This window comes from Muscardinus avellanarius (assembly GCF_963383645.1).
Source record: "Muscardinus avellanarius genome assembly, chromosome: 15".
Lineage (NCBI taxonomy): Eukaryota > Metazoa > Chordata > Mammalia > Rodentia > Gliridae > Muscardinus > Muscardinus avellanarius.
Genome location: NC_137801.1, coordinates 87,544,894 through 87,830,056, shown reverse-complemented (window position 1 = coordinate 87,830,056; position 285,163 = coordinate 87,544,894). Strand labels below are relative to the sequence as shown.

The window sequence follows — 285,163 nt, the reverse complement described above, 5'->3', positions numbered from 1 at the left end:
CCACCACACCCGGCTTCTTTATTTTTTGAAACAGGGTCTCACTGAGTTACGAAGGGTCTTGCTAAGTAGTCTACTCCTTTTTTATTTTTATTTATTTATTTATTTATTTATTTATTTATTTATTATTATTATTTTTATTTTATTATTTTGTGTGTGTGTGTGTGTGTGGTACTGGGAGTGGAACCCAGAGGCTTTCTACTTCTGGGCTACACTCCCAGAACTATTTTCTATTTTATTTGGAAACAGGGTCTCACTAAGTTGCTGAGAGCCTCACTAAGTAGCTGAGGCTGGCTTCGAACCTGCGCGATCCTCCTGTCTCCGCCTCCCAAGCGCAGGGATTCCAAGCGTGCGCCACCACGCCCGGCTCTACTCCTTTTTTTAATCGAGAGGCTGTGGATAGGCAATTTACAGAGAGAAATACAAACAGGCACTAGGAGTATTCTGAGTGGGGCACCTCCCCAGGGCCTGCTCCGGGGACCCGCCACCTCTGCTGGCTATGGAGAAGAGACGAGGCGAGGGAGAGGAGACCACAGCTCCTCGCTTGCGTTGGACCCTCGTGGGGATTGCAAGATCACGATGGAGGGAAAGCTCTTCAGATGCTGCTAAAAGGAATGTCCAGCACCCGAGTCAGAATCCTGAGTAAAGAGCCTCCGTCCTCCCCACACGCCGTGCCTCTGGGTTCCTGAAACTTTAGAGCTGCACAAACCCCAGCGTCCCGTCGCCATCAGCAACAGGATGGCTCTTTGTTTTGCCTCTGAGCTCACACGCCCCGCAGTGTGTCTTACCTGCAATTACTCTTGACCCACATGTCGATCAGGCACAATGTTTTTCCATGCACGATGCGCCCGGTCTTTCTTCCCAGGACAGCAACACGAAACCTCGTCAACGTCTAAGAAACCGCAGACCCAGGTTCGCCCACGGAAACACCAACCACCCCAGGGCCCCAGCTGGCTGAGCCTGGTGGACGGCTCTCAGATGCACCGCGCGCTACAGGCAACGGAGCTGGGCAGAGGAGGCACAATCTGCTAGCTGACAGTCACGAGACCATCCCGGGACTCCCGCCAAATGTCAGTGCTCACAGCGAGTCCTGTGGCTTCAGGGGCAGGACAGCCAGCCCGAGGAACCAGCTCCCAGCCTCATGAGCAACCACATTTAACCAAGCTACTTTATTAAATTGTGGTAAAAGGCATGCAACGTAGACTGCCATCGTGAGCACTTGTAAGCGTACCGTTCAATGGCGTAAAGCACCAGTCACATGGCTGGGCAGTCATCAAAGTTATTCCCCCACAGAAGTTTCCCATCATCCCACTGGACAATCACTTCCTGCTCTCCCATGCCCCCACCCTGACCTCTCTCGCCCTACTTTCTGTCTCCATGGATCTCTGCCACCTCATGTAAGCGGGGCCATACAGGATTTGTTCTTCTGTGACTGACTTCTTTTACTTGGTCAAAAGGTCCGACCATGCTGCAGCGTGCGTCAGAAGTTCTTTCCTTTTTAGGGCTGAGTAATATTCTATTGTGTGTATAGTGCGCTTTGTTCATCCATGCATCCATGGGTGAACACTGGGTTCCTCTCACCTTTTAGCTAATGGAAACCCATCCTGTCTCAAAAGGGATCCAGAAGGCTCTGCAGGCTCCTAGGAACCCATTACAAAGCTCTGCAGTGAGCTTTAGTTTCCCTAATTCACCTCAAGTCTAACCTTAATCTTTCGCAATCCATCTTACGGCCATCTCTCCCTGGTGCTCCTGAAGTCTGCCTCCGCTCCCCCACTAGCAACAGAGGACCTTGAGAGACATGTTTTCCTGAGCAAAGCAGGGAGGCTGGAGGAGCTCTGGGGAACAGCCGTGAGCTGGCACACAGAGCACTTGGCCCTGAGCCTGCTGGATCGCAGGTTCACGGCCAGTCTCAGCAACTTAGCGAGACTCTGTTTCAAAATAATTTTAAAAAAATTAAATAAAGCTGAGGTGTAGCTTGGAGGTAGAACAATCCTGGGTTCAACCCCTAGTACACACACACACGCACACACACACACACACACACACACACACACACGTGACCTTTGCCTCTCTGCCATGCTCACCAGTCCTGAGGAATGGCTGCTTGTGTAGCTTGATTATAAAATGAAAACACAGCCGGGCGTGGTGCGTGCTTGTCATCCCAGCACTCGGGAGGCTGAGACCAGAGGATCACGGTTCACAGACAGCCTCAGCTACTTAGTGAGGCCCTCTGCAACTCAGTGAGACCCTGCTTCAAAATAAAGAATAAAGCCGGGCGTGGTGGCGCACGCTTGTAATCCCTGCGCTTGGGAGGCTGAGACAGGAGGATCACGCAGGTTCAAAGCCAGCCTCAGCTACTGAGTGAGGCTCTCAGCAACCTAGTGAGACCCTGTTTCCAAATAAAAAAATATTTAAAAAGGTCTGGGAGTATAGCCCAGAGGTAGAAAGCCTCTGGGTTCCACCCCTAGTACCACAATAAAATAAAGAAAGAAAGAATAAAAATGGGGCAGGGGGTGCAGAACCCTCTAGGCTCTAACACCACGTGACATAGGTGGACAGGGGTCCCCGAGGTCAGCAGCCGCTCGGCGGGGAGCCCCCCGCGTGGAAGGCCAGTGCGCTGCGTGAGAGAGGACTTGAGCCGAAGCTGCGCCTCCTGCCACTGCCTGCCACTGGTCCAAAGGAACCAGCCACATAAGCAATGCTCAAAACGTGCCCGAGGGATCCGAGTGAAGACCCAGAACAAACGTCCTTGGCACCGGCGGGGCCAGCCTCACTCTGCAGTGGGCGACATGGCTTCTTTCCCACCTGATGAGGCCCAAGAGGACAGGGATCAAAAACCAGGAGCTGACACAGAACAGTCTGTCACTCCTCAGAATCCGACGCTGGAACCACCATCCTCATGATGAATGTGGCTTTGCCGGCTGTGATTCAGGGAACTACAAAGGAGTTCTGCCCGGCGTCAACCCCTCTGCGACGCTGCTGTTTCCTCCTGCAAAGAACAGTCATGACAGGATACAGTAGCTGTGACCCAGAAGGGCCCCGCGCGGTCCCTGCGGAGCTCAGCCTTCCCGCAGGGCTCTGCAGAGCTCCAGCACAGCTCCCTTCTCCTTTATTTTATATATATTATATACATTTATATATGTATATTTTATATATATGTATATTTTATATGTGTGTGTGTGTGTATGTATATGTGGTACTGGGGTTCCTGGAAGCCCTTCTACCTCCAGGCTACACTCCCAGACCTATTTTATATATTTTTTTGGAAACAGGGTCTCTTAAGCCAGCGCGGCTGGCTTCGAACCAGCGCGATCCTCCTGTCTCTGCTTCCCAAGCGCAGGGATTACAAGCGTGCGCCACCACGCCCGGCGTTCCCCCTCTCCTTTAAAAGTCAATGTACAGCCAGGTGTGGTGGTGCACGCTTGTAATCCCAGCATTTGGGAGGCTGAGACAGGAGGATCATGGTTCAAGGACAGCCTCAGCTGCTTAGTGAGGACCTATTTCAAAATAAGGAATAAAACATAGGGCAGAGGATGTAGCTCAGAGGTCGAATGCGCCTGGGTCCCATCCCTAGTACTTAAAAAAAAACCAAGTCCGTCTGTAATGTTGTGGTGGGTGGGCAATCAGCAATGAAAGTGGCCAAACACTCCAGCAAGTAACAAAGCGGCCAACAGGCCTAGACTGCTCCTAGTTCAACCGTGTGAGTGTGTGTGTGTGTGTGTGTGTGTGTGTGTGTGTACGTGTGTAACAAAAAGAGAATTTGGTAATGCAGAAATTAAGGAATAAAAATCATAGTACCCACAGAAAACAAATAGCAAGTGGCCAGCATAAATCACCTTCTCAGTAATTATATTAAACACAAACAAGTTGGTTTCTCCTATTAAAGGGCTAATAGTAGCAAAATGGATTGTTCTTTTTCTTTTCTTTTCTTTTTTGTGGTACTGGGGTTCCTGGAAACCCTTCTACCTCCGGGCTACACTCCCAGACCTATTTTTTTTTTTTTTTTTTTTTTTGGAAGCAGGGTCTCTTAAGCCACGGCTGGCTTGGAACCTGCGCGATCCTCCTGTCTTCGCCTCCCAAGCGCGGGGATGACAAGCGTGCACCACCACGCCCGGCATATACATAGTTTTAAAACATCCGAAAATTAATCTACTATGACGGAAGTCAGGACAGCGGCTACCCTGGAGGAACTCATGCTGGGAGGGAGGATGGGGGCCTGGAATGTCCCATGTCTGCATAGAGCTAGGTATATTTATGCTATACTAGTCTCTCCCCCTGTACAGATTGTTCCCTACGTTGTGTTAAAACTTTTACCCAGAAAAAGCCTTTGGGAAGCAAGAAAGGTCATCCAGAAACCATGCGCAGGTGTGAGTTGAAGAGGCGAGCCAGGTGAGCGTGAGGCTGAGCAGGACCCTCCCGAAGAGTCCACACCCAGACGGAGGCTCATCACGGGGCCTGGAAAAGGGGCGGCTGCCTCTCCGAGCCCTGACCTGGTCGGCTGGGAGACCCTTATCTCATGAGCCTCCTCCCATCTTTGAGCCGTCTCCAATTCCTTTCAGACAACAGGAAAGAAACATGCATATCCAGAAAGGACCAAAAAAGGTGTCTCTGAGGATGGCCAGGGGGAAATATTGACAGCTTTGGGAAGCAAAAGTGCACGGCTGGAATCCTGGCGCAGTTCTCCCACCTGGGGACGTCACCGCCCGTCAGTCAGCACGGGGGCGGGGGGGGGGGGGGCTGCCCAGGTCCCGCTGCCGGCCACGGCCTGAAGGTGCACTGACTTGTTCAGTCCCCACAACAAGGCGAAGATGCTTCTTTTACCATCAGCAGCCCCTGTGCACATAGAGGACCCTAAGCTACAAAACTGCAGGCGCCTCGGCAGCTCCCCCTGCTGGTCGTGGTGGGATTTGACCCACACCCTTCAAGCCTTCCTGTCCCCCTCTTGAGAGCCAAGGCGGGGTCTCCTCCCGGCATTACCCAGGGAGCTTCTGCAAGACCGCGTGTTTCTGGAGAAATCCAACACGCATAATCCTTGCACAGAGAAGAAAACAGACTGCGATTCCGTTTAAATTGGAACATCGCATTGCTTATGAAAAAGACAAATGTCTACCTTCTTGGGGGAAATGAGCACACGCACGAAATTGTATGAGCTAGAAGAAATGTCCTTCTTATGTCTGATTCCCAGTCTCACATCCTGCTCTTTGTTCTATAAAACCAAATGGCCGCCAGCCCTGGGACAAGGTTTCCCCTTAAAGAGAACGCTCAAAGGGCGGGCTTATCAGTAAGGAGAATCGTCTGTTGTGTTTCTAGCCACCACTCCGGCAGTGCCCGGCGATGGCCCCTCCTTGCACCAGGCCATGATGTCACAACCCTCAGAGGCAGGAGAACTGTCCCCTGCGCTGGCACAGTTCCCACGGTGCCACGGGGGGTTGGTTCTAGGTTCCCCTCAGATACCAAGACCCTAGGGCGCTCAGGTTCCTTGTAGAAAATGAAATAGGATTTCTCCCATATACGGTTTTTCTTTTCTTTTCTTTTCTTTTGTGGTACTAGGGATGAAACCCAGGGGCATTGTACCTCTGAGCTACACCCCCAGCCCTATTTTTAGTCATTTTTATTATTTATTTATTTATTTATTTATTTATTTATTTTGGTGGTACTGGGGTTCCTGGAAACCCTTCTACCTCTGGGCTACACTCCCAGACCTATTTTATACTTTTTTTTAATTTGGAAACAAGGTCTCCTAAGCCAGCACGGCTGACTTTGAACCTGCACGATCCTCCTGTCTCTGCCTCCCAAGCGTGGGGATTACAAGTGAGCGCCACCACGCCCGGCTTAGTCTTTATTTTGAAACAGGGTCTCACTGAGTTGCGAAGGGCCTTGCTAAGTAGCTGAGGCTGGCCACGAACCATGATCCTCCGGGCTCAGCCCCGAGTGCTGGGATTACAAGCGTGCGCCACCACGCCCGGCTCCTATATACTTTAAATCACACCTTGATGCCGGGCGTGGTGGGCACGCTTGTCATCCCCGCGCTTGGGAGGCGGAGACAGGAGGATCGCGCAGGTTCGTAGCCAGCCTCGCTGGTTTAAAAGACCCTGTTTCAAAAATATAAAAACAGGTCTGGGAGTGTAGCCCGGAGATAGGAGGGCTTCCAAGAACCCCAGTAACACCAAAATTAAAAAAATTTTAAAAAAAAATCACACCTTGATAACTTGTAAAACTCACAGCGTAAATCTCATGCAAATGGTCGTTATGCTATAGTGTTGAGAAGTAATGGCGGGAGAGGAGTCCGCACACACTCAGCACAGACACGGTCTTCCCCCGAGTTCTTTCAATCCACAGCAGCTGGACCCTTGGACGCAGAGGGCTCGCCATCCTGCTGAAGCCCCCCCTCTCTCCCCTCTCTCCCCACTACCCGGAGCACTCCAAAAGGAAACTGTAGGGCGGGGTTCACGTGGACATTTCTTGCTGCTTTGAGGGGCCAGGATGTGGCGCTCAGGTGTAAGCTGGCCCTGGGTGGCCGCATTGGAAAGGTCCCACAGGCTGCTGCTTTTCCAGGAGTCCACATCTTTACTTACAGGAACCTGTCCACGTCCCCAGAAGTGGTGAGGAAAGGAAGACATCCACAGGCTGGAGCCTGTTCCAGGTCACTTGGGCCGTGGTTAACAAGCCCGCTATTTGTGAGCGTAAGTCAGCTAACGCCTCCCTCAAGCTACTCTCCCCTCTTTACGACCAGTGGAGCCAGCTCCTTCAAAACCCACGGCCACCAACAGAGTCGCCCCTTTTTATGCTAAGGCTGGAAGCGCTCGATTCCACAAAGGCAGGAAGGAAATGTACAGGGGTGACACGGTTGTCCGTGTGCAGGCTGGGGATGCTGTGCCCAAGGGAAAGGTCTCTGTCGTCTCCCGGCCACGTCCTCGGGCAGGAGCGTGGGCCTCACGTGAGCACCACCGCTGCTCCCTTCCACATCAGCCTACAAAACCACGTCTCAACCGCAGCAGTGGAGAGTTTTGTAGGGAGAGAAAACGCCTCCTCCCCAAAAACGTGAGACACCGAAGGAAGCAACTATCGATGATTCTAGGAATCGCAGTATCGCATTATCAGGTGCACGCCGCAGCCTGACGCGCGCCACACAAAGCTCCAGCCACCTCCGCCTGAAGCCGGAGGGGAAGGCAAATCGCACCTCCATCTGCAGGACGTCTCCCTCTGCTCAGCACCCCAAGAACCTGCACCCCCGTGACCCAAGCCAGCATCAAACTCTGTGGCAACTGGGGAAACATAACACCTAGGTAGAACAGGCAGCTAGGTGCTGAAGACCCTGCCTTAAAAAGAGGCTTGGAGCAGGGCGTGGTGGGCACGCTTGTAATCTCAGGACTCGGGAGGCTGACCCCAGAGGATCTCAGTTCGTGGACAGCCTCAGCTACTTAGCAAGGCCCTTCGCAACTCAGTGACACCGTGTTTCAAGCTGGGGTGTAGCTCAGAGGTACAATGTCCTGGGTTCCATCCCCAATTACGAAAAAAAAAAAAAAATACGTTTGGATTGCTGGGTAGTGCACATTTGTAATCCCAGTACTCGGGAGGCTGAGACTGGAGGATCACGGGCTTGAGGCTAGACTTAGCAACTTAGTGCAACCCAGATTCAAAAACATAACAGCCGGGCAGGGTGGTGCGTGCTTGTAATCCCAGCATTCCAGAGGCTGAGACTGGAGGATCGCGGTTCGAGGACAGCCTCCGCTACTTAGTGAGGCCCTTTGCAACTCAGTGAGACCCTGTTTCAAAATAAAGAATAAAAAATAGGGCAGGGGGTGGAGCTTGGAGGTCAAATGTCCCTGGGTTCCATCCCCAGACCTGCAAAATAAATAAATAAATAAATAAATAGGCCTGGGGGTGTAGCTCACAGATAGGAGGCCCCTGGGTCCAAACCATGGGGCCACAAATTCTATAATAAAATTCATAAACAGGCTCGGAGCGTGCTGTGCCTGCAGGCTGGGTTCTTCTAGAGATCGTTGAGCAACACAGAAAGGGCGCCCTCTGCAGGCACCGGGGAGGCCAGCGCCTCGCAGGGGTCCTGGGCCTCCAGCCTCACCTTTCCTGTAACCTAGGGCTACCTGGGCCTACCTACTGGGCTGGCGTGAGATTGGCATAAATTAGCATGGGAAGCCTCCTTCAGCGACCACACTGAGCCCCAGACACATTCCAGCCACGGATGGAGCTGGATGGCGGCAGAGGGCTGCCCAGGGGTCTCCAGGGTCCTATGGACGCCCTGCCCACCCTCCTGGCCTTTACTCTAGGCAGGAAGACCCGCCTCTGCTGTCACTCCCATGCAGCGCCGGCCCTTAGTGGATCTCTGTGAATAAAGGCTCAGCTAATCTCTCAATGAAAAGAAGAGTGCTCAGAACACACAGGGCGCGCTCCCGGGCTGGGCCGCCTGCGACCCCAAGGCCTTCCTGGCCAGCGGGCAGCGTCCCGGCTTCTCTCTGAAATATCTTTGCCCTTCTCATATCTGCTTCAGCTCAACTGTCGTAAGCTCGAGTTTGGTTTTCTCACAAAGGAAAGCTGAGCCAGTCATCCTGAGGGGGTGTTTTGAGTTTTTACCCTAATCTGATCAATACGTGTTATATAACATCAAAACTACACGCTTCAGAGTAAAACGAAAAAAGAAAGCCCAAGGCTGCCGCCGCCAGGACCTAACCCAGGAGCATTCCACCTCTGAGCTGCGCCCCAGCCCTTTTTATTTTTATTTAATATCATTTGTGGTGCTAGGGATTGAACCCGGGGGCATTCTACTTCTGAGCTAGACCCACAGCCCTTTTTTTTTTATTATTTTTTGGTGGTACTAGGGGTGGAACCCAGAGGCTTTCTACCTCTGGGCTATACTCCCAGAACTTTTTTATATTTGGAAACAGGGTGTCACTAAGTTGCTGAAAGCCTCACTAAGTAGCCGAGGCTGGCTTTGAACCCCTGCGATCCTCCTGTCTCAGCCTCCCAAGCGCGGGGATGACAAGCGTGCGCCACCACGCCCGGCTCCCACGGCCCTTTTTTATTTTGAAACAGGGTCTAAGCTGCTGAGGCTGGCCTTGAACTTGCGATCTCCTGTCTCAGCCTCTGCAGTAGTGGGATTGCAGGTGTGCACCACCATGCCCAACTAAAAAGTTTCTTTTCAAGCCCCTTGTTTCCCAAGGGTGTTCGGCGGGTGAAGGGCGCACACACTGAACACCTTTTAGAACCCGGCCTGCTCTCTCCCCTCCTCGGCAACGCCCACGGCTCTGCCTACTGAGTAAATTGCTGTCCTGGGACTCTGTCTCCTTTGTCTTCTTTAAACCTCTACCAACCGCGGGGGTCACCGGGTCGTCATCAGTGACGTCACAGCTTGGACCCAGACTCCACAGGGGCAGATCTGACCCAGCCCTTCATAGGAAGCCCGAAAGCACAGACATCCCAGCCGGGCTTGTTTCATGGATGGCGAGAAGGGGAAAGAAAGGAGGGGGACAGAAAAAGGTCTCTCTCCTGGGGAAGCATAAAACAGCAAGGTGTGCCGCTCAGAGGAGGAAAAAAGAGGGCGGCCTTTGCTCCTGCCTCCACGCTCGGATCAGTCCAGGGCTCCTCTCCTAAAAGGCAAGGAAATTCTGGGGCGTCCCAGGCAAGGATGCTCTCGGGGCTCCCAGGCCAGCATGGAGAGGGAGCTGCTCGCTCCTGGCTCCAGACACCAGGCCTGGGCTGCCCTCCGCTCCCCAGCCAGGGCTCCTCAAAGCCATGGGCAAAGACGTCTGCTAAATCTATACAGCCAGAGGCCACTGGTCTCAACCCCACCTTCCCCCACTCCTGCGCTGGCTCACGAGTTCTCTGACAAGATCCAGCACCCTCCCACAGCCCTGCCCTGATCTCGGGACCGCCCGCCACGGCCTTCTCACTTCTGCTCTGTGACATCTTATTTGAAGCTTTCTTTATTATCAGCCACAAGGCAAAGGGCCAAATGGTTACTTCACAGAGCGCGCCATCACCACCACGGCCCTGGGGCCACCCTGGGATCATCCCACACTCCTGGTCAAAAAGGGGCCAGGATGCCCGTGGCCAGCCCCGCGCCTGGCAGAGGGCATGTGTCTGTCCTCCAGGAGAGCAAGAGAAAATCTCTCTCCTCCTCTCTTTCTCTCCTCTCCAACACTCCCTCCTCCTCCAACAGAAGTGAACAGAAGGCTCTGTGGTCAGCAGTGCACCGACACCCACGTCTCCACACCACGCCCACACGCGTTGCCCCGCTGCAGACTAGCGATCGCCATCTTCCTTCTCAGACAGGAGCTTCCCGAATCCACACAGCCTCAGCCACGTCATGGAGCGTTTATCCTGCGTGGGCCCGGGCTTTGCATCCATTGTCGCCTTACACACCACAAGGCCGGTGCTGTTGGTGCGCGCCTTCCAGATGAGGAGACTGGAGCTGGGAGAAGCAGAGAGGACTTCCTGGGACCTGCAGTGACGGCCAGTCGGCGGCAGAGCCAGCTCCTACCCATAAGCAGAGCCTCCTCCTGGCTCCCGCCTGGGGCTTCCCCGGGTGCAGTCTTCCAGGCAACAGATCCTGACCATGGGGAGGGGGCATGAGGAGAGAGGCGCTGTGTCTCTAAGCTCCACCCCAGTCCCTCCCCTCTAATGGTCTCCCTTAACGATGGAGTTAGAGTCAGCAGGCCCCCCTTAATCTTCATACCCTGACCGCCCTCAACCTCTGCGCCCCAATGTCCTTACTGGGCAAATGAAAATCACAAAGGTCCTCCTCCCCGGGAGGGGGCAGTGGGACAGGTGTGGGAAGCGTGGACACGGGGCCGGGCACACAGTGAATGCTCAATAAACAGCACCCGTGGTCAGGCCGGATCGTCTGTTCCATGACGAGCTGCAAAAATAAGTCAGGGCCGTCTGCGTGGATCCTCTCGCTTTACCTGAGAACCCTGAAGTCCGATAAGTAGAGAAGTGTTTCCCACCGGCCTGCAGGAACAGTGTAGGTACAAGTGGCTCCCCGGGCCCAGTGCTCGCTGGTGGCCAAGCCGTCCCAGGCCTGTAGCTGGGCTTCAGTCCTGTGCAGGAGGACGACTGAGGCCTCCTCCCAGGCCCCTCCTGTGCCTGGGGTCCAGCCCACCCCTTCCCTCCATGTTCAAAGCCACACAGCTGCCTTCTCTCCCACACTGCCTCTGCGTGCAGGCTGCAGGCTTCCAGGGTCTGTCCCATATACAGCCTAATTGCTGGGTGCAGCGTATGGGCCCAATAAATACGTGTTCGATTGACCCACAGACCCATAAATAGAAGTAACTCGTGATTTCTATGAATAGGGCATCGAAGCCACTAATAACAGCTGGGTAACATCGGTCGCTCTGGCAGACAGCGTGCAAGGCTGAGCCAGGCTCCAGCCCCTGAATCCTCTCCAGAACACGACTGTCGACAGTATCCTGTTTCCCATTTTGCACTAGAGAGAAAGAGCTTCAGAGAGGTCAGCAGCATCCCTGAGGTGACGTAATTAGTCATTAGCACAGCCAGGACTCAGCTCATGCCAGGCCTTGGCTGCCATGCCCGGCGAGCAGCTGCCTTGCCTCAGCTCCGTCCGGCCCGCGCCGCCTGCCCTGGGAGGTCAGGGGACTGCAGGAGGTCCCCTGAGCTACCAGGCCCAGCCGACTCAGAATGGCTCTAGCATCCTACCACTTCGAGACCGCGTTCTGCCAAGAGAGACGCAGCGCAGGAGACTCGGGTCTTGAGATGGATGTGACCCGCCCGTGCTTCCTGGCAGCCCACGCAGAGCCCTGGGTGTTCGCGGGTGGAGGAGGAAGGAGTCGTCCCTCAGGGACGGTCACTTCTAAGCTTCGCTTTAGTTCATTGGTGGAGGCTGTTCTGCGCTTTTGACAGCCACATCCGATGTTTGGACAGAAGCTAGCTTTGAATCACGGGCGCCGGCTGTTAGAAGAAACTTACGATGCTGTCTGCGCTGGCTGAGGCCTCAAAGCCCAGCCCGTCTGTCCTTTGCCGCCATAGGAAGGCCCTCCTTACACTGTTCAGAGCTTCGTCCTGCCCTCGTGACCCAGGCCGCCTATGTGCGAGCCCAAGCAGGACCTAAGTCCACACCTGCTCCTCCTCCTACAGGTATTCCCACCTGGAGAACAGACCCCCACGGGACTGCCTTCACTGTGCTGGGGCAGAACAGACCCCGGGGGGTGGGGAAGCAGAGTCACCTCTTCCTAGGGAAGGGAGCCCGAGCAGTCTGGCCATTGTTAGAGTTCCCAGACTTCCTGTCCAGGACGAGAGCAAGAGACAGATCCTTCTGGAAGCCACAGCAAGGGCAGGGCGGGCTCAGGGCCTACACGTGTTATTCATGCAAAACAAGCCATTCACCGACTGGCTCCTGGTGATCAGGCTCCTGCCGTGGAAGGCGCCCTGACTCGTCGCCAGAGGCCGCAGCAGTCCCCAGGACACCCAGACAGGGTGCAGGCAGAGGAGCGATTCCTGCCCAGGACTGCCAAACTCCAAGCTGTCACATCCTCCCAACCCCGATGAAGCGGCCAGATGCAAGCTTAGGGAGGAACGGGAGAAATGCAAATACAATCCAAACACAAAGCTGAGGTTGAAAGTCATTCCTTTAGAGGCGTGGCCCTTGTTTTATGTACTGATGGGTCCCAGCCTCTAACACTTCCTGTACAAGAAACTTGCTCAGGAGTGGTGATTGAATCTATTGTCGGCCTTCTTACAGCTATAACCTAAAAGACTGGCCACCTGACGTAGAGAAAAAAAGACGTATTCTCTTACAGTTTGGGGTTCAGGCTGTGTCAGGTGAGAGACCGCGGATCTCAGAGCATGGCGGCAGGAGGCGCGGAGAGGGCGAGACAGGGGCTGCGCTCCTCACATCATGGAGGCCGGCCCTCCCTCCTCCTCTCCCCTGAACACCACCTGCAGCACCTCCATCCCCCAGGCTCATCCTCCCCTCTGCCTCCCAGGCTTCCTCCTCTGCTGCAGCCTTAGGCATCACCTCCACATGGCGTCTGTGGAGCTGGCTTCACACTGCCCCACGGATGGCGCTGGCTACCGCTCACATCACCCCGGCTCGGGGTGTCCGCTCCCCTCTACCGGTGAGCCCCAGATCATCCACTGATGGGATGGAGTCAAGACCCCCTCAATGGATACCAGTCAAGCACTTGGCACCGACTGCTTGATTGGTTCAGGCATTTATCCTCTGAGAGGCAAGAGAAACAAGAGGGAGGAAAGACCAACTTGTCAACAACTCCAAAGGAGGAGCCCAGCGGAGCTGCCAGATTAAGCCAGCTTCCCGTCCACTCATCCGCTGGACAGCTGGGCGGATGGATCCCTCCTCTAGTAATTGCTCTGGTCTAATTTCCATCTTGAGTTGACTCTCGGGCAGGATGAAAGGTAGAGATTTAACAGATGAATGGATTCCAAAATTATGGGATATATACATAATGGAATTCTACCTAGCAACAGAGAGAAAAAAATGTCATTTGCAAGAACATGGATGGGCTTGGAGAACATTATGTTAAGTGAGGTTAGCCAGTCCCAGAAAGTGAAGGGTCATATTCTCCTCTCATGTGTGGAAGCTAGAGAGTGATCTGACACCAGAGGGGCTCCAGATAACGGAGGAGACGCTCCCGTGGAGCCAGGGAGGGGTCATGGAGCCAGGGAGGGGGTCGTGGAGCCAGGGAGGGGGTCGTGGAGCCAGGGAGGGAGTCGTGGAGCCAGGGAGGGGGTCGTGGAGCCAGGGAGGGGGTCGTGGAGCCAGGGAGGGGGTCGTGGAGCCAGGGAGGGGGTCGTGGAGCCAGGGAGGGGGTCAAGGGGAAGGATCAATAAAGGATCACTACTACCCTCAGCTTTGTGTACACATGTTGAGTACCAGTGCCAATCTCCATACCCTGTGTGGGAAGGAGGGAACGGGAGGGTCCGGGGAGAGCCCGCCGACGCTCTGTGCATGGATGTCACCATCACTGCGATTACATGATGGTGTGAGGCTGTAATGCGACAATAAAGGTATATTTTTTTAAAGGGTAAGATATGGGCTTTCCCAGCACCAGATGCCTGGGCCCCTGGCTGACGGCACTGCATTTAGGAGATGGGAAAGGTAAGTGATGTTGGTTGTGAGGAGGTGAAAAGGAAGTAGGCAGATAGGGAAGAGGCCTCCACAGACAAAACCTTAATTTCCTGAGGGGCCACGAATATCAGCTCTTCCAAGGTTCAGAGATAAGAACGACCAAAGCGTCACAAAACCATCTGTTTACTAATCAACAAACCCAGGAGACATCACCGGAGCAAGTCTGACACTCCTACTGAAAGGAGACCCCTCAAGGACATGCAAATACCCTATGCAGATTCTGAGAGCTGCTTCCCAGAATCCCAAACTCCAAGCAATAGAGGACAGGCAGACATATATAAACCCCTAGCGCAGCCACCAAGATTTTGGGAACCCCTCCCCTTTGGGGAGCTTCTCTCTCTCTCACAAGTCGCGCTAGCTTTGAGAGAATGAGGAGTGCAATTGAAGGCACTTGGCCCGGGATACTCTCGGGTAGTGACCTGAAGGCCTCCACTGGACATCAAGGCCGACCAGGGCCCCTAGGGGTGACCTGCACTTTCTTTCTGGCAAATCACATGGACTCTGGGAGAAAGCAGCCTGCAACTGAAGGCATGTGGCTTGGGCTACCCTCAAGTATTGTCCTGAAGGCAGCGGCTGGACATCAGAGACCCAGTAGCCCTTAGGGGTGTTCTGCCACTTTCCCTATTCCTTTCTGGCAGATCGTGTGGACTCTGGGAGAAAGCAGCCTGCAACTGAAGGCATTCGGCTTGGGATACCCTCACGTATCCTCCTGAAGGCAGCGGCTGGACTCCAGAGTTCCAGCAGCCCCTTGGGGGTGTTCGGCCACTTTTCCCCACTCCCTGCTGCTTCCAATAAACCTTTTACTCCCCTTCCTGCTGTCTGCGGGTGTCATTCTTTGCCCACCGTAGACAAGAACCCGGCAAGGAAATGCCGGGTTTCTTCTCAAGAACCCCCGTTTCAGTTGGTCGTATGGGGTTTATAAACCCATCCCTGAAAAAGTCCAAAGTCTCGTCATTTCAGGATGGGGGGGGGGTCTTCCTGAAGTGGGGGAACCTCTGAAAGGAGACCTTCAGAGGGGTGTGTGCGCGCGTGTGTGTCTGTGTGTGTGTGTGTGTGACTGGAACTTAAACCCAGGAGCATTCTACCTCCAAGCTGTTGGAGCCCTTTTTAATTTTTGTTTTGAAACAGGGCCATGCTAAATTGCTGAAGCTGGGCTTGAACCTGAGACCTCCCAAGTACTGGGATCACAGGCGCGCGCCACCACGCCTGGCTGCCTTCAGAGTCCTCAAGGGCGGATCTCAGCCAGGCGGAACTCCCTGGTGCCTGGAGCTGGTTAGCACAGAAGAATGAGATGTGCTCTGGGCGCTTGTGCGAAGTGCTGTCCCCGGCGAGACTGGGCAGTGACACTGAATAGTGAGCGTATCCTTGTTAGCGAAGCGACTGATATTCTCCCTTCAAAACCTGAATGTTTAACCAGAAGGAAATCAACAAGCAGCCTGTGACAACGTGCTGCCATCCCCACTGACCAGAGGGAGCCCGAGTGGTTAACCAAAAACGTTCAAACCATATTTTCCCCACTAGGCTAACCAGAAAATCATAAACATCATGCTTAAATACTACCGTCGCCTCTACCAGGTACAGTTACGTTAAGAAAACAATAGTTTTTTCCTAAACACGTGGTCCTAAGCTTTTTCCGATGAGAAAAAGGGAATGACCTAGTTTTACCTTTTAAAAAATGACCTTTAAGCCGGGGGCAGTGGCATACGCTGTAATCCCGGTACTTGGGAGGCTGACACAGGGGAACCACAGGTTTGAGGCTAACCTCAGCAACTTAGAGAGGCCCTATTTCAAAATAAAAAATAAAAAGAGTGGGGATTTAGTTCAGAGGTAGAATGCCCCTAGGTTCGTTCAATCCCCAGAACCAAAGAGAAAAGAGACTTTCAGGTCAGAGAAACTATGCCTTTTAGATTCCCAGCCCGCAACGTGTGACAATCCTACCCATAAGGAGTATATAAGAAATGGATCCCACCGTCCGTTTGCACGGCCGCCCTCCCCCCGGGTTCCTATTGTGACTCTATTCATTTGAATGGCTCAATCAGCACACACCTAACACTTTAAAACCACACCCACATGTCGCTTACAGTCCCTGGGCTCCTAAGTGTGGATGGAGCGGGCTGGATGCTCTGTTGAACAAAACACGGTGGGAGGAATTCCTCCTAGAAACTCAAGTGAGATTCTGCCAAGCCCATCCAGGTTGGAGGGTGAGCAGGTGGCAGGACCGAGGTTCCCTACAGGACTCTGCAATGCCCCTTGTCTTCCAAGCTTCCAGGGAAGACCTTCCTCAATCCCGGGATCACCCGCACCAGGAAGAGCCAGCCTCCTCTGCAACCTGCTTGTGCAAGGCCCAGTATTAAAGTCTCATCCGCACCGCAGACCAGCAAATGGTGCTCTCAGGACAACTGCAGGCGGTCCAGGTGGGCCTGGTGGGTCTCATCAGTGCTCACTGCTCTTAGAAGGAGTTCTGGGCCGTCAAAACCCTCCCTACTGGCTGGGCGTGGTGGTCCACACCTGGAAAACCTGGAAGACTGAGACAGGATGATCGCAGGTTCAAGGTCAGCCTCAGCAACCTAGCAAGGCCCTGTTTCAAAGCAAAAAATAAAAAATAAAAAGGGCTGGGGAGAGGGGGTAACTCAGAGGTAGGGTGCAGTCTCCAGTGAAAGAAGAAAGAAAGAAAGAAAGAAAGAAAGAAAGAAAGAAAGAAAGAAAGAAAGAGGAAACGGCCAAAAACCTACTTTCCTTTCTCCATCCTCCTACCATATAGACACATAGAAGTCACCATCTGTAAGAAATAGATCATCTTTTCTAGGGAGCAGCAAACTACTTAAAACGTACTTCTTTCCCTTTTGTAAGCGGAGCTTACGCACCCACGGTAGCTGCATGTGGTGAGCCGCCATTGAAAGATGGCGCCGGCTTCCTGCCTCTGAGCTTGATTAGGCACATGGCTGTGCAGGAAGCAACTCCATATTTGGAGGCTAGGGTTGCGTAACACATGACGTGGTGGTGACCTGACGAGCGTGAGCCAGTGAGTGAGTGAGATGTGGCAAGAAGTGATTGGGAGAGTTAATGTTTAGAATGCCCTGCGCGAGGCAGATCTTCGCCATTCCGCCATTACTAGTATCCTGAATAAACGGCTTGCAAGAAGAGCTTCGTGTCGTGTCTTAATCGCTGGTCGAGGGACGCGACAGCTGCAGCCTCTGCTCTGTGACCGGGCACACCGCGGCTGCACGGCAGAGTCTCCCAGGAGTCCGCTGTCTTAGCCATGGGGTCTCCAGTTGACCAGATTCTTCTAGAGCCTTAAACTTTCTGCCCAAACTCCCACCTTCCCAGCACCAAGCCAAGCGCCGCAGAGTGGGCTTTAAACTTTGCTGCCTTGTCAAAACTTTATTTCAGAATCTCTGTCTCTCTTAGAGAACAGCCAATGGTACAGACTTGGGAACCCAAGCCCCCACCAATCAGGGTGAGGGGCGGGGTCGCTTCGGGCATAACAGTAACCACCTGCTTGGTGTACTTGCTTATCCAACCTGCTGCGCACCCTTTGCAGGAGTACATTGCCCTCCAATTACTTTCAATGTCATGAGGTTTTGTTTTTTCATTGTTTGTTTGTTTGTTGTTTATTTATTTTGCGGTACTAAGGATGGAACCCAGGGCATTCTACCTCTGAACGACACCCTCAGCCCTATATTTTATTCTTTATTTGGAAACAGGGTCTGAGTTGCAAAGGACCTAAGTAGCTGAGGCTGTCCTCAAACCTGGATCCTCCCATCTCAGCCTCCTGAGTGCTGGGATCGGGAGCGTGCGCGCCACGCCCGGCTTGTCCTGAGTTCTTATTTGCAGCTTCCCTGGAGTCTCTTTCTAACACCTTCCACGAGGAACAGGCCCTCACCACACACCTAGGCTGCAGATGTCTTCATCTTACACTTTTCAGACTGCAGGAGCGTGAGAAATACATTTCTTTTATTTGTAAATGGCACACGCTACGGCGTTTTTGTTATCGCAGCCCAGACTGACTGAGATGCCCGGCCAAGAACTCTCTCTGTGCCAGCAGTGGTTCCCTAAAATTGCTCTCATTTTCTGCACGTGGGCCCTAAGCTGGCCACTAGGGAGAGGAGCGCTGATATGGCCTGGGTGGTGGATGGGTCCACTCTGGGTCGGAAGATGGAGAGCTCTGTGGAAGCTCTTGTCCCTCCAACTCACAATTCACGGGCCATTCTGGTCACATTCCCCACCCCTGCCCCAGCCACAAAGGAAGCACTAGCCACGCCGGGAAGGGAGGCCGTCGGTGAGGTGACCCACGACCCTCCAGCCACTGCTGAGAAGGATGAGCAGAGTCTGTGGGGGTCAGAAGCTCCCAGCCTCTGTTGGCCAGAATGTTCTCAAGCACTCGGAGATGACCGGCAGGAATGGAGGGGCCCAGAACCTCTCTCCAAGGAAGATTTTCTGGAAGATACCCAGGATGACACAGGAGGACGGTGGCCTCAGCTCCCGGCGAGCCCTGGCCTGTTCCCGCTCGACACTCACCCCTGTGTCGTCCACTGAGGGGGGCCTGAGGGGGCCTCACCTGGCTCCGCTTCTCTCAGGAGACATAGGGCTTCGCTAGCAGAACTTGGATCTGCCGTGCTGGGGAGGCCCTGTGGGGGAGAGGCCGCCCCGGGCCAGGAGGCCCCAGAACCTGGGTCCGCAGGTTCCTTGCCTGCAGAGCCACACTCACGCTGCCGTGGGCGCTGAGCCAGGGCCCCTGTGCCGGTCTCAGGACTTTCACCACCCAGGGGCTTGGCCATGAGCAAGTCACCCAACCAGCCGCTGCCTCCATCTCTTCTGTGTGGCCTGAGGACCTCAAAGTCTCTCTGCCCCAGGAGCAAAGTGAGAGGTGAGGACCAATAGTCAGCGGTGGAGAGTTGAAGGGTGTGCAGGTACAGCCTCTGCTGTCCAAACCCTGCCTGTGGGGACTCGTGCCGCCACACCTGAGGACTGCGGGCAGGCTGCCTTTCCTCCCGGTCCAGCGTCTCACTACCTGCCTGGATCAGAAGCGTGGCCAGCTTGTATCAGGGCCCCCACGTCTGTGAGGTGGGATCCGGGTTCCTGACTGGGGTCTTTTCATGGATAGAACTGGGTTTGGGTCCTGGCTTTGCTCCCAAACCCTTCAAAGGACACTAACACTGGCTGGTGGCTGCATGTCCCAGCTGGCAGGGGACAGGGCCGCCTCACCAGCACACTCAGACCCCATCTACAGCTGTAGATTCCCAGAAGGGCCGCCCAGTGAAGAAGCCGAAGGGCTCTCATCTTGTACCTCAAAATCCTGGTGAGTCCAGGGCAGCCTCCGGTCATAGAGGTGAGGCTGATGATCACAGAGGTGAGGCCAAGGGTCACAGAGGTGAGGCCGATGGTCACAGAGGTGAGGCCAATGGTCATAGAGGTAAGGTGAGGCCGACGGTCATAGAGGTGAGGCCGATGGTCACAGAGGTGAGGCCAACAGTCACAGAGGTGAGGCCAACGGTCATAGAGGTGAGGCTGACAGTCACAGAGGTGAGGCCAATGGTCACAGAGGTGAGGCCAACGGTCACAGAGGTGAGGCCAATGGTCATAGAGGTGAGGCCGATGGTCAAGAGGTAAGGCCGACGGTCATAGAGGTGAGGCCGACGGTCAAGAGGTGAGGCCGATGGTCACAGAGGTGAGGCCGATGGTCATAGAGGTGAGGCCGACGGTCACAGAGGTGAGGCCGACGGTCACAGAGGTGAGGCCGACGGTCAAGAGGTGAGGCCGATGGTCATAGAGGTGAGGCCGATGGTCATAGAGGTGAGGCCGATGGTCAAGAGGTGAGGCCGACGGTCATAGAGGTGAGGCCGACGGTCACAGAGGTGAGGCAGACGGTCACAGAGGTGAGGCCGACGGTCACAGAGGTGAGGCCCAGTCTGTCCTTCTGCCCAGGCTGTCATGGGAACGGTCCAGGCAGGCAGGGGGCGTGGGGGGCCTGGACACACAACGGTGCCCCCCCCCCATTTAATAGAAAAGGCCAGGCTGCTTTTCTCATATAAATACACAAGGGGAAAGTTTCCCAGACCTTTTGGAGTTTAAATGGCTCTTATAAAATAGCATTTTGACGAGCTGAGCGTAAACATGTTGGAAACATTCAGATAACATTTCCCTGGGGTTTAAAAACTGAGGAGGAAAAAGCGCTTGGCAAAAGGTCTGAGGGGTTTGGTCCAAGGGTTTGAAAAGTGATTTGAAATGTTGGGAGGACCCAAACTACCACCAGCTTCTCCTATCTCAGTTGCTTCACAAAGTCCAGGAGAGGGGGCCTCAGGTAGGAGAGAGACCTGAGATTTCTTTAAATTAAAAAAAAACCTTCCTAGAGATAACACACAAGTTCAGAATTCAGTAAGACCACAAGATAAATGACAAACATACAAAAACTGTTTATATTTCTACCTATTAGTATGAATAGATGAAAACCAAAATTAAATATACAGTACCACCACACTGTCTCTAAAAGAATGAAATCCTTAGGTATAAATCTAACATAACACAGAATTTGTAAGCTAAAACCAAAAACACGCTGATGAAAGAAATCAAGAAGACAGCTATACCATGTTCATGGATTAAGTATACAACATAGTAAGGATGTCAATTCTTCCCAAATAGATATACAAGTTTGATGTAATTCCTATCAAAATCCCAGCAAGATATTTTTAAATATAAACAAGATTGTTCTAAAAATTTATATGGAGAAACAAAGGAACTAAAAAAAACTAAAACAATTTTTAAAAAAAAAGGAGAAAATTGTTCTACCCAATTTTAAGACTTATTATATAGGTTGCAGTAATCAAGACTGTGTGGTATTGACAGAGAAACAGATTCACAGACCAACTGGAGAGAAGAGAAGAGCCAAAAATAACCCCTTGTTAAGAAAAGGCAATTGCTGGGTGTGGTGGCGCACGCCTGTAATCCCTGCACTTGGGAGGCGGAGACAGGAGGATCGCACGGGTTCGAAGACAGCCATGCTGGCTTAAGAGACCCTGTTTCAAGTAAAAAAAATATATAAAATAGGTCTGGGAGTGTAGCCCGAAGGTAGAAGGGTTTCCAGGAACCCCAGTACCACCAAAAATAAAAAATAAAGAAAAGGCAATTGATTATTGACAAAGTACTGAGGACAATTTTATGGAAAAAGAGTAGTCTTTTCAACAAATTGTGCTAAAGTAATTGGATAGCCAAAGAAGGAGAAGAGAGGGAGGGAGACCTTTGATTAGGACGCAAACTCTAAAACACTTTGAAGAAGTCATACAGGAACATCTTAAGAGCATAGGGCTTGGCAAAGTGTTTCTAAAATACCAAAAGCACAACCCATAAAGAAAAATAATTGATAAATTGGACTTCACCAACATTCAAACGTCTGCTCTCTAGAAGAAAAGCCTTCTGAAGATGGCAGAAAGACAAGTACAGACTGTGCCTTGGTTCTCTGCTGCTTCTAAAATAAACTACCCCAATTTGGTGACTTGAAACAACGCCCGTCTATCATGTCACGGTTCTGTAGGTCAGAAATCCGGCTGGCGCCGCTGGATTCCCTGTTCCTGATCTCCCAGAGCAGGGAGGCTGTGTTCCTTCCAGGGGCTCTGGAGATACGTCGGCTTCCAGGCTCGTTCTGGCTGTCGGCAGAGCGCAGGTCTACGCCATTGTACGGTCAAGGTCCCCGCTGACTTCCTGGCTGCCGGCCCTGGTTATCCTTCTAGACACCGCCTGCCTCCCTTGGCTGGTGGCTCCTTCTTCCATCCTGAAACCAGCAGTGGTGCACTGACTCCCTCCCACCCAGGGAGTCACTCTGCCATCCTCCTCTGCTCCACACCTTTTGTTATTTCTCTACCCTCCCTCCCTCCCTCCCTCGCTCGTGTGTGTGTGTGTGTGTGTGTGTGTGTGTGTGTGTGTGTGTGCGTGTTACTGGGAGTAGAACCCGGGGACACTCTATCTCTGAGCTACACCTCAGCCCTATTTTTTATTCTTTATTTTAAAACAGGGTCTTACTGAGTTGCAGAGGGCCTCACTAAGCAGCTGAGGCTGTCCGTGAACCAGAATCCTCCTGTCTCAGCCTCCCAATGCTGGGATTACAAGCATGCGCCACCACGCCTGGCTTCTTGCTTCCACTTTTAAGACTTCCTGTGATTACTTTGGGCCATCCAGATAAACCAGGGTGGGGTGTGTGTTACTAGAGATTGAACCCAGGAGCATTCTACCCGAGCCACACCTCCACCCCTTTTCAATTTTTATTTTGAAACAGGATCTAAGTTGCTGAGGTTGGCCTCAAACCTGTGATCCTCCTGTTTCAGCCTCCCAGTGAGTAGAATTATGGACATGTGACACAATGCCTGGCAGAACGAGATTGTTAGGAACTGCTCCGATGATTGTGGAGGGCAGCGGTCCCAAATGCTGCAGGTCGAGCCGGAAGACCGGAAGGAGCAAGGCCGCGGCCCGGCCTACAAACCCTCCGCTGGCAGAATTCTCTCTCCCTTGGGGGAGGTCAGTCTTTTTTGTTAAGGCCTTTGACCGAATGGATGAGGCCCACCTACATTCTGGAGGCCTAGCACATTATTAAATCAATCTGCTGATGGAAAGATTAATCTCATCTAAAGATTCCTCTATGGAAACATCTAGAATGTTCAACCAAACATCTCAGCATCGTAACCGAGGCAAGTTGTCACATAAGATTAACCATCGCAGCCAGGCACCATGGTGCATGCCTGTAATCCTTACCTGGGAGGAGGCTGAGACGGGAGAATCAAAGGTTCGAGGACAGCCTCAGCAGTGTAGCAGGACCTTGGTTCAAAATAAAAAATAAAATTCAGATGTGGTGGCGCATGTCTGTAATCCCAGTTCTTGGGAGGCCGAGACAGGAACATTGAAGGTTTGAGACAAGACTCAGCAATTTAGCAAGGCTCTCAACAACTTAGTGAGACCCTTTTTCAAATAAAATGTGGTGGGGGGGAGGGGGATTGGTCAGAAGTAGACTACCCATGGGTTTAATCTCATTATCAATGAATAAATAAATAAATAAATAAAGCTGATGGTGTAGCTCAGAGACAGAATGCCCCTGGGTTTAACTCCCACTATCTCAAAAGAAAAAATAAAGATTATCCATAACCATGGACTGTTATTAGCAATTTAAAAAAATTGATCCTGCTGCCCACAACATCTTAGATGGATCTTAGGGAATGTTTGTCATGTGGTATTTAAAATGCTACCTAAGCTGGTGTGGTAGTTTGCTTGTAATCCCAGTACTTGGGAGGCAGAGACAGAGGATAACAGGTTCAAGGCCAACCTCAGCAACTTAGCGAGACACTGTTTCAAATTTTAAAAATAAATAGAACACCCTTGGGATCAATTCCCAGTACCAAAAAAAGGAGACCTTCTCTGGGTGCGCAGAGGGATGTGCAGGGCGCGGGGGGCTGCCCACTGAGTAGGTGATTCGGAGTGAATACACTGCCTTACTCCAAGCTCAGCTGAGAGTCTTGACAACCAGGTGCAACATCTGCACCCAGGACTGCCCCATCCCGCTCATAAAACACACCCAGCTTCCTAAGGGGTCCGCCGGATGCTCCTGATTCCCCGTTAATCTTCACCGTCCACCTAACTGGAGCAGCCCCGATACCAGGGTAAGCCGCTGAAGGCCGGCCAGCGCCGTTTCCAACACACCCAAACACCTGTCGCTCTTGTTAAGTAAAAACAAGCTCCTAGTCACAGCAAAAGCGTGCAGGAAACCACAAGCGACTAAGGATTCGTGACTCACCGGGCGGGCGGCCGGGCACTGGGTGACATTCCACCCCAGGCGCGGCCACCTGCGGGCGCTGAAAGTGCGGGGGTCAGCAGTCCCTTTGTCTCGTGGGGCGATTACTCAGCCCCTGCCCCAGATGGCTCTTGCTTCAGGGGAAAGAGAGAGAGAAAGAATAACAACAAGAAAAAAAGTACCTTCCCCCTAAGTCCCAGTGACTAAGAAGAGCTGGCAGGGACCCTCCCTCGCCCGGAATCCTGGCAAAGCTCTTGCAAAACACTTCTCTCTTCTCCCTGCCACAGAGGCCGTGGCTCTTCCCAGCAGCCAAGCGCCACACCCAGAGAAACGCCCGGGAGATGCCCTTCAAGAGACCTCAGCCTCTGTGAGCCGGGTTGGGAAAGGGCTTCAAAATGTATTTGAAAATAGCTGTGGTACTAGAGGGCCAGAGTCTGGGTGCGGGCGGGCCTCACACAGGGAGGGACCCGGCAGGGTTCCCGGCACCAAGGGTGCTGAGCAAAAAAACAGACGGGGCCCAGGGCCTCTTACATTTTAAAAAGGCAAGGAACTTTTAGCAGACACGCTGATCAAGTAACACCTTTGGGGGTCGTAAAGATCTGAGCTGACACCTACAGGAAGACTTTGGGTCAGACAGGATGTAAGATAGTGAATCCCCACATCAGAAGACTTGCCCCAGAAGGGGCGGATCTAGTCTAGTCCGGCCAAAAGATGATTGGTTAAGCAAAGGTACGGGATACAAATATTTATAAAAACTGTTCTGTATCCAAAAACTCCAGTAACTTATTTTCAAGTAACTGCCCTGCATCCTCCGGTGTAGGGCTTTATTAACTCTGTCCCTATCTTTCTGTCTTTGTAATAATAAAATTGCTTAAGATTACAGGAAAAAAAAAAAGTTGGGGCTATTTTTTTTCTAAGATAGCTAAGAACAAGAACCGTGTCTACATCTCACACCGGTACAGTGGTACTGTGCACCGTACGCCTTCACCGTAACACTCTGTGGCCCCAGAATAGCTGCAGGAGCTACACCGAGAAAGGTTTTCAACAGGCCCCGGACTGTGTGCTCTTCTGCGACCTCCCGGTGGCAGAGAGTCGACCACACGCTAGGCGCTGTCCAGGCCCTGCATGACTGCTAAATGTCACAAGCCCTGCTGTCTAAGAAATACAGGAGCCTGCCAGGCCCCGGGCCAGCTTGGAGAGGGCGGCCGGCCCCCAGGCTGCCTCAGGTCCCGCGGCTCACAGCTGCCAGAACTGGGACTGGGCTGCAAGCCAAGCTGCCCCCGGGGTTGGTCTGAATTCCCTGTTCCAGACACCGCCTGCTATAGCCGCCTGTGGGAACCAGGACCCAGGAGCCGTCCCCACAGCAGGGCAGGGGGAGAGACCCTCACATCTGCCCACGACGCTCACAGACGAGCCCCCTGCAAGTCCCCGGGAGCCCAAGGACCAGCTCTGCCCCGAGCCCTGACGACGGACACACACGGCGCCCGGGGCCTCGGCCCCAAGGCTAGGAACTCAGAGAAGTCCCACAGGGTGGAAAGGTCACAGAGCAGAGAGGGTTCTGAGAAGGGCCCGGAGCAGTTCCCAGAAGCAGGGAGAGTAAAACACCGCTCAGGACCCGCGAGTCCTCAGCTTTACCTGGCAGAGAAGGAGTTCCACACTAGCTGGTCAGAGAAACCCAGGTTTACTTAGAAAAGCAAGAAACACACGTTCAAGGGAGAGTGCAGGCCGTCGCAGAAGCAAGAGGGATTTGGGGGTTCGGAGCTCTTCTTTGATGGGGTGGGCAGGAGGAAGTAAGTGAGGATGATTCATGGGGCCTTTGCCATCTTATCAGTGGCGGCCATTTTGTTTAAAGTACTCGAGGGCAGCCGGCGGGTCCGAGGAGATGGCGCTCTTGTCTGAGCGCCGTCCGACTAGCAGGTGTCCCCGCTTCACTGTTCCTAGGTTGGATACGGAACAGTTCAAGGTATTTGGCACGTGGCTCCTGTCTGGTATGGAGTCCTCCTAGAGGAGAGTCAGCAGTGCTCGGGGAATGGTCAAGACTCGTAAATTGCTCAAACACTTGCGGCTAACAGGCCTGGCTGGAGAGGAAGGGCACTGGAGAATCTCGTCACAGGTTTCCATATTAAAGTTACATTTCCCTTATTCTCTGTCTCTTTTCTATCTTTTTTTTATTTCTTCTGTCCCATCTGGGTGTCAGTGGGGGAAGGGGCGGGGGTTCCGACCCACCATCTCGGGGCTCCCAAAGCCTCTCTCTGCTCAGGGGGTCTCCCCCACACAGAGAAAGCCTTCCCCTAGAGCTGCCCGCGGGCCCAGGCCCACTCACTCCTCCGTGGACCGGCCCGCGGGATGAGTCACGGGGGGTTTAGGGGTAGAGCGTCTTCTGCGCTGTTCGCCACACTTCAACACACGGTCCTGCGTTTCTTTTTTCTTTACGTATTTATTTTTTGTTGGCACTGGGGGTTGAACCCAGAGGCCTTCTACCTCCAAGCTACACCCCAGCCCTTTTCTCACCATCATCATCATCATCACTATTTTAATTGTGAAACAGGGTCTCCCTAAGTTGCTGAGGTTGGCCTCGAACCTTCAATCCTCCTGCCTCAGCCTCCCATGTACTGGGATCCCAGGAATGCATCACTGTGCCCGGCGGATCTTTCAATGAATGATCGCACCACTTCTGTGAAGGACAGTTCTGTTTGCCCACTTTGTAGATGAAGAACCATATGTAAGCCGGGCGTGGTGGCGCACACCTGTAATCCTAGTCTTGGGAGGCTGAGACAGGAGGGTCCCAGGTGCCAGGCCAGTGTGCAGTATCTTAACGAGAACTTATTTCAAAACAAAAACGCTGGGAGGATAGCACAGTGGTGTATGTCCCTCCGTACCCAGTAACACACGCACCCCTATATATCACCTGTGTATATAGCTGGTCGCAGGAAACGGGGCTCAATCCCACCCACCTCCCACACTCCACTGGCTGTCCTATGGCGCCATCCGCTGGCAGACAGCGGAACAGGGTGTCTTTCCTCTCCCATTGGCATCTAGAAGCAGCCAGTGCCCCAGGGGAGGGTCCGACGGTGGACCCTCCGCCAGGATGATCCAGGGCCCTTGGGAGCCTCAAAGCGGGTGCTGGGTGGTCCAAAGAGGGTCCTGCCCTGGAGGAGCCCAGCCGCCTGTCACTTTGCTTAGGCAAACACTGGCCCGGTGCAGGCCAACTGCACACGTCATGTCTCTAGCTAAGACATTTCCGTAACTCTTTTTATGGTGTTTTAAAAGCAACAACCCAAGCCGGGTGTGGTGGCGCACGCTCGTAATCCCAGCATTCGGGAGGCTGAGACAGGAGGATCGCAGTTCTCGGCCAGCCTCACCTCCTTAGCGAGGCCTTCTGCAACTTAGTGAGACCCTGTTTCAAAAATAAAGAATAAAAAATAAGGCTGGGGGTGTCGCTCAGAGGTAGAATGCCACTGGGTTCCATCCCCAGCACTGAAAAAACAAACAAACAAACAAACAAGCTTGAGAGGCATGTGCTCCATTTCTCTGATACTTGGTATCATTACCCAGGGGGTCCTGAACTCAAGAGTTGGCAGGAAATGAAGAATGTCTCTGAATTCGAAGTAAAGAGAAAAATCATCTCAGAAAGCCAACACGCCTTTCTAGACCCCTAGGGACTGCCTTCCTCTGACTCTGTGGACCCAGGATTGTGTGTAGAGTGACCTTTCAAACCCCCTCAGAGTGAGTGCACCGGGGACCTGCTGGCTGCCAGGCCATACAGAGAAAAATCTAGAAGGAACAACAGCTGGTATCCAGGGTCCACACATGCTGGACACCACTGCTGACCACAACCTGGGGGACCTGTACGACGTCTACCCGACAACTGGATGTCCGTAAGGCACAAATTATAAATACTTTAACAAAAACATTAAGAAGCCAAAGAAGTGTGTGGAATATTCTAGAAAGAGCGCCTTCCCAGACTTCCTGTTCTGTTCTTCCCACCGGATCTGACGAGGCGAGGCCTCCACACTCACTCACATCCTGCCTTCTTTTCAGCTGGAATCTAAGTGAACACGTCCAACCCTGACCCCCTCCTCCCCTGGAGAATCTCGAACCAATGTGAAATCCAGAGGGACCCTTCTCACTTCCAGAGTCCCTGGGCTGAGGATTCTGTCCATTTTTGCAAAAACCATTCCGAAAAGCAACTTGGAATGGGAGCTGAGAGCCTCGAAGAAGGAGTTTCTGTCTTCCCTCCTGGCCACGGCTCTCCTGGCGAGCCGTGGGGAAGGGAAGGCTTGGAAACTTGGACTTAGTTTGCAAAGATGCCCATCAAGCTTTATATAGAGTTGTAAAAGCCTGTAGCAGCATATTTACCCCACCACATGGGAATGTTAAATAATGACGCTTCATCCGTAAGAGGAAACACACTGTCGCGTGCGAAGATGGCACAGTCAAGACAGCTTCATGAGGCGGAAACACATGCGCAGCGCAGCGCAAGAACACAAAATTACACACAGTGAACTCCAAGCAGCAGAGAGCACACGCGCCCAGGCGCAGGGACCCGGGGCCAGCACAACACAAGGGCCCAAAGCAGTGTCTCTAGGTGGTGAGATTATGGCTCTTTTTTTTTTTAATTTCTCCTTTGCCCCTTTCTTGTTTTCTCTATGTTGCTTTTATAATTTTTTTAAAGCAACAGAAAAAAAAATTTCCGACAGAAACTCCAAGGGGGGAAAATGTCCCTAGTTATTGGCGTAGGTCTGGATTCATGAGAAATTTCTGGCTGTGGAATTTCAGTGAAACTCAAGAACTCCTGCCAGGTCTGGCTTAGCCTGGCCAGAAGGACTCAGAGCTCAGAACTCAGCACAGGGCGCCACACTCTTCTCCGGGTTCCCAGGAGCCGATGGAGCAAGGGCTGAGGGTGGAAGCCAAGGGCCGCAAAGATGCGCAACCTCAGAATGTATCAGTGCGCCTGACTTAGAACGTACCCTGATAGCGTGTCTTTTTTTTATGTATTTTTATTGGTGCTTTGTAGTCAGACATCACAATGGAATACAAGACTTGTGAGGATATACAAGCACTCATCACCCAATCAGCCTTTATCCGATCCCCATCCCATTCCCTCCCCCTCCCTCGATCCCATGCTTGATTTGGTGATTATCTTTGATATATTTGTTTACGTACATCATGTGTTTTAAAGAGATTCCATCTTCCCCCATACCATCCCCTCTGATTGGTTACCTTAATTGCTCCTCCATAGGGCCCTTTCTTCAACTAGATCTCCTCCTATTACCCATTTCTTCTTAGTTTTTACATATTAGGGAAAGCATCTGATTTTTTATTTTCTGTGATACTTCTCTGTGTATGCCACATTGCAAGTTCCGATCCCACTCTTGAAGGCCCCAGTACTGACCTGGCCACCCGGCAGGACCCGATCCCAGCCTTGCTGGCTCCAGCACCGGCCTTGCCTCCTGGCAGGCTCCTATCCCTGCCTCGCTGGCTCTACCTATGGCCTCACCACATGGCAGGCTCCATTCCTGGCCTCGTTGGCCCCGGTACTGGCCTCACCCCTCAGCAGGCTCCAATCCCAGCCTTGAAAGCCCCAGCCCCGACCTTGCCTCATGGCAGGTCCCAATCCCGGGCTAGCTGGCCCTGGCACCGGCCTCACCCCTCGGCAGGCTCCAATCTCCACCTCAGAGGCCCTAGCACCCGCCTTGTCTCACAAAAGGCTCCAATTCTGGCCACGCTGGCCCCAGCTCCAGCCTCGTCAGGCTCCGATCCCAGCCTCAGAGGCCCCAACATTGGCCTTGCCTCAAGGCAGGCCCCTATCCCGGCCTCGCTGGACCCGGGACTGACCTCACCCCTCAGCAGGCTCCGATCCCAGCCTTGGAGGCCCCAGCACTGGCCTTGCCTCACAGCAGGCTCCAATCCCAGCCTCGGCCTAACCCCTCAGCAGGTTCTGATCCCGGCCTCACTCGCCCTGGCACCGGCCTCGCTGTGCATCAGGCTCTGGTCTCTGTCACTGTGAGCAGGTCGTCTACAGATGTTCCCTTTTTTCTTTCTTTTTCTTTTTCTTTCTTTTTTTTTTTTTTTGTGGTACTGGGGTTCCTAGAAACCCTTCTACCTCTGGGCTACACTCCCAGAGACCTATCTCATATATATATTTATATATATTTTTTTGAAACAGGGTCTCTTAAGCCAGCGAGGCTGGCCTTGAACCAGCACAATCTTCCTGTCTCCACCTCCCAAGCACGGGGATTACAAGCGTGCACCACCACGCCTGGTGTTCTTCCTTTTTTTTTTTTAATATGAGAAAGCAGTACATGTCCTTTGCAAAAGCTGGGACCCCAAATACCTAGTGGCAATAAGTTTTGTCTTCCTTCCAAAGGCAGAGGTCCACAGCTTCTCTTCAGAAAGCAGGCTCTGCTGCTCCACGTGCACCCTGGCCTCCCACTGCGCAGAGGAGCGCGGTGGCCATGGGGGCTGATGACTCCCAGGACACGCAACATGTAGGCCCATCCTGGCTATGCGGGCTCCCTCTGAAACCCCCCAAACCCTTTTGCCACTTGGCATGTTGTCCAGACTTCTCGAGCATGTGTGGCAGGGGCAGTCAGTCTACTTTTGGGGAGATTTCTTCAAAAGCTCAAGGTGGACTGGACTGAATATGTCTGACCCTCCAAATTCTGGTCACCATCACCGCCGCTGCCATCACTGCCATCTCGGTTCTCTCCTGAACACCTTTCCCACAGAGTTTGTTTTCCAGAATTCCCGAGCATGTGCGGCAATAGCAGTATACCTTTAAGGAGATTTCTTTAAAATTATGAGGTAGCCGGGCGTGATGGCGCACGCTTGTAATCCTCGCGCTTGGGAGGCGGAGATAGGAAGATTGTGCTGGTTCAAGGCCAGCCGCTCTGGCTTAAGAGACCCTGTTTCAAAAATATAAAATAGGTCTGGGAGTGTAGCCCGGAGGTAGAAGGGCTTCCAGGAATCCCAGTACCACCAAAAAAAAAAAAATTATGAGGTGGATTGGATTGAATCTCTGCCTCTATCAAACACTGACCACCACTGCTGCTGCCACAGCCATCTCGGCTCTCTTCCGAGCACCTTGTTCACACGGCATGTTGCCCAAAATTCCCGAGCATGTGCGGCAGTAGCCTCTACCTTTGGGTCGAGTTCTTCAAATGATCGAGGTGTATTGAGTCAGATCCCTGCCACCGCCATTGCTGCTGCCTCCACCATCTCAATTCTCTCCCAAACACTTTCCCCACACTGCATGTTGTCCAGAATTCCTGAGCATGCATGGCGGTGGCATTCTACCTTTGGGGCAATTTCTTCAGAAGATCCAGGTGGGTTAAATCTGATCTCTGCCTCTCCAAAATAATAGCCTCCACCTCTGCCGGCGCCGCCTTCCTCCTGGTTCTCCGCTGAGCTCCTTCCTTACATGATATGGTGTCCAGAATTCTTAAGCATGTGCAGCAGGGGCAGTCCCCCTTCGCGAGGATTTTGTTCCAAAAGTTCCAGGTGAATTGGATAGAATTTGTCTGCATCTCCTGAGTCCTGGCTGCCATCTTGAGCCCTCTCCAATATTTTTTTTTAATAAGAGAAGACAGTATGTGTGTTTTGAAGGGGTTGTGAGGTCGAGCACTCAGCAGCAATTAATTTTATCTCCCTTCCCAGAGCTGAGGCCCACAGCCTCACCGCGTAGAGCAGGGTCTGCCGTTCCGGGTGCACTGCGGCCCCCAGCGCAACACAGCGGAGTGCGGCGGTCAGGTGCGCTGAGTTCACGGGACGCGCGGCTCACTCCCCCCCCACACCCCCCCACACCCCCACACCCCCCCGGCACTGCACGGCTCCCTCCACCACACCCGGGTCATTTTTCTTACAAGGTGTGTTGTTGAGAGTCCCCAGCATGCGCGGCTGAAGTGGTCTTTTCTCTAATCCCTTCTGGGATGCTCTTCAAAAAATCACTTTTCTTGCGTGGCGTGCTCCTCCTTGTCATCTTGCTTCTAATTCCACCATTACCCACTCTCTCTCCTGTATTCTAGATGGGAAGTCGCGGCTGGAATTGTCTCCTTAAGTTATCCCAATCAGATATTAAACCAAAATCTGGTGTCCAGGGCTTCTCAGTGGAATGCATGTCTATTCGGTGGCCACAGTCGCCACTGTGACCGCGGCCACCACCATCTTTCTCCAGCTCTTAGCGTGTCTTTTTATTTTTTTTAATTTTTTTTTATTTTTATTGGTGTATTGTAATCATACATCACATTGGAATACAAGACTTGAGAGGATATACAAGTACACATCATCCAATTAGCCCTCATCCAGTCCCCATCCCATTCCCTCCCCCTCCCTGGATCCCATGTTTGTTTGATGATTAACTTTGATACATATGTTTATGTACCTCCTGCTTTTTAAAGAGGCTCCATCCTCCCCTATTCCATACCCTCTGATTGGTCACCTTAATTGCTTCACTATAGGGCCCTTTCTATAGCTCGACCACTTCCTGTTGCCCCTTTCCTCCTAGTTATTGCTGATTAGGGGAAGCATCTGGTTTTAATTTTCTGAGATATTTCTCTGTGCATGCCGCAATGCAAATACCAATCCCACTCTTGACGGCCCAGTTGTGGCCTGGCTACCTGGTGGACTGATCAGACTTTGCTGGCTCAAGCAGCAGCCTTGCCTCATGGGAGGCTCCGGTTCTGGCCTCGCTGGCCCCGACACTGGCCTAACCCCTCAGCTGGCTCCGATCCCGGCCTTGGAGGCCCCAGCACCAGCCTTCCTCATGGCAGGCTCCAATGCTAGCCGATGGCCTCAGCATTGGCCTAACCCCTCGGCAGGCTCCAATCCAGGCTTTGGAGGCCTCAGTAGTGGCCTTGCTTCACGGAAGGCTCCGGTGCCAGCCGCTGGCCCCTGCACTGGCCTAACCCCTCAGAAGGCTCCAATCCCGGCCTCCGATACCCCGGCACTGGCCTTGCCTCGTGGCAGGCTCCGATCCCAGCCTCGCTGGCCCCAGCACTGGCCTAACCCTTCGGCAGGCTCTGATCCCGGCCTCGGAGGCCTCAATAGTGGCCTTGCCTCACGAAAGGCTCTGATGCCGGCCGCTGGCCCTAGCACCAGCCTAACCCCTTGGCAGACTCCGATCCCGGCCTCGGAGGCCCCGGCACTGGCCTTGCCTCGCGGCAGGCTCCAGTGCTGGCCGCTGGTCCCGGCACTGGCCTAACCTGTCGGCAGGCTCCGATCCCGGCCTCGGAGGCCCCAGCACCGGCCTTGCCTCACAGCAGGCTCCGATCCCAGCCTTGCTAGCCCCAGCACCAGCCTAACCCTCAGCAGGCTCTGATCCCGGCCTCGGAGGCCTCAATAGTGGCCTTGCCTCACGGAAGGCTCCGATGCCGGCTGCTGGCCCCAGCACCAGCCTGACCCCTCAGCAGGCTCCAATCCCGGCCTCAGAGGCCCCAGCACTGGCCTTGCCTCACGGCAGGCTCTGATCCCTGCCACGCTGGCCCCGGCACCAGCCTGACTCCTCGGCAGGCTCCGATCCTGGCCACACTGGCCCCTGCACCGGCCTGACCCCTCGGCAGGCTCCGATCCCGGCCTCGGAGGCCACAGCACCAGCCTTGCCTCACGGCAGGCTCCGATCCCAGCCTCGCTGGCCCCAGCACTGGCCTAACCCCTAGGCAGGCTCCGATCCTGGCCTCGGAGGCCTCAATAGCGGCCTTGCCTCACGGAAGGCACCGATGCCAGCCGCTGGCCCCAGCACCAGCCTGACCCCTCAGCAGGCTCCGACCCCGGCCTCAGAGGCCTCAATAGCAGCGTTGCCTCACGGAAGGCTCCGATGCCGGCAGTTGGCCCCGGCACCGGCCTAACCCCTCGGCAGGCTCCGATCCCAGCCTCGGAGGCCCTAGTACCGGCCTTGCCTCACGGCAGGCTCCAATCCCAGTCTTGTTGGCCCCGGCACCGGCCTAACCCCTCGGCAGGCTCCAATCCCAACCTCGAAGGCCTCAGCACTGGCCTTGCCTCACGGCATGATCCAATCCCAGCTTCACTGGCCCCAGCACCGGCCTAACCACTCGGCAGGCTCCGATCCCAGCCTTGGAGGCTCCAGCACCGGCCTTGCCTCACAACAGGCTCCAATCCCAGCTTTGCTATGTCCGTCACCAGCCTCACCTCTCAGCAGGCTCTAATCCAAGCACCCTCTTCACCCAACCATTTGTCCCACGTTCTCGAGGGTACGTGATGGTGGTAGCATTCTGCCTCTGGGGTCATTACTTCAAAGGTTCCAGGTGTAATGCATCAGATCTCTGCCTCTCCTGAGTACTGGCCACTGCCTCCACCATTTCAAATCTTTCCCAAGCTCTTTTTCCACTCTGAATGTTGCCCAGTGTTCCTAAGCATGCGCGACGGTAGCATTCGACCTTTGGTGTAATTTCTCCAAAAAAAAATAAGGTTGGTAGGCTCCGATTTCTGCTTCTCCTGAATACAAGTCTCCACTGCCAACGCGGAGACCGCTTTCAGCACCGCCTTTCTCCTCAGTCTCCGCTAAAGTCTCTCTCCTTACAGGTGCTGTCCAAGATTCTTAACAATGTAGAGAAGAAGCAGTCCTCCTTAGCGGGGAATTTTTCCAATATTTCCAGTTCATTTGGATAAGTTTTGTCTGCATCTCCAATATCCTGGCATCCGCCACCTCCTTGACCCCTCTCCGATGTTTTCCTTTTTTCTTTTTCTTTTCCATTTTTACAGGGTCCTTCTGGGTGGAAAGGGGGTCACCTAGGGGTGCCCCACCAGTGCCTGCCCACCCGCCCAGGGTCGGGGCCAGGCCCGGACCTCAGGGTCCTTCCATATGGGGAGAGGGTCACCTAGGGGTGCCCTGCCAGCGCCTGCCCACCCGCCCAGGGTCGGGGCCAGAGGCCCAGACTTAGCGTGTCTTTTTAAAAGCACTGTGAAGACTACATGAGGTTACATGATTACTCCGTTTGCACTGATAGATTTCAAACCAGCCAACCAAACGTATCGGGTACGAGCACCGGGCGCAGGAAGGGGTAGAGATGCAAATCCATGCCAGTGTTGGGCGAAAGGGATCCAGGGCTCCCGTCCCGGCTCTGCCACCTGGAGCGCTGGCTGGGGCTTCTGACCCCGAGCCAGGCCTGGTCAGCACGTCCCTGACCACAGTGGCAAGGAGGACAGGCAGGCGTGTCCTCCCCAGGGAGGAGCCAGGCGGCTTGGAAGACTAGTCTTCCCACCTTCGACTCCTCCTGAGCCCTCCATATTCCCTGCTTGGGTTTCTATAATAAAACTCCAATACAGGCCCAAGAATTAGGCTTCAGACTCATACGCTGTCCAAATATCCTGACAGCCATGAAAAGACGCCAGTGTCTTGCTCTGCACAGTGGCGCACGTCTGGAATCCCAGTACTTGGGAGGCTGAGACAGGAGGATTGCAGGCTTGACGCCAGCCTCAGCAACTTAGAGAGACCCTCGGCAACTTAGTAAGATCTTGTTTCAAAATAAAACCAGGGGCATAACTCAGAGGGAGAATGTCCCTTGGTTCAGTCCCCAGTACCAAAAAGAGGAGGGGCGGGAGGAGGAGGAGGAGAGGAGAAGGAGAAGGAGGAGGAGAGGAGGAGGAGGAGGAGGAGGAGGAGGAGGAGGAGGAGGAGGAGGAAGACTAGGAGGAGGAGGTGTCGATGATGACCGTCTCTGATGCAGAGGTCCCAGGTAGGATTTCTACACCCGACTTCTGGAAGTACGGGACATGGCTTTGCGTGGCCAGCCCCCAGGCCCGCCCCAGTCCGTGGTGCCCCGGGATGGGCAGCATTCCGGCCACCAAGCCAGCCACCAGGGGTGTCTTGAGGGAAGGCGGGGACCCGCGCAGGGCTCCTCCGGCCTCTTCTGCTCTGAGGCTGTGGGATCTATAGAATGCGTCTCTGATCGCTGCCTGTCCAGACTTAGGGCTTTAAGACAATGAACCAGTGAAGACTGAGGAGTGTGAAACCTCTGTAAACGCAGGTGATTTGGGATCTTCTCTAAAAGCTTCTTTCGAAGCCGGGCGTGGTGGTGCACACTTGTGAGCCCAGCATCTGGGAGGCTGAGACAGGAGGATCGCGGTTCATGGCCAGCCTCAGCTACTACTTAGTGAGGCCCTGTTTCAAAATAAAGAATAAAAAATAAGAAGTGTGGCGCAGAGGTAGAATGCCCCTGGATTCTACCCCCGGTACCACAGGGGGAAAAAAGCTTTCTGGAAGGTAAGGATCCTCAGGAGGGAGCCCTGTTGGCTTCAGGTAGGAGCACCATCCTTCTTCACAGAAACCTCCTGGAAAGGTCAGGGGTTAATCCTTCTCAGGGGTTCCCCATCAGGCTGTGACCCGACCCCTGCCTAAAGCTAAAGAGGGAGATGAGAAGAGACCACCCGCGCTGCACCCGGGCCAGGGAGGGCAGGGAGCCGGGTCTGGGTGCCCGGCAGGCTGGGCCTCTTGGGGCCAGCAGTCCACAAGTGGAGAGACACGGCAGTGGCCACGAGCCCAGCACTTCTTGGAGTTTCTAAAAACGAGCTCAGTGCAAATTCGTTTTGATGGGATGTTGGGTTTGGGTTGGTTGGTTGGTACTGGGGATTGAACCCGGGGCCATTCTACTTCTGGGCTATTCTCCCGGCCCTTTTTAATTTTTATTTTGAAACAGGGTCTAAGTTGTTGAGGCTGGCCTTGAACCTGCCATCCTCCTGCCTCAGCCTCCCAAGTTCTGAGATCCAGGCCTGCGCACCGCCCAGCTAAGTTGTTTCTGTTGAACTCACAGTTCGCAGGCCGATGCGCTGGGATTCGGCACTCTCAGCCACTCTGTTTTTCCCTTCAGGAGCTTGCACGTGCCTTGAGCGCCCTGTGCATTTCCCGGGTAGGCCTGGCTGTGGCCGAGGGGAGGGAGCAGAGCCTGCTCAGCCGTGAGAAGCAGTAAAGCCCACACACGCCTGCCGTCCCCAAGACCCAAGCACCGCAGAAGAGGTTCGGGAATGAAAACCACAGGTGAGTCAGCACTGCACAAAGTCCCCATCCGGCTCCCAGGCCTGGCTGGGGCTTCCCGAGAGCGGAGCTCGCAGGGGGGGCTCGGAGCCCGCAGCGACCTCACCCAGCCCCGCTGACAAGGGCCCAGCAAACCACTGTCCCCAAAGAGACACAAGACGCGTCACCTGGAAATCCCCAGAGGCCTGACTCCTGCAGGCCGCCAGGAGCCCGAAGACCAGTCAGCAGTGCACACTGCTCGCCCTGGAGACCCCACAAATGAATGAAGAGTGAGTGGCCCCGGCAGACCAGTCGCCCAGTGTTCAATGAAGAAGCGCCTTGACCCACTGGGCTCAACTCCCTAATGGTAAACACCGCGCAAAGCTTCGAAAGGAAGGGCCGCCGTGTCCCCAGCGAAGAGCCCGCCAACTCAGACTGTCATGGGTCAGCACGATAATTCTATGGGTTCTTGGCTTCCATGATAAAAAGAATTTCAACTCGAGCCAGAGACAAAGGCAGAGGTTTAATACAAAAAAAAAAAACAAAGATCCGCGTTCAGGGGAAGTGTGGGCCCATCTCAAGAGCACGAGGGGGCCACGAGGCTGCACACGTTGCCTCTCAACCCCCTGGATCTCTCCTTCCTTACAGGGCCCTAGAGGGGTGGCCAGGGCACATGGCATGGCCGGCTCCTTCTTTGAAGCTTTGGGTAACAAAAGGGAATTCCTTTTAGATAGGAACCCCAGGGAGGGAGCCGTGAAGCTGAGGTGCAGGGCTCTTTAACAAAAGGTGTAACTTTTTCTGGGGTTCTTCCTGGAGGCGAACGGAACTCTGAGCAAAGGTGAAATTCTCTAAGGTTTAATTGCCTCAGAAATTTCCACTATGGAGCCAGCCCGTTATGATTTAAAAGTATGGGCGTGGCTTTTTAAAGGAATAACCAAGCTTTGTTAAAACAAAACCAAAGACTGTGAAGTTTTTCCAATTTTAAAACCATATTTTTCTTTCCTTCCCAACCTGCCTCCTTCCTACCTGAATTTGTATTCCTTCTATTCCACCTCCTGAAGGCAACGCCCCAAGACCGCACCCTGCCCAGCCCCGAGGGCGGATTAGTGCATAGTACTTCCTGGTGCCTGGGGCTGGACTCACCTGTGAAAACAAACATACTGTCCTCAGCGGCCTTGTGAGGGCCTCCTATTCTTCTCCCCACTAAGGAATCCGAGTGTCAGAGAGGTTAAGAAACCTGCTGGTGGTTACCCAGCGGGTAAACAGAATTTGTTCAACTCAGAATTTGTCCACCACGAGTCATCCTGAAATGTCTCCGTCAGGGCCGCGCCTTGGTTCTGAGTGTGCAGAAAGGGCCAGAGCCCGGCTCAGCACGGAGAGTCCCGGTTGGTTGGCGTCTGGCCGCGGGCTTCGTCAGCCCTAAGTGTGGGCGCTGAGGCTGGGCGTGGAGGTGGACCAGGCGCATAGGCCAAGCCCTTCTCACCAGTCGAAGCCAACGGAGCCCTCATTGTTAAGTGCAAACTCCCCGAGTCCCCCAACTCCAGCGGAGCACTAGCCACGGGAGATAAAGAGGAGGGGGACAAGCCACAGAGGGGAGTCGGGGCCACATCTCCTCCCACTGGCCCCTGCGCTGGGCCAGCGTAGGCCAGGAGGCCATCTGCGGGTTTAGAAGCAGCCACAGAAGCAGGACTGTGTGTGAATAAACGAAGCTGGCGTGTGCGGAGGGAAATGCCCAGGCACACGGGCCCTGGCTGGGTTCTCGGCTCCCGCAACCAGGCTGTCTCCTGGAGGCCTGACTTCCCCGAGCCTCACCGCACAAGAGCCGGCACAAGCCCCAGTGCGGTCCCTGGCCAACCGGGCCTCAGACCGCACGGTGTCAGCGCGTTGTCACCAGCAGCAGGTGCGACAGGCTCCCGGAGGAGGAGGAGGAGGAGGAGAGGAGAGGAGAGAGAGAGGCGCCGAACAGCCTGCCCCTGGAGCAGCAGCATCCACCATGGCCGTGAGCAGAAGGCCGCAAACCTCCAGGCCGCGTGCCCACGGGGCGCCAGGGCCCTCCGCAAGGGCGCCCGGACGCAGCCGCCACAGGCCTGCAGCGCACTCCAGCGCACGCACTCCGTCTTGAGTCTTCTACTCTTCTTTTATTCTTTCTTTTTGTATCGGGGAAGCAGGGCTGGGGTGGAGCTCGGCGTTCTTTGTAGGTTTTTGTAAGTGCCGGAGTAAGAGATGAGCCCTTACACACGGGAGCGACACAGAAGCCTGCCGAACCTGCCAGGGTGTGTGCATGCCCACCCGTGCCACCCGGGACTCCACCGTCTGGGAAGGGCCCACCTGGCCGTGTGGCTGAGCTGTGCGGGGCCGGTGGGGGCACGGGAGCGCGGGCGGAGTCTGGTGCCAGTCAGAGGCAGGGAAGGCCCGGTGGCAGAGCCAGCCAACTGTTACCAGAACTGCCCGGGCCTGGTGGCGGGCAGAACTCATCTCCACGCCCACTTATTATTGTCTTAGGAATTAATTACCCAGTTGCTCCAGGCAGAATTCAGGAGTTGAAAGATGGCCGTAGGCGATTCATGGAGCCCAGGAGCCAGGGAAGCTGCTTTTGATGTGGAATAACAGGAATCCTCAGGGCGAGTCCTGACATCTTAGCACTTACTGCGGCTCTGACCAGCCTCCCACACAAGGACCCGGCCGGGATGAGTTTATCGGCGGGGCAGCGTACGCGGCCAGGCTGTCCCACCGGGGCCTCCGCGCGCAGGGCCGTCCGTGCCAACCCAGTAACTCTCTGCAACCCAGTTGCCCTCTGCCACTCAGTGAGACCCTGTTTCAAAATAAAGGATAAGAGCCGGGCGTGGTGGCGCACACTTGTCATCCCTGTGCTTGGGAGGCAGAGACAGGAGGATCGCGCAGGTTCGGAGCCAGCCGCGCTGGCTTAAGAGACCCTGTTTCCAAAAAAATATATAAAATAGGTCTGGGAGTGTAGCCCGGAGGTATAGAAGGGTTTCCAGGAACTCTAGTACCACCAAAAAAAAAAGAAAGAAAGAAAGAATAAAAACTAGGGCTGGGCTGGGGATGTAGCTTGAAGGTAGAATGCCCCTGGGTTCCATCCCCAGTACTGCAAAAAAATAAAAAAAGGTGCACAATGAGAGCCAGGTTGGTGGCCCATGCCTGTCAGCCCAGGGCTTGGGAGGCTGAGACAGGAGGATCTCAGGTTCAAGGACAGCCTCAGCAACTTAGTGAGACCCTGTTTTAACATTAAAAGGGGTAGAAAGCCTCTGGATTTAATCCCCAGTACCAAAAAAAAGGACTCAACGATAGCTCCGGCCTCGGTGGTGGACTTCAGCAAGCCGCGATGGTAGAAACCGGGGGCTGTATCTGAGCCGTGCCGACCAGGCGGCCAGAGCCCGCGGTTCTGAGAAGGCGCCGCCGCGCGTCAGGTTTAAGGGGAGATTTGGGGGCAGGATTCGGTTTTTGTTTCCTGAGACATTTCAAAGGGGCGAGGAGAGGACGCATTGAAGGTATGGCATGATAAATCGTGTGTTCAAGAACACCTCAAGTTTCTGGGGGAAGGAGACGACAGAACAAAGCACTAGAGCTCCCCCTCCTCCCCCTCCTCCTCCCCCTCCTCCTCCCCCTCCCCCTCCCCCTTAACCTTTCCCTCGCCCGCCGTCTGGTATACGACCTTCCAGAGCCGCGCATTCCATACATTTGTAATAAAACCTGCTGCCCACCATTCTACAGCTAGCGTTCTTCACTTAGCAGTTTGTCATAAAGGCCTTGGATAAGGAGCTTGGGGGGCGCTAGTCACTGGACTGAACCCCGGGGCCGTTCACCTCCGAGCCACACCCCCAGCCTCTTCTGGTTGCTTCTGTTATTGAAACAGTCTAAGTTGCTAAGAGTCTTGCAAAGTTGCCAAGGCTGGCCTCAAACCTGTGATCCTCTTGTCTCAGCCTCCCAAGTACTGGGATTACACACGTTCACCACCACCTAGCTTTGATGGCTTTGTTTACTCATTTTTTATTTATTGGTACTGGAGATTGAACTCAGGGGCATTTTCTCTCTAAGATATACCTCCAGCCCTTTTATTTTTATTTTGAAACAGTCTCCCTAAGTTGCCGAGGTTGTCCTTGAACCTGCGATCCTCCTGTGTCAGCCTCCCAAGTACTGAGATCACAGGCAGGTGCCAGATCCGGTCAACTTCCCTTCAGGGTAGGATTGAAGACAGACACGGCCTTCGGGTCCCATGACCAGCCTTCCGGCTGGGGCAGCAGAGTCACCTTTGTGAAGCCCCAGAGACCCTGGGCGGGCCAGACCAGGGGAGGGTCCCCACCCACGCGGCTCCCACGCTGCCGGGCCTTCCCCCACCTACAGCGCTTTCAGAATGGGGAACTCTCGGGCCGCAGCTCACCCCATCCTGAGCACTGCTCCAGGTTTTGTGACGAGCCCACCCCAGAAGCATTTTCTAGAAGCCTGACGCCCAAGCTCACCGGACCCAGGACCCGTGGTTGCAGGGGAGGCAGGCTGGCTATTCTGACTATGCTGAGACCGCCACGTGTGGCCCAAGACATCACACCAGCACACACACACACACACACACACACACACACGCAGCTCCTGCTCCGATCCAGCTCACGCGAGGGGCTGGGCTCCCCTCCCCCTTTGCACCCCGCCAATCCACCCCGTGTCCAGGGAGAAGGGCAGATTCCGTGACGGTCTCCTCCCGGTGGAGGAGAGGGGCGCAGCTCAGGCCTGACGGGGCTCCGGCTTACAGGATAGAAAGAGTCCCAGCAGGAGCCAGCCAGGCACATGCACAGAGCTTCATTAGGAAAGCGAGGGGTGCACGCTGAAGGGAGAGTGGGCCCCACAGGGAGGCGGGCGTCTCGGGGCGCGTGTCTTCTAGTGCATTCAGGAGGGGTGGGCAGGGGGAGGCTGTGGGGCGGCATCTGCGTGTCATCACAGCTGACTGGGGGTGCTGGGTCATCTGGGGTCCTGATGGGGCTTCTTCTGCACAGGCGTCTCTTGTTTAGACTATTCAGGGACAACTAAAAGTAGCCAAGAAAACTTTACTCTTGTTTAACTCCCACAGGTGGGCTGGCCCATGGTGCCCAAGGATGGGCTTTCCCGTGACCTCTGCCCCGACCTTCAGCGGGTGTCTCCCCTGCTTAGCTATCCCTGGCGGGACAGCCCACCGTCCGAGCTACCTTGTAGGCGAGAGCATTTCCAGCGTGGTGCCCGGCCACCCCGCGGGGTCCTCTGCGTGGTCTCTGCGTGATGACTCAATGCTCTTGGGGATGACAAGCAAAGACTTGGAAACAAAACCTTCCGATCCTTGGGACTCAGGGCAGGACGGTGTCGCGAGGGCTCCGTGTCACAAAGCGCGGACCACACGCGGCTTGTTCCCACGACGCCAGCGCTGCTGATCACAAAGCCCAGGGGTCATGGCGGCGCAAGTTCCAGTCTCTCCCTGGCGGACTCAGGTCACACGTGCGTCCAAGCGCAGCCCATGAGTCACACACCAGTTGAAGTTCACATTCCACACTTCACTCGCTGTTCTTCCAGGCCGTCCAGCCTGTGACGTGGGAGGCTCTGACCGTCCACTGTGGCCTGGTGGCCCTCGTCGGGCTGCTCCGAGCCAGCCAAGCGCGAACCTCCAGGGATCCTGGTTGAGAGGCAGTGGGGGGCTCGCGTCTCTCCTCGCGGACAGGGGCCTCCGTGCTGGACGATCGTGGTCACTTAAGACGTGCGCGTCTGGACCTCTGAGCTCAGGCGTGGTGGCCCACGCTTGTAATCCCAGTGGCTCACGGACAGCCTCAGCTACTTAGCGAGGCCCCTCGCAACTCAGTGAGACCCGGTTTCAAAATAAAGAATAAAAAAAATAGGGCGGGGGGTGTGGCTCGGAGGTAGAATGCCCCCGGGGTTCCATCCCCAGTACCACAAAAAAATAGGGTTTTTCCCTGTAGTCATGGCGGGATCGTTTCCCTTCCTTCTGATTGGCTAGCCACTTGCGGGTCACTTTCTTTCTTCTGGTTGGTCACTTAAACGTACATCACACTGTTTACAACTGCCCTATAGTGTTCTAGCCCATCATATTTGTTTGAACTTTAATATTTGTTTATGATTATCTTATACTATTCTACCCCATAGTATTTGTTTGCGACTATGCTATCCTCGTCCACGACACGCTGCCAATCAAAAGCGCACCCCTGTTAAACTTTGTCAGTGATCGTCCCTCTAACAGGGTTTTGGGGGACCTGGCCCCGGGCTTCCATACTGAAGTTACGCCTTCTTGTTCTCCTTGAGGTCATTTTCTACCTATGGACTTTACTTCCTCTGCCTCACCGGGCCTCGCCCACCTTCGTAGGGACCATCCACACATGATGAAGCCGGCTGGGGTGCCGAGGGGTGCCAAGGCCGTGCGCCCTGGTAAACCACGGATCCCAGCTTAACACGCGGTGGGACTGGTCACAGCCACCCCAGGGCTTCGGAGCTGGATCCACTCAGTCAACCTCTTGTGGGGGGCGGGAAGCTCCTCTTCTTTCCCCAGCCCTCCCCTTGGCGTGGCTGGGGAGGGCAGGAGCCCTCGCTGTGGCTGGCCCCAGGGCAGAGTAACCACGAGAAAATCACAGCGCCCAAATCGAGCTCGCAGCAGAGTCGCATACACGCTTATGGGCAGAGCCCTCTGTGCGGCGCTCAGAGTGTGTGTGTGCGTGCGTGTGCGTGTGAGAGATACACACACAGGCCCCAGGACACAGTGGGGACGGGAAGAGACGCCAGGCCTGCTGCACTTAGCACACTACCTAAGGGTTCCAAACCCACGTGTGCTTCCTGTAGGAAGCTGCGGCCCAGCTGACCAGGTGAGCAGATGTGCTTCCTTCAGGGGCTGGTGCTCTCCGCCTTCCGAGGTAACGCTGCCCGCTGAGCCGAGGCGGTAACATAATCAAGCCCATATGCCCAGGCGGTGAGCAGCGCAGCGGGTGAGAAGCACGGCCTACATGGTGACGCAGGCCTGGGGTCCCAGTAATTGGGAGGCCCAGACAGGAGGGTGGAAGGTTCGAGGCCAGCCTCAGGAACTTTGCCAGACCCTCAGCAACTTAGTGAGACCCTGTATCAAAATAAAAAATAAAATAGGGCTGGGAATAGCTCAGAAGTAGAATGCCCCTGGGTTCAATCTCCTGTACCCGAAAGGAAGAAAAGAGACATAGCATTCACGGCTATCACTCTCAGTAAAGGTTCCTTACAAAAGGGATTGTTTTAAGAAGATCCAGGACACAAAGACGTCTCGGTGCAAGTCGCAATCCTGGGAAGGAGAAAGAGGGCTTCGCAAAGCAGCATGTTCACCACCCGCATTTTGGGGAAGGGTCCAGAGTCTGCCCGTGAGCTCAGAGTGACCCCGACCCAGCCCGCCGGCCGCTCTGAGCTCAGCCCCACAGCTTCACCCCACGAAGAGCCAGCGGACCCCTCGGCCTCCGCGGGAGCCCTGACCTCTGCCTCCTCCACCCAGGCAGCCTCGGGCCTCACCTTCAACTCCAGAGCCGCAGAGGCGGGCCAGGAGCTCAGACACCTAGGGAATACTCCCTCCCCTGTTCAACTTTTCTTACAGATGATTTTTTTAAATGGGGTCAGAGAAACAAGAACCAACTTTAAAGTCTTCAGACTAGAAAGCTTTCCCCGCCGGAAGGTAGGAAATGAGAAACGGGGCCGTTTCTGGGTCCATCCCTTCCCTCACACACACCCAGGAGTTAAAGGCGGGTCCCAGGGCCGCAATCCGGGAGCCGAGGCCGCTGCGGCACAGCGGCCCCGTGAGTTTGGACCGTCTTCAGCCCCATAGGAATTGCTTGCATCTTTACTGGACAGAAAGTAAACTAATTTATCCACCAGCAACCAAAGGGCTTGCGTCACCGGATGGGTCCGAGGCCACGCCCGCAGTGTACAGAAAGGGCATGGAGTTGCCTTTGCCCCGGAGAGTCAAGTTGTAGGTAATCTTTCTGGATACTTCTTATGCCCCTCTCTAGCCATTCGGGCGGCTTCCAGCAAGCCAAGGCCTAGGTTACAGCTTCACGATCAAAACCGGCCTGAACTCAGAAACACACACACAACCCGCGTACGGATCAGCAGGCAACGCCACGCCTCGACAAAATGGCTACGCATTAAAAACTACACAGAAGAGTAGATTACTGCCTTCAAGGGGCCACATGCAGCTGAGAGCAAAATGTAAAGAAATCAAAGACCAGACACCACCTGGTGCCCCTCGTCCTCCCTACCAGGTTTTCCTTCACAGTTGAACTTTTTTCACACTTCTTTCTTTGTATTGGAGATTGAACCCAGGGGCATTTATCAAACTGTACCCCCAGCCTTTTTATACTTTTTCCTTTTTTTTTTTTTAAATAAGGTCTCACTAAGTTGCTGAGGCTGTCCTCAAACCTACAATCTCAGCCTCCCAACCACTGGGATTACAGGCCTAAACTTTCTTCTTGTTGCTGGGAGTTGAGGATTGAACCCAGGGCATTCTACCCCTGAGTTACACCCCCATCCTACTTTATTTTTTATCTTGAATCGGGGTCTCACTAAGTTGCAGAAGGCCTCACTAAGTAGCTGAGGCTGGCTGTGAACCTGCGATCCTCCTGTCTCAGCCTCCCAAGTGCTGGGATTATAAGCAGGTACCACCATCCCAGCTCCCACTTGGCTTTTAAAGAGAAAAAAATTTTTTTTTTTTCTCTGAAGGCCAGACCTTAAGCTCGAGCTCAGCCCGTTGGGTTAGGTGTCGGAGTGAGAGCCTGAGGAGCCGAGGCAGGGCCTCGGTGCCTGGAACAAGAGCTGCGGAGGGCCCGCCTCTAGAGGCAGCTGGGGACTGACACATAAATGAGGCCAGGCGCCATGTTGCAGGCCTGCGATCCTGATTTGGGAGGCTGAGGCAGGGGCATCGCAGGCTTGCAACCAGCCTCAGCAACTTAGTGAGGCCCCGCTTCAAAATAAAAAGGGCTGGGAGTATAGCTCAGAGGCAGAATGCCCCTGGGTTCTACCCCAACATCACCAAAAGATCAAATAAAATAAGAGATGGAAGTGTGACCCCACAGCCCTACCAGGCCAAGCCAGCGCCCCTGTCTGGCTGCGATCACACCACAGGCCTCCCCCTCCGTGTCCCCGAGGAGCCCGGGACCCATGCCTTGGTCCTGCTGTGCTGAGATCATGCGATGGCAGCAGTGCCTCCAAATATCACAGACACAGCCGGACACTGTGGCCTGTAATCTCAGTGTTTGGGAGGCTGAGAAAGGAGGATTGCAGGTTCGAGGCCAGCCGCAGCAATTTAGGGAAACCAACAACTTAGCGAGATTCTATTTCAAAATAAAAAGAACTGGAGTGTAGCTTGTGGGGTTCAGTCCCCAGCAACACACACACACACACACACACACACACACACACACACACACACTACGCCAGATGCAGGGGCTCCTGTCATTCCACAAATGCCTACTGAACAGTTTCCAAACGTCGGCCCTAGTCTAGGTCCTGAGATCATCAAAGATGAGACAAGGGCTGGGCGCGGTGGCCTCGCTTGTCATCCCCGTGCTTGGGAGGCTGAGACAGGAGGATCGCGCAGGTTCGAAGCCAGCCTCAGCTACTTAGTGAAACCCTGTTTCCAAATAAAATACAATTTTTCTACACGCAGTCTGTCTGGGGGTGTAGCCTGGAGATAGAGAGCCCCCAGGTTCCATCCCCAGTACCACCGAGAGAGAGAGAGAGAGAGAGAGAGAGAGAGAGAGAGAGAGAGAGAGAGAGAAAGTTCTCTGTTCTTACTTGTTTCCGCTGCCCATTGAGCCCCGGCCCGCCTCGGCCTGGCCTCTGACCTCTGCGGAGCCGGGCGCCATCGCACGGTGTCTGGTGGAGGAGGAGGGCTGCGGGTCCATGTCCTGGACTCCTGGCGTTTGCCCGGACACTCACTGGGCCCGCTCCTATGCTGAGGAGCACCGTGTGGGCAGGAAGGGCCACCCAGCTGACGCCCGGGGAGGCCAAAGCTCCTGGTGGCCTGGGTCTGCGCCCGCCAGCCAGCCCGCAGGGCGGGGCAGCTCCTGAGCGTCCTGAGGAGGAGCAGGGACTTCAGGCCCCAAGTGTGGCTCCCGCCCCATCCCCGCGGCCCCTGGAACTCAGGGACTGAAAGGTGAGGCTCACCTGGGCCTCTGCAGCCCTCGAGCACCTTCCTGCGGGGCCGGAGCCGGAGGGCCTCCTCCAGGCGCCAGCTCTAGACGCTGCGAGCTGTCCAGTGTGCTTCGACATGCAAAGAAAGGGCTTTGCATTTGGTAAGGAAGCCCGCACTTCCCCGCTCCTTCCAAACATGCTTAGTTTTTGTTTTGTTGTTGTTGCTGGGTTTTTTAGTTTTGCTTTGTTGTTTGTTTGTTTTTGCAGTACTGGGAATGGAACCCAGGGGCATTCTACCTCTGAGCTGCACCCCCGGCCCTGTATTTTATTCTTTCTTTTGAAACAGAGTCTCACTGAGTTGCAAAGGGGCTCGTTAAGTAGCTGAGGCTGTCCTCAAACTGTGATTCTCCTGTCTCAGCCTCCCAAATGCTGGGATTACAAGCGTGCGCCACCACGCCTGGCTGCCCTGCTTGTTTTAAAACAGGAAGGCGCTGGGTCACCCCAGGGACGAGCTGTGTGCGACGTCTGCCCGGGATGGTCTAGAACAGCTGGATGGAGGTGCGGTAGGTGACCTGTGCGAGGCTGCTGTGTCTGGGGGAGGTTCCGATGTTTGGAGGGGCTGGGACATCCCAGATCACACACCGAGGCTGGCGGGACCTTACCACCGAGGCCAGCAGAGGCCACAGGAGAAGCTGACCCCAAGGGAGACCCGGTCCCCTAAACCAGGCTGCCCCCCTCCCCCCCGAGCAGGCAAAAGTCTCCAAACCTTGGGAGACGGTTCAGCCCACATTCAGCCCAGAGCCTCTCGTCAACAGGTGTTCCGCCCGCCTTGGCCTTTTGGGGTGGGAAGGGCGTCAATTTTCACCAGGTGTGAGACGGAGCCATCGACCCCAAGACAGGCATTCCGCAGAAAGCTTCCTTAGCCCCAAACACTTGTCATCTTGGATTTAAACCTCATCCCGCCCGTCCCGACACACGTGGGGTGAAGGTCAGGAGACAGCCGCTCAGCAGGCCGCAAAACGTCTGCGTGATTAATGGCTCCCCGCAGGATCGGACAGCCGCAGATAATTTTTCCTCTGCCTCCAGGCATTGTCTCAACACAGGATGAACTTGAAACGGCCGCCAGAGACACTCACGCAAAAGTGACAGGTGAGGGTTCGAGGGACGCTCAGAGGCCCAGCGCGCTGGGCACAGGCAGGCGGCGCATTTCCCCAGGAGAGGATGACGCGGACTTTCGTCCAGAGCCCGGGCCTGAAGGAGGTCATTTCACCAGAGCCCTTACCATCCTCTGCCCCAGAGCCAAGTCATATGATTCTTCGTGGGATCCAATAAGACACCTCTAAAACCCATCACATAGATGGGCAGCCGGGGACTGAGGAAGGCCAGTTACATCCTGGGTTATTTTGGATACAAAACGGTACAGCCCCCTTCTGAAACCGTTGTGCTCTATTTGTGAAGTCTAAATGTATATCTCCTCCGTGGTCCTGCAGATCACTCCCAGGAATTTTACCCACAAGAAAAGAGAAGTCCACACCGAGCCCTGGGCCTGGCCGCGGGGTGGTGGCACACACCTGTAACCCGTATGTGGGAGGCTGGGACAGGAGGATTGCAGGTTTGAGACCAGCCTGTACAACTTAGACCCTCAACAACTTAGTGAGGCTGTCTCAAAATAGATTTTTTAAAGGCTGGGAGCATAACTCGGAGGGAGAATACCCCAGGTTCAACCCCCAGTGACCCTCCCTCCCTTCCCCAAACACACACAGACCTGTGCGTGTATGTTTGCACAAAACTGGAAAGGCTCAACTATTTACCAGCCGGTGAATGGATGAGCAACTTGTGGTGCCTCGTTACCGCGGAGTCCCTCTCAACAAGAGAGTCCCTCTCAACAAGAGGATGCAATGCCGGGCGTGGCGGCGCACGCTTGTCATCCCCGCGCTTGGGAGACGGAGACAGGAGGATCGCGCTGGTTCAGAGCCAGCCTCGCTGGCTTAAGAGACCCTGTTTCCAAATAAAAATATAAAAAGATAGGTCTGGGAGTGTAGCCCGGAGGTAGAAGGGCTTCCAGCAACCCCAGTACCGCCAAAAATAAAAAATAAAAAAAATAAAGAATAAAAAAATCGGGCTGGGGATGTAGCTCGGCAGTAGATGCCCCTGGGTTCCACCCCTAGTACCAAAAGAAAAAAAAAAAGTTTAAAGGGGTGGGGAGATGAGTCTGCCGCTCAGGTAAAATGCCTTTGGGCTCAGGCCCTATCACCGCAAAATAAATAAATAAATAAAAGCTAGGTGAAAGAAGCCAGACACTCAGGAGCGCGCGCTTGATTCTGTTTACATGAAACTCTAGAAAAGGCAGGGCTCCGATGGGAAGCAGGCCGCTGCGGCCGGCAGGGGCTCCCGGAGCCGGGCGAGGCTCGGGCAGGCTGTCAGGGCGCTTGCACGGCTGTGCAGTCACTCAGAGCCACCCAGTGCGCTTGAAGTGAGATACAGAAATGTGCCGAGAGCGTCTCTCTGCCCCAGGAGCCATTCAAAGCAGCAAACAGGCCCCCAAAGGCGGCCAGGAGTCCCTCACCCGCCCTGTGCAAACGCCCACAGCCCCGGCAGGAAAGGAGGCAAGGAAAAGTCAATCAAAAGTACAGCAGAGCCGGTGTGGTGACACGCCTGTCACCCCCACCCCCATGCGGAGGCTGAGGCAGGAGGATCGCAGGTTCAAGGCCAGCCTTAGCAATTGAGCGAGAGCTATAGCAACTTAGTAAGCCCGTTTCAAAATAAAAACTTATAAAAAGAGCGTGAGGGGGGCGGCGCCTGCTTTGATCCCAGTACTTGGGAGGCTGAGACAGGAGGATCGTGCAGTTTGAAACCAGCCTCAGCACCTTGTGAGGCTCTCAGCAACTCAGTGAAATCCTGTTTCAAAATAAAGAATAAGCCGGGCGCGGTGGGCACGCTTGTCATCCCCGCGCTTGGGAGGCTGAGACAGGAGGATCGCGCAGGCTCAAAGCCAGCCGCGCTGGCTTAAAAGACCCTGTTTCCAAATAAAAATATAAAATAGGTCTGGGAGTGTAGCCCGAGAAGGGTTTCCAGGAACCCCAATACCATGAAAAATAAAAATAATAAAAGAAAAGAAAGAATTAAAAATAGGGCTAGGGGTATAGCTGGGAGGTAGAATGCCCCTGGGGTTCAATTCTCAGTACAGCACAAAAAATAAATAAATAAATAAATAAATAAATAAATAAATAAATAAAGCCAGGCGTGGTGGTGCACACTTGTAACCACAGCATTCGGGAGGCTGAGACAGGAGGATCGCAATTCGCAGCCAGCCTCAGCTACTCAGTGAGGCCCTTTGCAACTCAGTGAGACCTTGTTTCAAAAATAAAGAATAAAATATAGGACTGAGGGTGTAGCTCAGAAGTAAAATGTCCCAGAGTTCCATCCCAGATACTGCATAAATAAATAAATAAATAAGGGCTGGGGTATAGCTTAGGAATAGTACACCCCTAGGTTCAATTACCCAGCACAAAAAATATATATACAAATTAAATACAACAATACAAACTAAACACAAATTTAAATACAAATAAACACAATAATAAAAATAACACAAATTTCAAATCCAGTATGGTAACTATCTGCATAGCACTTTACACTGTATTAGCTCTTGTACATCAACTAGACGTGATTTAGAAGCAGAAGGGGGCATGCCTGGGTTACAGTAAATACCTACCGGTAGACAGTAAATATACTAAATACTCCGTGTCAAGGTCCTGACCCAGGCCCCTCTCCTGAAGCACAGACGCTGTTTAGCAAATGTAAACACTGGGTCGTGTCCATCCCTGGACGGTCTGGCCAAGTTCTACAAAACCTAAATTCTCCTTTTTTCCTCCCTCACCAGAAAACCAACCACAAAACTTCTCTCTCTTTAGGGGACAAAACAACGACGTCTGACTTGTTATTTTTGCAAATTTCACACACACACAGAGCCTGGGAAAATTCTTGAGCAAGCGAGCAGGGCGCGGACAGCTGGTGTTTGCAGGTCGGCGGGCCGACCACACTCGCACCCTCGCCCGCCGGGAAGGGGGCCGAGCAGCAGGAGGACCCGCCCGACCACATCACATGCCTGCGAAGGGGTGAAGAAATCCTCACAGCTCCTCTTGAAGTCAGACCCTTAAATAAGACCAGCAACACCACAGCGGCCACCAAATGGAAGGTTGCAGCCGCCTGGCACAAACAGGCTGCAGAAGCACCTCAGCCGCCGTCCTCGGCCTCTGCCCGCGCCGCCCTCGTGCCCAGTTGTGAGAGCCACAGGAAGGCGCTGGCCTGGGCAGCGAGGCCGCAGTGGGCTCACGACAAAGTAGAAGGGAGCGGACTGCGCCATCCCACTGTCCCGGGCCGGTGGACGGAGCTCCCGCCCTCTGCGTCCTGCTCTCCGCCAAGCAGCCGCGTGCGAGCTGCGAGAAGGGGCGGGCGAGGGCGACAGCGCAGGGCGAGGCTCCGGCGGCGGAGCTGTGTGGGAGCCGCACGGCCGCAGCACGGCTAGGCTGTTGTGTGCTTGTTTGTGGTACTGGGGATCGAACCTAGGGCACTCCAACTCGGAGCAGCGCCCTCAGCCCCTTTTTTTCTTCTTCTTTTTTTTTTTTTTGGTGGTACTGGGGTTCCTGGAAGCCCTTCTACCTCCGGGCTACACTCCCAGACACCTATTTTTACATTTTTATTTGGAAACAGGGTCTCCTAAGCCAGCGCGCGCGTGGCTGGCTTCGAACCTGTGCGATCCTCCTGTCTTTGCCTCCCAAGCGCGGGGATGACAAGCATGCCCACCATGCCCGGCTCAGCCCTTTTTTTTAATCCCTAGGAAACACACACACACGCACACACACACACACACACACACACACACACGATGGAATATCGGCATTATGTGCCAGCTTGGGGCTGCGTGCATTGCCCCTCGCCCCGCACGTTTACTGTATTAGTGCTGCCGTGTCCTAGGAGAGGAGGGGGAGACGTGGACAGGTTGTTTAGGCCAAAGCCAGACAAATGCTCTTGTCGAGCCCGGTTCTGCATCTTTTTGGGAAATGGGGCACATACTGGATACTGGGATTGAACTCATGGGCATTCTAGCTCTGAGCTACACCCCAGCTTTAAACACATCTCTTTATTTATTTGTGTGTGTGTGTGTGTGTGTGTGTGTGTGTGTGTGTGTGTGTGTGTGGTGCTGGGATTGAAGTCAGGGCATTTGACCTCCGAGCTACACCCCCAGCCCTAATTTTTATTCTTTACTTTGAAACAGGGTCTCACTGAGTTGCAGAGGACCTAAGTAGCTCAGGCTGTCCGCAAACCACAATCCTCTGGTCTCAGCCTCCCAAATGATGGGATTACAAGCGTGCCCACCACAGCCGGAAACCTCAGTCATTTTTTATTGTTTTATTTTTGAAGCAGGGTCTTGCTAAGTTGTGGAGGCCGGCCTCCGACCTGTGACGCATGTGCGTGCGTGAGTGTTACTGGAGATTGAACCTAGGGACATTCTACCTCCAGCCCACACCCCCAGTCCTTTTTTATTTCTTCTTTTGAAACAGGGATTGTTTCGCTAAGTTGCCGAGGGTCTCAGTAAGTTGCTGAGGCCAGTCTCAAACCTCCTGCCTCAGTCTTCCAAGTACTGGGATTACAGGCGCGCACCACGTTTTCTTTTTTAGCGGAAAGTTCTCACATACATTAAAATCCCCGTAGCCCGTGGCTGAACAGATCCCGCTCTCTGTTTTGCTGTGACTCTTCCTGCTTCATAACCATCTGGTGCCAATTTTATTAATGGTAGAATGAGATTCAAATAAACTTTCCTCCAGAGAAAGGACAAACCAGGCAACTTGCCAGGACAGAGGAGTAAAAACACAATGAAACCTCGGGCTGGAAGGCGGCCTCGGGGCCGCAGCCTCTACCCGCCGGTGCGCGAGGCGGTGGGCACAGGGCGCCCGGGCCCTCCACACTTTGACAGTGGAGGGCGGGGACGGGCCAGGGCGAGGCTTGAACGCGGTCATCCCTGAAATGTGTGATGGCCGTCTTTCCGGGTGCTCACCGGGTCTCGCCCGAGTCACAGAGGTTAACTGTCTCTCCAAGTGCAAACCCGCAGGCCTTCCTTACATGGCGCGTCCTCGGGAGACCTCTCCGCGCTCCCCCGCCCTCACCCGAGCTGGCAGCGGCTTCCTAGCATGTGTGTTTACAGAAATACCAGTAGTTGCTGCGTGCCCCTCGCCCTGTGATTAAGCCTTGCCAGAAGTTCCTGCTGGATCAGGAATAGATCGCTGAGAAATGCGGGGCGGTGGCGGCGTGGGGCTGGCGCCATCCAGCGGCCATCAGGGGTATCGTGCACCAGGTGACAAAGACCTCTGAGCGCCCCTGCCGGGGGAGGCCCCTCGGGCCTCTTGCTCCGTGGAGGGCCTGGAAGAGGGCACCACAGGGCACAGGGCCGTGCGTCACACGGGATGTGTTTGGACTGGTGTGTGCGTGTGTGCTGGAGACTAAACTCTACTTCTACTCCATTCTACTTCTGAGCCATATATACCTACAGCCCAACCGATTTCATTTTTTTATTTTGAAATAGGGTCTCGAGAAGTTGCCGAGGACCTCGCTAAGTGGCTGAGGCTGGCCTCACACCCATGACTCACTTCCAGATGCGCGCCACCCTATCCAACTGCGACTTGACAGCACCTACCTTGAACACTTGACAGATGCTGTCCTGTGACCCCGGCCCGGCTGTGGGAGGCGGTTCACGGCCAGCCTCAGCGACTTAGTGAGCCTCTGCAACTCAGTGAGACCGTTTCAAAATAAAGAATAAAAAATAGAGTTGGGGGTGGAGTTTGGAGGTAGAATGTCCCAGGGTTCCATCCCCAGTACTGGGGAAAAAAAAAAAGTTATCCTATAAACAAATACCAAATAAATACCACTATTTATGTATGTATGCTCTGGGATGGAGCCCGGGCGCATTCTATATCCAAGCTACAGCCCAAGCATTTGTATTTATTTTGTTGGGGAGAGTGCTGGGGAATGAACCCAGAGGCATTCTATTTCTCAGCTACACCCCCAGGCCAATTTTTTAAAATTTGGAAACAGGGTCTCACTGAGGTGCTGAGAAAGTCAATAGGTTGCTGAGGCTGGCTCTGAACCGTGATCCTCCTGTCTCAGCCTCCCAAGTACTAGGGTTACAGGTATGTGCCACCACTCCTGGCATATTTTAAACAGGGCCTTGCTAGGTTGCTGCGGCTGGCCTTGACTCTGCAATCCGCAACCCTCCTGTCTCCGCTTCTCAAGGACTGGACTTACAGGCATGTACCACTACATCCAGCTACCACGTACCATTTCTAAGTAATATATATCTACCACGCATCGTTCCAATTCATGTATCATTAATTCCTCATGATTATGTAATTCTTTCCCTTTCAAAGCACCCACCCACACACATTATGGATGTAATTCTTCAAAATCACATGAAAGCCGGGCGTGGTGGCGCGCACTTGGAATCCCAGTCAGTACTCGGGAGGCTGAGACAGGATTGCAGGTCGTAAGCCAACCTCAGCAGTTTAGTAAGGCCCTCAGCACCCTAGTGAGGCCGTTTCCCAACAATAAAATAAAAAGGCTGGAGTGTAGCTCAAAGCTAGAATGATTCCAACAACAGGCTCCAAAACAGAGACAAGTGCCACGTGGGCTTTACCCAAATCACAATGGACAGAGATGACCCTACTGGCTTTTGTTTGGATTCGCACAGTTCAGGGCTGTGCGGCTGCGGCGGGCTCACGCCCCCGCCCACCCTCCCGGTTAGAGCCAGCGCCAGCACAGCTCTGTGAGCACCTTTCGCCTTCACGCCCAGCACAGGCACACCACCAAGTCTTTGGTAGGAATGGTCTGCTTTATTTTTACATAGTTTCTGCAGACCCTGCTTTAGTAAAATTGCACGTTTTCGCTCTTTAGAGAGGCTTCATGTATTAGTCTGTTCGGCTGCCAAAACAAAAAAGACCATAGACTGGGCAGCTTAAGCATCAGAAGTTTATTTCCCACGGCTCTGAGGCTGGAAGTCCAAGTTCGGGGCGCGGGCAGGCCGGCCTGGGAGGCCTCTCCCTGCAGAGGGATGAGGAGGGCCTCTCTTCAAGCTCTTAGGAGGCCAGCACTGTATCGACGCGGCCTGGCCTGTGCCCTCACTTAACCGTTGCCTCTTGGAAGCCCTGTCTCTGATCAGCTGCGGTGGGGTCGGGGCCACTGCCATCCCTCCGGAGGACATGACTCTTCAGCAGAACGTCATCCCGAGGCGACGGCACCATGACGTGTACCACAGAGGCGGTTACTTCACACAGGACTGCTGCGGCGACGTCTCGGGGAATGCGCACGCCTCTTCCTGGCGGGAGGGAGTCCCACTATGATACAGGTTCCTTTAAACTGCATTTTTGAGCATAGACGCTCCACCTGAACTGCCATAGTTTAAAGACTAAAAATTAGCTAATGGCTCTATGCTCTGAAGTTCAAAACTAAAGCGATCAAGAGTTCTGAAAACAAACCAAAAAACTTTATTTACAAAAGTAAATTGTAACTCAGTTTATGTATCATATCACGTCAGCACTGACAGCAACACTCTCTGGAATACTGGAAATACGTATGTTAGGGTACAGCACGGTGATACGGCTCGTTCCCCCGTCGTAGCACAAAGCGTAGAAGCGTCTTTCGCTCTGACAAGCAGGGCACGCTGCAGGGCAGGCTGCAGGGCAGGGCTGTGCCAGGCGGTCACAGGACCATGGGCTGTGGGTTTCCCAGGAGCAGGGGAGCCAGTCTGAGCAGGGCGCGCACCGGTATCTTCAGCTGCTTGGATCTGAAGAGGAGTTCTGCAAAGCTGGTGCTCCCTGCGGAGGCAAGCGGGCCCGTCATGGTCTGGAACACGCGGCCCGTCAAGGACGCTTCGGGGCGCCCTGCAATACTGCCACCCCATGATGACACCTCGACTGTGAGTCCCCGATGTGCTTAACATAGGATGATGTGGACATGTAAGCGTGTCCACTCTGTACTCAGAAAACGGCCTCATGGAACTACTAATACTGCTTGACTATGCAGTTATTTAAATGTAATTAGTAAATGTGCCTACCTTTGCCACTACTTAAATGATTCTTTTCTTACTGGCTCTAATGCTGTAACTGCTCATCCATAAACTCAACCCTTTGCCAGAAAAAGCACACAGAGCTGGGCTGGCAGCCACGCGCCTGGGAGGACCTGGGAGGCCGAGGCGAGAGGAGCGGAGATTCGCACCCAGCCTCAGCAACTCAGGGAGACCCTGTTTCAAAATGGAAAATAAGGTAGGGCCGGGAGTGTAGCTCAGAGGTAGAATGGGTTCAACCTCCAGTACCACAGATAAATATAGTTTTTGTTGTTGGTTTTTTTTTTTTTGTGGGTCCAGGGATGAAACCCAGGGGCATTTGACCTCCGAGCTATACCCTCTGCCCCGTTTTTTATTCTTTATTTTGAAACAGGGTCTCACTAAGTTACAGAGTGCCTAAGTAGCTAAGGCTGTCCCTGTCCGCGAGCCACAATCCTCTGGTCTCAGCCTCCCAAATGCTGGGATTGCAAGTGTGCGCCACTACGCCCGGCATAAATAGTTTTTAAAAGCACAGGCTGAGCTGGGCGACAGCAGAGGCCCTCCCGGTTCTGCTGGGTTAACTGCGGGCCTGCTGCCCGTTGGCGCCACGCCCAAAGCCTCCTCACACGTCGGCCCTGGCACTGCCGCCGTGCAGTCCCATCCGCGGCCTCTCCTGTGTGCACACACAGTTAGAATTTGGTGGGCGCCCGGAGAAGCACCCGAGGCCTCCGCGCCCGCCGCCCTTCCTGCCCGGGACTCACTCGGGAACTCCGGGCAGTGGCGGCACGGCAGCCTAGGGAGGGCCGCCAGCCAGCACGCCCCGTTCTCTCGGGCCGCCCGCCCGGCAGCAGTCGCCATCGGCTCCTTTAAACAGCCGCCCAGTGCACTCTGTGGAACTTGCGGTTTGGTTTTGCAGGAAAGTCAGCCCAACTCGAGGGCTTCACCGTGGCCACAGCTAGGTCCCCACAGGGCCTCTCTAACAGAGGCTCACAGCACCAGCCGTGACCGGCGGAGCCCTCACCGCTCACGGGTGTCCTCTCACCCCGAACTCAGGGCGGGCGGCGACTAGAAAGTGCCGAGGGCAAACCAAGGAGGTGGCTGAATTCATTCTATTCTGTTATTCCTCTCATCACATAAACTCTGTGTTGTTCCCAGATTCTGAAAAATACTAAGAGTAGAGCTGGGCGTGGTGGCGCACACTCGCAATCCCAGCATTCGGGAGGCTGAGACAGGAGGATCGCGGTTCGGGGACGGCCTCAGCTACTTAGTGAGGCCCTCTGCAACTCAGTGAGACCCGGTTTCAAATAAAGAATAACAAATAGGGAGGGGCTGCAGCTCAGAGGTAGAACGCATCTGGGTTCCATATTCAATACCGCAAAAAAAGAAAAATACTAATAGTATCAGGTGCTAATACTATTAATTTTTATACTACTATGAAAAAATGATGTAAACACATGCAAAATTAGGTACTGGTAATTTTAATTTTTCATAATAGTAGAAATTAAGATTATGAGTGGAAAAAAAGGCAGGAAGTAATCAACTAAATTGAAAGGCCAAGTGGTGACTCGGCTGCCGCTTTGTCTGCGGTACTGCGTGGCGGAAGCCAGCCGAGGACCCGCTCGAGAACCCGCCCACCACAGGCGCACTCACCTTCCAGGCCCAGGGGCAGGTGGCGTGGGGCAGGCACAGAGTGGTAGACCAGGAAGCAGGCCAGCATGCTCAGCTGCGCGTCCTCCAGCGGCCGTCCGTGGAGGTAGGCGTGCACACATGCGTCGCCCCCAGCTGCGAGAGGAACACAGCAGGGCTGAGCTGATGCCACAGAGATCACCAGGCATGCGCTGCCTGCTAAGGGCGCAGCCATCCTGACACCTGAGCACGTGGGGCTGGAGCCCTGAGCCAGGGGTCCAAGCTGCAGCCCGCGGGATGGCCCAAGCACGTGTGCATGCCAGCAGCTCCTCGCATGAGGCTCAGACATGGGGACATGCCACAGCGGTGCCAGGACAGGGAACATGAGCACAGGGGGTAAAGCCCGCGCAGAGCGCCCCGGCATACAACCAAGGCAGGCAGGAGAACCTGGCCTGCTGCCGCGCTCCCTTCCCATCCAAACGGCTTGAGAGAGGAGGTGGAAGGCATCGGGACGCCGCCGGGGGCCTGGCAAGAGGCAGGCGAGCAGAGGCCTTGTGGCTAAGCCAGGTTGAGGGCGGGTGTGCCCACAGGCCTGCTGTCTTGGCGTACTCGGGAAGAATGTGTTGTACCAAAAGAATATATATCTATTTATCTATCTGTCTAAAAGAGAAAAAACAGGAGCGTGCTTTCGGAGGCTGGCCGACCTCATCCGAGCACCGTAGCCTCCATTTCCCTGAAGTGACGCAGCCCGTTCTTCTCTAGGGCTGAGAAGAACCCTGCTGTGCAGACGCCGCATCTCCTTTACCGAGACTGGCCCCTAAGTCTCGCGGGGACCCTCCCTCTACGATGGCAACGTGCCAACAGTAGTACAGGAAGAAGCTGAAATGCGACGCTCCTGTAGCTCTGCAAGGCTGAAGACAAGGGCCAGGAGCCCTGAGGGAGCGGGGCGGCTGCAGGCCCTCCGTGGGACCTCTGCTGGGAGCTGGGGCCTGCCCTGCCCGCCCAGGGGGCTGCTGTCTGACGGGAAGCGTGCCGCGCGGGCCAGGGGGCGCCACTACCTTGAAGCCACTGGTCCAGGGTGTTGTCGATGGTGCACTTCACCACGGGGAGGAACTCAGAGTGCATGAAGAGCCCCCGCTTCGGGTGGTTCTGCAGCCGCTCCTGGTGGCTTCTCGAGCTGAAAAACTCTAACACCAGCTTGATCTGCCAAAGCTCAGACGTGTCAGACATCTCTCTTTTGCTAAGTCTTCTTATAGTCTGAAGAGAGAAGACACGGAGATGAACAAGCTCCCCTCCAGGTGGCACCTAGGCTACTTTCCACACGGGCTCAGTGGGCCCCCACGCCGTGCTTGGCCCACATTCTGCAGGCACGGAGCACCTTCCATGTCATAGCACCAACATGTGAGCGCACTCGTGGCCCGCCAACTATGAGTTGTCAGGACCCAGCAGGCCACGGGCAGCACGTCTGGGAAGCACAGGGAGGCAGAACGGCACAGCAGGCATGGCGCCAGGGGCCCCAGGAGGCAGAAGACCGCGCTGCAGTCGCCAGGGCTCCACGTGGGGCGCCTACCATGGAGACCTGCCCGTGACTGCAGAAGGGTGGGGGGCAAGGAGGTAAGGGGGGACCATATGCACCGCCAGCATGGCCATGCCTGGGACCCGGACACTGCGGAGAGGTGCCGGCAGCACAGATCCACACATTCCGGCCCGCTTCCGTAGGGGGGAGCGTGACTTTCAATGAAGAACGGCGCATGCTGTAATCCCAGGACTTAGGGGCTGAGACCGGAGGAGCACAGGATTGAGGACAGCCTCGGCAAGTAGTGAGACTCAGCAAAGTAGAAATAAAATAGGGCTGGGGTGCAGCTCAGAGGCAGGATGCCCTGGGTTCCATCCTAGTACCTCCTCACGCTGAAAGCAGTGCGGGTGCAGACTTGTCCCTTGCATAGATGTATTTCCCCACTCAGCTTTCCACATTATTTTACCATTGGAGATGATGGCTGGTAACTCCTTTCTAGGTCTCACCCCAGAAATCCCAACTGAGTAGGTGTGCAATGGGATTTGAGGGTCTGTATTTTTAATATTGCCAGACAAACTTTAAACAGATTAAAAAGCTACTCACTCAGCTTAACTGCAAATTTAGGTGTGAAAGTAATGCCACTAAAAATCCGCACAGGCTACTAACGAGCCCAAGTGCAGGCCTGCCACACCCTAGGGTCCCCTGCGCTGCCCTGCTGGGCCCTCCGCGGAGCGGCGAGAGGCTGAGCCAGGGAGCTCGGAGCCCGCGCTGCCCTGCACACAGGCTCGCCTGCCTGCTGCCGCCGCGGTCCCCCAGGAGGCCTGCAGGAGGGCGGGTGGCTACGGCAGAGCTTTCGGCTTTTACAGGGTTTCCTCTCTTAGGAATCTGAGGAAGGATGGGCGAGCCCGTCGCCGCGTCTAGCCGGTGGCGGCGCCGTACCTGGTCCATGGCGATGTGCGCAGGCAGCATCTCTGGGGTCTCCTGGGTGACACACTCATAGAGCACAGAGGAGAAGAGGTCCAGCAGCTCCTGCTTCTGTGGAAAGTTAGGACGCTCTGGAGCACGGACACACAAAGTCCAGGGACCACCGTCTAACGGCCAACGCGGCCCATTCTTAACCTCTATGGCCAAAGATATACAACCTCTAAAAACCACAGCTCACCAGACACCAAGTCAAACACAAAACTAAGACCCCGCCCCAAGGGACACGAGGGACGGCGCACGGTGTGAGTAGGGCGGAGTGGGCCGGCAGGACGTCAGGGAGCTTCCCCTCGGCCGGGCAGGGCGGGAAAGCCCCAGGAGGGGCGCCGGCACCCACACAGGCGCGGGACGAAGACTGCCCAAACACGTCCAGGCGTGTGCGGCGTCAGCGGAGGCCCGGGGCGCACGCACACACCCGGCCCTTGCCAGCCAAGTGGCCCAGGGCCGGCGACATCTCTGATGGCAGTGTCCTCATCTGGGAGCCCAGGATGGTAAGCCATCTACCGCCAGGCCGGCACTAAATGAGGAAATCAGGTGCTCAGCAGAGTCCAGTGCACGGGAGGGAGGAAGCGCCCTTCAACTTCTAAAGCGCCCACGTTACAAGGAGCAGACTCTTGAAGAGGTGCCGAGGCCACGCCTGTGGGCAACAGCCCACAGCACTGGGGCATCTAACTCCCACACGGCAGCTATGGCCAAGCACCCCGGGCACCCTGGAATCCTCGAGACAGAAAGAAGGGCTCTAAGCAGGCAGCCAAACTAACCAAAGTACATGTAATGCTCACGAGAAGTATGAACGGTGCATGCGCTGAAAACAGACCAGTCAAGCTGGACACGTTACTCCCATCAGAGCCATGTCTGAGAAGCTTTAAGTGTTTTCTCATTAAGGTAGGATGTTTCTGTTGTTTCTCCCGAGTTTAATAGTTTGAGATCATGGAAATACATACTTGCCAAGCAAAACCCGCCTAATGCATGCCGTCGATCTCAAAGACAGACCGGGGTGTACAAGGGCAAAGTCTAGGCCAGAGCGGCCATGCTCACTCACCTGGCCCATGTTCACAGACGGTTTGCAGAAATACTCAGCAAACGACAGAAGTGCCGGGTCCGAACTGAATGCTGAAATCGTTTCTGGCTGCAAAACAAAGCTGATGTTAGTATGATCATTTGTCTTTCAATGTGAGTGTGATACTTTTTAATCTTTCTGCCCAGCCAGTGCAAGCAGCTCCAAGACTCTCCTCCCCTCCTTCACACAGTGCTCCCATACACCCAGGACGACACAAGCCTGCCGGAGCCCCATCACACAGTTCTGCTGAGAGGCGACACAGCTTTCCCAAGCTCAGACGAGCTGCTCACACATCAAAAGGCCAACAACACCCGGGCGCGGTGGCGCACGCTTGTAATCCCAGCATTTGGGAGGCTGAGACGGGAGGATCAACGGTTCGCAGACAGCCTCAGCTAATACTTAGGCCCTCTGCAACACAGTGGCACCCTGTTTCAAAATAAGGACTAAAAAATAGGGCTAGGGGTGTAGCTCAGAGGTAGAATGCCCTTGGGCTCCATCCCTAATACCACACACACACACACACCAAAAAAAAAAAAAAAAAAATTGACTGATTTGAGGGTTTATAAGTAAAATTATTAAACTAAATATTTTCTACCTGTTTTGTATGTGCATGTGTAATACTGTGATTAAACCCAGAGGCCCTCTAGCTCTGAGCTACACCTTCAGCCCTATTTTATTATTTTTCAAATTTTGTCAATAAGTTGCAAAGGGCCTCACCTAGTTGCTAAGGCTGGCTTCGAACCTACGATCCTCCTGCCTCAGCCGCCTAAGTACTGGGGTTACAGGCCTGTGCCACCACGCCCAGTTCCAAATGCTTTTCCTAGTGTTACGATATTCTGTGACCGTCCTTGCCACTCCACGCAAACCTCGGAGCACTGGTGGACTGCCCCTGCTGCGGCACTGCCGTCATGCAGACAGCGAAGGGACCCAGCGGCACTCGGGTTTTGCGGCCTGAGTGATGAGGGGAAGCGAGAGGGTCTGGGCCCGCCAACCTCCCTCCCGCCCAGGCTCTGGCCACACTACCTTGAAAGCCCGGGCTTCCGTGTTCCTATTGGCCACAGTCTGGGCCAACAAGCTCTGCCATCCCATTGGGTCTTCTTTGTAGGAGAGCTGGCCCGCCCTGAGCTTAACATACAGAACCCCATCCTTGGAAAGGATGGACCTGAAAGGGAAAGGGAGTTTACTGTGAGCTATGGCTGGCAGCTCCTGGCTAGACAGCCGTGCTTCCAATGCCGGCTTAGGGATGACGTCTCTGCCTGGCACTCGAGCACGCGAGGTTTACTAGTCTAAGAGTAAACCCGTCCCTGTGAGACGCCTGCGGTCAAGCTCCAGCCTCGTGTCGGGTCTAGCTGCCCTGAACCTGTTCGATGAAAAGGCATCCTGACTACCCGCTCACGTGTGAGCCGCGTCCAACACTCCTCAGCACTATGCATTACCAACTAACACCACTAACTGGCTTGCGGCCGGTAGTAACCTTGCAAATCTAAAGGCAGAACAAGGAAACCAGTATTACCCAGAGAGTGGAGAAAGAAAACTGAAGCCAAACTAAAAAAAAAAAAAGTTTACTTATTGAAAATTTAAAGACCTGCACACTACCTATGGTATAAAATCATAATCTCTAATCACTCACCTGTATCTACTTACATCCCAGAGCAATCAGTGTAATCTTAAGTTTATGAGAACAGCCTAACAGAAGGCCCAGCGCAGGCGCCTGGCCACGTCGCCGTCAGCGGCGTGGTCCCTCCGCGGACCTGTCACAGCCTTGCTTACACTGCAGCTTACACCACTGCACTGAGACACCCCATGATTATCTCAAGCTAAGCCTCTTCAAGCTTCTCAATGAGTACACAAAAATATTTAGGGGTTGACTTCTAAATTAGAGCTTTTCTAACACAATTTCTGTTTCAAAGAGAAGTCCGCTTTATTCAATGCATGTCCGACACACGAGCCCGGACGAGACAAAGGCGCAGAGCAGCACGGGGAAGCCGAGCGCCGTGCACTCCGCTCTAGTCCACGCAACTCCCAAGGCTGTGCCTGACAGGTCAGCGTACTCACTTCAAGTGCTGTGTCCCCCTGCTTAGATCTATGAGCAGCTCCCAGTACCTCGGGCCTTTAACTTTAATCTGCCAAAGGAAACGGACACAGTCAAAGGAAAGCCACGCTGCTCCGAGGCGGGGACGGGGACGACACAGGAGGCTGGCAAGACGCGCTCTGGGACCCACGGGGACATGGCGCCGGCCTCACTCCTCGGGCTGTGCCGCCCGCTGCCACAACACGCGCGGGAGGCAGGTTTGCATGCGGGGCCTCCAAGGTTGCACTACTGTTTGGGCTCACCTCTCGCGCAGACCTGAGCCATCGTCAACTCACCTGCTTTAGAAGGTGCAGCTCTGGGAGAAGGGTAGGAGCCATCAATTCCTCTTTGGTTTGTTCATACCACTGAGTGCCCTTTACCAAGGTAAAAGTGCAGCCACAGTTCACTGGGTGGTCAGCGGAAACCACAGTGAAGAAACATCTACACTCTACACCCCACGCAGTCTGTATGTACGGAGAAGTGGCAAAGCCTCTCTGACCCCGCGGCCTGAAGGGCAGTCTGCGCCTCAGGAGCACAGCTCGCAGGTCAGGCCACCCTGTGACCTGCACGCTGGGACCTGCGCGCACATGTCCCTCTGGAGTGAGCCTGCCCAAGGCCACTGTCAGCTCCACCACCCTCCACAACCACACCCGCCCCCAGAGCATCTGCGCCTGGCTGGCCAACGACACAACACCGTACCACCTTGCTCTGTGCCAGAGACTAGCAGGATGTGGGCGCGCCGAGGGAACCTAGTCACCTGCTGGAGGAAGGGCGCGTGAAGTGCGACCCACCTGTGCGTCTAAATAAAGTCTCTCGTCAAATAGGCTCTTGCTGGCTGGCTTTCAAGAGTGCAGCCAGCAAATCTAAGAATAACTAACTCAACAGCTGCTTGGAGCACCACTACCAGCTGTGTCGAGCCACCAGGAATGTCTTCAAACTATAAGACTGGAGGAACTGGTGCTTGACCAACCACACTCACACATGCGGCCTGGCCGCACACATGCGGACTTGGGAACTCTCAGCGTGGGGGCTGAATTCAGGGCCTCAAGCATCGGTGTTCTACCTCTGGGCTACACCCCCAGCTCTTTTTTATTTTGACACAGAGTTTCTCTAAGTTGCTCATGGTGGTCTCAAACTAGCAGTCCTCCTGCCCCCACCTCCCAAGCAGCTCCAGGGCTGGGAAGCTTTAATTTTTGTGAGAGTTCAACTCATTACACAACACTTTAACCAACAACCTTTTTAAAATATTTTGACTGCAAAGATGGAGGAGTGATAATAAAAATACAAACAAGGACGGGAGCCAAGAACCACCTTGTAGGTAACTTCCAGGAGGGCATAGCAGGGCGTGTTGGTGTCCACGTCCACGGGCACCAGGAGCCGGGGCTCTGCAGCCAGCACGTAGAGGTGCCGGAGTGCCTGGAGATGGTACCTGTGTGGGAAATGGGGCTGAGGCGCTGGGCACAGCGGGCTCCTGGGAGGAGCGCTCTGGAGGAAGACAGCTGCCATGGGCCAGCAATCCTCCTTCTAAAAGGATGCCTTCTTCCCCAAGATTTCCTTGCCTGAGCTTTTAGTTAAGATGCCTTACAAGAAAGAAAAGTTGTCTTGATATAAAAATACGTACTAAATAATCAAAACCCAGTCCCTTTCCCATGCCCCTCTGCTCCTACTACTGAGGGTGCACATCCCATCCCACCCCTCCTGCCCCCCCCCAGGACCTTCCACCCCACCCCTAGGGCCCTCCCACCCCCAACTTCCATCCCACCCTTCAGGGATCCTCCCAGATCTTGTTTCCTGCTCCAGGCAGGTAGAGGAGGGGAGGAAGATGCCAGTTTTCCTCAGACTGCAAACCTTTTCTACATACAAACACTTGCATACAGTTATATGCCCTTGAAATATGCAGTACAACAAAAATTAACGTGTGGGATAATGAAGTATGGTGGACTTCTGAGTTTAGAAGTATTTTGACTACAATGCAAACACAGAAAAATAATTTATATTTTTAGACCCCATAAAAGAAGGATAAATGAGCCTTCAAGGGGTGCTGCTCTACCACTGAGCTACACTTCCAGCCCTTTTTATTCTTTATTTGGAGACAGGTGCTCACTGAGTCGCCAAGGCCAACCTGGACCTTGTTGCCTTAGCCTCCCAGGCACTAGGATTATAAGCAGAGTCACAGCACCAGGCAAGGCTTTGAGTTTTTAGAAAATTGTAGTTGTAAGTCGGGCATACTGAAACATGTCTGTAATCCCAATATTTGGGAAGCTGATACAGGAGGATCACAGGTTCAAGGACAGCCTCAGTAACTTAACAAGACCCTCAGCAACTGAATGGGACCTTGTTTCAAAACAGAAAATAAAATAGGGATGGGATGTGTAGCTCAGCTATAGAATGACCCTGGGTTCAATCCCCATTACCACACGCACACACCCCACCATTCTAAATCCATTAAAAATAAAAGCAATGAAGGTTAAAAACATGGTATCTACAAACTGCATAACGGCTCTCGGTGCCATCAGTGTGGGCTGCTCCGTCCTAAACAGCTAACCCACTAGCACGCGGCCAGCAGACCCGGAGGTGGCTCCACCCACCCACCACGCAGCTGACTTCAAGGCTGAGTCCGAGGAGGCCCAGCAGGCCCCCCAGGTTCCCAGCAGTGCCAAGAGGCTCCAAGCTCTCAAGCCAGCTGTCTTCCTCTCAGCACTGCTCTGCAGCGCACCGCGGCGGGCGCCCAGGCCTGGGCTCTCGAGTGTTCCCGGCACTCTGCAGTGGTGTGGGCGAGCCTTCTCCGGCACCTCCGTGTATCGCGGTGGCCACCCAGATGTCACTCACCAGGAACCAACGTCTTCCCTCCCAAGAGCTCGCTCGTGGAGACTCGCAGGGAGAGGGCACTGGAGGTCACTGAGCTGACAGCGCAGCTTGTGGGCCGCTGTACTGCGGGCGCCCGGCCTACCTCGCCCACCCCAGGCCGGCTTGGGTTCTGCTGCATTTTGTTTTTCTTTCCTCATCGATGTCATTTATACAAAACTCATCAAAATTCTCATAAAAGGGGAAGAATCTGCTCTTGGAACTAGCTGGCAGTAGCAGGGAAGGGAGGCGCCTGCGCGTCCGTGGCTCTCTCCTCTACCTGACGGCTCTGCGCCACCAGAACTGCGCTTGGCTGCTGGTGGCTCGGGCCGCGAACAACAGACTGATCAGGCAGCCGATGTCCAAAGCTCTCTCCCCATCTAGCACTTTAGAAAGAAAACTTGAAAAACTTAGCCAGAAAGACAAGCACGTTTAAGGACCAACAGTGCTATGGTAGCAGTCCTGAGAAACCAAACCACGGCCAGCTCCTCCGGAGGCCTCGAGGCCTGGGCCCTGTGCCCAGCAGCTCCTCCGGAGGCCTCGAGGCACACCACCTGCCGCCCAGCAGGTCCCCCGGAGGCCTCGAGGCAGAGGGCCCTGTGGCCCAGCAGCTCCTCTGGAGGCCGAGGCACACCACCCGCCACCCAGCAGACTCACCGGTTGTCCGTGCTGTGCGCAGGGAAGTGGGGGTAAAGGGCGCAGAGCAGGGCAGCGATGGAGGAGTTGGACGTGCTGAGCGAATACCTGCAAGCGAGCCAGGGCGGGCAGTTACTAGAGAGGCAGGAAGCAGGGCACATGGCGGGCACAGGGAGACGCCCTGATGGCTGGAGGGTCCACGTGTGGGCACTTCCCTTCTCCCCTGAAACTCAAGCCACTTCGAGATCATTTACCACGTAAGGCAGAATCAGCGTCCACCAGTGTTAAAACTTACCCTGAATGAATAAGCGAGCTGAACCTCAACAGCCTCCTAGTGAGGACCATGAGCAGCCCCAGAAACTGCACGTCCCAAGTCCAGCGCCACCTTCTAGTTGCTGGGTGTTTTTTTTTTAAGAGGGTTTTTTTCCATTGGATACTTTAATGCTTTTTCTGTCTCCTTTTTTGTCTTTCTTTTGGTAATGGGGATTAAGCCAAGGGGCATTCTACCTCTAAGTTACATGTTCAACCCAGCTTTCTATTTTTTATTTTGAAACAGTCTAAATTGCAAAAGGTCTCACAAAGTTGCCGAGACTGTCCTCAAACCTGCAATCCTCCTGACTCAGCTTCCCAAGTACTAGGATTACAGGTGTGCATACCATGCCCAGCTTGACCTGTTCTTAATTCTAGAAATTTCTCAAAGCTTGTCAAGAAAAACTCCACACCTTCCTGATAATATCTGTTACATTTGTGGAAAAATGAGTCTCAACAGTTAACTTAGCCATGAAGAAAACCAGCCCCAGGGCTTGCAGAAGTTACGGCAGCAGGCAAAGCCACGCAGCTACAGCAGCGAAGGACGCCTCCCATTCGAGACTGGGCGACGCCAGGCCTGACACATCTCTGCCCCTCAACTGACGCGGCAACAGTGCGCTGCCCATCACCACTGTACCAGATTAGCTACTGTAGGAAATGACAAACTCCAGTATTTATTTGAAAACACAATAGCCAGGCGTGGTGGCGCAGGCCTGTAATCCCCGCGCTTGGGAGACAGAGACAGGAGGATCGCGCAGGTTCGAAGCCAGCCGTGCTGGCTTAGGAGACCCTGTTTCAAAAAAAAATAAAATAGGTCTGGGAGTGTAGCCCGGAGGTAGAAGGGCTTCCAGGAACCCCAGTACCACCAAAAAAACAAAACAAAACAAAACAAAACCCAGGTCACTGAAGGGTCCGTCCCGCTCACCTTCCTCCTCCCAAGAACAGAAGCCCGAGGGCCATGTGGTGCGCCAGGTGGAGCCCGTAGTTCATCTCGCCGCCCGTTTTCATGTGCAGGAAGCGACAGAGCTGCAGAACCTTGAGGCTGCCCGAGCCCGCCATGACCATGGCCAGGGCCAGCAGCACCACGCTCAGGCACGTTTCCAGGTTGTAGGGCCCTGTCTGAGACACGAGGCGACGGCGCTGGGACTGCGCTGCGCAGCCCCGTCAGCAGCTCGGCCAGCCACTGGGGCTGCCAATGCTGGCAACTTAAAAACTAAAACAAGCACCTTCCGTCATACGAAGTGTGAGCGCAATACAGAAAATAAAGTATCAGGAAGGAATAACAATCACTTGGACTACCACTGTCCAATGAGAACTGGCATTAACATTTGTGATTTCTTTGCCTCTAATGTTTTTCCTACACATATTTTCAAGTGAAATTGAAATACTACTATACACTACATTTAACCATTTTAGTAACCTTAATTACATAAGCAATCTTCACACCCAAAAAAGTCTGAAGCATGACTGATAGGTCCAATGTATAAAAATCTATGAATATGCAATATTAAACTGATTTAACTTGGGAATTTCTGATGTTCCCAGTATTTCCATATTACAAGTAATACTGCATAAGTCTGTGTGGTTTGCACCAGGGAATAAAATCTTATCACCAGAGCAGCAATGACTCAAAAGCAACTGGATCTTTACAAAGTCCTAACTTTTTTTGTAAAGAAAATTCCCAACATTCAGTTCTGAGCCAGAACACGAGGAGAGATGACAACTGTTGAATGCTCTGCTCTCTGCATCTTTCAAGGATAATCACTTTCCCACCTAGCCTAATTAACATTCCAAAACAAAAATGCAAAGATAAGCCAAAGCTTATCAAAATAAGCCAATGCTTAACAAAAATGCCAAGATAAGCCAATCTCAGAGGTATCTTATCTTGACTAGTATCTGAATTTTCTTTGAGTTTTATTCTATTACCAAGGAGAATCATAAAAAGACTTACTACAGAAGCATTAGGTGCAGACAAATACGTCATAAAATCTTTTGCAAATTTATGCTGAAAAAAGAAAAAAAATGTCAAAGTTAAAAGCATCTTAAGGATTTGATTAAAAAAATAAATAAATAAACCAAGATATTTCTTACCAAACAATTGAATGCTGATAAGTTTTCTGAGCCAGCAAATCGAAAACCCAGGGACAAGCAGGCTCCTGCAATGATGTAGACATGTGCTTGCCTACAACAGAACACATGAAATGCAATGTTGTTATCACTTTCCTTTAGAGGACTGTTATCCTGGGGTGGGAACACTGGGGCTCTGCCTCCCAGCTAGTTTTTCTCCTCCTGGGAATGTTCACGTGCACCCTGACCAACCAGCAGAGTCCTGTGTGTATCCTTTCAGCAGAAGCATCTCGTGACCCCTACTGATGAACTTGCCTCTTGTGTTTCACAGGCTCAAAAAAATGTTTTAAAAATTGTTGCAAATTTTAGAGAGGAGTGTGGTGGCGCATGCATGTAATCCCAGCACATGCATGTAATCCCAGCTCAGGAGGCTGAGACAGAAGGATCACACAGGTTCAAAGCCAGCCTCAGCTACTGAGACCTTGTTTCCAAATAAAACATAAGATACGCCTGGGAGTACAGCCCAGAGGTAGAAAAGCCCTGGGTTCTACCCCCAGTACCATTTAAAAAAAAAAAAATTTGTTGCAAATTTTATTTATTAATTTTTTTTGCGGGTCTGGGGATGGAACCCAGGGTCATTCGACCTCCGAGCTACACCCCCTGCCCTATTTTTTATTCTTTATTTTGAAACCGGGTCTCACTAAGTTGCAGAGGGCCTCACTAAGTAGCTGAGGCTGGCCGAGAACCGTGATCCTCCCGTCTCAGCCTCCCGAATGCTGGGATTACAAGCGTGCCCACCACGCCCAGCTTGTTGCAAATTTTAAATGAGAAGGACAAAAGAGGAGCGAGTTCAAGTTAAATTTCCAATACTGAACAGGGCATGGTCATCCATGCCTGCAATCTCAGTACTTGGGAGGCTGAGACAGGAGGATCACAGATTTGAGGACAATCTCAACAAATAGTGAACTTTCAATCAACCCAGTAAGAAGCTGTTTCAAAATGAACAACCCTGACAACTGTAAATTGTTAATAAGACGTAGGCAGAACAAAATCCTTCTGTCTCTAAGCTATCAGCCAAGAGCTGCAGCCAGGACTGACCCTGGTTAGCTAAGAATTGGCTATCAGCCCAGCTGAACACTGACTGTTAAAACCCAACACCTGTGCTTAAAAAGTTTAAGCTGATGTGGTCAGTGTGGACCAGTCCCCTTGTGCCAGACCGACCTTGCTCAGAAGTCACCCAAACATGTAGCTACTAAGTAGTTCCCCAACCCTACCCTAACCACCATAAAAGTTTGTCTAGCTGCTGCTCCAGGCTCTCAGTACGCATCCACCGTGTTGGTGAGGTCTGAGAGTCCAAGCTAAGCCTTAGTAAAGGCTCTTTGCTTTTGCATAGGGTGACGGTCTCCTGGTGGTCTTTGGGGACTCCTTGAACTGGGTGTTACATAAAAGAGAAATAAGACTGGACTGGTGGTGTAACTTGAAGGTAGAATGCCTCTGGGTTCAATCTCAGTAACATACACACAAAAAACTTCCAATATTGCATTCTGAGGGTAAGAACTCAACACCCAGAGCTTTAAACAAAACAAAACAAACCCAACCTATGGACCTCTGACATACGATGGCCGGAACATGTGGCTTCCAGAATTATTAAAGTCAGGGACAACAGTACTCCTATGTGATGTATTTCAGCTTATGCTACCATCATCTGTATTATATATAACATCACTTACGACAGAGTTTCCAAATTTAAATCCTCTGAGCAAGGCAATTCGATTTCACTCAGAGAGATGCTATTTTCTCTTATAATCTGTCAAGACAAAAAGCAAGAACACTTGAACATCACTGTTCTATTTACAGATATTTAATAATGTGAAGAATGGTTAGGGCTATATCCACATCAAAGAGCTTCACCACTATTTTATTCAAAGGATATATTTTAGTTACATTGAATACAATCAAATTTTAAATCTAAAATAAGTGCGTAAGTACATTCTGAGTGAGTCAACTGGAATACAAATGAGATGACTGCAGATCCGGGGCAAGAGGGAGAGAAGGGGAAGGCGGAACCCAACAGAGACGCCCTTCTTCCCAGGGTGTCTATGGCAGAGAGCCCACCCCTCAGAGCTGAGCCCCTGGCTAATTACCCACGCTAAGCTACACCGATACGTCAGGCAATGTAACTATCGCTCAGATCGACAGTGCAGGAAGTGAACAAGTTGCCAAAAACTCTACACAGGCTACCTAGTTTTAACAACCAACAGATTTGAACCTTTTCTCCTAAAAAATACAAATAAAAATGTGTGTGGGAGCACAAGCCTGTAATCCAGGACCTGAGAGGCTGAGACAAGAGGATTATACGTTTGAGGCCAACCTCATCAACTTAACAAGACCCTGTTTCAGAAAAAAATAAAAAGGGGCCAGGGGTATAGCCCAGAGGTGGAACAACCCTGGGTTCAATCCCCAGTACCTAAATAAATAAATAAAAATAAACAAAAGGTCTATATAATTAGATTCTAAGTGTATTAATGCAAGTACAAAGTATAAAAGTGAAACACCGAAGATGTATTCGTTCTTTTCAGAAGACTGCTCAGGAAAATAACACTTCAGGATACTTTCTCAAAGAAAGAAAGAAATGTTCACCAATCACTAACGACAGAATCGTATGTCCTGAACACCAGCAGACTGGCGTCAGAGACAAGCAGCGCGTCGGTGTGTGGTAGAGGTGGTGACTGCTCCCATCTTCTTTCCTTCCTTTTGAGACTCTGACTTTGAGTGCTCTCTGAAGAGCTGACATCACCCAACGCGAGTGACTCTTACCTGCGTGGACACCTGGTTACAGCATTCGTCCATCCTCAAGTGTGTAGTAGAGCGTCATAGGGATGGAGGTTTCTACTGTCAAAGTGGGCATTTCTAAGCTCCTGTGAGTCCTTCAAAGAGCAGGCACCGTGGAGCCTGAAGGCCTGGCTTACATCCCAGCAGAGCCACCTGCGAGCTCTGAGGCCAAAGGCAAGTCTCCTACCTCTCTGACTCGTCTATAAAGGAGCACAGCACTGCTGCCCCTTTCTAGGTGTCTGTAAGAATTACAGTTCTCAATCCACCGAAGTGCTCAAAATCAATGCGTACACAGAGTGAGTCCCCTTGAGTGTGAGCAGTTATTAATCTGAGCACCCTTGTTCCTAACGCTACACTGCAGCATCGTGAAGGGCCTGATGGTGAACAACTGGTGGGGAAACACCCTCCTGAATCTGCTCCTCTGTCATTTTTGTACAGTCTCCTCAAGTTAAAAAAGAAAATCAAATTAGAAGTGAAGCAGGGCATGGTGGTGCATGTTTATAATCCCAGCATTAGGGAGGCTGAGACCAGAGGATCGCAGTTCACGGCCAGCCTCAGCTACTCAGTGAGACCCTTTGCAACTCAGTGAGACCCTGTTTCAATAAAGAATAAAAAATAGGGCTGGGGGTGTAGCTTGGAGGTAGAATGGCCTGGGGTCCTTCCCCAGTAACACACACACACACACACACACACACAAAATAGGAGTGGTCTAAGGAAAAGATACAATGACTTAAGAACAGTTGAGGTACACAGGAAATAAGCAAAGGACCAAGCTCGTGTCTTGTGCAGGGCCCAGGCCAAGGCCCTGAGTTTGGAGGTCTGAAGGGCGAGGCTTTGGCTTACCCCGCCTCTCGCTGGCTGGGTGATCCGGGCACGCCTGCCCTTGCCACGTAACAGCAACATCTACCCACAGTGGACTAACTGGGAGGAATTACCCCAGAAGCCCGAATCACAGCAGCTCAAACCTGGAACCTGCCCAGGTGTCCAAAGAGGGACTGGGAAGAGCAGCCGTGGCCCATTCACACAACAAAGCAGCACCGAGAACACGGGCGAGCTGCCGCGATGCCCCAAGAATGCCTGGGCATTCTGAAGGCCACTCTGCAGCTTTGAAATTCACCCAAAAACAATTTAGATCAAGGATTAAATTGTTAAATGATGGGTTTGATTTTAAACAAGTTTAAATAGGAAAACACTCATTGGTTAGTTATAAGGGGGTCAGTCGCGTGCGCCCTTACGTACACGTTTACACCAGTGAATTAATATACTCTGGGGAAACAGACTGCCGGGTGTCTTGAGGGTGAGAGTGAGGAGCAGTGAGTGTACAGACGAGATAAAGGGCGCGGGGACACAAGTGTGCTTCCTCAGGCACATGGTCTGGCCAAATTTTACAGTGTACTTCACGGTATGCACATTTTATCTTAAAAGAAAAATGTCAATAATGTCAACTAGTTAATGCTATGCATACTGAAACATTAGAGCGAAGGCCACTCTGCCGCTTTGAAATTCACCCAAAAACGATGATTTAGATCGAGGATTAAATTACTAAATGATGGATCTGATTTTGAACAAGTTTAAATAGGAAAACACTAATTGGCTAGTTATAATATTTGATGTAGAGCTTTCACAAAGGAGTCTATTTTTAACTAACATACTTGGCTTATTTAATAAGTTATGAAATAATTGAAGCAAGTTATAGAAAAATCTAAAATTGTCACAAATTAAAATAAGAAAATTCTTATTTACAGTACTCTAGTATAATTTTTTAAAACTTCAATTTCTAAGAATCTAGGGCCAAAATAGAAGGCTGAGGCCTGTGATCAGTACACAGTTTTAAAACAAAAGTTCCTCTGTCTTTATTAAATAACTGAATAATCAATATTGTCTGTCTTTTTTTTTTTGGTGGTGGTACTGGGGATGGAACCCAGGGGCTTTCTACCCCTGGGCTATACTCCTAGACGTTTATATTTTATTTGGAAACAGGGTCTCATTAAGTTGCTGAGCGCCCTAATAAGTAGCTGAGGCTGGCTTCGAACCTGTGCAATCCTTTCTCAGCCTCTGAAGTGCTGGGATTACAAACATGCGGCACCACAGCCAGCCCAATATTGTCATTCTAAGAAAACATATTCTGTAGAGTTTTGAAAAACCCCACAAGAAATCATAATTTTTGCTCTTAAAGATATAATATAGCTGGGCGTGGTGGCGCACGCTTGTAATCCCCGTGTTTGGGAGGCTGAGACAGGAGGATGGTGCAGGTTTGAAGCCCAGCTGCACTGGCTTAAGCGACCCTGTTTCCAAATAAAATATAAAATAGGTCTGGGAGTGTAGCCCAAGGTAGAAAGCCTCCGGGTTCCACCCCCAGTGCCACACACACACACACACACACACACACACACACACACACACACACGATCTATATTGCATGTACTTACTTGAGGAACATTGCTGTCAACCCACTTGGAATTTGGTAAAATATCATCCCACAAAATCAGGCATCGAGCAAGTGTCTTAAAAACGTATTCAAGAAAAAAATCAATTAGAGCAGGCAAAGTTTATAGCGCTTATAACAGTAATAACATAAAACAAAACTATTTAAGAATTAGTCCCCAATTGATGGCAATTTTTAAAGTAAGTATATAGATTCAAGCTAACCCACCCACTAAAATATGTAGGCCTCACAACAACAAAAAAATTGCCTTCGTCACCATTAAGGCATGGTGGGGTTGGAGATTTTGAATTTGCTCTGTAAAGGAGGACTCAGACTGAGAAGGACACGTGGCTGTCTAGACGTTGTAATGTAATTCCACATGGTAAGTTAAGAATCAAAACAGGAGAGGGGAGTTCTGGGCAAATGACAGATATGTCACTCTAACCTTAACAACATCATCACAGCCTAATAATAAAAATGTAAACAGAGCAGTTAATATATTCTTAGCCACTTTTTAAAGAAAGTTTTGAACAATAATACAAGAAACTGAAATGTTACTCCAGGTATTTTGTATCAATGTGGTTATCTTTCCTAGAACTATTAAAAAGTCATATGTGGGAAATTTCAAAGAACACTGCCAGTCAGATATACTCAATGAATTAAAGAACAAGAGGCAGCCTATAACCCTAGGACTGAGGAGGCTGAGATGGGAGGCTGCAGGTCAAGACTGGCCTCAGCAACGTAGTGAGCCTCTCAGCAACCTAGCAAGAACCTGTTTCCAAATAAAAAATAAAATAGAGCCAGGGGTGTACTCAGAGATAGATGCTCTAGTGTTCAATCCCCAGTGCCATCAAAAAACAAACAAACAAATAAATAAATACAGAGCAAGCCCTCTTGTAAAGGCATTTGTATTTGCAAGCTGAATTTAAGAACTATAATTAAGCTTTCCTCATGTCAAAAGAAGTGAAAACTAACAAAGTACCATACCCTCAGTAAGAGGAATTCTGGCTTCACAAAGTCTAACAGATACATGGTGTCAGGAGCTCGGAGCCAATCTGCTATGGATCTGGTGGAAGAGGAGACCAGCGAGGGTTATTGCTCAAGCAAAGGGCCAGTTAACAAGAACACCAGACATGCCGCATGATGGCGCAGGCCTGTAACCCCAGTGCTTGGGAGACTGAGACAGGAGGACAGGAGGCTCGTGGCCAGCATCTTACAGTCTCACCCAACAGTGATATCCTGTTTCAAATAAAAAGTAAAAGAGGGTTGGAGATGTACTTCAGAGGTAAAATGTCCTTGGGTTCAGTACCTAATACCACAACAAAATTCTTCTTCATCATCATCATCATCATCCAGATGTGGTGGCCCACACTTGTAACCCTAGTACTTGGGAGGCTGAGACAGGAGCATCGCAGGTTTGAGGACAGCCTCAGCAAGTAGTGAGGCTCTCATCAACCTAGTGAGCCCCTGTTTCAAAATAAAAATAAAAATAGGGCTGGGCTGGTGGTGTAGATCCAAGGTAGAATGCCCCTAGGCTCAATCCCCGGTACCACAAAAATAAATTAATAAATAATAAATTCTACTTTCAAGTGTCAGTAATAATTAGAGGAGTCTGGGAAGTTGAAAATTTTGGTCATCGGGAAAGTTTTCGAACTGAGCAAAACCACTGTAATAAATGGTAACCAAAATAATACTAAATGCTCTGGTTTAGCCAATCCTCACAATGATATGCAAAATTAACGAGTAGGATCCTGAGCAGTTTGGATTTCAGTGACAGCAACTACAACACAGAAATGAACAGACTGCAGGTCCAGCGGCCACACTCGGGGTGAGTTCAACCAGAAGCAGTGGGGCGAAGGGCTTGCGTGTCAGTAGACACCGTCTCCTGTCCTTGCCTAGCGCCTACGCACTGCAGTCTAAGGACTTACACGGCATCAACGCTGTGAGTAACCTGGAGAGGACCCACAGTACACAGTACACAGGACACGCAGACTCTACGCAAATACTACAAAGGACCAGTCCCTGTGGCTACAGACGGCAATTACACGCTGTCAAACAGCAAACACTGCAAATAGACAAAACACCGTTTTCTAGATAAAACCTAACTGAAGGGAACTGGAGGAGAAGATGAGGCTGCTCGAGCACGGGGATGAACAGCCAGGATGGCGACACGGAGGCCGGAAGGAGGCTGGGCGTGACGGGGAGGGGACAATGGCAGATACCTGTTGTTGGTCTTCAGGTAGATCATAGCCAAAGCCAGAGTAGCACCTGGACAAGTCACGTCCACGTTGATGGTATCCCCCTCCTATGGAAGAACAGCTGCTTATGTAAAGCGATTTGCATTAGAGTCCCTCTGCTGAATCCTAGCCTACGCTTAAAACCCACAAATGTACAACTGTCGGCATGAAAACTATTACTGCCATGTAACTTGGGCGCTTCTGGCGTTCTGGTCTGCTCCGCTTGGACTTACTTTAATCTGGTAGCTTGGGGATTTGCGCCGCCCCCTGTGCATCCCTGCTTGGAAGCGCCTGTTCCCGCCAACCATGTACTGATACAGCTGCTCCGGCACGTTGAGATCAGACATTCCTATCAGATTACTGCCGTGCTGCAAAGCAAAACAGCAGACACAAAAGAAATCTTACAGAGGGAGATCCCTCACACACACCCAGGGCAAACAACGGATGCACGAACTTCAAAGCAAGGTGCTTTAGTTTTTGTTTTCTAATAGAAGCATTACTCATGAGTCCATATTTAAGCTATTAATTCTCATAAAAGTTATATATGTTCAAGTTTAAATATTTCCAGTTTATAAAATAGGGGAAGGCTTCAAAAGAGTTCATAACGCTCACAGTACAGGAAGACATTCACTGTCATGAAATCTGAACTGTGAGTGCCTCCACTGCTGTGCCGTGAGCTTTCCAGCAAAGCTCCCTGTGACAATGCCCTGAACGCTTGCTCAGTGACAGCCACGACTGTGCACGTCTGACACAATCAACTCACATAATTCTACAACCCCATCCGAAAGCTACTAGTAAAACTCCCAATTTTAGCCACATGGCAGCACATATCTATAATCTCAGTACTTGGGAAGCTGAGGCAGGAGGGTCTCAGGTTCAAGGCCAGCCTCAGGAACGCACTGAGGCCTTCTGCAACTTAGTGAGACACTATTTCAAAATTTTAAAAAAGTGATGGGGTGTAGCTGAGATAGAATGCCCCTGATTTAATTACCAGTAAACACACACACACACACACACACACACACACACACACCCCTCCCATGTTATTTATCTATTTATTTACCTTTCTGATACTGGGGATTAAACCCAGGGGCATTCTAACTCATTGTAGAGAGCCTTGCTAAGTTGCTGAGGCTGGCCACAAACCTGATTCTCCTGTTTCAGCCTCCCAAGCACTGGAATTACAAGTGTGCACCATCACACTCAGCAAGACTCCCATTTATAGGTAAGAAAATAGAGGCATAAAGAAATTGAGCCCAAAGTTAGAAACTATTAAATGTCAGGGCTGATGTAAAACAAGGCAGTTTTGCTTAGCAGTCTGCAGACAACAATGTACCGCAGTGACCCACCTCGCGAGTCAGGACCAGAATTCAGGTCCTAATTCCCAGAGCTTTTCCATCAGACCATCTGCCTCTAGCGCAGAGGCCACATGTGAGGGTGAGGTCAGAACCCCAACAGACAGTCAAACACTGGGTGAGCTTTCAGAACACACCTCAGGAAAACGCATCCCACTATAACCTGCTGTGTACCACTCAGTCTGACCATAACACTACTGATTTTATAGTCCAGCCATCACCTAATGAAATGTTTTAGACGGAATTAAAGCTGGGTCAGCCCGATTGCTGCATCCACCCCGTGGAGGTACTCTGAGACATACCATGAGCAGCGCGGTGGCAGGCCCCCCACCACGCACTGTCACTGCGGCCCCCAGCCCCCACACACAAGCACCGCCGCTGGCTTCTGGTCTCTGTCAGAGTGGCCTGGCACTTCTCCACCTTGCGTCCTCAACCGTTTTTAGCAAACTTCATTCCCTTAGTTCATTCACGAACATTTACATCTAAGCCAGGGAAAAGAATCCCTGCCCTTCTTTATAGTCTCTCCACTAGCAAATCGGCACCTTAAAAGAGTACCCAGAGGAGGCTGGGACTGAGGTCAAATCACAAGAGGGCAGAGTGGAGTTCTGGGCTAGGGTCAGGTTACTGGCCTGGCGTGCAGATGTCCAAAGGGAAGCGGCACCCAGGCAGGCCTCACTTACCCCCAAGCAAACCATGCCCAGGGCCAGGCCGGCAGCCAAGGAATACGACTCCCTGTCCGTGCAGTACTCCATCTCAGGACCCGGGGGCCGCCCTGCGGAGAAGAGGGAGCACACTTCAGGCTGCCTCCCAAGCCCACAACTCGCAAATACAGGGGCGTTCACTTTCTTTTTTTTTTTTTTTTTTTATTTTTGGTGGTACTGGGGGTGGAACCCAGAGGCTTTCTACCTCCGGGCTACACTCCCAGACCTATTTTATATTTTATTTGGAAACAGGGTCTCACTAAGTTGCTGAGAGCCTCACTAAGTAGCTGAGGCTGGCTTCGAACCTCCTGTTTCAGCCTCCCAAGCGCGGGGATTACAAGCGTGCACCACCACGTTCACTTTCAAAGTTGCGTAAAAAATATGGACTCAAAGGCAGAACTGGTGGTGCACACCTGTCATCCCAGTACCTGGGAGGCTGAGACAGGAGGATCAAAGACTGCAGCCAGACTCAACAACTTAGTGAGACCCTCTGCAACTTAAGTGAAACCCTGTTTCAGAGTAAAAAATAAAATAGGGCTGGGGATGTATCTAAGAGTTAGAATGCCCCTGGGTTCAATACCCAGTACCACAAAAATCAAAAAGGAAACAAGAAATACAAATTTAATATTACTCCAGAGAGTTATGACATTATTACGGTATGTAACCATCAGTCTACTAAAATAGTAACAATCTACACATAACATTAGCCATGGATAACACTGCGTGCGGGCTTTATCACGGTTGCTCACACAAGCTACTGCTGCTTCTCCTGTGTCTACCTTTCCGGGGTTCTTGTGGAGAGGGGTCTCCCCTTGAGGAGTCGGCACTACTAAGCCTACCTATTTCAGCCAACAGCACTTCCGCCGTGTGCCTGTGAGCGGTGCCTTGGTACACGAGGCCAATGCCAACCACGGCGGCCACCTGGACGTTGTGAGGCACGTCGAGCTCCGTGGACGTGGGCGGCAGGAGAGCGGGGATGTGGATGCTGAGCAGCCGGGTGATGGACATGTCCATGGTGCCGAGCTTCGCCGCAGAGACCCCAAGCAGCAGGCCGATGCTCGTCATTTCGTGGCCCTGAGACAGGAACGGAAGGTGCGGATTAGGACGAAATGCTGACTGCCACTTTCAGCCAGTACTTGAAGGTGACACAGACAGACAATACGGTGGCAACTACCCAGAGTGTATTAAGAGAAAAGAAAAGCGCAACATTAAAAATACACGAATCCAACTCTAAAAAGTAGTGTAAAGGCTGGGCGTGGTGGTACACACTTGTAGTCCCAGCATTTGGGAGACTGAGACAGAAGGACCGTGGTCCACGGGCAACCTCAGCTCTTAGTGAGGTCCTTTGCAACTCAGTGAGATGCAGTTTCAAAAGAATAAAAAATAGGGCTGGGGTACAGCTCGGAGGTAGAATGTCCCTGGGTTCCATCCTCAGTACAGACAAAAAAAATAGTATAAAGGCTGGCGTTGTGGCTCAGAGGTAGAGTATTTGCTAGCACGTGTAAGGATCAATACACAGTGCAATCAAAACCAAAACAGAAGAAAACAGTATAATAAAATTAAAAGCACAAAGCATTGTGAAAGGTTTTTGGTACTGAGCAAAAACTCAGCAGTATCACCCCTCTGTCCCAGCCCCCCAGTACTGGGATAACAAGGATGCACCACCATGTCCAGCATGGGAGAGTCTTACGAAGGAGTCCCATTTAGACTGGAGGAACTGGAGGGTTAGCAGGAAAATCATCTCTAAGGAATATGACACTGAAAATGTTGTAAGAGGAAGGACGGCAAGTTGGCAGAATGGCAGCAGGAGGGGCCTGCCCGCTTAGGGAGAGGACACTGGGAAGACAGAGACACTCAACTGGGCAAGGTCACCCGCGCGCAAGGGGAGCCACCCCCGGGAGGTGCGCGGTACAGCCGCCCCGCTGCCGGGGTGAGGACGCAGCATGCGGGTGGCGGCGGCATGCGAGTGAGCAGCAGGGAAGGGGCAGGGGAGGCGCGGCCGGCTCCCACCTTGGTCAGGTAGTCGTGGATGTTAAGCGTGGCCAGCTTGGTGAGGTGCCCGTTCAGACCCAGGGCCATGAGAAAGCCGGCATACTCGTTGGCCAGCTCGGCATGCTTGGGCTTGTTGTACACGATCCAGGCCGAGTCGATCTGGGAGGCGGGGGCGATCTTCAGGCCCGCCGCCACGCCGTTATGAAAGCTGGCCCAGCTGGCCATGTTGGGGGGCACGTCGATGTTCCCACTGCTGAGGTCCACTGCTGTGTTCCGAGGAGGAGCGCGCCCTGCCCAGCCAAGGGAAGGTTAACACGAAGAGAAGGAGCACTCACAACGTAACACTGCTCCATTCGGACCTCAGGAACAGGAGTACCGTAACTACATTCAAAACCCTTACGCCAACCCCAGAGCAGGCTTTATGGACACTTAGCAACCCGAACTTTCAAACAGCGCACCAGCCGGGCGTGGTGGCGCACGCTTGTAATCCGAGCATTCGGGAGGCTGAGACCGGAGGATCGTGGTTCACGGACAGCCTCAGCTCTTACTGAGGCCCTCTGCAACTTAGGGAGACCCTGTTTCAATTAAAGAATAAAAAATAGGACAGGGGATATAGCTCAAAGGTCAAATGCCTCTGGGTTCCATACCCAGACCTGCCAAAATAAATAAAAATAAAAATAAATAAAGTAAAATAAAAAAATAAAACAGCACACGATTCATCTTGTTAAAATGCATGGAGCAATAATAACTGGTGCGAATCTGGGTAGAATACTCTACTTTGAAACCTTTTTTTGGGGGTGGGGGGTACTGGGAATTGAACCCAGGGGCTTTCTACCTGAGCTATACCCCCAGCCCTCCAGTCTTATTTTATATTTTAAATTTTGAAACAGGGTGTGAAGTCACTGTCCTCAAACCTTTGATCCTCCTGTCTCAGCCTCCCAAGTACTAGAATTACAAGCGTGCACCACCATGCCCAGATGAAACCCTTTTTTCAAACAGCAGAGAGCTTAACTAGAGACTAAAGTGAAGCTTCATAGCACAGCTAACTGCTCAGGTAATAAAGCTCAGCCCCTGGCTAAGGCCGCCATGCTGCTCTCAAGCTCCACCCCCGCTTTCTCTGAATATTATAGAAACATATATTTAAAGAGACAAGGCCTTCCTTAATCACTTTAGCTGTAGCTCTCATTTACATGTGTCACTTCTATGTATACAGAGTATCTAGTTATATGCTGTTGTTAAAAACACCAAGCTGCACACAGAGACAGAAATATCAAAGCATCTGTTTCACAGACTTGAGTTACACAGTGAACTACAAGAGCATTCACTAAACTTAATTTTACGGTCAACATATTTTGCTTACTTTCTTATTTTTGTACAATGATCATATATTTATAACATTTTAAGACTAAATATTTTTATATATTACACTTTAAGATTTTTAAAACTCAAAATCTCATCATCAACAGCTCTCTAAACTTTTCCAAATGGCTTTTTTATCTTAATAATCTCATTCAAAGGAAGTTAGTAACGAGCTCTCTTCTACCTCCCTCAGTGTTTAGAGCGATTTGCTGACCTCTGCTGCACCACTCACAGTCATTCAAAAGAGCCCCTCCCGGAGCCCAGACTCCACGTACCAGTCAGATTCAGCTTAGGAATGGGCAGCGGCTCTGTTGGAACAGGGTGGTATGAGAACAGGGTGAACATCCCTCGCCCCACCGGGAGGGCCATGGTCCGCTGACACAACTGGAGCAGTCTACAGATAAATGAAAGCCAAACTATGAACATTCCCAAAACAAAGGCCATAACCGAAAGGAGTGTACTGCAAGGGAGAGCCTTCCACAGCAAGCCTCTCTCTCACAATGTGTAAGACAGCCGCTTCAGCGTAAGCCCTCCCAGGGGTGCAGGTGAAGCACCCACACACAATCACTCCATTCTAATGCCCTGCCCCTAGAGACTCTAGAGGGGACACAGGCAACCTTCTTTGGTTCCATATTTACTTTGAATAAAACCAGCCGGCCTACATACCAAGCCAACGCTCTCTAGGCATTCAAAAAGACACTTTAAATTTTATTCTGACTGATGCCAATCTTCTCAAAGAAAACGATGGTACACCTTCAGTTTCCCCTCCGTGCTGCTTTTCCAGCTAGCTGCCCTCAGCACAGAGCATGCCCTCGGGCCCTTTGGCCAGACACCCTCCGACACGCCGCCTGTGCTATGGCTGTACACGAAGAACAGGAACAGACCTGGCTGCCTCAGGGGCTAACGTGTCACCCACAGAATGGCTAGGGCTCACAGGGTGAAGACCGCTGAACAGCAGGCACATTCAAGGTCCAAACGGTCTCTGTGGCTATCTAGGAAAACTGATACCACTCTTTAGTTTGTTCTGCTCTGAGTTACATGACATCCAGGCCCTTGTGCCAAAATAAAAACTAATAATCTCTCCTTAATTATACATACATCACTGCTTTGCTAGCTGTTCTAAGATTCCCTGAGAACACAGCCGCATTCATTTGAGATAGGGAAACTTGAGGCCAAGAGGGTGCACCTACAGAATTCCCCTCCCCCCACCCCATGGCACTGGGGATTAAAGCAATTTTTTTGTTTTGAAAATGAGTCTCACTAGATTGCTGAGTCTCACTACTTGCTGAATCCGTCCTTGAAGCTGCAATCCTCCTGTCTCAGCCTCCCAAGGACTGGGATTACAGTTGTGCACCAACACGCCTGGCTCCCATCGAATTTTTTTTTTTTACACAAACCAATGCAACGTTGCAGAAGACACAAAGTTACAACAGTAGTTAGAATACCGTACCCCTGAATCTCAGATGGCACTGATGAAATCAAGTACCAAGAAAACCCGCTATTAAACTGGTATCTAGTGACTAAAGGATACATTCTCATTTAAGCTATTAAAAATGGAATCTGAGCATCTCAGAATCAATGTGCTGTCAGCAGGAATGTGGGGCTGCACCGCGCTTCCTGTGCCCTGGGCAGTTCCCCGGGTGGTCAGAGAGACCCTGGGAAAGGGGATGCTGCAGTGTGCCTCCTCGTACTGTGCGGCAGCCGAGGAAGGAGAGGCCACGCAGGAGCGGCCATGCCACACACCGCTACTATGCTCCGCTGTGGACTTCGCCCACAGTCACGTGGCAGGGAGTCTGGCCAACTCAGACCTTTAGTCGTCTGCGGCTCAACGTGGGACACTCCACCGCCTGAAGCAACACTGTCAGACAAACTAGGGACTAGGAAACAGTGGCAGAGACAAGGAGACAACCGAACACCACACAGGCCTAGGCACTGGTCCTGGCACGTCGCGGGCACGTGGCACTGGTGACTAAGTCTTGCAACCTATACATGCTAACAGGACGGCAGAGAAAGGATTATAGAGTATTTCTTTTCATATTAAAAACAAAAAACCTGGTATACTGATTTTTACTGCTTAAGTTACTCTCACAAAGACTGAATGCAGTGTCTAGCTTTTCCTGTAAATTCTCTTTCTTTTATCATATCACGGACTGAACCCAGGGGGTTCTACCTCTAAGCCACATCCCCAGCTCATTTAATTTGGCAACAGGGCCTCACTCCGCTGCCGCGGCTGGCCTCAAGTCTGCGATGTTCAAGTCTCAGCTTTCCTAGCACTAGGACCACAGGCGCACACCACACTTGGCCACGCCTGTAAATTTGTAGGGTGACTCCCAGAAAAAAAGTTTTGGATTTTTTTTTTGCAGTACTGGGGATGGAACCCAGGGGCAGGCTACCTCTGAGCAACACGCCCAGCCCTATTTTTAAGTACTTTAATTTTTTAAACAGGGTCTCACTGAGTTGCAGAGGGCTCGCTAAGTAGCTGAGGCTGTCTGTGAACTGCGATCCTCCAGTCTCTGCCAGTGCTGGATGACAAGCGTGCCCACCACGCCCGGCTAAAAGAATTCTTTTGGAACATGAAATGGTGGCAGGCCTATAACCTCATTACTCGGAGGCTGAGATAGGAGTATCATAGGTTCAAGGCCAACCTCAGCAACTTAGCAAGACCCTCGGCAACTCAGTGAGCCTCTATTCCTAAATAAATAAGTAAGTAGGGCTGGAGTGTCGCTCAAAGGTAAAATGCTCCTGGGGTTGAATCCCACTACCAAAACAACCTTTCCAATTCACTTTCTAAACACCACTACTGTACTTCACAAGAAGAATGACATGACTATGTCCTCGTATGCCAAAGACAGTTGAGAAGACGTGTGGCTGACGGGTCAGATGGAGACGCGGTAGAATGTGACTTGCAGGCGCTCTGAGGCCCGCCCGGCGGCAGGAGAGCTGCGCCGGCGCCGGGCGGCAGAGGCAGGGCCGCCCCTCACCTGGTCTCCCTCTCTTCGATGAACTCGTGGTCGCTGAGCTCAGGGTACTGCACCACGTTGACGCGCACGGGGTGTGCGCTCTGCAGCAGCCGCCGCACATCCTGCACCCTCAGGTCCTCGCTCCAGATCAGCGACATGACCTCGTGGTTCAGGTCGTTCATGCCGTCGTCCTCCTCCTCGGCCTCCGTCCCTGAAGGCACGTCTGCCGAGAGCACCTGGGCGGCAGACACACTGCAATGCGCCTGCTGCACCAACGCAGGGCCGTGCCCAGGCACACCAGGGCCTGGCCTGCCTGTGTGTGCGTGTGCACGTTTTTACTGGAAACTGAACCCAGGCGTTCTCTACCTCTGAACTACAACCCCAGCCCTATTTTATATCAAGGTCTCGCTAGGGTGATGAGTCTCACTACTTGCTGAGGTGGGCCTCAAGTCTGCGATCCTCCTGTCTCAGCCTCCCAAGTACTGAGATTACAAGTGTGCGCCAACCATAACTAGCTGTATATACCTATTTAAAAGGCCAAGTAAAACACACGAGACAGCAGGAGACCAAAGAGCTGCATGTCAACTGCCTGAGCTCAGGACACACGTGCTCTGGCTTTTCCTACACAATAGCTGAGACGTGGCTAATAAAAAGGGAAACTGACTGCACCTTCCCGGCTCCAGGCAAGGAGGGCAGGCAAGAGAGACATCACACACCCCTTCCCCTGCATTTATGTTACAGGAAAAAGATGAGCTCGATTACAAATCCCATCTGGCATACACCCTGGGGACAAACTGATACATACACTTGCAAAAAGATAAAGGGAAAACAAAGCACACGTTTGCTCCGCTGTACTTGCGGCTAAACTTTCAATTCCTACGTTGATACTCACGGATTTCCCTCTGGGCAGGTTTCCCTCACAGGCCTGTTTGGAAAGATCCTGGCGTCCGATCAGGAGACAGACGTCCTCCGGCCAGTCCGAAGCAGGCTGCTCGCGACAGTGATAAATCGCATCCCTGATGGGAAGCGCGATTCCAAAAGGAAGAGTTTCCAAATCTCTTAACGTGAACCCTTGTGGTGAAAGGAAGGAGAACAAGGGAGAGAGGCGGTTTAGACACATAGTGAACAGACAAACAAAGCAAGCCTGAGGGCACAGGTCTGGGGAACAGAAAGTAAAACTAGCCAGGCGCGGTGGGCACGCTTGTCAGCCCCGCGCTTGGGAGGCTGAGACAAGAGGATTGCAGGTCAAAGCCAGCCTCAGCTACTTAGTGAGGCTCTCAACAACTTAGTGAGACTCTGTTTCCAAATGAAATATAAAATAAGCCTGGCAGTGTAGCCTGGAGGTAGAAAGCCCCTGGGTTCCATCCCTGGTACCACAAAAAAGAAAGAAAAAAGAGAAGAAAAATAACTCTCTTCCTTCCTCCCCAGCTAATGATAGCTCCTGAGGATGCCTAAGGACCCCGGCCTCGCTCACTCAACGGCAGTCTGCAGCGCTGATCCCATTCATTTCAGACCTGTCAAAATGCCTGTTTCTGACGTCCGCGTATCACGATGGCCTCAGGTTCCAACGTGCAGCAGAGAGGGCTCTATTCTGAGACCAGTTTATGCTGCCTCAGCCTCAGAGTCCAAAGCGAACAAGACAGACTTCATGCACGCAGAGACTAAAGGCTGGCGTCCCCGCTATCACTGAACACACGCCACGCAACTCCCAGGGAAAGGAAGAACGGTGCGACAGGCCATAACCCAACCGCAGACCTTGCCAGAGGCAGAGCCCCTCCTGCCTCCCAGCCCCAGGCACCAGGGGAAGCAGGACACAGAGAGCCCATACCTACGCTGGTCATCCAGACAACTAATCTCTCAGCGAGGCTGGAAACAGACGTCGCCGGCCGGGGACTCGGCCTGCAAGAGAATGGAACAGCTATTACACGGAGCCGACGTCACAGTATTGTTTTACATCTTCAATATAACAGCACAATAAATGAAAGACCTGTTTTCTTCTTGATCCACTTGCATCTTTTGGGGGGCTAAAAGGCAACAAAACAAAACTTTATTTTGATAGCAATCCTAGCAAAGAAAACATCTAGCCTATAGAGAATACATTTAGAATTAAGAACTCACTTAACAAGTCATTCCTAAAAAAGTATAAAACAAGCAATACTGTGATACACGGAAAACAATAATTTCCTTGAGGCTAATGCAGTCCTCTTTTGGTCACGTTGAAAATAAAAGAGCTAGCCGGGCGCGGCGGGCACGCTTGTAATCCCTGCTCTTGGGAGGCTGAGACAGGAGGATCGCGCAGGTTCGAAGCCAGCCTCAGCTAGCTTAAGAGACCCTGTTTCCAAATAAAATATAACATAGGTCTGGGAGTGTAGCCCGGATGTACAAGGCCCCTGGGTTCCATCCCCAGTACCACCAAAAAAAAAAAAAAAAGAAAAAAAAAGAAAATAAAAGAGTTGCCAAATTTTAAGTAATCCTATGTGAAAAGTTAGTTGTGCACTATTGACTAGCACAGTACTAGGCCTCTAAAGCAAACTCATGTACATTTTCATATTCTTATTTCAATTTTTTTGCGTGTGTGGTACTGGGGATTGAACTCAGATGTGTTCTATCCCCAAGCTACACCCCAGCCTGATTTTATTTTTTGTTTTGGAACAGGGCCTCGCTACGTCGCTGAGGCTGGCTGTGAGTGTGCGAGCCTCCCGTCCCGGCCTCCCAAGCACGGGGATTCCTGCGTGACCAGCAGGCCGCTGCTTCTTTCAAGTCTGCCGGTGTGTCCTGAGTGCCGTGGCCAAGGCCTCACGTGTCGCTCACTCACCCAGAGTCACTCTGGACAAATACTGTGTGGCTTCTCCAGACACGGAGCTCTCGTCGCCCAGGATGTAGAGTGCAATGCTCTGTGAGGAGAGAACGGGCCGTTACCCTAAACCTCCGAAGCTCGGGCGACTGGGCAACGTGACACAGGGCGGCTGGCCCTGGCGGGAGACGATAGTCAGCGGCCCCCGCACACCACCCGCAGGGGAGCCCGGCGCCGGGTGGCGCTGACGTGGTCTCGGAGCCTCAAGGAAGCCAGGCATGGCAGCCCGCGCCTCTCCCGGCAGCCCCTCGGGAGGCGCACAAGGGGAGCACCAGCCCGTGCCAGCCAGGGCGACACACTGAGACTCCACCTCAGAAGGAAAAGGGGAGAGGGAGTTTTGGGGAGGTAATATAAATGCTCATGTCCTAATTACGGTGGTGATCGTGTTATATACACTTTAAATGAAATTTGGAGAATTGTACACAGAATGAAAAAAGTTAACTTTACTGCACAATTACTTTTCAGATCAAATTTTAAACGGGACAGGCAAGGCCGGGTACGCACCAGGACGACAAGGCGGCTGCGCTCACAGACGCCGGGCAGGTACGGGTAGGGCGGCGCGCCCTCGCCCCGCAGGCAGGCGCTCGCCCACTGGTAAATGCTCGGGGGCTCCGCGGTGAAAAAGGGTGGCTGGTGCAGAAAGCCTGCCTGGCCTTCAAAAGAGACAGCACTCGTGAGGACGCAAGAACACCACGGTGAGACACCGTTTCACTCCCATACTGTTTAATTCTAAAATACATGCCAATTTATTCAGCATATTGTTTTATTCAACAGTACATGTCTTTCAAGGCAACAAGAATAACATTTTTCCATATTCTCTGAAATGCTTTGTTTTCTGCCACAGTGAATAAGTGACTATATATAAAAAAAAAGCTTACCAATTTTTCTGTCCTAATCGTAAAGGGGAGAAAACAGAGCAGATGCCCATGACTGGGATGTTCTAGGAACCAGGCGCCAACTTCGAGTCCCTTTAGCTCAGGTCTCTGTCAGTATGTGGTGATAAACTAACTGGTCTACACCCGCGCTGTCCACTGTGGAGCCACCAACCTACTACGAGTCTGTGGACGACGGCGAGTGTGCTGAGGAACTGTTTTTATTGTAACTAAACTTCAGTAACGTCAGCACAGGTCAGGTCAGAGCACCCCGGCACCGGAAACTCGTCTACGCTTCTATAGGTCAGAGCCTAAGCTGGGCTCAGTGGCACACACCTGTGATCCCAGGACTTGGGAGGCTGAGACAAGAGGATGGGAGATTGGAGGCCAGCCTCAGCAACTTCAAAATGAAAAACAGAAAGAGGGAGGAGCGCACCGAGCTCCAAAACGAGCCAGAACTGCGGCCAGGGGAGCCCATGCGGGGTCAGGGGTCACGCTGCCACCCAGGCCCGCCTGCGGGGAGACTGTCACTGCGGTCCAGAGCCTCGACCGTGGGATGAGCACTTACCGTCATCAACTGCGCACACCTGCCCGGTGGTTCTGACCAGCGCTGGGTAGTCTCTGTAGTAATGATCTATGTAGGGCTCCAATCTTAAGTCCCTACAACAGTCAAAGCACATTGAAGGAGGCATTACAAGGCTTCGCCCAGAGTGAGAAAGACCATCACGCGCTTCAGTTTAAACCCCATGTGATGAGAAAGGCGACGAGCGGATCTGGTCCCGTACTGTGCCGGGCTCGCGGGCCGCCGCGGCCTACTCCCCTCTTGCTGGGCAGCTCGTGAGGTCAGACCGCAGAACAAGCGGTCAGACCTCATCTCCCTCTTACTCGTCAGCTGCGTCACCTCCGCGAGCAAGCTCTGTGAGCCCCAGTGCTAGACAACTCACTCTGAAATGGTGAAGAGTAAATGAGATAAAGGGCCGGGCGCGGCAGACATGCTGTCATCCCCGCGCTGGGGAGGCGGAGACAGGAGGATTGCGCAGGCTCGAAGCCAGCCTCGCTGGCTTAAGAGACCATTTCCAAATAAAAAATATAAAATAGGTCTAGGAGTATAGCCCGGAGGTAGAAGGGTTTTAAGAAACCCCAGTGCCACCAAAAAAAACAAAACAAGACTGCTGAACTCTATTATGGGAGCTATGTTGTGTGGATCCCCCGCAAGGGCCTGAAAGGCAGGAAGCCCACAGGCTGCCCCAGCGAAGCCACAGCTCGGCCAGCTTCTGCATCGCCCCGCAGCAAGCGTGACTCGGACCCTTCTCACCTGAACATGGGATGCTAACTGGAAGGTCCCGGGGCACACAGGCATTACTACAAACCAGCCTGGATTACTACAGCGCTGCCACCACAGGGGGGCCGGCCATCCTGTCCAAAATGAAATGGAGCCGGTCATCTCCATCTTCCCCAGACTTTCCACTAGTCTTAGGACAAAGACTACAAATCTCACCATGGCCCACACCCCTAGACAACCAGTATCTTCGAACAGCTCTGTGGCTTCCAGAAAATGCTGAATGCCCTTGTAGGTTTCAGAAACGTATCATCAAACAAGCTCCTGGCAATTTCTTTTCACAAACAGCATTTACCTTGCCAGCTGAACGAGAAGGTCGACAAGTGCACAGATCCCTTCTCCCATCAGCGTGTTCAGCTTAATCTCCTCGTAGACCAGGTGAAGAACGAAAAAGATTGCAGGCGTATGGCTGAAGAGGAGCGCAGAGGAATCCAGGCTGAGGTTCTGCGAAGACTCTTCATCCTTCACCCTCGGGGCCGCCAGAGAACTCAGACATAATGCTCTGTTCAGGAGATGAGACTCCACGTTGTGGTGGTAGTCCGAATTCACTAAATACTCCCAGTCCTGAGGGGACACAAAGCATGCTGCCGAGAGATGCCACCGTGATGTCAGCACCGACACAGAAAGCCAGTCACTAACGCCACCCACGTGCCACTCCACGTGGGGTCAACCTAAGAGTGCGCGCGCGTGTGTGTGTGTGCGTGTGTGTGTGTGTGAAAGCCACAGTCACTAACGCCACCCACGTGCCACTCTACGTTGGGTCAATCTAGGAGAGAGAGAGAGAGAGAGAGAGAGGGAGAGAGTGTGTGTGTGTGTGTGTGTGTGTGTGTGTGTAAGAATGCCCCTGAGTTCAATCCCCAGTACTGTTAGGTCAATCTAAGTGTGTGTGTGTGTGTGTGTGTGTGTGTGTGTGTGTGTGTGTGTTAGAATGCCCCTGAGTTCAATCCCCAGAACTACTAAAATGAAATAAAACGGCTGGGGCATAGCTTGGAGGTAGAATGACCCTGAGTTCTATCCCTAGCACCACCACCAAAAAAGAGGGGAAAAAAAGGTAGTGTTAAGCAGGGCATGGTGGCACATGTCTGTAATCCCAGGACTTGGGAGGCTTAGCAGGAGGATCACACATCCAAGGCCAGCCTCGGCAATTTAGTGAGAGATTATTTCAAAACAAAAATTGAAAAAAGGCCAGGTGGTATAGCTCACTGACAGAATGCCCTGAGCCCAATCCCCATAACCACCAAAAAAGAAAGAAAGAATACATCTATGGCATCTGGTATGTCCTGGAGCCTACGTTAGAAACACTGTGTAAGACAAACGCTATCACCTGAGGCGATCAACTGGCAATAAAGCAACAGCAAGGCCACGAGACCACGCAGATGACGACGAAGACACGAGGACAGACGAACACGGGAAACACTGTCACAATCACTGTCACTCGATACTACGATAAAAGCTAAACGCGCCAGAATACAGACAACTGACAGGAGTACCACGGCGGTGAGAGACAGGCTAAGCCTCCATAAATCAACTTGTATTATCAAAAAGAGTGCTTACGTCATCAGACCCCGTCTCGGAAGGCCTTGCCTTTTTGGGCGCAATGACTGGAGAAAGTGATCCTTCAAAGTCAAACTGGAGTCACCCCAAAAGAGAAGATAAAATCATAAATTAATTAGTCCACTAAGCAACTTCAAGGATTCAGAAATCAGTTCTGGTGATTATGGGATGTGAGGAGAGCCATCAACACGCATTTTTTCCCTGGAAACTAAAAGTACAAATATCTTTCTTGTGAGCCATGGTGCAGGTCTGGTCAAGCCAGCTGTGAGCTTCACCGAGGTCACCCCTTTGTGTCCTACTCGGGCACAAGGAAGAAATGCCACCTTCACGCAGCAAGGCACTGGCAGGAATCCTGCGCTTGCCACCACGTCAAGGAAGTGGAACAAAAACCCAAGGTAGAGCTGACAAAGCAAAATGCCAGCGATTCACCAGTGATGACCGCGTCACCAGAGCTTTGAGCGAAATGACCAAGGCCACGCGCACCTCCAGCACTGATGGGGCAGGAGGCGGCCCGTGCCTGCAGTCCTGGCTACTCAGGAGCTGCGGCAGGAGCTTGGGCCAACCTGGACACAAAGTGAGATCTGTCTTAAGTTTTTTTTTCAATTTTCTTCTTTCTTCCTTTAGACTATCATGGAGTAAATTAAGAGAACCACATACTTCTTTACAAAAGAGGGCAATACCTCAGTCCACCCAGAACACGGAAACAGAGGGAACTAGTTCTCTGCCAAACACTAGGGCGACACTGTACAATACTTCTCCGCTGGGCATGTGGCGCACACCTATAATCCTCGTACCTGGGAGGCTGAGACAGGAGGACGCAGGTTGGAGGATAGTCTGAGTAGTGAGACTCCTATCAACCTAGAGAAACCCGGGTTCAAAATAAAAATAAAAGCCGGGCCTGGTGGCGCCCGCTTGTAATCCCAGTACTTGGGAGGCTGAAACAGGAGGACTGCAGGTTAGTGGTCAGCCTCTGATACTTAGTGAGGTCCTTTGCAACTTAGTGAGACCCTGTTTCAAGAGAGCAGGCTAGTGCACTTTACAGCTCCCCGGCACCAAATTCTCTTCCTGGCAAACCAAGCCATGTGCAATAAAGACAGTCTTGTCTTCAGAAAAGAACACCACGCCATGAGTCTGAAGACAGGCCAGCCCCAGTTTTGAGCAAATCACAAGCATATGGTCTCTGAGACTCAGTTCCTTTACCAACCGGCAGGCAGTCACTTCACCAGATGAAATGAAAAATAGCACGTGTGCTCAAATATGCTATAAAGACTCTGATTATAATCACTAGTAACGTGTGGTTAAGTATGAAATGGCCTTTGGCTTACAATATATAACTCAGCCTGGCATCACTCCAATGTTCTGAATAAGGTACACCTAACACTGCACTTGTCTGCTGTATACTCTGAATGCTCTATTACCAAGTATGCAAACCTTACGTTGAGAACAGAGTGACCCATGAAGGAAAGAACTGCTTCTACTTACATTCCGGGTCCACGCTAAGCGGTCTGTGTTGTAACCCATCATGTTCAGTAGACAGATCACGAACAAATTCCACTCTGAGTGACAGCTGGGCCCGCCAGGGGCACTGTGGACATTGTACCACTTGACGAGCATCTGAACGGCTATTTCTTTTGGCAGGATAAACTTAATTGCTTGCAAACATGTTTGTACTATTAAAAGCAAAAGTTAATTTTAATATGCTTCCTATGCATGCATTTCAATCAGAACGCTTTTAAGTTCCTACTACACAAAGGCCACCTATTATGGAAGGAGAACTGTCACTAAGGAGCCAATGAGATGTAAACACTCCTAGCAATCACCTGGAACTCCAGCCTGCGGCTGAATGCAACAGGGCTGCAAGAGGTCTGCGGCCAGCTGTTTACCATGCAGTCTGGATCAGAAATAAGGCGAGCAGCGGTCTAGTTCACTAGAAAGATACGCTCCATGCCTGTGGCCCAGCACTCTCTGGGGCTCCCCGTCACTCACACAGGCCCCAGCCAGACACTGAATGAGAGGTACGCTATGAACACGCACGATGCCCACAGTAGTGAGTTTGCGTGAAGGTGCTTACGGCGCTTGCTAGCCTTGTACCACACAGCGTGCACCTCTTCAGAGAGCAGTGCTGGCTGGCCAAGCGAGACGCCCGGGAGTGAGCGCACCTCCCGGGAGAGCGAGTCCAGCCTTCTGGCTGCTTCTGACCGTGTTCAGTTCTATGTGTCTGTCGCAATGTGCCAGGGCGACGCACACAGCTTCCGCCGCTCTCTCCAACTTGGTCACTGGTGAACACCATTACATGCTAGCATCATCCCGTGACCGCGGGGTGAGGGCCACTGCCGGGCTGCGGCCAGCCTGGATCCGCTTTGGGGAGCCAACAGCCCGACCCAGCGTTCTTGCGTGCTGTTTCCGGGATTCAGTCTAAACGGCCACTGCCACGGGACGTATTCTCAACAGCACGTCCTTCCCCTCACCCATTTGCTTTGTGAGGACAAGGAATGCCAGGAAACCAAAGAACCCAGGATGTCTGCTGAACCCAAGATTAGGCCAAGCAAGCCTTCGTGAAAAGCACGGGACTTCAAGTGCACCAACTAAGGGCCTTTTTCGAGGTAAGAGTAAGATTTTATTCCGTCTTTCTTTCTCTCATTATTTACTTTTATATTTTCTTTAGGCTTATAATATTTTAGGTACTTAGTCCTACAATTATAGCTAAATATCTTTTAGAAAAGGAAGCTCTATGCAAATTTGGAATATAATTTACCACACCCACAAAATAATCCCTACATTAAAAAAGTCATTCTAGGAAGTTATAAAGAATGTAACAGTTGAAATAAAGTGTGACTGTATTCAAAAGCACCGATTTCAATCTCACAGATGCAGGGGAGGGGAGCCAGGGGAGGCCCTGGTGGGAAGGGCATCAGGAGTCTGTGGTGTCCCGTCCACTCTCACCCAATGTGATGTCAGATTACAGTGTACCAAATAATAAAAAATAAACAAGTAGAACAGTCATTCTAGTCTACAATCTAAATTCTAAATTTAAATTCTAAAGCTAGCATGCACTTTTCTTACATTTGTTGGCAAATTCTTTCAATTTCAACATTGTGCTTACTATTTTATGCTCAAAAATATTCTCCATTATCATCTTCTAAATTGTATTTCATTAATAATTCAAGCAGATTCCAATATATTTTGAAGTACCTCTAACAAGATTTTATCCAATCAAAGCAATTGTATTAATGTTAAAGTTTTTTTAAAAACCGAGAAATTCATCTTAGGAAACATCAAATATGTCAAGGGGTGTGTAGTTGCTGAGGCACCCTGACTTCTCAGGTGCTCTTGCAAGACACAGGCCCTACACCATGACCCTGCATGGCCCTCCCCACACGGCCACGAGAGGCTCAGACAAGGAGGAGAGCACAGCACCCGTGACCCCAGCTGCAGAGGCTGAGGCCCAAGGGTCACCAGAGCCCTGGAGACGGGAACAGGTGTGGGCAGCATAGTGAGACCCCTATATCCAAAACTCCTCAGAAAAACAGAACCCACACAGCTCTGGCCACACACCGGCCTAACCACGTGGAGTGCCCCTGACAAGGCACCCAGCTACTAAGGGCTTTCTGCAAAATGAAGACTTGATCCATAACTTCAAAACCACCAAAGTAATTGTTAAAACCCAATTATTACCAGGCGTGGTGGCCACGCTTGTCATCCCCGCACTTGGGAGGCGGAGACAGGAGGATCGCGCAGGTTCAAAGCCAGCCACGCTGGCTTAAGAGACCCTGTTTCCAAATAAAAAAGTATAAAAATAGGTCTGGGAGTGTAGCCCGGAGGTAGAAGGGTTTCCAGGAGCCCCAGTACCACCAACAAATAAAAAAATAAAAATAAAAAACCCAATTACTGATGTAAACCAACAATCACTCCAAATCTTTCAACTCTCCAGCATACCTAATTCAGAGGTGGCAATCTCAGGAATAGTGATCCTAACCATGGAGCCGTTGCTCAGTTCCTGGTGAAAAGCGTGGAGACAAATAAGAAGAGGTGAGCAGCACTGAGCATCTAAGTCCTTGAATGTCCTACAGACACTGCTCTACAAAACTGCCTGCCTGTCAAGCAGGATTCATAAGATAAGTGAAACACAGTATTTCTAAAACAAAAATGGACAGTTCCAACTAAGTGTGCTTATTTGCAGAAGATATCCAAAAACACTTGTTTAAATAGAGTGTCTAATTTTTATACAGACACTAAGAGTCACCAGTGTCAAATGGAGGTGACCTATTTTTAACGAAAAGATAAAAATCATAGATGTTCAATTGGCTGAACATGCAATTGTTTTTAATAAATTTTAACAATACATAAACTATAAAACTTAAAGCAGAATTATTTAAAATTAAAAGTAAAACAGTACAAAAATAACACACTGCAAAATGAGTTTTTAAATCATGGAAAATTTTTTTCATTTTTCAGACAAAATTCTACATCCTCACAAATTTGAAATGCAAGCCATATTTCTTAGAAAGCTAATTTTTTAAGGATGTACTTACTAGAGTTACTCTGTTATGGACAGGATCTCTGACACCATGAATATAAGTGCCAAGCTGTTGGAAAGTGCAATCTTCATTATAGAGAGAATCATGAAGCTTTGAAGAATCCCTCAGTTCTGGAACCGGGGACAACAGAACAGCCTGTAAAAGTCATATATACAAACAAATGACATTCTTTCTGAGATGTTAAGAAGAAAAGAAACTTTACTATTTTTCTTTTGCAGATGGTCTAACAAATGATCCTATACAATGACTTAAGACCCTTCTGGCTCCAGCTATGATAATTACCTGCAGGAGACCAAAGTCTTCACAGAAATCAACTATGAAAGGTGGCTGAAGCAGCAGAGCACGAAGCGTGCGCCCGAGACCACAGTGGGATGGGCAGCACAGGCAGGGAGGCCCAGCACCACCCCCAACTCGTCCTGCCCGGGCGAGACCACAGTGGGATGGGCAGCACAGGCAGGGAGGCCCAGCACCACCCCCAACTCGTCCTGCCCGGGCATCTGCAATCCCCAGCAGTGGGCAACACATAGACAAGGGACGGCACGAGAGAGGCCAGAGCTAAGAAACTCAGAAGGCAGGGCCTCTTGGCAGCCTTACAGGGCTAGAGACATAACTGTCCTGCAGGCTCCAAGACAGACACGCCTCGAGAAACTAGGACCCACCTCAGGGCAAAGGAGGGCCAAGAGAAGGCAAAGAAAGAGACCAGGAGTTCCTGGAAGCCCCCTCCCAGTGAACATTTATTTAAACAGCAATTGTTTTCTTAACTGCAGATAAGCAAACAAGAATGTGAACGATCTCTAGTACTAACTTCCAATGTTAGTGCTCTAGCCATGACCACTGGTCACTGTTTCTATAATTCTATAATTCAATCTTCGCCCCTCTGGGTGACTATCTCGTCAACACCGAGAGCCCACCCAGCCTCAGAGGTCCTCATTATAGTTCCCCCAGTCTCTAGGAAAAGCTCAGCTCCCTGCTCCTGGCCCTTACACAATCTGCCAGAAGTGGGAAAGCCACCCACCCATGTGTCAGACTGTGGTCTCCTGCGTCCTCATGGCTAGGAAAAGATACGAGCCATTTCCGGGGCTGATGGAGCTCTGAAGAATTGGACACCATTTCTGATCATAGAGATAAAAAGCCTTCTGCCACGTCAAGCTTTCCTTCCGAAGCTCCGCGAATGGCTGGCTCCGATTGGCACATAGCCGAGAAGAGCCGAGTCACGGCCAAGACAGCCCCACACTGCCAGACTCGCTTCCCTGTGAGCTGTCCCTAAGTGGCCCTTCACGTCCTCGAGCACGCCCGACTTCCCTGACTTGGTAGGTCCATGCACCTCCCGGGCAGCTCGGGAAGCCCGAGCCTGTCCCCGGCACCTCTCCCAGCCCGACAGCACACGGCCCGCCTCTGGGGCTCAGGGCGCCCGCCTTCCCACACGGTGCCAGCTCGGGCCCACCTGGTCTCCCACAGGGCATGGCCAGCCTCGCCTGGAGCTAACTGCCTTCCTGGCTTCGAGGCCAAGGTACACCACTAAGGCAGGTCAGACGCTTGAGCCTTCCTCAGAAACCTGAAGCGCCTTGGCTACTGCCTCCGGAGTGCGGCGACCTTTTCATGCTTTCTACCGCGCAAAGCCCTCAGTGAGCGTGCAGAGCCCAGCTCTAGCACTTGCCACCTTAGGAGGCTAGACAAGTCAGTTCTGGGCACCCACCTGCAAAGTGAGGGCCACAGCAGCATCCTCACAGTGAGTCAAGATCCCTAAGGGCTTAAATGTGCTCATGCTTATAAAATCTCAGAGAGAGCCCTGCGTAGAAATGCTCAAGAAAGACGGCTGCTACCATCGCCCACCTCCTGCCCCACTTCACCTAATGGACTAGTGATATTTTTAGGATTCATTCCACAGATCTGCTGAGCCCTCGCTGTGTGTTAGGGGCCTGTGGCTGTGATTCCTCCTTGCCCCATATGCCCTTCTCTTCACAGATCTACTTACCCTCCAGCCCTGGCCACGTGGGACGTGCCCCTCAGGGTGAGGCTGCGGTTCTGCCACCTCACCCATTAGGACGTGTCTTGCCCCCGAGTCTACAATGGCACTGTGGGCTCCTCATTCTGAGTCTTAACGGTCGACTTTAAATTTTAGCTTCCTATACAGACAGTGCCTCTCCTCTACCCAAGTGCCGTGTGAGGTCCCAGGTGGAAAGCCACTCCACCTCTCAGGCCCTGAGAAGCAGCACACACTCACAGGGGAGCAGCGCGCCCTCCTGTGCATCTGGGAACGGTGACTCGGCAGCATTCCCTGAAATAGTCAGCCACTGCAAGAACTGACGAGGGTCCCAACTTCCTTAAAACAGCACGGACCTTTGACAACACAGGACGCGCGTCTCACCTCATCCAACGATCCCATGAGCTTGCCGAGAGGCTTAGGGGTGCTAACGCTGTCGAGCGGCGTGCTGGGCCGAGGCATGGCGTTGGACATCGTCAGGGAGGGAGCTGGCAGCCCGGGAATAAAGACCTTTCCCACCTTTGAGCAACAAGAAGACATGAGGGAAACACTGGCTTTAATGAAAACCTCACACCCTAAATAAAATGCTAAGGGATGTTAAGCCCAAATTTCTTCACGTTTTGGGTGTTATTTTTTTTTTTTTTCGGTGGCACTGGGGTTCCTGGAAACCCTTCTACCTCCAGACTACACTCTCAGACCAATTTTATATATTTTTTTAATTTGGAAACAGGGTCTCTTAAGCCAGCACGGCTGGCTTCGAACCAGTGCGATCCTCCTGTCTCCGCCTCCCAAGCGTGGGGATTACAAGCGCACGCACATAAGTTCATTTTTGTGTTCAACCAAACACAACTGAAAAAGAAATGATATTTTAACAATCTTTTTTTTAGATTTTTTTTTTGTGTGTGTGTGTGTGTGTGGTACTGAGGATGGAACCCAGGAGCATTCTACCTTTGAGCTATACCCTCCACCCTATTTTTTATTCTTTATTTTTATTTTGTTTTATTTATTTTTTTTTTTGTCTGTGTGTGTGTGTGTGTGTGTGTGTGTGTGTGTGTAGTACTAGGGGTAGAACCCAGAGACTTCCTACCTCCGGACTACACTCCCAGACCTATTTTCTATTTTATTTGGAAACAGGGTCTCACTAAGCTGCTGAGAGCCTAAGTAGCTGAGGCTGCCTTTGAACCTGTGCCATCCTCCTGTCTCAGCCTCCCAGGCACTGGGATGACAAGCGTGCGCCACCACACCTGGCTTTTATCCTTTATTTTGAAAGAGGGTCCCCCTGACTTGCAAAGGGCCTCACTAAGTAGTAGCTGAGGCTGTCCACTAAACGGAATACTCCTGTCTCAGCCTCCCGATTACAAACATACGCCACCATGACCGGCCTTTACCAATCCTTCAAACTGCACCATCCCATTCAAATCCTTTGGCTTAGTTTTTCAAGCGTGACTTCTCTCCTTTTTGGGGGGGAGAGTATTGATGCAGTCAAGTACAAAATCCCACGTAGTACCCGCCTTACTGTGGTAAAGACAGTAAAGGCCCTAAGCTCTCAGAGACTAGGCAAAGAAAAAGAGCAGAACACCAATGACTCTCAGCAGCGAAAACATGCGGCCGCGATGCTCCCGGAATGAACTCCAACTAACGCACACGGCAGGCTCCCATTCACACCTGTCTTCCCCCACAGGCTCTGCAGTATTTCCCCCTCAAAAACACTTTCCATAAAGTAAATTCTTCACTGACTTCAAAAGAATGAATGAACAAGTCATGCTAACCCAATGGTATTTCACTATCTCTAAGGCTCTCAGGAAATGCCAACAGACATCCTCCCCAAATGGGCTGAAAACTGACGGTCCCGCCTGTGCCCGCGTGTGTCAACCCTGGCACGCTGCAGGCGGAGCCCAGCAAGCGCCCCTCCTCCGGCTGCTCACTACTTACCCGCGCCACGCCTGTGTACAGCACCAGGCTCCCACTCGCCTCCAGGACCAGCATGGTGTCTATCTTCTAAAACACACAGGCAATTACGTTTTCAATCTGAACAAGGTGACAGACCTTTCAACTGACAGCCCTAATGAACAAAGTTATTTCTCAAGAAAGGCGCCTGCACTCACCTCCACTGGGGCCGCGTCCTTTGCATGGATGCTGGTGACAGAGCCAAAGATGAGCTGCGTCTTGTCATTACTCTCTTGAAACTTCACACAGCTAAATATGAAATAGAAAAAACAGTAAACTACTGATACATGCAACAACCTGTACAAGTCCTAGAAGTATTATGCTGAATGGAAACATGGTCTTTAAAACACTATAATGGCCGGGCGTGGTGGCACACGCTTGTAATCCCCGCGCTTGGGAGGCGGAGACAGGAGGATCACACAGGTTAAAAGCTAGCCTCGCTGGCTTAAGAGACCCTGTTTCCAAATACAATATAAAAAAATAGGTCTGGGAGTGTAGCCTGGAGGTAGAAGGGTTCCATCCCCAGTACCACCAAAAAAATATACTTGGGAGGTGGAGACAGGACTGCAGTTCAAGGCCAGCCTCAACAACTTAGCAAGACCCTGTTACAAAGCAAATTAAAGAGGGCTAGAGGTGTAGCTCAGATGTAGAATGGTCCTGGCTTCAAGCCCAGTATCACAATTTATTTATTTATTATTTATTTATTTATTTATTTATTGTGGTACTGGGGGTGGAACCCAGGGGCCTTCTACCTCCAGGATATGCTTCCAGACCTATTTTTTTTTTTTAATACTTTATTTGGAAACAGGGTCTCACTAAGTTGCTGAGAGCCTCACTTGGTAGCTGAGGCTGGCTTCGAACCTGTGCGGTCCTCCTGTCTCCACCTCCCAAGCGCCCGGCTCATGACTCTGTTTAGATAACATTCTCAAGTGGCTAAAATACACAGCTGCAGGTGGAACAAGTATGTAGTGACCAGGAGAGCAGGCCCGCGGGAGGTGCAGGGGCTGCGCCATGACTACAAAGGGGGTTTTAAGTTGATAAAGATATCTTGTACCTTGCTTCTAGAGATACTTACACAGATCTACATGTGTAAAAACTGCATGGAACATAACATATGCTCACAAAAATGAACACAGGTAAAAGTGCTCTCTGAAAGAAGGACTGTGGAACAATAGGCATCGGCTCCCTGGTTTTGATAATGTACTCTGTGAGTAGTAAAATGTCACCGCTAGAGAGAGACAGAGCACAGGATCCAAAGCAACTCTACTATTTTGGAATTTCCTCCATCAATAATGGCTTCAAAATGAAAAATTAAATAAATGGGCAAAGGTTTTAATAGACATTTCACCCACGAAGGCAAATGAGTGGCCAGCAACTACGAAAAATTATCAGAAGTCATTAGGGAAATGCAAATCGAAGCCACTTCCCACCCACAAGAATGGCTACAGTCAAGACACACCCCGTGTGGCCCAGGACCAAGAGAAGTGAGCACTCGCACACTGCTGGAGGGACAGAAGCACACTCGCTCATCTCTTTAAAAGTTAAACATGAGCTGGGATCCCAGCGCTTGGGAGGCTGACAAAGAAGGACCACAGGTTGGAGACAGCCTCCGCAAAAAAGCAAAACCTTGTTTCAAAACAAAAGAAACAAAAAGAGCAGGGGGTATGGCTCAGCGATAGAATGTGTCTGTGTCCCCTGGAAAACACACACACACACACACACACACACACACACACACACACACACACACACAGAGTTAGACATGAATCTACCATTTAACCCCACAATTCCACTCGTAGGTGTCTACCTAAGGAAACGAAATTTGTCCTCACAGAGACTTTTGCAGAAAGGTTCCCAGTGCCACAATTCGCCATGGTCAAAAAGCAGAAACTGACCAAGATACAGACCACTGCTGTGCAGATAAAAACAGACTGCTACGTGGCCACAGGATGCTCTCACACAACACCGCCGGATCTGAGAACGGTGCAACACACCCACTTGTGCGGTGCACGATCCGCTGACAGAAACGTCCAGAAAGACGCCTGTTAAGGCAGACGCCTGCACAGGATCAGGACAGGAGAGACTGACGGCCATAGGGCACAGGGACATCTTTAAAACTGGCTGGGAGCCGGGCGTGGTGGCACACGCTTGTAATCCCCGCACTTGGGAGGCGGAGACATGAGGATCGCGCAGGTTCGAAGCCAGCCGTGCTGGCGTAAGAGACCCTGCGTCCAAATATAAAAAAGTATAAAATAGGTCTGGGAGTGTAGCCCAGAGGTAAAAGGGCTTCCAGGAACCCCAGTACCACCAAAAAATAAAAATAAAATAATAAAATAAAATAAATAAAAACTGGCTTGGCCTGGGGCTACACGCCGGGAACCCTAGTGCTTGGGAGGCTGAGGCAGGACCATCCCAGGTTCAAGCCAGCCTCAGTCATTTAGTGAGACCTGCTTAAAACAAAGAACAAAACAGGACTGGGGCTACAGCTCAGAGGAAGAACTGCCTGGGTTTAGTCCTCAGTATCAAAAAGGAAAAAGAGAATGTTTAAAACTGGACTGGGGAAGGCACACAACTATGAATTGATTACAAATCACTTAGTAGTAATACACTTAAAACGTCAATTTTATGATTTAAAAATTATTTCTCACCAGGCGTGGTGGCACACACTTGTAATCCCCGCGCTTAGGAGGCGGTGACAGGAGGATCGTGCTGGTTTGAAGTCAGCCTCGCTGGCTTAGGAGACCCTGTTTCCAAATAAAAATATAAAAGGTCTGGGAGTATAGCCCAGAGGTAGAAGGGTTTCCAGGATCCCCCGTACCACCAAAAAAAAAAAAAAATTATTTCTCAATAAGCCTACTTAAGAAACAAAGAAAGACCAGGAGGCTAAAACAGGAAAATCTCAAGTGTGCAGCAAGCCTCAGTAATTTAGTGAGACCTTGTTTGCTGGTTTAGCTCAGAGTCATGCCCCTGGGGTTTAATCTCCAGTAACACACACACACACACACACACACACACACACACACACACGAGAGAGAGAGAGAGAGAGAGAGAGAGAGAGAGAGAGAGAGAAAAGGAGGGAGAAGTCCCGAAGTATTTACAAAGGGAAAACTGAAGAACACAGGTACTTACCGCAGCTGAAGCTGTGCTTCCACTAGAAAGCACAAGAATTTCTGTCCACACAGATCAGTTGTAAGAAACACCTTTGAGGCGTGTGAATTTTTCTCTCTGCAACAGGTTCATTAATATAGAAATTTGTCAGCACTAGTTCAAAAATCCACTCCAGTAACTATCAAAAATCTGTGAAAATATTCAGCTACTTAGTGAGGCCCTCTGCAACTTAGTGAGACCCTGCTTCCCAATTTAAAAAAAATAGGGCTGGGGGTATAGCTCAGAGGTGGAGTGCTCCTGAGTTCAAACCCCAGTACCACCAAAAGAAAAATGGGCCTAGGATATAGCCCAATGGTAGAGCACCCCTGGGTTTAATCCCCAGACTACACACATCAAAAAGATGGGCTAAATATTAGATAACATAAAAGGGGATTACTGTTCCTTTGGTTGGCTATAAAAATGGGTTTGTGATTACGTAAACAAAAAAATACTTAGATACACAGCAAGGGCAATTTAGGGCTTTTTTTTTTTTTTTTTTTTTTTGGTGGTAGTAGGGGTGGAACCCAGAGACTTTCTACCTCCGGGCTATACTCCCAGACCTATTTTATACTTTATTTGGAAACAGGGTCTCACTAAGTTGCTGAGAGCCTCACTAAGTAGCTGAGGCTGGCTTCGAACCTGTGTGATCCTCCTGTCTCAGCCTCTCAAGCACAGGGATTACAAGTGTGTATCACCTACACCTGGCAGGGCTAAAATTTTTGAAGACTAATTTTAATTCAACAAGACCTAAATTCTCCCCACCCTGAGACTACCACTGGCTAGTTCTGTCCCCTCCTCCTTCCCACTCCACCAGCCGTGCACCTCGTGCACTCCAGAGCCGCTCACTTCCCCACCGCCCGCCCGCACCGCCCGCTCGGGCACCGCGCCCTCTTCTGCCTCTTCTGGAAGCGCACTTTCCCTGTGCTCTGTGGCCCGCTCTTGCCGTGTCTCTTCACCAAACCCTGAGCTCCCAAGACTTCAATCCCCAGCCTCTTCAGCTTCCACACCACCGGGCCTTACCTGTCTGTAGGTCACAGGCTCTACAGACAGCTTAAACTGTTCCTACATGGCTCGCACTCCACCTCTGGTGCTTTTGTAAGCCTACGACTCCCTCTTTGCTCAGCTCCTACCCTGGCTTAGAGCACAGACGTAAGTGCAGCCTACTGCTCACATCAAAGGGAAAGACCTCAAGAGCGATCCCTCTCCCAAGCCTCCGTTCCCAGCCCTTCCCTTCGCCTGGACACACCAAAGCGGGGGGTGCCTGGAACTCCCCGGCTGCTTGCCACTCTCGCCTCTCGATTTCTGTTCTAACCCGCTGGCCTGCTGTGGCCTTCCCCACTCCGCTGCCCGCTAACTACCTAGCCGTCCTTCCGAAGCCCGACCATAGTGCACCATTTTCAGGTGTCTGTCCCTCTTTTGAAGACGGGCAGTAACCTACCAGCCCATTAGTTAGCACACCTGGTGGCATACGGCTCAACAGATAAAGAAATTACATAAAAGGAGAAAGTTCACATGGTTCAGAGGTCTGAGCTGTGTTTCCTCCAAACCAGAACTGACATTCCACTAACATACAGACAAAACTTAGGAAAAGTAATATAGAACTCCCAAATTTCCTAATCTATTAGGGTCTCACTGAGCTGCAGCACTATCAGTTGCGGAGGCTGGCTGTGAACCTGTGATCCTCCTGCCTCGGGCTCCTCAGTACTGGAACCACAGGAGTGCACCACCACCTCCACACCTTGCTTACAATCCCTTTAACATCACGAATATCCCTGCTCAAACCGCGGCCTTGATATAAATCTCTATTCTCTACACATATTAATAACTGATCATATTAAAGAGAACATGAAGGGAAATGTCACTTTTTTCTCTTTTTTGTGGTGCTAGGCATTGAAGCCCGGGCCTCATGCACGCCAGGCAAGTGTGCTACCACTGAGCTGTGCTCCCCGCCCTCATAACAAGAATTTACAAGACTTTAAGCAATGCTTTCTTTGAATAAAATTAATGATTCCAAACCTTATATTAGTCATTGTTTCTGTCCACAGATGATCGATGCACAGTTCAGGAACGATCGGCTCTGTTTCCGGCGCAAGAAAGGAGCCATTAGAAGTGCTACTTGGAGAATGAGAAATGCTGTGTCTCTTTGGAGATTGATTATGGCTTGAAAGGTTGAACCTTTGCACCCCTGAAAAGGAGTGCACTCCTAAGGCAGGAGAATGAGCACGACTGCAAGAGAACAGAGAACATCACAGTCAGGCTTCAGCCTCGCACAGCAGGCCCAACACCTCCCGAAACCCTACGCAGACCAGCACTGGTGCCATGATCCCACTCACAAACAGGTATCTAGATGGTCTGTGTCAATATGCTTTACTATATTCTGAAGACCTAGAATTCTTGTTAAAATACATTCATTCAGAACTAAAATTAATTCACTTTCTCAATAAATAAATTGTTTATATTATTTTAAAAGTTCTAAGCCAGGCACGGTGGCACACAGTCGTAATCCCAGTACTTGAGAAACCGAGAAAGGAGGATCACAGGTTCACAGCCAGCCTCAAGCAACCTAGCGAGGTTCTCAAAAACTTAATGAGACCCTGTTTCCAAATAAGAAATAAAATCAGGCTAGGGGCATAGCTGGAGATAAAATTCCTCTAAATTCAATCCCCAGTACCAAAAAATAAATAAAATAAATAGTCTTAAACTATATTCCTATATAGACATATATGTGTGTGTATATCAAAAAACTATGTCACTGTAGCATTGTATGTGTATGCATACGCAAATGTATATGTTTACCTATTTACCAACAAAAGCAGATAAATATTTCACCAGGTAGTAGATAGATATCAATTATGAAAAAACAAGACAGGCGTGGTGGCACACCCTTGTAATCCCAGCATTCGGGAGGCTGAGGCAGGAGGATCGCGGTTTGAGAACAGCCTCGGCTACTTAGGCCCTTTGCAACTCAACTCAGTGAGACTGTTTCAAAAAAAAAAAAAAAAAAAAAAAAGCAGAACGGAGAAAAGAAAAACTAATATGAATTAAGGCAAAAGAAAACTACTAAAATATTTCTGGAATTAATACATTCACCAAACGGCTGCCACATAGTGGTATAAACAAAGCAGTCTATGACAGCATAAGCAGCTTCTAAATCTCACTCGTCCTACAAAAATGACACAGAAATTCCAGAAATCTTAGGAAAGCTGGGCATGGGGCTGCACGCCTGTAATCCCAGTACCTGGGAGGCTGAGACTGAAGGATTGCAGGTTCACAGCCAGCCTCTGCTACTTAGCCCCTGCTTCCAAATAAAAATAAAATAGGGCTGGGGGTATAGTTCAGAGGTAGAATGCTCCTTGTTTCAATCCCCAACACCAAAAAAAAAAAGGAAAAAGAAAAGCACTTTTGAAGTCTTAACAGAAGTTGTGTGACCAGGACTACGGCTGCTTCCCTGGAAGGCTACCTGAGGGCCGCCATGTTGGAGATGGAGGGCGAGCGGGAGTGCAGGCTGGGCGAGGAGGCGGAGCGGCTCTGGCTGTGGATGGAGGAGTAGCTCTGGAACGGCGAGGGCACTGGGGAGTCCCCCTTGGAAAGGCTCCGGAGGTGCGCCGTGAGGGAGCTGCTCGTGGCAGCGTTCTGCGGGGTTCCCCCTGGCTCGGAGAACTTTAAAACGACATTTTCTTCCTTAAGAAAAAATGAAGGGGGAAAAAAGACGTCAAAAGGCACCGTCCTCGTAAGAAGGCAGGGCCGGCCCGGGGACCAGCGACAGTGTTTCCCCAGCAGCTCGTCGATTTCATGATCAGTCGCCCATGAACATGTGACGGTGTGCAGTGCTGACAATCTACGTTAAAGAGAGTGACGTCTCTACCTCCGGTTTGACTCTCCGGAGAGTCCACACGGAGTGCACGTTCTGAGCCGCGTCATAGGTCATCACGATGGAGGGACTGATGCTGAGGAACACAATTCTCACTGCCGGGTCCACCACATACTGCACCCGCGATGAGCCGAAAAGACCTGAGAACACAACAGTAAGCCGGCGCGGTGGCACATGCCTGGGACCTCAATTAGTCGGGAGGCCGAGGCAAGAGTGTCTCGAGTTCAAGTCCTGCTGGGCAACTTGACAAGACCCTGTCTCAAAATGAAAAATAAAGGGTCTGGAGAGGAAGCTCAGTAGTGGAGTGCCACAGGGTTCAGCCCCAATACCACTAAAACCAGAACACAACAGAACAACGTAACAAAGAAACCATCAAGTACAGAACAAAGGGATTTCAAAACTGATCCTTACGAACTGAGTTCTTCCTGTTTTGATTTTTTAAGGGATGGGGTCTCAGTACGCCCAAGCTGTCCCCAACTCCTAGGCTCAAATGACCCTCCTTGCCTAGCCTCCCAACTAACTGGGAACACATGTGTGCCCCACCGCACCAACCTCAGCACAGGCTTTTACAAAGCCAGAGCCATACTGTACTTATGAGTTTTGTATTCTACTATTTATACTATCCTACCTTTTTGAATAAACAATTTCCAAAGTCATCAACTATTATTCAAAAACATGATCAATAACAACTACATACCATTTAATCAATATAGCTAAAATGTATAGATTGTAATTATTAGCAATATAACATAAAAAGTGTCAATAAAATATGTCTATAAAAGGCCAAAGAATGTAGTCCACATATGGACCCTACTGCATATTTTGCTGTTTTCTACAACCCTGAAAAAAAAAGTATAAACTGTTCTTGGCTCCTAAACATACAAAAAGATTTAGCCAATAGGCTGCAGTTGCAATCCATGAAACAGAAAATAAAGCATGCACCACCATGCCCTGCTTTATTTTTTTTCTTAAAAACAAAAAATACTTTAATTTACCTTTTTTTTTTTTTTTTTTTTTTTTGGTGGTACTGGGGTTCCTGGAAGCCCTTCTACCTCCGGGCTACACTCCCAGACCTATTTTTACATTTTTTTTTAAATTTGGAAACAGGGTCTCCTAAGCCAGCGCGATCCTCCTGTCTCTGCCTCCCAAGCACGGGGATTACAAGCGTGCGGCCACCACGCCCAGCTTACTTTTTTCTTTATTTTTTTTATGGTTCTGGGGATGGAACCCAGGGACACTTTACCTTTGAGCTACAATCTCAGCCCTATTTTTTATTCTTTATTTTGATACAGGGTCTCACTAAGTTGCAGAGGGCCTCACTAAGTAGCCAAGACTGTCCACAAACTGCGATCCCCCTATCCCAGCCTCCCAAATGCTGGGATCACAAGCGTGCACCACCATGCCCGGCTCACTTACTATTAAGAAACAGAGTCATCTACAGGTAAGTTCATAACTATGTCAGTACTCCCCATTGATAAGTATGCCTTATTTTGCGTCGGGCATGGTGCACACGCTTGTCATCCCAGCATTTGGAAGGCTGAGACAGGAGGGTCATGGTTCACAGACAATCTCAGCTAATGAGGCCCTTTGCAACTCAGTGAGACCCTGTTTCAAAATAAAGAATAAAAAATAGAGCTGGGGGTATAGCTCGAAGGTAGAATGCCCCTGGGTTCCATCTCCAGAACCACAAAAATAAGTAAAAAAAAGTAAATAATAAAGATGCCTTATTTTTACTAAAATAGGTACTGAACAATTAATGTGATCTTCAAAAAGTTCTTGCTTTAATAATAAATATTTTATAACAAAAAAGCTGTGTTTTTTCTTTGTTTGCTTTTATGTACTGGGGATGGAACCCACGGGCATTCTACCTCTGAGCTATACCCCCAACCCTATTTTATTTTTATTTTGAGAAATTTCAGAGCTGGCTATGACCCTGTGCTGGGAAATGAACCCGGGGCATTCGACCTCTGCAATCCGCCCCCTTTCCTTTTTATTTTTTATTTCCAAACGGGGTCTGACGAGGTAGCTGACAAGCCAGCTAAGTTGCTGAGGCGGCTTGGAACCTGTAATCCTCCTGTCTCACCATCCTAAGTCCTGGGATCACAGGAGTGTACCACCATGCCTGGCTGAAATCATCTTACTTTCACAAAGCAAGTCCACTTTTATAATAAGCTCCTCATTCCCCTCCATCCCCCAAAGTAGAAGAGCTTATGTAAAATAATATAAAGGTGCACTTACTTCCAGATTTGTAAACCAGTGGCGTGATCTCGTCTAGTGGGTGCAGCATACTGAACATGGTAGGTAAAGGTTCTCTAGCGACAAACAGATACATAATCAGTCACAAGGACACTGCTTTCCTTACAAAGAAATACTTCCTCCAGCATACACAAGCAACTAGGAACCTCCCACTCAAAAGCCACCTCCCCAGCTTAGCGTCTGTGTCTGTGTGTGGTTCTGAGGACTGAACCTCCAGGCTACACCTTCAGCCCTTTTGATTTTTTGTTTCAGAACAGTCTCACTAGGCCGCTGAGTCTCGCTGCACTGCTAAGGCTGTTCTGGAACCCAAATCCTCCTGACTCAGCCACCCGAGTCCTGGGATCACACACATGCAGCACCATGTCCCGCTAACCTCTTTATATACTGTTCTGAAAGTATCTTTACTGCATTTTAGAAGCCACTCTTAAGAGTAATCCTATGCATGCACACATAAGGAAGTGAACACAGTCCAGGGAATGTCTGCCAACTGTGGTCACTGTAGTACAGCGCCCACAGAGGACTGGACAAGGCCGCTGCTCACCTCTCACCGGCAGTGTGTCTGCGATAGCTACAAATACTCGCCGGCTAAAAAAGAGGCACACTCACCTCAAGTAAACAGAAGTCTGCCTTTTTTAAAAAAGAGTGCTTAAAAAAAGAAGGGAAGAACAGTCTTTCTATCAAAATAGGAAGGAAGAGATTAAAATCTGTAAGCAGTTTTCTTTAAACTTAGCAAGTGTCTACCTCTCACACCACCCTCTGGCAGGTGCTATATCTACCTGTCCTTCAAAGAGCTTGAAGTTTTACAAGGACACAAGGTAACCACGCCACCAAAGGCATCTACCACCACCGTGCGTCTAGCACTGGCCAGGTGCTGTGCCGCTCTGCTTTAGTCCTAAGAGGTAAGTGGCAGTGTCTCTGTAACAGATAAGGAAACTAAAGCTAAGAACTCGGCGATAATTTGCCCAGAGTAACAGGATGAAAAACCAGCAGAGCTAAGGATTCAACCTTGCTTGCTACTATTAAGCTGTTTGTTCAAACTTCCTTAAAAAAAAAAAACAAGTGAAGCCGGGTGTGGTGGTACACACTTGTAATCCCAGCATTTGGGAGGCTGAGACAGGAGGATCACGGTTCACAACTAAGTGAGACCCTGTTTCAAAATAAAGAATAAAAACAGGGCTGGAGGCTGAGACAGGAGGATCACAGCTCTCAGACAGCCTCAGCTACTTAGTGAGGCCCTTTGCAACTCAGTGAGACCCTGTTTCAAAAATAAAGAAAAAAAATAGAGTTGGGGGTGTAGCTTGGAGGTAGAATGCCCCTGGGTTCCATCCCCAGTACCATTAAAAAAAAAAAAAAAGCCCAAGTAATAATAGTGAATAAAATGAATACCTGGGTGGGCCTGGAGGCACCTCGTGTGAAGAACTGCTTCGCTCAAACAGTAACCCATACTTAGTAGGCCAGACATTGGCAACCTGCCAGGCAAAAGGGTGGGAAAAGACAGAAGAGAACGTGCCCTTTCTCTATAAAAATGGTTTTGGAACACGACATAACATTAGCTTTTCTTCCAAGTTAACCAGAGCTTTACAAAATACATAATAACAATAATATTTTTTAAATGTATTCTAACAAGCAACTGTAAAATCTAAGTAAGAGGACCATGTGAAATTCCAGTCAGTGGCTAATATCAATGTCAAAAGGACAATGTGATGAGCTGTTAACAGCAGCACAAGACCTTAAAGAGATGACCAGCAGCAGGGAAAGACCAGTGCTACGCACATCAAGTATTTCACAGAACAAACTGACTTCCTAGACAGCACTTACACCAACCAAAACCTCTCAGAAAAGACCTCACGGTACTTCCTTAAATACCTTACTTTTCATGCAAAGGACAAAGAAACAGCAGAGCTACGAAAATTTAGTTTTTCAGTTCGAATAACATTCTTGATTAACAGACATGAGACATAAGACCTCTGAAAGCAGTTAACTTCGGAATGCTTTAACCCAGTACCCACACACTCGGTGTACCTGGAACGGCAAGGAAGCAATGTAATCCTTGCCCTCCACGCTATGCATGTTCATGCATGAGCTCTGCAGTATACAGATGCATTTTTCTACTTCGTGGCTTCCTGAAAAGGAAGAGAGAGGCTTACAAGATGTCCTGGAGTTCAATTCTAACAGTAAAAACTCTTTAACGCACAATATAGCAGAGCTTAGGTTAAACATTATTTTAGAGACGACTTTGTTGAATTAAAAAGAGATAAACATTGGTATCATGAGATAAAATATCAAAAAGAAACTTACTGTAGATCTTTTCAGACTTGTCCTGTGATATAATGAAGTCACACCACAATGCCTAAAATCAAAACAAAATGCTTACCTAAGAAAACTGTCTAAACAATAGTCTATTAACAGCTTTTAAATAAGAGTGAGGACATCTACCTTCCCTCCTCACCTTAACAATACACCATGGGAACAAACACGAATAGAAAACCGAGTCTCCCAACTAAGACTGAGGAGGACATTATAAGCAAAGACAAACTATGTTTACAATTAAAGTTTATGAGAAGACAAAAATAAAAATATCTACTAACTTAAAAGTCTTGCAGCAAATATCGAAATAACGGCTCAACCTCTATTAAAGCCTATATTCTGTACAAGCTTACGGTTATGTAGAGTTTTAAATTGTTAAGCTATTTCGTAATATTGACTTGCCAAGCGATCATATTCTTCAAATTTCCTCTGTACTCGCCTTAGGAAAAAATATTTAGAAAAACTAATGTGTTGCTTTCTTCCCCCCACACAGCCTGCTCCCTGACTTGCGTGCTGGCATGGAGTCAACCCAGGGACGTTCTAACACTGAGCTACATCCCCAGCCCTTTTATTTATTCTGAGACGGGGTCTCAGTAAGCTGCCTAGGCTGGCCTTGAACCTGCAACCCTCCAGGCTCAGCCTCCTCAGTAGCTAGGATTAGAGGTGTACACCACCATGCCCAACACTGCCTTTCTCACTCTAGGCACACAGGAGACTGGTATTCCTGGGACAGAATGGACAGCGCCAAGCACTTCACTCTGCACTTTAAGTGGGGGCACACAGCACTCTCTCCACTGCCACTCACACTACACACAATTACCTGGGTGAGAACAGGCAACTCGAGAGAGGTGTGTGTGCCAGGCGTGGCGGTGGACGCCTGCAATCCCAGTGCTTGGGAGGCTGAGACGGGAGGATGGCAGGTTCAAGGCCAGCTTTGGCGAGTAGCGAGACTCAGCACCCTGATGAGCAACGTTCTCAAGAGCACAATGACACAGAGCTGGAGAGACGGAGCTCGTGGTGGAATGCCGAACTCAAACCTGTGCCAATACCAAGAGCCACCTGTGTCCCTTCACATCAGCAGGTGCCCACAGGACAGCGCCTCGGTTCCCTGCTGAGAGTGCCAGGAAGCATTACAACCCCGCGTGAGCCGGTCACTGTGACTCGCTGGCGCCAACGCGCCCTCTGCGCTCGCTAGCTGGCGCTCTTCTGTGAGCGCGCTTTGCCTTCATCAGCCGAGGTGAGCTGCAAGTCTTCCTAAAGACACGCAATGCTACTTGCTAATTCCTTCCCTCTGTTGGGGTATACTGCAACTGCACCCAAGGGCATGCTACCTCCAAGCTGCACCCTCAGTCCTTTTTACTTTTGGTATTGAAATAGGATCTCACAAAGCCGGACATGGTGGCGCACGCTTGTAATCCCCGTGCTTGGAAGACTGAGACAGGAGGATGGCAGGTTCGGAGCCAGCCTCAACTAATTAGTGAGGCTCTCAGCAACTTAGCGAGACCCTGTTTCCAAATAAAAAGGTCTGGGAGTATAGCCTGAAGGTAGAAAGCCTCTGGGCTCAATCCCCAGCACCACAAAATATAAAATAAAATGTAATAAAATAGGATCTCACGAGGTTGCTGAGAATCATACTAAGTAGCTGACGCTGTCCTCAATCCTACGATCTCCATCTCAGACTAGGCTTGCAGGTGTGCGCCACAATCCCAGCTCCTTTAGCAAGGTTTTAGAAGAGTTAGATGAAGCCAGGTATGGTGGTATACACTTGTAATCCCAGCATTTGGGAGGCTGATACGGGAAGACCGCGGTTCAAGGACAGTCTCAGCTTCTTAGTGAGGCCCTTTGCCACTGTTTCCAAATAAGAATAAAAAAGAGAGCTGGGGGTGCAGGTCAGAGGTAAAATGCCCCTGGGTTCCATCCCCAATACCACCAAAAAAAAAAAAAAAAAAAAAAAAAAAGAGCTGGATGTAATAACCAACTGCAATGGGAGTAAATTAGTTTTTATCACTAATCCGTCTTTATCACTATGAATGCAATAATTTTTATTTATTCACTATCTTGCACTCATTTATAATAATCATATATTAAAAATACTATTATAGCGGGTATGGTACCCCTGGTGCTTAGGAGGCTGAGATGGGATCATCATGGCCAAAGACCTACAGCAACCTGGCAACACCCTTCGAATAAATACATATACACACATGTATATTTATTTTATTTTATTATTTTTATTTTGTTTTTGCAGTGCTGGGGGTGGGACCCAGAGGCTTTCTACCTCCAGGCTATACTCCCAGACCCATTTTTTATATTTTATTTGGAAACAGGGTCTCACTAAGTTGCTGAAAGCCTCACTAAGTAGCTGAGGCTGGCTTTGAACCTGCGCGATCCTCCTGTCTCCGCCTCCCAAGCGCAGGGATGACAAGCGTGCGCCACCACGCCCAGCCACACATGTATATTTTAAAAAGGTGGAAAGTAGTTGGTGGCCAGGTGTGGTGGTGCACGCTTGTAATCCCAGCATCCGGGAGGCAGAGACTGGAGGATCACAGTTCATGGACAGCCTCAGCTACGCAGTGATGCCCTCCACAACTCAATGAGACTCCATTTCAAAAGTTAAAAAGACTAAGAATTAGGGCTGGGGCTGTAGCTCGGAGGTAGAATGCCCCGGGTTTCATCCCCAATACTTCAAAATAAGTAAGTAAATAATACACAGGTGTTGAGTGGTCAGTGCGATGTGAAGCCAGGCCGCTCACCTGCTGGACAGGACTGTCGACGGTGAATGCTTTGTACACCGCCAGCGCCTGGCTCTTGCTCCCCTTGCTCCAGATCACCATGTTGCCGGCCACGTAGAGCTCCTCGTCATAGTCCACTTCTCCGCCGACCTCACTCACGCCTTTGCGCAACTGCCAGCTTTCCTTCAAATTGACACACGGAACACATACTCACACACGGTTTTTGATTTTTTCAAGAGTCTGGGGCAAGATTTATTTGCCTGTGGAATAAAACTCAATCCACCCCAAATCCTCAGAGGCTTGGTGACCTGACCAATACAAAGTGGAGTGTGAGGGGTTAACACATCTCGCAAGATTTTCAAGAACAAGAATTCTCCATATTAAATACCCCTATTTTACTCTGCCAAAAATATAAACAAAAAGCATAACGTATCTATAGATCAAAAAATAAACTGCATGTTTGGGAGACCAAAGAGACACGGCAGAGAAGAAAAAGATTTGCACGCGAGAACCCCTGGGGCTTCTGCACAACGCAAGCTTCCGAGATTCACAGCTGAGCACACCGTACCTTCCTGCCTGCATCCCAGCCATAAAAGACGGTTCCAACTTCTAACTATGTACACATCATTCATGTCACAAAGGGATAGGAAAGTGAATAAGGCAGGAGGGAGCCACAGGTACAGCTGAGGGGTAGACCACCTGCCTGGCTTGAGAAAGACCCTGGCTTTGATCCCCAGACCATCAGAAAAAGATAAAAAGGCAGGAGGGACTGACTCTTCCAACACACACTTACATCTCATTCCCCCATCTAAAAAGAACTACTATCCCATAATCCCAGCAATTTGGGACAATGAGACAGGCGGTTCACAAGCCTTTTCAATTTAGCAAGACTCTGTCTCAAAAAGGCTGGGGCTAGCCAAGAGTGGTGGCATAGGCTTGTAATCCCAGCATTTGGGAGGCTGAGGCAGGTGGGTCACAGTTCAAGAACAGCCTCGGCTACTTAGTGAGGTCCTTTGCAACTCAGTGAGACGCTGTTTCAAAATAAAAAGTAAAAAATAAAAAATAGAGCTGGGGGTGTAGCTCAGAGGTAAAATCCCCTGGGTTCCATCCCCAGTACCACAAAAAAAAAAAAGAAAGAAAGAAAGAAAGAAAGAAAGAAAGAAAGAAAGAAAGAAAGAAAGAAAGAAGAAAGAAAGAAAGAAAAGAAAAGAAAAAGAAAGAAAAGAGAAAAAGACCAGAGCTGGTCAGGAGCTGTGGCACACATCTTTAATCCCAGTCTTTGAGAGACTATGACAGGAAGATCCCAGGTTTGCACTCAGACTCAGCAACTTAGGCCTCACAAAACTTAGACCATTAAAAAAAAAAAAAAAAAACCAATAAAAATAAAAATAAGGCTGAGCCAGACATAGTGGTGCACACCTGTAATCCCCCAGTACGTGCAAGGCTGAGACAGAAGGATGGCATTTTCAAAGCCAGCATCAGCAACCTGGCAAGGCTCTCAGCAACTTGGCAAGATCCTGTTCTAAAATAAATTTTAAACAAATAGGGCTGATGTTAGAACTCAGAGGTAGAATATCCGAACCTGCGATCCTCCTGTCTCAGCCTGCTGGGATTACAAGCACGCGTCACCACCACGCCCAGCTAACAGGGACCACTTCTAATCGCTACCACTCAATTATCAAATAACATGAAATCTAACCCCCACGTCAGAAGAAAAGAGGTTTAAAGAGAACTATAATCATAATACTGGACCTGACTCTCAATATAAAACTCACAAATTATGTAATATATCTAACTAAAAGCTTAGCATTCACTGAAATTACCATATCTTAACCTTTACCCTGGAAGTAACGTTACACTCATTTCTGTTGTATCTGGGTAGCCTCAAATTACAAGTCGATTCTATCACTGTACATTTCACAAATACAATGAAAATCTTAGTAGAACCTTCTGTTTCTCGTGGATTGTAACCTCCTGAAGAGATCCCACCAAGCCAGCTGCACCATCAGAAGACCACAACTCAGAGGCTGGCTGCAGCTGGCGAAGCTGAAGGTTCAAAGCATTAGGGTGGTGCTTGCAGTGGTCCCGACCAAAAGGAACAAATTCCTGCAAATCCCCGGCTGCAATCATCGTTGCCCTTTCTTCATAGAAGTTCGACATGGGTTCCAAATATCAACATTATTTCTGTTAAAATTCAAACACATTAAACACATTCTGGTCAGCTCCTAGAGTCTAAAAACCAGTTTATTACCACAAAGACGAGGATGAGCTGTAGTGAAAGAGGCCGCTCTACCTCCAAACATTCCTGGACACAGTGCATGACAGCTGACCTTGTATAGTACAATGCATAAGGTGGGTGCCAATTCTGTCTGAGATAACACCTACAATAAAAACGAGTTTCATGGCATCAAATTTAAACTGCAACACTCAAACACAGAAATCAAAACAAAGACTTGACATGTGCACTAAACACAGCCTTTAGACTGTCTGAAATAGCACTCAAGAGGAACAAGGTTTAAATTGGACTTAGATGTCTCATCTGAGGTCTTTTTGGAAACATCAAGTTTTCTTTACTGAACAAACACCCTAAAAGTGTCTGCTATTCCTATGCAGTTTCCCCGGAGTCACAAAGTTATTGGAATTAGAGGCTATTCTAGGAATTAAACGTTATTCTGGGCATTAAACGTTTTCCTAAGGTTCTTAGGTGTCACGAAATAAAACATTTTTCCAGTCTTAAGAACACTTGAACTTGAGACATTTTAAAAAAAAAAATCAGCCTGGCGTGGTGGCGCACGCTTGTAATCCCCGCGCTTGGGAGGCGGAGACAGGAGGATCACACAGATTCAAAGCCACATGGGCTGGCTGGCTTAAGAGACCCTGTTTCCAAAAATAAAAAAGTATAAAATAGGTCTGGGAGTGTAGCCCGGAAGTAGGAGGGCTTCCAGGAACCCCAGTACCACAAAAAAAAGAAACAAAAAAAACCCATGAAATATTTTTTAAAAATCAACTGGCCTTCCTATATTCAACAAGATAACCAACTTAAAGAACGTGTGTCTCTATCCCACCATAGTTATGTAATTTTTATAGGGCTAATTTCCACAGTACACCTTCCTGTACTGATTAAGGCAACGTAGTTTAAGGCTCCTAGAGTAACCTAAAATTTTATAAATGTGTTATGGGCCACGTACAGAGACACAGAGTACTCCACTGATAGAAGTCAAAATGTCAGCACTGATCACCAGTTGGAGAAACTACCCTGCCCCAAACTGGAGGCCCAGAAGCCTAGAGGAGAGACCCGAGTCTCTAGAAAGGGCGAGCTGTGCAGCCTTTCCGCAGGCTCAGCGCCCGGGCTTCGGAGGCCGCGCGGGCCGCGGCGGGAGGAGGCGGGAGGAGGCGGCGCGGCCCGGGGCGGGAGCCCGCTCGGCCCCGCGGCGCCCAGGCCCCCGGGCCCCCGCGCCGGCCCCGCGCCGGTGGCCTCGGAGCGCGGCCCGGCCGCACCTGAGTGACTCGGGACGCGTCGGGCGCGGCGAGCCCCGGCTGCTCCCGGGAGGCGCGGAGGCCCGAGGGCGGCGGCAGACCGGTCGCGACGACGTCTCGGCCTCCGCAGCTTCTCATCCCCTACCCTCCCGGACGCCGGAGGAAGGATGGGCAGCGGCGAAGCGCTACCGCCAGGTAGGCGTGCGAGACGCTCAAATGGACGCGTCCATCTTGGCCTTCCCGCCCTGCTCCGCGTCGGGGAGGGGCGGAGCCTGGCGGAGGCGTGGCGCCGCCGTCCTGCGCCTGCGCGGTGGCGGTGGAGGCTGGCGCCTGCGCGGTGGCGGTGGAGGCTGGCGCCTGCGCGGTGGCGGTGGGGCGGCGCCTGCGCAGTGGGCGGAGCGCCCCTGGGACGCGGTGCTAAGCCACGGGGTGGGCGTGGCTCCCGTCCTGCACTTCTCTGACGTTGAGCGTCCAGTTGCTTTCCAGATCTCCATGCTAGACCCGTACACGGCCTCCGGATTCTAGCTGGTTTCCCTTCGACCTCCAGGGGGCGATACCTGCCTCCAGTCTAGGAGCGGGAATGATGTGTACAAGAAATAAATAGGTCAAAAGGAGACAGAACAGCAAAAGAGAAAAGTAAAATATAACTTTTTTTTTTTTTTTGCGGTACTGGGGATGGAACCCAGAGGCATTCTACCTCCAAGCAGCACCCCAGCCCTATTTTTTATTCTTTATTTTGAAACAGGGTCTCACTGAGTTGCTGAGAGCCTCACTCAGTAGCTGAGGCTGGCTTCGAACCTGCGCCATCCTCCCGTCGCCCAAATGCTAGGATTACAAGCGTGCACCACCACGCCCGGCTGCAAATATAATTTTAGTATAAGAACAGGGAGCTGAACTGCTTCAGTCCTTATTCCTCAAACCAGTCCTCTTTCCCATCCTGTGTTCCCCAAATTTCTGGGTAATCTATACATCCTAGAATTAAGTGAAAGAGATTATAATTGCCCTGTGTGTCGTTAACAAGACAGATAACGATATTTTGAGAAACCTATAAATTAGGGCACTCTCTAGCTTATCTGCCAATCAGATAATGAAGGCTTCAATCAGCTTTAGGACCATAAGATTGACCGGACCACCATGGGTAAACCTCCTTGGGACTCCCAGTCTGAGCTCATCCCCACCCACCTCCTCTAGCCCACTCCTCACCAAAGTCCCCTATAAGAAAAGAGCCCTGTTCTCCCCAAAACGCCTCCCTCCCTCCTGACATGGCTTGCATTCTCCCTTGAATGTGTTCTTCCTACTTTCCTAAGAAAACCTCTATGTCTTGCCCACACACTGAGATTCTGCGTCCTCTCCTTGGCCAAGCCCCCGCCGATCGTGAGTTCCTGGGTTAAGAACTGGACAAGTCTCCCCAACAGGAGGACACTGTCTTGCCGACAGTCTCTCTCCCTTCCGGTGCACCGTAATCCAACGTGTGCAACTTCCAAGGTTCACAGACACTTTCCCAGGCGGTTCCCAGACCCAGACTAAAACCCCCCCACTCTGCTCCTCCCCAACCTGCCCGTGTTCACCTGTGGAGATTGGCGCTTCCTGGAGCTCCACCCATTCTCCATTTACCTGGGATCTCTGAGGTCAAACTACGGCCAGGGGATTTTCATATTGTTAGAGTATTATTTTACTACTCCTGATGCCTAAGAAATAAAGTTCTCATTCTTTACTCAAAAACGTAAATTTGCCTGGAATTTTGTATCTTTACTAATATTGTGAATAATGATATTGATATTCCCCCAATACACTTTTAGCCTTGACATTCTGACTCATCCTGTCCACTTACTTGGAATCCTCCAGGGTTTAGTTCAAATGTCCCTTCCCAGGAAGGGTGTCGGAGTCTCAGGCTGACTCCAACAAGAAGTCTCCAAGAACTTTTATTCTTTTCTTTTGGTATGAGGGATTGAACTCAAGGGGACTCTGCCTCTGATCTGCACCCCACCCCTATTTTATTTTATTTTTTATATTGAAACAGGGCCTCATTAAGTTGCTGAAGCTGGCCTTGAACCTGCTCTCCTCTTGTCTCAGCCTCCTAAGTACTGGGATTACGGGTGTGCGCCATCATGACTGGTTTATGAATTCAGTTCTCAATACATTATTTACAAACTTCATTTCAACTCACACATTGAGGTTAGGATTTATATCTTAAGTAAAATAACCGATTGTCCCAGTTTTCCTACAACTAAGTGCTTCCAGGACATAAGATTTTCTTTTTTCTTTTCTCTTTTTTTTTTTTTTTTTAGGGAAAAAGAAAAAGCCCAAACTGGGATTAGTAGTAGACTTAAAGTAATAAAATACAGGCTTTATATACATCTAAGCAAACACTGGAACCTTGTGTGTTAGAATATTTACATTCCATAAGCCACGCGCAGTAGCGCACGATTGTAATCCCAGTACTTGGGAGGCGGAGACAGGAGGATCCCACAGGTTTGAAACCAGCCTCAGCTACTTAGTGAGGCTCTCAGCAACTTAGTGAGACCCTGTTTCTAAATAAAATATAAAATAGGTCTGAGAGTGTAGCCCAGAAGTAGAAAAGCCCCTGGGTTCCACCCCAGTACCACAAAAAAAAAAAAATTTATAAAATGACCATTTAAGAAAGAGCAGTCCCTAGCCAGGCGTGGTGGCGCACGCTTGTCATCCCAGCATTCGGGAGGCTGAGACTGGAGGATCGCAGTTCGCAGACAGCCTCAGCTACTTAGTGAGGCCCTCTGCAACTCAGTGAGACCCTGTTTCAAAATAAAGAATAAAAAATTGGGCAGGGGGTGTAGCTCGGAGGTCAAACGCCTCTGGGTTCCATCCCCAGACCCGCAAAAAAAAAAAAAAAAAAAAGAGCAGTCTCCAAAATAGTAAACAAACATTTCAGGAATGACGTCTTTGGAAAGACTAAATTGATAATACTCTTGAAGTATTTATCTTGAGTGGAGATTTAATCTAGTGAAGCAAAGAAGGCTTAATTAGTAAGAAATCAAGGAAACACAAATAAACAATCCAAGATAACTAATTTCAGAGTAAACAAAAAAGGTACAGAGAAGAAACAGTAACAAGCTGGCGACCCTCTGCACAGGTTCCTGGAAGTCCTTGTAGGCAGCAGCAGCTGAGTGAGAGGGTCACAGGAGGATATAGGCACAGAAGTTCTTGGAGCAGGTCGAGTTGAAGAACAGGTAACACACCCATAAACTTTATGGATAAACTTTATCTTTTTAAGCTTTTAGGTTTATAGAAATATCGCAAAGATAGTTCAAACAGTTCTCATGTGCCTGAATCCAGTTTCTCTTATTAGTATTTGATATTAGCATGGCATATTTTTAAAGTTAAAAAAATAATATTAAAATCATTATTAATTAAAATCAGACTTCATTAGTTTCTTGTAATTGTTCCTTTTTCTTCCTCTGAGTTATATTAGTCATCTTTTCTCCTCTAGCTGCTGAGTTTTTTTTTCCTCTTTCCTTGTGGAAGTAGGGGTTGAACCCAGAGAATACTACCGCTGAGTTGCACCCCAACTTTATTTTACTTTTCATTTTGAAAAAGGGTCTCACTAAGTTACTGTGCAGTGGCCTCAACTTGCCATCCTCCTATCTCAGCCTCCCAAATTTAGGGATTGTGGGCATGTAAGAATATCATGCCCAGCTGGGAAAAGACTGTGATAGATATTTCACCAAAGATATGCAAATGACCGAAAAATAAACAAAAAGGTGATCAGCATCCCTAGTCATTAGGAAAATGCTAATAAAAGCTCCAGCGAGCCCAGCACAATGACCCATGCCTATAATCCCACAACTGTGGAGGCAGAGGCAGAAGGCTTGCAAGTTTCAGGCCCGCCAGGGCAATTTATCAATACCCTATCTCAGAACTTTAAAAAAATAAAATAAAAAGGTCTAGGGATATAGCTCAGTGGTAGAGTATCTCTAGGTTTGATCCCCAGTAGCAAAAACAGAAACAAAAGCCGGGCGTGGTGGGCACGCCTGTAATCCCCGCGCTTGGGAGGCGGAGACAGGAGGATCGCGCAGGTTTGAAGCCAGCCGCGTGTGCTGGCTTAGGAGACCCTGTTTCCAAATACAAAAAAATATAAAATAGGTCTGGGAGTGTAGCCCTAAGGCAGAAGGGCTTCCAGGAACCCCAGTACCACAAAAAAACAATGAAACACCATTTTACACCAAGATGCCTGCCACCAAAAAGACAGTAACAAGTGTGGACGAAGGTGTGGCTTACGGGAACTCTCATAAATTACTGATGAAAAGGTGAAAAGTCACAGTGACTTGGTAAAATAATTTGACAGATCCTCAAAAAGTTTAACACAGTTACCATTTGACCCACAATTACACTCCCCAGTATGTACCAAGCAAATGTAAAATATACATTCAAGTGGGGCGTGGTGGCATATGCTTGTAATCCCAGTACTTGAGAGGCTGAGACAGGAGGGTTACAGGTTGAAGGATGGCCTCAGCTACTTAGCGAGGCCCTCCACAACTTAGCGAGACCCTGTTTCAAAATAAGGAATAAAAAATAGAGCTGTGGGTATAACTCAGGGGTAGAATGTCCCTGGATTCAATTCCCAAAACCACAAACACAGACAAAAATCTCCAGTCCAGCAGCAGCAACTCCAGTACACAAAGTATGTGCCTGTGAGTGTGTGTGTGTGTGTGTGTGTGTGTGTGTGTGTGTGTTGCTGGGGATTGAACCCAAAGGAATTCTACATTTAAGCTGCACTCCCCCAGCCCAATTTTTTTTTTTTTTTTCGGATCTGGGGATGGAACCCAGGGGCATTCAACCTCCAAGCTACACCCCTGCCCTATTTTTTATTCTTTATTTTGAAACAGGGTCTCACTGAGTTGCAGAGGGCCTCACTAAGTAGCTGAGGCTGTCTGCGAACCGTGAGCCTCCTGTCTCAGCCTCCCGAATGTTGGGATTACAAGTGTGTACCACCATGCCCGGTTTCTGATTTTCTTATTTGGAAACGGGCTCACTAGATTGATAAGAGTCTCACTACTTGCTGAGGCTGTCCTCCAACCTGCAATCCTCCTGTCTCCGTCTCCCAAGTATTGGGATTACAGGCATGCACTACCACGCCTGACTACAGACTTTTTTTTTAAAAAAAAAATTTCTTTTAAACATAATTGGGCTCCTAGTGGTATGCAAACAAATACCATAGAGAATTCCAGGAGATAACAGACTACCCAAGATACACAATTAAAAATTATTATCAAGCCAGGAGTAGTAGCACATGCCTGTAACTTGAAGGGCTGAGTTCGGAGGATCACAGATTTGAGGTCAGCTTCGGCAATTTAGCAAGATTCTTAGTAACTGAGATCCTGTTTATTTCTTTCTTTGCCTTTCTTTTTCTCTCTTCCTCTCTATCTCTACCATCTCTATGATAATGGAAATTGAACCCAGAGGTATTCTACCTGTGAGCTGCACCCCCAGGCTTTTTTTTTTTTTTTTGAAACATTATATCACTAGGCTTTTTAGGTTCTTGCTAAGTTGCCAAGGCTGACCTACAACCTACAATCCTCCTGCCTCAACTTCCCAAATACTGGGATTACAAATGCATGCACCACTGTGCCTGGCAGAAGATGGATAAAATAAAAAACTAAAGAAAAAGGGCTGTAGATAGAACATCCCTGGGTTCAATCCCCAATACTACTTAAAAATAATATCGCCAGGTGCGGTGGCACACGCTTGTAATCCCCGCGCTTGGGAGGCGGAGACAGGAGGATCGCGCTGGTTCAGAGCCAGCCTCGCTGGCTTAAGAGACCCTGTTTCCAAATTAAAATATAAAACAGGTCTGGGTAGTGTAGCCTGGAGGTAGAAGGGCTTCCAGGAACCCCAGTACCACCAAAAAATAATTATTATTATTATTATTATTGTCACCAAACATGGTGACCCATGCTTGTAATCCCAGCATTCAGAGGCTGAGACAGGAGGATTGTAGTTCAAGGACAGCCTCAGCTACTTAATAAGGCCCTTTGCAGCTCAGTGAGACCCTGTTTCAAAATAAAGAATAAAAATAGGGCTGGGGTGTAGCTCGGAGGTAGAATGCCCCTGGGTTATATCCCCAGTACTGCTAGAAAAAAAAAAAAGAAGGAAAAAAAGAGGAAGAAGAAAAGAAAGGGAGGAAGGAAGGAAGGAAGGAAGGAAGGAAGGAAGGAAGGAAAGAAGGATGGGTGAGTGAGTCTGGCCAAGTTGCTGAGGGCCTGACTAAATTTCTAAGGTTGGTCTCAAACCTGCAATCCTCCTGTCTCAGCTTCCCAAGTACTGGGATGACGAGCATGTACCACCATGCCCGGCTCCTCCTTTTCTAAGTTTCTAATGGGATAGAAGCTAAATAACTTTAACTTTACTTCCAGTAATATCTTTAGCCTAATGGGTGAACTTTCAAGAGAATCAATCTCTCTCTCTCTCTCTCTCTCTCTCTCTCTCTCACTCTCTCTCTCTCTCTCTCTCTCTCTCTGTCACACACACACACACACGGAAACCCCTTCCACTCATTTTCCCCGAGCTACATGGAGTCTCTTTTGCTTGTACCATTTCATTTTTCAATAGCTCCGAAACCTGTTGTGCGGCGAGGATTAATTCCGCCCGGCCTGGAGTTAGCCTGAGCTGTTCTGCTCAGGTTCCTGCCTGGCACTGACCCCTGGCCAAGGACATGAAGCCTTCTGATTAATAATGTTGCTTTCTGATCGCCGGGGCTGGGGAGGTTCAGGGAGATTTGTACCAGCGTGTCAGCATCACTTAATGAAAGCGGTAAGAAAGAAGGCTCGCGCCTGGTCTCAGCGAGCCCCCGCGGGCTCTGTGGAGGAGGCTGATCCTGCCTTGGGAGGACCTCCCTGCAGACAGCAACATATAGAAACCCCCGCCCGAGTCTCCATTTCAGACTCCCTGTTTCTGGAGTGTTCCCTGCTTCCTTCGGGGATTCTTGGTCCGATGGAGGAGCGGCTCTATCTCTGGTCCCCTCACCATGACTAGCCCTTGCTTTTTATATATATATGCCGGGCGTGGTGGCGCGCTTGGAATCCCAGCATTTGGGAGGCTGAGACAGGAGGATCATGGTTTGTGGCCAGCCTCAGCTCCTTAGTGAGGCCCTCTGAGACTCAGTGAGACCCTGTTTCAAAATAAAGAATAAAAAAGGGCTGGGGGTGGAGCTTGGAGGTAGAATGTCCCTGGGTTCCATCCCCAGTACCACAAAAAATAAAAATATATATTTATGCTGGTCATGGTGGTGCACACCTATAATCTCAGTACTTGAGAGGCTTAGACAGGAGGATCGCAGGTTCAAGGACAGTCTCCACAAGTAGTGAGACTCTCATCAACCTAGGCAGACCCTGTTTCTAAATAAAAATAAAATAGGGCTAGGGGGTATAGCTCAAAGGCTGAACGCCCTGGGTTCAATCCTCAGTTCCACTAAAAATTATTTATTTATTTGTATTTCTTATGGTACTGGGGATTGAATCCAGGGGCATTCTGCCTCCAAGCTATAGCCCCAGGCTCACTTGAGGCTGGCAGCAAACCTTCAATCCTCCTGTCTCAGCCTCCCAAGTACTGAGATTACAGGCGTGCGCCATCACGCCCGACTTCCCTGATGCGCTGGACAGGCTTGATCGTGACCGCAATGCTACTTAATTTTGGCTACAACTCTTCTATGCTTGAATCAGTGGAGCCGAACTCCCTCAGCCCTGTGGGGACGCAGCTGCAGGCCTTGCCAGTCCCCTTTCTCAGGTGACAGACAGTAGGCACTCCTGCCTGTAACACTGCTAAGCCGGCACAGGGCACACAGCGTGCGCTGCGGGAGCACGGGGACGTGGGATCCCGGCGAGAGTGGCTATTCTGGTCAGCATCTTTGCCGCTGTGACCAAAGTGCTTGACCAGCACAACTTAGATGAAGAAAGAGTGATAGGAGGCATGTGATTCAGAGGCTCCAGAGGTCATTCCTTGAACACAGGAAGCACGGCCCCAGGTCCTGGGACATGGTGAAGGAAGAGGTGGGGGAGCTGGACAGGGGCAGGGGCAGCCCCCGAGGTCGTGCCCACCTCTGAATCTTGCTGCGTCGGGACGTGCTCTCGACACCGGAGCCTTTGGGGAGGCGCTTTTGAACCCAAACCAGAGCAGAGACCCCGTGAAATCGCACACATATAGCCTTGGGGAAGACATCCTATAAACGCACAATAGTTATGTCGCGTGGGGTCGGAGTCTCTGCTTTTCCTCAAGTTTTCTTTTACTTTTTTTTTGGGGGGGGGTACTGGGGATGGAACCCAGAAGGAACTGTGGAAACCCATCGGGCTCCTGTCTCCTGACATCCAAGTCTACAGGATGTGGCCAGCAGCCTAGGGGGCCAGGAGCCGCTGGACAGCTGGCCAGTGGGCGCGGGCTAAGGAGATTGATGAAGCCAGAGGAAAGAGGCCCCGAGGAAAATGTAGGACCTGAGGCTGCACAGGACTTTCCTACAGGAAGCAGGAGCCCTGTAGTGAGGGGTCTGGGGTAGAGTGATGTTATCCAGCTCATGTCTGTGGAAGGGCACATTGAAACCCATGGTATTCCACCACTGAGCTGCGCCTCTGGCCCTTTTTAATTTTTATTTTGAAAATGTGTGTGTGTGTGTGTGTGTGTGTGTGTGTGTGTGTGTGTGTGTGTGTGGTACTGGGGGTGGAACCCAGAGGCTTTCTACCTCCGGGCTACACTCCCAAACCTATTTTATATTTTATTTGGGAACAGGGCCTCCCTAAGTTGCTGAGAGCCTCACTAAGTAGCTAGGCTGGCTTCCGACCTGTGATCCTCCTGTCTCAGCCTCCCAAGCGGGGGATGACAAGCCTGCACCCCCACGCCGGGATTTTTATTTTGAAGTTTTATTTGGGCATCGTGTTAAGTTGCCAAGGGCCTCGCTGTATTGAGGCTTGAGCCTCGATCCTCCTCAGGACCTCAGCCTCCCACGTCCTGGAATTTCAGGCATGCGCTCACATGTCCTACTGAAGTGCACTCATTTAGGTAAAACCAGGAGGGAGGGAGGGAGGGAGGGAGGGAGGGAGAGAGAGAGAGAGAGAGAGAGAGAGAGAGAGAGAGGAAGAAGGAGGAGGAGGAGGAGGAGGAGGAGGAGGAGGAGGAGGAGGAGGAGGAGGAGGAGGAGGAAAGAGAGAGACAAAGAAAAAAGAGAGGAAGGAAGGAAGGAAAGAAGAAAGGGTTCCGTCCGTCCGTGAAGGTGTCCACTACCAGTGTCACTAACCTGTGCGGGGAGGGAGGGAGGGAGGGGCGGGCGGGACGCGGAGGGCGAGGGTCCGAGGGTCTGCCCCCGGCATCTCCCTCGGACTAGTGCATTCCGATGCGCGGATTCAAGTTTTGCAAAGGGTTTATGTGCGCGTGGGACCTCGCCGCGACGGTGAGTCCAGGAGGCTCCCACTTCTGCGGCCTCCAGGCCGGCGCTGCCCCGCGGCCCTCCCCCGGCCGCGGGTCCCGGGGCCGCTCCTCCAGGCCCGGGGCGGGGGCCAACCCGGGGCGCCCCCCCCCGCCGCCTCTGGTCTGCAGCCGGGCGCCCGACCCCCTCGCCCCGCCCCGCCCCCTCCCCACCCACCTGCCCGGGTCCGCCCTCGGCCGGGGCTTCCGCCGCTGCCCGGCGGCCGCACTGGGCGGCTGGCTGGGCCCGCACGGCCGGGATGGCGCTGGCCGCGCTGCGGCTGCTGGGGCTCCTCCTGCCCGCGCTCTGGGGCCGAGGTGAGTGCGGCGGGCGGTGCGCGCCCCAGGGTGCCCGCGCCCCAGGGTGCCCGCGCCCCAGGGTGCCCGCGCCCCAGGGTGCCCGCGCCCCAGGGTGCCCGCGCCCGCCCGGGGCTCCGCCTCTGCCCGCGCCGTCGGGTCGGCCGGGCCTCCGCGGGGATGGGGCCGGGGCGCGGCGGGGATGGGGCCGGGGCGCGGCCCCCCACGGAAAGGCTGTGGGCGGCGCACCCCAGGAGGGGCTGCGGGGAGGGGGCTGAGCAGGCTCGACCCCGGGGAAGGCTGACACCGGGAGCCCCCGCACCCAGCGCGCCCGCTGTGCACATCTGGATCGCCAGGACGGTCACCGGTGTCCGCCTCTGAGTCTGCGAGGGCCTTTGAGAACACCCGAGGGCGAGGTGTGCGGGCGCAGGCCCTCGTCCCCGCGCCTGGGAGGCCGAGACAGGAGGATCGCGCGGGTTCGAAGCCAGCCTCAGCTACTAACTGAGGCTCTCAGCAACTTAGGGAGACCCTGTTTCCAAATAAAGTATAAAATAGGTCTGGGAGTGTAGCCCGGAGGTAGAAAGCCTCTGGGTTCCATCCCAGTAACACAGAGAGAGAGAGAGAGAGAGAGAGAGAGAGAGAGAGAGAGAGAGAGAGAGAAATATACCAGAGTTCACTTTATGGTCCAATTTAGTTTTTTTTCCCCCTTTTGGAAGCTCAAATGAAAATCTTCTAAGTGCATTTCTCTTTGACATGTTAAACTCCATAAGCGATTTATAACTTGAGGCAGCCTAGCAATTTGGACCGCGCATCAAAAGCCAAAATCAAGCAAAGAACGGGGGCAGTCCTGATCCCCGCCCCCACTCCCACCACCAGATCCTCATAAGCCCTCGGCTTTTCAGCCAGGTTCTTTTTTTCATAATCTGCTGTAAATCGGGTACATTTTGCTACTAGCGACGGCTGGTCTGAAATTGTCCCAGGTACTGAAGGTGGTAAACACCGTGGGGAGTGAAATAGGAACAGATACTAAAAAATCAGACGCTTTTCTTTTTTAAACTTTAAAAACACTGTAATAAAGAACCGCTGTAGCTGATAACCAGTTTTAGTCAGATAATCATAGGTCTTTTAAAACCGGCCCAGCAGGAAGAATAACGTTTCTCCCATTTTCCTTCGTTTGCTTCTTATGTTGAAATGTAACTGTGCGGTCGCCGAGTGTTCCATCTTATCTTGTGAAAAGCCTCAGGGATGGGATTCCTCATCCCCCCTGGTTTGGGGGATGGAACCCAGGGCCTTGATTCTGCCAGGAAAGTACTGTGCCACGGAGTTACACCCCTAACTCCAGGATGGGAGTCTCGCTGGCGGGACTGGAGTAGAGGAAGAGTGCTAGAGGAGTTAAAAATGGAAAGTAGATGCTTCGTCTAGTTCTAAGATTTTCATTTTGTAATTCATGGGTCTGGGTGGCTTGCTGACCAGACAGGAGAAAGACAGGCCATGAATATGTGTACAGTCTGCACTGTAGGAGGATGGACAGGTAGGGCAAACGTACCCCAGAAATTTCCCCCACCCCAAACACATAAGCACCAGCGCGCACCGAGGTTACACTGCCCAGTCAGGGACATTTCAAGGCTTTCTACGCCGTCCTTCCCGCTCACTGCCTGATGGCGGCGCCAGCGAGCAGCAAACCTGCCACCGGGAAGGCAGGGGAGAGGTTGAGGAGAAAGTGGGTCGCAGTGAAGGCTTGTGGCCGGCTTAGCCTCGAGGAAGCTGGGTGGTCCTTAGAGCAAACGGGGCCTTACAAAGAAATTAATGTTTTTCCCCCAAACTGATACTATAATCTTTGTGTGTGTGTGTGTGTGTGTGTGTGTGTGTGTGTGTATTCGTGTGTGTGTGTGTGTGTGGTCAGTCCTGGGGATGGAACCCAGGGACATTCTACCTCCAGGCTACACCCCCAGCCCTATTTTTTACTCTGTATTTTGAAACAGGGTCTCACTAAGTTGCAGAGGGCCTCGCTAAGTAGCTGAGGCTGGCCAAGAACCCGGGATCCTCCTGTCTCAGGCTCCCAAGTACTGGGATTAAAAGTGTGGGCCACCATGCTGGGCTCATAATCTTTTTTTTCAAGTGGTCTGCCACAGAGGTCCATGGGCCTCAAAAAGTAACACTGTAACCTGAATTCCAGAAGCACTGTAAACATTTCCTCAAAGAGAGAACATTGAGTTACAATGTTGCTTACAACAATGGCCTCAAATACTTTCTAAGCAGGGTATATTTTAATTAATTAATGAATTTTTTATTATTATTATTTTTGGGGGGTGGTACTGGGGTTCCTGGAAGCCCTTCTACCTCCAGGCTACACTCCCAGACCTTTTTTTTTTTGGGGGGGGGAACAGGGTCTCTTAAGCCAGCATGGCTGGCTTCGAACCTGCCCGATCCTCCTGTCTCAGCTTCCCAAGTGCGGGGATTACAAGTGTGTGCCACCACGCCCGGCTTTGAATTAATGAATTTTAAAAATTGACTCTGGCTGGGCGTAGTGGTGGCACACGCTTGTAATTCCCGGGCTTGGGAGGCGGAGACAGGAGGATCGGGCAGGTTTGAAGCCAGCCAAGCTGGCTTAAGAGATCCTGTTTCCAAATAAAAATATAAAAAATAGGTCTGGGAGTGTAGCCCAGAGGTAGAAGGGTTTCCAGGAACCCCAGTACCACAAAAAAAAAAAAAAAAAAAAAATTGACTCTGGCCCTTTTTTTTTCATTTTTAAAATTTTACTTTATCTTATTTAGTTATGTACTGGGAATTGAATCTAGGGGCATCTACCTCTGTGCCAAGCCCCAGCCCCATTTTATTTATTTATTTATTTATTTATTCATTTATTTATTTTGCAGTCCTGGGGAAGGAGGGAACCCAGGGGCATTCTACCTCAGAGCTACACCTCCAACCCTATATTTTATTCCTTATTTTGAAACAGGGTCTCACTGAGTTCAAAGAGCTTCGCTAAGTAGCTGAGGCTGTCGGTGAACTGAGATCTTCCTGTCTCAGCCTCCCAAATGCTGGGATGACAAGCCTGCGCCCCCACACCTGGCTTGTTACTTTTTATTTTGAAAGAGGGGCTTGCTAAGTTGCCGCAGCTGGTCCCCAACCTGTGAGCCTCCCATCTCAGCCTCCTGGGGGTTATGGGCATCTGACCCATTTCTTCAAATGCTGAGTGGGACACACAGATTTAGGTTTCTAAATCTTATTTTGGGGAATAATTTCTAGGTAATCGTGGGAGAAGGGCCAGTAAGTTAGTTACTGGTCAGCATCGGTAGAACGAACTAGTGGCCAGGACTAGCTGGTAAGGAGGAGGTGGATTCTTCCCATGCCAAAGAATTGGGAGTAGGCTGCAGGACGAAAACGCTCAGCCGGGACCTTGGAGCCACGCGCCCACCACTTCCCATGAGGTAGCGGGGCCTCGATATTTGACGATGACTCTGGTTGTGCTGTCCCCTTGTTAAACATCCTCCGACAGCTTCCCTTTCCTTACCAGCTTTGCACAGACTCCCAGGGCCTCTCCCTCCCTCTTTGACTCATTTCGAATCATTTCCCTCTCGTTCCTGGCACCCCGGCCACCTGCGCGTGCACCTGAGGTGCAGCTTCACGCCTGCCGGCCGACACCTCCTTCAGATTCACTGTTCTCTGGCAGGAGACCTTCCCCAAGCGCTCAGCATGTGGGCTCCTTCCCTCTTTTGGATTCCAGCAAGATGTTCTCCTGAGGACGTCCCAACCCCAGCCACACTTCCATCCACCATTAATTGTGTGTGTGTGTGTGTGTGTGTGTGTGTGTGTGGTACTGGGGAGGGAACCCAGGGGCACTGCGGCACTGCACCTCCGACATACACCCCCAGCCCTAGTTTTTAGTCTTTTTATTTTCTGAAACAGGGTCTCACTGAGTTGTGAAGGGCCTCGCTAAGTAGCTGAGACTGTCCACGAACCCTGATCCTCCTCCGATCTCTGCCTCCCGAATGCCGGAGCGTGCGCCACCATGCCCAGCTCACCCACCCCATTAAATTTAACTTCCCGGCGACACTTAGCAGTGCCCAGGGCTTCTTCCTTCCTCCCTGGCTTTTCCTCCCCTGTGCCTGCGCTGCTCCGTCCCCGCCAGCCCCTGCGGAGTCCCTCGAGGTGCAGGTGCGCGGCGTGTAGCGTGGGCAGGTGCGCAGCAGGCGCCGCTCCCCGGCTCCCTTCCTTCTGGCTTTTTCAGAAGCTGAAGCTCTTGCTCCTTGAGCTTTTGGCTTGATTGATAGAAAATCTAGCCAGGCGTGGTGGCGCACGTTTGTAATCCCAATACTTGGGAGGCTGAGACAGGAGGATCGCGGTTCACGGCCAGCCTCAGCTACTTAGTGAGGCCCTCTGCAACTCAGTGAGACCCTGTTTCAAAATGAATAAAAAATAGGGCTGGGGGTGTAGCTCAGAGGTAGAATGCCCCTGGGTTCAGTCCTCAGTACAAAGGATTAAAAAAAAAAAAAAAAAAAAAAAGAAGTTGAGTAGAGGGTGCTTGTTCTCTGGCTGAAAATAAACCTAAATAAAACCTTGAGTTCTTGGGGCAGGACTGGGGTCCCCCACCTTCTGTTGTCCAGGGGGCTCTGGTGAAGGGCTGTGCGGTGCTCGTGCTCAAATCCTTTGCCCTGAGGGTTTTGTTTCCCAGCCAGTTCAGGGATGAGGTGGGCGGCACCCACCCCCATCCTTTGCCCATTGAGCTGGGCCTGGACGCGGGGCAGCAATAGCTTCCTGTCATGTGCCTCTCAGGAAGGTATAACACAAGGCTGGCTCCTGCCAACTTCTCCCACAGAATTCCACGGCGGGCGTGGCTTGGCCTTTGTTTTGGTTTGAGCTTTGGGAGCCTCCCTGGGGCTGGTCATTCCTGTCCCTTTGACCAGCTCCAATCTAGGTTTCCACAGGAAGGCGTTTCACTGTTGCTTGGGGTCAGCTCCGGGCGCGCTCTTGGGCGGGTGCATGGCGAATGGAGAGGGGCGAGCCCCCACTCCCGGTCCCCCAGCTGAGCCTGGGGGTGCACGCTCCAGGAGGCCCTGACTCTTCTCTCCAGCCCCGTTTGCTGCCCCCTGTCTGGAGGTGAACCGTTGCCTCTCTTTCCCCACTCACACTCTTCTCCCTCCACGGAGATGCCGGAACTGCAGCCTGGCAGGGCTGGAGAATTCCATCAGGGTCTGGGGCCCCGTTTGGAGGCAGACATCCGACCTTGTGCCTTCTCCCTCCAAAGCTTAAGTTTTGTCTGAACCGAGGCTGTTTAGAGGGCGGGTTATCGTAACCATAACCGCAGCGAGGACCTAGCTTTCCCCAGCGGCACCTTGAGCGGCGGGGCACCCCTTCCTGGGAGCACGTCTTTCCCACTCTGAGGCTTCGGGACCCGTGCCTGAGGCGAGTGTGAAGCCGAGCTGTCCCGGGCGGCTACCATAGAGGAAGAAAGGGTGGTTATAGCTTGATGTCTCACTGAGCGAACAGCCGGTGCTGATGTATGTATTCACTTAGCTAGTCCTGGTCCTGGGAACTGGACCCAAGGACATTCTACATCCTTAGCCTTTTTTTTTTTTGATGGTACTGAGGATTGAACCGAGAGGCATTCTACCTCCCAGCTATATCCTCAGCCCCTTTTAATTTTTATTTATTTATTTATTTATTTATTTATTTATTTTTGTGGTACTAGGAATTGAACCCAGGAGCATTCTACCTCTGAGCTACACCCCCAGCCGTATTTTGTATATTTTATTTTATTTTTTTATTTATTTATTTATTTATTTATTTATTTATTTTTTTGGTGGTACTGGGGTTCCTGGAAGCCCTTCTACCTCCGGGCTACACTCCCAGACCTATTTTTTACATTTTTATTTGGAAACAGGGTCTCCTAAGCCAGCGCACGCGGCTGGCTTCGAACCTGCGCGATCCTCCTGTCTCTGCCTCCCAAGCGCGGGGATTACAAGCGTGTGCCACCACGCCCGGCTGTATATTTTATTTTGAAACAGGATCTCACTGAGTTGCAAAGGGCCTCACTAAGTAGCTGAGGCTGTCCTAGACCTAGAACTGCGATTGCGATCCTCCTGTGTCAGCCTCCCAAGTACTGGAATTACAAGCCTGGCTTTTTAGCCCTATTTTCATTCTTTTTATTTATTTATTTTTTTTTTTTGTGGTACTGAGGATGAAACCCTTCTACCTCTGGGCTACACTTCCAGACCTATTTAATATTTTATTTGGAAACAGGGTCCCTTAAGCCAGCGCGGCTGGCTTCGAACCTGCGCGCTCCTCCTGTCTCAGCCTCCCAAGCACGGGGATTACAAACGTGCCCACCATGCCCGGCTCATTCTTTATTTTAAAGCAGGGTCTCACTAAGTTACAGATGATCTTACTAAGTAGCTGAGGCTGTTCATAAACTCGTGATCTTCCTGCCTCCACCTCCCAAGTACTGGACTTACAAGTGTGCGCCACCACGCCCGGCTTATTTTTTATTTTTGAAACAGGGTCTCACTGAATTGCAGAGGCTGACCTTGAACCTGTGATCCTCCTGTCTCAGCCTCCCAAGTGCTAGGATTACAGCTGGGCACCACTGTGCCCAGTCCGATGCCCAGCGCTAAAGCGTGCAGCTCCACCCTTCGTGCCCATTTTCCCAGGTGATGCGGCAGATTTCCCGAGGGGGACTTGAGGGCAGCGGGGTGGGAAAGGGGGCGGAGGAGGAGAGAGGAGAGAGAGCAGAGACAGCTTCGTGTTGGGGTTAAGGTCATGTGTCAGAAGTTTTACGCCATAAGCTGAGAGTATTGGAGAGGCTGATGCTTGGAGAAAGGCCGTCCCATTTCACAGCTCAGCGTGCGGGGTTTCTGAGGCAGCCCCTTTTCGTGCCTGTGTCACTTTTTGTACATTGTATTTACAAATATTTTTCGCCTTTGAGCATCCTGTCTAGTGGCTATGGCTTGAGCTGACCTGCACAGGGTTAGTGGTCAGCGGGCGAGCCCAGGAGGGGCCGCGCTCTGCCCTGCTTTCAGGCTGGCCCTTGTCCAGGCAGCGCCCGCTGCGAGTCGTGTGTGTGTGTGTGTGTGTGTGTGTGTGTGTGTGTGTGTGTCCCCACCTCTTTGTGTTCAGTGCGTCTGGGACTGTAAACATCTCAGAACCTGCCGGGGACCTTGTCCTGGTCCTGCCTCCCATGAGATACACAAAGGAAAACCTTGTTTGTTTTGGAGAAGGGGTGTTTTACTCCTCTAAGCCTCCCGGGCTTCTTGTTACAGCCATTAATAGTAGACAGGCTTCATTCTGGTTTGGAACCATTTTCACCAAGAACAGGCTGTTCGGGAGGAATAACGGGACGGAGGCTGAAAGTGGCTGCGAGTCCCATCTTCCCCTGACCGCCCTGCCAGCTCTGGCTGGCCGGGGAGGCCGCACGGTCCCTGCGCGGGTCCCTGCCGGCTTCTCCACTTGGTGGTGGGTGGCAGGCTGCCCCAGGCAGGAACAGAAGCCGGCCTGGGAGCCTTTGTGCAATTCGGCACAGGATCTGAGGACAGTTGAGAGGAAACCAAGAGTCTTTGAAAGTTTGGGAGCAAAGAAAGGAAAGAAGCTCACTAAATATAGTATTAGTTTGTTAAAAAAAAAAAAAAAAACCATAGTAACCACTTCGGGAGATTAAACATGTTAAGTTCTCATCCCAGTTTTGATTTTAGCCTTCAGAGACGCCGGGTGCGGTCCCTCGTCCTTCCTGATTCCAAGTCACCCTTTGTCAGTAGGTAGAGCATGATTCTGGGGCCCCTTCCTGGCAGCGATTCCACCCGAAGGGGCCAGGAGTGGCGGGAACTGACCGACCGGGTGCACGGAGCCCGGTCTTTGATTCTGGACGTGAACAACCGTAGGCACCTGCCTAGATATGGGGACGGAGGACAAGGGCGGGATGTGTCTTAAGCCACCCGTGCCAGTGGGTTATTTCTGTTGTCGGCTGCCGTTCCCTGCCACCCGGGCCGTGTCCCCAGGAACATCCCCCTCCAGCTCTCTCTGTAGCAATAGAATAGACTGGAAGTCCAGAGGCATCTTTCAGAGACTGTTGGGCCTCCCCAGACTGCGACCTCTTCTTGTCCAATCTGCTAGGAGCATGGAATCGTGGGTTCTGGGAACAGCGAGATGGACTCAGTCTCCCTGGGGCACAGGAGATGGGACTAATTCCCCAGGGGAGACAGCCAAAGCTTTAGTTCTGGGGAGAATGACGTCTTTAAAAACAAAGTCTAAGCCGGGTGTGGCGGCGCACGCTTGTGATCCCAGCATTTGGGAGGCTGAGACAGGAGGATCTTGGTTCCCAGCCAGCTGCAGCTACTTAGTGAGGACTTTTGCAACTCAGTGAGACCCTGTTTCAAAATAAAGAATAAAAAAATAGGGCTGGGGGTGTAGCTCTGAGGTAGAATGCCCCTGGGTTCCCTCCCCAGTACCACAAAAGTAAATAAATAAATAAAAGTCTATTCAAGCTGGGCAGAGTGGCATCCACCTTAATCCCAATACTTGGGAGGCTGAGACAGGAAGATCACAGGTTTAAGGTCGGCTTCAGCAACTTATCCAGACCCTGTTCCAAAATAAAAAATAAAATAGGAAGGGCAGTGTAGCTTAAAGGTAGAATGCTCCTGAATTCAATTCCCAGTAACACAGACACACACACACACACACACACACACACACACACACGTAATTATCTACCTATCTATCCATCTCTCTCTATCTCTCTCTATCTCTCTCTATCTCTCTATACATATTTGTTTATGGTACTAGAGATGGAATTTAGGGGTAGGTACAACTTAGCTCCATCCCTAGCCCTTTTTATTTTTTCTTTTTGAAAGTACCTGGGAGGCTGAGACAGGAGAATCGCAGGTTAACGGCCAGATTTGCAGCTTAGTGAGGCCATCTGCAATTTAGCGAAACACTGTTTCAAAACCTGGGGGAAAAAATCGGGCTGAGAGTGTAGCCCAGAGGTAGAAAGCCCCGGGATTGACCCCCAATACCACAAAACACTCCCAAATATGCGGGGCACAGAAAAGGATATAGCAGCTACTAAAATGCGCCTGTCTGCTCACCTCTCGGCATCGGAGGTCAGCCATGAGCAGTACGATGGGAGCCCCGTCGTCCCCTGTCCAGGTCTACCCCTCACCCCCACCAGAGCCAGCCACTGCGCACCGTGGGGCGCGGTTCCACGCCTCTCTCCCTCCCTCCGCCAACTCATGATTGTGCTGGTAGCATCCCCGGTGTCAGTGCTCGTCACCCGGGTACCCATCGGGCCTCGTGTAACACAGGCACGCACTTTGGCCGCGTTACCAAGAGGAGGCAATTTCCTCATAGGACAAGCAGTGGGAGGGCGACCAGGCGTGGGGGAGACGGTGGCTCCGGGATGGAGCCGGGGGCCTGGCACCTTGCTCTGTCATCTGTAATGAGTGGCTTAGAGTTCTTTGTCTCAAGTGGCTGCTGCATCTCCAGGCATTTCATCTGACTTCCAGGCAGAAAGAAGCCAGGGAACGGAGGATGGATGGTCTCATTCATTTATTTATTTATTTATTTATATTTTTATGGTACTGGGGATGGAACCCAGGGGCATTCTACCTCCGAGCTACACCCCCAGCTCTATTTTTTATTCTTTATTTTGAAACAGGGTCTCACTGAGCTGCAGAGGGCCTCACTACAGAGCTGAGGCTGTCCGTGAACCGCGATCCTCCTGTCTCAGCCTCCCGAATGCTGGGGTGACGAGTGTGCGCCACCACGCCCGGCTTCTAGCTTGCTTTTTTCCCTCCACGTTGAAGGGAAGCGCCTGGCTCGGCTCCCTCCAGAGGCAGGTTCACTGCCGTTTCACTTATCAGTCCCCCCCACAGGCACTTGGCTTTCCTGACTTGTCCAGTCACAAGCAGCATTGATGCTCACGTCCTCCTCAATCTTTTCTTTGTGGAGATTCATCTGTTGTAATCAAAAGCCCAGGTTTTTTGTTTTTGCTTTCAGTACAGGGAATTGAGCCCAGGGGGTTTCTACCTCCAAGCCACACCTCTAGCCCTGTTTTATTTTATCGTTTTAAACAAGCTCTCGCTAAGTTTCTGCTGAGGTCTTGCTGAGGCTGGCCTCAAAACTGTACTCCTCCTGTCACGACCTCCCAAGTAGTGAGATTACAGCGTACACCACCACGCCTGCTAAATGTACAGATTTTGAGCATGGAATTCAGTGAGAACTGACAAATGCTATGCGGGCAGCCCACTGCCTGGCTCAGGCTCACCGAGCCCAGCACGTCCCCTGCCCGCCCCGCAAGCCTCCACGGTGGAGATGCTGGCCAGGGCTTGGGTGCAGAGTCAGCCTCGTGGACTGGATCTGTTCTTCCATAAGCAAGCAGTTGCTGCGGCGCGTCTAGACTGAGATGGCTTCCCAAGGGCCCCTGGGCAGACGCGGTGATGCCCTGGCCGGGATGAGCCGGCTGGAGCGGGGCTGAGGCCGCCCAGCACTTTGACTTTTAACACCTTAGCCTTTCACTCTCCTGGTCAGACTCCGGGGCCTTGCAGTCCAGGGTGTATATACAATTATTCCTCTATCGTCACAATGGCAAGTTGGGAAATATGTTTAGTGGCTACAAGTAGGGGCTCAGTAGCTGGGCTGTGTGGGAGTGGAGGGGAGGGGAAGGGTGGCCCCCAAAGCTCTGACTCTCCAGGCCTCTGGGTGCACCCCAGTGGGGAGGAGGGGGCCCTTCGCTGCCACTTCAATGCTGGTGAGAGCAGACCCCCCGCCCAGTAAGAGCAACTGTGGTCCTTACCAGTTAATACCTGTGGATAGAGACGCAGCGTCAGCCCTGCATCCCTTGGGCCCTGATGATTCTGCCCTAGGGGTGGTTATGGCACCTCTTAAGCCCCAGTTAGACAGGAAGTCTAGGTTCCCCATTTCCCCTTACTGGCGTGAGTAGAGACGGGGTCACAGTGTACTCTGGGTCGCTTACTCGGGGAAGAGCAGTCTTATTGCCTGTGGGTTTTCTGTCTGGTTAGGTTGTTCCCTTTCCTGGTTCTTTAGAAAGGGCACCCGTTAGCCGAGCATGATGGTGCACGCTTGTAACCCCAGCATTGGGGAGGCTGAGACCAGAGGATCACGGTTTGCAGACAGCCTCAGCTACTTAGTGAGGCCCTCCGCAACTCAGTGAGACCCTGTTTCAAAATAAAGAATAAAAAACAGGGTAGGGGGTGTAGCTCAGAGGTCAAATGCCCCTGGGTTCCATCCCCACACCCGCGGGGGGGAAAAAAAAGAAAAGAAAAGAAAAAGAAAGGGCAGGCGTTAAGCCAGGCACCTCGACATAAGCCTGTAATCCAGCTCTTGGGAGGCTGAGTCAGGAGGATCACACGTTCAAGGCCAGTCTCTGCAACTTAATGAGACCTGTTTCAAAATAAAAATAGAATAGGGCTTGGAGGTAGAATGCCTGTGGGTTCAATCCCTGTACCACGAAATGAACGCATAATAAATAAAAGCCTGGGGCTGCAGCTTAGAGTTCCTGAGTTCCAGACCCAGGGAGGCAGTCTCTGGGGGCCCCTTGGGGTCCTCGGGGTCTTCGTAGCATTTTCAGGTCCCTGACCTCTTTAGCTAAGTCTAGAACATGTGAAACAAAACTAAACCCAGTTGTTTTGGGGTCTGTGGGCTGCGCTCGGTCTGTTTTTTTGTTTTTTTTCTTTCCCTACTTTTCAGAGTGTTTTTTTAAATGAGGTAAAATACATATGATGTAAACTTTCCCATCTTAACGATGTCTAAGTGTGTAATTCAGTGCTATTAAATACATTCAAAATGTCCAACCATCACCACCACCCATTCCCAGAATTCTTGGCATCTCGTAAAACTGAAACTTTGCACTGCTTAATGGCTTCCCCTCCCCCTCTGGTGTGGCAGCCACGATTCTACTTCCTAGTCTCTAGTCTTTTAGAGTTTTTTAAATATTTGTCTTACATATGGCATTCAGTTTTGTTTTGTTTTTTTCCGCGGTACTGGGGATGAAACGCAGGGGCATTCTATCTCTGCGCTACACCCCCAGCCCTGTTTTTTATTCTTTATTTTGAAATAGGGTTTTGCTAAGTTGCAGAGAGTCTCACTAAGTAGTGAATGGCCGCGAACCTGCACAATCCTCCTGCCTCAGCCTCCCAAATCCTGGGGTTACAAGTGTGCGCCACCATATCTGGCTTCATTCAGTGTTTTTATTTATTTATTTACTTATTTATTTAACGGTACTGGGGGTGGAACCCAGGGTCATTCTACCTCTGAGCTTCACCCGCAGCCCTATTTTTTAGTCTTTCTTTTGAAACAGGGTCTCACTGAGTTGCGGAGGGCCTCACTAAGTAGCTGAGGCTGTCCGCGAACCACGATCCTCCTGTCTCAGCCTCCGAATGCTGGGATGACAAGCGTGCGCCACCACGCCCGGCTCATTCAGTGTTTTTAAAGTATACTTCCTGGGAAAGATAGGAGAGAGAGCGCCAGGCTGACAATGCTTGCCTCATCTCACTTCTTGGGAGGCTGAGACAAGAGGACAGAAGTTTCAAGGCCAGCCTCAGCAATTTAGTGAGGCCCTTAGCAATGTAGCAGGAACCTGTTTTAAAATAAAATGAAGCCGGGCGTGGTGGCGCACGCTTGTCATCCCCGCGCTCGGGAGGCTGAGACAGGAGGAGCGCGCAAGTTCGAAGCCAGCCGCGCGCGCTGGCTTAGGAGACCCTGTTTCCAAATAGAAATAAAATAGGTCTGGGAGTGTAGCCCGGAGGTAGAAGGGCTTCCAGGAACCCCAGTACCACAAAAAAATTAACAATAATAATAATAATAAAATAATAATAATAAAATGAAAAGAAAGCCAGGCGTGGTGGCACACGCTTGTAATCCCAGCATTCGGGAGGCTGAGACAGGAGGATCGTGGTTCGTGGACAGCCTCAGCTACTTAGTGAGGCCCTCTGCAACTCAGTGAGACCCTGTTTCTAAATAAAGAATAAAAAATAGGGCAGGGGGTGAAGCTTGAAGGTACAGTGCCCCTGGGTTCCATCCCCAGTACTGAAAAAAAAAGAGCGGGGGGTGTAGCTGAAAGGTAGAACACTCCTGGGTTCAATCTCTAGAAGGAGGGAAGCAAAGGAGGGGAGAGGAGAGAAAAGCGCATCTATTCTGATTTGGGAGGGGATGTTTTTTCTTTCTTTCTTTCACTTAGGAAGGACTAACAAAGTCTCCTTGCTAAGGGGCTTGGTCTTCCAGAGATTCTCACATTTTACAAGGAAATGATTCTTTTTTTCCTTCAAAGAGTGGCTCCTTAGTGATAGGGCCGGGGGCTGGAGGATGTTTGGGGGGCGCACGTGGAGTATTAACCCCGGGGCCCGAGAGTGTCTCCTGGGACGAAGCCACATCTGGACGCTGGGGAGCGAGCCCCAGGCCTCCCGGGCAACGAGCTGCCCTGTGACAGAGGGGAGAGAGAAGGGGCCCCGGGTAAGAAAACAGCGCGTCCATAGTTGCCTGCGCGGGCCGGACGGGCCAAGTGAGCGTGATGGGATCCATATGCCTGGCTCCTCGCACGGCTCCACCGAGCCCCACGGATGGCTCGTGTTCTGGAAACATCTGCTCGCCAGACACCACGCTCAGGGCTGGGTTTTAACAAGTCTCACTGAGCACTTGTGTGAATTTTAAGAACTTTTTGGCGTGTATTTACGGTTATTCCTATATGACCACAAGACCGTATTGAGAGATAGGTTTAGTTTTGAGGGGGATACTGGGGATTGGAGGGGTGCTCTGCCTCCGAGCTACACACCAGCCCCGGTATTGTTATGTTTGGTTTTTGTGGGACTGGGGATTTAACCCAGGAGCATTCTACCTCTGAGCTACACACCCATCCCTATATATATTTGCGTGTGTGTGTGTGGTAGTGGGGATTGAACCCAGAGGCATTCTATCTTTAAGCTACACTCCCAGTCCAATTTTATATCTTATTTTGAAACAGGGTCTCACTAGGTTGATAGGTCTCACTACTTACTGTTCTTGAACCTGTAATTCTCCTGTCTCAGCTTCCTGAGTACTGGGATTACAGGTATGAGCCACCACACCTGGCCGCGGCTGCTTCTCCTTCTCCTCCTCCTCCCCCTCCTCCTCCTTCTTCATTATTTATTATTATTATTATTATTATTATTATTATTATTATTATATTTATAGTACTGGGGATTGAACTTAGGCATTTTACCTCCTGAGCTACACCCCTAGCCCTACTTTTTATTCTTTCTTTTGAAACAGGGTCTCACTGAGTTGCAAAGGGCCTCACTAAGTAGCTGAGGCTGTCTGCAAACTGGGATCCTCCTGTCTCAGCCTCCCGAATGCTGGGATTATAAGCATATACTACCATGCCCGACTTGTGAACTGTTTTGTTTTGTTTTGTTTTTTTGCTGTACTGGAGATGGTACCCAGGGCATTCTACCTCTGAGCTACACCCCAGTCCTATTTATTAGTCTCTATATTTTTTGAAACGGTCTCACTGAGTTGCAAAGGGCCTCACTGAGGTGCTGAGGCTGTCCTTGAACCGCGATCCTCCTGTCTCAGCCTCTGGAATGCTGGGATTAAAAGCCTGCGCCACTGCGCCCGGCCATATCCTGTTTTTTAATAAGACAACCCTTGTCAGCTGTGGCCCATGGGAAGAATCTGACAGCCAACACCGCGTGCATCTGCGCGTCGTCGCCAAGGTCCGGCATCTTTACTTCCAGCTCCATCATGGCCGTGACTCTGCCCCCGCTCAGCATATCTGCTTGCAGTGCATGGCTACACTTCTTGCTCCCCACAAAAAAGCCTCTTTATCTGCAGGTGGCCCGAGGAGTTTGTCCTGCTGCAGTTTTTGATTGCCGATAACCATGATTTAGGACTGGTCGGTCGAGTCAGGTGACTTCTGGTTGAAGTTTGCATTTCTCCTGGCATCGTGCCCTGTGTCCTGGCTACACTCTGTCAACCCAGAATCCTTTGTGTTTGCAGAAAGTCAAACTATACTAAGTAGAAAAAGCCTGTTCTAGGCAGGTGTGGTGGTGCGTGTTTGTAATACCAATACCTGGGAGGCTGAGACAGGAGGATCGCAGGTTCGCAGCCAGCCTCAGCCACTTAGTGAGGCCCTCTGCAATTTTGTGAGACCCTGTTTCAAAATAAAGAATAAAATATGGAGCTGGGGGTGTGGCCTGTAGGTAGAATGCCCCTGGGTTCAATCCCCAGTACCACAAAAAAAAAAAAAAAAAAAGAGAAGAAAGAAAGAAAAGAAAAAAAAAAGCCTATTCTAACCAGGTGTGGTAGCACTCACTGGAAGTCTAAGCACTTGGGAGGCTGAGACCAGAGGATCATAGGATGGAGGTCAGACTTGGCAATTTTTTTCTTTTTTCTTCTTTCTTTCTTTTTTTTTTTTTTTGAACTGGGGATGGAACCCAGGGGCATTCTACCTCTGAGCTACAACCCCAGCCCTATTTCTTATTCTTTATTTTGAAACAGGGTCTCACTGAGTTGCAGAGGGCCTCACTAAGTAGCTGAGGCTGTCCGCAAACCACGATCCTCCTGTCTCAGCCTCCCAGATGCTGGGATGACAAGCGTGCGCCACCATGTCCGGCCAGCCTCAGCAATTTATTGAGACCCTGTCTCAAAATAAAAAAATAGGGCTGGTGTGTAGCTCAGAGGAAGAATGCCTCTGGTTTAACCTATAGCACCAGAAAGAAAAAAAAAATAGAAAGGAAGAAAAAATAATCGTGTTCCTGTTCATGATCTGGTTAACAGAGAGGCTGTCCAGGGACACAGTTCAGAGATTGAGGGTACACACGGGACGGGGTACGCTGACCCAGGCTCTTTCTCCTGGGGCGGGTGAGAGGGGGCACAGCGGCCCTTCTGCAAACTGCACAGTGAGGCTGCAAACTTAACCACAGTGAGGCTGCTTGATAGCATTTCAAACCCGAGCCGTCTCCCAGCCCGCAGACGCCACACGAGGGACAGAGCATGCAAGCTAGCTCCCGTCTCTTTCCTTACAAATGTCACCACGGAGACCCGCACCCATGGCCTCATCTGACCTTAATCACCACCCGGGCTCACCACCAAGCCCCATCGACATCGATCTGGGCCTGTTCCAACACAGACTCGTGGCGGATGCGGGCAAAGCCTCGCAGCACCCTTCTTTGATTGGCTGTATTTCGAACTCCTGGGACGAGCACCTTACTGTGTCCTCTGAGACCATCATAGCAAATCCTTTTTATTTATCGCAGAGCTGGGGATTGAACCCATTCAACCTTCGAGCCACACCCCCCGCCCTATTTATATTTTTTAGTTTGAAACAGGGTCTCTCTCACTAAGTAGCTGAGGCTGGCCACGCACCTGCGATCCTCCAGTCTCAGCCTCCCAGGTGCTGGGATCACAAGCCTGCAAGCACCACCACAGCAAATTTTAAACCCAGGGGTGCCGCTTAAGTAGTAGTTGAAACCTTCCGTCAACTTCTGGCAAACGAAACGTGGAGATCAGTTGTCTTTTGAGTCATCTGGTGTATGGTGGGCTTCCCTGCTGCTCCCTGGCGTGCCCTGTAAGCCCCCCCAACACACACACACACTCCCTAGAATACTGAGGGTTAGACCTCGGCTTCTAAGAAGAGTTATTTTGCGTTGGGTGCCTGGGATGCTGAGACCGGAGGATCGCGGTTCGCGGACAGCCTCAGCTACTACTTAGACCCTTTGCAACTCAGCGAGACCCTGTTTCAAAATAAAGAATAAAAAAGTAGGGCTGGGGTGTAGCTTGGAGGTAGAATCCCCTGGGTTCCATCCCCAGCACCACAAAAAACAAACAAACAAACAAACAAACAAACAAACAAAAAAACAGAAGAACAAGGAACATGAGCCTGTATTATTTTTAGAAATCCTTGTGGGCCAGATGGAATGAAAACATTTCCCGGTTCGTTCCAGCAGACAGGCATGGGCTGGAGCCTCCAGCTCTGCTCACGTGGTCTGCTTTTTTATTGTTGAACACAAACATTCCACACAGCACTGGGTTCGTGGCAGAGTCTGAGGCGGGAAAAAGAGTAAAGAACATGACCAAACACCTGCCAAGCAGGTGTGAGGACTTGGAGAGAGGTGTGTGTACGTGTGCGTGTGTGTGTGTGTGCGTGTGTGCATGGGTGTGGTGCTGGGGATTGGACCCAGGAGCCTTCTACCTCTGACCTACACCCCAGTCCTTTTTGTGTGTGTGTGTGTGTGTGTGTGTGTGTGTGTGTGTGTGTGGTACTGGGGCTCCTGGAAACCCTTCTACCTCCGGGCTACACTCCCAGACCTATTTTATATTTTTATTTGGAAACAGGGTCTCTTAAGCCAGCGCGGCTGGCTTCGAGCCCGCGCGATCCTCCTGTCTCCGCCTCCCAAGCGCGGGGATTACAAGCGTGCGCCACCACGCCCGGCTGGAACTTGATTTTATGTGTGTGTGGGGGCTACTGGGGATTGGACCCAGAGGCATTCTTGCTCTGAGCTATATTCCTAGCATTATTATTATTATTAGCAGTACTGGGCATGGAACCCAGGGGCATTCTACCTCTGAGCTACACCCCCAGCCCTATTTTTTTTATTCTTTATTTTGAAACAGGATCTCACTGAGTTGCAAAGGGCCTCACTAAGTATTAGCTAAGCCTGTTCTCAAACCATGGTCCTCCTGTCTCAGCCTCCCAAATGCTGGAATTACAAGCTTCACCACCACGCCCAGCTTATTAAAAGGGTCTCACTAAGTTGCTACAGGTCTTCGCTGGCCTTGATCCTCCCGTCTCAGCCTCCCAAGGGCTAGGATGACAGATATGCGCTACCACGCTGAGCCTATTTTTTATTTATTTTATTTATTTATTTATTTTTGATGGTACTGGGGTTCCTGGAAGCCCTTCTACCTCCGGGCTACACTCCCAGACCTATTTTTCATACTTTTTTATTTGGAAATAGGGTCTCCTAAGCCAGCGCGCGCGGCTGGCTTCGAACCTGTGCGATCCTCCTGTCTCTGCCTCCCAAGCGCGGGGATTACAAGCGTGCGCCACCACGCCCGGCCTATTTTTTATTTTGAAACGGGGTCTCACTAAGCTGCAGAGGGCCTCATGAGGTTGCTGAGGCTGGCTGAGAACCAGAGATGCTCCTGTCTCAGCCTCTCCTGGGCTGGAATTACAGGCATATGTCACTGTACCTGGCTTCTTGGCCATTATTTTAAAGCCTACAACTCAGATGTTCTGTTTTTCAGCCATTGCTGAGGCGAGAGAAGAAACCAGGCCCCACCGATCACCCCTAGGCTCCTTCCCGGGGAGCCTGCCAGGCGACCCTGCCCCAGTGTCCTTCCCTCACCGCGGTGGGCCCCAGGCGGCTTGGCTGTCTTCACCCACCCAGACGGAAATGCCACGTCCTGGAAACGCAGCCGTCCTCCCAGTGACCTCTGCCGCAGCAAAGCTCCCGCCTCTGGCCTTTAATCACACGGTTGGACACATAATACTCTCTGAACATAAAGATGTCAAGTTCAACTGTTCCATCAGCGTGCCCAATGTGTACCAGGATGCTGATGCCATTTCTTGGTGGAAAGATGGGCAGGAGCTGCGCGGGGCGCACAACTCCATCACGCAGTTCTATCCCGGTGACGAAGTTACCTTGATAATCTCCTCCTTCAGGTACTGCAGTTTTTTGTTGGTTTTTTTCTTTTCTTTTTCTTTCATTCACACTTTTTTTTCTTTCTTTTCTCTTTCTTTTCTTTTTTTCTTTTTCTTTCTTTTTTTCCATTATGGGCGCCAGGCATGGTGGTGCACACCTGTAATCCCAGGCAGAGAGGGTCGCACTGTTTTAGAGTTCTAACGTCCAAAAGGTGATTTGATATCTCAGATCCTGCAAAAGACACTTTGCCTGGGAGCCGCAGGAGGTGGGAGAGCAGAGCTCTTGGCTCCGCCGCCTGCTCCCGTCCTCTGAGCTGACACTTGGCCCAGTTCCACGCGTCATGCTTTTTGGTGGGTCCCTCTGTTTCCCGTTCAGAGCAGCGCCCTCCAGCATCGCACCGGCTCGGACGGGCCGTCTGGAGGCACTTGCGTGCGCCCAGGTCTCTGCGTTGCCCTCTCGGGCGGGGCTGGCACACTCTCCTCCTTCGTCCCTTCAACGTGGCCTTGGGCTGCCTGCCTTTCTCAGGCCAGTGGCTGAGACTTTCAGGAGGCCCTACTGTGTTTTTTTTTCTGTACTGACCATAGAAAGAGGCTGTTTTACTCTTATATAGACACAATTTTTTGTGTGCGTATGCCTAGGGGCATTCTACATCCCCAACCCTATTTTGTATTTATTTATTTATTTATTTATTTATTTATTTATTTACTGTGGTACTGGGGATGGAACCCAGGGTATTCTACATGCGAGCTATACCCCCAGTCCTTTTTTTTTTTTGAAGGTATGGGGATGAAACCCAGGGCCATTTGACCTCTGAGCCACATCCTCTGACCTATTTTTATTCTTTATTTTGAAACAGGGTCTCACTACGTTGCGGAGGGCCTCACTAAGTAGCTGAGGCTGTCCGCGAACCGCGATCCTCCGGTTTCAGTCTCCCAAATGCTGGGATTATAAACGTGCACCACCACACCCGGCTTTATTTTTTATTCTCACTGAGTTGCTGAGAGCCTCACTAAGTAGCTGAGGCTGGCTTCGAACCTGTGTGATCCTCCTGTCTCAGCCTCCCAAGCGCTGGGATTACAAGAGTGGGCCACCACGCCCAGCTCATTCTTTATTTTGAAACACAGCCTCACTAAGTAGCTGAGGTTCGAACCTGCGATCTTCCTGTCTCAGTCTCCCAAATACTGGGATTACAAGCAGGTACCACCATTTCTGGCTCCTTTTTATTTTTTATTTTTAGTTATTTATTTTTGTGGTACTGGGAATGGAACCCAGGGGCTTTTCTACCTCCGGGCTATACTCCCAGACCTATTTTATATTTTATTTGGAAACAGGGTCTCACTGAGTTGCTGAGAGCCTCACTAAGTAGCTGAGGCTGGCTTCGAACCTGTGCGATCCTCCTGTCTCAGCCTCCCAAGCTCTGGGATTATAGGCATGTACCACCACACCCAAATTTCCTAAAGAGTTCTAAAACTATTCAGTCCTTGTTTATGTGTATGTATTTTAACTTTTTTTTAAGTCATTTTATTTATTTATTTTTTGTGAAGCTGGGGATTGAACTCAGGGTCTCACACATGCTAGGCAAGCACTCTCCTGCTGAGCTATGTCCCAACTATTTTAATTTTTTTAAATAAAATATATTTTTAGAATTCTGAACAAATCCAAAGAAGGAAGTGGTGGCCTATATTCCCCCAACCCCTCAAAACCTTTCCCAAGCATATATAAATTTCATAGTCTTGATATAAATTAGTCTCTTATTACAAAGATGATTATATGTTCTTTCATTTGCACTTTATTATTACCATATCTTATAACCTTTTATAATATACTCATTAATATATTATGAACATTTTTCTGTATTATTAAAAGTCTACCCAGGTGCAGGTTTGAGGCCAGAGTGCAGTAACTTAGCAGAACCCTGTTCAAAATAAAAAGGGCTGGAGGTGCAGCTCAGAGGTAAAACGTCTCAGATTCAATCCCCAGTACTATAAGAAAAAAAAGAAAGAAAGAAAAAAAGGAAGGAAGGGAGAGAGAGGAGAAAGCTGAGGAGGAGGAGGAGGAGGAGGGGGAAGAGAGAAGGGGAAGGAGGAGGAGGAGGGGGAGGAGAAGGGAGATGAGGAGGAGGAAGCTGAGGAGGAAGAGGAAGAGGGAGAGAAGTAGGAAGAGGAGGAGGAGGGGGAGGAGGAAAGGGAGGAGGAGGGACCAACCAGTCAATGTCTGCTAGAAGACTGGGCACCGCATTGTAATTGGTGGGCGAATCCTGACACTGCCGTCCATGCCTCCTTGCCCAGCCCCCGTCCAGTCCTGTTGGTGCGGGCGCGCTGCACCCTGGAGCGCCTGTACCGGCTGCCTCTGCGGCACTCGGTGGCTGGCGAGCCTCCTCTTTGCTCCCCTGCCTCCCTCCGGAGCCATTGGATGACAGGCCGGCCAGCCATCGAGGCCCCAGGACACTGCTGGCCCAAGCCCTATTTCTGTGTCTCCAAAGGACAGTGTAATTTGTGGGATATAATTAACCCTGATGTCTGGCATATTGTACAGAAAGCCCTCTAGCTTGGAGGGAAGGCTCCTCGTTGGGGAGAGTGTTCTAGAAAGACAGTAACCACCAGACTGCAAGCTGGGGTACCAGCTTTCCAGCACGCGCGGAAACTGAGCTTTCGAAACCCTGGAAGAGCTCGTTAGTGGGAGATTTGAGGTGAAGGGGAGCACCGTGTTTGTTTTCTGTTTAGTCTCAGGGTTTCCAATGATCTTTAAATTCTGGCGTGGTTCCCAGTGGCTAAAGCTGGAAGGATTTTCCTTTCTCCGTAACTTTTCTGTGTGTGTGTATGTGTGTGTGTGTGTGTGTGTGTGTGTGTGTGTGTGTGAGAGAGAGAGAGAGAGAGAGAGAGAGCGAGAGAGAGAGGGAGAGAGAGAGAGAGAGAGAGAGAGAGAGGGAGAGAGGGAGAGGAAGAGGGAGGGAGGGAGGGAGAGAGAGGGAGAGAGAGACAGACAGAGGATTAAGGCTGGACTACACACCAGGCCTTTTTATTTTTTTGTTTGATTGTTCGTAAACAGGGTCTCACCAGGTTACTGGAAGCCTCACTATGTAGCTGAGGCTGTCCTTGAACCTGCGATCCTGCTGTCTCAGCCTCCCAAGTACTGGGATTACAGGCACGTGCCACCACACTGGACCTCAGTAATTTGCCTTTCTTTGTAAAGCTGTGGAGCGGATACTAGGCGTCCTCCCAACTCCTGTGCCTTTGAGGTGCCCGTCTCTGAGCAGGCCTCTGGGCCGCGGGGTGCTCTTGGAACCCCGTGGGCTCTCTGAACTGAGCCAACTCCTAGCCTGCGCTGTGCCATCCAGGGCCCGACTGGGGCCTGTTGTCATGGCTTTATCTTGCTGTCTTTGTCTCTTCTGTTTGTTTGTTGTTTTGTGGTACTGGAGATTGAACTCAGGGGTGCTCGGCCGCTGAGCTACACTCTCAGACTTTTAATTTTTATTTTATTAAATTTTTTGGCACTGGGGAATAAAGCCAGGGGCATTCTACTCCTGAGCTACGTCCTTCCAGCTCTTTTTATTTTATATTTTGAAAGAGTCTTTCTAAGTTGCTCTGGCTGGCCTTGAACCTGCGATGCTGGAGTCTCAGCCAAGTACTGGGATGACAGGTGTGTACCACCACACCTGGAGTTTTATTTTTTACAACCTAGGTACCTCATATAGATGGCATTAGACAATATTTGTTCTTCTTCCTCCTCCCCTTCATCATCTTCCTCTTCTCCCTCCTCCTCTCCCTCTTCTTCCCCTCTTCTTCCTCCTCCTCCTTCATTTTCTCCCTCTTCTCCCTCTTCCTTCTCCTCTTCCTTCTCCTTCTCCTCTTCCTCCTCCTCCTCCTCCTCCTCCTTCTCTTTCTTCTGTATTTCTTTACTAAGTCTCCAGAGCTTAATGGCCACTTTTGTGCCATTTCTGCGCAGGTCTGCCCAGCTATGGCAGGGCTGAGGGACGGGAAAGCCCTGTGTTGGCAGAGCGTCCTGGGGCTGCCGTGGGTAACCGGCTTCTCGGCTGCCAGTGCTGTAGCTGTGGCCAGGTGGATCCTGTCTAGACGCCCTGGCCAAGTGACTGTCATTTCTTTCTTCTTCCCTGGCTCAGGTCTTTGTATTTGACCAAAATCTGATGAGATTTTTATACCATTTTTCACACAGCACATACAGAAAATAGAACATTCCAACTGTGTCAAAGCTCCTGCACTCCAGCCCCGCTCCCTCCTGTGGGAAGTGGCAGCGACCGGAGCCGTCCAGTGCACCGCCCGTCCTGTGGGTGTTTGCGTGTCTGTGGGAGAGCCAGGCCCTGGGATGAGGAGTTAATGGGAGAGAGAGTTGAGTTGCTTATGGCTGCGCTGAAGTCAATGCCCGGCGTTCACGCTGCTCTTGTGGCCGTGGAGACTCTGCTTCCGTCTGAATCGTGTGCTCTGCTCAGATCACATTTTACTTTTGAATCGCTTCTTGATTTCCCCGAGTCGAGCACTTCCTTCATTCCAAGCGATCTCTCACCCCTTCTTCCCTGAGCTCTCGGGAACGCTGTGTGTGCGTCTCCTCTGGCGGAGGTGAAAGCGTCGGGGCGATTTCTTCCTGGGAGACCCCGCCGCCAGCTCCTTTCCTCCTCTGTTCAGAGGACAGGCTGACTCTGGGTCTGAGCCCGGAGCCGCGCCTTCGCTGAACTTGTGGGGTCCCTCGCCCCTCCCGCATCCTTGCTCCTGCTTCCTGGAGCCTGGTCCCCCCAACTTTTCCGCCCGCATTTGGCCTGGAACTCTACCTCCACCACCTTCCTGGGACGTACACGTTTGGGAAGACCCTTCCCCACCCTGACTTTGTCTGGCTGCATACAGAATTCAAGAAGGAAAACTCTCTCCTTTGCCCCTTTGAGCTCGCCCAGAGATTTCCCTTGTGCTTCGGAGGATGAGTGTGTTTGCTCGCTTTGTGTACTCAGGATTGAGCTGGGGCATTTTTTTTTTTTTTTGCTATTGTTGTTTTCCGTGGTGCTAGGGATTGAACCCAGGGGCACGCCACTTCTGAGTTACATCCCCACCCCGATTTTTAAAACAGGGTCTCACTGAGTTGCAGAGGGCCTCACTAAGTAGCTGCGGCTGTCCGCGAACCTGCGATCCTCCTGTCTCAGCCCCACGAATTCTGGAATGACAAGTGTGTGTCACCACACACCTGGTTACAACTCAAGGCATCTTGCCTCCAAGCTATATCCCTAGCCCTATTTTAATTTTACTTTTTTTATACAGAGGTAGAACCCTGAGGCATTCTACCTTTGAGCTACACCCTAGGCCCAGCAGCTAGCGAAGCCCTGGGTAACTCAGCAAGACTCTTTCAAAATAAGAAAATAAGCTGGGCGTGGCGGCGCAGGCTTGTAATCCCCGCCTCCAGGATGCTGAGACCGGAGGATAGTGAGACCCTTCACAACTCAGTGAGACCCGGTTTCAAAAAATAGAAAGACTAAGAAATAGGGGTGGGGTTGTAGCTCGGAGGTACAATGCCCCTGGGTTCCATCTCCAGTACCACAATAATTAATTAATTAATTAATTAAATCATTAAATAATTTGAAAGCTGGGTATAGTGGCACACGCTTGTAATCCCAGCGCTTGGGAGGCTGAGACAAGGGGATCGCACAGGTTCGAAGCCAGCCTCAGCTACTTAGTGAGGCTCTCAGCAACTTAGTGAGACCCTATTTCCAAATAAAGTATAAAATAGGTCTGGGAGTGTAGCCCGGAGGTAGAAAGCCCCTGGGTTCCACCCTCAGTACCACAAAAAATAAAAATAAAAAAACTAAAAAAGGGGGCAGGATGCCCCTGGGTTCTATTCCTAGTACCAGAAAAAATAAAATAAAATAAAGAACTACTACAGCATATAACAGACACTTGCAGAATTTTTTGTTACTGTAAGAAGGACTTGCAGGACAGTCGGTCACTGTAAATATCTCTCTATTTTTCTTTGAAGCATAATCAGCGTGCAGCGCTCAGACAACGGGACGTACATCTGTAAGTTGAAATTAAACAACGAGGAGATTGTGTCCGAGCCCATCTATGTGGAGGTACAAGGTGAGTTCCGAGCCGGAGCCCTGCTGCCTGGGAGCTGTTTGTTGCAGAGCCTGAACTCAGTGTGCCTCCTGCGAGCACCGCGCGGTCTGGCCTGTCCCTTCCTCGCTCTGTATGTGAACTTTGCGCCTCCATTAGCTCTGAAAGTTTACAAGACATCCTCTTTTATTCTTAAAAGTTAAAGCCTGGCCTGGTGGTGCACATCTGTAATTCCCATACTTAAAAGGCAGGGACCGGAGGATCGTGGTTATCAGACAGCCTCAGCTACGGAGTGAGGCCCTCGCAACTCAGTGAGACCCTGTTTCAAAAGAAAGAATAAAAAATAGGGCTGGGAATGTAGCTCAGAGGGAGAATGCCCCTGGGTTCCATCCCCAGTACTGTGAAAAAAAAAAAAGTTTAATCTACTAGCACTAGTGGTAAGATTAAAAGAAAACATTAGTTTTCTTGTCCACAGATTATTTACGATTTTTGTTTTATTTTTATTTTATTATTATTTATTTATTTATTTTTGGTGGTGGTACTGGGGATGGAACTCAGAGGCTTTCTACCTCCGGGCTATACTCCCAGACTTTTTTTATATTTTATTTGGAAACAGGGTCTCCCTAAGTTGCTGAGAGCCTCACTAAGGCTAAGTAGCTGAGGCTGGCTTCGAACCTGCGCGATCCTCCTGTCTCCACCTCCCAAGCACGGGGATTACAAGCGTGCGCCACCACGCCCAGCACAATTTTTAAAAAGCTGCTCGCTAGCGCTCGCTCTCCTCCCTCTCTCTCTCTCTCTCTCTCTCTCTCTCTCTCTCTCTCTCTCTCTCTCTCTCTCTCTCTCTCCTCCTGCTAAAAGGCCCCCTGCTGCCCATTCTTTTGTGAGCCTGAACTTAACTAGATGTTGGAGAGGGGATCTGAGAGAGGGAGGAGTGAGCTGGAGAGGCAGGGAGGGGGAGGAGAGGCCGCGAGGGAGGCCCCGCTGCACAGCTAGAGGCCGTGCGTTCTTTAGCACCAGCCCGGGAGAGGGGTCTCGTCTCCTCCATGCGTCGCTCTCCTGGGAAAAATATATGGAGGATATTTTTACTTGTTAGAATACCAGGGAGAGTTTCCAGGACAGGAACATGTTAAATCCAGAGAAAGGTTTTTTTTTATTATTTATGTATTTATTTGTGTGTGTGTGTGTGTGTTTGTGTGTGTGTGTGTGTGTGTGTGTGTGTGTGTGTGTGTGTGTGGTGCTGGGGTGCTGGGAAGGGAACCCAGGGACATTCTACCTCTGAGCTACACTTCCAGCCCTATTTTATTTTACATTTGGAAACTGGATCTCACCAAGTTGCTGAGATCCCCCCTCAGCTGCCAAGGTCGCTCTGAACCTGTGATCCACCCGTGTCAACCTCCCAAGGAGTGGAATTACAGGTGTGTCCCACCATGCCCTCATCCAAGCGTATAGATTTATTTATTTATTTATTCATTCATTTATTTTGTGGTAGTGGGATTGAACTCAGAGGCATTCTACCTTTGAGCTACACCCCAGCCCAATTTTATTTTTCTTATTTGGAAACAGGGTCTCACTAGGTTGATGGGAGTTTCACTACTTGCTGAGGCTGTCCTCAAACCTGCGTTCCTCCTATCTCAGCCTCCCAAGTCCTGGGATGACAGGCGTGCACCAGCACACCTGTCAAGCATATGGGTTTTAAAATCCATTATCACCTATGTGAAAGTAACACACAGAGTCGGTTGCCCTTAGAATTCAAGCAGATGTATTGAGTAGCTTTTTTTTTTTAACTCTGTGTTTGTTTTGGTAAAAAATATTGAAGACTTGCCAGCCAGTTGTAGATGTTTGAGCAACACCTGATTTAACAACTGTCTGCAGGTTCTCTTTTGGTGAAACCAGTTCTGAGTTGACAGGTACAGCCCCGTTGGGAAGGCGTCCTAGAAAGCTGGCTGGAGGCGGACTGGTAGAAACAAATCTCTCTGTTCGCTTTCCCAACCTTATTTATTTTATTATTATTGTTGTTATTATTTTTTGCGGTACTGGGGATGGAACCCAGGGGCATTCTGCCCTCAAGCTATACCCCCAGCCCTATTTTGTATTCTTTATTTTGAAACAGGGTCTCACTGAGTTGCGGAGGGCCTCCCTGAGCAGCTGAGACCATCCCTCCTGAATGCCGGGATTACAAGCTGCCCCAGCACGCCCGGCTCTCTTTCCCAACGTTACAAGGTAGAAACTGGCCATTTCATTTCCAAAATGACAGATAGAAAGATAGATAGATAGATAGATAGATAGATCGATCGATCTGTTGAGTCAGGCACAGTGGCACATGCCTGTAATCACAGTGCTTGGGAGGCTGACACAGGAGGTTCGAAGCCAGCCTCAGCAACTTAGTGAGGCCTTGTTTCCAAATAAAAATATTTTTTAAAAGGCTAGGGTATGGATGGGAGGTAGAATGCCCTTAATTCTCTGTCAGGACCAAAAAGAAGAAGAAGAAAGAAGTCTGCTGCCCATTGCTGGCCAGCTTCTGTCTCCTGCAGGCCCTGCCTCTGGTCCAAGGTGGACTCACACCTCCTCTTCCTCACCAGGGCTCCCACACTTCGTCAGACAGCCCGAGACCATGAACATCACCAGGAACACCGCCTTCAACCTCACCTGCCAGGCCGTGGGTCCCCCCGAGCCCGTCAACATCTTCTGGGTTCAGAACAGCAGCCGAGTGAACGAACAGCCGCAGACATCCCCCTCCGTTCTCACTGTCCCCGGTAAGCCCAGGACATTTGCTTATTTCTTCAACAGTGGACGGGATCAAAAGTTGGGTGACCAGTGCTGTCCATCACCAGTGGGCAGCGGAGAAGGATCAAAAAACCTAGCCGGGCGTGGTGGCGCACGCTTGTAATCTCCGCGCTTGGGAGGCTGAGACAGGAGGATCGCACGGGTTCGAAGCCAGCCTCAGCTACTTAGTGAGGCTCTCAGCAGCTTAGTGAGACCCTGTTTCCAAATAAAGCATAAAATAGGTCTGGGAGTATAGCCCGGAGGTAGAAAAACCACTGGGTTCCACCCTCAGTACCACCAAAAACAAACAAACAAACAAAAAAACATAGGTGTAGGGCCAGGAGCGGTGGCACATGCTTGTAGCCCCAGTACCTGGGAGGCTGAGACAGGACTGCGGGTTTGCAGCCAGCCTCAGCTACTTAGTGAGGCCCTCCACAACTTTGTGAGACCCTGTTTTAGAGTAAAGACTAAAAAATAAGGCTGGGGGCATAGCTCACAGGTAGAATGCCCCTGGGTTCAATTCCCAGTACTGGAAAAAAAAATTCTAGGTATAGCAGTTGAGCTTCAGGACCAGGTAGATGGGAGGGTGGGGAGGAGTCACAGGTGTGAGAATTCCCAGGCCAGGTTTTATTTGGGTTGAAGGGTACTTGGCATTGAACTCAGGGCCATTCTACCTCTGAGCTATACCCCCAGTTGTTTTTATTTATATTTTAAAACAGTGTCCCACAAAGTCATTGAGGGTCTCACCAAGTTACTGAGGTCTCACCAAGTTACTGGGGCTCTCACTAAGTTGCTAAGGGGCTCATACGATGCTGAGACGGGCCTCCAAGCTTCCATCCTCCTGTCTCGCACTCCCGCCTCCTTTCTCTCTTCCCGCCTTCGGCACGTAGTTAGGAAGGTCTTCAGCTGGGCGGATGCACTCCCATGCCTGTGACCTTGGTACTGGGACTGTGGCCTTGGTCCTGGGACGCTAAGACAGCAGCGTTGTGTCATGGGAGAAGGATAGATTCCTCGAAGGGGACAGAGCCCTCCCTGGGGGAGGGAGGGGCACAAAACTCAGGACGGGGCCTTGGCTTACTCGGTGGAAAAGAATTTCAGCGCAAGCCTGTCAGAGACATAGAGATTTACTTAGGAAAGCAAGAAATACGCATTCAAGGAAGAATGTAGCCGCCTCCAGAGGGAGAGGTGTATTTGGGGGGTTCGCGGTTCTCTCTCAGGTAGGAGGTGTGTGTGAAGGTGACATCAGTCAGTTGTCACAAGAGGGCTCAGGGTGTCGGGCCGCGTCCTGGGTCCTGATGGGCCTTCACTCTCTTACTAGTCCACGCCTCCTTTGTTTAAACCATTCTTGGGTAGGATGACTAATGGTGTTCAGGATAATCAATAAACACTTGTACATCAGATATTTGGGATTAACAGGCCTGGCGGGGGCCTGGGGGGTGAGCAGAGGGGGACAGGCCTGGATTGCAGAGTAAAGCAATTAGGAATTAGAGTAAAGGAATTATTAGAGAATTTTACTTCTGGTTTCCCAGTCAAAGTTAAATTTGTTCTTCCTCTATGTCTCCTTTCTATTTGTGTGTGTGGTGGGGTGCGGGTCTGGGGCTGGAACCCAGGGGCATTTGACCTCTGAGCTACACCCCCCGCCCTATTTTTATTCTTTATTTTGAAACCGGGTCTCACTGAGTTGCAGACGGCCTCACTAAGTAGCTGAGGCTGTCCGCGAACCACGATCCTCCGGTCTCAGCCTCCTGAATGCTGGGATCACAAGCGTGCCCACCATGCCGAGCTCCTTTCTATTTCTTTTAGTTTTTCTTTCTGTCATACCTCAGGAGGATTGCAGGCCCAAGGCCAGCCTCAGCAACTTAGTAAGATACTGTTTCAGAATTTAAAAAAATAATTAGCCAGGAGTGGTGGCGCACGCTTGTAATCTCAGTGCTCGGGAGGCTGGGACAGGAGGATTGTAGGTTCACAGCTAGCCTCAGCTACTTAGTGACGTCCTCCCCAACTTAGTGAGATTCTGGTTCAAAAATAAAGAATAAAAAATCAGGCTGGGGTGTAGCTCAGAGATAGAATGCCCCTGGATTCTATCCCTAGTACTGCAAAATAATAATAATAATAATAATAATAATAATAATAATAATAAAAAAAAAGTAAGATAAAAAAGGTCTGGGGGTATAGCTCAGAAGTAGAATGCCCCTGGGTTCCATCTCCAGTACCCCACCGCCCCATCATACACACATAAAATAATCATAATAATAGGCAGGCAGGTCTGCTGTGTGCCCGGGGGTGTTCTGGGCCGAGGCCACGCTGGTGGGCAGTGGGAGCACTGCTCTCTTCCTCCTTCTGCACCCTGGCTGGTGGGGAGCCGAGCGTTGGTACCTGGGTGTTGGCACCTCGCCCCAGCCTGAGACCCTGTGGTGGCAGAGCCCCTCCACAGCTTCAATACCATCTGAGATGATGACCTTGAGCTTGACCTCTCACACACCACCGTCCCTCCTGGCCTTCAGTTCTACCTGCCGGGCACGCAGGCATCTTGAAACGCAGTTCTCACACCTGTAATCCCAGTACTCGGGAGGCAGAGACAAGAGGATCGCAGGTTCAAGGCCAGTCTCAGTAGCTTAGCAAGTCCCTCAGCAACTTAGTAAGACCCTGTTTCAAAATAAAAAGGGCTGGGAGTGTAGCTCAGAGGTAGAATGTCTCTGGGTTCAGTCCTCCCTCCTGACCCTCCCCCGCAGAACTCCCCTTCTTAGGAAACCCCCGTCACCCTCTGCCGCCCTCCGTTCCTCATGTTGCACGCTGGCTGCGTCAGCAGGTCTGGTTCTGCTTGCACGGGGCGGCTAAATCTGCCTGTCCTCCTGTCTGCTGCGGCTGCTCTGGTCTGGGTCGCCAGCAGCTTGGTTTGGCCACAGCCACGGCTTCTTAACTAGTCTCTCTGCTCCGGGCCGGCCCCACTCCGACCGTCCTTCACAGCAGATCACTCAGCCCCCTGAGGCAACCCTTGACTGGCTGCCTGTCTTGGAAGGAGTCCCCCGCCCTGCCTGGCTGTCTTCCATGCTCAGTAGCGCCGGCATGCTGGCTCCTGCTGGCTCCAGACGCAGCATCCCTCCCTGCCTCCAGACCTTTGGACCGGCTCCTCTGCCTGCCTCCAGTGTTTCTCTGTCTTCCCTTGGTCCCAGGACACAACTCAGATGGTGCTACTTGGTCATTCTATGAATGGTCATTCTATGGATGTCAGGCCCCCGCCTCGCCGCTCCTCATCACATTTCTCCCGCACTTCCTTGATGGCTTGTACCATAGCGCACCCCACGTGGGACTGTCTGTCCTGTCCTGGGCGGCGCAAGCTCGGCGAGGGCTTGGCATTGGGTCGCCAGCCCAGCGTGCTCCAGGGCCTGGCTCTCGTAGAACTCAGCCGGTGTTTGTGTCGAGGGTGGACAAGTCAGTGAACGGCAGCCCTGAACCCCGAGCCCTGGCCCCAGGTGGAGGGTCAGACCTTTCTCCACCTTCGTCTGAGTTTTCTCTGAGTTTCTCCAAGGAGTTGGTAACAAGGAAAGCTCTGTGCTCAAAATCTATTTTGAGCCGGGCGTGGTGGCGCACGCTTGTAATCCCTGCGCTTGGGAGGCAGAGGCAGGAGGATCGAGGCCAGCCGTGCTGGCTTAAGAGACCCTGTTTCAAAAATACAGAAAATAGGTCTGGGAGTGTAGCCCAGAGGTAGAAGGGCTTCCAGGAACCCCAGTACCACCAAAAAAAAAAATCTATTTCAAGCCAAGTCGTGATGGTGCACGGTGGCTGTGATCCCGACACTTGGGAGGCTGAGATAAGAGAGAGAGAGAGAGAGAGAGAGAGAGAGAGAGAGAGAGAGACACGCTTTCAAGCTTTCTTTGGTAGTAGCAATTGAACCCAGGATCATTCTACCTCCTAGCTATATCCCAACCCTTTGTATATTTTTATTTTATTGGTACAAAGGTTGGAACCCAAGGGCATTCTTTATCTGAGCTATACCCTCAGCCCTATTTTATTCTTTTATTCTGAAACATGGTCTCACTGAGTCACAGAAGAGGGCCTCACTGTGTTCTTGAGGCTGGTCTCAAACCTGAGATCCTCCTGTCTCAGCCTCCCAAGTATTGGGATTACAAGTGTGGGCCACCATACCTGGCTTGTATATTTTATTTTGAAATAGGGTCTCACTAAGTTGCTGAGACTGGTCTCAAACCTGTCATCTTTCTGTCTTGGCTAGTCAACCTCTAAGCTCCACCCCCCCAGTCTTTATTTTTTATTTATTTTTAAACAGGTCTTTCTACATTGCTGAGGCTGGTCTTGAACCTTTGATCCTCCTGTCTCAGCCTCCCAAGTACTGGGATTACAGGTGCGCACCACCTTGCCGGGCTAACAGTCTTATTTTTTTAAGCTTTTATTGGTGCATTGTAATTATATGTCATTTTGTAGTTCCCAGTGATAGCAACATACTTGCAAACCATAGTGTGCAAAGTTCACTTGGTGAACTTCCTCCTGGCTCCCACCCCAGCCCCTCCCATTCCCTATACCTGGTATTAAGATTGGCATTGATACGTGTGTGTGTGTGTGTGTGTGTGTGTGTGTGTGTGTGTGTGTGTGTGTGATGCTGGGCTTGAGCCCAGGGACATTCTACCCCTGAGCTACACCCCCAACCCCTCCTTTATCTGAATTTTCCTTTGATTCTGTTTTTTTCATTCTAGCTTCCGAATATAAGAGAAAATATACAGCCCTTGACTTTTTGAAACTGGCTGATTTCAGCATAATATTTTCTAGTTCTATTTTCCTGAAAATGACATAATTTTGTTCTTCTTTGTGGCTGTGTAGAATTCCATTGTGTGTCTATCCCATGATCCGTAAGCCATCTGTTGATGGACACCTCAGCTGGTGCCATAACTTGGCTGTTGTGAGCTGTGCTGCTATGAACATGGATATGCATGATTCACTAGAAGATTCTGATTTCAATTCCTTTGGAAAGATACCTAATAGAAGCCATCAATCGTTATTAAATGGTTGTTGATAGCAGAAATGGCGTAGCGGGTGCTCCACGGCGAAGGCCTGTTTATATAATCATGCAGCCAGGCCAGAAGCCTAAAGTGTATCCAGAATCGTCTCCCCCCCCACCCCGTCCAGCGGTCGCTGAGCTGTGTCATTGTTCTCAAATGTCAGCCGGGCTCATTCTTCTCTGCTTTTCCACCTCTTTGGCCCTAATTCAGACTTTCCTGGTTCCCGGCCAGGGCCGTTGCTGTCACATCCTAACTGTGGTCCTGCATTTCTTGTCCTCGTGCTCCCACCCCCGCCACCTACGTAGTGAGTCACTCTCTAAAAATGCAAGGGGTCCTCCTAAAACCCAGGGCTTGTCATTTCTGGCATGCGTCCCCGGGGCCTTGCAGGAACTCCCTCCTGGCTCCTGAAGAGGCATCGCCATGAACCCAGAGGACACGCTGGCACGGAGCCCTCTTGCCAGGCCTGGCACCCACAGTCACGTCTTCCTACGCTGCCATCTCCTTGTTCTCGCCCTGGTAAACCCCTGTTCATCTCCAGAAACCAGCTCACAACTCTCTGTCCAACCCTTCCCGGCCATCCCATCCTCCTCTGCGTCCCCGCAGCACCTCCTCCTGACTCCTGTGCCTCCCATCCCCTCGAGCCACCACCATTGACTTCTCCAGCCTCCCAGAGGGGTTATTAATCAGTGTGACTATTATGTATGAATTATCAATTAGCTTAGCCCCCATCTCATTCACATGAGAACTGTGGGAATGAATGCTGAATGAATGAATGAATGAATGATGAACAATGAATGAATGATGAACAATGAATGATTGCCGACAGCCCTTGAATCTTGGGCCCTTTCACTGAGACAGAGATACAGTGATAATGAGGCAACTTGTAGTTGTGGAGTTTATTTTATTTAATTATGTGGTACTTGGGATTGAACCCAAGGCATTCTGCCTCTGAGCTATGTCTGCAGCCTATGTTTTATTTTTATTTTGAAATGGTCTTGCTAGGTTGATAAGAATCTCACTACTTGCTGAGGCTGTCCTCCAACCTATGATCCTCCTGACTCAGACTCCCAAGTACTGGGATTACGGGTGTGTGCCACCACGCCTTTTGTATTAAACTTGCTCTTGTCTCTTTTCTCATTTACATCTGTAGCCAGTTCTGTGAAATTACTAAAGCAGGCTTTTTATTGATTTTATTTATTATTTTTATCTTTTCTGGTTCTGTAAATAGAACCCAGGGTCTTTCATAGGCTAGGAAGATACTCCTACTCCTGCCCCCAGCCCAGGATTTTTTTGGGGGGAGTACTGGGGATTGAACAGTGATATTCTACCTTTGAGCTATACCCCAGCCCTTTTTATTTTTTATTTCTAAACAAGGTCTTGCTAAGTCGCTGAGGGCCTTGCTAAATTACTGTGTGCTGGCCTCCAACCTGCAATCCTCCTGTCTCAGCGTCCCAAGATCTGGGATTATGGGTGTGTGCCCCCATGCCTGGATCAGCCTGGAATTTTTCATATTCATTGTGCGTACCTGAATAGCCATACAGGTCAGGGAGAGCAGGTTGAAAGGTATAGGCTACTGACGGCAGGATTTGCACCTCGCACTTGGTGACTTCTGTCAGGTCAGCTGCTAGGGCATATTCTCATCCATTTGAATTTAACACTGTAAAAAAGCTACATAAAAACTTAGTTAAATCTAGACGGGCATGGTGACACATGCCTGTGATCCCAGTATTTGGGAGGCTGACAGAATCACAGGTTCGAAGCCAGCTCAGCAATTGAGTGAGGCCCTTAGGAACTTAATGAGACCCTGTTTCCAAATAAAAACTTAGTTCGATCTAGCTGACCAGAGTAGCACATGCCTGTAAACCCAGTACTTGGGAGGCCGAGACAGAAGGATGACAGGTTTGAGGCCAGCCTCAGCAACTCAGTGAGACCTTGTTTCAAAATAGAAAATAAAACGGGGCTGAGGATGTAGCTTGGAGGTAGAATGCCGCTGGGTTCCATCTCTGTACTGCATACACAACACAGCCACAACACCTAGTTAAACGCGGTTTTTTTTGTTTTTTGTTTTTTGTTTTTTTATCTTGAGGAAACTGGTCCGTGACCTGGGCTCCTGCTACTAGCTGTGTTTGGGGAACCCAGCTGTGAGGTCCTTCTGTCTCGCTGCCTCCGGGGGGGCCCATTGTCTACGCAGCAGCCCCTCATGGGCTGAAGAGGCAGAGCAGGGTAGATCACAGGGGCTGCCATGCCGTCTGGAAGGGGACTTGCCCCACCCCTTTGATGGACAGAGACGAAGTACGGAAGTGGTCTAAGGAGGCCCAATGGTTTGTGCCGCTCAGAGCAAGCGTATTCCTAAACGGAGACCCTGCAGGAGGGTTTTGGGTGCCAGGCTCCCCTTCCCGGCAGAGGACAACACTGTTTCCTCTGGATGCAGGACTTCCCCTTCTCTGATGTAAGAGCTGTCTTTGTCTTTTTCTTCTTTTCTTGGTACTAGGGATTGAACACAGAGGTATTCTGCCTCTGAGTTAGGCCCCCAGCCCTACTTCTTTTCTTTTTATTAATTAATTAGCTAATTAATTAATTAATTAATTAATGGTACTGGGGATGGAACCCAGGGGAATTCAACCTTTGAGCTACACCCCAGCCCTATTTTTTATTCTGTCTTCTAAAACAGGGCCTCACTGAGTTGCAAAGGGCCTCACTAAGTAGCCGATTCTGTCCATGAACCAGCGATCCTCCGGTCTCGGCCTCCTGAATGCTGGGATTACAAGTGTGCACCACAACTCCCAGCTCTTTTCTTTTTAATTTTGAAATAGGCTCTCACTTAAGTTGTGGAGGGCCTAACTAAGTTGCTGAAGCTGGTTGCAAACCTTCAATCCTCCTGCCTCAGCTTCCCCAAGCGCTGGGATTACAAGCCTGGGCCACCACGCCTGGCTCCCTTATTTTATTTTTAATTTTGAAACAGGGTCTCCCTAAGTTCCCGAGGGTCTTGCTAAATTGCTAAGGCAGCCCTCAAACCTCCCATCCACCTGTCTCAGCCTCCCATGAAGTGATATTACAGGCTGTGCGCCACTGTCCTTAAGAGACTGGAGCGAAAGCCAGGCACGGCGGCACGCACCTGTAACCCAGCACACGGGAGGCTGAGACTGGAGGATCACACCCTGGAGGCCAGTTTCAGCCACTTGCCTAGCATGTGCAAGGTCCTGGGTTCCCTTCCCTAGTGCGCATGCACACACACGAAACTATTTCCAGAAGGAAGAAATAAAGAACTTTGTGGCTGGCAAAACCGGATCCCAAACTTAAGGGCAGAGGTGCCCGGACCAGCCTCGCTCCCCAGTGCAGTGGTGGAGACCTGGGAGCTGGCCACTTCCGAGCTGAGCCTTAGCGTGGAGGCAGCTGTGTTCACGCTGTGTATCAGGGCCGGCTACTCCCGGCTCTCATGAGGCTCCAGAGGGGCGGTGCCTGGGGCGCCCGTCTCCACTGCCGCCCGTCACACACGTCCGAGTCACGTGTACGTGGGACTCATCATCCACCTGAATTGCCTTTTTGGGAATAGTGGTGGGCTTGTGTTGACATTACTGCTTTTTATTTTCCTCTTTTTTTTTTTTTGCGGTACTAGGGATGGAACCCAGGGTCATTCTACCTCCAAGCGACACCCCCAGCCCTGTATTTTATTCTTTATTTTGAAACAGGGTCTCACTAAGTTGCAGAGGGCCTCACTAAGTAGCTGAGGCTGTCTGCGAACCGCGATCCTCCGGTCTCAGACTCCCGAATGCTGGGATTACAAGCGTGCGCCACCACACCCGGCCTGCTTCTTCTTTTCAAGAGTTTTTTTTTTTTTTTTTCCCCTTAAAGCCAGATGTGATTGTGCAAACCTGTAATCCCAGTATGTGGGAGGCTGAGACAGGAGGATCACAGGTTTGAGGCCAGCCTCAGCAATGTAGCAAGATCCTGTTCCACTTATTGCTTGCTTTGGTAGAAATATGGGCACTAGGGGAGAAAAAAATAAAGACAGGATTGTGCATCTAGTTATTTTGCAAGATTGCTCAATCCTCAGAGCCGGCCTGACTCTGCTCCAGAAGTTGCTTCCTCAGCAGGTCCGCCTGGCCTTCCCTCCAGGGGACATCCTGTTTCTGAATGTTCCTTGAACTCTGCCAGACTGTGTCATGGGCTATCTTTTATTCTCCTCCTTTCTTTTTTATTGTGGTACTGAGGATTAAATTTGGGGATGGGGGGGCCTGCCTCTAAGCTACACCCCCAGCCCTTTTTATTTTAAAGCAAGGTCTTAAGCCGGGTGTGGCCGGGCACCCTTGTAATCCCAGCCTTCAGGAGGCTGCTAGGGCCTGCCTCTAAACTACGCCCCCAGCACTTTTTATTTTTTCTTTCATTTTAAAGCAAGGTCTTAATCTGGGTGTGGCGGGCACCCTTGTCATCCCAGCATTGGGGAGGCTGGGACAGGAGGATCGCAGTTCACGGCCAGCCTCAGCTACTTAGTGAGGCCCTCTGCAACTCAGTGAGACCCTGTTTCAAAATAAAGAATAAAAAACAGGGCAGGGTGTGTCGCTTGGAGGTAGAATGCCCCTGGGTTCCATCCCCAGACCTGCAAAAAAAAACAAAAACAAAATAAACAAACAAACAAACAAGGTCTCGCTAAGTTGCTGAGGCTGGCCTGAAACCCGGCTCCTCCTGTGTTGGCCTCTCAAGTGCCGGGATTACAGGTGTGCGCCACTCTGCCCAGCTCAGACCATCCAAGGACCAAGCACGAGGGCGCGAAGCATCATCCTGGGGTTAGGTAAACAAGAGGACTTCCACCTGTGACCCGAGGAGTGATGCCGGCGAAGGGGGGTCTGGCTCAGGTGGACCATGCGGACTCCACGGCCCCGGGAGTCAGGCAGGAGTGGGAGAGAGGTCAGAGACACTGAGGGGTGGATGGATTTTTTGAGAGCAGTACTAGAAATTTAACCCAGAGGTTTCTACCTCCGAGCTACACCCCTACCCCTATTTATTTATTTATTTATTTATTTATTTATTTATTTATTATTTTTGGTGGTACTGAGGTTCCTGGAAAGCCTTCTATCTCCAGGCTACACTCCAAGACCTGTTTTATATTTTTATTTGGAAATAGGGTCTCCTAAGCCAGCACGGCTGGCTTAGAACCTGCGTGATCCTCCTGTCTCTGCCTCCCAGCGCGGGAATTACAAGCCTGCACCACCACACCCGGCCCCTTTTTATTTTTAATTTAATTAACTGGTTTGTTTTCGTGGTACTGGGGATTGATTTCTCTGAGCCACATCATCATCATCATCATTGTTTATTATTATTATTATTGTCATTATTATTATTATTATTATTATTATTAATTAACAGGATCTCACTAGGTTGCAGAGAGCCTGGCTAAGTTGCTAAGGCTGGTCTTGAACCTGCAATCTTCCTGTCTCCGCCTCCCAAGTATTGGGATTACAAGTGTGTGCTCCACGCCTGGCTGGATCTGAAAACCTTAAGCCGGGCTGGGCGGGCGTTCAGGGTTAGCTCAGGGTGGACTTTCTGCCAGCAGGAGCAGGGTCGGAGTTCCATGTCGCACCCCCTTCTAGAAAGAAAAAAGCAGCCAGCTGTTGTGTATGCTTTTAATCTCAGTCCTTGGGAGGCCGAGACAGGAGGATTGTAGGTTTGCCGCCAGCCTCAACTGCTTAGTGAGGTTCTCCACAACTTTGTGAGATTCTGTTTCAAAATAAAGATTAAAATAGGGTTGGGGGTTTAGCCTAAAGGTAGAATGCCCCTGAGCTCAATCCTGAGCACAAAAAAAAAAAAAAAAAAAAGGAGTAAGAGATAAAAGAAAAGAAACAAGCAAAGAAGCCTGCATCGGTCCAGTTTGAGGGAGGCCAGCCTTGGCTGGTGGGGTTCCCACATGGCTCCGAGGGCCCTTTGCCCTGAGGCGCCGCACCCAGGAGCCACGGGAGGCCTGTGCGGTCCTGAGCAGGCACGCCCGTCTTGTGCAACAGCCCTTATGACTGCCTTCCTGACCTTGCGTCTGCTTGGAACCAGGAGAGGAGAAACGCCTTCCTGCTTGACCAAAAACCTTGTCCCGAGCTTACCAGCTCCGCTTTGGCGTCGCTAACCCTCCCGGGGCGGGAGGACCTTGGGCCGGCGGCCTCTCTGAAGGGTCAGCAGGTGCATAACGCACCTCAGTGCCCTCAACCCGGCTCTGCCAAGGTGCCAGCTCTACACCTCCTGACCAGTGTGGCAGGACTTTGTAGTTCACCCGCCAGTGTTTCCTGGGAGTTTTAACAAGTGTAATTGAAGTCAGCTTCAATTACAGGTTTGAACCTGCAGATGTCTCCTCCAATGTAAATAAAAAGTGGAACGGAATAGCTCCTGTGTCTTTTTTGAAATTTAAACTTTTTTTGTGTGTGTGTGGTACTGGGGTTCCTGGAAGCCCTTCTACCTCCGGGCTACACTCCCAGACCTATTTTTTACATTTTTATTTGGAAACAGGGTCTCCTAAGCCAGCACGCGGGGCTGGCTTCGAACCTGCGCGATCCTCCTGTCTCCGCCTCCCAAGCGCGGGGATGACAAGCGTGCGCCACCACGCCCAGCAAACTTTTTGTTTTTGTACCAGGGATTGAATCCAGTGGGATTCTACCTCTGAGCAATACCCCTAGCCCTTTTAATTTCTTATATTGAAACAGGGTCTCGCTACGTTACTGGAGCTGGCCTCCGTGACGCATGTAATCTTCCTGTCTCGGTCTCCCAGGTACTGAGATTACAGTCATGCGTCACTGCACCCAGCTAAAATGAAAACCTTTTAAGACCAGAGAATACACAGACACATATTCCATTGGCTAATAGAGCTATCACACAATATATAACCTCTGGGAAATTCTTCTGGAAAATTCTATTGTTCCTTACTGAGATGATCAGAGTGAAAAAGGCAAATAATATACCGTCATTATGAAAATAGTTTTTATTTTGAGGAAAACTAAACTTGGGGTAAAATGAGTCTTGGATCCCTAGGGACCGTTGGACCACAATTTTTGAGAACGGCTATGATGGTACATTATCTCAGGGATAAGAAACTTCCAGACCACCTCATGGTCAGAAAATTCCAAATTTTATCTAGCCAAGAAGTTGCCCTTCCAATAACATTTTTATGTCTAAGAATTACGTACAGCTTAGCTGGGTTCAGTAGCACCCAGTATTCCCATTACTGGGAGGCTGAGACAGGAGGATTACAAGTTTGAGGACAGCCTCAGCAATTTAGAAAGACCCTCAGAAACTAGCAAGACTCTGTTTTGAAATAAAAATAAAAAGGACTGGGCTCAATCCCTAGTATTAAAACAAAAAAAGACACAAATTTTGTCTTTAGTTCACGACAATACCACTATGCCCAGATAATGCTTTTGTATAACATATATACAGAAATTTTCAGATTCAGCAAAAAAAAAAAAAAAAAATGACATATAGCTGGTGTTTTCCTTTTTTAATTTTAGAGAGCCAGGCATGGTGATGCACACCTGTAATCCCATTACTTGGGAAGCTGAGGCACGAGGATTGCAGGTTCAAGGCCAGCCTTGGCAACTTAGCGACTCTCAGGAACGTATTTCCAAACAGAAAGTTTCCAGCTGGGCGTGGTGGCGCACGCTTGTAACCCCAGCATTTGGGAGGCTGAGACAGGAGGATCGCGGTTCGCGGACAGCCTCGGCTACTTAGCAATGCCCTCTGCAACTCAGTGAGACCCTGTTTCAAAATAAAGAATAAAAAAGTTGGGCAGGGGGTATAGCTCGGAAGTCAAATGACTCTGGGTTCCATCCCCAGACCCGGAAAAAAAAAAAAACTGTTTACAAACAGAAAAAACAAATGCTAGGGGTCTAGAATGCCCCTGGGTTCACTCCCTAATACAAAAATAAATAAATAACAATAGTTTCTGACTTACAGAGAAATTGTGGAGATAGTATGGGAAATCCCCCGAAGCCACACCTTCACTTTCTCTTTTATTAACATCTTCCATGAATATGGTACATCTGTTACAATCGACGCACCACCCTGGTACATTGACGACAGTTCACAGCTCTCCTGTTTACCTGGGTCCTTTTCCTGTCTCCGCATTTCATTCAGGACACCAGATTCCACTTATTTGTGTATCTTTAGGCTCCTCTTGGTTATGATCAATTTTCAAACTTGCCATGTTTTTATTTCTTTTGCAGTTTTCAGGCTGACTGGTCAGGTGTTTTGTGGAATGTCCCACAAGTTGGACCTGTCTGATATTTTTCTTATTAGACTGAGGTTTTGTGTTTTTGAGAGGAAGCCCGTAGATGAGAAGTGCCAACCCCATCGTATCATATCAGGAGCACATTCTAGCAGCATGACTAATCACTGTCCGCAAGAACCCCGGTCACCTGACTGAGCTGATGTTTGCCAGCTTCTCTGTCCTAAAGTTTTTCTTCTTGCCCCGTTTTGGAAGGAAATCACTATCGACAGCCCACACTCCAGGACTGGGAAGTTAGTATTCACAAAGAGAGCTGGAATTCTTCATGAAGAATTCTTCATGAAGAATAGACTTCATGAAGTCTATTCTCCCATATTTGATCATATATATCAGTATAGACGCATAGACACTTACTTTATACCGTGGTTATAATTAATGCTATTTCATCACCTTGCTCAAGTTGTCCCAGCTTCGCTCAATGGGAACTCTTGAGGTTGGCTGCTGGGTCTCTTTGATGTGACCCCTCATTAGCCCTGTGTGTTTGTATTGCAGGTTGTGTTTATGTTTTATATACATCCCTCTAGGCTTATCTTAGCTCTTTCCTGCTCCAATCTGAGAATCATCCATTTCTCCAAGGAGTCTTGGTTCTTCTTATTCTTCTTTCTACTTAAAATTAATGAATCAAGCCGGGCGTGGGGGCACACACTTGTAATCCCCGTGCTTGGGAGGCTGAGACAGGAGGATTGCTCAGGTTTGAAGCCAGCCTCAGCTACTTACTGAGGCTCTCAGCAACTAGTGAGACCCTGTTTCCAAATAAAATAAAATAAAGGTCTGGGAGCATAGCCCAGAGGTAGAAAGCCTCTAGGTTCCACACCCAGTACTACCAAAATAAATAAATAAATAAAATTAATGAATAAGTCTTACAAGATTTCCCAGTTGTCTTCAAACCACTTTTGAAATGATAGACTTTTTCTTCTTTTAGCACTAGTGTTTCATCTTCAGTTAGTTATAAAACTTTGTGCTTATATCAGAATTTCTTGTGAGTTGACATTTTCGCTAATAATAGAGGATTCACTACAACAGGTCATCTGACATTCTAAAAATTGGCTCTCTGGGTGTGGTAGTGCACACTTGCAATCCCAGTACTTGGGAGGCTAAGACCGGAGGATTGCAGGTTCACAACCCTCTGCAACTCAGTGAGATCCTGTTTTGAAATAAAGCATAAAAAATAGCTCAGAGGAGCTGGGCATGGTGGTGCACGATTGTAATCTCAGCATTCGGGAGGCTGAGACAGGAGGATCGCGGTTCAAGGACAGTCTCAGCTACTTTGTGAGGCCCTTTGCAACTCAGTGAGACCCTGTTTCAAAATAAAGAATAAAAAAAAAAAATAGGGCTGGGGGTGTAGCTCGCAGGTAGAATGCCCCTGGGTTCCAGCCCCAGTACTGTTAAAAAAAAAAAAAAAAAGGAAGAAAGAAAGAAAGAAAGAAAGAAAGAAAGAAAGAAAGAAAGAAAGAAAGAAAGAAAAAGAAAAAAAATTAAGAATAAAAAATAGGGCTGAGAAGCCGGGCATGGTGGCGCACACTTGTAATCCCCGCGCTTGGGAGGCTGAGACAGGAGGATTGCGTGGGTTTGAAGCCAGTCTCAGCTACTTAGTGAGGCTCTCAGCAACTTAGTGAGACCCTGTTTCCAAATAAAATACAAAATAGGTCTGGGAGTTTAGCCTCTGGGTTTCATCCCGGCACCACAAAAAAAAAAAAAAAAAAAAAAAAAAAAAAAAAATTAGGGCTGAGAGCATAGCTGGGAGGTAGAAGGCCCCTGGGTTCAATCCCCAATATGGAAGGGGAAAAAAAAAGCTAAGCAATATTTCTTCGTTACCTAATGTCTTACCATTCAGAACATGGGTGTGTGTGTGTGTGTGTGTGTGTGTGTGTGCATGAGAGAGAGAGAGAGAGAGAGAGAGAGAGAGAGAGAGAGAGGAGAGAGAGAGAGAGGAGAGGGGGGGGGGGGAGAGGGGGCGCTTGCAGTGCAGGGGATTAAACTCGGCCGCACTGCTAGGCAAGGACTCTACCACCGAGCTCCGACCCCAGCCCTGGCATCTGCAAGAACAGAAAGTTACCTTTGGCCCAGGACTACCTGACTCTGGTCCCCAGGTCTCTCCGCAGGTTTCTCTTCTGTAGCCTGCACACCTTTTAAATTGACTTTGCATTTTTGGTTTGAAGCAGCAAAGTAAGAAATAAGGGCTTGTTTAGCCGTAGGATCCCGGAACGGGCGGCCCGGTTCCCGCGGCGTCTCACGCCTGTCCCTCCGCTCTAGGTCTGACCGAGATGGCCGTCTTCAGCTGTGAGGCCCACAACGACAAAGGGCTGACGGTGTCCAAGGGCGTGCAGGTCAACATCAAAGGTAGGGGCGAGGTCCCTTGGTGTGTGATCTGGAGCGGGGGCTGCGGGCTGAGCTCGTGGAGCCACCGCGGGTGGGGGCGCCCTGGGCTTCCCGCTCTCTTGGGACCTGGGGGAGGCCACTTCACCCTCTGAAAAATGGGGATCATTCCGGAACCCACCTAGGTCTTTGATAAACTTTACTGTGCTGGGCGTGGTGACACATACGTCATCCCAGTACTTGGGAGGCTAAGACTGGAGATTGCAGGTTCCAGGCCAGCCCCAGCAACCTAGCGAGACCCTCGGCAACTTAGCAAGACCCTGTTTCAAAAATAAAAAATAAAAAGACGTGGGATGTAACTCAGAGGTAGAATGCCCCTGGGTTCGATCCCCAGTGCCATACAAAAAAAAAAAAAAAAAAAAAAAAACAGCAAATAAACAAAATCCTACATTATCTACTTTAGTTCTACTTATTCTAGAAAGAAAATAAATTAAAACGGTTATCTTTGATACTGTTAGCTTCTGTTTCCACGGTCATCCTGTCTTGTCCTCATCAACCCTGGAGGCGTCCTGGGGGTGGGGTCGCTTGAGCCTTGACCCAGGGAGTGGACTCAGTCCTCTTGGGTCACCAGGGCTGACACAAGTCTCTCCAGCTGCTGACACCGAGGCCGGAACCCCGGATCCTGCTCCTCTTTTTCTCTTTTTCTTTTCTTTTTTTGGCACTAGGGATTGAATGCAGGGGCATTTTACACCCAAGCTACACTAGTTCCCTTTTTACATTTTTTGAAATGGAGTCTCATTAAATTGCTGAGGCTGGCCTCATACCCGAGATCCTCCTGTCTCAGCCTCTCAAGTGCTGAGATGACAGGCGTGAGGCCCAGAGCCTGACTCGCTGCCCGTCTTTCTCCTAAGCTCCCTGTCTTTGCTTCTGCTGAGCTTGGGTTTCATTAGCACTGAGCCTGCTGGGCAGCGGAGTTCAGTAGCAGGGCGAGTGGTGCGTGTCTGAAGGTGTCTCGGGCTGGTGGAGAGATTCTGGCCCATCTCCCGGGTCCTCCTCCTCCTAAGTGATCATAGGTATCTCCACCCAGAGCTCAGAAGAAAAGACAATAAAGACGGCCTTTGGGGTTCTTTCCAGATCTTCTTTACGTTCTCATTTCAAGCACAGCAGTTTGTCTTAATATTAGATTTCTTTCTCTCTCTTTCTTTCTTTCTTTCTTTCTTTCTTTCTTTCTTTCTTTCTTTTGCAGTACTGAGGACTTAACCCAAGGGTATTCTCTTTCCAAGCTACACCCCTAGCCCTACTTTTTATTCTCTTTCTTTCTTTCTTTCTTTTTTTAATTTTTTTGGTGGTATTGGGGTTCATGGAAACCCTTCTACCTCCAGGCTACACTCCCAGACCCTTTTTATTTTATTATTTTTACTTGGAAACAGGGTCTCCTAAGCCAGCGCGGCTGGCTTTGAACCTGCGCGATCCTCCTGTCTCCGCCTCCCAAGCACGGGGATGACCAGCGTGCCCACCGCGCCCGGCTTATTCTTTATTTTGAAACAGGGTCTGTTAAGTTTCCAAGGGCCTCCCTAAGTAGCTGAGGCTGGCCTTGAACCTATGGTCCTGCTGTCTCCGCCTCCCAAGCGCGGGGATGACAAGCGTGCCCACCGCGCCCGGCTACTACCATTGGGTCTTAGTGTTGGATGTTGAGAAGTCGCCTTTGGGTCGTCTTTCTTCCATCTTATCTTTGGGGACGCCTGCGCTGAAGAGCAGGTGTGTTGACTAGTGTGCCGAGGAGGCTGGGTGTATGCGGAAGGGATTCGACCCCGCACAAGAAAGCCACTCTTTTTTTTGCTCACTTTTTTTTCAGCAAATCAACCGGATGAAGTCTATGAAAAGGCATTTTCGCTTTCTAAAAGTTTATTGGAATTTTTAAAAAACTGAGCAAACCAAAAGTGATTACTGGAGGAAGTGTATAACTTCCTTCCTTTTTTACAAATTCCATTATTACAGTTCCCAAAAGACATGTTGAGAATTTCAGAAATTCACGAGGGGGCACACATTCGTGAAGGCCTTTTCCTGAAGTAGAACCTAATATAAATCTTAAAACGCAGGAAACAAAGAGCGTCCACAGCTTTCTGCTTCACACGGCGTCTCGGTGAACATGTTTTTTCTTACCTAAATCCCGTATTTTAGCTTCCCTTGGTTTTAAGATTTATGTTAGAGCAACCAAGAGCCTCTTCTTCGACACCGTGGCCACTGTGATGCGTGTGGTCAGCTTCGGATCTGGAAAAGACGGATCCTCGGGGGCCGCTCTACAAATAATCTGTGTCAGGAAATGACCTGAACAATAGGCTGGTTGTTCCTCGGTCTCGAGTGCAAGTCCACTTAGAAAACTGAAACTTCTGAATGCGGGCCGCTGTGCACGTGTAAAGGGGTCCTGACCCTGATCCCCCGCCCCCCAAGTTTATTCCTTCACCGCCTTCCTCCCCACATCTGTCCCGCGCGCACCTGCGCTACCCTGTTTACCCCTCACATCCTCGGGGAACCGTGTTCACCGCAGGCGTCTAACTGGGCCCCGGCCCTGCAGCTGGGGTGGGCCTCCACCTCTGTCCCTGTGGGTGCCCACGCAGGCCGGCTTGCGGTCCCTCGAAGGAGGCCTCTGGTGTCCTGGTGGGCGACACAGACTCGGGTCAGGCAAACCTGAGTTCAAGTGCCTGTGCTTTATTTATTGGTTGGTTGGTACTGGGGATTGGGCACGCTGCCTTCAAGCTACACCCCCAGCCCTGTTTGTTGTGAAGCGGGGTGTTAACAGTCTCCGAGGGTCTCCCTAAGTTGCTGAGGTTGGCCTCTAAGTCCCTGTTCTAGTGCTTGGAACCTCTCTTGAGACCTTTGGCAAGTTTTTAAACTTTTCGGTCCAGTTTCCTCATCTGTAAACGGGGATCACGAGATGACCTCTGTCAAAGTGTTCTAGTGATGACTAAGGGAAGCAAAGTCCACGAAGTGTCTGGTGCAGAGTAAGCCTGCAAGAATGCTGGCCCCCGATTTCGATGCTGTTAAATTTTATTAGCCAGGCGTGGCGGTGCACGTTGGTAATCATGGTGATTGGGAGGCTGAGATGGGAGGATTGCAGGTTCGTGGCCAGCTTCAGCAGCTTAGTGAGAACCTGTCTCAAAAATAAAAAAAAAAAGGCCTAGGGATATAGCTCAGTGGTAGAATACACTGGGTTTAATTCCTACTACCACTAATATGTAAATATACTAATATATACATATACATATATAGAGAGAGGGATAGATATATGCTCTCAACAATTAAACCAGGTGCAGTGTATTTATACCTGTGAACCCAGTACTTGGGAGAATTGTAGGTTCGAGGCCAGTCTCAGTAACTTAGTGAGACCCTGTTTCAAAAAATAAAAAATAAAAAGGGCCGGGGGTGTAGCTCAGTGGTGGACTGCCCCTAGGTCCATCCCCAGTCACATGCGCGCACATACACACATACACACACTCCCTCGCTTGATCCGTGAGTAGGAAAGCCGACCTGAGTTCCACTTCCCAGCCCCAGAGAGACATAACTATTCCGGCCTGGAGGACCTCTGCCCACGCGGGCCGCGTCCTCAAGCCCGGGTGGCTCTTCTTGAAGCCCCGCGCTCCTCCAGCTCGCCCCCGGCTCGCCCGTAGCTGGTGCCTTCGCTCGAGCCGTGGCTGGTGTTGACCTGTGTGCCCGCTTTCCACAGCGATCCCCTCCCCGCCGACAGAGGTCAGCGTCCGCAACAGCTCGGCGCACGGGCTCCTCGTCTCCTGGGTCCCGGGCTTCGATGGATACTCCCCGTTCAGGAATTGCAGCATCCAGGTAAACCTTCAGGGTGTGGAGGGAGGGGCTCACTGTGCTGAGGGGCGGCGGCTTCTCCTTCCCCCTGCGATGGCGATGGCGCTGCTCGGCACCTGCCCTGCCCATGCGGGGTGCCCACCCGCCGCTGCTTTCTGATGCTCTGTCTACCTCCCACATCCTTCGCTGATATGGCCATGACCCAACCAGAAGAGAAACGTGTCTCCAGGGGAGAATGTCTTGAGACCAGGGAAATTGGGGAGGGTCCCGGGGATTGAATGCAGGGGTGTTCTACCTCTGAGCTACACTCCCAACCCTATTTTATTTGTTATTTTAAAACAGGGTATCATTAAGTTACTGTGCACTGACTTTGAACCTGCAATCCTCCTGTCTCAGCCTCCCAGATACTGAGATTTCCGGTGCAAACCACCATGCCCAGCAGAATTAATTTTTTTCTTTTTGGTAATTCTACCTCCAAGCTATCATTCCAGCTCTTTTTTATTTTGAAACAGGATCTCAGTAAGTTGCTGAGAATCTCGATAACTTGCCGAGGCTAGCCCCAAATCTGCGATCCTCCTGTCTCAACCTCCCACGTACTGGAATTAGAGGTGCGGCACCTCCATGCCCAACCAGAATTCATTTTTAATTACAAAACATATCCCTGAATGAGGGGCAGCTTGTGACCAAGAGTTCAGGCTGTCAGGCGCTCCCCGGCAGGGCTCCTCCTCGGCGCCGCCTTGGAGAACAAACGGGCCAGCAGAGGGTAAGTCTCCCACGCTGTTAAAAGTAACACCTTAACGCTGGGCGTGGTGGCGCACGCTTGTCATCCCAGCACTTGGGAGGCTGAGACCCGAGGATCGCGGTTCAAGAACAGCCTCAGCTACTTAGTGAGGCCCTCTGCAACTCAGTGAGACCCTGTTTGAAAATAAAGAATAAAAAAATAGGGCTGGGGGTGTAGCTCGGAGGTAGAATGCCCCTGGGTTTCATCACCACTACCACACACACCCCCCAAAAAAGTAACACCTTAGCCAGGCTTGGTGGCACGTGCCTGTAATTTCAGTACTTGGAGGCTGAGCTAAGAGGACCGGCTTTGAGACCAGTCTCAGCAGCTTAGCAAGACCCTTAGCCAACGGAGTGAGATCCTTTTTCAAAATAAACAATAAAAAGGGCTGAGGAGGTAGCTCAATTGTTGAGGGTCCTTGGATTCAATCCACTCCAACATGCACACGCACAGCAGCACCCCCCCACCCCAAGTTATTCAGGATGTCCTGGGGAAACCTGGAATTACAGGCCTGTAGACTCTTCTACCACTACCTAAAACTGGTAGCAAACGGCAGTAGAAGAATGCAGGCCAGTCATCCTGAGACGGCGTCTTGTGTGTTCCTGAGGGTTCCTGTCGTAAAAAAGGAGACAGCGACAGTGTGACTGAGCGGCCCGCTGAGCGCCCGCAGGGCCCGGGCTTCAGGCAGTACCTGCTCGAGACACGCTGGTCTGCAGGCCCGGGGCGCCTGGGACCCCTGTCGGCAGAGCTGGTGATCCAGCGCAGGGTGCTCCGATGCCAAAGGCCGAGCTCAGGACCACCTGCCCCACGGTCGCGGCAGACCACCTGTGTGGGAAGAGGTTAGCAAACACCTGGGTCGCCTGCTGGAGACGGGAGTGCGTTCCCCCTAGTGCATGGTCATACAGCAAACGGGAATCGTTCTTTGTCTTCCCAGTGCTGGTCTTAGTACTTAAAAACATGCAAACCAGCCGGGCGTGGTGGCGCCCGACTGTAATCCCAGTACTTGGGAGGCTGAGACAGGAGGATCGGCAGGTTGGAGACCAGCCTCAGAAACTTTGTGAGATCCTCGGCCACTTAACAAGACCCTGCTTCAAAATAAAAAAATTAAAAGGGCTGGGGATGTAGCTCAGAGGTAGAACGCCCCTAGGTCCCATCCCAGTATCACAAAAACAAAGTTAACCTAACACAAGCCAGTCATATCACCTCATCTTAGAGAAGTGATGTCCAAAGAATCTTGTCAACCAGATGTTTTTAATTCCAACTGGGATTAATTTCTCTGCCGCCAATGCCTCCTCTAACAGCTGTTCCTTCTCTGAGGAACATAAGCATGTATTATCCCCAAAATAGCCTCCGCCCTCACCCACCACCCCAGTCTTGCTTAATTCTTGCCCAACTTTATTTACAAACCTTCCAAGTACCGCGAAGTGTTAGGAATCCATAGTGCGTCTGCCATTCCTAGCCAGCGGGAAAAAACCTCCTGTGATGGAGTCCATGTAACGGAAGAGTCACGTGAGAGGCGTGCGCTTTGCCAGGTGCAGTGGTGCACACCTGGAACCCCAGCACTGGGGAGGCTGAGACAGAGGACTGCCGGTTGGAAGCCAACTCGGCAATTTAGTGAGAGCTGTTTCAAAATAAAAGAAAGGGCTGGGGATGCAGCTCCGAGGTAGAATGCCTCTGGGCTCAATATCTAACAATGAATAAACAAGTAAATAGACTATTCACTGATTGTTCATGTATTTATAATTGTACAGCCATTACTGCCCTCCAATTTTATGCCTGTGTTCATAAGAGATATTAATGCATCCATTTTTTTTTTGGTAGTAAGGATTGAACTCAGGGGCATTCTACCTCCAAGTTATACCCACTGCCCTATTTTTTATTCTTTATTTTGAAACAGGGTCTCACTGGGTTGCAGAGGGCCTCAGTAAGTAGCGGAGGCTGTCTGAAAACCGCGATCCTCCTGTCCCAGCCTCCCGAATGCTGGGATGACAAGTGTGCCCACCACGCCCGGCTCCCTTCTCTTCCTTTACTTCTTTTGGAGAAGTTTTTCAAAGGTTAAATTTTCTCTAGATATTGAATAGGGTTCACCAGCAAAGCCATTCGGTCCTTGGCTTTCCCTCTGGGAAGGTTTCCTAGCGTTCACTCCGCCTTTCCACTTGGTGTGCAGGTCTGGCTGGTCAGTCCGCTTCTCCTTGGGTCCGTGTTATGGTTTGTGTCTCTCTCGGATTCCGTCACTTCACCTAAGCCATCTCATTTGCAGTTATCCAGTTGTGCCTAGTTCCACTGCACAGTATTTCTTTGAATTTCTTGGAGGTTAATAGCAGTGCCCTTCCTCTCCATTCATGAGTTTAGTAACTCCTGTTCTCTCTCTCTCTCTCTCTCTCTCTCTCTCTCTCTCTCTCTCTCTCCCTCCCTCCCTCCCTCCCTCCCTCTCTCATTTTTTTTATCAATCTAGCTGAAGGTTCATCAGTTTTATCAGTCCTTTTGAAAAACCAACTTCTGTTGTTTAAATTTTTTATTCAGTTTATTCCTTTCTGATTTAGTTTTCAAATTATTTCTTCTGTTTTCTTTGGTTTTAATTTCTCTTCTTTTCCTACTCTCCTAAAATAGAGGGTTAGGTTATTGATTTGAGATTATTTCTTCTCCTCCTTCTTCTTCCTCCTCCTCCACTACTACTACTACTACTTCTTCTTCTTCTTCTTCTTCTTCTTCTTCTTCTTCTTCTTCTTCTTCTTCTCCTCCTCCTCCTCCTCCTCCTCCTCCTCCTCCTCCTCTTCTTCTTCTTCTTCCTCTTCTTCTTCTTCTTCTTCTTCTTCTTCTTCTTCTTCTTCTTCTTCTTCTCCTCCTCCTCCTCCTCCTCCTCTTCTCTTCCTCCTCCTCCTCCTCCTCCTCCTCTTCTTCTCCTCCTCCTCCTCCTCCTCCTCCTCCTCCTCCTCCTCCTCCTCCTTCTTCTTTGTGGTACTGGGGATTGAACTCAGGGGCATTCTGCATACACCCCAACCCTAGATTTTTTTCAGTACTGAGGATGGAACCCAGGGGCATTCTACCTCTGAGCTACACCCTCACCCCTATTTATTTTTATTTTGGGTCTCACTAAATTGATGGGAACCTCACTACTTGCTGACGCTTCTCTCAAACCCGAGAGAATCCTGTTTCAGCCTTCCAAGTATTGGCATTACAAGCGTGCGCCAGCATGCCTGGCTTTGTTTTTATTTTGAAATAGGCCCTCGCTAAGTCGCTGAGGTTGGCCACCACACTGTGATCCTTCCTCCTTTCTCGGCCTCCCAAGTCCTAAGCTTATGGGCATGAGCCATCACACCCAGCCTGGCTTTCATATTGCATTGAGTAGCCTTTGTTTTCTCTGGCAGTCCTCAGGGTAGTAGGCACGAGCTCTAGGAGCTGTATTTTACATTTTGTTGATTACCGGTGTGCATCCCCATTCTGAAGCGACCAAGTATGGGTTTGTGGTTCATTTCCATTTTAAACCGTGACTGGTAACAAATGAATGTTTTGGACGAGGTTCAGGTCCGCGCACTGGCACCAGCACTAGCGGGGCACACCCTCCCGCTTCCTTTGGTCCTGACGTCTGTTCCTTTCTCTCCCCATTTTTGGGCCGCAGAGTCCAGTCCTATTTTTAACTGTCCACGTACATGCCGCTGCCCCCAGGGACCACTCAGAAGGTTCCAGAATCCCAGCTTCTAAGAGCGTGCTCACAAAAGCATACAGTGTCCGAAGCGCTGCCCGTGCAGCTGTTAGGAGGAAGACCGGACCGCCAGCCGCGCTCTGCCCCACCTAGAACCAGCCGAGGTCAGCAGGAAGTGGGTGCCGGCCTCAGCACCAAGACAGTCATCCCTGCCAGCCGCCCCCGAGGGAAGCGTGCTCCTGTTTCTCCCCCCGTGGCTCCTCGCACGCGGTCCCTTCCTGTCACCGTGGAGTCTGAGTCAGAGGCGGGCCGTGCTCGGACCCCACCCTGCGGCCTCACCAGGGCATTCCGAGTTCCAGAACGCTTACTTGTGGTCCTCTGCCCTAAGGTTCAGGATATGCATCCTGTAATAACAGCATTGCGGATCCACACCCCGTAGTTATACAGTCTTTATTAATAGGAATATATTTTGAAGACTGAAATCCCCCCCAAAATTTGCTTTGAATTACTTCTGTTTTATCCAATACTATCTTTGTGTGTGTGTGTGTGTGTGTGTGTGTGTGTGTGTGTGTGTAGTACTAGGGGTGGAACCCAGAGGCTTTTCTACCTCCAGGCTATACCCCCAGCCCTATTTTATAATTTATTTGGAAACAGGGTCTCACTAAGTTGCTGAGAGCCTCACCAAGTAGCTGAGGCTGGCTTCGAACCTGCACCATCCACCTGTCTCAGCCTCCCAAACACTGGGATTACAGGCATGCACCACCATGCCTGGCTTCTATTCTGTCTTTTGTGAGTGTATGTGTGGTAGTGGGGATTGAAGCCAGGGGCATTTACCTCTGAGCTGTACCCCCAGCCCTATTTTTTATTCCTTATATTGAAATAGGGTCTCACTAAGTTGCAGAGGGCCTCACTAAGTTGTTGAGGCTGCCCATGAACCTGCGATCCTCCTGTCTCAACCTCCCAAGTACTGGGATTACAAGTGTGTACCACTACACCTGACTGTCTTTTCTGATTTTATAAGTAATAAGTATTGTAGACAATGGGGGAGAAAAAAACCACCAAAACAGTCCTGTAACCTCCTTCTCAAACAGAATGCATGCTTAATATGCCTCAGTAGGAAACAGGGTAGAGCCAGGCGTGGCGGTGCACGCTTGTAATCCCAGTACTTGGGAGGCTCAGGCAGGAGGATCCCAGGCTCACAGCCAGCCTTGGCAACCTAGCGAGGCCCTCTGCAACTTAGTGAGAACTTAATTCCAAATAAGAAATAAAATTGGGCCAGGAGCTAGGTGTGGTGGCACATGCTTGTAATCCCAGTACTTGGGAGCCTGAGGCAGGAGGATCACAGATTTGAGGACAGCCTCAGCAAGTAGTGAGACTCATCAACCTAGCAAAATTCTGTTCCAAATTGAAAATAAAATTGGGCTGGGGATGTAGCTCAGAGGTAGAATGTCCCTGGGTCCCATCCCCATTGCCAAAATTATAATAGTAATAATCTTTGACATTAGAGTGATAATCATTTACTCTTGTCCACTGCCACGGTGAGAATCCTAGCAAAGCGTTTTCCCGAGGTCCGCAGTCGCTGCGTGGGCCCCCTTGGCGTGTCGAGAGGACGCCGGTCCCCGGTGCAGAGGAAGGGCCGGGGCTCTGAGCCACGCACCCGGGCCAGGTCTCACCCTCCTTCCGCCTCCCTGACTTGGTCCCCGGCTGTGCTCTCCATTCAGGTCAAGGAAACAGACCCGCTGAGCAACGGCTCAGTCATGGTTTTTAACACCTCTGCTTCGCCACATCTGTATCAAGTCCAGCAGCTGCAAGCCCTGGCCAATTACAGCGTCGCCGTGTCCTGTCTGAATGAGGTCGGCTGGTCTGCGGCGAGCCCCTGGATTCCCGCCAGCACCACCGAAGGAGGTGATTCCTGGACTCACGACGGGCATTCTGTTCCTGAGGGGTGTGCCTTTAAAAGATTTTCCCACTGGCCTAATCTCGAGTGGGCATTGTTTTCTTTGGACCATGTCTCTGAAGGCACTTTTAAAATTTTTTATTCTACTTTTTGATACTGAGGATTGAATACAGGGATATCTTACCTCGGAACTACGCCCTCAACCCTTTTTATTTATTATTATTTTTTAAATTTTTATTTTGGCGGTACTAGGGATGGAACCCAGGGGCATTCTACATCCGAGCCACACCCCCAGACCTACTTTTTATTCTTTATTTTGAAACAGGGTCTCACTGAGTTGCAAGGGGCCTCACTAAGTAGCTGAGGATGTCTGAAAACCACGATCCTCCTGTCTCAGCCTCCCAAATGCTGGGATTACAAGCGTGCACCACCACGCCTGGCTTATTATTTGAAACAGGATCTCACTAAGTTGTTGAAAATCTCAGAGTTGCTGAGGCTGGCCTCCGACCTGTGAGCCTCCTGCCTCAAACTGCCAAGTACTGGGATTATAGGCGCCCATGTGTCCAGCTCCCTTTTTATTTTTTGCAGACAGCGCAGCTTCTGTGTAAGGAGCTCGGCCGCCCGCGAGGCTGGTCTCTACGGGGGTCCCAGAGTCAGTTCCCTGCAGACCATGAGGGATGGGAACATTTTTAACTGTGCGCCCTTTCCATACCCCTCAGCTCATCTGCGCTCTCTGCACCCTTGCTGGCTGCACGGCTCAGGGGCCAGAGGGGCCTGCAGTCGTCCTTGCGGTCTTGCTTCTGGGCCCGTTGGCCTCACAGCCTTGCTCTCTCGAGCCCCAGAGCATGGCCCGGCCTCCTCTGTCATTCTACCTCAGTGCCTGTCACAAGCTCAGCTTAGGAAGTGAATTTTTTGTGTGTGTGATACTGGGGTTCCTGGAAGCCCTTCTTCCTCCGGGCTACACTCCCAGACCTATTTTATATTTTGAAACAGGGTCTCGTAAGCCAGCGCGGCTGGCTTCGAAACTGCGCGATCCTCCTGTCTCCGCCTCCCAAGCGCGGGGATTGCAAGCGTGCGCCACCACGCCCGGCATGAAGTGAATTTTGATGGCGTATACCTGTAGACCTGGTACTGGGGAGGCCAACACGGGAGGATCCCAGGTTCGAGGCCAGCCTCAGCAACTTAGAGTGACCAGCGACTTAGCAAGACCCTGTTTCAAAATAAAAAATAAGAGAGCCGGGCGTGGTGGGCACGCTCGTCATCCCAGCACTCGGGAGGCTGAGACAGGAGGATCGCGGTTCGTGGCCAGCCTCAGCTACTTAGCGAGGCCCTCTGCAACTCAGTGAGACCCTGTTTCAAAATAAAGAATAAGAAATAGGGCTGGGGTTGCAGCTCGGAGGTAGAATGACCCTGGGTTCCATCCCCAGTACTGCAAAATAAAGAAAGAAAGAAATAATGAATAAAGAAAGAATGAACTGGGAGTGTAGCTTGGAGGAAGGACACCCTGGGTTCATCAGCCTAAAGGACTCATTCATTAAAACTCATGCGCTAGTTCAGTGATGCTTCACTGAAGAGAGGGTGGAAATCTGCTTTTAGTGACCCTCTCTTTTTCTTGCTTTTCATAGAGCTTGTGTGTGTGTGTGTGTGTGTGTGTGTGTGTGTGTGTGTGAGTGAGTGACTTAGGATGGAACCCAGGGGGAATTCCACCTTCGAGCCACACCCACATCCCCATTTTATTTTTTAGTTTGAAGCAGGGTCTCACTAGGTTGCTAAGAAGAGTCTCGCTACATTATTGAAGCTGGCCTCGAACCTGTCATCCTCTTACCTCAGCCTCCCAAGTACTGGGATTACAGCGCGCGCTGCCACACCTGGCTTCACAGAGACCCTTCATGTCTCCTCCCTTTTCTCTGTAGCCCCGTCAGCGGCCCCTCTAAACGTCACCGTGTCCCTGAACGACTCTAGTCATAAGGTGGTCGTCTGGTGGGCGAGGCCTCCCCTCAAGAGGCAGGACGGGGACCTGGTGGGCTATCGGCTTTCCCACGCGTGGCGGGTGCCGGGGACCTCCGTAAGTCTGCCCACCCACCCCGTGCACCTCCTTTTGCCTTACTGGTTGAATCCTGTTTCGGTGCTTTTGTTCTGCTGCAGAGAGAGCTGGTGTGATCGGGTTAAGCGAGGGACCTCCCACTGGGACACAGCCTGTGTCATCCAAATTAGAGGTGGCCGGCCGGGGTGGCTCTGCGGGTGGCGGGGGCCCCAGGGCTCCATCCAGGGGCACCTGCCACATTCTTCTCTCACAGAAGCCTCCGTATGGGCCACTGTGGGTACCGCGCCCTCGTGGCACTAGGATGCTGCTAGTCCTGCATCCGCATCAGCATCCGCGTCCCCATCCGCATCCTCGAGGCCTGAGGATGCTGCCAGCCCCGCCCTGCATCCCTGTGGTCGCTCATTTCCACCAACCCCAAGCGAGGACACAGATGGGTGGCCTCCCTCGGCTGGGCCTGGGGGCCCCTGCGCCTCCTTTCTCATCTCTCTTTTCCCTCCCCTGTCCCCAGAAAGAGCTCTCTGAAGAAGTCGGCCAGAATGGCAGCACAGCTCAGATCTCTGTCCACATCCACAACGCCACGTGCACGGTGAGGGTCGCGGCCGTCACGACCGGGGGCGTCGGGCCTTTCAGCGACCCGGTGAGCATCTTCGTCCCCGCGCACGGTAAGAGCCGGGGCCCCTGTCGCAGCAGCAGCTGGGGCCGTGTGCACCCCGGGGCCACCTGGGGAGCAGCTGCTAATGAAAGAAGGCAAAACGAAGACCCATGAGAATGTCCACCGCCAAGATGGAAGATGGGGTGGTACCCGCCCCCCGGCCGCGCACCACGGCTCTTCACGCCAGCAACATGCTAGGAAGACCATCCTGTCACAACACCTGAGTTGACTTGTTGAATTTAGGTTGTTTATTAATTAATTTATTTATTTATTTTGAGGTGCTGGGGATAGAACCCAGGAGCATTCTACTTCCAAGCTACACACCCAGCCTTATTTTTTTATTCCTTATTTTGAAACAGTTTCGGAGGGCCTCACTAAGTAGCTGAGGCTGGCTGCGAACCTTCGATCCTCCTGTCTCAGCCTCCCAAGTATTGGGATTATAAGTTTGCGCCACCACGTCTGGCTTACTTTATTTTTGTTTTTAATTTTGATTTTTTAAAGGTTTTTTTTTTTGGTACCAAAGGTTGAACCCAGGGTTGTTTTATCTCCAAGTATACCCCACAGCCCTTTTTATTTTTTTAATTTTGAAACAAGGTTTTGCTCAGTTGCTGAGGGTCTGACTACGTGGCTGAGGCTGGCCTCAAACCTGCAATCCCTCTGTTTCAGCCTCCCAAGTACTGGGACTACAGGCTTGTGCCACTGTGCCTCACTCCTGAATTTAATTTAGTTGAGTTATACATGCATGGCTCGGCTTTGGACAGGCCTTATGGCTAATCTTAACACTCTGTGCTTAGCACTGTTTATTTGCTAGCGCTGTTTTGCTGTGTTGTAAGCAGCTCTGCCTGCCTTGTTTCTGTCCCCTGAACTCTTGGGCTTGTGCCTTGTGATTCGTCTGCACAGAGCAACCAGTGTTTCCCACGGAAGCCGTGCTCAGACGGCCCTGGGCTCACTGAGCTAAATGCCCAGCCATGCGTGCTGGTGTTTGCCCCCTGCCGGGACGTTCCTTGGCAAGGCGCCCAGGGCCTGTGGACCACGCTGGCCTCCGTAGACCCGCAGGGCCACCTTTGCCTCTGACTCAAACCTGCACTGGGTTATTTCACATTAAACCACTGTCATAAAATCCAAACACAGATGCCTATATCAGTGAGACTTGCACAGTTATGAGTTCTTGCAAAACATGGCCTTTGTACCCACTAATGGGACCTGAGGGCAGATCAGAGTTCCTGTCTGTCTGTTCCCAGGGACCCCCAACAAGCTCCTCATTTACTAAGGAATTGGACTCACATTATAGCCCCATGGCCTGCAAGCTCGGTACCTGGGGAACATTGTTACTGGTGATGGGGAAACGGTGTGTCCTGCTGACTGGAACTCAGAGACAATGACATTCTCTTTTTTTTTTTTTTTTTTTTTTTGGCAGTACTGGTGTTGGAACCCAGGGGCATTCTACCTCTGAGCTATGCCCCAGCCCTTTATTTTATTCTTTTTTTTTGAAACAGGGTCTCACTGAGTTGCAAAGGGCCTCACTCAGTAGCTGAGGCTGTCTGCGAACCCAGATCCTCCTGTCTCAGCCTCCCAAGGACTGGGATTACAAGCGTGCGCTTCCACGCTCAGCTATGAGATTCTCATTCTAAAGGCACAGTTTAAAAATTCAGAGGTGAGCCGGGTGTGGTGGTGCGTGCCCGTAATCCCAGTACTTGGAAGGCTGAGACAGGAGGATCGCATGTACTAGGACAGCCTCAGAAACTTAGTGAGACACTCAATAAACTAGTGAGACCCTGTTTCCAAATAAAAAAAAGTAGGTCTGGGAAGTGTAGCCTGGAGGTAGAAGGACCCTGGGTTCCATCTCCAGTATCCCCCCCCACACAAAACCAGAGTTTCAGATCAACTTTCATCCTCGTATGCAATAAACTTTAATTTGGGGGGGGGGGGGTTTGCCACCGGAGACTGGAAGAAAACCATGGGCTTTCTACCTCTGAGCTACAACCCCATCCCTTTTTATTCTGTTTTATTCTGAAACAGAACTGTGTATGGTGGGGAATGTCTGTAATCACAAGGCACAAGCCCAAGAGTTCAGGGGACAGAAACAAGGCAGGCAGAGCTGCTTACAACACAGCAAAACAGCGCTAGCAAATAAACAGTGCTAAGCACAGAGCTAAGCACAGGAGGATCGCAGGTTCTCCGCCAGCCTCAACTACTTAGTGAGGCCCTTTGCAAAAACACTTTGAGTCTTTATTCTTTTGTGTGATGAGCCAACGTGTCCTGTTTGTCATATCCCACAGAAACGCGTAGTTGATTTTCTGGTGTTTTCCCAGGTGGAGTAGATTACGCGCCCTCGTCGACGCCGGCTCCTGGCCACACAGAACCTGTTCTCATCATCCTCGGCTGCTTTTGCGGGTTTATTTTTATTGGGTTGGTTTTATATATTTCTCTGGTCATCAGAAAAAGAATCCAGGAGACACGATTCGGGTAAGTTTCCGAGTCACACACTTTGGTCCCGTAGTACTGACGTCATGACGGGATGGGACCTCTGCTGCCAGCCCTGTTCCCCACTCGGCCCTGTCTGCACTCGCCCTGAAGCCAGGCAGCCCCCTCCTGAGCCAGGCCGTGATGGCAAAAGCCGGCCCGCGAAGGGCTTCTCCCCAGAAGAGCATCCGGCCGCCTCCGCCCCGCCAACGGGGCTTCTACTAGGAGCCTTCGAATGAGCCCAGTTGTTAGTTTTTTAGAGTACCCCTTAGGTTTTTCAAAATCCAAAATCTGAAATGCTCTCAAATTCCAATCTTTGGAGCAAGCACCCAGTAGATACTGCAGAAAGAAACTTTGCTTCGTGCACAAGATTATCATAAATATTATATAGAATTCTCTTCAGGCCGTATGTGGCGGCACATGCCTGTGATCCCAGTACTTGGGAGACTGAGACAGGAGGATTTCAGGTTCAAGGACAGCCTCAGCCGCAAAGCAAGACCCTCTGAACTTAGCTAGACTCTGTCAAATGCAGACACCAGAGGATCGCGGTTCAAGAACAGCCTCAGCTACTTAGTGAGGCCCTCAGCGACTCAGTGAGACCCTGTTTCAAAATAAAGAATAAAAAATAGGGCTGGGGGTGTAGCTCGGAGGTAGAATGCCCCTGGGTTCCATCTCCAGTACTGCAAAATAAATAAATGAATAAACAAATAAACATGGTGGCGCACGCTTGTAATCCCAGCGCTTAGGAGGCTGAGACAGGAGGATCGCACAGGCTCAAAGCCAGCCTCAGCTACTTAGTGAGGCTCTCAGCAACTAAGTGAGACCCTGTTTCCAAATAAAGTATAAAATAGGTCTCGGAGTATAGCCCGGAGGTAGAAAAAACCCCAGTACCACAAAAAAATAAATAAATAAAACAAGAATAGGGGTGTGGGTCAGAGGTAGAATGTCCCTGTGTTCAACCCCCCAAAAAAAGGGAAGATAAAAAATGAAAGAGGGTGAAAAGAGGATAAATGAATTTATCAATTATTCTCTGTTTTTGATAATACTTGGACAGAGTTAGTTTGAATTTGCAAATAAACCTAAGATCTAAGGAAAGAAATGTATTTCTCCTAGTGGGAAATCTTTTTATCATAAAAAAGCCTTTTTGAATAGTGGTGTCAGACTAAAACAGAAGGATTGAAGGTTCGAGACCAGCCTCCGCAATTTAGCGAGGCCCTCAGCAATTTAATGAGACCCTGTTTCAAAAAAATAAAATAAAGTAAGGCTGAGAGTAGGGCTCAGAGGGAGGAGGCCCCTGGGTTTGATCCCCAGTTCCAAGAAAGAAAGAGAGAGGGAGGGAGAGAGAAAGGAGGGCAGGAGGGAGGGAGGGAAGGGCTGCCTCCATATTACTGATATAGAATCAGCACCTTGCTCTGCCGCCATGCTTGTGTAGTGAGCTGTCTGCTTTCCCCCACCCAGGAGTGCCTTCACCGAGGAGGATTCGGAATTAGTCGTCAGTTACATAGCAAAGAAGTCCTTTTGTCGACGTGCCATCGAACTCACCCGTGAGTTGACTTTCGTTTCCTTTTGTGGCAAGAGTTAACAAAGGCCAGGCGTGGCAGGGCACCCTTGTAATCCCAGTACTTGGGAGGCTGAGACAGGAGGACCCGGGTTCGAGGCCAGCCTCAGCTACTTAGTGAGGCCCTCCACAACTTAGTGAGAGCCTGTTTCAAAATAAAGAATAAAAAATAGAGCTGGGGGTGTAGCTCGGAGGTAGAATGTCCCAAGGTCCAACCCTCAGTACTGCAAATAATAGTAATAGTAATAATGATGGTGATGATGGTGAAAATACATAAATAAAAATGTAGCCCTATACAAGACTTTAAATATTCCCACTTATATTTAAGTGCAGATACACTAACAAGGCTCACACACCCGTCGTTCCTCTTACAGTACAGAGCTTGGGAGTCAATGAGGAGCTGGAGAAAAAACTGGAAGACGTTGTGATTGACCGGAGTCTCCTCGTCCTTGGGAAGATTCTGGGGGAAGGTAAGCAGTTTCATCCTTCTGTTAAAACGTGGGGTGAGAGGGTAAGTCACGAAGGGGAATTTCATTTTATTTTTGTACTGGGGATTGGATCCCGGGGTGCTCTGCTTCCCAGATGTACCCCCAGCCCTTTTTATTTTTTATTTTGAAACAGGGTCTCACTACATTCCTGAGGACCTGGCTAAGTTACCGAGGCCGGCCTCAGCCCTGAGACCTTCCTATCTCAGCCTCCCAGGTGCTGGGATTACAGACGGGAGCCGCCATGCCCAGCTGAGGAGAATTTTGTAAATATGTGTCTAATAGATAAAATGTCATCTTTAGGGCCCGACGTGAAGTTCAGTGGCAGAGCACCTGTCCACTCTGCGTGGAGCCCTAGGTTTGATTCTGCAAAAGAAAAAAAAGTTATAACTTTGAGTTATAATGCAAATAGTTCAACTTTGTTAATTTATTATGGAAATAGTGACTTTTGAAACTCAGATTTGGCAGATCACATAGTTATCCACAGTCTCTAGGGCAGACAGTGGGCTTAAAAAATATTAATTCCTTTTTTTTTTTTTTTTTTTTTTTGCGGGTCTGGGGATGGAACCCAGGGGCATCCGACCTCTGAGCTACACCCCTTCCCTATTTTTATTCTTTATTTTGAAACAAGGTCTCACTAAGTTGTGGAGGGCCTAAGTAGCTGAGGCTTTCCAGGAACCATAATCCTCCCGTCTCAGCCTCCCAAATGCTGGGATTACAAGCACGCGCCACCACACCCAGCTTAATTCCATTTCTTTATTGAAAAGCATGCGATTGCCGGGCGTGGTGGTGCGCACTTCAGTAATCTCAGTACTTGGGAGGCCGAGGCAGGAGGATCACAGGTTTGAAGCCAGTCTCAGCAACCTCGCGAAACAAAGTACCTGCGGTTCATCGCTTGGTGTCCTGTGTCGTTTAGACTTATCCCTCTAGTCCCCAAGCTGATTATTCTTGGCATCTTCATCAAATCAGAGTGAAGGTTAAAATACACATTTCATCTATGAACTTGTTCTTAGGCTGGACGACTGTGGCACCACGAGTGTGCGCTGGGTGTCGTAGCTAAGCGGTGGCGCACTTGCCTAGCACGCGCTCCCGTGCACCTGTGTGTGCACACACACACGCTTTGCACCTATGAACTCCCACAGCGTTGGCCACGTTCTCCCGTGCGTGTCTTGGGCCAGTTGTGAGCTGCCCCGCTGCGGCGGCCACGCCCTGGCAGGAGGGAGACAGGGCCTGGTGTGCTGGGGGAGACCCGGGCGGGCTCCGCAAGGGGCCTGTGGACAGGCTGGCCCACGCCCTGGGAGCCCAGCAGGCGCGCCGTGGTGCTCTGGGGCCCGGGGAGACTGCACAGCACCCATCCACACGTTTCGCTTCACAGGAGAGTTCGGGTCTGTAGTGGAAGGAAACCTGAAGCAGGAGGACGGCGCCTCTCGGAAGGTGGCGGTAAAGACCATGAAGCGTACGTTTTCAGCGGTAGAACCCATTCTTCCGGGGCAGGGGCCTTGGGTAGCAGTGAGGCCGGTGACTCCGTCCAGATCTGAGAGGACGGGGTGGAACGCTGGCCCCTGTTCCAGTCCACATTTCTATCTCTGTGACCGTCTGCCTTGCTCAGATGCCGCAGTGAGGAAATGCTCATCTGGCTCACGGCCTCAGAGGTACGGTCCATCGCTGGCCGACTCCAAGGCCGACGTCATGGCGGCACTGCATGGGCTGAGCTCAACCCAGTGGTGGCCAGATGCAGAGAGGGTCAGAGGAGGGGCCTGGGGACACACAGAGGCTGCAAGGCCGCACCCGAAGGCCTGCCTCCCTCGGCCTCGCTCTCCTCTGGCCCTTCTTTGGACTGGGGACCATACTTTCAACACATGTGCTTTGGGGGGTCACATCCCAGACCCAAACCAGAGCCGTCACCAAAGGGAGCTGATGACCCCAAGTGAGGCAGGGACTCGAGGCGGGGTGATCTGGCCGGGGTTGGGCTGGCCGTCTGTCTGTGTGGCAGAGCCACCCCTCCGTTTGAAGATGGCTGGCTGCCTGCGAAGTTTCCTAGAGAGGAGAGAGAGATTCCTTAGCAAAGGCCTATGAAGAGCTGCTGCCAGGAGCTAGACGTCCTTGCCAGAGGAGGAGAGCGCCCGCCACGGGACCAGGGAGGGCTGCCTGATCGCCGCACAGCTCGCCTTGCCCCGCGAGGAGCGGCAGGTTCCGTTCTAGAGTGTTCGCCTTGGAGGTGGGGCGGAGGAAAGCCGGCCATGGGTAGTGGCAGACACCCGCTAGGACGTTCTAGAACCCATGCAGCCATGGGTACAGATAAGGACACTGTCGTGACCTGCTGACTTGTCTAAGTCAGAGAGCTCAAAAGGAGGCTGGACGGTTCATGACCAGAGGAGGCTGGGCGGTGGCAACAGACCAGGGCGGCACGTCGTCCCACATGCTCCTGCTGGGATGTGAGTTTCTGGGGCCAGGGCCACACAGCTCAGCTTGACGCTCTGTGCCCCACTGGCACCCAGGAAGCACACCGTGACCAGGTGGCAGTCCACCCGCAGCCTTCCGAGAGTCACGTGGACAGAGAGCGTTTTATAGAAATATTATTTACCCTGCTTCTTCGTTAACCCCTGTACAGTTTCCAATGGGGTTCCCATGAAGCAGGCAACTAAAATTACTCTCTACCTACAATGTTTGTGAGTGGGTGTGGCACTGGGGATTGAACCCTGGGATTCCATCTCTGGGGATTCTACCTCTGAGCATCCTACCCCCAGCCCTATATTTTATTTTTATTTTGAAGCTAGGTTGATAGAGGCTTGCTGAGGCTGTCCTCGAACCCTCGATCCTCCTGCCTCAGCCTCCCAAGTACCGAGATTATAAGCATGTGCCACAACGCTCAGCTTCTACCTAAAATTTAAATCCACACTTTTCTAGACATAAAGCAGAAGTTAGATATAAGCATGTCCTGAGACTCCAGTCAAAATCGGAGGCTGATGTCTTAATTTTTTAATTCAGTTGTAAGGGCTAATGCATTTTCATTTTATTTTTTTTCTTTCCTTTTTTTTCTATATTGGAGAGTGGACCAGGGACATTCTACCTCTGAATCATACCTCCAGCCCTTTTTATTTTTTATTTTTTAAACAGTGCCTCCCTAAGATGCAGAAGGCCTCAGTTACTTAACTGAGATCCTCCTGTCTCAGCCTCCCAAGTAGTGGGATTACAGACATGTGCCACCACGCCCAGGTGCATTCTTTTTTTTTTTTTTCTTTTTAAAAATGTATTGGGACACCAGACGTGGTGGTGCACACTTGTAATCCCCGAGCTTGGGAGGCGGAGACAGGAGGATCGCACAGGTTCGAAGCCAGCCACGCTGGCTTAAGAAACCTTGTTTCCAAATAAAAATATAAAATAGGTCTGGAAGTGTAGCCCGGAGGTAGAAGGGCTTCCAGGAACCTCCAGTACCGCCAAAAAAAAAAAAAAAAAAGTATTGGGAATTGAACCCAGGGGCAACTACCTCTGAGCTCTACCTCCAGTTCTATTTTGAAACAAGGTCTTACTAGGTTACTAAAAGTCTTGCTAAATTGTTAATATTTATCTTTAATCTGCCATCTTTCTGTCTCAGCCTCCCTAACACTAGATCACAAGCATGTGCCACCACGCCTGGCATTCTTTTTTTATGGCAAATATAACAGATGAGTTGGAATTGACTGTAGTTGATTTTCTTTTATTTTTTTTTTCCTTTTGGAGGGGGGTGTTTCTTTTTTCTTTAATAATAATTTTATTTATGTATGTATTTATGTATTTAGTTATTTATTTGCAGGTCTAGGGACAGAACCCAGGGGCATCTGACCTCTGAGCTAAACCCCCTGCCCTATTTTTTATTCTTTATTATTTGAAACAGGGTCTCACTAAGTTGCAGAGGGCCTCACTAAGTAGCTGAGGCTGTCTGTGAACCGTGAACCGCGATCCTCCAGTCTCAGCCTCCCAAATGCTGGGATTACAAGCGTGCGCCACCATGCCTGATTTAGTTTTAATTTTTAAAACAGTTCTAGGCATACAAAAAAAAAAAAAAAATTGGCTGAAACTCCCAGAATTCCCTTCCCCCGCACACACAATCCCCCATTACCAACATCTTTCAGGAGTGTGGTAGGTGTCTGACAGTTGACGGACTCTTGACATGTTTATTACTAACTGCAGTTCTTAGTTTGCATGAGGGTTCAGTCTTGGTGTGGTAAAGTTCTATGGGGTTTTTTTTGTGTGTGTGTGTGGTACTGGGGGTGGAACCCAGGGGCTTTCTACCTCCGGGCTATAATCCCAGACCCATTTTATATTTTATTTGGAAACAGGGTCTCACTAAGTTGCTGAGAGCCTCACTAAGTAGCTGAGGCTGGCTTCGGACCTGCGCGATCCTCCTGTCTCAGCCTCCCAAGCGCGGGGATTACAAGCGTGCGCCACCACGCCCGGCTATCCTATGGGTTTTGACAACCGTAAAAAGACACATGTACATCATTAGAGTATCACGCGGTATAGTTTCACGGCCCTAAACATCTCCTGTGTTTCACCCACAAGCCCTCTCCTCTCTCCCCTCCACTGTGAGGCAGTCCTCTTGGCTTTAGAGAACAGCATGGCGATTGCCAGCCCTCCCCATCTCTGAGGACGCGCATGGCGCTTAACGTTTTCCATCTGTTTTTTAGTGGACAACTTCTCTCAGCGGGAGATCGAGGAGTTTCTCAGTGAGGCGGCGTGCATGAGAGACTTCAGCCACCCAAACGTCATCCGACTTCTAGGTACCTCAGGGAGACGCAGGACGGGGGAGGGCGGGGAGGGCCGGCTGATCCCCGTGCAACACCAGGAAAATCCTCCGTGCACACAAGTTAACAGCTGGCAGACCCAGAGGGAGTCTACAACGTTGCATGTTTTTCCCACAAGATGTTTCCCTCTACTTCTGTTTCCTGAGGTTGATAGTAAAAGTGGGTTGGTGTTTCCTGGACGCTGATGAGCCCAGGGGTGGAGAGGGGATCTGAGGAGTTTTAGAAGACTTGATTAAAACAGCCTGTGCTAGCCAGGCGTGGCGGCGCACGCTTGTCATCCCAGCGTTCGGGAGGCTGAGACAGGAGGATCGCGGTTCGCGGACAGCCTCAGCTACTTAGTGAGGCCCTCTGCAACTCAAAAAGACCCTATTTCAAAATAAGAAATAAAACATAAGATTGGGGGTGCAGCTCGGAGTAGAATGTTCCTGGGTCCCAGCCCCAGTACTGCCAAAAAAAGTAATAAATAAATAGCCTGCAAAGATGTCTTAAAGACAAACAAACCAAAGCTGGTCATCCTGGAATCTTTTTTGTTTTTTTTGGCACCAAAGATTAGGCATTCTATCTCTAATCCGCCCCCCCCTTTTTTTTTTACAGTACTGGGGCTGGGACCCAGGGACATTCTGCTCCGAGCTACACCCCCAGCCCTATTTTTTATTCTTCATTTTAAAACAAGGTGTCACTAAGTGGCAGAGGCTGGCTGGAAACTGCAATTCTCCTGTCTTGATCTCCTAAGTACTAGGATTACAGGTGTGCCCTGCTGCCCCCGGCATGTTATAATCTTTATTGATTTAGTGTTCCCCATAAATCATGTTCCGTTGGGGTAATGCTATAAGAGCAGACGGGTTTCATAAATTATCTTTGAGAATTAATTTATGATCCTATTTGAAAGTACAGGCCGACAGTCATGGTACATTAACTATTTCACGTAGTGTCCATTGATCTAATTTGGTTTTGCGCTTCGGTTAGACTTTAAAAAAATACAGAAAGAGGAGATGAAGCTGGGCGCGGTAGTACACACCCATAACCCAGTACTTGGGGGCCTGAGACAGGAAGATCACAGGTCCCAGGACAGCCTCCGCAAGTACTGAGTCTCCTCAACCTAGCAAGACCCTGTTTCAGAATGAAAATAAAATAGGGCTAGTGGTGTATCTTGGAGACAGAATGCCCTTGGGTTCAATCCCCAGGGCCGCAAGATAAAATAAATAAATAAATAAATAAATAAATAAATAACAGGGTCTTGCTAAGTTGCTGAGGCTGGCTGCCAGTCTGCCGTCCTCCTGTCTCGGCCTCCCCGCCCCTGGGATTACAAGCCTGCGCCAGACGCGCTCGTAGTTGTTTTTAATGGTCAACTTGGTAGCGTGCGGCTTCAGTCTGGCGCTCCCGCGGTCCCCGCTCCCGTGCTGCTTCACTCGCGTGTGACGAGGGCTCCGGTCCTGCCTTGGTTTCTTGTTTCAGGCGTGTGCATAGAGATGAGTTCTCAAGGCACCCCGAAGCCCATGGTGGTTCTGCCTTTCATGCAATACGGGGACCTGCATACCTACCTCCTGTATTCCCGGCTGGAGACAGGCCCAAAGGTAACGGAGCCGCGCGCTTCTGACCCGCTCTTGGGCTCCTGCGAGCCGTGCGGCCCAGCCTCTAACTCTGAAACTACTGAGAAGGAGGGAAAGATGCTGGGCTTTGTTCTGTGGTCCCTGGGCGCCCAAGAGCACCCATCCTCATGGGTCTGCTTGTGGGTGTATTGTTTCTGCTTTGGAGAGAGGAGCCATCTGGACCCACAATTCCATCCCCAAGCATGGGCCTGGCCCAGCCTCGCTTCCTGCCCTTGTGGCCATAGACTCCCCAGGACTCACTGGTGTCGTAAGCCATTAAAATGGCTGTCCTCTGACCGGGCGTGGTGGCGCACGCTTGTGATCCCAGCATTCGGGAGGCTGAGACAGGAGGATCGTGCTTCACGAACAGCCTCAGCTACTTAGTGAGGCCCTTTGTAACTCAGTGAGACCCTGTTTCAAAAATAAAGAATAAAAAATAGTGCTGGAAGCCAGGCGTGGTGACACACGCTTGTAATCCCCGCGCTTGGGAGGCTGAGACAGGAGGATCGCACAGGTTCGAAGCCAACCTTAGCTACTTAGTGAGGCTCTCAGCAACTTAAGTGAGACCCTGTTTCCAAATAAAATAGAAAATAGGTCTGGGAGTGTAGCCCGGAGGTAGAAGGGTTTCCAGGAACCCAGTACCACCAAAAAAAAAAAAAAAGTGTTATATCCTTTCACTCCTTCACTCGGGCTTACTGCCAATGGTGCTAAAACCCTAGCAAGTGTGGCCACAGCTGTCAATTGAGACGATTGCGGCGCACCCAGGACACTCAGGAGCGTGCCCTTTGGGGCCAGTGCTTAGCGTGAACTTGGCAGGCCGCAGAGCTTGGAGATCGTAGGTATGGGGCTACTGCACCCGGGCCTCCTCGCAGGAAGGGAAGCCTGTCCTTCCTGTCGTGTTTCTTGTGGTCACATCTTTGGGGACTGAGCGGGAGGTGTGATCTGCGTCCCCAGCCCCGTGAACCTGCCGGGCCGTGTGCGCTTGTCCCCGCTCGCCCCCTCTGTGCGTTACAGACGGCAGCCATGCTACAGGTTCTGGTCGGGCACGCAGGCGGGGATGGCGGGCGGCTGTCCTCAGACAATAGGCACCCTCTGTTAGGACAGAAGACACTCAAGCCAGGGCTGTACGGGAGCGCAGGCCCTGGGCGGGAATGCCCCCCGCGACCACACGCCCGACGTCTCTAACACAAGCCCTCTTTGTCCCCGGAGACTGTGGTGAATGCAATTAGAAACACCTGTGTCCGTTTTTCCTCTCACAGAGCATGGCTGTCCTGTCTCAGAACTTTGCCTAGGCCCTGGGTTTAATTATTCATTTATTTATTTTATGTTACTAGGGAATTGAATCCAGGGCCGTTCTACCGCTGAGCTACACTCCTAGCCCTATTTTGCTTTTGCTTTTGAAACAGGGTCTCACTAAATTACTGAAGGCGGCCTCACTAAGTTTCTGAGGCTGGCTGTGAACCTGCGATCCTCTCATCTCAGCCTCCCAAGCGCTGAGATTATGAGTTTGTGCCACCACAAACGGCTTGTTTTTTATTTTGAACAATAGCTCACTCATTTGCCAAAGCAGGCCTTCAATCTGCGATCCTCCTGGAAAAGACTGTTCTGAATTCATGATTTGCTCTTACACTTTTGTCAAAAACCATCGGCTGTACACACGTGGGTCTTTTTTTCTGAGCTCTCTGTTCTGTTTCATTCAATTCCTTGTCCATCTTTTGCCCTACCACACGTCCTTATGACTGTAGCTTTATTGTAAGTCTTAAAGCTACAGAATGTCCTTCCTCCTACTTTATTCACTTTTTCAAAATTGCTTTAGCCATTTGAGTTACAGTTACTCCCAAAGAAATTTGAGAATCAGCTTGTCTCTGCCTTTTGAACAAAATAACAAGTATGTAGCATTTTACTGAGGAATGAATGGTTTCTGTCTACAAAAATACAAGGACATTTTCCAGGATGGAAAGTAACTCACAACTATTATACACGTAAAAGAGTAATGTGTTTTCCTATTTTGATGCTTCCAAACAAGAGATAAAGAAGGAAGGCAGAAAGTGCGTAGATCAGCTGGAAAATTAAGCTCTTAGCTCTCTTCCCTGCCGCCTATTTGGCCAATTTCCTGAGAATAAAGAGCTTTTGTTCTGGCAGCCCGGGTGGCCTCAGGACTGGGTCTCGGGGCCGGGGGCCTCTTCCCACGGGTCTCCTCCGCAGGGCAGAGAGCGTGGAGTGGACAGACGGGTGGCAGGCAGGACCCAGTTCTCCTGGAGGCGGATGATATTGAAGGTACCAGGGACGGAGGCCGCACGGATATGCACATCAAGCCACAACACGAGCAGCTGCCGTAGAGCTTCAAGGAAGAAGTGAATTACGACTGCAGACATTTTTAAAATAGACCACACTGCCACGTGCTTGCCGCGGGAGCATGCACCTATAATCCCAGTACTTGGGAGGCTGAAGCAGGGGGATCGCAGGTTCGAGGCCAGCCTCAGCAACTTAGCGATGCTCTCAGTAACCCAGTGAGACCCTGTTTTAAAAGAAAAAAGTAGCCAGGCGTGGTGGTGCACGCTTGTAATCCCAGCATTCGGGAGGCTGAGACCTGGAGGATCGCGGTTCGCGGACAGCCTCAGCTACTTAGTGAGGCCCTCAGCAACTCAGTGAGACCCGGTTTCAAAATAAAGAGTAAAAAAATAGGGCAGGGGATGTAGCTCCGAGGTCAAATGTCCCTGGGTTCCATCCCCAGACCCACAAAAAAAAAAAAAAAAAGAAAAAAGTAAAAACACCTGGGGCTGTAGCTCAGAGGTAAAATGCCCCTGGGTTCCATCTTCAGCACCAAAAATAAATAAGTAAATGACTAAATTAAATGAGAACAATAAGAGAAGCCTATAACCACAATCAGAACGAGCCCATGGGCGTCGGGAGAAGCAGGCTGTCTATGACAGCAGCCAGGCTGGGGGAGGGGGGGAGCGGGCCTAAAGCCGGCCAGGCATGCGGGCTTGTGGAGGTCTGCGGTAGGGGGTGGCCTCACCAGCTTGTGGCCCCCGCCAATGCAGAGCGACCTTCGAGTGGGAGGCAGGCGTCTGAGGCTGTGGAGCTGAGAGCTAGCATGCTCCGCGTGGCCCGCTCCAGTCCAGCCTGCATCCCCAAGTGTCTGAGAATGCCCCATCTGCACCCTGTCACCGCGGCTGCCCGGGCCCCACAGGGCTGCAGGATGGCGTCTCCAGGCTCACAGCCTCCGTCTCTCCCCATCCTTTCCTCTCCATTTCTCTTTGCCTGGAACAGACCTTGTTTTTATTTATTTTTGCATTACTGGGGATGGAACCCAGGGGCATCCATTCATCTTAGTACATATATATATTTAGTTCCTTTTCTTGGCCCATTGGCTTTTATGTATAATACTTTAAGAGTATTTGTGCACAGATTTCTGTGTTGACATGTTTGAATTCTCTTAGGAACTTAGCTGTAGAATTACTGGATCAGATGGTAACTCCGCGTGTAGCTTTGTGTGTGTGTTGGGGATGGGGAGTGGACATCTGAGCTTTAAGCCCAGTTTTATTTTTTTATTGTTAAAACAGCATCTCACTAAGTTGTGGAAGGCCTTGCTAGGTTGCTGAGGTTGCTCTTAAGCCTGCAATCCTCCTGTGTCAACCTTCCTAGTACTGGGATTACAGGCACGCACCACCATGCCGCCTCTGCTTGTCTTAATTGTAGTTGCTTTCGAGTAAATTTGAAATCAGTAGACGTGATTCCTCTAACCCTGTTCCTGTTCAAACTTGTGTATTTAGGGCATGAATTTCCATGTGAATTTTAGGATTGTCAGTTTTGATTAAGAAGCCAGCTGGTGTTCTGATACGACTGATGTTGAATCTATAGCTCAATTTGAAGTATCACCATCATAACAATATTGAGTTTTTTAATCCATGAACATGGGATATCTTCTCTGTATTTATTTATTTATTTTATTTTGTTTATTTTTGGAGTACCAGGATGGAACCTAGGGGCATTCTACCTCCAAGTTACATCCCTGGCCCTAGTTTTTAGTCCCTTTATTTTTGAAACGGTCTCAGTGAGTTGCAAAGGGCCTCACTGAGTAGCTGAGGCTGTTCACAAACTGCATCCTCCGGTCTCCGCCTCCTGAATGCTGGGATTACAAGAGTGCGCCACCACGCACGGCCTCCTCTGTATTCAAATCTACTTTAATCGACTTCAACATTTTGTGGTTTGAAAATATACTTCACACTTTTAAATTTTTATTTCTATGTATTTCAGTCTGATTCTATTATAAATGAAATTATTTCCTTAATTTCATTTTCAGACTTTTCACGGCAAGTGTATAAAAGTACAACTGATGTTTTGCATATGTCCATCTTGTGTCCCGAAACCTTGCTGAACTCATTTACTGTGCCGTTAGGTTTGTGGGGGGGACACTGGGGATTGAACCCAGGGTCGTTCTTCCTTTGAGCTACACATCCAGCCTATTTCATTTTTACACAGGGTCTCACTAAGTTGCTGAGGCTGGTTTCAAACCTGCGATCCTCCTGTCTCAGCCTTCCAGATCCTGGGATTACAGGCGTGCGCCACCCCCGGCCACACAATTACCTTTTAAATCACTTTTAGTCATGGTCTCCAAAAGAATATAATTATCATAGGTAAAAATAACACAAATTAATAGCAGCTGATACTCATTACACCTTTCGTGAGTGATGGCAGAATTTGCTATTTCTTAGCACCTAAGTTGTCTCCTAGAAATGAGTATACAAAATCCAAATACCCTGAGTACACAGAGTAGAGGCTTGAAGCCATCACGCCTCCCTGCTTATGTTTTTAATTCTCTCCGTTACCTAAGGGCAAGGATAATTGAGCAGGGCAGTGTGTAATTAATGTGTATCTTGGTTGGGAAATAGAAGTCATTTAAAAATGCCATGTCTTTGTGAGTACCATGGTGGAAAATCCACGCCCCCGTGGAGAACAAGCCATGGCGGATCCTTCGCCCTGGGGAGGACTTGTCATGGACAGACCATGGCTGGTCACCAGGCGCGTGTGGTAAGCCTTTTCCTTCAGGGCTGAGTCTGCGCCGAAACCTCTAATTATTATGTGCAGGTCTTTTTTTGTCTTCATCCTCATCACCGGCTCAAACAGTGGCAGGTTTTCTGGTTTGACTTTTACAACATAGAAAAAGCACTAGGCTTTGGGGACTTGCGGGAAAGCGCTCAAGGTCCAGCACGGCAGCCCCCCGTGCGTTTTTGTCTTTTGCTTGTCCAGCGAGACGGGGTAGGGACCAGCCTCTCTGCTGTCTAGAGGCATTCTAACTCCGAGCCACACCCCCAGCCCTATTTTTTATTTTTCACTTTGAAACAGGGTCTTCACAAGGTTGCTGAAGCTGGCTTCCAACCTGCAGTCCTCCCATCTCAGCCTCTCAGGTTCTAGGATTACAGGCATGCACCACCATGCTCAAAGCCAAAAAGGTTTATTTACTTATTTTTCATTCTTTCCTTAAAACCTTATTTGAAGCTGGGCGTGGTGGTGCCTGTTTATAATCCCAATACTTGGGAAGCTAAGGCAGGAAGATCGTGGGTTCGAGGCCATCCTCAGCTTAGTGAGACCCTTCAAATTAAGAATAAAGAATAGAGCTGGAGCCGGGCGTGGTGGCGCACACTTGTCATCCCACCATTTAGGAGGCTGAGACTGGAGGATCACAGTTCGCGGACAGCCTCAGCCGCTTAGTGGTGCCCTCCACAAGTTAGTGAGACCCTGTTTCAAAATAAAGAATAAAAAAATAGGGCAGGGGGTGTAGCTCAGAAGTCGAATGCCCCTGGGTTCCATCCCCAGACCCACACGCACACACACACACAAAAAAAAAAAAAAAAAAAAAAAATAGGACTGGGATGTAGCTCAGAGGCAGAATGCCCCTGAGTTCAATCCCCAGGAATACACACACACACACATGGACAGAGCCTCATTTGCAGTATTAGTGATGTGGAAATGAAAGTTTCTTTCCTTCCTTTACCACCTTAAGAAATAAGAACAGCCCCCATCTCCCAGGAGGTTATGTGTTCCTTCTAAAAGACAGTCTTCCAAGCCAGACACCACGTGGTGGCACCACCTGTAATCCTAGTACTCGGGAGGCTGAGACAGGAGCATGGCGGCTCCAGGATCAGACTCAACAACTAAATAAGGCTGTCAGCGACCTAGCAGGACCCTGTTTCAAAATAAAAAGAAAGTAGGGCAGCTTGGGCGTTGTGGCGCACACTTGTAATCCCAGTGCTTGGGAGGCTAAGACAGGAGGATCACACAGGTTCGAAGCCAGCCTCAGCTACTTAGTGAGGCTCTCAGCAACTTAGTGAGACCCTGTTTCCAAATAAAATATAAAAAATAGGTCTGGGAGTATAGCCCGCAGATAGAAAGCCTCTGGGTTCCACCCCCAGTACCACCAAAAAAATAAAAATTTTTTAAAAAAAAGAAAGAAAGTAGGGCTGGGTATAACTCAGAGGCAGGATGCCCCGGGTTCCATCCCCAGCGCCATGAATGAATGATTGAATGAATGACGGCCTTTCTCCTGACTCTCCACCCAGCACACTCCTCTGCAGACGCTCCTGAAGTTTATGGTGGACATCGCCCTCGGGATGGAGTATCTGAGTAACAGGAACTTCCTCCACCGGGACTTAGCTGCTCGGAACTGCATGTAAGCGGCCTGTGCGTGACGGAGGGCCGGGCCCCGTGGCCTTGGCTGTCCGGAAAGCCGAGGGCACTGGCCCGCTGCTGATGAAGTGTGGGGAAGCTGGACCGGAGCATCGAGTGGCTTCCTCTGAATAGGATTCTTTGCCCCTGATTCAGGTGGTTTTTGTTGGGGTGCTGAGGATTGAACCCAGGGGCATTCTACCTCCAAGTCACACCCACAGCCCTGTTTTTTATTCTTTATTATGAAACTTTATTATGAGTCTCACTAAGTAGCGGAGGCTGGCTGCGAACCTGTGATCCTCCTGTCTCGGCCCCCCAGGTACTGGGATTACAAGCGTGCACCACCACACCCGGCACCTGATTTTTATTATTATTATTTGGAAAGAGCACCTGCTAGCTGCTGATTCTAGATGAGGTGCGTTGGGGATTTTCAGCACCTCTGCCCCCACGAGTTCCATTGCACCCAAAGCTTTCTCCTCTGCCTGCTGGATTTCTGTCTCCTCTCACTCGGCTAGAAACACCAGCGTGACCCTGTGACCTCTCTCGCTGCCATCGGTCAGCCACCGGTGGGCTTAGCGCCACTCAAGCCGTGTAGCCATGCTGTAACAATGAAAAACGACTTACACAACTCCGATGGTAGTTATGAGAATCGTAAAGGCTTTATTTTATTTTATTTTTGTGGTACTGGGGATTGAACCCAATCAACTGAGCTATACCCCAGCCCTATATTTATTACTTTTATTTATTTATTTTTATTTATTTATTTAATTTTTTGCAGTACTAGGGGTGAAACCCAGAAGCATTCTACCTCTGAGCTACACCCCCAGCCCCATTTTTTATCTTTCATTTTTTAATTTTGAAACAGAGTCTCAACATTGCAAAGGGCATCACTAAGTAGCTGAGGCTGGCCATGAACCATGATCCTCCTGTCTCAGCCTCCCGAATGCTGGGACTACAAGTGTGCGCCACCACGCCCAGCTCTGTTTTTTATTATTTTTATCTTGAAATAGGTCTCACTATGTTGTGGAAGGTCTCACTAAGTGGCTGAGGCTGGCCACAAACCTGCAATCCTCTTGTCTCAGCCTCCCGAGTACTGGGATTACAAGCATGTGCCACCACACCTGGCTTCTGTCTTGGTTTTTTTCTTTTTTTTTTTTTTTTTTTTTTTTTTTTGCGGTACTGGGGTTCCTGGAAGCCCTTCTACCTCCGGGCTACCCTCCCAGACCTATTTTTTTTTTAATTTGGAAACAGGGTCTCTTAGGCCAGCACAGCTGGCTTCGAACCTGCGCGATCCTCCTGTCTCCGCTTCCCAAGCGCGGGGATTACAAGCGTGCGCCACCACGCCCAGCTTTATTCTTTATTTTGAAACAGGGCCTCACTGAGTCGCAGAGGGCCTCACTAAGTAGCTGAGGCTGGCCACGAACCACCATCCTCCAGTCTCAGCCTCCCAAATGCTGGGATTACAAGCGTGCACCACCACGCCTGACTTCTATTTCTTCATTTTAAGTATGCGATTGCAAGAAGTTGGAGTGACTTTTAAGTATGTTGTTGTTGTTTGTTTTTTTGGTCAGAAATGTGGCATGTTGGCGCACGCTTGTAATCCCAGCATTGGAGGATTGGGGTTCACAGACAGCCTCAGCTACTTAGAGAGGCTCTTTGCAACTCAGTGAGACCCTGTTTCAAAATAAAGAACAAAAAAAATAGGACTGGGGGTGCAGCTTGGAGATAGAATGTCCCTGGGTTCCATCTCCAATACCACCAAAAAAAAAAAAAAAAAAAACAAACTTTTTCTACCATGGAGGGAGAATCATAAAATTTAATTTTTAAAAATATTTCCTTCATGTTTTTCCTACCAGGTAGAATGACCAACTGTCCAGTTTGCCCTGGACTGAGAGATTTTCCCAAGATGTGGGGCTTTTCTTTTTAAAAACACTATCGTGGCCGGGCGTGGTGGCGCACGCTTGTAATCCCAGCGCTTGGGAGGCTGAGGCAGGAGGATCGCACAGGTTCAAAGCCAGTTTCAGCTACTTAGTGAGGCCCTGAGCAACTTAGTGAGAGCCTGTTTCCAAATAAAATATAAGAAATAGGTCTGGGAGTATAGCCCAGAGATAGAAAGCCTCTGGGTTCCACCCCCAGTACCACAAAAATAAAAAATTAAAAAATAAAAACAATATCGTGGTTGTGGTGCACACCTGTAATCCCAGTACTTGAGAGGCTGAGACAGGTGGATGGCAGGTTTGGGGTTAGCCTCAGCAATTAGCAAGGCCACCTGCAACAAAATGATACCCTGTTTCAAAGAAATAATAATAAAAATAAAAAGGGCTGGAGGTGTGCCTCAGATTTAGAACCCTTCTGAGTTAACCCTTAGTACCAAAACAACAGAAGATAGTATCGGGCAAACAAAGGAAAGTTGGTCAACTCCCTCCCATCCCCTCCTCCTCTCCCCACCTCCATTCCTTCTCTCTTCTCTCCCTCCCTTACCTAGGACTTATTTTATTGGCTTGAGTACAATGTCATCGGGTCCCTTTAATTTTCCAGTTCATCCCTCAAGCACCCAGCTGGCCCCCGTAGCAAGAAATATAGCATCACCCCCTTGCCACTGGTGCATCCCTCTTCTCCCAGCCTGCCAGGGTGCTTAGACCTTAGTCCACAAACCCAGGCAAGGTGGTTACTGGGGGGAACTAGGTCAGTCCACCAGAGGGCCCAGGTTCTGCGCCACCACTCCTGCCATTTCTGCCAGGCCAGAGTGATGCAAACCAGGAGCTTTTCTGCCCCACACCGCCCTTGCTCTGCCTTTGGGCCCGAGGCCGCCCGCCTGACACACACACACTCAGCCTGCGGGGTCCATGTCTTCTGCAGCCACTTACGAACGTTTTTCTGCCACCGGGATGCAGACGTGGGGCGAGAGGGGATGCGCCCACCGGGGCTGAGGACGTGAACTTGCTCTCCGTAGGTTGCGGGATGACATGACGGTCTGCGTGGCCGACTTTGGCCTCTCCAAGAAGATCTACAGCGGGGATTACTACCGCCAAGGCCGTATTGCTAAGATGCCCGTCAAGTGGATCGCCATAGAGAGCCTCGCAGACCGCGTCTACACCAGCAAAAGCGACGTGGTGCGTACCCAGCACGACTCAGGTCTCCAGTGCAGAGACCAGGCGCGCTGAAAGTAACGACGGAGGCTGCCGCCCCAAGACCGTTTACTCTGTCTTTCTTTATTTTACGGTACTAGGGATTGAATCCAGGGGAATTCTGCCTCCAAACTATACCCTCAGACTTTTTCCTTTTTGTGTTTATTTCAAAACATCTAAGTCTAAGTCACCGTGCACTAGCCTCAGATTAGCCACCCTCCTGTGTAGGCCTCCCAAGTGCTAGGATTACAAGTGTAATAGTAAAGCTGAAGCTTTACTCTTCGATAAACCAAGGATTGGGAGCGTGCTCAGACCTCTCCTTCGTTTCTTACTGGATACTTTAGTTCAGGCAGGCAGTAGATTCTGGTGAAGTACCCTGACATTTGGAAGACCTGTGACCTGCACAGAACCCCACTGACCCCCGTTTTTCTTTGGTACAAAGCACTGACTTAGTGCCCATGACTAAGGTCTTTTATATGTGTGTTAAATTGAACGAGTTCACGCAGGGGCTCTTTGGAACCAATTCGCAACATAAAAAGGATTGTGTAGATGGGTGTGGTGGCGCACACCTGTAATCCCAGTACTTAGGAGGCTGAGCTAGGCAGGTGGCAGGCTCCAGGCCAGCCTTGGCAGTTTATCAAGACTCTGTTTCAAACTAAAAAATAAAATAGGGCTGAGAGCCACCCTCAGTGGTACAGTGCCCCTATATTAAACCCCAGTACCACACACAGAAAAAGCCATCTTCAGCCGGGCGTGGTGGCGCACACCTGTAATCCCAGCATTCGGGAGGCTGAGGCAGGAGGATCACGGTTCACGGACAGCCTCAACTACATAGTGAGGCCCTCTGCAACTCAGTAAGACCCTGTTTCAAAATAAAGAATAAGAAATAGAGCTGGAGGTATAGGTCGGAGGTAGAAGGCCCTTGGGTTCCATCCCCAATACCGGAAAAAAAAAAAAAAAAAAAAAAGCCACCCTCCTGTCTCAGCCTTCCAAGTCATAGGACTAAAGGCTTGAGCCACCACCATGCCCAGCAGTAATGAATTCCACTCTTTACCCCTGGTTGGGGAGAGTTTACTTCATGACAGCAGAGCAGAGGACTGAGCAGTGTTGACCCAAGAAGAGGCCACATCTGCCTTTGCAAATGTCCCAGAACCATTTTCATAAAAACGGGGAGCTGCGCCCCGCGGCCGCCGTGTTAGGGGAGCAGTGGGTCTCAGACATAATCGGCAGCTTTGTGCCTGGTGGCCGGGGCTCTTGAAGGAAGTGACCTTTCCCGATGAAGCAGCCCATTGAGCCTCTGTGGGGAGCCCCCGCCCTGACGTGTCACCGCTTTGTTCTCAGTGGGCATTTGGTGTGACCATGTGGGAAATCGCCACGCGGGGGATGACGCCCTACCCCGGGGTGCAGAACCACGAGATGTACGACTACCTCCTTCACGGCCACAGGCTGAAGCAGCCCGAGGACTGCCTGGACGAGCTGTGAGTGAGCCTCCCGTGCCCCGGCCGATCTGCACAGGGCGCTGCTCTGCAAACACCTGGGCGAGCAGCGAGGGGTGGGGGGGGCTGCTGTTGGCCACGTGGGCGTGTGCAGAGGGACAGGTGCAGCCGCAGATGTCTCTGGCCAGCAGCCATTCCTGTGTGGGAGATGGTGTACGCAAATCACTAGTGAGCCCGCCGGGGCTCGCCCGTCCAAATGGTCTCGGCATCAGTCGATGAAAACCCAAGACCAGGCAACAGCATGTGTTTCCAGACTGCTTAAGCACCTCCCAGAAGTAGATCCTATCAAAAATAGCTTTACTCGCGGGGCGTGGTGGCGCACACTTATAATCCCAGTACTTGGGAGGCTGAGATAGGAGGATTGCAAGTAGTGAGACTCTCATCAACCTAGTAAGACCCTGTTTCAAAATAAAAATAAAATAGAGCTAAAGGTATAGCTCAGAGGTAGCTTGCCCTGGGTTCAGTCCCCAGTATCTCACACACACACACACACACACACACACACACACACACACACACACACACTCGCTCGCTCACGGGTTTGCTTCAGAGTGCTTTGGTGCTGGGATGACTCCCTACCCTTTGTGGGTCTGGTTCCCCGTCTCTTTTTATACATCACTTCAGACCCGCCAATCACGTTTATAGACTCTTCAGTAACACCAGTACTTGGGAGGCTGAGACGGGAGAATCACAGGTTCTAAGCCAGCCTCAGCAACTTAGCAAGACCCTCACCACTTAGCAAGACCTTGTTTTAAAACAAAAAATAAAATACGGCTAGGGCTGTAGCTCAGCGGTAGAATGGCTCTGGTTTAATCCCCAGTGCAGAAAGGAAGAGAGGAAGGAAGGAAGGAAGGAAGGAAGGAAGGAAGGATTTTGCTGTAGGAGGCACACAAGGAAGTGCTCAGATAATAATGCTAATTATTAGTAGCACCATGCTGTCCTTTTCAAAATAACAACCTGTGATGCTTCGTGTACCCTGGCGATTGAAACTTCCTGTGCTTCCTGCGGTGAGCTTCCGCTCTGTGCAGTGGGGGCCACGGGCTTGGAGGGCACGTCCCCACCATGTTCAGCAGGGACATTTCAGGACCCTGGCCTGCGCTGGCTCTGTCCTGGGACCCGGTAGGGTGCCCGTGAGCATGTGCGGCACCCCAGACCCACCCTCCCTTGGTAGAGAGGCGCGGCTCAGTGCGGGCAGCCGGCCAGGCCCTGCCCGAGCCAGAGAGAAGAACTGTCCATCCCAGCTGACCACTGTGACCGCCAGGCTGGTCACGCTGGTACTGCAGGTGAAGATGTCTAGCTCTAATCAGAAACAAACACTGGGAATCCCTTTCAAACTCCTGAAGTCCTAATTAAATTAGTTCTAGGGTTTCATGGTCGTTTTTCTGTTTCTCTCTGTTTTGGTAAAATCCCCAATGAGCCCAGGGGCTTTCTACCAGTGAGCTACATCCCCAGCCCTTTTCTTTTCTTTTCTTTTCTTTTCTTTTCTTTTCTTTTCTTTCTTTCAGTACTGGAGATTGAACCCAGGAACATTCTACCTGAAAGCTACACCCCCAGCCCTATATTTTTATTCCTTATTTTCAAACAGGGCTTCACTGAGTTGCAAAGGGCCTCACAAAGTAGCTGAGGCTGGCCACAAACTGTGATCCTCCTGCCTCCGCCTCCCAAATGCTAGGATTAGAAGCATGCACCACCATGCCTGGCCTCCTTTTCTTATTTTTGAGACAAGGTCTTGCGAAATTGCCCAGGCTGGCCTTGAACTTGTGATTCTTATCTCAGCTTTGCAAGTGCTGGGATTGTAGGCAAGTGCCACCGCACCTGGTTTATGGTAGTTTTAAAAAGGGCCAATTTAAGTCCGGGCATGGTGGCGCAGGTTTGTAATCCCTGCGTTTAGGAGGTGGAGACAGGATTACCGTACAGGTTCAAAGCCAGCCTCTCTGGCTTAAGAGACCCTGTTTCCAAATAAAAATATAAAAATAGGTCTGGGAGTGTAGCCCAGAGGTAGAAGGGTTTCTAGGAACCTCAGTACCACCACCCCCCCCCAAAAAAGGGCCGATTTAGCCAGATGTGGTGGCGCACACTTATAATCCCAGTACTTAGGGGCTGAGACAGGAAGATCACAGATTTGTAGCCAGCCCCAAGTACCTAGTGAGACACTCTACAACTCAGTGAGACCCTATTTCTTTTTTTTCTTTTTTTTTTTTTTTTGGTGGTACTGAGGGTGGAACCCAGAGGCTTTCTACCTCCGGGCTACACTCCCAGACCTATTTTATTTGGAAACAGGGTCTCACTAAGTTGCCGAGAGCCTCACTAAGTAGCTGAGGCTGGCTTCGAACCTGCGCGATCCTCCTGTCTCCGCCTCCCAAGCGCGGGGATGACAAGCGTGCCCACCACGCCCGGCGGTGAGACCCTGTTTCAAATTAAAGAATTAAAAAACAGGGAGCCAGACATGGTGGCGCACGCTTGTAGTCCCAGCATTCGGGAGGCTGAGACAACGGGATCACGGTTCGTGGACAGCCTCAGCTACTTAGTGAGGCCCTTTACAACTCAGTGAGACCCTGTTTCAAAATAAAAAGTTAAAAAAAAAAAAAGCCAGACGCGGTGGCGCACGCTTGTAATTCCAGCGCTTGGGAGGCTGAGACAGGAGGATCGCACAGGTTCGAAGCCAGCCTCAGCTACTTAGTGAGACCCTGTTTCCAAATAAAGTATAAAATAGGTCTGGGAGTGTAGCCCAGAGGTAGAAATGCCCCTGGGTTCCACCCCCAGTACCACCAAAAAAAAAAAAAAAAAATAGAGCTGGGGGTGTAGCTCAGAGGTAGAATGCCCCTGGGTTCTATCCCCAGTATCGCAAAAGCACATAAATTGTAAAAAGGGCCGTGCTGATGAAACGCTGTTTCTGAGAATGAGGAGCCTTCCGATCCGATCCGGCAGTGTGGACCGGGAACGGCGGCCTTGCGGTTTCTTCCTGGGCTTTCCCTACGGCGGCGCACTGCGGTCGCTGGTGTGAGTCTCGGCTCGGCACGGCCTGAGCTGAGCCCCATTGTGGTTTGTTTTAGATGTTTCACACGGGCTCAGCGTGGCAGGCTGCTGAGTCATTTTCTTTGAGGCTTTGGGGTTGGCAGAGCTGCAGAGTCAGCGCCTGCCTGCCTGCCCGCGTGTGGCTGGGAGTCAGACAGTCGCGGATGGGCCGCCGTCCCACGCGCCTGCGGGCTCCCCAGACCAGCCTCCTTCCCAGGTTTGCACATCTGGATGCGGGCTGGCATAGCGCCCCTCAAAGAGGCCACTCTGCTTCCTTTTCTGGTGTGTGTGTGTGGGGGGGGGGGTACTGGGGATGGAACCCAGGGGCATTCTACCTCTGAGCTGCAAGCCCAGACCTATTTTTTTATTCTTTATTTTGAAACAGGGTCTCACTGAGTTGCAAAGGGCCTCACCAAGCAGCTGAGGCTGGCTGCAAACCGCCATCCTCCTCTCTCAGCCTCCCATGTGCTGGGATCACAAGTGTGCGCCACCACGCCTGGCTGATAAGATTATTTAAATGCTTTTCCCTAAGACACAGGAGTAAAAGACAGAACTAATAGCAAGAGCCCCTTGATGAATTCATGAAAAGGACATTATGTCCCAAGGACTGAATTCCTCAAGCTCAATGCTCATCTCAGCTGCAAACAGTCAGCCTCTGTGGAGAAGTAGGGAGTCGTGCAGATTAATTTGTACCAGGAAAACCTCAAAAATAAAATAAAAAACGAGGAACAGAACCACCGTATGACCAGCTCCTCCACTCCTCAGTCTCTTTGCAAGCCAATTAAAGTCAGAATACACGTAAAGCCATTTTATAGCAGCCCAGTTCACAGCAGCCAAATTATGGAACCAACCTCGGTGTGTGTCAAGAGATGAATGAATTACACGCCGGGCGCGGTGGGCACGCTTGTCATCCCCGCGCTCGGGAGGCGGAGACAGGAGGATCACGCAGGTTCCAGGACAGCCGCGCTGGCTTAAGAGAACCTGTCTCCAAATAAAATATAAAAAATAGCTGTGGGAGTGTAGCCTGGAGGTAGAAGGGCTCCCAGGAACCCCAGTACCACCAAAAAAAAAAAAAAAATGAGAGAAATGAATGAATAATGAACAGATGGTATATACCCACGATGGAATTTAACTCTGCTCTAAAGAAGGACAAAATTATGTCCTTTGCAAGAACATAGATGGAAGGAGAAAACATGCTAAACGAGGGCAGTCTGTTTCAGAAAGTCAAGGGTCTACGTTTTCTCTCGTATGTGGAACCTAGAGAAAAAGAGGCAACAAGCGGGACTTCAGATAAAGAGGAGGGAGACCAAGAGAAAGAAAGGTGGGAGGAGAAGCCGGGGCAGCAGGCACGCTGGTGATCCAGCGTTCGGGAGGCTGAGACCGGAGGATCGCGGTTCGCGGCCAGCCTCAGCTACTTAGTGAGGCCCTCTGCAACTCAGTGAGACCCGGTTTCAAAAAGTAAAGAATAATAAATAGGGCAGGGGGTGTAGCTCGGAGGTAAAATATCCCTCGGTTCCATCCCCAGAACTGAAAAAAAAAAAGAAAGAAAAGATGTTGCGATGTGGCCATCCAAATGAGATCTGTCTGTTGTGTGTGAGGGGCCGTGGATTAACAGGATTGGCCAAAAGATTAAAGGGAAATATGGCGCTCCATATTTCTGTTCCTGAGATGCCAGTACTCTACTGCTGGCATCAGATGATTTTTGTGTGTTTATGGTACTGGGGATGAACCCAGGGGCATTTCACCTCCGAGCTACACCCCCAGCCCTATTAATAGTATTTAGTTTTACTTACAAACAGGGTCTCCTTAGGTTGATGAGAGTCTCACTACTTGCTGAGGTTGTCCTTAAACCTGCGATCCTCCTGTCGCAGCCTCCCAAGTACTAGGATTACAAGCATTGCCATCACACCGGGCTTTGAGCCTCAGATGATTTAAATTCGGGTCACTTTCGCCTAATGACCCTGGATCAATCCCAAGATACAAAAACCACAGTGAATGCCAATTAAAATGTGGTGAGATCAGAGAGCAGACGACGACAGAGGGCTGGGTGGCGCCAGGCCCTGCCGCTGTGCCTGGAGCTGATTCTCTCTGTGTCGCTATCAGGTACGACATCATGTTCTCTTGCTGGACTGCTGACCCCCTGGACCGACCCACCTTTTCGGTGTTGCGGCTACAGCTGGAAAAGCTCTTAGAGAGCTTGCCCGAGGTTCAGGACAAAGCAGACGTCATCTACATCAACACCCAGCTGCTGGAGAGCGGCGAGGGCCCGGCCGAGGGGCCACCGCTGGCTCGGCTGGACATGGACATCGATCCGGACTCCATCATTGCGTCCTGCAGCCCGCGGGCTGCGGTCAGCGTGGTCACGGCGGAAGTGCACGAGGGCAGACCCGAGGAGGAGAGGTACATCCTCAACGGGGGCAGCGAGGAGTGGGACGCCCTGGCTTCTGCCCCTCCTGCGGCTACGGACACGGCCGGGAAGAATGGGGTTTCACCGGAGGACAGACTTGTGAGGAATGGGGTCTCCTGGTCCCACCACAGCACTCTGCCCTCGGGGAGCCCGACGCCAGATGAGCTCCTGTTTGCCGATGACTCCTCGAGAGACTCAGAAGTCCTGGTGTGAGGCGGGCTGAGCGGAGATGTGCTAGAGCAGCGTGAATTCTCCTGAGATAGGAGGGTCCGATGGTGCAGAACGTTTGGGGTATTTGTGTTCCTTGCCAGGTCAACTCCGTGGCCCCAAAGCACCCGGTGAATGTTGTCAAGCAAGTCTTCATTAAAAATACGTAACAGCCGGGCTTGGAGGCGCATGCCTGTAATCCCGGGACTTGGAGGCTGAGACAGGAGGATCGCAAGTTTGAGACCAGCCTCAGCAACACAGCAAGGCCCTGTTTCAAAATAATAATAATTTTTAATAAATAAATAAATAAAGGGCTGCGGTGTGTTGCTGGGAGGTAGAATGCCCCTGAGTTCAATGTCTAGTACCAAAGTACAATAAAATGCATAATAGGGATGGGCATGGTGGTACATACCTGTAATCCCAGCCACTGAGAGGCTGAGACAGAAGAATTGTAAGTTTAAGGCCAGCTTGGACGATTTAGCAAAACTGTGTTTCAAAATAAAGTATTTTTTTTTTAAAGGCTGGGGATGTATTTCAGTGGAAGAATGCCCGAGTTCACTCCCCGGTAACACACACGCACACATACATCAGGCCGAGTGGCCCGACCAGTAATCCCAGTACTCAAGAGGCTAACACAGGAGGGTCACAAGTTTGAGACTAGGCCACACAACTTAGCAAGACCCTACCTTAGAATAAAAAATGAACAGGGATGGAGCTGAGTTCAGTGGTAGAATGCCCCTGGGTTCAATTCCCAGTACCACCATTGCAATAAACACAGAATGGGCCTGTGGGGTAGTGCAGTGTAGAGCATGTGCTTAGCATGCACGGGGCCCTGGCTTCTATCCCCAGCACCACAAAAAAATAAGAATACATAATATATATTTATTTAAAGAGAATATATATATATATATGTATATGGTGAGAGACAAGGATATATTTTAATAAGAGATGACTTATTTTGCTGATATTGAAGGTCTTAAAATGTAAGCTTCGGCCATTTCTCAAGGATAACATCTATTCAAAGTTGTTTTCGAAAGTTCTTTTCTATGACGATTAGATGTACAAATATTTGTAAAATGAAATGCCATGTTTGACTTCGAATCTGGGCTTCATGAGAAATCTAGTGTGCCTATGTAAATGTGTTTGATAAGAGCGATTTGTTCAAAATGAAAATTTTTATAGCTGATTCATTTTCCGATATGACTTGTTAATAAAATATGAATGAGGAAGGACGCGTGGAGCTTGCCCCAGATTTGAGAAGACTGGTCGCGGCAGCCACGGTGCGTCTGCAAAGAGATTCCCCGCATGGCTCGCTCTCGCCGCAGCCTTTCTAACCATTGCTTTCTAGAAATATGGAAAAGCCAGCTGGGCGTGGTGGTGCCAACTAGAATCCAGTACTTGGGAGACTGAGCAAGGAGGATCACAGGCTCAAGGCCAGATTCAGAAACTTAGTGAGACACCCAGCAAATTAATAAGACCCTATTTCAAAACAAAGAAGAGCTGGAGGTATAGTTCAAAGGTAGAGCATCCCTGGGTTTAATCCTCAACGCCAAAAAATAAGAAAGGTGGGAAAACCACCCCAAGAGTCCAGGCATGGGGGGTAAAAACCATAAAGCTCTGATAAATACAATCTGATTGGGAAGATATGAAGTAGGCGAGGATTGTCAGGTGAAGCACTTCCTGGCTGGGGGTAGAGCTTGCAGGAAGCAGAAGAGGAACAGGCATGAGCTGCAGAGCTCAGTGCCCCCGAGTGCTCAGGCCAGCTCTGCTGCGCCCTAACAGCTGCCACTGGCTCGTGTTCCCCGAACTCTCTGTGAACTATTCCACTGAATCGGTGTATCCATACCGTGGGCATCAGTGCCATCGCCGCGCCTGGACCAGGACACTGAGGTGTTGAGTGACTGAGAACCTCCTGATGGCTCATATCCAGGCAGTAGTAGGGCAGGAATTTAGAACATTGGATCACGCATCTAGTTGGGTCGGCTTTGCGTCACTACAACAAAACACCAGAGGCAGAAAACCTATGAAGATAAAAGGTTTCTTTCACCCACAATGTGGAGATTCAGATCCAAGATTGGGCGGCCCGTTGGTTGGGCCTCTGATGAAGATGGCAGAAGCACATGTTGGAGCCAGTGCTGACATCTCCAGCCAGGAAACAGGGAGAGAGGGCGGGCTGAAGTCCCACAGTCCCATGTGGACACTCCCCCAGTGACACAAGGCCCGCCTCCCACAGGTTCCGCCACCCCTCAGTAGCGCCAGCCTGAGGCCCAGGCTCTATCACATGAGCACTTAGGGACACTGATTCCAATCATAGTGGTGTAACTGAATCCCAGTACCTGCCTCGATTTGCCAAATCAAGGACTTGAGACGAGCCTTGGGAAGAAGGAAAAATAAATTTACTGATTTGCTAGCAAAACAGAGAAACTGGTGAACTTAAGAGTTCAGAACCAAATCCTGGATTCTCTCTAAGCAAAGGAATCAAGTCCCTTGAAAGAGTTCGCTCTTCAGGGCCCCGCGGGCTTGTCAGAAGAGACGCCATCATGTCTAAGGCCCCTGGAGTTGGTTCTTTCTCAGACTCACAGGCACCAGGTGCCAGGTCTTCACTTCTTTAGTCAGTAACTTGCTAAGAGCCTGTTGCTTGTTAACAGGGGAAAGAGAGGGAGAGGAGGCAAAATGTCAGCTCTGAAGCAGGACATCTGTTGCAGCCAGTGTTGGAATCCAGCTGCCCTTACAGTAGGAATGTATTCTGGAGCCTCTCCGCCTTTCTATTTTACTTAATAAGCACATAGTTGTCACTTACGATGTGCCAGGCACTGGCACAGGCATTTACTCTTCATAACAACCCTGCCAGGCAGCTCTTCCATTCCCCTGGCTCCACGGATGGGCAGGCTGAGGTGGAAGGGGCCAACTAACCATAGGCGGCAGACTGGCACAGCTGAAGAGCTGCCCTCGGGGTGGCTGGGCAGGCCCGGGGCCACGGGCATCCTCAGAACTGTCTGCTCCCCGCTGCCGAGCTGGTGCACCCTCCTGAGTAGGCGTCAGCATCTACACAGAATCCAGGGATGACGCCCAGCTCCTGGCCCCAGCTGCCAATCCAAGCATCCAGTCTCCAAGGTGCGCCTGCTTCTCTGTTACTGTGAAATAATCCACGCGGAAAACGTCCAGAGGGTTTGAAAGGAATCTATGTTGTTATATAAAAAAAATGCCACATTAAGCCGGGCGTGGTGGCGCACGCTTGTAATCCCCGCGCTTGGGAGGCGGAGACAGGAGGATCGCGCAGGTTCGAAGCCAGCCGCGCGCGCTGGCTTAGGAGACCCTGTTTCCAAATAAAAATGTAAAATAGGTCTGGGAGTGTAGCCCGGAGGTAGAAGGGCTTCCAGGAACCCCAGTACCACCACACACATACAAAAAAAAAAAAAAAAGCCACATTACATTTTATCAGTGAAGGGAGGGGGAGGAACACTGGTAGGTGCTCTAAAGGTGACTTACACTGCTGTGTACTTAGAGGCTATGGCAGGAGGGTCTCAGGTGTGAGGCCAGTCATAGCAACTTGGCAAGAACCTTAGTGACTTAGGAAGATCTTATTTCCAAGTAAAAAATATAAAGGGCTGGGGTAGCGCTCTCTGAGTTCAAGCCCCAGTACTAAGATTGATTAACTAATTCATTACATCGACCTGAGCACTGTGGATCTACGGGGCTCTTCTTGGCCACATTTGCATGTTTAAAATTTTGGAAAGAATTCATTTCCAGACCATCCTGTACTATCTTCTTAGCATCAGCCGAAAATAGCTTTTCCTATTCCGTGTCGTATCACTCGAATAACTTTTTTAAGTGGCTCTTATGGGCAAAAGTGGGAGGAAGAAATCAGGAAGAAACAAGCGGGGTCATTGTCCTCAGCTGAGCTGGGACGGGGCTGGCCAGGTCAAGAGGACAAAGAAATAAACAAATTCCAGAGAGACTCATGGGCTGCTGGTTGACCCTCACTCTGCCCGATGAGATCTCTCCTTCCTCCCTCCCTCCCTCTCTCTCCCTTTCTCCCATTCTTCCTTTCCTTCTTACTCTCCTCCTTTCTTTTTTCTTCCTTATTCTCTCTCTCTCTTTCCTTCTTTCTCTTTTTCCTTTCGTTTTTGCTTTTCTTTCTTTCTTCTTTTTTTTTTTTTTGTGGTACTGGGGGTGGAACCCAGAGGCTTTCTACCTCCGGGCTATACTCCCAGACCTTTTTTATATTTTATTTGGAAACAGGGTCTCACTAAATTGCTGAGAGCCTCACTAAGTAGCTGGGGCTGGCTTCGAACCCGCGCGATCCTCCTGTCTCAGCCTCCCAAGCGCGGGGATTACAAGTCTGTGCCACCTACCAGCTCTTTTTTGCTTTTCTTAGTGGGAGGATAAGCAAGAACCAAAGCAACTCCTTTAAAAATCAAAGTTCTGCCCCGAGAGCAGGGCCACGTGGCCGGAGGCAGGGGCTGGACGGGGTCCATGCTGCCAGGTCTCCTTGGACAGTGCTGGGCACATCAAGTGGCTTCCTCAGCCCAAGTGCCCTCAAGCGTACAGTAGGGAAAACAAGACCTTCTCTCACGTGCTGCGCAGGGTCTTGGGAGAGTTGCCTACTTGCTGGAGGGTTTTCCCCTTTAGAGGCATTGTACCTGCTGCAGCACAAACCCTCCAACCTTGGTCCTACCACAAATCTTCTCCCTGTGTTATCCAAACACAGCATCGACTCACTCCACGATAAAACTAAGAAAGGCTCAGTGGCAGAGAGTGTGGGAGGCCCTGAGTTCAAGTCTCAGCACCAAAAATAAATGAATTCATTTAAAAGAGAGAGAGAGAGAAACCAGGTGTGGTAGCACATGGCTGTAACTTCAGTACTTGGGAGGCTGAAACAGGAGGATTGGTTTGAGGCCGGCTGTAGCAACCTAGCAAGACCCTCCACAGCTTAGTGAGAGCCTGTTTCAAAATAAAAGAGAGCCGAGCAAGGTGGTGCACACTTGTAATCCCAGCATTCAGGAGGCTGAGACCAGAGGAACGCGGTTCACGGACAAGCCTCACCTACTTAGTGAGGCCCTCCGTAAATTAGTGAGACCCTGTTTCAAAATGAAGAATAAAAATAGGGCAAGGGGTGTAGCATGGAGGTCGAATGCCCCTGGGTTCCATTCCCAGACCTGCAAAAAGTAAAAAATAAAAATTTAAAGGGGTTGGGGATATTACTTGGAGGTAAAATGCCCCTAAATTCAATCCCTACTACCACAGAGAAAGTGTTTGACCGTGGCCAGCGATGGACCCAGCTGGAGGAGCTCAGAATGAAGGCCAATGTCCTCATCTTTTGCCTCCCACGGCTACTGAGCTCAGGAACCACGATGTCCTTCCTGTCCACGGGTCTGATCCTGGGTTTAGTTACCACACGTCCCTTGGTGTGCCTCCCATGTGTGGATTGTGACAAGAAGTGCGGACTTTATCAGTTGGGCGTGGGGACACAAAGTGTGTCACGCTGTCATCCTGCAAGGGGACAGTCTCCTCCTCCAGGTCCCACATTTAGGAATGGGCCAAACCACGTGCTTAACTTATAGACTGGACTGAGCCCGACCTTGCTCACGGTGTTAAGACTGCTGTGACCTCTGGCCAATGCAGGTCTGCTGAGTCGATGGGAAAATGGCAGACCCCAAAATAAACCAGCTGCAATAGCAACTTAACTTCTCTAGTTACTTTCGGTGATAAATGGGAAAACAGGAAGTTTTGTTTTCTTTAGTGAATATTTTAGTAATACACGATGTTTCTGTATTTTTATTTTCTCTCTCTCCTTTAAAGCCCTAACAGCTGCAAAACTACCATTCTACTTAACTTTACAAAGCATGTGTCAATATTTGTTTTCATTTAAAGTAATGGTTATTTCTAGAAACTATAGTCCACAGAACAGTACTTCAGAATATTTTCATGTACAGTATCTTTTATTAAAATGAGATTCCAGAGCCGGGCGTGGTGGCGCACGCTTGTAATCCCAGTACTTGGGATGTTGAGACAGGAGGATCATGGGTTCGTGGCCAGCCTCAGCTACTTAGTGAGGCCCTTTGCAATTAAGTGAGACTCTGCTTCAAAATAAAGAATAAAAATAGGGATGCAGATATAGCTCAGAGATAGAATACTCCTGGGTTCAATCTCCAATACACACAAAAAAAAAATTTAAAAGAGAGAAAGAAGAAAATGCCAAGCCAGACCCACTCGCCTCTCCCAGTCTTTGCACTGAACTTGGGGCTGGGCGCTTCTTCAATACTCTTCAAGGCTGGGCGAGTTCAGTGTCTTCTCAGGTCTTTGCTGAGCTTGCATTTTGCCTGTAGGTCTGTGGTCACCTTGCAGTTTTTTATTGTTGTTGTTTTGCTTTCCCAGTACTGAGAATTGAAGTCAGAGGCATTCTACCTCTGAGCTACAAGCCCAATCCTGTTTTACTTTTTATTTTGAAGCAGGGTCTCACTAAGTTGCTGAGGCTGGCTGCGAACCTATGATCCTCCTGTTTCAGCCTCCCAAGTACTGGGATTGCCGGCGCGCATCATTGCTCCAGGCTAGCTTGCAGTGTTTTTGAGCGGCGCCCACCACTTTTCCTGCCTGAGTTCTGAGTTAGGGAAAATGGAGGTGCACCTGTATCAGCCCCCGGCACACATAATAGATTTTTACATTCCTATAAATATTCTTGAGCTCTGCTCCAGGACATAGTTACTTGGAAAGTGTGAGAAATTCAAGCCCTGTTTACCCTAGAGTAGATTATCCCTCCTGCTGAGGCAGGGCCCTTTTCCGCATTCTGCCCCATGGCCTGTGGAGTGAGCAGGACTTTGGCTGGTGAGAGCGGGCACTCTTCCCAGCTCCTCCGGGTACTATTCCCCTTTATTCTTTTCCTGACTTTTCCGCCTCGCAGATGCTCAGTGCTCCCATATCTATGAGTCCCACATCCATGGATTCAACCAACCAGAGGTGGGAAATATTCAGAAAGAAAAAACTGCATCTGTACTGAATATGAACTGAATTTTTTTCTTGGCATCAGCCCCTAGACTATGCGGCATAGCAACTGTTTATAGAGATGCGTTTGTGTCGGGTATATAAATCATGTGGAGACTCTATATATGCAGGAGGAGATGTGTAGGTTATACACAAAGACTAGGGGCTTGAACACCCCAGATTTGGGTATTTGAGAGATCCTGGAAGCAATCCCTTACGTATACTAAGGACAAAGTGTGATTGTCGTTTCTGGCTCGCTTTTTGCTGAAGATATTTTTTATCCTTTTGGTACTGGGGATTGAACCCAGGAGAATTTTACCTCTGAGCTACACCCTTAGCCCTTTTTATTTATTTATTCTGAAACAGGTCTTGATAAGTTGCCGAGGCTGACCTTGACCCTGTGATTCTCCTGTCTCAGCCTCCCAAATACTAGGATTACAGGCGTGGGCCATCTCACCCAGCTTATCGTGGGCATTTTCAAACTTATAGGCAGAAGAGTTGTGTGGCTGCACATGTGTCTACCTCCAGGCTTTCAAAATGATCAACTCAGCCGGGCAGAGTAGCACAGGCCTGTAATACCAGCAGCTACTCTGGAGACTGAGGCAGGAGGATCACAAGTTCAAGGCCAGCCCGGGCAACTTAGTGACACCCTGCGCAGCTCAGTGGGAGAGCACTTGTGTTGCATGAGCACGGCCCTGGGCTCCATCCCCAGTATCACAAAATAAATTTTTCAAGATTAATGTAATGTCAGTCGTGTGTGTGTGTGTGTGTGTGTGTGTGTGTGTGTGTGTGTGTGTTCCTCACTTCTCTCCCTCTTGGATCCCTTTGCAGCAAGTTCCAGGTGTCACATGAGCTCCCCCTGTGAGGTGCATTTGTGCAGGGCCCTCAGTCCCCGCCTGTGCTCCAGGCCCTGACAGTGCCGCCCTCATCGTCCACGTCCCCACGGTCACGTGTGCTCACTGTCTGTGTTAGCTGCGACACTGGGCGGCCCGCACCACAGGAGTTTATTCCTTTACGTTCTAGAATCCAAGATGACAGTGTTGGCCAGGCTGCTTCCTCCTGGTGGCCTCTCTCCTTGGCTAGTAGAGGGCCGGCTTTTCCTTCTGTCCACACAGGGTCCTCTTCCAGTGTGTGTGTGCATATAATCTACTCTTTCAGGGACTGCTTCTAATAAAGGAAATCTCTAAAAAATAAGGCTTAAAAAAATAACCAGCGGAGCCCAGTGATGCATGCCTGTGATTCCAGACACTGAACCCGGAGGGCCGTAGGTTTCAGCCCCGTGCACGGTAACTTTAGTGAGACCCTGTTTCAAAAGAAAAAGAAGATACCTGAGCATGGTGACACACACTTGTAATCCCAGTACTTGGGAAGCTGAGACAGGGGGGTCACAGGTTCAAGGCCAGCCGTAGCAACTTAGTGAGGCCCTCAGCAACTGAGCAAGACTTTGTTTCTAAACAATAAAATAGGTCTGGGGGTGTGGAGGGGAAGGACTTGGGGGTGAACAAAAGGAAGATGGGAGCCTGTGTCCATTTTCCTCAATTTTTCTGGGGACGTAACAGTTCGTGAGGCACATATAGTGACCCGACTGAAATCAGTAGCTGAAACCAGATGAAAAGACCTTCAGGGGATAAGTGGGTTCATACCAAACTTAAGCAGCCTGCGAGTGCCACCTGCTGCTGAGAGTTGGCTACTGATCTACAAATGATTCAGTGCTCCCGAAAAAAATGTTTTTCTTCCTTTTTTCTCTTTTTGGTACTGGAGATTGAACCCATTCTACCTACACGCTACCTCTACAGTCCTCCCTCCTTTTTTTTATTTTATTGTTTCACTTTTAATGAGGATCTTGAGCGGCGCGGTGGCGCACACTTGTAATCCCGGTACTTGGGAGGCTGAGACAGGAGGATCGCAGATTCGCAGTCAGCCTCAGCTACTTAGTGAGGCTCTCTGCAACTCAGTGAGACCCTGTTTCAAAATAAGGATTACAAAATAGGGTTGGAGGTGTGTCTCAGAGGTAGAATGCCCCTGGGATCCGTGCCCAGTTCTGTAAAAAAAATAATAATAATAAATAAAAATAAAAATAAAACACATTCAAACCTACCACTCATTCCCACTGTTAACTTATCCTTAACGTTTATACAGTTAGCTCACCCTAACTCTTCCTTCAAAGCTCAACTTAAATGTCATCTTTTGTCTGTGTCTGACACCTCACCTACTTCCTAAATCTCAGGTACATGTTCCTTTGTGATCTAGTGATGTGGGTATTCTCACGAACACAGATGGACTGAATGTACTGCTTACGTGGAAGGGCACGCGAGCACATGTAACCTCTAGTATACAGCAGGTCTTCAATAATAGACCAACAAGGATCGGGTAAGGCAGTGAGGACTTCCTGGCTAGAAATGGACGGTTTTTAAGTTTTTGTCTTTGGGTTTTTTTTTTTTTGTTTTGTTTTGTTTTTTTTTTTTTGCGGTACTGTGGATGGAGCCCAGGGGCATTCTACCTCAGAGATACACCTCCAGCCCTATTTTGGATTCATTATTTTGAAACGGTCTCACTGAGTTGCAAAAGGCCTCACTAAGTAGCTGAGGCTGGCAGCAAACCGCGATCCTCCTGTCTCAGCCTCCTGAATACTAGGATTACAAGCGTGCGCCACCACGCCCGGCTGGATCCTGTTTTACATAAATGACAATTATTAATCCAGGACCAGCTCTCTTCCACAGAAGATATGTACTCGGTTTTCACAAAAAATGCCAGGCAAGGTGAACAGTAAACAAATCCGAGCCCTGCTATCTCTGAGCTTTCAAACAGGCAACTTTTTCTGAAAATTCGCTCACAACATAGCTCCTTGAGTTCAACTGGGCCTGGCCTCAAAGCGCTTTCTATGATTTTATTTACTTGTAACACTGGAGATTGAACCCGGGGGCATTATACCTCCAAGCTACACCTCCAGCCCTATTTTGTTCTGGAAGAAGGCCTCGCTAAATTGCTGAAGAGGGTCTAGAACCCGCGATCATCTTGTCTTTGCTTCTCTAGGATGGGATTACAGAGGTGCCCATCACGCTCAGTATTCTCCATGAATTTAAGAGTGGTTTCCCCAGATTGACAGGTTAGGATACAAGGGACCGTGCAAAGCGTGCAGGAAATGCTGCCGCACTCCAGCCATCCACACAGCCCTCCCTGACCGTCGGACTCTGGGAGCGCAGCGCGGTTCCTCCGGCGGGCTCCACTTCCCCTCCACGTCGCGATCCCGCCCCACGCGAGGCCCCGCCTCTCTGCAGGCCCCGCCCACGCGCACACCTCCACGTTGCAGGTCCGCCCTCCCGCTGATCCCGCCCCTTCTCTGCGTTGCGACTTCCGTCTTTCCTCTCTGGCCCCGCCCAAGGCCAGTCCTTTAGGCCCCGCCCCACCTCACATTGTGACTCCGCCCCGCTCTGGCCCTACTTATGGTTAGCCCTCCAGGCCCCGCCTCACAATCCCGCCTCCCCGCCTTGGCCCCGCCCACGGCCAGCCTTCGAGCCCCGCCTCGCACAGTAAACCCGCCTTGTCCTCCAGGCCTCGCCCCTAATGTCGACCCCGCCCAGCCCCGCCCTCCAGGCTCCGCCCCGCTCCCTCCCCGGCCAATCCCAGCTCTCCAGGCCCCGCCCCTCCCCCCGTCCCGGCCAATCCCAGCCCTGGCCAATCCCAGCTCTCCAGGCCCCGCCCCTCCCCCGTCCCGGCCAATCCCAGCTCTCCAGGCTCCGCCCCCTCCCCGCCCTCCAGGCTCCGCCCCGCCCCGCCCCGGCCAATCCCAGCCCTCCGGGCCCCGCCCCCGCCCTGGCGATCCCAGCTGTTCAGGCCCCGCCCCCAGCGCCGGCCCGCCCCGCCCCCGCCCGCCTCCCGTCCGCGGCCGGCTCTCCCTCGCCGGCGGGCGGAGCTGCGCAGGCGCGCGGGCGCGCGGGAGCGCCGGCCGCGTCAAGATGGCCGCCCGCCTGGTCGCGCTCTGCCTGCTGAGCTGCGCGCCGGCGGCCGTGGGCGCCGTCCCCGAGCTCGGGCTCTGGACGCAGACGGTGGACCACGTAAGTGGCCTCGGCCTGCGCGCGCCCGGCGGTCCCGGGGCCTGAGCCCGCCGCGGGCGCCACGCTGTGTCCGCCGGCCTCTGCCCCCGCGGGGCCGGGCCGGGCCGGCTCCCTCCGCCGGCCGCGCTGCTCCAGGCTCGGTCCCAGCTCGGGAGCGGGCGGGGCGGCGTCTGTCATTAAGCAGCAAGCACTGAAAGGTCAGGCCGGAGGTTGGGTGGCGGGAACCTCCTCGCCGGGCCCTCGGAGGACTCGGCGCCCTGTAGTCGGCGGAGATGGTCGGGAGGAAAGCCCGGGTGGAGTTATGGAAAGTCTAGCAGAAGACAGACAGGAAGTCGGGAGAGAGACACTATCGCCTTTTCCCCGGGTCAGATGACTCACTCGGCTCTCTTTGGGTCGAGTGTTTTCCCCATGCATCAGAATGATGTCCCCGTTCTAAAGATATCATTTTTATTCATTTATTTTTTGCAGTACTGGAGATGGAACCCCAGGCATTCTACCTCCAAGCTACACCCCCAGCCCTATTTTTTCTTTGAAACAGGGATTCACCGAGTTGCAGAGGGCCTAAGTAGCTGAGGCTGTCTGCAAGCCGCGATCTTTTTGTCTCAGCCTCCCAGATTCTGATATTACAAGCGTGGCCACCACGCCCGGCTGACATTTTTATTTTTATTTCCTCAATCGAAAAGAGATTTAACTTCTTACAGTGCCAAAGTTACACAGAGGAACAGATGTGGGTACCTCCCTGCACCGTCGGGCTCAGTACAGCCATTTCTTCCGGGATTCATTTGATTGTGCACATCTCTACTATTGAATTTCTCTGAATAGTAAAAAGCGGAATTTACGAGCATGGTGGTGCATACTGGTGGTCTTGGGAGGCTGAGACAGGAGGATCGAAAATTGGAGGACAACCTCAGCAACTTAGACTGTCAGCAATTTAACAAGACCCTGTTTCCAAATGAAAAGAAAATAGGGCTGGAGTTGTGGCCTGGAGGTTGAATACCCTTGGGTTTAATCTCCAGTTTAAAAAAAAAAAGAAAGTGCAGTTCGACTTCCTGCTTCTGTAGAGAATGTGCTAAGTAAATGATAAACTAAGAATAAAAGTTTAAGCCGGGCGTGGTGGCGCACGCCTGTAATCCCTGCGCTTGGCAGGCTGACTCGGGAGGATGGCACAGGTGCAAAACCAGCCTCAGCTACTTAGTGAGACCCTGGTTCCAAATAAAATATAAAATAGGTCTGGGAGTATAGCTCAGAGGTAGAAAGCTTCTGGGTGGCACCCCCCAAAATAAAATAAAAGCTTAAAAGCTAAACTAAGAATCAGCTCCATGCTGACTGTGGGTTTATTTGGTCATATCTGTAAAGATCTTTGCCATGTGTACTTTGGAGGGTAAGAATCCAAGGGGGTGAATGACTTTGCTGCATGGAGAAGAGAAGTTTCTTAGGCACCGCATGGTTTAGTCAAGCTGCCTGGCAGTGGTCTGTGAAGCCCTCCTTTGCAGAAAGCGGGCTGATTATTTTCCCCTTATGGAATGGTCAGAACGTGCCCTTCAAAACAGAAGAGAGGATGGGGATTGCTTTGATCCGAGCTGGAAATCCACCAGGAAATGATTCTTTGGGCTGTAAAGTTCTATCAGGTAGCTCACATGCACCCGCTGTCCGCCATACAGTAGGCCACTCGTTGCTGTTGCCTAGATGGCTTTAGACACAGCCCTTCTCCTAAGAGGCTTGCACACAGTAGGGACGACAGATTGACAGATTGAGAGGAAGAGCCCGGCTGGGGAGTGTTTGTGCGCAGGCTTGGGCTGGGACCAGCTCTGTGAGCATAGCATTCAGGGAGCCCTAGGGTCCTGAGGAAGGAGGGAGAGTGTGCGGTGCTGCTGGAGGGCCGGCAGCCCTCGACCGGGGTCTGCAGGGGTGGGGTCTGTGCAGTCACAGTCGAGAGCCGTAACAGCTCGGGGAGGAAGACCACCATTTATTCACTTTCAAACCAAGAGAGCAGCACCAAAGGAGCAGATTGTGCAGTGTGTCTGAGCAGCACTGGCTGTGTGGGGACCAAGCCGCTGGCCCCAGACCGCCCTGACGGGGACACCCACTGGCCCCAGCTCGGGGGCAAGAGTTAAGCAAGTCATCTGTATGAGCAGACAGTATCCTAAAAAGATAGTCACGCTGCTCAGACAGAGTGTGGGGGTTTGAGCTTTGTACTTTTTTTTTTTTTTTTTTTTTTGGTGTTACTGGGGGTGGAACCCAGGGGCTTTTCTACCTCCAGGCTATACTCCCAGACCTATTTTATATTTATTTGGAAACAGGGTCTCCCTAAGTTGCTGAGATCTTCACTGAGTAGCTGAGGCTGGCTTTGAACCTGTGCGATCTCCTGTCTCCGCCTCCCCAGCGCGGGGATTAAGCGTGGCCGCCACGCCCGCCCGGGTGAGCTCTGTACTTAGGATAAAGTTATCCTTAAAGAGTAGAGAAAAAAGATTTAACAAGATCTTTTTATGTTTTGGTTTTTTTTTAATTTTAGAAATCAGGACCTTTGATATTTAGAAAAACGATGTTTAACTCTACTGACATCAAGTTTTCTGGTAAGTGTAATAAAATAATGCTAATGTAAATACCATCTATATTACACATACAGTGATTTCCATGTACGTTTGTATAACATATAGGAAGTACTCAAATGTTTTTATTCAGTTCAAACATCTTAGAGTCGTTTCAGTCCAGACTTGGTTATTTGCAAGAGTGGATTATTGTAATCTTTCAGAAAATGAATATAAATTATTCTATAAAAATTCAGATTAAAGTCTAATAAAGTAGGCTTTAAGCCGGGCATGGTGGCGCATGCCTACAATCCCAGGAGGTCGAGACAGAAGGAGTGTGGGTTTGAGGCCAGCCTCAGCAACTTAGTGAGACCCTGTTTTGAAATAAAAAATGAAAAGGCCGGGGATATAGCGTGGAGGAGTGCCCCTGAGTTCAGTCCCCAGTACTACACACACACAAACAGTGGGCTTCAGCAAAAATGTTTGTTTTCTATGAAATTTGACTGAGTCCCAGATATTAAAATTAGATAAAATTCTTTTGGTAATCATTATAAACTCTTAATCCCCTGAAAATTGTCTAAACATACATGATATCGTAGTATGAATTTAAAATCCGTGGACACTGTTTGCGTTTTGGGGCTTCTGGAAGTGAAAATCCTTGTTAGATAGGTGCTGTTTTTTCTTGGTACCAATATCAGTGGTTTGCAGTATCTGATGGGCTGCCAGTGGGTTCTCTTCACTGGGCTAATGCCCTTGCTGTGCAGTATCTCAGCCAACACTGGGCGGAGCGCACAGCTCCCGGGCATCAAGCCAAGCCCCCTGCCCCACCCGCCCCGTCACCTGCTGGGGGCAGTTCTGCAAGCGTGGGTCTTTACTGGGGGAAGTCAGGCCGGCAGAGGTGGTTCAGAGCAGCTCTGATCTCAGATCAGCCGAGCGATGAGAGCACGTCAATGGGAAATGGAAGTCCTGGGTGGGCGAGGAAGAATTTTGGCATCTGTTTGCTCTAATGAATTCATGTCTCAGAGTCTAGACAAACAGGCTTTAAAACAACCTCAGGCTAAAGCTGACCAAAAGTCATATGGGGGGGAAATAAGGCAGACCACTGAAACACAATTTGCCTTTAAAAAGTTGTAATAAAACATACACTCAGCCTGAGAGTAGACTTCACAGTGGAGACAGCGGTGTTAACTCTAAAGCTGGAGCAGAAGGGCTGGCGAGATCCGACGTGCCCACCCACCATGGGGAGAGGGCTCCTGGAGCGCGGCTGCGGCCTGGTGTGCCTGCGGGCTGGAGGGAGGCCACGGCCTCCTTGCCGCCGGGCGCATCGTCTCACAGTCCCTGGCCACGCCAGGAAAGCAGGCGGCCTCTGGTTCCTGTGCTTCCGCTGACAGCGCTCGGCATCAAGGTGCCGGCGGAGCCAGCGCCAAGAGTCTCCATGTGGCTCGCCATATTGACAGAATAAAAGACACTCGCCAGCTCTTGATCTCAGTATATCCAGAAAAGCACCTGAAGCAGCTCGGCGCGCGTTCATGAAGAACGGTCTCGGGAGAGTAGGAATGGAGGGGCGTCTCAGCCTGACCAAGGGCGTCCATGAAGAACATCCAGAGACGGCCTCAGGCCGCCGCCTCTTCACATGAACGTGTGAATCCCAGCACCGGCTGTCCTAAGAGGCGCATGGAAATACAAAGGACCAGGAGTAGCCAGAGCCAGTTTGAAGAACAGCCTGCAGGGTGTCTGCCCCCGTGACTTCGGAACTCCCCTGCGGCTGAAGGGCCGCGGCGGTGCGGCCTGGCACACAGGAGATGTGGAGGGCGCGAGACCCTGCAGGGCGGAGGGCGGGCGGGCTCGTCAGCAGCTGGCACGGCCGGGCGTCCTGTGGACGAGCGGTCTCAGCCCTGCTCTCAGATGCCCGGCCTCCCGGCGTCTCCATCACACCCCTCGACGTCCCCCGGCTCGCCAGGCCCCGTGACTTGGGCTTTTCTTCGTCTCTGCGGTCTGTGCTTCGTTTTGGATGCGTGGTCTGCTGTGTCCCCAAACCCCGGCTTCCACCTGTCCTGTTTCTCTCCTCGGTGTCCCGTGCCTTCCCGGCATCCTCCAGCGCGTGAGCTTGTCTGTCTGCACGCACCTGTCTGCTCGTGTGGCCCTCTGTGTCGTGTGGACGGACGCGAGCAGGGCTTCCGTGCGAAGTCCCCGCATTGTGTAGGGTTTGGTTTCGATGGTGGAGATCGTGAGTTCCATGCCCGTGAGTGCCGGGTGAGCTTGGAGCCTTTTAGCAGCTTTGTTTAAGCAGATTCTTGTGGGTCGGTTTAAGCCTTTCTAGTTTTGTTTTAAAGTTCACTTTATTAGAGTTGACTTTACTCCAGGACTAACTTAGCACCCTTCTAAGGTATGGGTCCTGTGCGTGTGTGTGCGGTGTGTGTGCGCGCGTACGTGGGTGTGACTGAGGATTGAACCTTAGGGGCATTCTGCCTTCAAGCTACACCTCCAGCCCTTTTTAAATGTTTTGTTTAAAAAAATTTAAAAAGATGCACCACCGAGCTGCATCTTCAAACCACTTTGTGTTTTAAATTTTGAGGCAGGGTCTCGGTAATTTGCCCAGGCTGGCCTTGAACTTCCAGTCCTCCTGCCTCCACCTCCTGAGTCATTAGAATTACAGGAGCGCCACTGCGCCTGCTGCTTTCCTAACTTTAGACTTAGCACCCTTCGGTCTGTGTGGTCCTGTCGCCCAGCTTCATGATGTTCAGAACGAAGGCCGGGCTCCTCGGCCACAGTTGCCCTCTCGTGAGTTCCTCGCTTCTGCTCCAGCGCCGGCTCCCCTGGTGCTCTGCAGACCGTCCTCAGAGGCACGCTCACGCCGCCCGGCCGGCTTGGCGCCGCCCTCTGCACCGCGGTCTGCGTCTGCTCCGTGCCAGCCGGCGCCGGGCCGTCTCCCGCTCTCCTGGACGGCGCTGGGTGCCTGCCCAGAGCTCTGGACGCCCTCTCCTCAGCCTCCGGGTCTGTTGACAGTGCTTGTTCAGTTACGCACGGTGAGGCTGGCCAGTCACAAAGCGAAGGGTTGTTTGCTTTCTCCCGTGTGGGGACACTAGGGGGAAGGCAGCCTGCAGGTGGAGGCGGCGGCAGTGGGGAGATCTGCTGGGGAGCGCCTCCCTCGATGCTGCGCACCTGGGAAATGACGGAGCCGGCCTCGGACCGTGCAGGGGAGTCAGGGACAGCTCCCCTGGGCTGTGCATCCGCGTCACTGAACGACGACGACGGGAGAGGCCAGTGCACCGGTTACAGTAAATCTAAAGGAAGAAAGCACCTGTCCAGTTGGTGACTCTCCCTCCCCACAAGCTCCTACATCAAGAACGGGAATGCCTCCTCTTCCCATGGGCCCCTCCTGGACACGAGGACAGGGCGCCGTCACTCAGCGTTTCACTGACTGAGGGCGCAGCCGCAGACGGCGGCTAGGATGCTGCTAACGGGGCTGTCGGTTGATCCTAACATGGGTTACAGTGAAGAGCGTTACAGCAACCTCGGGTTAGCGCTAATAATGAATTCATCTGGCTCATTTCACAGTGACTTTTTAGAGAAATTAGTATTTGACAAATGGCTACATTAAAGTAGCCTCTTTAAAATTGTATTCTCAAAGTCTTAATACTAGACTATATGCTTTTTTTGTTTTTGTTTTTGGTGGTACTAGGGGTGGAACCCAGGGGCTTTCTACCTCCGGGCTACACTCCCAGACCTATTTTATACTTTATTTGGAAACAGGGTGTCACTAAGTTGCTGAGAGCCTCACTGAGTAGCTGAGGCTGGCTTCGAACCTGTGCGATCTCCTGTCTCAGCCCCCCAAGTTTGGTTTACAAGCGTGGCCACCGCACCAGCTAGACCATGTGTTATTAATGTAACCTAAGACCTCCTGTTTTGACACAGTCAAGTCCTTCAGTTGTCCCGGACCCGTGAAGTTCACCCTGGAGTGGCATCTGAAATATCACACCTGTCACAACGAATATTCTGAGCTGGAAGTAAGTAAAACACGAGTCCTTAGTGTATGTGAAGCTGTGAAGGGAAAACTAAAAGACCTGGGCCCCTCGAGGAGGCCGCTACAAACAGCTCGCAGTTCTTGAAGTACGCTGGGTTAAACTGGAGACTTAGGCAGTGAGTGTGTGTGTGTGTGTGTGTGTGTGTGTGTGTGTGTGTTATGTATATAGTGATATCTCTCTTTTTAAGCCTAGAAATATTCTGCCCCCGATGTCCACCCCCAGCCCTTTGTATTTTTTTTTATTTTTTGTTATATTTGTGTGTGTGTGTGTGTGTGTGTGTGTGTGTGTGTGTGTGTGTGGTATTGGGAGTAGAACCCAGGAGCTTTTCTACCCCCTGGGCTATACTCCCAGACCTATTTTTTATACTTTATTTGGAAACAGGGTCTCACTAAGTTGCTGAGAGCCTCACTAAGTAGCTGAGCCTGGCTTTGAACTTGTGCGATCCTCCTGTCTCAGCGCGGGGATTACAAGCGTGCACCATCACGCCCCACTGATTTTTAATTTTGAAACAGTCTCGCTAAGTTGCTTGGCCTTGATCATTGCTGAGTCTGGCCTTGACTCTCACAAGTACTGAGACGACAGGTGTGCGCCCAGCTAAGGTAGGTACTTCCTGGAGAAACCTCTGTTTCTTCGCATCTTATGAAAAATGACTATAAAATGTTAAGATTGGCGCAGTTATCCTAACATTGTACTTAGAACTTTATTCTCTTTGGAATGTTTCATTACTGCATATTTCCAAATACTCCAAGCTGAATGAACTCTTGGTATTATTTAGATATTAAGTTGTATTTATCTTCTAGGGAAAGAAGTGTGGAAATAAATTATAACTTAGATGTTTTCCTTGGGTAGGAAATGTCCCAAAAGCACGAACTTCGTGTCGATGAAGACTTTTGTGGTTACTTCAAGAATGTCGATTGTTGGACAACAAAGAATGAGAACGTGGATTGTAACAGCGACTTACAGGTGTTCCCCTCGCTGGCTGTGAGTGTTCCCCTCGCCATCTTAAAAGAGAGTTTTGTTCATAAGAAATACAGGTGTCACCTTAAATGTTTTATCGGTATTCATTTATTTATTTATTTGCGGTGCTGGGGATGGAACCCAGGGGCATTCTCTCTCTGAGCTACACCCCCAGCCCTATTTTTTATTCTTTATTTTGAAACCGAGTCTCACTGAGTTGCAGAGGGCCTCACTAAGTAGCTGAGGCTGGCCACGAACCACAATCCTCCTGTCTCAGCCTCCCGAATGCTGGGATGACAAGCTGCGCCACCACGCCCGGCTTATCAGTATTTTGATAATGAAAAGTGCTTGTTTCATTCTGTGGATACTTGTGTGGTGTGTGAGAGCGTTCATTTCCTTGTGCCGTCCTTCCAAGGCTCTTTGGCACTCTGCCGGCTCCAGTTCCCTCCTCCTCTCCTCTCCACTGTAGTCCCCGCAGCCAGCCGGGGCCCCGCCTCCAGGTCCCTAATTTCAGTGACCCTGCGCCCTTGCCAGAGGCTCCACTTCAAGGGCACCTCTTACAGTGTCGTGTAAAGGTGCCGTGAATATACGGAAATGTACACGCAAGTGTACACGATGACGAATTTCCAAAACCTGGGCACACAGGATGGAGACCCAGGTCAAGTACAGGATATTTTTGTTCCTAGAACCACCTGTCATTTTTTTATTTTTTGTTTTTTCAAATGTTTAAGCCGGGCGTGGTGGCGCACGCTTGTCATCCCTTTGTTGGGAGGCTGAGACAGGATCAGCTGGCTCAAGAGACCCTGTTTCCAAATAAAATATAAAATAGGTCTGAGAGTGTAGCCTGGAAGTAGAAAGCCCTTGGGTTCCTTCCCCAGTACCACCAAAAAAAAAAAAAAAAAAAAAGGTCTGGAGTTGAAGCTCAGAGGCAGAATGCCCCTGCATTCAATTCCCAGTACTGCAAAAAATAATCATAAATTTAAAAAGATATTTAAAATTTTTTTTCTTTAAATTTTTTATACGCCTGTCATTTTGATGCTTTCCACCAGCAGGAATCCCTATCCAGCAGTAACCACATTATGGAGAAAGTAATTTGTAAAAAGCAGAATTTTGTCAGTCACATTCAGAGCACAGTTTGTTCTCTGACGTTCAGATTTCAAGTCTTTATTTTCTTGTAATATATTTTTCTTACTTCTGGAAATGCTTCTGGGGACCGGGACGTAGCACGGTGGTACCAAGCCCGGGGTTCACTCCCCAGCCCCAATTAGAGAAATGCAACAGTATAAAATGGAATTGTTTTACTCTTTTTTTTTCCAGAATAAAGAACGAATAAGAAGTATCAGAAACACTTCAAACCAGGAAGAATCCATGGTAAATAATTTTATTTGGTTTGAAATCAAATGTGCAACAATTATAGTAAGACTGAAAAAAAATACGCATAGATCCTTGGAGAGTGGTGTCATCAAAACTGGAGTGGAAAAAGAACTATTTAGAACAGTATTTTTTCCCATGTGTATAAGTTTTACATATTCCGTTTCTATCTGTTAAAAAATCTCTTTAAAGTTTTAATTTAAGATAAAATTCTGTGCCTCTTTTATTTACTTTTTTTGCAGTGCTGGGGATTCTACATCCAAGCTATACCCCCAGCCCTGGTGTTTGTTTGTTTGTTTTTGTTTGGTGGTACTGGGGTTCCTAGAAACCCTTCTACCTCCTGGCTATACTCCCAGACATCTATTTTTTTATATTTTTATTTGGAAACAGGGTCTCGTAAGCCAGAGAGGCTGGCTTTGAACCTGGGCGATCCTCCTGTCTCCGCCTCCCCAGCGCGGGGATGACCAGCATGCCCACCACGCCCGGCCGCCCCCATGGTTTTTAAAACCACCATCGTCCCAGACATAAAGGGGTAGAGGAAGAAAAAGATTCTTCTTTCTCTTCATTTTATAGGCTCCCACATATTACTATTGTTCGTGGGATTTTTTTTGGGGGGGTAACAGGATTTGACCCAGTGGCATTCTACTTCCATGCTAACTCCTACCCCTGTTTTATTGTTTTTGTTTTGTTTTGTGGTACTGGAGATGGAACCCAGGGGCATTCTACCTCTGAACTATACCCTCAATCCTATTTTTATTCTTTATTTTGAAACAGTGTCTCACTGAGTTGCAAAGGGCCTAAGTAGCTGAGGCTGGCCGGGAATGTGATCCTCCTGTCTCAGCCTCCTGAATGCTGGGATTACAAGTGTGCACCACCACACCTGGCTTTTATTGTTTATTTTGAAACAGACTCTCACTAGGTTGCTGAGGCTGTCCTTGAACCTGTGATCCTCCTGTATCAGCTTCCCAAGTACTGGGATTATAGTTCACTGAGTTTGCCCATATATATATATATATATATATATATATATATATATATATATATATATATATGGGCAAAACCAGGTGTGGTGGTACATGCTTGTCAACCCAGCATTTGGGAGGCTGAGACCGGAGGCTCACGGTTCACGGCCAGCCTCAGCTACTTAGTGAGGCTCTTTGCAACTCAGTGAGACCCTGTTTCAAAATAAGGTATAGAAAATCTGGCTGGGGGTGTCGCTAAGAGGTAGAAGGGCCCTGGGTTCCATCCCCAGACCCCCCCCCAAAAAAAAAATGGGGCAGCACACGTCCTTTCCTGCCTCCATCCCATCTCTCTGGTTTATCTGTACTTTTTTAAATGTAACCCAGTTCAGTTATGAAAAGCTGTTTTAAAATATAGTGGACAATCGTATAATAATATCATATGTGGCAGTTGGTTAAGAATAACAGGATGGATTTCTTCCCGCTTTCCAGGGTGTTGTCGCCAGGACACAGAGAGATGGGTTCCACATCTTTATTGTTTCTATTAAAACGGAAAAAACAGACGTCAGCTGGAATCTGAATGGTACGCTGTATCTGCATGTGATTTCCTTGCTGGCTTCCAGTTCTATAGTCCATATTTTCACTGATCTGAATCTATATTCTTTGTTAGAAACATAGCCTTTTAAAGCCGGGCGTGGTGGCGCACGCTTGTAATCCCCGCGCTTGGGAGGCTGAGACAGGAGGATCGCGCAGGTTCAAAGCCAGCCTCAGCTACTTAGTGAGGCTCTCAGCAACTTAGTGAGACCCTGTTTCCAAGTAAAATATTTAAAAAAAAAAAAACAGCCTTTTAGTCAGACATGGTTTGGTTAGTCACATGTATTTGAGGATTTAAGTAGCTGTATATTTATTTATTTATTTATTTATTTATTTATTTATTATTTATTTTGCAGTACTGGGGATAGAACCCAGGGACATCCTACCTCTGGGCGACACCACCATCCCTATATGTTATTCTTTATTTTGAAGCAGGGTTTCACTGAGTGGCAAAGGGCCTCACTAAGTGGCTGAGATTGGCTTCGAACCTACACAATCCTCCTGTCTCAGCCTCCCCAGTGCTGGGATTACAAGCATATGCCACCACTCCCGGCTTATTTTGCGGATTTAAATGTTATGCTTATCAGCGCTAATATATTGAAAATTTGATTTTTTTTTTAATTTTGTTAACTGAGCCGGGCGTGGTGGCGCACGCTTGTAATCCCAGCATTCGGAAAGCTGAGACCAGAGGATCGCGGTTCGCAGCCAGCCTCAGCTACTTAGTGAGGCCCTCTGCAACTCAGTGAGACCCGGTGTCAAAGAATAAAAAATAGGGCAGGGGGGTAGCTCAGAGGTCGAATGCCCCTGGGTTCCATCCCCAGACCCGCAAAAAAAAAAAAAAAAAAAAAATTTGTTAACTGAAGAAATCTTTATAAAATTTTTTGGCAGATAATTATATATTTTTAAGATAATTTTTAAAATTTCAAATTTCATGATGGTATATAAAATTCTCTACCCTTTCAGATTTACTTTTTTTTGTATTGGGGAATAAGCTCGCAGGCATCTAGCTGAGCTGCACCCCAGCCCTGCTTTGTTTTTTATTTTGAAATGGTCTTACTACATTACTGAGGCTGGCCTCTAACCTGTGATCTTCCTATCTCAGCCTCCTGAGTGTTGAGATTATAGGCATACACCACCATGTTTGGCTCTAAAAAAAAATATTTTTTTTGCAGGGGGCAGTGCTGGGAATGGAGTCCAGGGGCATTCTGCCTCTGCCTATTTTTTATTCTTTGTTTTGAAACACTGTCTCACTAAGTTGCAGAGGGCCTCACTAATTGCTGTGGCTGGCCAAGAACCCGTGATCCTCCTGCCTCACCTCCCAAGTGCTGGGATTTCAGGCGTGCGCCACACGCCAGGCTCAGCCCCGCTTCTTAACACCGCCAGTGGGAATTCAGTTTCAGCATGTGGACATTCAGACCACAGCACGGGCCCTGAGTGCCCTCCCAGGTGTCTGTCCTGCTGGTTAGGGCCTGAGCTGCTGTGAGCCCGCGTCTCCCTCTCTGCCAGGAGCTCTCTGTGTTATCCCTTCAGACAAAGCCCCGCCCAGAGCTGGGGGGCCAGGGACCCCAGGGCCGGCTGAGGGCCGGCTCGGTACCCAGCTCTGCTCGGCGTCCTGACCACCAGCTTTCCGGTGGCGTGCGCAGTGAGGCTGCCTTGGGAAGATGATGTGGGCCGTCACTCATCACCCAGGGCCCGTGTGTGGGGAGAAGCTGGGGGTGGTCGGCGCGGCTCGTGTGCTGGGGCCTTCTGGGAAATGGATGCTCACAGGTGGAGGAAGCTCGCCTGCCTGACCTTTCCTCCTCTGTCTCCTTATCGCTGCCACCAGTGTCCATCTCCATGAAGGGGCCGCACGGGTACATCTCTGCATCCGATTGGCCTCTGATGGTTGTGAGTATTTCTCATCTTCTTTTGTGTGGTACTGGGATTGAGCCCAAGGTGATCTACCTTTGAGCTACACCCTGAGTCCCATGTTTTTATTTTGAAATAGGGTCTTGTACTAAGTTGCCAGAGCCCTTGCTAAATTGCTGAGGCTGGCCTCTCTATCTGCCATCCTCCTGTCTTAGCCTCCCAAGTGCTGGGATTACAGATGTGAGCCACATGCCTGACGTGTTTCCCCTTTTTAAAATGAATCTTCTGTTCTAACTGGGACATTTAAAAATCCCAAGAGCTCAGTGGTAATGACCTCTTGGTAGCTAATGCTTTTACATGCCCTTTATTTCTGGTTCCGAAGTGATTGGAAAGTAAAGGGTTGGCTGCGTGAAGGTGGAGACGCCGCCTGGCGCAGGAGGCTGAGCGCGGCTGTTCTCGCCCCGCAGTTCTACATGGCGATGTGCATCGTGTACATATTGTACGGCGTCCTCTGGCTGACGTGGTCTGCCTGTTACTGGAAAGATATCTTAAGAATCCAGTTCTGGATTGCTGCAGTTATCTTCCTAGGGATGCTTGAGAAAGCAGTGTTCTACACTGAATACCAGAACATCAACAGCACCGGGCTGTCGAGTAAGTTTGACTGTCTCTGTGAACCCCCATTCCTGAGGTCTTCAACATCAGTTGGCTTATAAAACTTTTGAGTAAGAGCTAGAGAATGACCGTGGGCTGGAACCGAAGCCTCATACAGCGCTGTTTGGAATCTCGGCTGGGAGGCCTTCGGTGCACACAGTGAATTGCTGCCCTTCCCCGCCCCAGCCCAAGGTTTACTGATATTCGCGGAGTTGATTTCGGCGATTAAGAGGACACTGGCGCGCCTCCTGGTGATCATTGTGAGCTTGGGCTACGGCATTGTGAAGTGAGTACTACAGGGTCTCCCCCGCAGTGACCCCGCTCGTCCTGCAGGGCTGTGTGGGGCCGGGAGCAGCTCGCCCCCAGGGAGGGAGGGATGTCCTGGCTGGGGGGGCCACTCCGTGGTCAGCGCTTGCGTACATGCCCCCAGCCCTGGGCTTCATCCCCAGCACCACCAAAAATTAAAAAATGAAAAGATTTGCATGTACTAGATATTTTATATTATCTTCAAATAAGGCCCGTGACTTTGACTCCTACTTAGTAAGTTGTGGTTAGGTGAGTAAAGGCTCAACTCTGGGCTAATGGGAAACATAGACCGCCTCTCCATGCGCAGGCCACGCAGTGGGTTCCAGTGTTGGCGTGGGGCGAGTGCCAGGCAGCCTTCCCTGGAGCCCCAGGCCCCCGAAGCCCCTCCCGTGACTCGGCCCGCGCTGTGTCCCAGACCATCCTTCCTGCTCCCCTGAAACGCTTGGTTCCCGGGACAGGGCCCGGCCGGCTCGCTCTGGCTCTGTGAACGGGTCTCCCTGTGAGGCTTGCTGCCCGCCTGCTCCCCGCGCCACGTGGGACCCCTGCCCGCCTGCCGCCCACCTCAGCTGCCTCGCAGGCTCGGCTCGGAGCAGCGCAACCTGTACCCGCGGGATCCCCCCACGGGTCACTTTGGTCGTCTTGACCCTGGTGTGGCCTCCGTGGGAAGCGCCTGGTTAGGTTCCCGATGCGGCTGGAGCTGGAGCAGAGCCCGCGCACCCGTGGCCTCAGTGGTGTTCAGGTCCGGATGGCTTCCAGTCCTGGAGAAGGCGCGTCCTCGGGCGGGGCGCTCACCACCTCTCCTCCTCTGCCCTTCCCCACAGGCCCCGCCTAGGGACCGTCATGCACCGCGTGGTCGGCCTGGGGCTGCTGTACCTGATCTTCGCGGCTGTGGAAGGCGTGATGAGAGTCATTGGGGTAAGAACGACACAAGTCCCCGCCTCCTCCCGCGGTGGTTGCTTCGGAATGTGGTCTAGTTCCCACGATGATTTCTGCAGAAGGAGAACGGGCCCAATTGAGCTTTCTCCCTGTGAAATGTTTCCCGTTTTGAAACTTGCTAAGGGAACCGGCTAGACAGAGCACTCCTAAAAGTGCTCGGCTAAATTAGCCGCGCGCGGCCTCCCGCACAGGCCCCGCCATGCGGCCGCAGCGCCCTCGTAAAGGACGTTAGTCTCCTTTCTTAAGCCTGCGTTTGAAAATGTAACAACTAAACAAAGTTAACGCGCCCTCTAGGGCAGGACGTAGGGCAGGACGTCATGGTTCGTCTCTTTCCTAAGTCTTAGTGGCCGTGTTTTCTCCAAGTCTTGCGGACTTGCTGTTTGGGGGCCTCAGCGACCCCACTACTGGAAGACCCAAGAGGGGAGGAAGTGTCCAGGGAAAAGACTGGTAATTATTCTCTAGGGAAGTGTTACTAGTTATGTCTTGACATCTGAATTTCTAGTTCCAGTTTTTCTTAAGTGCTTGTACTGGTTAAGAAGCTTACTGGCCGGGCGTGGTGAGCACGCTTGTAATCCCCATGCTTGGGAGGTGGAGACAGGAGGACCACACACGTTCGAAGTCAGCCACGCTGGCTTAAGAGACCCTGTTTCCAAATAAAAATATAAAATAGGTGTGGGAGTGTAGCCTGGAGGTAGAGAGGTAGAAGGGCTTCCAGGAACCCCAGTGCCACCAAAAAAAAAAAAGAAGAAGAAGCTTACTGTGTGTTGCGTGACTTCAGAGTCCTGTCACGTTACGCAGTGTCTTTCGCATCAGACGTGTAAGTCAGAGAGGGTGCTCGGCGTGTGTCCTTTAAGGCAGGACGTGCGCTCAGCGAATGTTGACGCTGCCCTCCTCTCTGCTCTGACTCATCTGCATTCCGTGTTACACCTGTTTGTTTTATTTTTTATGTATTTCTATTTTTACCTTTACATAATAATGCAGAATTCTGCGTATATATTTTACATACATATATATGACTCATAGGACATTAATATTTGCTAGTAAGGAAATGTAAAATGACATAGCCACATGTAAATATAGTGTACACGTTGTGTTTCTTTAAGATTCCAGTAGGCAGCATCCTAGATTGGACACCTCCAGTCTGGTCCGTCTCCGCCCTCACCCTCCCCGTGTGGCCTCGTGGCGCCAGTGGCAGTGGGTTTGCTGTGAGAGGGCAGAGACCCCGAGGTGGCTCGGTGGCACTGGGGCCGTGGGCTTTCCACACTGGCTTACAGTGCTGCCGTCCAGGAAGTCGCTCTGCCCGGACAGTCGGTTCCCGCGTGCTGAGCAGGATTCTGAAGAAACAAGACCGTCTACGTGGGATTAAAGTCCTGAGATCAGCAGAATGGTTTCTCCTCCTCAGGTGCTGGCCGCCACGCTGTACTGAGGCTTCACTTTGAGCTTTTCGTTTCTGTCTTCCAGGGCGCTGGCCACCTGGCTGTGGTCTTGGGTGACATTATCTTAGCAGTTATTGACTCCGTCCTTGTGTGGTTCATATCCTTTGTTGTGTCCTGCCACGGCAGCCCGAGTCAGCGACGTTAGATCGCTTTTAAATTGCAGTGATGATAAAGTGAAATACAGCTGTACGTTACGTTGTTACCTCTGGCCAGCGTGAGGTCACAACCCAGTGCTGGGGACACATACAGAGCGAGCAGCCATTCGGCAGAGTCGCCGTCAGGGTGGTGGTGGGACTCAGGGAAGAGACGCTGGGGCATTGAGCGGCCCAGCAGGAGGCACGTGACAGAGACGGTGGAACCAGGAGAAGGCGGCGGGGACTCGAGGGGCAGTGGCAGGCCCAGGCTCGCCCGCGGGCGGCCAGGTGGGTGCACAGAAGGGCGCTCAGAGGACACTGCAGGCGAGCGTCATGATGGCGGCTGGAGACAGGCCGGAGGCGGCGACTAGGGCGAGTCCTCGGCAGCGGTGTAGAGGAGGAAGAAAGGTGAAGTGGCAGTGGGGAAGGGAAGAAGCCCATGGCAGAGTTGCCGGAGATGGGTGCGTCCAGCGTGGCTCCCATGTGTGTCGGGTTGGCTGGGGCGGTCAACTCGGGGGAGGGGTGGCCTGCCCGGGCACTAACGAGAGAGAGTTGGGATCTCAGCCTGGGCTGCGGCTTCAGCTGTGCTGGCGCTTGCCAGCCCCAGCCCCTGCCCGAGGGATAAAACTCACTGCCTGGGTTCCAGATCCCAGGCCATTGTAGGTGCAGGTGGGGCGAGGGGGGGTGGCAGCGCGGGGTGAGCCAGGGGAGTGGGGAGTCATGGGAGCAGGGGAGCGGCGGCCTGTGGGAGGCTGCGGGGTGACGGCCTCCTGGGTCCCCACTTGCTGCCTGCAGATGACGGTGGGCCCCCCGGGTCCTTTCTCCCTGGCAGGAATGGCGGGATCCCAGAGGCAGCGAGGTCAGGGAGCCTGCCTCCTCTCGGCCCTGGCCTAAGCCCTGGCCTGCCGAGCTCGCGTTCTCCCTGCACCGCCCTGTCTCCGTACTTCATTATTCTCATTGTTCCCGTTTTCCTCCCGTCTCCCTCCTCTCCGGTGGGCAGCGCTGGCGGGAGGGAGGCGGCGCTCGCTGCCTCTCTTCTCTCGGCTCCTCTGAGTCCCCGTGGGCTTGTTTCTCATCCCTGCTCCACGCAGCACTGGTTCTTAACCTTGCTTGAGTTCTGGCAGCAGGAACGCATTTTTTTTATGGTACTGGATGGAACGCAGGGGCTTTTCTACCTCTGGCCTACACTCCCAGAACTATATTTTATTTGGAAACAGGGTCTCACTAAGTTGCTGAAAGCCTCACTAAGTGGCTGAGGCTGGCTTCGAACCTGTGCGCTCCTCCTGTCTCCGCCTCCCGAGCGCGGGGATGACAAGCGTGCGCCACCACGCCCAGCTTGGAATTGTCTCCTTTCTAAAACCATATTCTTGGTGCTTTTGACAGGTCAGGGGTATCTCTTTCAGTTAATTGAACTATAGACTTTGCCTTTTAAAAGAATTTGCACTGTCTTTTCTGTCGGCAATATACAGGTGTCTTTTGAAGGTTTCTTGTTCTTAACTATCCACAAAGTGGATAACTTGACTAGGAAAAACGGGTGCAGTGTGGCGGGGAATTGTGAAGGACAGCCAGCCTGCCGCCCCGGCGGCTCTGCAGTGAGTGAGGGCCGTGTGTCACCTCAGCCAGCCGGGGTGGGGCGGGAGGTGGGAATCCAATTGAAGATTAATTTGGTTGTTAGTCACGTAGAAACCCAGGAGCTAAGCCAGGTGTGGCTCACCTGGAATCTCAGCTACCGGGGAGGCTGAGGCGGGAGGATTGAAAGTTTGAGGCCAGCCTGGTCAGCTTAGACTCTATCTCAGAAAGGGCTGGAGCCCAGTGGTAGAGTGGCCCCGGTTCATGCCCCAGTAATGCAAACAAAGAAAAGAAATCTAGGGATGAAAAGGCTCGCTGTAGTGTTTCCTGGTGAGGAGGAGAATCTGTGTCAGAGTCTGGTGAGATTGTGAGGTCTGCCTTCGAGCGACTGCTCAGCGGTTGTCATTTCCGAGGTGACGTCGGCTGTGGGTAAAGCACAGCGGCACTGCGTTGTCAGTGACGACGGATGGCAGAGAAGCAGGGACCTGATGTGATGGGCCTGAGTGCCGTGGACGCCCAGCCTGCCGCTGCGCACTGCCCCAAGGATGGTACCCTAGAGTCAGAAGGGCCTGAGACCCCGAGAGGCCCCGCCTGCTCCGCCCGCCTCCGCCCGCTCACCTGTCGCTGTTTCGCTGCAGGCGAGTGACTCTGACCGCGTGCTCCTGGCCAGCCTGCCCCTGTCCCTCCTTGACTCTGGCCTGTGTGGTGGATATCCTTTCTCTGCCGCCCGCCCGCCCGCCCGGGCGCCTCTGCTTCCTTCTCTGCGCGCCTTTGGCGGGAGGAATGGTTGAAACTTTACCTAAAATAAGTGTTTGGGTGAGTGAAGCCGAGGCCGCTTCCAGCTTGCTTCTGATAACTTTTTCCCTTGGCTTTTAAAGAACATTTCTGAACAATTAAACCTGACGAGCTGCTTGGTATATTTAAGGGATGAAGTGTTTGTGTTTTTGTGAATTCTGGCAGCAGCCCAAATGGGTTGGCTTACATTAAGAATGGATCTTCTTTGTAATGTATTCAACATTTAGAAAGATTAAAAAACAGTCTTGGGGAAGTAATTTTGGGACAGAAACTACGTATTTGATTGTGAAATGTCCAGAATTTAAAATGGGCATAAATACAAAACTTCTTTTCCTTGGCTCTGTTATTGCTTGTGTTTGGTTCACAAACTAAGCTGCCGTTCTAGTCCAGGGGACGGGTCTGCACTTAAGAGCAGAGGTCGGAGCCGCTGCGGGCACCGGCCGGTAACCCCAGTGCTTGGAGGCTGAGCCGGGACCTCAGGTTTGAGGCCAACCTTGGCAATTTTGAGGACCCTTTTCCAAAATAAAGGAGCTGGAGACGTAGTTCAGGGTAGAACACAACCGGGTTCAGTCTCCACTACCAAAAAGGAGAGCGGAGGTCTGGCTGGACCCCGCACTGCTCAGAAGCCGAGCGTCCGTGCAGCTTGACCCGTGGCGGCGTTGGCCTTGCCTGAGCTCTGTGCTCCTGGAACACAGCCCTGGTTCAGAGCATCCCCCACCGCTTGTGTTCTGAGAAAGGCTACTGCAGAGAAGTCTCCTTCCCCTCAGGACTGTGGTCAGACTCCTGCGACCAGACCAGCCGGGCCCTCCAAGTGCCCAGTCTTTGCCCCAAGAGCGACCGGCTGAGCTCTCTGCATCCTCTGGCCACACTGGACCAAATACTGACCGGGCCACACTCAGACGTTCTCCCGAGGCAGCCCCCAGAGCCTGCCGACTCGGGAAGGCCTGGGCCTGCTCCTCCCCGGGGCAAGCCTGCGGGGCGGGCCGCGCCCCTCCTGTGACTGACCCCCGTGTCGGGCTCCTGCCGAGGTTCCCTTGTGTTCTCTCTGCACAGTGGAGCTGATAGATGGCCTAGGTTCTTAATTGTAGTCATCCAGGAGAGGAAACGGGAGCAGACGAGAAAGACACGAAATAACACAACAAAAAGAAAATGGGGTGGAATGGCGCGTCCCAGGCAGCCCGTGGGGCGGGTGGCCGAGGGCGCTGGCCCGCGTGCGGCAGGAGCTCGCTGTGCAGGGGCCCGCTCGTGTTCCTGCCTACCTCGGTCTGTTCTGGACTGAGGTGGATGGTAGCACGAGGTCTGGGTAGCGCGCATTGCGTATTGGCCGTGGGAACGTTTTCTGTGCTCCGGCTTCACGTTTTGGGAAGCGTACGTAGCAGTATTAGCTCTGGAGTGTAGATTCTCGCTGTGCCTCTTCACTGTCCACCACCATTGAAAACGTTTTTCCTTGACTCTTCCCACATTTTCATAAGTTTGGCACAAACTATGAAGACGCTGAGGCTGAGAAAGAACACGGTGAAATGTTCCCTGTACAGGCACTTCACAAACACGCTGGTCCTCGCGGTGCTGGGTAAGCGCTTGCTCGCCCGCCTCCGCGGCCCGCGGCCCCGTGTGGCCCCAGGCTGACTGTGTGTTTCAGCTTCCGTAGTGTTCATGGTGTGGACAACCAAGACGTTCAGAATCGCGAAGTGCCAGTCGGTAAGCGCGCTTCCTACTCGGATGGTCCCCATCTTTACTTCTAATTATGCTATTCTATTTTCTATAATTTTGAAGAATTTAAGGGTTTTTTTTATATAAATAGAGGTAATTTAAGTATTTCTCCTTTCACTTTTTGTAAAGAATTATCAAAACTTTTGCCCCTTTTAAATGACTCTGGACGCTGGGCGTGGTAGCACACCTCTGGAATCCCAGTACTTGGGAGACTGAGAGAGGAGACTGCAGATTTGAAGCCATTTTCTTCATTTGAATGAGGCTTTCAGCTACTTAGCAAGATCTTGTTTCCAAATAAAAAAATATGGCTGGGGGTGTAGCTTGGAGATAGAATGCCCCTGGGTTCAATCTTCAGCACCAAAATTAATGAATTAGCCAATTATTTATTAGAATCTGGAAAAAGTTTCCCCTAAGTTTCCATGCCTTATTCTCATTTTATATATATATATATATATATATATATATATATATATATATATATATATATATATTTTGTGTGTGTGTGTGTGTGTGTGTGTGTGTGTGTGTGTGTGTGTGTTACTGGGGATGAAACCCAGGGGCTTTCTACCTCTGGGCTATACTCCCAGACCCATAATTATATTTTATTTGGAAACAGGGTCTCACTAAGTAGCTGAGGCTGGCTTCAAACCTGTGCGATCCGCCTGGCTCTTTTTATATATTTTGAAAAAGCCTTTCCTTCTGTCCTAAGGTGATGGGAAAGGGTAGGCGATCTCTCAGTGGAAGAGTGCTGCCTCGCCTGTCTGAGGCCCTGGCTTCAGTCCCTAGTAGTGAATAGAGGAAGTCTTTTTCTTCTTTCACACTGTGAAATGGGTGGCTCGCTCTTTTTCTCTTCTCTTGCTGGGCTCCGGGGCCTTGCGCATTCGGGCATGTCTCAGCGAGCTACGCCCAGCCCATCTCGGGTGGCGCGCTCACTCAAGTGTGGGCCTGCATGGGAGGTGTCCCCGCAGGTCTAGCTGGAAGACAATGGGCTTCTCAGACTTCACATACAGAGGCCGTTTGGAGCCTGTTGAGGTTTGGAGCACAGAGCACCTCCGTGTCCTGAGCTGTCGCTGCCTTACGGACAGTTCAGTGAAGGAGGAGGTTGACTTTCAGGGATTTTTTTCTTCTCCCCTTACCTTAGTATTTTCTACTCAAAGTCCTAAGAACATTTTGGAAGTTTCTTTTCCTACATCCTTCTGTTAATCCTAAAATTTTATAGAAGGAAACATTTAGAATATTAAGTACCTTTTTAGAAACAGTTCACCAGTAGAGGTTTCTTTAAAAGTGTGGCACTTGTTTATTTGGGAGACTCATTGGCTGGGGAGCCGGTGTTAGCGGTGATCACCGGATGCCAGGTAAATGGGAGGCTCTGCGTGCCGACTTCACGTGTGAACTGTCCTGCCCTAGGACTGGACGGAGCGCTGGGTGGATGGGTGTTTTGTGCTGACTTCTCACGTGTGAACTGTCCTGCCCTAGGACTGGACGGAGCGCTGGGTGGATGGGTGTTTTGTGCTGACTTCACGTGTGAACTGTCCTGCCCTAGAACTGGACGGAGCGCTGGGTGGATGGGTGTTTTGTGCTGACTTCTCACGTATGAACTGTCCTGCCCTAGGACTGGATGGAGCGCTGGGTGGATGAGGCGTTTTGGAGCTTCCTTTTTTCCATTATCCTCCTTGTGATCATGTTTTTGTGGAGACCATCAGCAAATAATCACAGGTACTTAGCGTGGGAAGACTGAAGTGGCCAGGCGTGTGCTGACCGCCACCGGCAGGCTCAGAGCACAGTGACGGGGGTGGCCCGGCTTTGCTTTTAAGCAGAGCATTTAAGTAAGAGACAACCAAAAGGCAAGCACAACAGTGAAGTAGGTGTGTGCCCAGCCCCAGGGAGGGACAGGGATCGGAGAGCCTTTTTTTTTTTTAATATATTTTTATTGTGCATTTTAGTCAAATATCAATGGAATACAAGACTTGTGAGGATACACAAGCACTCATCACCCAGTCAGCCTTTATCCGATCCCCATCCCGTTCCCTCCCCTTCCCTCGATCCCATGCTTGATTTAGTGATTGACTTTGATATGTTTAAGTACATCATGTGCTTTAAAGAGTTTCCATCCTCCCCCTCCCATCCCCTCAGATAGGTCGCCTTGATTGTTCCTCCATAGGGCCCCTTCTTTTTTTTTTAGTGGTACTGGGGGTGGAACCCAGGGGCTTTCTACCTCTGGGCTATACTCCCAGACCTATTTTATATTTTATTTGGAAACAGGGTCTCACTAAGTTGCTAAGAGCCTCACTAAGTAGCTGAGGCTGGCTTCGAACCTGTGCGATCCTCCTGTCTCAGCCTCCCAAGTGTAGGGATTACAAGCATGCGCCACCATGCCCGGCAGTAGGGCCCCTTCTTCAACTAGAGTTCCTCCTAGTACCCATTTCTCCCGTTTTCGCGTATTAGGGAAAGCATCTGATTTTTTATTTTTTGTGTGATATTTACCTGGGATGCCACACTGCAGGCTCCGATTCCGGCCTCACCTCACGGCAGGCTCCAATCCTGGCCTCGCAGGCTCTGGCACAGACCTTGCCACTCAGCAGGCTTCAGTCCCGGCCACAGAGGCCCCAGCACCGGCCTCGCTGCCCAGCAGGCTTCAATTCCGGCCTCCCAGGCCCCAGCACCGGCCTCACCTCATGACAGGCTCCAATCCTGGCCTCGCAGGCCCTGGCACAGACCTTGCCACCCAGCAGGCTTCAGTCCCGGCCTCAGAGGCCCCAGCATCAGCCTCACTGCCCAGCAGACTTCGATCCTGGCCTCTTAAGGCCCCGGCACCGGCCTCACCTTACGGCAGGCTCCAATCCTGGCCTCGCAGGCCCTGGCACAGACCTTGCCACCCAGCAGGCTTCAGTCCCAGCCTCAGAGGCCCCAGCATCAGCCTCGCTGCCCAGCAGACTTTGATCCTGGCCCCTTAAGGCCCCGGCTCCGGCCTCACCTCACAGCATACTCCAGTCCCGGACTCAGAGGCCCAGGCACTGGCCCGGAGAGGCTATTTTTAAGAAAGGAGGAGGGCAGTGAAAGGTGGAGCCAGGAAAGGGTGGCATTTTCACGGATGCAGGAGAGTGAGCCCTGGGTTTGGCGAGACAGCCCAGCCCAGAGTGCGGAGGACAGGCAGTTCCACAGTTTGGATTTTTTTCTTCAAGATTTTGAAATATTTGCATAGACTTTACTGGTTGAGCATTCCTAAGCCAGATATCTGAAATCCAAAATGCTCCAATGTCGCGACCCCAAGGCTCTGACCAGCAGAGCCTCGGGAAGAAACACACGAACGCCGACTTGCTGATGAAGCTACTTCCTCTTTATTCCCCACAGCAGTTTCCTTATATACCATACCAAGCCTGTTCCCAAAATATCCACCAATCCCATTCCGCCCATGTCCATCCCATGCTCCCTAGAAGGTACCTCATAGGTGTACTGGCCTAACCACGAGGCATTACATCACAGTCCATGCATGAGGCGCGTGATACTGACAACAGCGCATGCTCCAGCCAAGACCACCATTCTTGGCAGTCAGCCCAGGCGCCATCTTGGGCTGACGTGCCACACCCTGGCTTCCCACACTCCAAAGTCTGAAACTTTCTGAGGGCCGCTATGTGTTCCTCCAGGAGAGGGTAAGCTAGCAGTGGGCAGGGACGAGGAGGTGCTGTGGACAAGGAGGCGCCAGGGAAGGAGCCTCCCCGCTGCACCTGCAGAAGGCTTTCCAGAAAGCTCTTACCACTTCTGCCGTAGACAGGGTTCCACAATCGTTCTCGCCAACTTGAGGGTTAAATGATTAGATTTTTATTTTAACTTATAAGAAACTTTCAAGATGCAGGTGATCGTGCGCCATGGCTGTTTGAGGCATGAGCTGAGCACTGAGCAGGTTTAACATAGGGTGAAATCGCCCCTTGTTTCACAGATATGCCTTCATGCCCTTAATAGACGATTCTGATGACGAAGTGGAAGAATTCATGGTGACTTCTGAAAATATAAGTGAGTGATGCTTTTTAAGTGACCCTTGTCATTGCACATACTATATCGGGTATTATAGCTTTACCTGTAATACAGAATTACACGCGTCGCCGGGCGTGGTGGCGCACACTTGTAATCCCCGCGCTTGGGAGGCAGAGACAGGAGGACCGCGCAGGTTCGAAGCCAGCTGCACCGGCTTAAGAGACCCTGCTTCCAAAATAAAAAAGTATAAAAATAGGTCCGGGAGTGTAGCCCGGAGGTAGAAGGGCTTCCAGGAACCCCAGTACCACACACACACACAAAAAAAAAACAGAATTACACACATCATTGGAAATTTTTTCCTTTAATTTTTTTTTTTTTTTTTTTCGGATCTGGGGATGAAACCCAGGGGCATTCGACCTCCGAGCTACACCCCCAGCCCTATTTTTATTCTTTATTTTGAAACAGGGTCTCACTGAGTTGCAGAGGGCCTCACTAAGTAGCTGAGGCTGTCCACGAACCGCGATCCTCCTGTCTCAGCCTATAAAACATTTTAAAGCTGTATCTAGAGAAATCTTTATTATGGCAGATACTGTAAAAAAAAAAAAAAAGTTTTCCAAACTGCTTAATGAAACCTTGTTTCAAAAAAAAAATAAAAAATAGGACTAGAGGTGTAGCTCCGAGGTAGAATGCCCCTGGGTTCCATCCCCAGCACCACAAAAACAAATAAGAGAACTACTAGAATCCTCCAGTGCCCCCAGAGAAGCGTTTTTGACCTAGGAGCCTCGCCTGGGTTCATTTTATCAACTTGTGCTGTGACGCCCATGGTCATGGGCCAGTTGTTTATGAAGAAGCGGTGTGGTGAGCGGTGGGAACAGGAGTGAGTGCTCACTGGGTGTGGGTGCCTCGTGTGTCCTTTGTGCTAGCTTGTGTAACGCTCACCAGCACCCGGGGCATGGACACTGTTACTACCCCATTCTGGGATTGGAAACAGGCACAGAAAGGTCACTGCTTTGCCCAGCGTTGAATACGAGCAGCCAGACTTGCTAGTGAGGTGGGCCGTGCAGGCCGCTCCCAACCTCTGCTCTACCAAGACGCGGCCTGCTGGAGGAGGGCCTGGGCAGATGGAGGACGTGGCCCTGCCTTAGCTCTGCTACCTAAGCACGGTCCAGCAAGTGCTTCCGAGAAGGGTGATCCTGCCAGGCCTAAAACTTTAAATTTAAATGTTAAATTCTCTCTTCAAGAGAGAATACATCCTTCAATGGGTTATTAAAAACCCATTGCGAGCCGGGCGTGGTGGCGCACGCTTGTAATCCCAGCATTCGGGAGGCTGGGACCAGAGGATCGCGGTTCGCAGACAGCCTCAGCTACTTAGTGAGGCCCTCTGCAACTCAGTGAGGCCCGGTTTCAAAATAAAGAATAAAAATAGGGCAGGGGGTGTGGCTTGGACGTCAAATGCCCCTGGGTTCCATCCCCAGACCCGCAAAAAAAAAAAAAAAAAAAAACATTGTGAAGTAGAATAATGGTAATATTTTATAATCTTACTGTCACTTTAATGTTTCTCATTGTAGCTGAAGGAATAAAGTTAAGAGCCTCAAAAACTGTTTCCAATGGAGCAGCTAAGCCTGCCACTTCTGATAACTTCGTAAGTGTAACATGTCTTTATTAGTCTCCTTCATTCATACTTCAGACGAGATGGGCACGTCCGGGTGGTATTCAGGGTGGTATGGCCGTAGACCTTCATTCATACTTCAGAAGCCTGTGCAAGCATGCACATCATATTTGTTGAAGGTCAGAAGTTTTTACTAAGGTTCCTGATACAAAATTAACTGCTGTGTGCAGTGGCTCCGCCCTTTATAACAGCGCTGTTGTGGCCTCTCGCGAGAGCCGCGCCACCTGCTCAGGAGGAACGCGGGCAGCCGGGTCTGCTTCCCACAACATCCCGTAGGTCTTGCACGCAGGTTAAAGAGCAGGGGACTCACCGGCATGGAAAATGGCAGGCGCTCAGCCGGGCGTGGTGGTGCGCACCTGTGAGCCCGGTGCTTGGAGGCTGAGGCAGGGAGGCAGCCGGTTTGGTGCCAGGGTCAGCAACTAGCAAGACCGTGTCCCAGAATAAAAAATTTAAAAAACTTAAAAGCTTATATTAACTTTTCAGCATATTAAACTAATTTAATTTTTTTTTTTTTTTTTTTTTTTTTGTGATACTGGGGATGGAACCCTTCTATCTCCGGACTACACTCCCAGACCTATTTTTATATTTTTATTTGGAAATAGGGTCTCTTAAGCCAGCACGGCTGGCTTCGAACCTGCGGGATCCTCCTGTCTCCGCCTCCCAAGCGCAGGGATGACAAGCGTGCCCACTGCGCCCAGCAAGAAATAATTTTAATTTAATTTGTTATCTATGGGAAAAGAACTTTGTGTTACCTACATAGTTATCAAAATGAACAGATTTTTTATGAACTATGGAAGCTTGAATAAAATGATAAAATAGAAGCCAGTGGTACATTTTAAATATTTGGTGCACACTTTGTGCACCAAGGTGATGATAGGATGGAAATGCCCACCTTTCCAGTTACATACTCTCTGAATAACAGTGTGAAAATGTGTGTGTGCATGTAAGTTCTAAAAGGACAGGCTTTTGTGTGGCACTAGGGATTGAGCCCTGAGGGATTCTGCCTTACAGCTCATACCCTCAGCCCAGTACTGTTTCTTACTTGGAAGCGGGTCTCGCTAGGTTGATGAGAGTCTGCTTGCTGAGGCTGTCCTCACGCCCGCGGTCCTCCTGTGTCGGCCTCCCGAGTTCTGGGGTTCCAGATGTGCACCACCGTGTTCAACTCCAACATGCTTTTCTGTTGAAAAAATTACAAACTCCCTGTAAGGACTTGAACAAACTCGGAGGCAGAACACGCGTTGAAAAGCAGAAGCCAAAACAGAAAACTGTGCTCTTTTCTGATAAATTAACTGTGTGTGTGTGTGTGTGTTTTCACAGTACTGGGACCGGAACTCGGGGGCATTCTACCCCTGAGCGACACCCCAGCCCTGTTTTATTTTTATTTGGAGACAGGATCTTGCTAGGCTTTTGAGATTCTCACTGCTTGCTGAGGCTGTCCTCGAACCCGCAGTTCTTCTGTCTCAGCCTCCCATGTCCTGGGATTACAGGTGTGTGCCTGGCACTGTGTGTTTTTACTGTGGTTTGTCAGGACAAAATAAGAATGCCTTTGCATCTGACTAAAGCCAAGAATACAAAAACCTAAGAGCAGTGTTCCGTTTGCCTGCTTGGGAAAACGCTGGCCTGGCTTCTGTGCACCTCACGAGCCAACTCGTAGGGCTCAGGCCGCCACTCACAGGGGCCCTGCATTTGAATTGAAATGTGTAAATTGTACGGACATCCGACTGAAGAGTCTCCTCTTGATATTAAATGCTAAACGTAAGTACTTATCTCTACAGGATGAAGATTTGAAATGGGTGGAGGAGAATATCCCCTCTTCATTCGCAGACGTGTAAGCTTCCCCCGTTGCAGCCTGAGCCCGGGCTGCTCGCGGCCTGGTCTCCTGCTGCTGGGCCCACGGCTCCAGCGGAGGGCCAGCTTGCTCCTCATGGAAGCAGAGTCAAAGCCGGCTGAGGCTCTTCTCCTATTGCACTGCTGACCCGCAGCACACTCGGGCTTTTTCTGACGTACAGTTACCAGGACTCAGACAGCGTCCGTCCAGCATGATACTCCTTTCGCCTGAAGAATTCTGTTCACATTTCCTCTAGTACAGTTACGCTGGAATGAACCTGTCAGGTTTCTGTTTGTCTGGAAAGGCCCTTGTCCCACTCTCTTGGAAGGTGCTCTTGCTAGGCATGGGACTCTCGGCTGATGGTGGTGGGCTTCAGCGCGTCAGAGATTGTCCTTGCGTGCAGAGCAGAAGGCGCGGCTCCTGTCTGCTCCACCGTGCGTTGCGGGCCTGGTTTTGCAGGGCTGTTCCCCTTGTTTCTGTTCCGTGTTTCATGGTGAGGTTTATGTTGCTGCCAGCCTAAGATTTTCTTTTTGGTTTGCATCACTGGGTATGATGAGTCTACGTGCAGGTGTGCGCTGTGTCTCCGCCTGTCTTGGTGGACCTGCCGGGTGTTTGCTAAGTCTGTGTTTAACATTGTGGGGAAAGACGAGCCATTTCCCAGGGCAGCGGCATGCTTACGTTTCTCTCAGTAAGTGTGAGGGTCCGGTTTGTCCGTATCCTGCCGACACTTCTCTTGTCTGTCTTTGCTGTTATCTCAGTGGCTGTAAAGCAGCATCTCATTTTGCTTCTGAGTAACTGAAACTTGAACTGTGTTGTTGACTGACTGGTATTGTTTAAGACGTGGTAGTTGAAACCCATGCAAATCACGTCTATGCAAAACAGGAATGAAATTAACAGTGCACTGTTAGTACTTTTTTCTCTCAGTCTGAAGAGAACAGAAAAAGAGCCCGTATTCTTTTATATTGCCCATGTGTGTAGTGTTTCCTCTTCTCTGCTTTCTATCTGAGCTAAGTGCTTCTCCTCTAGGTCTTTCTGTAGGATTTTGCCATCCTTTTGAAGGATAGTTTTGCTGGGTATGGAAGTCTTGGCTGACTTGTTGAGCACTTCCATGTGAACATCACTAATGCCTTAAAAACCCCTTCATTCTTCTAGATAAGGAGCCCACTTTCCCCAAGTCCCACTATCCTGACATATCTGTAGACTCAGGTTTTATTTTATTTATATATTTATTTATTTATTTTGTGGTACTGGGGGTGGAACCCAGGGGCTTTTCTACTTCTGGGCTTTACTCCCAGACCTATTTTACACTTTATTTGGAAACGGGGTCTAAGTTGCTGAGAGCCCCACTAAGTAGCTGGGGCTGGCTTCGAACCTGTGCAATCCTCAGCCTCCCAAGCGCGGGGATTCCAAGCGTGCGCCACCACGCCCGGCTAGACTCGGGTTTTAAAGTGTCATCCAGGGTGACTCGTCTGTTTTCTGGGGTGTGTGGTGGTCCATTGTCTGAATCGGCCACACTCTACCCGTTTGGGCTGTCCTCGTGTTGGGTTGAGCAGGGCTGCCCGGGGATGGCGCTCCGTGTCCGCTGGTGAGCCTGGGTGCCCTCGCCTCTCAGCGGTGATGTCTGGAGTGAGCACGGCGGGCGTGGGGTCCTGTGCTCTGCTTTCGTAGGTCCACTGCTCCTACTTTTAATAGCTTTGTCATTTGCCCTTCTGTTTCAGAGCGCTTCCAGTACTGGTGGACTCAGATGAGGTGAATATGTTTGCTTATTGCCTTAAGGCTGTTACTTTCAGTGTACAAATGTATTTCAGAAAGAAATTGTGAATGTTTTTATGATATCAGTTAAGCAGATGGAAGGACACTACAAACTGATTTGTGGTAAAGTAAAGAACTTTGGGGTACATTCCTCATTTCACATAGAAGCCAGACAAATGCTCATTGGTGTAAAAGAAGGAAGAGTTGTTTTAAAAGATTTTTTTTTTCCCGGGTCTGGGGATGGAACCCGGGATCATTTGACCTCCGAGCTACACCCCCTGCCCTATTTTTTATTCTTTAATTTGAAACTGGGTCTCACTGAGTTGCGGAGGGCCTCACACCCTCCGGTCTCAGCCTTCCGATACTGGGATCACAAGCGTGCGCCACCACGCCTGGTGTTTTAAGAGATTTTAAGTCTGTGATTTACAAAGATCCTGTATGTAGGTAAGAATTGAAAAGGTTTGAAAAGGGTAGTTTGTTTAGTCCTGGACACTAGTAGATATTTTACTGGGGCATTATAGCTTTTATCTCACTTTTTTTTTATTCCTCATTTACTAAGCAGGAAATCTGAATAGGGATTGTGGATTCAAGAAAGTTTTTTTGGGAAAAAAGTTAGGACAGGTCAACTGGACATTGAAGGGCTGCTCAGGGAGAAAGGAGTCTGAGCTAGAAGAATCAAAGGATAGCAAGCCGGGCGTGGTGGCGCACCCTGGACTCCCAGTACTTGGGGGGCTGAGACAGGAGAATCAAGGCCAACCTCAGCAATTTAGCAAGACCCTCGGCAACCTGGTGAGACCCTATTTCAAAATCCTCTGGGTTCAATCCCCAGTGCCACATAAATAAAGAAAGGAAGAACAGAGAGATGCCTGGACCGTTAGCTAATTCAAAGGAAGAATGGGAGCTGGGCGTGGCGGCCTACGCTTGTAATCCTAGCATTTAGGAGGCTGAGATAGGAGGATCACAGTTGAAGGACAGCCTCAGCTACTACTTAGTGAGACTCTGCCACAGTGAGACCCTGTTTCAAAATAAAGATATAAAAAATAGGGCTGGGGGTGTAGCTCGGTGGTAGAATGGCCCTGGGTTCCATCCCCAGTACCACACATACAAAATACATAGAATTTCTTTTTTGTTGTTGTTTTTGTTTTTGTGGTACTAGAGATGGAACCCAGGATCCTTCTACCTCCAGGCTACACTCCCAGGCCTATTTTTTATATTTTATTTGGAAACAGGGTCTCATAAGCTGCCGAGAGCCTCACTAAGTAGTTGGGGCTGGCTTTGAACCTGCACAATCCCTCCTCAACCTCCCAAACGCTGGGATTACAAGCGTGCGCCACCACGCCCGGCACAGAATACATATAATTTCAAAGACACACATTAGCTTAGTGGGGGAACGCGTCCCTGGAGCGATGTCTCAGAGACTGAGTCGGCTCCTCCTGTGCCTCTCACTGGAAATCTAAACTCGCTGTGTTTCTAGGGAGCAGGAAGTTGACGCTTTAAGCTCACGCTGACTGCAGCGCGTCATTGGAGAGCGAATTCTGTGGCCTTGACGTGCTGTATCTGAAGCCTCCCCGATACAGTCTGATACAGATTGATTGTGATTTTTGAACAAGTATAAAATGTTGTTAGGAACATTTTACGGAAACAGCCTCACCATCCTGACACGCACCTTTCCCTGTATGTGTGTTCTTATTTTTCCAGGAAATTATGACCAGATCTGAAATTGCTGAAAAAATGTTCTCTTCAGAAAAGATAATGTAATTGGAAACTGCATCGGTGAAGCCAGCGTACGGTAGAGGACGTTCACACAGCTGCAAGGGTGCTGTGCTTTGATGTAGCCTAACGAGCTCTTACGCGCTCTCTTGGAAATCCGTGTATTAAAATGAGGAACTCGGGCGGCGGGAGGGCTCCGCGGTGCCGTGATGCCGCCTCCGCCAGCCGGCTGTGACCGCAGCCTGGGCCGGGAGTGATCAGAGAGGAGCGCCTCGGCAGAGCCGGCGTCACGGGCCTGTGGACTTGGTTCTCTCTTTCCTCTGGGAAATACAGCAGTCCTAGATCTAAGAAAACAATCCCGCAAACACAACTCCGGCTCTTCTACTCACCTTTGAGATCACGAGATTCTTCTGTAGGGTATCAGGCCTCCGTCTTTACTAGGATTTACCAGACACGGTGGCGTTTTCTTTCCACTTTTAGACAAGTGATTTCACGTGGGAACACGTGTTTCTGTGTTGCGTTTTGCCTTTGGTCTGCACAACATCCTTGTTTGTAAATATCATCAAGTCACGGAGGGAGATCTTCTCTGAGCTCAGGGAGTCTGAGTCGCTTTCCAAAGATTCGCCCTGCCCTGGTCCCCCTCGGGCCGCGGGCGCACGTGCTGCTGCTGTGTGGCCGGCCTGGAGACCTGGCCACAGGTCCCCGAAGCACCGCTCCTGGCGGTGGCCGCCCGCTGCTGCAGGCCTCGTGGAAAGTAGGGCTGTGTCTTCCGTGTAATCTTGGCCTTTTCTACTCCGTAATAAACACACCTAACTGTAGAGCCCTTCACTTTTAATCTTGTAATTTATTAACTTTCAATCATGTTTTGCTCCTAATTTTGCTAAGTGATAGGTTTATAATGTGTGACGTGGAATATTTTATTTTAATATCTTTTTAAAATATAGGATGTTCTAAACTTGAAAGGCAACTGAATGTAGTATGATGAAAATGTGAATTTTCATGACTCGTGACCAAAGACCCGAGGCCAGCGGGCATTTTAGCGGGCATTCTGGGTGGTGGGGCTCTCAGATGTCACTTCTCTGAAGGAGTTCTGCTTCTGAGACCAGCCTCGGAGAATTTTGATGAAACATGCAAATTGGAACCAGCTCCTAATTTTTTTCACATGGAAGCCACAAAACAGTATTTTTCTGAATTTATTTCTCGTTTACTCATTTCAGAGGAGTTAGTAAAGTAAACTTGCCAGAGTAGCACGTCTCTCGAAAGGTATTTGTGCTGAGTGTTGAGTGAGCCGGAGTTGGCCACGGTGTGGAGACCGGCAGGGTTTCCGGCGCTGCCTGGCACACGCTGGTGGAGGAGCCGGGTCGGGCCCTTCCTGCGCGGGCCACCCACCCGACCCACCCGGGGCGGCCAGACAGACGGGGTGAGCGCTGTGTATCTGATCACTCCTGTAGTTTGGGGCTCCTCTGACCACTGGAGTTGAACTGTGAGGTGCAGAGCCCGGGCCGCCCCCGGGGGGCTCTGCAGACCCTGACCCCGGGCGTGGAGGCGGGGGGCGCGCCCTGGTCAGCCTGGGGGGCGAGGGCGGCGGCGGGGCGCAGGCAGGAGCTCCTCACTGGTGCCCGCGCTGGCCGCGCCGCCTCGGTGCGTGTGCCCGGGAGGCCTCGGCTGCGGGGCGGCCGCGGGGGTCCCCTGCGACGCACAGGTCGAAGGGTGACGGGCCAGTTGTGGTTTCTAAGCAAAAGGCTTCCAGTTTCTTATGAATTACATGGCGTGAAATTTGCCCAGAAGGGAATTGTCATGACTTGAAATGGAGTCATAGTTAAAGGCCCACTTAAAGGATAGTCAGGAAAACAGTTGAGTATTTTACGCCTGAGCGTTGGTAGAATGTTCTCATACTTTTCTTGTAAAGAAGATAATTTCTTAATCTTCCTATCCCATAAAGAATGCCAACTCTCTGCTCTGTGTCGCGGTACCTTCTGTTTGCACTGTGATGTCAGGACAGAGTGTGAAAGCGTATGTAAAAGGTCGACCTCCGTCTCTGAAAGAGGTCTGGCTGCGCCCAGCGCTCGGGGCCTGGAGGCCTGGGCTCGTCCCGGGGCGGCTGTGTCTGTGGCCGACCGCACGCGCTACCACGCAGCACACCAGGCCGTGGACCAGCGGCAGGTTTGACCTGTGTACGTGTGTAAGCGCAGAACTTGAAGGAAGTACACGCCATAGTACAGGACTCCGTACTGCAGTGCGCCTTAGCGCTACGAAACTTACTCATTTGGGGAGAACGTTTAGGGGCTTAAAAGTTGTATTTTTTTATTTTAAAATGTTAAATTATTCTATAATTTGGAATAAATTTCTTTGAATAATAGGTTATAACCATTTAAAGGACTTTTTGTTTGAAAATTGATGTATTTTTGTGCCTTAATATTTGTTCTTTTAATAAAAACACCTTCTGAAATTTTTGATGATTGCTTCTTGATAATTTCTGTTGGTGCTGGATTATGTAAATGTGCCGATATATAAACTCTGGTGGATAGTAGGACATTAGAAAAGCCTTAAAGAGGAAACACAGCTAGTTAAACATGGAGTGTTCAACCTCAGCAGTGATAAATGCAAAACAAGGAAATTTCGAAAAGTCAAGTTACCGTTACGCTATTATATAAATTTTTATTGTATACATTTGAGAAATTCCTTTGCTAGCTGGGCGGGTACTTGGGGGCTGAGACAGGATCACAGGTTTGAGGACATCTTGGGCAAGCTTGAGAGTCTCGTCAAGCTAGTGAAACCGCTTCAATTTTTTAAAAAATAGGGCTGGGTTGTAGCGCAGAGGTAGAATGCCCAAGTTCAATCCTCAGTACTACAAAAATAAATTTAAAAAATAAACATACTAAAAAAGCATTATGTAAAACGTGATAGTGCCTTACGTAGTCTATGATAAAAAATCTAGAAGCCACTATGGTCTCAGGTCATCACCTTATCATGGAACAAACTCAAGTCCATTAGCAGGTGGTGGCGGCGCCCGCCTGTGAGCCCAGCGCCTCGGAAGGCAGCCTGGGTAACGGAGACCCTGCCTAACGGGGGCTGGAGTGCGGCGGAGCACCCCGGGCTCAAACACCACGAGAGACTGCAGGTAAACCATGCTGGGGCCTTGAAGGGGAGGGAAGGAGGGTGGTCCTGAAGGAGGGAACACGGCTGCGGGGTGCCTGCTCACAGTTCAGGGGTGTCGGGCTGGACCGGGCTTATAGATAAGGTTAGCTGACCGGCCAGCACTCACCCTCCTGGGAGGAGGATCCTAGCAGGACCCATCCCTGCCGGGTTGTGAAGGCTTGTCCTCACGACCTGGGCGAGGGGACCTTTCTAAATGTGCTGGAGGGCAGGCTTAGACCTGAGGTGCTGCGCACAGGCCTCCCTTGAAAAGCTCAAGTTCATGTGGAACATACAGCGGGGAGCCAGGCGTGGTGGTGCGCACTTGGGATCCCCACATCTGGGAGGTTGAGGCAGGAGGATCGCGGTTCGAGGACAGCCTCAGCTACTCAGGCCCTTTGCAACTCCGTGAGAGCCTGTTTCAAAATAGGGCTGAGGGTGTAGCTCAGAGGAGAATGCCCCTGGGTTCCATCCCCAGCGCATTCTGAGATTTACTTACTGACTTAAAAGGAAGTCCCCCGGGCACGTCCCCCCTTAGTGGTCGTGACGTACAACCAGATTCCCAGTAATGTAGTCTGGACTGATGGTGGACTCAGATGTTAAAAAGGGGAAAAGTGAACAATATGTCCTTCCAATCATTTTGAATACTAGGAAACTGAGCTCAAAGTTTATGTACAGGAAAATTTCAAAACTCATCCAGCAGATGGCACCAAAGTACCGCCTGAAGAAGGCGGATCTCAACTGCAGCTGTTCTAATTCTTCCCTCTTAGGTGGGCAGCGGTGCTGCACTCCTGTTGCAATCCCTGCACTTGGGAGGGTCACAGGTTCAAGGACAGCTTCAGCAACTTGGCGAGACCCTGTTTCAAAATAAAGAATAGAAAGGGCCAGGCGTGGTGGCACACGCTTGTAATCCCAGCGTTTGGGAGGCTGAGACCGGAGTGGTTCATGGGCAGCCTCAGCTACTTAGTGAGGCCCTCTGCAACTCAGTGAGGCCCGGTTTCAAAATAAGGAATAAAACATAGGGCTGGGGTGTAGCTCGGAGGTAGAATGCCCCTGGGTCCCATCCCCAGAACCACAAAAAGAAAAGAAAGAACGAAAGGAAGGGAGGTGGTGTGACTCAGAGGTAGAATACCCCTGGATTCAATCCTGGGTTACCGAAAAACAACTGCTACAGCTAAACCAAAATGGGAATAAAAAATAGAGAAAAATCAAAATGAGGATCCCATGAGGCTAAGTGAAAACGTGTGTAATGCTCAGCAGAAAGCGTGGGCTGCACTCAAGGAACGGCCTTCTTAAGTGACCCTTGTGTGAAGGCCAGCAGGGCCTACGTCCCCTATAACTGAGCGCCGACTGTATGCCAAGTGCTGTGCCGGGCACTTCATCACCTGAAATCGCATACTAGCCCTGATAAATACTTTATCTGGGGTACTAAAGATTGAACCCAAGGGCATTCTACCTACCTTTGAGATATACCCTCAGCCCATCACATTTATTTATTTATTTTGCAGTTCTGGGGATGGAACCCAAGGGCATTCAAACTCCGAGCTACACCCCCAGCCCTGTTTTTATTCTTTATTTTGAAACAGAGTCTCACTGAGCTGCAGAGGGCCTCACTAAATAGCTGAGGCTGTCCGCGAACTGCGATCCTCTGGTCTCAGCCTCCCGAATGCTGGGATTACAAACGTGCACCACCACGCCCGGTTTAGCCCATCACCTTTAAAAAAAGAAAAAAAGGGCCGGGCATGGTGGCGCAGTCTTGCAATCCCCGCGCTTGAGAGGTGGAGACAGGAGGATCGCGCAGGTTCGAAGCCAGCCGCACTGGCTTAAGAGATCCTGTTTCCAAATAAAAAACATAAAATAGGTCTGGGAGTGTCACTCGGAGGTAGAAGGGTTCCATCCCCAGGACCACCAAAAAAAAAAAAAAAAGGATCTCGCCAAATTGCTGAGGCCAACCTTAAATCTGCAATCCTCCTGCCTTAGCCTCCCAAGTACTGGGATTATAAGCCTGAGCCACCACATCCAGCTTCTGAGAGCCACTTTTATTCCCATCATATAGACGAGGAAACTGAGGGCAGCCCAGGAGACTTGCGAGCCCGCCAGGCAGCACGCAGGGATACGGTCTGACCTTGGGGATGGAGGATTTGGAATGCTTCCTCCGCTCTGCCCCTGGGAGGCCCCGGACTTCAGGGGGAAACGGTGTTCTCAGATGTCAAAGGCCCCCTGGGTTTGGCAGATCTGGACTGGTGTGTAATTGCGGTGCAGTGAGCCCTCTTTCTCTGCAGTCTTTCAGTTTAGGAGCCTGGGAACGGGTTTCCGGGGGAGCAGTGTCTCCCGGCGGCGCCAGCATCGCTACGCAGACCATCCTGGGTGTTTGAGCCAGGGCCTGGCTGGCTGGGCACTCGCGGTGTGGAGGGTAAGCGGCGCCTGGCGCAGGGCCGGGCCGGGGGCGGCACGCCAGGGATGCTTGTGTAATGAATGAATCCGGTGAAATCACAGCTCCCCCGCTGAGCGATCCCTGCCCCACCTCCCTGTCTTCTCACTCCATTATCCTGGCAGGCAAGAGCTGGGCTTCCCTCCTGGACCCTGTAAGTGCCTTGTGGGGCGAGTGACCTTTACAGCCAAGATAGGTGTTAGGTAAGAGGTCGGGGGAGAAGCAGCTGCAGGTGGGCTGAAGGCGAGGTCCAACCACGGGCTGGCGTGGTGGCATGCACCTGTAATCCCAGCCCTTGGGAGGCTGAGACGGGAGGATCTCAGGTTGGAAGCCAGCCTCAGCTACTTAGCTGTTTCAAAATAAAATCAGCTGTGGGTGTAGCTCAGAGGCTCCTGGGCTCAATCCTGAGAACCAAAAAAGGAAAGAGAGGTGGGGGAGGGATGGCAGATGGAAGGAAGGAAGGAAGGAAGGAAGGGAGGGAGGGAGGGCAAGCTGGGGGTGGCGGCGCACGCTTGTAATCCCAGCATTCAGGAGGCTGAGACAGGAGGATCGCTGTTTGCGGACAGCCTCAGCTACTTAGTGAGGCCCTCTGCAACTCAGTAAGACCTTGTCTCAAAATAAAGAATAAAAAAATAGGGCAGGGGGTGTAGCGCGGAGGTCCAATGCCCCTGAGTTCCATCCCCTGAACTGCAAAAATAAATAAAAACTTTTAAGCTTTCTGACTCCAGAGAAAAAGCCAGAGAAAAGAATCCAGCTCGTGTCTGCTTCCCAGGGGCCACATTGCCGGGCACAGCGCGCCCAGCTGGCAGAGGAGGTCTCCAGTAAATAGGAGATGGGATAAAACACAAAGTAAACACGGCCGCTCACCAGCATGAAGCCCTTCGTTCACAGGAGGAGAGCAGGCCAGGGGGAGGCTTCTGGGAGATGGAGACAGAAACTACAGTGTCCACAGGCTGCCCGGCCTGGGCGGTCGCGGTGCCCTCCGCTCCCATCTGTGCCAGGGAAATAGCGTCCGACGGGGGGGCTCTTCAAGTATTAACCTGGAATCCAAAGAGAAGGGCTCCCGCACACGGGGCGCAGGAGGAGAAGCCCCAGGGTTCCTGGGGAGCCGGCCCTGGCCGAGCGCCCGCCTGCGCTCACACTGGAGACCCAGAACCCAGCGTGCTAGGGTTACGAGGTGGCCCCGGGGGTGGCATTACGGGCTCAGCTCACGAATGGCGTGATTGTAGTGTTCTGTTCTTGGGGGAGCTGGGTTTAAACTCAGGGGCATTCTACCTCCGAGTTACAGCCCCAGTCCATTTTATTTTTTATTTTATTTATTTGGAGGCACTGGGGATTAAACCCAGGAGCATTTTACCCCTAAGCTATACTCCAGCCAATTTTTGTGGGGTGTTTGTTTGTTGGTTTGTTGGTACTGGAGGTTGAGCCCACAAGCATTCTACCTCTGAGCTACACCCCCAGCACTATTTTTTAGTCTTTTTATTTATTTTTTATTTTAGGGGGGGGGGTACTGGGAATGGGACCCAGGAGTATTCTACCTCTAAGTAATACCCCCAGCCCTATTTTTATTAATTTGTTTATTTTATATATTTATGTATTTATTGGTGGTACTGGGGATGGAACCCAGGGGCCTTCTAACTCTGGGCTATACTCCCAGACCTATTTTATATTTTTTATTTGGAAACAAGGTTTTCGTTTTGGTTTTTGTTTTTGGTGGTACTGGGGTTCCTGGAAACCTTCTACCTCCGGGCTGCACTCCCAGACCTATTTATTAAAATATTTTTTTATTTGGAAACAGGGTCTCTTAAGCCAGCGTGGATGGCATCTCCGCCTCCCAAGCGCGGGGATTACAAGGTGCGCCACCATGCCCGGCTGAAACAAGGTCTCTTAAGCCAGCTGAGGCTGGCTTCAAACCTGTGGGATCCACTGTCTCAGCTTCCCAAGCACAGAAATTACAAGCGTGCGCCACCACGCCCCTCTATTCTTTATTTTGACACAGGGTCTCACTGGGTTGCAGAGGGCCTCACTAAGTAGCTGAGGCTGTCCGCAAACCGTGATCCTCCTGTCTCAGCCTCCCGAATGCTGGGATTACAGGCGTGCGCCCCTGTGTCCGGCTTCCATTTTATTTTCTAATTCAGTTTGTTTGTTTGGAGGCGCCGGGCATTGAACCCAGGGGCGTCTTACCCCTGAGTTATACTCCAGCCAGTTTTTGTTCTGTTTTGTTTTTTGATACTGGGGATTGAGCCCACAAGCACTCTACCTCCAAGCTACATCCTCACCCCAATTTTATTTATTTGGAAACAGGGTCTCACTATGTTGCTGAGAGCCTCGCTACGTTATCGAGGCTGGCTTTGAACCTGCGATCCTCCTTCCTCCGCTTCTCAAGTACTGGGATTACAGGCGTGTGCGCCTGGCCTGGCTCCGCCTCTGACACAGCCAAGTTGAGGACCCCTCACCTGGCCACACCCACCTTGTTCTGAGTGTCAGAGAAGAGGGAGGGTGTGTGTGTGTGTGTGTGTGCGTGCGTGCGTGCGTGTGTGTGTGTGTGTGTGTGTGTGTGGTGTGCTGGGGATTGAGCCCAGGGGCATTCTACCTCCGAGCTACACCCAACCTTTCTTTTTTTCTTTTTTTCTTTTTTTGGTGGTACTGGGGATGGAACCCAGGGGCCTTCTACCTCCGGGCTACACTCCCAGACCTATTTTATATTTTATTTGGAAACAGGGTCTCTTAAACCAGCTGAGGCTGGCTTTGAACCTGCGCGATCCTCCTGTCTCAGCCTCCCAAGCGCGGGGATTACAAGTGTGCGCCACCACACCCGGCTTTTCTTATTGTTTTGAAACAGGGTCTCGCTAAGTTATGGAGAGCCTCATAAGTTGCTGAGGCTGTCTGAAAACCTGAGATCCTCCTGTCTTAGCCTCCCAAGTACTAGGGTTAGAAGCGTGTGCCACCACTACTGGCTACACACCCAACATTGTTTTGTTTTATTTTACTTTTGTGGTACTGGGGGGTGGAACCCAGAGGCTTTCTACCTCCAGGCTATACTCCCAGACCTATTTTATATTTTATTTGGAAACAGGGTCTCACTAAATTGCTGAGAGCCTCACTAAGTAGCTGAGGCTGGCTTTGAACCTGAGCAATCCTCCTGTTTCAGCCTTCCAAGTACTGGGATTACAAGCCTGTGCCATCACACCCGTCCTTAATCCCTATTTAAAAAAATTTTTTTGAATGAAACCAGGTGTGGTGGCCCAGGCTTGTAATCCCAGTAGCTTTTGTTTTGTTTTGTTTTGTTTTGTTTTTCAGTACTGGAGATGAAACCCAGGGGCATTCTCTCTCTGAGCTACACCCCCAGCCCTATTTTTTATTCTTTATTTTGAAACAGGGTCTCACAGTTGCAGGGAGCCTCCCTAAGTAGCTGCGGCTGTCTGAGAACCCCATCCTCCTGTGTCAGCCTCCGGAATGCTGGGATGACAAGCGTGCCCACCACTCCCGGCTCCGTCAGTATCTTTTCCAGCAGTGTTCTCCTATGGCCTTTACCCCCTTCTTCTTGTGACCCTGGAGATTGAACCAAAGACATTCTACTTCTGGGCTGCACCCCCAGCCCTACTTTTATTTGTTTTGAAACAGAGTCTCACGGAACTGCTGAGGCCGGCCTCAAACCTGCAATCCTCCCGTCTCTGCCTCCCAAGAACTGGGATGGTGCGGGCGCCACCACGCCCCGCTCCTGGCCGGCCTGGCCCAGCCCAGGCTCCCTGGGAGCCGAGCCCCAGCTCGGGCGGGGAGGTGCGGGCGGTGGGGGCCGCAGGTGGGCCGGTCCGGGCGGGCTGCAGGCGCGGTCCTGGCCGCAGCCCCTCCCCCGGGCGGCGCCTCCCCGCCGGGCCCTGGCCGCGCACCTGGACGCGCAAGATGGGGCCCCGCGCCCTGCTGCTCCTGCTGCTGCTGCTGCTGCTGCTGCTGCTGCTCGCCTGCGCCCGGCCGCCGGCCGCCCAGGTCAGCGCCGCCGCCCGGCCCTGGACGCTCGCGGGGCCGCGGGAGGGAGGGACGGACGGAGGGAGGGACGGACGGAGGGACGGACGGAGGCCGGCGGGAGCCCCCAGCCTCAGCCGGACCTCGCCCCGCAGCTGGCAGCTCGTCCGCGGAGACGTGGCCCGGAGGTGCAGGCGGCTGAGCCCAGCCCTGGAGGGCAGAGCTGGGTCCGTCCTTCCTCCCTTCCTTCCTTCCTTCCTTCCTTCCTTCCTTCCTCCCTTCCTTCCTTCCTTCCTTCCTTCTTTTCTTGGGACTTAACACAAGGTTATTCTACCTCCAAGCTACACCCCCAGCCATTTATTTATTTATTTATTTATTTATTTATTTATTTATTTAGAAACAGGGTCTCACTGAGTTGCAAGGGGCCTCCATAAGTAGCTGAGGCTGGCCTCTAACCTACAATCCTGTCATCTCAGCCTCCCAAATGCCAGGATTACAGGCCTGGGCCGCTGTGCCTGGCTAGGGCGGCATCCTCTCTCTCTCTCTCTCTCTCTCTCTCTCTCTCTCTCTCTCTCTCTCTTTCTCTCCCTCTTTCTCTCTCTCTCACTCTCTCTCTCTCTCTCTCACACACACACACACACACAGGCAGCTCTCCTTGTCTATTTTTTTCTTTCTTTGCTGATTATATGTAATTCCGTGCCATTGGTTTTATTTCTTTGACCAGATTCGCTTTTTTCTTTTTCTTTTTCTTTTTTTTGTCTTTCTTTCTTTTTTTTTTTTTTTTTTTTTTTGTGTGTGTGTGTGGGGGGGTACTGGGGATGGAACCCAGGGGCCTTCTACCTCATGCTACACCTCCAGAACTATTTTATGTTTTATTTGAAAACGGGATCTCACTAAGCTGCTGAGGCTGGGTTTGAACCTGCGATCCTCCTGTCTCTGCCTCCCAAGCGCGGGGATGACAAGCGTGGCCACCGCGCCCCGCGCCCGGCTCCAGGTTTGCTTTTGTATTAACTACCAGGACCAGATTTTAAAAATTACAAGTGCAGATCTAAAAAAACAACCATCTTACGAAGGTGGACCTGGAGTTGCCACGTTCAGGAGGCCGCAGCCACCAAACATAACTTCCGCACCCTGGCATCTCTGCCCTCTGAGAAGGGTCCATCCTGCAGACCAGCCTCCCCTGCAGTGCCAGAAAGCGAAGATCTGGCTCAAAGGATAATCTGGTTCAAGCCAGGTGCTCCTGGGCTCCTCGCCGGGCCCTTCCATACACTAGGCTCTCAGAGCAAGCAGAGCCGGGACTGGGCCGCCCCACCTAGCAGATGAGGGCACTGAGCCCCGGGAGGCTGGGATCTATTCCCGCCACACAGCCAGGAAGAGGTAGTCCAAATGCGTTCTCTCTCTGGGGGCTCTGAGCCTTTTCTGTTGCTTGCTAACAAACTTCTCCGTGTGCCTCCCCGGGACTAAATTCCTGGGCCAGGCAGGCCCGCCCGCTGCCTGGGGCCTCCTGGAGAGGGACGAGATTCCAGGCTGGGGAATCTGGTTCCGACCAGGCCTGGTGATGTCCCTGCAGGAGGCGTGCGTGGGCCTCGCAGGAAGCCACTGGTGTCCGGGCAGCAGGAAGCTGTCCAGGGCCACTGTGAACCCTCGGCCAGAGCAGGGACATCTACCAACTTTGCAGACTGCAAAACAACCCAAACCTCCATCCCTGGCCCATCCCAGAAAAGCAAGAGGAAGAGTGTGGTCCCCGTGGCCGTGGAGGGGGCGGGGCAGGCAGGACGTGTGTGATCCAGGCACCCCGCCCTGCGCATGCTGCTCAGACCCTGGGGGGGCAAAACCTGCCTCCCGAGAGATCACCTAGAAAACCTATGGGTGCGACTGCCACGAAGACAGGCAGGAGCTCGCTGCAGCTCTCTGCCCAGGAGAGCGGGGTGAGCCCTCTGCCAACCCCCAATTCCATACTTCGAAAGGTTTTGCCCTTTCTTTTTTTCTTTTTTCTTTATTTCTTTTCTTTTTCTTTGCTTTTCTTTTTTATTCTTTGCGGTACTGGGGATGGAACCCCGGAGCATTCTACCTCCAAGCTACACCCCCAGCCCTATTTTTTATTCTTTATTTTTTGAAACAAGGTCTCACTGAGTTGCAAAGAGCCTCGCCAAGTAGCTGAGGCTTGTCCATGAACCGCGATCCTCCAGGTCTCAGCCTCCTGAATGCTGGGATTCCAAGCGCGTGCCACCACACCCGGCTAAAGTGTGGCTTTTTTCTTAGCACAGTACATCTAAGAACCATCCACACTCTTGGCCCTGATGTACTGCCAAGGACCCTCCCTGGCAGAGATGAGCTGCCGCTGGCCTCCTGCACAACACTCTCAGAGTATTTTCAGTTTGCGGTAATTAAGAGCAGAGCTGCTAGCGGGGCGTGGTGGCGCACGCTTGTAATCCCAGCGTTGGGAGGCCGAGACTGGAGGATCGCGGTTCGTGGACAGCCTCAGCTGCTTAGCGAGGCCCTTTGCAATTTAGTGAGACTCTGTTTCAAAAATAAATAAATAAATAAATCGGGCTGGGGGGTGTAGCTCGGAGGTAGAATGTCGCTGGGCTCTATCCAAGTACCGTAAAAAAAAGAATTGGAGCTGCTGTGAACATTTGCATATGGCTTTCTGTGCAAATGTAAACGTCATTTTTCTTGGGTGCATGGGTCATACGGTAAATGGGTGTTTTGCTTTGTAAGAAACTGCCAAACTGTTTTTCACATTAGCAATGCTAGGTAGACCCGGGTCTAGCCAGGCATGGTGGCACACGCCTGTCAGCCCAGTACTTGGGAGTCTGAGACAGGAGCATCACAGTTTTGGAGTCAGCCTCAGCAATTCAGCGAGGCTTGCATCAACTTTGTGAGACCCTGCTTTCAAATTAAAAAAAAAAAAATTAAATCAGGCTGGGGGTGTAGCTTGGAGGTAGAATGCCCCTGGGTTCAATCCCCAGCCCCTCCCCACACACAAAGAGAATGCTTCAACTTTATACCATAGTTTCTATCCTTTTGATTAAAATGTTATCAGCCACCTGTAGTCCCAGTAATTGGGAGGATCACAGGTTCGAGGCCAGCCTCAGCAACTAAGCAAGACTCTCTTTCAAAATAAAAAGGGCTGAGGTTTAGTTTAGAGATAGAATGCCTCTGGGTCCAGTCCCCGATTAAAAAAAAAAATTAGATTTAGCTCATCTATATCTACAAAAATTCCTACTGGAATTTTAGTTGATATTGTATTAAGTATAGCTCGATTAAGAGAAAATTGTCATGTACTTTTCAAAGTGTCCAAGGGACAGAGAAAGAAAAGGGCCACCGAGGCTCCGCTGGGGCCTCGACTTGGGCAGGAGAGGGTCCCGGAGCGTCACGTGACCGTAAGGCTCCGGGGTCACCAGGCGTCAGCCCTGCCAGGGCCCGGGGCGATGGCACGTGCGCTTGGGCTCTCTGTGGTCCGCTGACCCAACTGGACCAACCGTGCGGGGGGAGGCGGACGACTCAGGAGGCCACTGCCTGTGCCCCCAGCGCGCATCGCCAGTCACTGGGCCCTGTGCTTTGGGGACCTCGGGAGGTCGAGCGAGCGCCAGGCTGAGCTTCCTCTCTCCCCAGAACTGTCCCAACAAGCAGCAGGTCCTTGTGGCCGTCCGCCAGCTGCAGCAGCTGCTGAAGGGCCAGGAGAGCCGCTTCGCCGAAGGCATCCGCCGCATGAAGGGCCGGCTGGCCGCGCTGCAGCTCTCCGTGAGCAGGGAGGCCCCGGACGCGCCCCCAGGTGGGTCCCCAGCAAGACCCCACCTGGGCTGCAGCTCTTCCCCAGCCCCGTCCCCTCCCGAGCCCCCGGACCCCTATCCTCTTTCTACCCACCTGTGCTCACACAGGTAAGCTAAATGTTAGCTCCTGTTGGGGTGTGTGTGTGTGTGTGTGTGTGCGTGTGTGTGTGTGTGTGTAAGGTGTTTATAAGTTCATTAAAAAGGAACCTACCAGCCGGGCGTGGTGGCGCACAGGAGGTTCAGGGTTTGTGGACAGCCTCAGCTACTTAGTGAGACCCTGTTTTCAAATAAAAATAAACTCAGCAAGACTCTCTTTTAAAAATAAAAAGGGCCGGGCGTGGTGGCGCACCTTGTAATCCCCGCGCTTGGGAAGCGGAGACAGGAGGATCGCACTGGTTCCAAGCCAGCTTTGCTGGTTTAAGAGACCCTCTTTCCAAACATATATATAAAATAGGTCTGGGAGTGTAGCCCGGAGGTAGAAGGGTTTCCGGGAACCCCAGTACCACCATTAGCTAGCTAGCTAGCTAGATAGGGCTGGTGGTATAGATCAGAGGTAGAATGCCCCTGGGTTCAATCCCGAGACCCGATATATAAAATCATAAATAGGGCTGAGGATGTAGCTCAGAGGTAGACTGTCCCTGGGTCCAATCCCCAGGACCCAAATAAATAAATCATCATTACAGGGCAGTCGCTAAGTGCCAGGCACAGCAGGACCCAGGTCATCCCTGTGGCAGAGCTCACTGACCGGACAGGAACCACTGAGGCAGAGGCAGACTCCAGGGGCTGCCGCCGCTACCGAGGGAGCGGGAAGCTCTGGGGCAGGGCGCCCTGGGGCTCCGCTGGTAGGAGAGCGCCCTGCAAGGGGTGCCACTGGAGCAGAGGCCTGGAGGGCAACAGAGCCAGGCAGGAGAACATTCCAGGCAGGCCGGAGGAGCTGGGGAGACGAGCAGCGGGAGGGGCACCAGCCACAGAGAGGAGGTCCTGACCCTTCCCTGCAGCGGCTCCTCATCTTCCCGGAAGTGGCCATCGCTCCCTGGTCCCCAAGAGCATTGAAACGCCCCTGCAGCAGGCGCTAAGCAGCGGGCCAACGGCTTGTGGGCCAGAGTGATGTCTACGCGGTCCCGGAGGAGGCGCCCAACACTTCCTTCTCTTTTTCTAGCGTCCTGCCCCGCGCTGAGCGCCCCGCCCGACGGCAGGAAGTTCGGAAGCAAATACCTCGTGGATCACGAAGTCCATTTTGCCTGCAACCCTGGGTTCCAGCTGGTGGGCCCCAGCAGCCTGCTGTGTCTCCCCAATGGCAGCTGGACAGGGGAGCAGCCCCGCTGCAGAGGTACAGCCCTGTCCCCGCTGCAGGAAAGAACCCATCCCTGGGACACTTTCTCCTAATTCCTTATCTTTTTGTGGTACTGGGGATGGAACCCAGGGGCGTTCTACCTCTGAGCTGTACCCCCTGCCCATTTTATTTATTTATTTTATTACTATTAATTTTTTGCGGTACTGGGGATGGAACCCACGGGCATTCTACCTCTAAGCTACATCCCCAGCCCTATTTTTTATTCTTTATTTTGAAACAGGGTCTCACTGAGTTGCAAAGGCCCTCACTAAGTAGCTGAGGCTGTCCTCGAACCGTGATCCTCCTGTCTCAGCCTCCCGAATGCTGGGATTACAAGCGTGCGCCACCACGCCCGGCTCTGGCTTTTGTTTTTGAGATGGGATGCTCCTCAGGCTGGTCTCCAATCCTTGGTCTCAAATGATCCATCTGCCTCAGCCTCCCCGTAGCTGGGGGACTCCAGGCATGTGCCACTAAAAGGCTGTTTTTAAGATCTGAAGCTTTTGGAGGGGGGAAAGGGTGTGTCCTTTTGGCAACTGGGGGGGCTAAAGAAAGAGCTTAAAATAAACACTTTCATGAGCCAGGCGTGGTGGTGCACACCTGGAATCCAAGGAAGGAAAGAAGGAAGGAAGGGAGGGAGGGAGGGAGGAAGGAGGGAAGGAAGGAGCTGGGGCTACAACCCAGAAGTAGAATGCCGTGGGTTCAGTCTCTAGTATGGGCATGCCTGCCCACGAGCACGCACCCCACACACATCCATCCTTGTTAGCTTGTTTTAGGACTGAAAGCCATCTCGCTTGTACGTGGCAATGCTTACTTTCGTAGACGTCAGCGGATGCTCCAGCCAGCCCTGTGAAAACGGTGGGACGTGCGTGGGAGGGGCTGACCAGCACAGATGCATCTGTCCACCAGGAAGGACCGGGAGCCGCTGTCAGCACCGGGCCCAGGCCGGTACGTCGCTGCCACCATGGCCGGGACGGTGGACCGCAGCAGGGAGGAAATGCTCGGCGGGTGACTGAATGCAGGGAGCTTGGCCCTCTGCTCCCTGGCTCACATCCATTGTCCCTTCTGGTCCCGGGGGGGGGGGGGCACTCATGTGGAGCTCAGCTCTTTCATGCAACTAGTGTTTTGATCGTTCTTAGGAGCGGGAGGGCTGACTCCCAGCCTTCTGTGAAATTAGCAAGCATTGACGGAGTCTAAAGTTCTTTTGATTTTTGGTACTGGGGATGGAACCAGGGGCATTCTACCTGCGAGCTACACCCCCAGGGCTGTGTTCTATTCTTTATTTTGAATCAGAGTCTCACTGGGTTGCAGAGGGCCTCAGTAAGTAGCTGAGGCTGTTCCTGAATCGCGATCCTCCTGTCTCAGCCTCCCAAGTGCTGGGATGACAAGCGTGCGCCACCACGCCCGGCTCCCAGTTCCAACTATTTTAAGAGCTGGATGAGCAGACATTGGAGTAGTGAGTCCCAACAGAACCCCGGCCAGAGGTCTAAGGCACACATGACTGTTTGCACATGGCAAAGAAACGCGGTAAGGCACCTAGAGAAGATAGGAGTTTCTGGAAAAAAAAAAAAAATTCAAGCCTGGGGTGGTGGTGCACACTGGTGATCCCGGTACCTGGGAGGCTGGGACAGGAGGATTGCAGGTTCGAGGCCAGCCCCAGCAATTTAGCAAGACTCTCAGCAACTTAGGGAGACTTGTTTCAAAATAAAAAATAAGATAGGGCTGGGAAGGTGTAGCTCGGAGGTAGAATGACCCTGGGTTCAATCCCTGGCACTAAAATAAATAAGGTAATTTCTATTCTCCGTAAAACAACAAAAACTTGAACATTTTAGAAAAGTATTAACAGAGAAACGAAAAGGAGAAGCCGGGTGTTCAATTCTGTTAGCTTGGGGGTGGTTTGAGCCCTGCTAGCGGGCCTTCCCTGCGGCCCCCTGTGGGTGCTCTGGGTGGCTGTGGCTTGGGGAAGGGCCGCACCTGCTGGGGTCCCCCCTGGGCCTCCCCGGGTTGGCAGGTGCGGGCAGGCGGGGCCTGAGCTGTCTTCTCCTCCCCGCAGACCCCGAGGGCAGCGTGGCCAGCGACCTGGCCTTCAGCCGTGCCCCCCGCTGTGCACAGCTGGAGCGGGCCCAGCACTGCAGCTGCGAGGCGGGATTCCACCTGAGCGCAGCTGCCACCGGCAGTGACAGCATCTGCCAGGGTAGGCCGGGCGAGGGGCCGGGCCTCAAGCCTCCTGCCAGCCGGCAGGGCTGGGGACAGGGGCTCCGAAGCCCGTCTGCTTTGCGTTTGGGTAAATGCCGACTAATGGATGTAGCTAAGGTGTAGACATCAGAGGTGTGCCTGAGAAGGTAGGGCCGAGAGCTGGATGTGGTGGAGCGAGTTTGTAATCCTGGTACTTGGAAGGCTGAGGCAGGAGGATTGCAGGTTCAAAGCCAGCGTCCGCAATTTTGCGAAAGCCTCAGCAATTTAGCCAGACCCTGATTCAAAACGAAAGATTAAAAAGGGCAAGGGGAGCCGGGCGTGGTGGGCACGCTCGAGACCCCAGCACTCGGGAGGCGGAGACAGGAGGATTCACGGCCAGCCCCTGCCACTCAGTGAGCCCTCTGCAACTCAGTGAGACCCGGTTTCAAAATAAAGAATAAAAAATAGGGCTGGAGGTGTCGCTCGGGGCTAGAACGCCCTGGGATAAATCCCCAGTACCGCAAAAAGGGAAGGGGTGCTAAAGGTGTAGGTCAGAGGTCGAATACCCCTGGGTTCAATCCCCAGTACTAAGAAAGGAAGAAAGAAAGAGAGAAAGAGAGAGAGAGAAAGAAAGAAAGAGAGAGAAAGAGAGGGAGGGGGAGGGAGGGAGGGCGAGCTAGGTGCTGGTGCACACAGTGTACGGGGTACTTACGCTCTAGTCCCATCTGGGCGGAACTTTTCTGTCCCGCCCACACTTGCTAGGTCAGTTGGCACCAACAGGCTCTCAGCAGAAAGGGGTCCCTCTTACTCTTGTGCGTCGATGGGGAGAGTGGAGCTGGACCCAGTGCCCTGCACTGCTGGGAGCCTTTGCCGGCGCCTGCAGGGCCGCCCCAGGCCTGCAGCCTCAGGCCCCTCGGCCACCACAGCGCCTTCCCACCCCTTCCTTCCCTCAGCCCCCGGCCCCTGGCTCTGGAGATGGGGCACACCCACCCCTCTTCCGGGTGCCAGGGGGAGGGGGCTCCCAGGCCGCCCCAGGCCCAGCTGCTGGAGAATCCAGCCATCCATCGAGGGCACTTCCGTCCCCAGATGTGGACGAGTGTGAGCTCTACGGGCAGGAGGGGCAGCCCCGGCTCTGCATGCACGCCTGTGTCAACACCCCGGGCTCCTACCGCTGCGCGTGCCCCAGCGGGTACCGAGTCCTGGCCGACGGGAAGACCTGCGAGGGTGAGTAGACGGGCAGGGTGCGCTCTGCGCGCTCCCTGGCGCTGCCACTGTGACCACCCAAACCCACCCCACAATCAGGTCCACAGTGGATCTCCAGGAGGAGCGGCAGCCCCAGAACTTGGGAGGCTGAGACAGAAGGATCACATGCTCGAAGCCAGCCTCAGCAACTTAGCAAGACCCTGTTTCTAATCAAATAAAAAGGGGTGGGGTATAGCTCTCAGGTAGAATGCCCCTGGGTTCAAAGCCCAGTGAGAGAAAGAGAGGGGTGGGGGGTAAGGGGAGGGGGAGAGGGAGAAGAGAAGAGAAAAGAGAAGAGAAGGAGGACGGAGGAGGGAGGAGAGAGAGAAGGACTTGCGTGAGCACAGAGATTCTCAAGCTCTCTCAGATGTCTAAGTAGACATGTCTGCCTTTGAAGGCAGGGGCAAGACTGAGGAGGGAGAGTTCCTGAAGATTAGAATCTTAAAGTGTCAGCCGGGAGTGGTGGGCACACTTGTCATCCCAGCATTTGGGAGGCTGAGACTGGAGGATCGGGGTTTGCGGACAGCCTCAGCTACTTAGTGAGGCCCTCTGCAACTCAGTGAGACCTGGTTTCAAAATAAAGAATAAAAAATAGGGCTAGGGGTGTAGCTCGGAGGTCCAATGCCCCTGGGTTCCATCCCCTGATCCGCAAAAAAAAAAAAAAAAAAAAAAAGAATCGTGGAGGGGAGCCTTGGGGCGCTTGAGAAGGAGGCAGGTCTGGGAGAAGTTTGGGGGGCAGTAACACTCCTTTGGTTCTGGCTAGCACCCTGACATCCGTCATACCCCAGGAAGGATGTCAGGCTCCCGGGGAGGGTGTCCCCAGCACGGTCTGCTGCCTCTCTCAGGGGGGCAGGGATCCCGCTTTAAAGATCAGTGCTGGGGCGCAGTGGTGCACCCCTATAATCCCAGTACTTGGAAGGCTGGGATAGGAGGATCACAAGTTGGTGGCCAGCCTCAGCAGCTTAGGGAGGCCCTCAGCAACTTAGCAGGACTCTCAGGGACTTAGGGAGATGCTGATGCAAAAGAGAAAATGCAAGCCGGGCGCGGTGGGCACGCTCGTCATCCCCGCGCTGGGGAGGCGGAGACAGGAGGATCGTAGCTTACAGTCTCGGCTATTTAGCGAGGCCCTTCGCAACTCAGAGAGACCCTGTTTCAAAAATAAAAAGGACTGGCCAGGCGCGGTGGGCACGTTTGTAATCCCTGCGCTTGGGAGGCGGAGACAGGAGGATCGCGCAGGTTCGAAGCCAGCCGCGCTGCCTTAAGAGACCCTGTTTCCAAATAAAAAATATAAAAAAATAGGTGTCTGGGAGTGTAGCCCAGAGGTAGAAGGGTTTCCAGGAACCCCAGTACCGCAAAAATAAACAAATAAAATAAAAAGGACTGAAAACTAGGGCTGGGGGTGTAGTTCGGAGGTAGAATGTACCTGGGTTCTATCCCCAGTACCACAACAAATAAATAAGTAAATAAAATAAATAAATAAGTAAGTAAGTAAATAATAAAAAATAAAAGACTGAAAACTAGGGCTGGGGGTGTAGCTCGGAGGTAGAATGCACCTGGGTTCTATCCTCAGTACCGAAAGAAGAAGGAAATAAAGAGAGAGAGAAAGAGAAAGAAAAGAAATACAGTAGGGCATAGGGTGAGCACAGAGGTAGAACACCCTGGGTCCAGTCCCCAGCACCACACACACACACACACACACACACACACACACACACACACACACAGTGAGCTCCTCCAGGGCTGGCCCGCGGCCTGGGGGTGTAATGATGGAGGGGCGTCGGGCTGGCCGGCTCCACCCCGGCTTGTGCGTGTGTTTCAGACGTGGATGAGTGTGCGGGTCGGCAGCACGCGTGCCCGCAGGGGACCACGTGCGTCAACACCGGCGGGGGCTTCCAGTGTGTCAGCCCCGAGTGCCCCGACGGGGGCGGCAACGTGAGCTACGTGAAGACGTCCCCCTTGTGAGTATGGCCGCCAGCCCGCAGCGGCCTGGCCCGGGCTGCGTCCTCCGGAGGCTCTGGGCAAGGTGAGGCCGAGTCCTGGGGAAGCCGCGTCCGGCTTCTGAGCTGCCGTGGCCCTTTACTGGCCGCTCTGCCTCTGAGGGGCAGAAGCACCCAGCGTGCCGCGGGGAGTAAGTACTCAGTGCCTCCCGCTCTGCAGAGCACCACTGGGTCCGGCCGCCCCAGGCGGCAGGGTCAGGAAGGGCACCGAGGGAGGAGCAGGAGCTGCCCCACTGCTTGAGTCCTGCGGCAGGGCTGGGCGCACGCTTGTCATCCCGGCATTCGGGAGGCTGAGACAGGAGGATCGCAGTTCGAGGACAGCCTCAGCTACTTAGTGAGGCCCTCTGCAACTCAGTGAGACTCTGTTTCAAAATAAAGAACAAACAAACAAAAAGCCGGGCGTGGTGGGCACGCTTGTGATCCCAGTATTTGGGAGGCTGATACAGGAGGATCAAGGTTCTCAGACAGCCTCAGCTATTTACGGAGGCCCTTTGCAACTCAGTGAGACCCTGTTTCAAAATAAAGAATAAAAGTAGGGCTGGGGGTGTAGCTCGGAGGTAGAATGCCCCTGGGTTCCAACTCTAGTACTGCAAAAAAAAAAAAAAAAAAAAAAAAATATATATATATATATATATATATATATAGTAATAGCACACAAACAGGTATACGTATATACATGTACATGCACACAAACAGGTATACGTATATACACGTGCATGCACACACACGCAGCACACAGGTCTGGAGGGCTGTGGGGACCAGGAATAGAAGCATCCCTTTGCAGCCATGCCTGAAGCAGCCTTTCCTCTGCCTGCCTGCAAGGGTTCAGGTGGAGGAAGGTCACGCCCGGTGGCCTCTGGCAGAGGGCAGGTGGGCGGCCCCTCTGGAGTCCCCCCGCTTGACCGCCTCCATTTGCCTCTGCTGCAGCCAGTGTGAGCGGAACCCCTGCCCCATGGACAGCAGGCCGTGCCTCAGCAGGCCCAAGACCATCTCCTTCCACTACCTCTCGCTGCCCTCCAACCTGAAGACACCCATCACACTCTTCCGCATGGCCACGGCCTCGGCCCCCGGGCGCCCCGGGCCCAACAGCCTGCGCTTCGGGATCGCGGGCGGCAACAGCCGCGGCCACTTCGTGATGCAGCGCTCAGACCGGCAGACGGGGGAGCTGGTCCTCGTGCAGACCCTGGAGGGGCCGCAGACGCTGGAGGTGGACGTGGACATGTCCGAGTACCTGGACCGCTCCTTCCAGGCCAACCACGTGTCCAAGGTCACCATCTTCGTGTCCCCGTATGACTTCTGAGGTTGCGGGTGCGCTGGGGTGTGTGATCGGCCGAGTGTCTGCCCCCAGGACTCAGCTGCGGGCACTGCTGGTGACCCTGGCCTCTCCCGCGCCTGCCAGCTGCCGTCCACCCAGGCTTCTGGGGCGGTGCTGCACACGGTCCAACGGGCCGCCACAAAAGCCACACTGCCGCCGCCGCCACTTTTATTTTCTCCTGCCTTAAGGCCTTTCCCCGAGAGTCTGTACTCGCTTTCTCAAATCCTTTATTTTCAGAGGCCAGGCAGCTTTCCAAAACGCTGTGTGTACAGCATGGCTCGGAGTAGGAACTGGCTGGGGAGGGCAGAGCTCGTAGTGTGCGTCCGAGACCGTGTTCAGCCTCCCCATCCAAGCATTAAAACCGAACCTTGCTATGACCCAAGTTCTCCTAGCTGTGCAGAGGGCCTGGCCGCGTCCCCGCGCCTGGCGTGGGGGCAGATCCTTCCTACAACCCGACACGGTATTCTTGTCTCTGTTCTCTCTGGTCGGGAGCCGTGGGAGGGCCTGTGCACCCCACCACATCCTCTAGACTGACACCAACAGCCAAGCATGCGTGCATCCTGTCGGAACATAACCTGGTATTCTAACTGAATACAGTCGATTGCCCGGCCGGCCCATCCGACTTCTCCCTGAGCACGAGACAGCCGGGTCCATGTAGGAGGAGATGGCTGGCTCTCTTCCTGTCTGGGTTGGACACACTGGAATAATTGAGTAGGACAGAGAACACGGAGGTCAGGGTTGGGACTGCTCCAGCAGTCTGGGTTTATCCTGGAGAGGAACCTTTAGGGAAATGCTCCAATTGTCCACGAATTCCACAGCTTTTTTTTTTTTTTTTTTTTTTTTTTTTTTTTGGTACTAGGGGTTGAACCCAGGGACAGTTCTACCTCCGAGCTACACTCTGAAACCTTTTTATTTTTTTTTAATGTAATTTTTAGTGGTACTGAGGATTGAACCCAGGGGCATTCTACCTCTTAGCTATACTCCCAGCGCTATTTTTTATTCTTTATTTTGAAATAGGGTCTCACACAGTTGCAGAGGGCCTCACTAAGTAGCTGAGGCTGGCCTCGAACCACGATCCTCCTGTCTCAGCCTCCCAAATGCTGGGATTACAGGCGTGCACCACTGCGCCCGGCTGAGCCAGCGCTTAGCTCACTTTTGATCTAGAGTGCACCCTGCTTCCCCTCCTATTTGTCTTCCAGGGAGGAGTCCACATGGAGCAGCCCGCCCCATCCTTCAGTAGCTGTGTCCTGTCACCTGAAGTCCATAAAAGCAGAGACTTGGCCGGGCATCTGAGCCTGGTTCATTTGCTGGTGGACTCTGGAGGAGGGAGGGGCACGTCCCCCAGCAGGAGGATCACAGGTTTGAGGCCAGACTCAGCAATTTAGCAAAGCTCTCAACAATTTAGCAGACTGTGTCAAAATGAAAAGATAAAATAGGGCTGGGGGTATATCTTGGAGGCAAAATGCTCCTAGGTTCAATCCCAAGCATCAATAAAATAAAAATAAATCCTCCAGCCAGGCACAGCGATACACACCAGTAATCCCAGTACTTGGGAGGCTGAGTCAGAAGGATTGTATGTTCGAGGCCAGCCTCAGTGACTTAACAAGGCCCTCAGCAACTTACTTACACCCTGCTTCAAAATAAAATATAAAAAGGTCTGCAGCTCAGTGGTAGACTGCCCCTGGGTTTAATTCCCAATATTCTCCCTCCTCAAAAAATATTAAAAGAGCAGGCAAATCTCTTCTGAGCCCCTGGAGTTCTCCCTCTACCACAGAGCACCCGGCCCTCTCGCCTGGAGGCCGCTCTTAGCTCAGGGGTCTGGACTCTCACAGCAAACCGCTGATATGCACAGGTTGCGGGGGGGGGGGGGCTTTGTCGGAGCTGTTACTCCTGCATAACTATCCTGGGGTAGGTGATCCCTCCATCACGGACGGTGGTGAGACCATGCCCCCGCCTAGGAGCACGCACTCCGCTCCCTACGCTTAATCTAGCAAAAATAAATAAATCAGATCTTCCACTGAAATAGGGCTAGAAAGCTTTGCTCAAATGCTGAACCGACTCCCCGGCGCATGGAGGAGTCCCAGCAGGTCCTGGGCGGGGCAACCCCAGCTCTGTCCCAAACGCTTGCCCTGGGAGCCTCGGAGGCCCTCTGCTGAGGCTGGACTCCGTCCCCGACGGGCGGTTCAGACCCAAACACCCAGCACCTCTGAATGTGGCCGTATGTGGAAACGGGGTCTCTGAAGATCTAATTAGTTAAAACAAGGTCGTGCTGGATTAGAGTGGGCCCTTACTTCAGTGATTAATATCCGTATGAGAAAACAGACAGCTGGGCATGGCGGCGCACACCTGTGATCCCAGGCTGAGACCGAGACGGGATGATTGCAGGTTCGAGGTCAGCCTCAGCAACTTAGTGAGACCCTGTTTCAAAATAAAAATAAAATAGGGCTGGTGGTATAACTCAAAGGTAAGACACCCCTGGGTTCAGTCCCGGGTGTGAGAGAGGGAAAGAGACAGAGAGAGGAGAGACAGAGAGAAGAGAGACACAGAGACAGAGAGGAAGAGAACAGACAGATCCGCTCACTGGGAGACTGGGGCAGAGATCGGAATTACGCTCTCAGAGCCAAAGAATACGGAGAATTGCTAGCGATCGCCAAACGCTGGGCGGCGGCGGGGAAGGTCCATCCCTGGCAGCAGGAGAGGGAGCCGGCCCAGCCAGCAGGCTGTCGGCCGCCTAGCCTCCAGGCCCCGGGGAGAACAGATACCTGTTCCTGCCACACAATTTGGGAGCTTTGCAGAGCTAGGCGCACACCGAGATCTCGCCTCCCTCCAGTGTCCACGGAGCCGAGCTCCCCGCCTTGCGGACCGAGGCGGCGCCCCCTCCCGAGAAACTTGGACAGACACCAGCTGCCAGCCAGACACTCATCTCTCTTCAAAGGCCCACCTCCCCGCTTGGCCATCCGTGGCCAGTAATCGAGGAGAGGATGGACTTCATTAGCGAATTGCTATTAATTTTAGTCAGGGAGTTGGGCACATGCCTGGAATCCCAGTATGTGGGAGGCTGAGACAGGAGGATTGCACGTTTGTGGCCAGCCTCAACATCTGGGTGAAACCCTCAGCAACTTAGTGAGACCCTGTTTCAAAATAAAGAATAAAAATTTGGGCTGAGGCTGGGGCTCGGAGATAGAATGCCCCTGGGTTCCATCCCCAGACCCACAAAGCAAAACACAAAGGATTCTTGGCTCAAATAGTGTTTTTTCTGAAAGAGACTAATTTTATTACTAATAATGACATAATTGTATTACTTTAGCAGTTAACACTGAACCAAGGGGTTCAATCAGCACATTTCATAAAGAGACTCACTGACTCTGGGGATAGGAATCCAGACCCTGGGGCTCAGAGGACGGCAAACAAAACCAAAGCCGTGGGCCCTAGGGCCATCTCCCTTCCTCCCTCCCTCCCTCCCTCTGCAGCATCCGCAGCAGGTGATGTGGCTCGCGCCCCGTCAGGGCTGAATGTCCGTGCCCTCCCCAGACTCGCATGCTGGACCTTCCTCCCCAGGGTGCGGTACTGGGGGGGCAAAGCCTTGGGGAGGTGACAGGTCATAAGGCTCTGCTTCCAGAAATGCCCACGTGTGGCACTGGAGACTGTACCCAGGGGCCCCTCCCTCTGAGCTATGCCGCCACCTCTGTTACTTTTATTTTTTAAAGTATTTATTTATTATTTATTTACGGTACTGGGGATGGAACTCAGGGACATTCTACCTCTGAACCACACCCCCAGCCCTATTTTTTAGGCTTTATTTTGAAACAGGGTCTCACTGAGTTGCACAGGCCTAAGTAGCTGAGGCTGGCCGCGAACCGCTATCCTCCTGTGCCAAATTCTGGGATTACAAGTGTGCGCCACCATGCCCAGCTTACTTTTTTATTTTGAAACTGGGTCTTGCTAGTTATTGGCCTTAAACCTGAGATCCTGCTGTCTCGGCCTCCCTAGGACTGGGATGACGAGCTGGGATCACCACAACCGGCTATAAATCCCTTTTTGTGTGTGGTACTGGGGATGGAATTCAGAGGCATTCTATCTCTGGGCTACACTCCCAGCCCTATTTTATAATTTATTAGGAAACAGGGTCTCACTAAGTTGCCGAGAGCCTCACTCAGTAGTTGAGGCTGGCTTCGAACCTGTGCGATCCTCCTGTCTCAGCCTCCCAAGCGCTGGGATTGCAAGCGTGCGCCACCACGCCCGGCTCTATAAACGCCCTTATTAAAGAGCCCCAGTGCACCTTCTGCCCCTTCCGTCCTGTGAAGGACAGTGAGAGGCACGGTCTGTGGGCCAGGAAGGGGCCTGAGCCACACGCTGACCCGCGGGCGCCTTGGTCTTGGACTTCCCAGCCCATTTATAAGGTGCCCAAGCTAAGGTCGTTGGTTATAGCAGCCTGAACTAAGACGCCCCCCCTCCTCCAGTCCACCAGCAAATGAACCAGGCTCAGATGCCCGGCCAAGTCTCTGCTTTTATGGACTTCAGGTGACAGGACACAGCTACTGAAGGATGGGGCGGGCTGCTCCATGTGGACTCCTCCCTGGAAGACAAATAGGAGGGAAGCAGGGTGCACTCTAGATCAAAAGTGAGCTAAGCGCTGGCTCAGCCGGGCGCAGTGGTGCACGCCTGTAATCCCAGCATTTGGGAGGCTGACACAGGAGGATTGTGGTTCGAGGCCAGCCTCAGCTACTTAGTGAGGCCCTCTGCAACTGTGTGAGGCCTGTTTCAAAGTAAAGAATAAAAAATAGGGCTGGGAGTATAGCTAAGAGGTAGAATGCCCCTGGGTTCAATCTCTAGTGCCACACACAGAAAAAAAAAGAAAAGAAAAGAAAAGAAAAGAAAAGAAAAGAAAAGAAAAGAAAAGAAAAAAACCTGGGCATGGTGGCGCACACTTATAATCCCAGCATTTGGGAGGCTGAGACAGGAGGATAAAGAATAAATAATAGGGCTGGGTTCACAGGTAGAATGCCCCTGGGTTTCATCCCCAGTACCAAATAAAATAAAATAAAATAAGGGTTCAGAGCGTAGCTCGGAGGTAGACCTGTCCCTGGGTCCAACCCCTAATACCGTGAATCAAGAAATAGAAATAAAAAGTCAGGTGTGCGTCTCTTTCTTTTTTCTGGTTCAGAGGGAGCTGTGGGACACGGCCCCCAGCGCTCCTGGTGGTCGGTGTGGCAGAGGCGGAGGACGTGGCGGGCGGGTCTCCCGAGGGGCTGCTGAGCCCGTTCCCCAGCCTGGGGAGAACACAGAGCCCTTCACGGCTTCACAAGAACGGACATTCATTCGGTCTCCGAGACAATAAGGAATTCACAGCCACCAGGCCTTCCTCCTTCATGGACTGAAATGACTATTTTATGTGCACTTGGCTAAAATAAGGCCCATTTCTGTTGATTCCGGGTTTCCTAAGGGAGCTCAGCTACACCAGGAAGTTTAAGTTGGCTGGCCGTCCGTGGGTGTGCGGCCGGTGCAGAGAGCTGGTGTCAGCAGATCCGCGGCTGGATCGCCGATCCATGCAGGAAGTCCAAGATTCGAGTCCAGCTTATGTTATGTAACAGACATACCTGCCAAACAACACGTCCGGGCAAATAAATTTGAAATATTTTTGCATAGGACATAGTTAGGAGACAAAGCTTGTATTTATTTAGGACCTCCAGGCCTGGTAAATAAGACCACTTGTATGGAATCCCTCAGGAAGGAAGTTTGAAAGTTTGGAGCGAGTAGGAAAAGTCCCAGATACTCCTGAACTAGGACTTTCCCGCAAGAGCCATACATGCTGTCTGTGGGCCTTCACTGTCCTCCGGGTATAAGGGCGGCCCCAGGAAGATGAGCTCCTGAACATGTCAGGCAGGGGATTATTTTTGCAGTGTTGGGGATGGAACCCAGGGCCTTACAGATGCTAGGCAAGCACTCTACCACTGAGCTACTTTGCTAGCCCCAAAAAGCAGGCTTTTGAAATAAAAGTATTGGAGGATGATCCATATTCAGTCTTCTTTCCAGTGGTAAATTTTACACACACACACACACACACACACACGTAAATGGAAAAGCATATATTTTACATAGTAAACTAGAAACATCTTTTTACAGTGTGGATATGCACATGTATATTTTGTGTAGAAAAGGTATCATGATGTCAGGCAAACTTTAGAGCGAACCAGTTCCTACTTCTGGAACTAGTACAGTGAGGATGTCGGGTGTGGTGGCGCACACTCGCCATCCCAGTTCTTGAGAGGCTGAGACAGGAGGATTGCAGGTTCAAAGCCAGCCTCCACAACTTAGTGAGATCCTGTATCAAAAATAAAGAATAAAAAACTGGGCGTGGTGGCGCATACTGGTAATCCCAGCATTTGGGAGGCTGAGACGGGAGGATTGCGCAGGTTCAAAGCCAGTCTCAGCTACTTACTAAGGCCCTTTGCAACTTAGTGAGACCCTGTTTCAAAATAAAGAATAAAAAAATAGGGCTGGGGGTGTAATTCAGAGGTAGAATACCCCTGGGTTTCATCCCCAGTACTGCAAAAAACTGAAAGAAAGAAAGAAAGAAAGAAAGAAAGAAAGAAAGAAAGAAAGGAGGGAGGGAGGGGAGGGGAGGGGAGGGGAGGGGAGGGGAGGGGAGGGGAAGAGGAAGGGGAAGGGGAGGGAAGGGAAGAAGGAAGGAGGGAAGGAAGGAAAAATAAAAAATAGGGCTGGAGTGCAGCTTGGAGGTAGAACGACCCTGGGTTCCATCCTTAGAACTGTGTGTATACATGGGTGCGCACGCGCACACACACGCACACACGCACACACACACACGCGCACACACACACACACACACACACACACACACACACACACACACACACACACACGGTCTCTGAGAATCCACTCCTGCACGATGGCAGAATACTGGCATAACAAATGATCAAAACTAACTTTTTTAGAATTCTGGAAAGTAAAGGACTGCAACAATCTGAAGACTTTCTTCTTTGGGGATTGAACCCAGGGGTGTCCTGCCTCTGGGCTACCTCCCCAGCCACAATCAGTCTGCTTGGGGTTTATCTATGTTATTGGCCTTTTCAAAGAACCATCTTTTGGGTTCACTGACTTTTTCTATTATTGTGCTGTCTTGCAGATCTCTACTGGTTATTCCCTCCAACTGGCTTTGGAGTTGGGGTCTGTGGTCCAGGGGATCGTCGGCGGTCCAGTCCCTCTGCATCCATTTGTAAGCGCCACCGGCCGCTGAGGGAACCCGGAGCATCCAGCCGCACCTGTGAACCTACTTCCCCTTCCTAACGTGAAGCGGGTCTCTAGAGAGCTGGAGCCTGGACGCGGCTTGCCCTGGAAGGTGCACGCCCTGCACACTTGTGCTTCCCTGTGCTGGGCTTTACACTACCAAAGCCTCTGTATCGACCTTTCTAAGCCACAGGCTTGGACTCTCCTCCGTGGCTTCTTCGAGCAGGTTCTAGTGCCTTGTCTCGGGCCCCTCCCCAGCCCCAGCCAGAGTGGAGCAGCGAAGGGGTGGCGGGTGCTCAGGCCCCGTCTCCGCCTAAGGATCCAGGAGCAGCAGGGGCTGGTGATGCACGCCTGTAATCTCAGTACTTGGGAGGCTGATACGAGAGGACTGCAGGTTCGAGGGCAGCCTCAGCAATGGAGCAAGACTTTCAGCAATCTAGCAAGACCCTGTTTCAAAACAACAAAATTAAAGGCTGGGGCAGGGGGTGCAGCTGAGATGGAATGGCCAGCACAAGGTCCAGGCCCTATCCGGCTTCCTCTTCTTCTTAGGCCTCATCTGTTAAACCTATGCTCAGACTATGTGCGGCTCCCTTCCCAAGGCACCGACTCAGACAGGAGCCGGAAGCGGCGCTGGCCCAGGGGCTCTGCACAGAGCCGGCTATGGTGCCATTCCTCTTTCCAGCAGTACAGACCCGATGAGGATGGCGTCAGTGCCATGGTGTTGGCCTGATAATAATCAGCAGGACTACGTGAATATGCACAGGCTCTTGTTACTGTTTTTTGCAGAACTGGGGATGGAACCCAGGGACATCCTACCTCTGACCTAGACCTCCAGCCCTATTTTTTTATTTTGAGCCAGGGCCTAAGTAGCTGAGGCTGGCCACAAACCTGCCATCCTCCTGCTCCAGCCTCACAAGTACTGGGATTACAAGCCTGTGCCACCACGCCCGGCTTCTTCATTATCACGACACACCGCCTGCCCCAACCCCAAGTGACCAGGCCAACTGGCCACACAGGCAAACTCCTGCAACACAAGCCGAAGGAAAAGTTCTCCTTATAAAGGACTGTCGGGCATTTTGCCACAGTGATGAGAAGGCCGAGTAAACATTAATATCCTTACATTTTAACAAAACAGAGCACCACGTTAGAAATGGAATGGCCATCATTCCACTTTATTTAATAAAGACATCATTCCACTTTACAGCAGTAAGGAACTGGAGACAAACGCCCAACAGTGAGAAACTGCCTTGAAAAACCAGAACCATAATTTACGTCATAAAATGGAATTGTGAACAATCATCACAAATGTTGTGTAAGTATTTAATGAACTAGGCATGGTGGTGCATGCCTGTAATCTCAGTACTTGGGAGGCTGAGAGAGATCATGAGTTCGAGGCCAGCCTCAGCAACCTAGTGAGATCCTGTTTCAAAACAACAAAAAATAAAATAGGGGCTGGGAGTATAGCTCTGAAGTAGGTAGAATGCCCCTGGGCTCAGTCCCTAGGATCACCAAAAAAAGAAAAAAGCCGGACGTGGTGGCGCTTGTTTGTAATCTCTGCGCTTGGGAGGCGGAGACAGGAGGATCGTGCAGGTCTGAAGCCTGCCTCACTGGCTTAAGAGACCCTGTTTCCAAATAAAATATATATTAAAAAAAAATAGGTCTGGGAGTGTAGCCTGGAGGTAGGGTTCCATCCCCAGTACCCACCCCCCAAAAAAGACCGATGCAAGGTGTGAACCCTTGATCCTCACCGCCTCCCAGCCTCACTGCCTGTACCTCTATCCGGCCTACTCAGGCTGATGCGGCTTCCTACCTTACTAAGAAGTGTCCACCAGTCCAAACAGACCTCTACAGCTTATCACCACGTTTACCCACCAGCCACCTGCCCGCGCGGCCCCTCAGGGCTCTGGGGCTGCGATGGCCGCGCCAAGACCAACCCTCCCCTCGCCACCAGGTCCTCCCACTCTCTGCGCCTCCGCGTGGAAACCACGGCGATGCCTGAACACGGACTCTGTGTGCGGCCCGAATCGCCAGTCTTGAACAGGTGCGAGCGTGAGTACAAAATCTTCATCTACGTAAGGCTACGGAGAAAACAGAACAAAGACCCATGTTCAGGAGAGTTCACTGACTTCCCGAGCCGCCCGCCCCAACCTCCCCTCACAACACACGCAGAAGGAAAATAATACGAAGCCCAAGCCACTCTTCCTTGGGAAAATCAAAACACACTGACCTGAAATAAAGAAACTACGACTAGAACTGAAGTGGAAATAATCTCAGAAATAATATAAGGAAAAAACAAAATCGTAAAAACGTGATGGCAATATTAACAAGAGCGAGCTGTAAACGAAGACGTAGTAAGACTGGACAAAACTAGAAAAATTAAAAAAAATGTGATGACAGTAGAATTTAATAGAGCCAAGAAAACACAACCCAGAGAGGAAAAACAGACCCTAAGAGCAAAGTTCTGAAATGAAAAAGGGCAGCAGCCAGCTGTGTGTAAACGCGAACGGACTTACACTCACTCAGCAAAAAGGAATTTTTGGTTTATTTTACAAAGCAAAATAACACTATTACTCTATGCTCATATAAGAAACCAACTTAAAGCCGGGTGTGATGGTGCACGCGTGTGATCCCAGCACTCGGGAGGCTGAACTGGAGGATCGCGCAGGGGGTGTGGCTCGGAGGTCGAATGCCCCTGGCTTCCATCCCCAGACTCCCCCCCCAAAAAAGAAACCAATTTAAAAATTAGTAAGAGAAGCTAGAAATAAAGCAATGAGCAAATAGTAAAAGCAAATGTAAACAAATTTCTTTCAAGTTGCATTATAGATTCTCAAACTACATCAACAAACTTTTTCTGTGCTGTTTCTTTAAAATCTATTAGTCTAAGTGGGGCATGCTGGCGCATGCCTGTAATCCCAGCATTCCGGAGGCTGAGACCTGAAGATCACTTGTTCGCGGCCAGCCTCAGCTACTTAGTGAGGCCCTCCGCAACTCCGTGGGACCGTTTCAAAATAAAGAATGCCTCTGGGTTCCATCCCCAGACCCACAATAAATAAATAAATAAATAAATAAATATTAGTCTATACTGATGGATGTTTTACTTATGGATAATTCACAGCATCATGTCTAATGCTTATTGAGAAAATATTCGTTTACTAATCTATACAGATCTTTCAGATGTTTTATTATACAGGCTTTTATTTATTTACTTATTTTGGTACTGGAGATGGAATCCAAGGGTGTTCTGCCTCCCCACTGCACCTCCAGCCCTTTTTTACTTTCCATTTTGAAACGGTTTCCAAGTTGCTAAAGTTGGCCTGGAACCTGTGATCGTCCTGTCAGCCTCCCAAGTACCGGGATGTGAGGCGCGCACCACCACGTCCAGGATCTTAGAACATCACATTCTTAACATCACCAACCTTACCAAAGAAGTCTTTAGTCTAACAAAGCTTTCCAGCTCACAGGGA

At 50.9% G+C, this 285,163-nt stretch overlaps 4 protein-coding genes across 4 annotated transcripts; 3 read left to right on the top strand and 1 right to left on the bottom strand.

Moving 5' to 3' along the window:
• Positions 1-55,731: 55,731 nt before the first annotated feature.
• Positions 55,732-116,606, bottom strand: ANAPC1 (anaphase promoting complex subunit 1; the record flags this gene model as incomplete). The annotated part of the gene is made up of 47 exons (XM_080711447.1): positions 55,732-55,847; positions 57,725-57,856; positions 58,759-58,957; positions 60,156-60,251; positions 61,240-61,326; positions 62,281-62,419; positions 63,313-63,380; positions 63,625-63,702; positions 64,640-64,757; positions 66,830-66,916; positions 68,043-68,236; positions 69,069-69,122; positions 69,209-69,299; positions 70,915-70,991; positions 74,446-74,520; positions 75,429-75,507; positions 76,664-76,746; positions 76,912-77,046; positions 78,714-78,805; positions 79,574-79,808; positions 80,745-81,016; positions 82,361-82,479; positions 85,067-85,281; positions 85,938-86,116; positions 86,874-86,944; positions 87,033-87,069; positions 87,861-87,939; positions 88,404-88,552; positions 89,340-89,431; positions 90,406-90,674; positions 91,665-91,739; positions 93,147-93,334; positions 95,601-95,661; positions 96,197-96,337; positions 98,571-98,705; positions 100,119-100,184; positions 100,292-100,382; positions 103,263-103,358; positions 105,297-105,506; positions 106,741-106,961; positions 107,146-107,291; positions 109,390-109,463; positions 110,794-110,876; positions 111,430-111,530; positions 111,706-111,757; positions 114,468-114,629; positions 116,394-116,606. The coding sequence occupies 47 exons, from the start codon at positions 116,604-116,606 to the stop codon at positions 55,732-55,734; spliced, it is 5,832 nt and encodes a 1,943-aa protein (XP_080567573.1).
• Positions 116,607-127,606: 11,000 nt separating this feature from the next.
• On the top strand, positions 127,607-211,310 carry MERTK (MER proto-oncogene, tyrosine kinase; the record flags this gene model as incomplete). Its single annotated transcript, XM_080711446.1, has 27 exons — positions 127,607-127,664; positions 131,776-131,801; positions 132,251-132,334; positions 134,294-134,387; positions 134,903-135,095; positions 135,443-135,513; positions 142,279-142,339; positions 142,458-142,532; positions 143,719-143,804; positions 145,872-146,289; positions 152,243-152,343; positions 154,899-155,072; positions 170,608-170,694; positions 174,395-174,510; positions 180,632-180,815; positions 182,721-182,872; positions 183,360-183,513; positions 185,816-185,969; positions 187,425-187,510; positions 187,899-187,994; positions 189,385-189,465; positions 192,677-192,769; positions 194,249-194,367; positions 200,946-201,055; positions 204,005-204,164; positions 205,521-205,657; positions 210,794-211,310. 27 exons carry the CDS (start codon positions 127,607-127,609, stop codon positions 211,308-211,310), a joined length of 3,687 nt encoding a protein of 1,228 aa, XP_080567572.1.
• A 59-nt stretch (positions 211,311-211,369) lies between these two features.
• Positions 211,370-253,138, top strand: TMEM87B (transmembrane protein 87B; the record flags this gene model as incomplete). The annotated part of the gene is made up of 22 exons (XM_080711445.1): positions 211,370-211,470; positions 213,087-213,151; positions 214,340-214,418; positions 222,133-222,340; positions 224,853-224,913; positions 228,784-228,875; positions 229,743-229,874; positions 231,168-231,221; positions 232,673-232,763; positions 234,600-234,661; positions 235,090-235,273; positions 235,460-235,559; positions 236,401-236,494; positions 237,977-238,062; positions 241,922-242,019; positions 242,089-242,147; positions 243,772-243,875; positions 246,097-246,170; positions 247,700-247,773; positions 249,576-249,628; positions 251,347-251,377; positions 253,079-253,138. 22 exons carry the CDS (start codon positions 211,370-211,372, stop codon positions 253,136-253,138), a joined length of 1,962 nt encoding a protein of 653 aa, XP_080567571.1.
• Positions 253,139-262,559: 9,421 nt separating this feature from the next.
• On the top strand, positions 262,560-274,439 carry FBLN7 (fibulin 7; the record flags this gene model as incomplete). Its single annotated transcript, XM_080711444.1, has 8 exons — positions 262,560-262,807; positions 266,027-266,397; positions 267,555-267,725; positions 268,548-268,673; positions 269,779-269,919; positions 270,987-271,124; positions 272,962-273,100; positions 274,067-274,439. The coding sequence occupies 8 exons, from the start codon at positions 262,560-262,562 to the stop codon at positions 274,437-274,439; spliced, it is 1,707 nt and encodes a 568-aa protein (XP_080567570.1).
• Between the last annotated feature and the right edge of the window lie 10,724 nt (positions 274,440-285,163).